Source organism: Strigops habroptila, chromosome 4, assembly GCF_004027225.2.
Source record: "Strigops habroptila isolate Jane chromosome 4, bStrHab1.2.pri, whole genome shotgun sequence".
In the NCBI taxonomy this organism is placed as follows: Eukaryota; Metazoa; Chordata; class Aves; order Psittaciformes; family Psittacidae; genus Strigops; species Strigops habroptila.
Genome location: NC_046358.1, coordinates 70,748,677 through 71,034,155, shown reverse-complemented (window position 1 = coordinate 71,034,155; position 285,479 = coordinate 70,748,677). Strand labels below are relative to the sequence as shown.

Below are 285,479 nucleotides of genomic sequence, written 5' to 3'. Positions count from 1 at the left end.
TGAAATAATTGACTTCCCTTTAAAAACTGTAAAATGCATCTCTTTATATATACTAAATAAATGCTTTTTATTAAATGCATTTTAATAAAAATATAGAATTAATATACAAAACATGCAAACCGAATGTACTTAGATTGAGATTAATTTTACTTTTGCACAGGCCTGTGTAAACCAATAGATCTTCAAAATGGCTGGGTTAATAAATAACGGTATTTAATGAGATATTTGGAAACAAAATCAACTTCAGACAACAAGTTACAGTTCAAACCTTGTGCAAACAGGTGCAATTGAAGTGACGTGGATGGATTTGATTCTTGACATTTCTTAGGAGGCTGAAAAAGACTGAGAGAAAGCTTTTTGAAGGGCTATATACAAAGGAGAGTCACCAGCGTGTTTCTCCCCAGAATTTTAAGACATCAGTTTTACCTCCTGGAGAAATTTTCTGCTTGAAATGTTAAAACTTTGCCATTGTTACATTTGCCAATATTGTGTCACATTTGCAGCATGAAATTTGCTAACTTAGCCTGTGTTAGCTTGGACTGTTTTGCACATACACAATTAGAAGTGATTAAATAGGTTTTCAGTTAAACTGTCTTCCCCTGACAAGCTGAAGTAAAATTTATTTCAATAAACCAAGCCGTTAGGAAGCCATCTGTTTGAGAACGATCTAGGACTTTAATATTTGTGTCTACATTACCTGTTACGGAATTGTTGACGCTTGCATTTCTATTATGTGAAACTTACAAGCAGGGATATATAAATCTTGGGATTTATATACTAACTACAGTAAATTTTTGTGATTGCTGCTGTAAATTGTCAAAACAAGAGTTGGTCAGCCTTCTAACTCACACTTCCTTAAGAACTGTAATGTACGCAGTCTCCATCACTTTTCTAACCTGAATTATTGTTTTTCCATAAGTTAAGTGGAGAAATAATGTCACTCACACAGCAAACTGTTAAAAACTTTATGTTTTGTTACCTTTTGCTTAGCAGTTTCCGATTTGGTACTTTACTTTGGATGGTATATAAAGCAAATAAACAGGTGGAAATTGGGTCATAGGAATCTTTCTAGTGCCAAAAACCAACTTAGTGGAAATTGTTGAGCATGGCTGTACTTTCTAAGGAGCTTTACTTTTCTCATCTGATTTCGGCATAATGTTCCATAGTATTATGTATGTTTGAAACAATTACAAATTAATGCTGGATCCATTTGGCTCTAATCAGCTCCTGTTAACAGCAAACACATTTCGTACAGGTATATGTCCACTGGAAATAGGAAATCTTTTATTTGAAAAGTTACAGCTTTACTTTTACATTTTTATGATCTTTAAATTTCAGTATTCTTCATCTAGAAAAGAGCTGAAGCTGTAAAACTCCAGTCTACCGAAGGCCATTCATTAAATTAATGCTTACTTTGAATATTATTTAATAAAAATAGGGTTTTGAATAGGACTCAAAGTTGAATGCATAGATTTTATATATGGTCTATTTAATTATCTAGGTTTCTTCTTCCTTTTTAATTCCTTTATTCCCTTACTATCCGTCTTTCTCAAAAAAAAAAAAATTACCCTTTGGTAACCACTCATGGTTCCACAGAGATCAACAGAGACATTGTCATTACATTAGGTATTCTGAAAACCATCTTGAAAGCTGTCATTAGCTATAGCTAATTCAGAATAAAAGCTTAGGAATTCCCAGATGAGACTCCTGGCAGCTGTCTTTGTGCACTGGTCAGAGCCGATCAGTGTGGTTGTTCTCATCTCTCTGTGACCCAGATTCTACCTAAACATCATATAGTGACAAGGAACAGGGAAAGATGAATCCAGAATTCTTCCATGTTGCTGACCTTATGTCTTGGAGACACATTCTGTCCCTCCTGGGAAGAGTATGCATAATAAAGCTTGGGATGATTTTATTTCTTTATTTGCCTTTGATCCATAGATGTTCAGCATGAATTGTTTTGAAAAAAGTTTAGATGCACAGGGAACTTTGTCATGGTGATAACTTTAGGTTCCTACAGATGTCAGGAGATTAAAAGGATCATCAGAGTTTTGGACTTCAGCATCCAACTACACAAAATCTTTTTGTCCATTCAGGCTTTATTCTTTGCACAAGCTGCAAGACTGTGCTTAAAACCAACTCAGTATTTTCATGTATGTAACTGGTATTTCAGAAAATTTATTTCCTGCTGGTTTTGCAGAATAATAATTTAAAGTAATCAGATAATTATTGTATTCAGGGAGCCAAGTGCATGTTCATCTGCAGCATGAGTTGTAGTTACAGGTACATGGTGTACAGCAGCCCTTGTAGGTCAAATGGTGTGCACTGGCTGGGTCGAAGAGGGATTGATACCCTACTGTGGATGTCTTAATCTTTTTCAGATCTTTCTTTCTACACACAGAACACATTTGGGACAATCTACTGCATCTTGAACTGTGTCACTTCAAAGGTGACAAGGTCTTACTTGGGCTTATAACTAGTCTTCCCTGCCGGAACTTATCAGCAAATGAGTGATGCTAGCATATTATCAGCTATTTAGAATAACAAGAAAGTAAAGTAATACAGGTGCTAATATCTTCAAAGCAATAACTGTATTCATACAACTGATCAGTATTGGCTGAGCATTCTAATTGAAGGTTTCCTTAATGCTCCGTAGAAATTAGAAAGAGATCAGTGGGTTTGCGTGAAGGAGAAATTCGTATAAATTGAAAACAGACACTTGTCCTATCTGTAATGTACAGTTTTAAAGTAGTTTTTATAATTGAAAAAACTGAAACACAATAAGCTTTCATTTTGTCTAGCCCCAAATGATTGCTTTATTGTCTTTTGGACAGATTTGATCACTGACTCATGGTTTGCAGTTATCAAACCCAGAACTCTTTCTCAAGAAATAAGGTGTAACTGAAGGGGGTGGGGGGGAAATCAAATTATTTCAGGTAAGAAGGGTGGGTAATCTGGCATCCCCAGGATGTCTGAGTCCTAATGTATATTAAAATGCATAGACTAATTTAAATTATATCACTGATTCTGGGCCTCTTGGAATAGAAAAGCATCTGTTGGTTAAAAAAGCAGCATAGACACACTTCAGAAACAAAAGCAATGCATAATTGTTGCCTTCACTTTAAAACAAAACCAAACAAAATCAACCTCTGAAAAGACTGTGAGTCAACAACACTTCATTTGTAACACTGGAGAATGAGACAGTGGCATGTTTATGAAACACATCAACACATATGCTCTCTCATTATGGTTTTGGTATTTAATACTTTTCCTAATGGATTTTTTTTCCAAACAGAAAAGCTTCTTGTTTATTCCTTCGCTTTGTTTTCACAACTTGTGTCTCATTCTTTTATGCCTCCATTAGCTGAATTTCACCAGTTATTTCAGAGCTTGACAGCACTCATATCGATCCTTAAAAACCAAACAAATCTCTTCAGTTCTGACAGAAGTCAGTGTAATCTCTCCTAAGCCAAGATGCAAAATGAGTGGGTCATGAGTAGCTGGAAGAAATAATTGACCAGTCTAGATTGCTGCCCAGTTATTTCAGAATAAATGTGAGGTTCTGGAAACTAGGGTTAGCTGCATGAGCCTGCCACAGCAGTCCAGGAAGGATGGCTCAGTGAAGCCTTGTCCCAGTGTGCAGAAAGAGTAGAAGAGGTGGTGATCTGCCCAGTCATGGGCTCACAACTGCAGATCACAGCATTGGCTGCCTGAAAGCAGTCTGGTTTGTCAGAAGGAGTTATTGATGTGTGGACAGTGAGACTAAAGAAAGCTAAATATGCCCACGTTTGAGTTATCATAGAATCACAGAATGGTTTAGTTGGAAGAGATCTCAAAGCTCATCCAGTTCCAACCCCCTGCCACGGGCAGGGACACCTTCCACTAGAGCAGGTTGCTCCAAGCCCCATCCAACCTGGCCTTGAACACTGCCAGGGATGGGGCAGCCACAGCTTCTCTGGGCACCCTGTGCCAGTGCCTTGCCACCCTCATGGGGAAGAACTTTTTCCTAATGTCTAATCTAAATCTCCCCTCTTTCAGTTTAAACCCATTCCCCCTTGTGCTGTCACTACATGCCCTTGTAAACAGTCTCTCTCCAGATTTCTTGTAGGCCCCCATTACAGTTACTTTTGCCAGGCTGCTTAATAAAAGTCATTTCCCCCAATATGAAAACTGTTAACATGTAAGCCCGTATCAGCCTTCATCTACCTAACATTTTTATTTCTGATAATTAATTAGCATTTTGAAAGAATTACAAGTCTTGTGTCACGACATTAAGTTTAGGTAAGTGAGAGTTTACAAGTATGTCAACTGATTAGAAAGATACTTATCTAAGAAATCTAATTCCTGAAGATAAACATTAGGTTATATATAACTTTTTTAAACCAACTCGTTTGTTGCTGTAATTTGTGTATCTTGTTTTGGAACAAAGATTAATTTGATTCTTTTTCAGAAATATTTACTTAGAGCAAATGTGTGTTTTACAGCATTTCATTTAGTTGCAAGGCTACTTACCATAATTATATCTTGATAGGATTCCATTGCAAAGAAGGATGAACCCTTTAATCTTACCCTCTTTTTGTAATGCATTGTCTAAAATTTAATAAGGACACACTATTACTGCTAGAAGGTGGCATGCAGGACACATGGCAGTCCAATTCATTTAAATTGGTTTTATTACTCATGGTTTGTATTGTAACATAGAGCTGTTTCTTGAAGCGATTGAAAGAGAAGTTTTTCATCTTTCACAACTATGGTTTGTTATGATCACAAGATTAGAATTGATAGAAATTCTGCAAGGTTTAACGTAAGTATAAAAAGATGAGTGTGTGGTAGTGTTGACTCCCAGAATTATTTTCATCACTTGTGTAACTGGAGTAACAACTACTTTTTTTTTTTTTCCACTTTGGAGCTTATTTAGGTTTTTTTATTACCTTTTGTACTAACCGGTTTCTCATTAAATGTTCACAACATTCCACATGCCATTATGGAACAATTACTTTTTTTAGTATCAGCCCAATATACTAACTTTGTTTACACCTGTAATAGCTAAAATCAGCATTTACCTCTACTTAGATTCATGCAAAGTGGATGTTTTAGACAGCATGCCATCTCTTTGTGAAATGAAACTTCATGCAATTCATTGCTGTTTGATCCTAAGTAGTACTTGTTTACAGTTTTTAGTTATTTGGTTTTAATTTTTTCAAAACTAACTGAAAAAACCCCATCTTACAGAGTTTTTGGTTGATTTCAGGCATTTCTTTGTATGTAATTACTGCTGTCACGTTACACTATCTGACAAAGTACCAGAAGATTTAATGCATATCATTAAATTGCTGGTATTATTTTTACCATTGCAGTGTGAGATTTGGTTTTCTGCAGTTTGTGCCTGTAATAGGGAAGATTTAATATCCTTCAGAAAGTCTTACTAATGAAGATACTATGAAACAGAAATATTCCAAAGGAAAGGTTTGGTGGGTTTTTTGTTACAAACTTCAGTTCAGACTTAAGATATATCATCCTTTTGTTGATTACTGAATAGACTGGACGAAGAAGGTGATACCTGATGTTGCACAAGAATATTTTATTTCCAATACTTTCATGTCTGACTTTGACTCTCTGTTCTTGAAGACAGATTTTTGTGACAGTAACAGCAACTACTATTGCTGTATGTTTTGCTACACAAAAATGATAATTCAGTGAAAGATCTCAGATGTTGACTTTGCCACCCTGAAGGGCTTTTCTAAATGAGTATGGAGTTCCAAAAGATATCTGAACTTTAGATTTCATTCAGCTTTGTTTTTCCTCATTTTTCTCCCTTGAGATTGAAGTCTCTGATTCAAATGTATTCTCAAACGGATATTCATAAAAAGAAAAAGAATGAAATGCATCCTGTCCTATTTTGAGCACTAGTTGCAGGATTAGACTATTTGACTGTACTTAAATGGGTATGTTTATGGCTTTACGGAATTCTTTTTTGGTTTTGCTTTTAAGAAAGGGGTATGATGTTGGGATTTGATAGAGCATCTCCTGTCCTACACTGACATAAGTATGTTACTTTATACAGTTGGAATAGAAATCGGTTCTATATCTCTAAGCAAAAAAGTGAAATGCTGCAGAGGAAATGTTTCTGGGAAAGTATTGTACAAAACAAGATTTGCAAGCAGTTGTCTTTTTTCATATACAGTTTAAAGAATGGTTTGCTTTTAAAAATATGGACAGAAGAGTAATTTTGTTTAAGGACATGCAGATCTCATTCAGTCTGAATCTGATGACAGTCCTTGAAATGCTTTTCAATAGAAAAGACAAAGATTTCATAATCTCTGTATCAGAATTTGTGGTAATGCAAATTCATTATGTGTATTAATACTTCCTTCATTAGCTTTGATGTCTAGTTTTACCAAACATTGAATTTTCTATGAGCTACGTGACAAAGATTTTGCCATACTTGATTTTTTTTTTTCCTAAGAGATAAGCCCAAGAGAAGATGGAATGCTCTAGAATGAGTGACACCAAACTCTGTCAGATTCGGAGACATAACGGGTTTCTCTTTGTCAGGTTTTGTCGAAGAGTTAAGAGTGGGTTAAATCTGTACCGGGCATTGTAGCATGTGAGTCACAGTGAGACCTCTAATAACAAATGTTTTGACTGGGTGTCCCAGGTGGAGAAAATTGGCCACTTTGATCTGCCTAAAGAACACTTCTATAGTTCTCTCTTGACCTTATTTTTTATTAATGTTTTATTTTTTCCTGTGTGGAGAATAAAAACCCAACAAACCAACATTCACATAGCTTCTTTTATGGTCATGATTCACCACTATGGAAATCAAGCAAAGCTTGGAAGAATGCTGTGTGGTGGCTTGCCAGTGCTTTGAAGTGCATGGTAGTCAAAGTCATTTGGACATGGTTTAACTTGAATGTTGTGCTAATGTGTGATTTCCAGAGTTTCTGCTTGTGGTTCTCCACCCAGAAGATGACAATGCACCCTCATACTTTTGTCCTAAGAACACATTAGAAATACATTATAATGAAGAGGAGTTGAAAATATTAAAAATGCAAATGATTGTCCTGAAAAGTTGGAGTCCAATGGTTCTAATAAGTAAAGAAGTCAAGGACAGAATTAGTTACCTATAATTAAGAGCTGTGAATGTTGTCCTTATTTTTGATATATCTATAAATGGTTTGAAATTCCAGTTTAGCAGCTTGGATATAATTTTACAATATCGAAGAATATGTACTTTCATTAGGAACAAGTACTTATCTCAGGCAGGAAATCTTCCTCTAGTATTTGGCTAAGAATATAGGAAGAATATAAAAATAAATAGCAGCTCAAATGTAGTCCAAGTTATGTAATGAAGAGCACTCAGGTAGTGAAGAGCTATTTGTAAGTATAACTGCATGGAGTGTTTCATAACTATGTTAACTTTTATTGAGAGTGAAAATTGGACAACTGACCTGTCATTTTCAACTTTTGTGATAGTGAGAAGGAACACAGGCTTGTCACAGGCTTCATAATATCCCATCAGCTGAAAATGGACTGCTCTGTTTCCATTCTAGCCCTCTAAGCTCATATACCTTTAAGCTTTGTTTGATCAGAGTTGGAAGCAGGTTTCTCTCTGGTTCAGTTTCTAGCCAGGATGATTTGTCTTCTATTTCATGGTAAAAGTGAGACTTTACTGTCTCCACCGCCCCTAAGGATGAGTACTGATGGCTGTCCCCCTAGGTTCTCTGAGAGATTATACACATCTTTTCCTTTAGCCCCTGTTATCCTCACTTAGGGTTTACAGTTTGCCTCTTAGAAACATGTGATAATTGAAGTAGATACAGATGTAAAAATTCCCTAAAAATCAATGATTCTTTATATTAGTTGGCACAAAATATCATACAGAAGAGCAAACACTAAATATGCTGTGTATACTTCCTTTCCTCAGTGTTGAATGTTGTTTTGGGCATAGTCTGTGTGCTCCATGTCATCCATTTCTGTACAGAACTTTTCTAAGTTATGTTGCATGCATGTCAGTGTCAGAATTCTGAAGCCAGTTTCCTTCTCACTTGGCTGGCCCACAGTTAGAACAGCATGCCTTGCTGTTTCTTTCATGCACAAGTTTTCTGTCTCAGTGATTCATGGCATTTCCCAAATGCTTTAGCTTTTGAGGTTCCAGTCGTAACATTTGATCTTCCTTTCAGCTTTTTTTTTTTTTTTTGAAATTCCCTAGCTCCAAATGCTGGCTTGCAGGAAGAGTTTAGATGAATTGATTGCTGTCTGGCTCAGGCGCCCCATTGTCCCTTTATTTTCCCTCTTGACTGGGAGCTGCTAGGGTGGGATGTTTTTCACAGTCCTATGTCTGAGACACGTATGACTCAGCCCTGACAGCATATGGTTGACTTCACATCCTCTGAGGTATTTAATGATACAGCAATTTCCTAACCACAACCAGGATTCATATTTTGTTCAGGGATAGATTTCCCACATTGTAACATATGCTGCTTCAAATGTAGTTTCTTAACAGTTTTGAGTATTTTACGTACAAGCTGTACTGGTGACATTCTCCATTTCACACAATACTTACTCACCTGACTGCTGCTTATGTGCAGAGTATGTAAACAGGTGTTACAGTGGAATAAAATACAAAAAGTGAGAATTGACTTACCACATAACTTCTAAGTAAAAGGTTAGTTACAAAGCCAGATATAAATCTTAAAAAGAGATAGCCAGTAATTTTCTGCGCAGAAGAATTTCACATTGGTTATAAATCAGAAACATGAGAAAAAACTGATGCAACAAAATCCTATTCCATATCTTTCCAGGTTTGTTTTAGTGAATCTGATGTTTGCTCATAAGGTAAGCTTATGAGAAGTTTGTGAATGTCCTAAAATTTTCCATGACAAACCTATAATGTATATCTCAATATAGATATTATTTGTTGGACTGCAAACATTTAAATAATCAGCATTTTCATATCTCAGTTTTATGAGAATATACACGGGTCTCAGAAAGGAAGGTGCTTGTGGAAATTGTGCCTGACCAACCTGGCTGGCCTCTGTGGAAGGTAACGTAAGTGGTTTTTCCTCTTGTCAGCAGCACCTGTGAAGCTGCATCTAAGTACTGTGTCTGGTTTTGGGCTCCCCAGAGATACTGACAAACCGGAGAGAGACCAGCAGAGGACCACCTAGGTGACTTGGGGACTGGAACAAGGTGTGCAAGGAGGCACTGAGAGTGTTTTTTCTCTCCAGAAAAGGCTGGGGTGGGAGGAATCTAAATTTAACTAGGCATATTCCAGAGAAACCTGCTCTAACTTCAACATTAGTTGTGCTTTGAGCAGGAGATGAGAGATTGCCAGCAGTCACATTCAAACTTATTTTGTATAATTCTAAGGTATTCTTTTGGTACCTTTTTTTTGTGTGTGTGGGGGGGGGTTTGTTTTTTTTTTTGTTTTAAAGATCACATTGAGGACATCATAAGGTCTTGAGCAGCATCAAGCCTTTTATATTACAGCTTATTTCTTGATATATTAAGAATAATCCATTTCTATATGCTTTATTTACTAATTTTCATCACGCAAAATAAGAACCAAGTCTTATTTGATAGTACTTCATACTATCAAATACCGTCAAACCTCACAGCAGGCTAGAGGCTAAGAAGCAGAATTTTGGCTTTTGTCACCCCTGAAGCTGCAACCTTTTTTTTTTCCCTCCTGCTATAGTTTCAAAGAGGATAATAGCAGCATCTGTTACTTTTGACTTGCACACAGTAAAATTTCTGCAAAGGCATTGGAGCAACATCACTTCTGCTTGGTTTAGCGCTACCCTTTGTGTGCAGTTTGCATATCTGGCTGAGCCAGTCTAAGAGCTACTCCTGATGGGAACAGTTGTCCTGACCCTGGATCAGATTCCTTGCTCTCTGATGTATCATTTCAGGGAACTAATCTGGCAGAATCATAAAATCAGCTAGGTTAGAAAATACCTTAAAGATTATCAAGATGATTTCCTTTTCTGTAATGATAATCTTTTGCCTGTTTCATTTCCTGAACTTACTGAAAGCTATCAGAAGAGGTCTTGTTACAAGGATCTTGTCAGAAGATTCTGGTTCAAGGGGAGAGAATGAGAATGTGTGGCCAGAGACAAGGGAAACTCTTTATGTCAGCACCTAAATTGTATTGACTTTGCTCCATCATCCACGCTTTCACTGTCATGTTGGCCATTTTCACATTCAGTTGCTTTACTTATACTTTTACAGACTGATGTATATATGAACTTAACAGCTAAAACTCACGAAACACAAAAAAAAAAAACAACCAAAAAACAAAAAACAAAACAAAAAAAAAAACCCAAAAAAACCCCAAAAAAACCCCAAAAACCACACATTAATAATACATTTTCAGATATCAAATGACTGACTTTCAAAAGTGAAAAATGCCAATCTACAATAGAGCATATAGAAGAAAAAATTACTAAGAGGCAGTTTTAAGTGTTCTAATTTTACATCAGTGTACATTTCATTACAGCTGCTTGTAATCTCATAACATGAAATGTATTTCCTGCGTATGAAGAATATAATTGAAAATGAAAGAAATTTTAAGCTTCAGATTGTGCAGGATGAATGTTTTGGTACTTGGTCCAAGTGTCTGAATATTCTAAATAAGTATTCCTAGAAGTTATCTTGCTGTATCCAGATGTGATAGCCTGGGACTTAGTTTGGCTACTTCTCAGTACTCTAGCAACCCTTAAAAAAAAACAAATCCAAAACCAGAACCTTCTCCAAGCCTCCGCAAACCAACTTAGAAAACAAATCTTGACCCATTCTTTGTAGAATGACTTGCATTAATAATACATTAACTATTAAAAAGGAGAGATTGTAGAACAGAAATGTTTTGTTGCATCTTACCAGTGTAAACATGGTAAAATTGTTTTAAAATAATCTTTTATTTTTTTAAATTAAGCTAGAGGCCAGTGTTCTGTATTGTCCTCATTAAAAAACAAAGGTCTGGCAACTTTTTTTCTTTGAAATGCTGGAATGACCCAAAGGCTTGGAATTGAGATTTGATGTTGGCAGGAAAGTGGCCTGCCTGTTAAGCATGTGCTTTTTGTTATTTCTGTGACAAATCTACATATTTAACCAAATTTTAACCCTTTTGGGCATAACCCCTGGTGTGATCTCTGCATGCTAAATTGTAACAGCAAAATCTTTGATAATTCTATTCCCTAATTATTCCCATAACCTCCACATGGAGTATAGGCATGCCAGCTCCGCAGAGCTGTTGGGTACGCTCTGTCCCCTGCGAGGTCTTAGTGTGACTAGAATGCAGATGCCTTTCAGTGCAGACCTAGTGGCATAATGAATTCAGTCATCTTTAACTGTTGAAGGTGATTCAGTTGGACCTAACTGGCTCGTGAAGTCCATTCCACTTCCTGGGACTTCAGGATGGTGAAAAACTGGTAAAAGAACTATCATCACAGCTGTTTCTGAAGTGTTTGACCACAGCTGGGAAGCTCTGGTAGAGGAATTTCTTGGCAAGCTGGTGAAAGAGTTCCCCGCATCTGTCTGTGTGCTCTGCAGCTCAGCTGGCGGTGCCTGGCCTGGAACAGGGCTGCAGACCCAAAGGAATGTTGGCTTTGCGGTCACTGGAGTTCACAGCTCTCTATGTTAAAATTTAACAAATAGCAGCTTAATTTTACATGTTCAGCAGTGAACTGTAGTAGTTTCCCCCCAGTTTTTGTTTTGAGGACGTAGCATAAAAAGTTACAGACCTAAGCTGTAGATGTGGCTAGCTGGAAAAAAGTGCAGTGTGTAAAAGGTTGGCCTTACTTGATGTTACCAACAGTTAATGGTTATAAAGAATTTGCAGTTACTCAGCCCTTTCACCTGCTCCTAAGAGAGTTATGAGACATGACAGTTATATCTGATGATGATGATTTTAAGCAACATTGTCTGAGGGATTCTGCAAAACCCTGCAATTCTGCACTGAATTGCAAAAGATCTGCATTTTATTCATATTTGAAAGTTAGAGATTTTTCTGTATAGTATCAGCTTTACATGTGAACCACCTTACACAAATTACAATAAGGTAGCTGTATAAATGAATCATTTTCAAGTCTGTAGCATTAATTCTGCTCTCTTTAATTCCTGTCACTCCTTGTAGTAGTATGTTACTATGTTAGTACTAAGTGTAGGGATTTTGTAATTTAGGATTTTTGTAAGAATCCAGATGTTTGGGAAAGAAAAAATAGAAGTAATTCACTGGAATGTTGACCTTCCTCAGGCCTTAATCATCTTTAATAATTAGTATTTTTGGTGACTAATTCTTTATGAGTACTCTTTAAATTTTGGGTTCCTCACTGCACTATGACTAAGCAGTCTGGGTGCTTACATCTTCAACTGAGAGCAGAAAGAGTTCATCATTCAGGCAGAACAATGCAGTGAATTAAATCTCAAGCAGCAAAATTCCAGTCATCTCATAAGCACACATAAATGCACATAAAGTCACATGCATAACTTGCAAAGGGAAATCAGCAAGTCACCTCTCACCTTGTGATACCTGCAGTGTCTGTTAGATAAAATTAGTGACTGTCAGAAATACTGAGTAGACAATCTTAGTTTTACAGTTTCTGCCAGAAATTCGTATGTATATGAAGTGCCATAAAGGAGAGAAGGCCCCTAAAATCAATGGTCTTAACTCCAGATACTTTTTTATTTTATGCTATCACTTTATTGATGTAAACATAGTATTTAGAATTAAATAATCTACATCTAAACGATTATTTTATACTGATTGTATTTATCTCCTGAGCATATTGAAGCTTTCAAAAGGTTATGCCGTAGACAAATATCATTTGTAAGTCAACTATTATTTTTCTCACTGCTGATTTCTAATGAGACACTGGCAGAGGTAGCTCTGGGATTCTAGCATACTCCTCAATATTTTGCTTGTCCACTAAAATCTCCTTCAGTTGTGCCAAAAAGCTTTCTGAGTCCCATTAGTCTGTGGAAAATACTATTTTGCTAGTAACTCAATGTTGTGGGGAGCTGACTTTCAATAAGTTACTCCAGTGCCATAATCAAACTCCAGTGAGTTTGCTGCATCCTTTCCATCTTCCAGCTTTCAGAGCCTCTTGGATCCGCCTTATTTTTAAACCCACTAGAAGTATCATTAGTTATGGGATTCTACTCAGGATTTCCTTTTTCTTCAAACATTTCAGCCACGTACTTTAAACATGGTGGATATCTAACACTTGCATACATTTGTACATTGTTCAAATACGTATGTTGCTTTACTTAACTTTCTTCTGTTAGGCCTTTGAAAGAGCCCTGGATTCTAGTACATAAAAGATACAACACTTAGGAGTGATAGTGGGAATAGTTGAAAGCAAAAGCATTGCTTTACCACCTTGTCACTGCAGCAGGTATCTTACCAAAGTGGTATGAACAAACAGCCAGCAATAGCAGCAGTCACTGAACCTGTTGAAGTAATGAATTTACTTGTAGAAATACAGCTCTAAAGAAAAAATACACCTACATCTGCTACCTATTTTACTACTTGAACTTGTATATTTAGCATCATTCAGGATGTCATGAGGTTTTTGCAAAAGTTTAATTGAATTTTTACATCATCTAGAATTAATGTATGTCAAGTGCTTGATTATGCTTTTGCTTTTTTCTTGTATCTTTTTTCTTGTATCTTTTTTATCTCTATCTTGGGAGAGTTCTGTGAGTTTACTTCTTTCCAGTTCTCATAGTAGCTATAGCCAAACTTGTGTCTAAAATTTTTCCTTGCCTTAAGCCTGGATCTAAATACCACCTTTTTCTGTTCTGTTCTGTTTACCTCAATAAAAATATAACCATGTTGGTACATTTCTGGCTTGAAACAGAATCTGGCTTTGATGTTCTGCTCTATCTAAAGTTAGTACAACTTTGCTGTTGATTTCAATGAGTAAGATCCCAGGCTGGCTCATCTTCTGAAAACCAGTAAGTTGATTATGCTTGTCCAATGCTAGTTGCCTTTTCTTTGTTTCTTGGCATACACTCTAATTGCTGTCTAGCTTTCTCTGTTTCTTACATGAATGAGATCAACTGTTTCACTTTCCTCGTACAAAGACATTGTTTGAAAAGAAGCCTTCTCAGCTTTCCTTGGGTTTAGCTTGGATCCAGTTTGTCATTTGATATAAAATCCACTTGGTCCAGAACTCTGAAGATGGTCATCTTTGTCAATAGGGAAGTGGAAGCAAATTTAATTACACTTTTAATTTTAAACATTGAATTGTGATGGCCTTGCTTTATTTGTTTTCAGTTTCTAATATATGTCTTAGTATCCGAGCATTAATTTTTAAGGTTGTTCTTGCAAATAAACTGTGGAATAACGTGAATATTCATTTTACAGATCTATAATCTGACTTGTAGTTTCATGTTTAACAGTTTCATCGACAATCTGCCAGATGATGCCTTTGATTTTTCCAGATCCTTTCACTTTTGGGAATATATTAGTAGTATTTACCTGTTGACAATGGGTGGTCTTGAAGTTTGGATTGTGAAGGTCTTTAGTATACCATTCTTTTTGAGCAGATTGAGGATTTATTTACATCCCCTTCCCCAATATTTTTTTCCATTTACAAAATACTCAGTCTTCCTTTGCCTTTTGTTTCCTTCTCTGTTTCCTGGTGCCTTGAATTTCACTTTAGACTGCTGCACATGTCCACCCTCTTTTTTATTTTCTCCGCGAGTCCTTTATTAAGTATGAGTGACAATATGAAATAACTTGGGACAAACATTACTGTGAACCATCTGAGTTCTGTGGCAGTGGAAGTGCAATCAGAAGCTAACATCTTTACTGCAAAGAGAACATATGTGGACTGCTTTGTTACGTGTATTTGAAGTATTTACTTGTGAATCCTCCAAAGAATACAGATTCCACCACTGAACCATGTGCATATGCAGCAAAGAAAACCACTATAGTTAACATGCTATAGCAGAGCTCACTTTAGGCTGGTGCACCCTCATTAAGTAGCAGAAATAGGACTCATAGGGAACATTAGTCTCAGAAAGAGGCAGATGGAAACCATGGTAGAGAGATTAATTCACTGCATCATGATAGTGTTGGAAACATTATCTTCCCTTTTTCCTTGTAGATGAGGAAAAGTTGAGAATGTTACAGAGCTACTGATGACCTTAGGGTCTTATATCCTGCTCTTCTGGAAGCCATTCCAAGGGAGCCGATGAGCTGGTCTGTATGCTGTTGTCCTTCTGCCCCCTGTGATTCTCAAATAGCTGGATTTCACTACATTTATTTTTGAAAGTGTTGATTATTTTGTTTGTGTTTGTTGTCTGTGTTTGAAACCTATTAAAACAATAGGTATTATATTTAATAATCCTCACAGTATTCTTCAAAATCACAAAAATTGTTACAGGCTTTCATTCTTCACATTCTCTTGATGCCCACCTGTACCATGGGGTATAGTAAGGATAGCAATACCTTGCTTTCTTCTCTGCTATGAAATTTCCAAAGTTTTAGTTATGTGGGATAGGATTCTCATTATTGTTTCTCTCTTTTTTTCTCCATTTTAGCCTACATATAAAAGTGAGATGCTGCAAAGTGGCTAATATCCTGCTGAGGTATGTAAAGCAATTTTTAATTCCAATGAAAGATTGTAGTTGAGAATGCTTAACATTTTGAATGTCTTAGAGTTAAGTTAATCATCAGAGTCAATGATTCTGGAAATTACAGAAGATGAAGGAGAGGTATCAGTTCCAATTTCTTTGTAATTTTCTTATATAAATATTTTGGTTAAAACAGCTCTTCAGTAACAGTATATTTCCTGAAGATAGCAAGATAATTTATAAGTTGAAAATTTGAAATTACTAACACATAACATGTTACTTCAAAAGAAATTTACAGTTTGTCACTTGTATCAGTTGATTTGTATAGTCAATATATTCGAAAAACATAACTAAAGAGAAGGAGATGAAAGGCTGGAAGGGTAACATTCCATTTAGTGAGTTAATGATTCCATAGCCCCCCTACTCCACAACACAGGTATTCAAACAGATTGATATATATTCCAATAAGAAGTAGAGCAGAATTTTGAATATAAAGCAGAATTTTTCAATTTGCTGGTGAAAAAAAATACACAGACAACCCATGCATTGCTACCATAAAACATCGACTTAAAAATGAATAAAAATAGTGTAAAGCTTGATTTCCATTGCTCATGTTTTCCCTTGCAGAATGTGTTGGTTTATTTTTCACCAGCAGGAATGAAAGTGTGTTAATAAAAAAAAGATAAAAATAAACCAACCAACCAACAAACCCCCAAACCCACCAAACCCAAACAAAAAATTGCAGTTATTTCATGGAGCAACTTCTGATCCCTACAGACCGCAGTCTGATAAACTCTGATGGAGGTTAGATTTTAACAGCTGGCTCTTTCATTGAGAACTTAGAGAATGAGAGAAATGGCAGTTACAACATAACTGATCTTGGTAACCAGAGAGATTGACTTACCACATTCCCATAGTGCAAATATTTGTGCAGCTAGATTTTCTGGGTCCTTTCTTTGCCTAGTCAGAATCTTTGACAGCTTTCCTCTGTGCCTTTCTGATGTGGTTTTTTTCTGGGCTTTTCCTAGACAGGTATTGAAGAACATGAAAGACATGTAAAGACTTTCTTTCTCATGTATAATTACCAGTGCTCCTCATTGTCTTTACCTACTGTATTATAAATGCTTACACTATGAATAAAGCAACCGCAAACAACAGAGGCAAACAAAAGAGTTTCAGGAAGGAGAGGTCTCAATGAAGGGGTGTTATTTTGTACATGTGATTTGGGAATATGGGAAAAGATTTCGAAGTCTAGTTTAAAAGCTCTGAAGCTTAGTCAGGATTTTGTGGAGTGTTTAATTTGTTTCATTCAGATGTTTTTATTTTAAATGATTCAAATTTAAAAGCTAGTTAAGACACCTTGCAAAAGTAAAGAATTTCATCTGTAATCAAATGTATAGAAGAATCTATCTTTGATGCCAAAATGAATTAAAATTCATACTGGATATATTGTTGAGAAAACTTAAAGGGAAAAAAGAAACTTATAAAAGGTGGAAGCGAGGACAGGCGGCCTGGGAAGAATACAGGGATATTGTCTGGGAAGCTAGGGACCAGGTCAGGAAAGCTAAGGCCCAGTTAGAATTAAATCTGGCAAGGGATGTGAAAAATAACAGGAAGGGCTTCTATAGGTACGTAGCAAATAAAAGACAGACTAGGGACAATGTGGGCCCTCTCCAGAAGCTATTGGGAGAACTGGCTACCATGGATTTGGAGAAGGCTGAGGATCTTTATGACCTCTTTGCCTCAGTCTTCACTGGCAAATGCTCTGACCACACCACCCAAGTCTTGAAAGGCAGATGCAGGGACTGTGAGAATGAAGACCTTAGGCCCACTGTAGGATCAGGTTCAAGAATGTGCAAGTCCACGGGACCTGAAGAAATCCAGGTGAAATCCACTCACGGGCCCTGAAGATGCTGGTGAATGAAGTTGCTAAGCCACTGTCCATCATGTGAAAAATCGTGGCAGTGAGGTGAAGTTCCTGATGACTGGAAAAAGGGAAATACAACCCCCATTTTCAAGATGGGGAAAATGGAAGACCCAGGGAACTACAGACCAGTCAGCCTCACCTCTGTGCTTGGCAAAATCTTGGAGCAGATTCTCCTGGAAGGCATGCTAAGGCACATGAAAAACAACGAGGTGGTTGGTGACAGCCAACATGGCTTCACTAAGGGGAAATCCTGCCTGACCAATTTGGTGGCCTTCTGTGATGGGGTTACAGAACTGATGGACAGGGGCAGAGCAGTTGACGTCATCTACCTGGACTTGTGCAAAGTGTTTGACACTGTCCCACATGACATCCTTGTCTCTAAACTGGAGCGACATCAATTTGATGGATGGACCACCAGTGGACAAAAATTGTCTGGATGTCCGCACACAGAGAGTTGTGGTCAACGGCTCAATGTCCAATTGGAGACCAGTAGTGAGTGGTGTCCCTCAGGGGTCGGTGTTGGGACTGATCATGTTCAACATCTTTGTTGGCAACATGGACAGTGGGATTGAGTGTGCCCTCAGCAAGTTTGTTGACAACACTAAGTTAAGTGGTTCGGTTGATACACTGAAGGGAAGGGATGCCACCCAGAGGGACCTTGACAGATTTGAGAACTGGGCCAATGCCAACCTCATGAAGTTCAACCAAGCCAAGTGCAAGGTCCTACACCTGGATCGGGGCAATCCCAGGCAAAGCTACAGGTTGGGCAGAGAAGTGATTCAGAGCAGCCCTGCGCAGAAGGACTTGGGGGTGTTGGTTGATGAGAAACTGAACATGAGCTGGCTTCAGTGTGTGCTCGCAGCCCAGAAAGCCAACCGTGTCCTGGGCTGCATCAAAAGAAGCGTGACCAGCAGGTCGAAGGAGGTGATCCTGCCCCTCTACTCTGCTCTTGTGAGACCTCACTTGGAGTATTGTGTACAGATCTGGTGTCCTCAACATAAGAAGGACATGGAGCTGTTGGAGCGAGTCCAGAGGAGGGCCACGAGGATGATCAGGGGCTGGAGCACCTCCCGTATGAAGACAGGCTGAGAGAGTTGAAGCTGTTCAGCCTGGAGAAGAGAAGGCTGCATGGAGACCTCAGAGCAGCCTTCCAGTATCTGAAGGGGGCCTACAAGGATGCTGGGGAGGGACTCTTCATCAGGGACTGTAGTGATAGGACAAGGGGTAATGGGTTCAAACTTAAACAGGGGAAGTTTAGGTTAGATATAAGGAAGAAGTTCTTTACTGTGAGGGTGGTGAAGCACTGGAACAGGCTGCCCACGGAAGTTGTGAGTGCTCTTTCCCTGGCAGTGTTCAAGGCCAGGTTAGGCAGAATCTTGGTTGACATGGTTTAGTGCGAGGTGTCCCTGCCCATGGCAGGGGGGTTGGAACTAGATGATCTTAAGGTCCTTTCTAACCCTTACTATTCTATGATTCTATGATTTTAGCTGCATAGGGTTTTCAGAAGGTGAGAAATGTCAAAAAATTGGGTGAATATGCGTGGGTTTGAATTTATTTTTAAAATACGAATATAATTTCCAGATTAAAAATGAAACTTTTAACAGCTGTGGTATGTCAAGGGCTTGAGTGGCTAAAGGGAAAAGAAGCCAACAGCAACTGGATATTTGTAAGGATTTTAAGTGTTATATAAATAACACATGCCATCTTTAAAACAGTGTTAGAAAGTACATCAGAGATATTAGGGACAGATTTGTAGAGTCATTTGGGGTATTCTTTCCAGTCCAGTGCTTTTCCATAGTACTGTATTCTATAGCCATATGAGCTGTCCTAAGTCACCTACATATATGTTGTTTCCTCTTGAAAAGTAATTATCCCATATAAATGAGTGCTTGCTTTGGAAAGGGCACATCTCTTCAGTAGTTCAGAACTGCCACTAGCACAGATTCTGGGACACCTTGCTGAGATTTTTTCTGACCATATCCACCATAAAGAAGCAGAATGTGTACACAATAGCCATTTAAATTCCATACATTCTCAAGGGACAAAATACTACTATAAATTCTCACTAGTAGAGAAAAAGTGCTGTGATAGAAGCACAGTGCTTTTCGTCAAGCTTCTCAGGAAATACTTTGCAGTTATTTTAGCACTGAGAAGCCAACAGTCAGATTACACAAATTTGTTTTACCAAGCAGCTAGGCAGGAAAGGTAGCCAGTGTCATGAATTATCTCCTTATCAAATTCAGGTTTGCTAGCCCACATGGCTGTTCCAAACTCCAGATTGCTAAACTCCGTTTTAGCAATCCAGAATTCCTTTGTAGCAATCTGGAATTTGTCCCCTTCACTTGTGAAGCCAAATGAGAGAGAATTGTCTGTTGTGTTTGTATCTTTCCAGCTTCCACAGAAATCTTTGGTTTAGAGAAATCTTTAGAAATCTTTTAGAATTCCCTTTCTTTTGAATCCTTTCTTTTAGGAAATTTGAGGTGTGGGGGGATATCTTTCTTTAATTATTACTAGGATAATTGTATCAAATATAGTCATACTTTTATAATAACAATGCAATAGTATAATGGAGTAGAGAGATAGTGACAATAACAGATTGAAAAACTGTAAGACTACAATTGTATAAGATGCCTGCTAATTATTTCCAATCAGCTTGATATTATCAGAGATTCTCACTTCAGAAATTGTAGCAGGAGACAAGAGAATTGAGTTTTACAGAACACATGCATAAAAAAATAATAGCAGACTTGTTGAGGCAAACACATTGAAGTCATTCAGAAAAATAACTGCATGACATCATGTGAGAAAGATAGAACCAAAAAAGGGCAAGTTTTATAGGCCAAATAGCTTCTATTCATCCCCAAAGAATTCGTCCTACTTGCACAAGAATTGGGAGAGAGAAAGAAATAAAACCTTCATCCTTGGAAGCTCACAAAATACAAATATGTTGTCACAGATAGAAAAGGTCAAAAAAGTAAAAAATTAAAATCAAATAAAGCCATGGCTCTAATCAGGAATGCTTACTGAGAAATACTGACTCGCTGCTCAAAACATCAGAGCTGAAAGTTACTGCATGTAATCCAAAGAACTCCTGGAGCCATTGTGAATCACTATGCTCTTGTTATCTTACCTTTTCAGCAAACTCGTGTTTGCATATAAAAAGATGATTTTTTTGAAACCTTTTTCTATGTTGATCTCTCAGAGCAGCAAGAAGAGTTTTACACCTTTATGAATTCAGCAAGGTGATTCCCAGGCACTTGCTTGACACTAGCAGATTTCAGAAACATGAGCTCCTACACAAGCTGATCCATGCCCTGTAGCTTATCTAGTATGTTCAACATTCAGCATGGCTGTTCCCCAGCTCTGTTACTCTTCATCTTGTCTGGCAGGACAAGCTTTTCACTGTTTTAGGTCTGTGTATTTTTTCTCAGCCATCAGAATCTGCATTTTAAGTCTGCTGCACAAAATTGAAGATGCTGGTTGTATAGGCTCTTCAAAGATCACTTCTCAGCCCATCTTCATAGGAGAGTCATACTCTGTGCAGAACTGGATACCAGGAGCTCTGAATTCCTTGTTAAGAAGCACATTCTTCACGATTACATCTGCTGTCTCTTACTATGTCTACACAGTAAGTACTGTACAGTACTTCTGCACAGGATGGAGTGTTCTTATGGAATATAGAGAGGGATGATATTTCTCAAAGAAGTCTGGTTACCTTTGGGTAACTTCCATTTACTTTATCACAACTGGATCTGCTGAGCTGTAAGCATGTTTCCTATTTTGATGGCTTTGGTAGGGACGTGATAATCTGCAAACAGGCACCACACTTTGATTGCTCCACAAACCAGAATAAGCACCCTTAAATTTGACTGTATGGAAAAAAAAAAATCTACTTCATATTAAAATCAACATAATGATATTTTTTGATATTATAGATATGATATAGATGTTATAACACAATATACATAGCTTTATTAACATTTTTCCAATGACTTTTGTCTGGATGATTGATTGACAGTTTTTCACCTTATGCTTCTCCTGTAACCATAGTGCTTGGTATATTGTTTTAAAACTCCATTTATGCTTCTTTACCTGCCCTATTATTTTGTGGCTTTCTGTACTTCAAGGGCATCTGTCTCTGGACAGATACCTGCTACCTGCCTTTTCATTGTTTCTACATTGTCTTATGATGGCCAGTTGCCGTTACTGCACCTTCCCTCCATCTGTTAGCAATTTTCACATCATGTAGTTCAATCCATTTTCTTTATTAGAAATCTTATTTGTCCTTGATCATGTGCAACATGCATAGAAATGAGTATATTATCAAATTAACATATGAAAGTCCTTGAAATTGATATTTTCAGGAATGTGGAAATATCATGCACTAAGTCATAGCACTCTGCTTTTATCAAACAGAATGAAAGAGCTACTTTTGTCAAAAAGAAAATAGAACAGCAAAAAAACAGTGTCAAAGGCTTGAGAAAGCAGCAAGATAGTATCAATAGGGAACTAGCTGTGTTAGGAAAGATGAAAAGGAACTTGTTTAAATGGGTGCAGCTGGACAAGATTAGGATAGTTGGGTACCTTTTAGTGCACAGATATAAGTAATCACAGTTACTGTCTTGAATCAGTCTGGGCTACCTTCACAAGGTGGTGCATCTTAAAATAGCATTATTGTCACACACAGATGTCATTTCCAGCAATAACACCTAAGGCTTCAGAGGTATATTGGTGCTTAAAAGAAGAAATTAGTGGCTTCCTGGCATGAGGATTTTGAACAGCTTTATTGGTAAAATAATGACATGGAATATTTGAGACACTTTTTGGCTTTGTGATATAAAAACAAACTAAGAGGAGTTCTAAAATACTACAAGGAAGTGCCATTCTAGAGGGAATTTACTTACACTATGAAAATTGCTCTTTGAGACCATGCAGAGGTTTAAGGCAGCAGACCAAACCAGGCTAAAAATATGGCTGTAGTGATGAGCAGTGCCATTTGAATATTTTACAATACTAATATGAGAAGTAATGTGAGATTTCTAAACTTCTGTGCACAAGCTTAGCACTGTGGAAACATGGTGTTACTGTTGCCAATAATTTTGGTTCAGTTTGTTTACCTCATTATTTATATTGATATTTATATTGCCATTCACATTTTTTATTTATCATTTATGTAATTTACTTATTTTAATCAGCCATGGGAATAATCTACCAGGGAAATGTTGGACTTCTCAACACTGGACACTTAAGATTTGGCTGGACAGGGTGCTGGGACATCTAGTCTAGGTCATGCTTTGCCTAGAAAGGTTGGACCTTGAGGTCTCTTCCAACCTGGGATTCTATGATTCTATGATATGCCTGTATGCATGTGAAATCACGGTTGTACTGTGGTAAGTATATATCATAGATACTTCATATGTATACTCCTAATGAAAAATGTTTAATGTTAAGGAACATTTCTTGTGAAGAATAGGAGTCTATAACCTTTTCAACAATTTTGGTAAGACAAGATGCATTCTTCATGTGATTGTTGAGGGGAGGGAAAGCAAGATTACCCACACACATTCAGGTGAAAGCTACATTTAGGCGCAAACCTGAAGAGTAAATGTTAGTTTAAATTTTTTGCTACCATTATGCTTACAAAAAATTTCTGTAGTAGCAGTCTTGTCATGATAGTCTTCAACACTGCATGATATGCTACATAATACATATTACCCTTCTGTCTGTAAGTTTGTTTGGTATGCAGCTGTCTGCAGTTCTGCAGGATTGGATTTAGAGAATTACCAATTTAAAAAAAACAAACCAAAACATAAATTTTGGAGCTATGAACTGTGTGTTACTCAAACATCCATCCCTGATGGACCAGTTCTCTGGTAATTTCAGTGACCAGAGTCTGTTCCTCTCAGTCCCTGCTCAGCTCAGAGAAAGTTTGAATCTCTTCTTTGACAATGTGCTTACTCCACTTTTTTAAAAATTGGCTGTTTAGGCTCAGTTAGTTGCTCTAGCATTCCTCAGGAGTCGGTCCTCAGGAAACAGGCACTTCTTTCCATCCCTCAAGAAGCAGGCCCTTCCAGAAGGCAGCTTTTCTGTCTTTTGTCTCTTTCCTCAGGCTGCACAAAGTGTAGATTTAGATGAATATCTCTTTTTTTGCATATCTACAGAAAATTAATCCTACCTAAATCATGATAGAAATGGTCCTGGTTCTTTTGTCTTATTTTCATATGCTGATAGAAAGCATAGAGAAAATCTTCCAATTAATATTTTATGAAGGCAGAGTCCTCTTTAGAAAGGCCATGTGGAATATGCATATCTCGTAGCAACAAAAAACCCCAGACCTTTTCTTTTGCACTGTCCAGGAAGAATTCCATATACTTGTTTCTGTAATTCACTCTAAAAATGTAATCGAATGAGCCTGCAGATTTACTTAGTAACTTGTCATTGAAATCCATTGACCAAAGAAGTGTTTACTGCAATAGTCCAGAAATCTTTATAAACGTAATAGTTAATCCCTTATAATTCAAGTTGGAAAAAGATGTGTGCCAATGTTACTTTCTTATGATTGAAGCATATTCATCTTTCTAAACAGATGAAATGCATTTGTCATATTTAACAGGTGACATAGGAGAAGGACACAGTTTTCTGTCTGAATCTTTAGTAAGAATAAGGGAGTTGTAGGTGAGGCATAAAAAAACCCCAAGAGAGTCATGACAAGATATTTTATTTTCATGTCGAGCCAAAGAAACCCTCCATCACAAAGGTGGTCAAATTCTATATTAAGGGAGAGCTTTCAAAAACTTATGTTTTGGTTTATTTCAAGTGCCATCACTTTGGAGCCTGATTACCAAAATACGAAAATGATACATGGAGGATAAATAGAAGAACATTCAGTGTTTTATTTTTTGGCATTATTAGTACATTTTAGATGGCATGCACTAGTAAAACTCAGAGCAAAGTACTGGAATTTGGCTTAAATTATACGTTTTATTTCTTCCAACAGAGATAAAGTAAAACAAATCCTGTGTGAGCTGGTTTGAGTTCTGCATTTCACAATCAATGCAGTTAAGTAAGCAGTTGAACTAACCTATATGGTACGTGTCACATATTTTCTTATAAACTAATGCTTTCAAGTTTGAGTATATAACAAGCACTTCTTACTGTTATATTCCAAACAGAATGTATACTAATACATAAAATAAAAATCCATAGAGAAAAACCACTTTTAGTCTCAATAGTTTGTGGACTGAAGTTGAAAAGAAATGCAGAACTCTCTGTGATGAGCAATGAATTTTAACCCTTAAAGCTAATAACAGCATGGCTGGTATGCAACCTGGCTCATAGAATGATGTTTTCATGTCTTTAGCACTCTAAAGAAGCTTGATGGGGCCCTCAGTTTCAAAGACAACTTCAGCTGTTGCAAAGCTTATCTGAAATCCACATATTTTTGTATTATCAAAACATGCCTAAGAATCAAAAGCTCAAGGTTTTACTACTTTGTTGTTGTTGTTGTTTTAAAGCCATGTGTAGCTGTAAAGGTTTGCTTCTATCCATTGGAATAGAAAGAATAGTTTTCATAACCCACATGGCAGTACTATTGCAATGTATTTTAGACATGCACTGGCTGTGTATTCTTTTTTCTTAACTATTTTGAAGATTATTGATATGAACAGCAAACTTTTAATAATAATACCATTAATACTTGTTAATAAAATGGAAGATTTAAAAATGGTTAGTAATAGGATAATAAGAAATTGAATGTCATGGATGATGGTCAAAAAGAAAGGAGACAAAAGACACAAAACTGCTACAGAAAAGAATCTGATGGACCTGTAAAGGGTACTCATGCATGTTGAAAACAGTAGAAGAGAAGAAGAAAAAGGAAGAGACAAATCCATTTTAAAGCACTTGGTGAAATGAGAAGTGTTTTACCACTGTAAACTGCAAAGAACAGGTGAATTTTCCGGTAACTGAACTGCAAGTATTACTTTTATTCAGGAATCCAATTCACTTCTTTTTCACTAGGTATAAAAATAAAAAATTGTACAATAAACTAATACAAATAATTCCCTCTGTGACAATGTAGTGGCTCTTGTGAATCAGGGAGAGGCAAAGCAGGAGTTGTGTATTTTAATCAGGCTTTTGAAAGTGTTTAAATGGCATTCTCATAAACTGTCTAGGGAAATACAATTCAGGTCATACATTGACAACATTAAGGGCTGTATGTGAGACTGAGTCTCCCCATCCAGATTATGTGATTAAGAATCTGGTGCAAGTTGGAAGATGTCATATCTCAGACAAGATGCTTCCTACTGGCAACATGTTGCCTCTATGAAGCATAGTGGCTTCTGATAAATATCCCTGCCAATGTGCTGTGATTTCTATTGTCAGGGCAGGCACAAGAAAAGAGACAGACATATAAGATAAGGAGGCTGTAACAAGTAACAGCTCAAGGAGGCTGAGCTAGTTTTATTAGCTTTCCTGATGACAACTGCAGAGGCTACTGAAAACATAATATTTACAGAATATATTCTGCTTTGAACAGGTACAAGTATAACCCTGCACCTATCTTCTGGCCTTTCTTGCAGCAACTCAAAACTTACACATAGATTTTTGTTACTGTTGCTGTAGGTTTAATGGTGGTTGAAAAGTACTCGAAGATTATCATCAAATTGGTGGGGCTTTACAGAGGAGTCTAAAGTTTTATACTTTTTAATTTTTGGTGTCTTGGATCATAGAATCATAGAATAGTTAGGGTTGGAAAGGACCTTAAGATCATCTAGTTCCAACCCCCCTGCCATGGGCAGGGACACCTCGCACTAAACCACGTCACCCAAGACTCCATCCAACCTGGCCTTGAAAACTGCCAGGGATGGAGCATTCACTACTTCCTTGGGCAACCCACTCCAGTGCCTCACCACCCTCACACGAAAGAACTTCTTCCTTATAGCTAACCCAAACTTCCCCTGTTTAAGTTTGAACCCATTACCCCTTGTCCTATCACTACAGTCTCTGATGAAGAGTCCCTCCCCAGCATCCTTGTAGGCCCAAAATGATCTTATTGGTTATTAGAATATAATCATCAGTTTCACAAGATTAAGAGAAGCTCCCAGTATGCTGAAAGGCAGGATTAGAAATGAGAATAATCTTTACAAATTCAATAGTCTGAAAAATACAAGACACAATTTAGTATGGAAAACCACAAAATACAATGTTTAAGTATAAATAATTCATCCACAAGGGTTATACAGAAATTGATCCGAATGATATTAAACACTGGAAATAGACTGTATTATATATATAGACTATGTAATAGTCTATAGACTCCCACGGGAAAAATGGGAGTTTTGTCATGGCCTTTTAAGCAGCTTTACTAGTGTTTGTTTGCCTGTTCCCGTGAGCCTTTCAGAACTGTTAATATCTTTTGAATTAGGCACCTCCACACCAGTCATCTTACCAATTCTGTGGCTTGCTTTCTTTATGCCTGCAAATTAAGTCTCCTGTGAAGCATGTTTTTAAAAACTTACATGATTACGGAATGTGTTTTCCATCCCTTACTATGGAGTATTTGAGTACTTTGCTGAATTCAGGTCATAATGACACACACTGCCACTGTGCTGCTCAAACAAGCTTGAAGGGACCCTGTTTTCCACTCCTACCATTCATCCTGACTCTCATGCCGCCCTTTTTGCTGTGTGGTGCTGGCATAACTATCTGTGGGCTAGTATGGATCTGGATTGGGGAACTCATCCACCTGAAAAATAACACTGGAAAAACCTGCAGCCAAACAAAAGCTAAAGCCCATAAACAGAAGGCAGGAAAGTCTCTGTGGAGATGATGGGGAACACCTAAGGCACACTAGCATCAAAGAGATTTATAGACTCGTAATCTTAGGGATGTCCACAAAGGGCAGCTTCACAACACTTACTTATTGTGGCATTCATCCTGGGAGTTGTCCCATTAATATTTTGCGCTAACAAAGCTCAGAATGGGTTATAAAAGAGGGCTGATTGGGTAATGAGACATAACACTACGGATGATTTTTTGCTGCTTGGTCCATAGCAAGTGGAACTGCTCAGCAGTGAAAATGTAAAGAGTTGCATTTGAAGTCATTGCTGACAGCTTGAGATGTAATAGGTGATGAAGAGTAAATCAGCACCAACAGCTAACTGTTCATTCTCTGCTAAACAAACTGTCAAAAAAGCGAAGCTTGGCTTAGAAGCACAAGAATTAATTAGTTGATGTCAGGAGTAGAAGCAATGATTGTTTAAGTGCCGCCTGGGCATATCCACTGCAAATCACTGATATTGCTGATCTCATCAGCAATAGAGAGCAGGACAAATTCAAGCCAGGAAAGTAAGAGTGACCTGGCTCAGCTTCTGAGTTTGTTTTGGTGGTAGATTAGCAGCAGAATTCTCTCTCTGGTGAATGACTCTGATCTGTTACTTGACAACTAAACAAGCCAAAACAGAATTAAAACAAAGCAGCTCATGACCTCCAAATGAAGTGGAGTGTGGTGCCAGGTATGCTCAGCTATTAACTCCAGAGTCAATCTGTCAGCCCTAAGCCTGCACGTTCTGAGAGCTGCTATTGCTACACGTGGGTAAGAAGATCAAAGAAAAAGATACTGAGAACAACACAGATGAAGTCTGGACTCCCCAACTCCAAACACTTCTTTTATGTGAGAAGAACAAAAAAATCTTTATGAAAAGTTGAAAAATACTTCCATAACAGTAATGAGGAAATATTCTTCTGTTGACACAGCTTAATTCAGTGATTCACAGACCATCTCTTGTCCCACATAACTTTAGGTACTGGTATGTAAATTCTGAGCATAGTCATCTTAAGCTATTGTAGCATCATGAGAAAGTTGCTTTTGGGGTAAGTAACTTTTCAGGGTTCAACCTTCCTAAAGTCTGAGTTGCCTCTGGCTGTAGCTCTCTTTCTGGCTTGGAGTCACTTTGTGGCTGGAGCTGATACGATCTCAGTTATAGATGCTATTGACAGTTACAGAATACCTCTGGCACAGAAGGTTTCTTTCTCAGCTTAGCTCTGAACAAATGCAACAGCTCTATTTCCCCAGAGGTACAGCAATGAAGAGGAGTGAAGGGATCACAACTAAAATGCATAATGAGCTGAAAATTCTCAGCTCTGGCTGTTCTGTGCCATCAGATAAACCACTGGCCAGCACAAGAATGACAAACTGTGGTTAGGTCTCCAGCAGAGAGACCCTTAGTCTGTAAGATCAGTACTGGGTTTGACTGGAAGCATGGTGCTTAACAGAGTATGTTTTGTTTCATCGACCTGAAGAAAGGACTGTTCATAAGCAACAAACAGACTATATTTATACCAGCTATAATCTGTGTAGTTCCTCTTTTTTCTTCTTCGTTTTTTTTTTTTTTTTTTTCCTTCCCTGTTTGGCCATCAAACATACACACACTCTCCTCAACTAGCTTTCTCAGGACTTCATTGCTACTCATAGAATCGTAGAATCAACTAGGTTGGAAAAGACCTTCAAGATCACCAAGTCCCACCACTACCTCAGGTCTGCCAAGGCCACCACTAAACCATATCACTGAGGGCCTCATCTACACAGTTTTTGAACACTTCCAGGGACAGTGATTGCATCACTGCCCTGAGCAGCCTGTTCCAATCCTGACCACCTGTGAAGAAATTGTTCCTAATATCCAGTCTAAACCTCCCCTGGCCCAGCTTGAGGCAGTTTCCTCTTGTCCTATTGCTTGTTACCTGGGAGAAGAGGCTGACCCCCACCTCACTACAATCTCCTTTCAGGTAGTTGTAGAGATAAGGTCCCCCCTGAGCCTTCTCTTCTCCAGATTAAACAACCGATGGTCAGTCTTCACTCACTGTTAAGATAATTAACAATAATGCATATTATTTTGTTTGTGAGGCTATTTTCTAGAACACTATTTTCTTACATTGTGTATCCCTGGCTTAAAATGAATTTTGCACTGCACTCTAAACTCCATTATATTTTTAAAATAGTTAAATAATTTTGATTTTTCTGAGGAGCAAAGCTGGAAATAGTGGAGCTTGATAGTTGTTAACATTATACTCTGGAATCTGTTTATTTTTTACCCTGGCTGCTTTATAGAAATGGTCGAGGTGGTGACATACAAGGGAGAACTTTAGTAAATTACAGCAAAACAATTGGAGAATGAGTTTAGTTTTCAGGCAGGCATTTTTACTGCTATTTTCTGAACTTACCAAATAAAACATTTGGTTTCTTAATTATGGGTAATAAGGTAACTAATGACTGATGAAGAAGCTAATGACTAAACCAAAAAATGTTTAATATGTTATTAATTAGATACAGAAACAAATTAAATTTCTCCTCATACTACAAAGAATTGCACTAGAACTGCTATTGCTTAAAGTAGCTCTTAGTCCCATAAATATTGTATTTTTAAGAAGAAAGGTCACTAAAGTGGCTTGAAGTCTATAGCAAGATGGTCGAAGCAGCACAGCTCAAGTCAAGCATGGCAAGATGTTCAGTAATGTGAATGAGCTTTTAAAGGAAGTTGGTCTGCATTGGGTTGGCGAGCTCTGAATCTAAGGATGAGCTGCATGGAGTTCATAAAAGTAGTAAGACTTTACGGTGATGGTTTTACTTTCAGGTAGGAATTTTGTTTGGTAGGAATATTGTTAGGATGGATACAGAGAGAGTAAGGGAGCTCTTGAGTTAGGGAGAAACTTGGATGTTCTCCAGTGGGATTCCAGATTTTCTCTGCTAAATGTTGTGCCCAGTATTTATCTCACACTTTTATTAGGTGATCCAGACCTTTGTTGATCCAATAAGGACTGTAAGGACTAATGTCTGAGAGGGCCACTGTTCTGCCTAGCGCAGCCAGCCACATAACACAGAATGATTCAACTAAGGAAAGCCAACATTTAATTAACCCATCACATGTAAAAGCATGAGGAATGAAGGAAAGAAGTCTGAAGTAAAATAAACCTTCACAAGAAGATACCAGAGGACCATAATGGTGGTGAAGAGAACACAGTCACCCTTTACAAAATCTTGGTGAGACAAGATTGGGTTGAACAAGAGAAAATATGGGAGAAGGATACCAGTGTGATCTGTCTTACTGACATACTTATATAAAAATATATTGACTAGCATGGGTAATTGTAATAACTTAAGTATTGAAAGTTCTAGCAAGTAACTACTACAAAATGCTAGAATTAAGAACTCACTTTTTAAATGTTGATTAAAAAAACCCAAGAGGAGTCAGCAAGACATTAAAGAATAGCAATTATAGCTTTTTGCCCTGCACGTGAGTATTTTGAACAATGCAAATTATAGTTCTGTGCTTCCCACCAAAGGGTCTGTAGGCAACAAGATTCCTCTTTCCAAATGTTAATTTTTTTTCTTTAAAGAATGCATGTACATGATTAAACCAAGCTTGCCCTTCTACCTACTTTTCAGAGGAGAACCATCTTTCTATTGGTGTATTGTGGGAATGAAGCTCCCTCCCCCTTTACAGAAGATGGCACAATACAGAAGAAGTTATTTCAGAACATACTCAGTTTAATTACAGGATCAGTGAACACAGCAATGTTTTCTTGGCAACAGGTAGAAAAGCTGGCAGTTAATCAGTTTCTCTGGAGCAGTTTCTTGGCATTACATTGCTGCATTAGAAGCTTGGATTTCATTTCTTACTTTGTTTTTCTGTTCCCCTGCTTCATTTCCTCTTTATCATTTTTTTTTTCCTAGTGGTACATAAAAATAACATGCTGCATTCTTTGTTATGAAGAAAGAATTAAATCAGTTGCTTTTTGAACTTGTAAACAGTGGTAGGATGTGGTGGGAATTCTGTGTATACGTATGCATTATGTGATAAGGTAGCTAAATGAAGATCATGAACAGTTTAGGAGGACACAATTTAAAGGTATAAGTGTTGAATATTAAACTTATATAACTGTAATCACTGAACTTCTATACTGATATGTATTACATGCATAAGAAAAAAATCAGGTAGGTATAGAATGTAAAACTACTAGTACATCAGGCAACAGAAAACCTTCAGGGTAGAAAGACAGAGACCACCTGCCAACAGTACTTGTGACTTATGTTGGTGTCTGATTGCTGTTGCCTTGCAGATTTACTGCCTGCCCCATAAAGTTCATTTCTATTGATCACTGCATGTACTAAGTTGAATTTAATACTTGACAGCAATATGATATATTAAGAACATTATTTTTTCGGAGAAAATACATAGTTCTCCTTCTCTTGTCCCTTTGAGAGACGAAACAAACAACAGAAGTAACTGCTGACTGAAGAGACAGATGTTGTAAGCCCTGTGTATGTATCTACACTTGACAGAAGAGCATAATTTTCCAAATTTTACAGTTCAGATTGCTAGTTTTCTATACTTTAATATAATCATACATTGGATTCATGATGGAGCAAAGATGAGCCACGAAGAATGACATGCTTAGTAGTAACTGATAGAACTTTTTAGGAAATAATTTGTATACATGTTTAGTGTTCAAAATTGTCTCACTTTTTCATATATTCTTACCTTTATTTTCATGATTTTTGCTTTTAACGCTATTTGAAAATAGTTTGCTTTTAATGAATAAGAAGTTGTAATTTTTGCTCAGATACGTTGGGTTTTTTATGTTTGTACAGCATATGGAAGCCATAAACAGACATTCTTCTTAAGAGCATGCCATGCCAGCACTCTGGTCTTATAATTTTAGTTCATTTTTGTAACTCTGTGTTCTTTGCAAGCTCATTTCATCCAAAAGAAAAAAATAACATTGGAAATAGTTTCTTTTCTGTCATCTTTTCCACTTATGCCATTGTACAACAGTAATTGAATATGGCTTCCATTACTAATTCATATCATGTTCATTATCATGTCTGCTAACAGTTTCTCTAGTGTAGGAGTGGAAGGAGTAGCCCGATAAGGTAACTCTTGCAAAGTTTTTTGTCTTAGGATGTAATTTTGCCCCAATGCTGAAGTAAAATTACTATTTGGAGGTCTGCAAATCATAAAGTAGGGCAACACTTTATTAGGTTAAGATGTTACGCTGTGTTTTGTGAATGCAGACATTTCAAGTTTGGGGTATGTTTTGGTTTTGTTTTAATCTGAATTGTTAAACAGGCTTTCTGCACATGTGTACAATTCCGTAACAACAAAACAAAATGCTTTTAGAGGTAATGAGGAACAGGACAAAAAGAGTTAACAATCAAATAGTACAGCTTCTGGCAAACTTTAAACTTCTCCTCTAAATACTCATCACAGCAGTAGCCTAAAATTTTAGTTTACGTTTTGCATGGTGTTATGAAGTATTTATAAGACTTTGTAGTGTTTTTCACCAAGTCTGGAAATAATACATTAAAGTTGTTTTTTTCCAGAAGTGTGCCTTCTGTATGTCTAGCTCTCACTGAAGTGGCTTGAGCTTATCTCTAAGAAATACTGTTTGAGTAAGCCTGCTCCTGGGGTTTTATTAAGACAGGAACAACATAGATCTCTACACATCCATGCTAGATCTTCTGCACAGCTTTTGAATTCTGTACTCAGGCAGTTACTAGAAGTAGAGAACGTTTTACTTTTTCTGCAGATATACCTTCATTCTGGAGAAAGATTCTATTTCTGTGATAACCACATAGCAAATACTAAATTCAGTGCTCAGTATCCTGTGTCTTCTAGTAGTCCACTGTATCTGGCTGGCATTACTTAAAGTAATTTCCTGAACTTGGGTGCTAAATTGTTCAAGTCCTTGGAAGCAAAATTCAGGTTCAGCTACACATTTGCTCAAATATGTCACTAAATCATGCCTCAAAAAAGGGCTGTACTGAACCTTTAAGATATTTTTGTGTATTTTTAAAAATCTGTAAATATCTAAACACAACATCTAAATCTTATTTCAAAGGACTTTTACATTTCTGAGAAACATAAAGTAGAATGTTACTTCACTGGTTTTAGGGTTTTTTTGAGAACTCATTCTTTTGAGCACTCAAAGAAGTGTTTTCTATTTAGTACTACTTTAGCAGTATTTGTGAATTTGTCAGCTTTGGAAATAATACTGAAGATGTGTCTTGGATTTGCTCTTTTCATCTTGCTTCTTCTTTTCCTCTTGACTGCATTCTTAAACTACAGTTTATATAATGATAAATGTGAGAGTAATGCCTCGTGAGTTTGTCTCACGTCTGATGATAAATACGAGAGTAACCACTAGTGATTTTGACTAACTTCTGATTTCCCTTCAGGGATTTCTGCTTTTATTTTCAGGATTAATCCCTGCTATTGCAAAAATATTTGTTGTCTTCATAAAAGTTCCTGAGTGATTTTGATTATGACTTGGGTGTGTCCTGTTTTTCATATATATATAATGGACCCATATGTACACAGTGTTTGATTAACTGCCAGTTCAATACAAACCTCCTTAGTTTTTCAAATATACTTTTATCCTGCCATACTGTGCCACACTTAAAATATTGTTGGAGTACTCGATCTTTATTTAGATGTTCTAATCCTGGTAAAACATACAACAATATTTTTGGTAGCTAAACTGAATAGGTTCATATTTGTTCTACTTTTTCTAGATTTAGTATCTAAATTGTGTGCATGAATATAAAATCTTTCCTGAAATGCCCAGAATCTTCATGTTTCCAAATTTAACTTACTTAGTAGAGTCCAATCTTACTTGAGCAATTTTCTGAATCTAGAGTGAATATTCTTTTTCTAATTTCAAGTGTTAAGAAACAGTTTTTCTTCCTAAGGTCTTCTTTTTATTTATTTCTTAAAAGAACTCTTATTCACTCACATGGCATTGACTAGGACTTCTCAGTATAGTGTATGATTCTTTTGCAGGGTTATATTACTTCTTATGCGGAATAGAGGCTTACTATTAGTCTGTTATCTCAGTTTGCTGCTATTAAATGTGAGAAAAAAGCTTTTCCTGAACTGAAGTCGTGGGCATTTATAACTTATTTTTGAGCCATATAGTGTAGAAAGCAGGTGAATTTGTTTCCAATTTTTCACACAGATCTTTTTCAGTCTGATTTCTTTTTCATAATCTTTTTCATATTTTGTTTTCTTTTAACTGTGTTGTATTATTGCCACTTACAGTATCAACCCACATACAGAGGACAGAAAGGAAAAGTAAGAATAAACAACTTATAGTCTTAATTCTTAATCAGCTACTGCTTTTGATACTTTAAACATGGTGATAATTAATGTGGAAAGCTCTGGAAGCCTTAGTAAGCTAGCTTGATCATCTGAAGAATGCCAGTACTTATTAGGGAAAGTTCATGATTCATACTCAAGGATTAAGCCAAGAGAATCTTGTGACCTAAGCAGCCTGGCTCTCCAGTGGTAAAAATGGGATTTTCTTATCTTCAGAAAAATAATAATTGAGACAGAGAGCAGGGATGGAAGCTGACAGTATACATTTGATTTAAGAGCTGGCAGTGCTCAGTGTGCAGGGAAATTGCTGTTTTGGCAAATTGTTGGTATCATTTTAGAAATGTAAAACTAAACTACAGTATATGAAGTATTCTGTGGAGATGAATCAGAGAATGCCTGAGAAACAGTAAAGATGAGAGTTGTAACATGAAATGTTAGGTCTTTTATCATCAATATCTGAGCTATCCTGAAGGAATTTTTAGTCATTTGCCTGATATTCAGGCAAATGCTCTTCCCTGGCTACTAATCACTTAAACCCGAACACATGAACATGTGTCACATCCTGGTAGGTAGTCAGTGCTTGAGACTGGATGCAAGATTTGGAGTGATGACATGAAATCTAATCTTATTTCTATTAGTAAACATTGCCTTGACAGAGTCAGTCAGCTTCCATACTTCAGTTTCTCCATTGCCACGACTGGGGTAATAATTTAACTTTTCACTTACTTTAGAATCTTAAAAAATAGGCCTTTGAAATATGAAGACTGAAGGACACAGTGTGTAAGGGAGCATTGCGAACCAGCCCCCTGACTGAGAAAGTCACATAAACACATGCTTATCCTTTTGCAGAGCTCATTGACATAAACAACCTTGGTTATATTTAGGTATACATTTAGACGCCTTGCCACCTCTATCCTCTCTCTTCATCCTCCTTTTACTGCTTTATGTTATTGTAGTTCAGAAATTGGAAGGGAAAATTAAAATAAGATACAAAAGGCCTAACCATTGTGGCTTTTTCATTTGGATCTGCATTCACAAGCATGAGAAAAGGAAAACACTGCTGGTTTGGTGTAGCTCCTGTCTTTTCGTATTGCTTTCATTTCCTTTCAAGAATGGATGAGTATCAGCAGGCAAAAACATAATCATTGTATAAAACTGATGATCCTATGGTTTCTTTAAAAGCTATGCAGTCAAATTCCTTAGCATTCACAATGTAGAAATCTCTGGCATGCGTTGAGAGAAGTTTCAGTGGCAGCTTTTGTGGGAACTGCATAGGTAAGGTAACAGCACACTCCTTTCTGTGCGGTCTTTTGTACTGGCTTTTGTATTGTACAGATCAGTTGTAAGGGAATAATGCTGTAAGGGACATATGCAGGCGTGCTACTCATTTTAATAACATCAGTGGTTTGGTTTGAATTCTGTGGAGGAAATCATAGACTTGAAGCTTCTTGCAAGGAGCTGATTTGTAGGGAAAAATTTACCATCATTACACTTCTGTGCTCAGTTGCAACATCTCAAATTCCTGTTTTTTCAAACCTCCCTTTGCAATCTTCTTGAGTTGCAGTTGAAATAAAACAAATTATACTATGAAAAAGTGTAAACCATAGCGTACATAAAGCAAATTCCATCAGTGCTGCCAGAATCTTTGCGCAGATAACAGAGCAGTTTAAAATCTTCCTTAAAACATTTTTGTGCATTCAAATTTTACTTGCTTTTGTGACATTTGGAGAAGAAGTAGACAAATTGCATTAAGGAAGTCACTTTCTAAATAATACTTTAATACTTTAGTTTATAATAATAGTTTATAATAGCATATAATAATATATAATAATTAACATAATTAATATATAATAATGATATAATAATATAAAATATAATAATAGTTTATAATAGTTTAGTTGATAGTAATACTTTAGTTTAAGAAATTGCAGTCTAAATCGTTTAATATTTTTCTTAAATTTCAGTTGCATACCAGCCCTAGGCAAGAAGTAGAAGTAGACATTTCAAGACACATCCTGGACACTCCTTTTGTCCCCTAGTGAAAAAAGGGTGGGGAAATGCTCTATCAGGGCAGCAGTAATTTTCTGTAATATAAATCTGAAATTACAGGATTGGTGGTGTACATGGGAACACTGTATAGCAGCCCTTGCCCAGCACTGCTGGTTTTGTTTTTACAACTATTCCCACCTTTTTAATAGCAGTCTGGAATTTTCATTCCTTCTCATTATCATCACAAAAACTGAAAAGTGAGATTTAGGGTAGCAATAGATTCTTTCTGTGTTTACAATGAACACTTTTATATATACTGCATTGTTACTGTATTTTCAAAGGGAAGACTTTTAAAAGTAAAAAAGACATTTAGATACCACATTACAGGCAAATCATGATCATGAACCTGCCTACCTCCATTTGTAACTTGGACATAACCAAAGTTTTGTTAAAAGGTTTGCTAAATGTTATTTACTACATTGGATAAATGGCCAAAAGAAGTATATTATAAACACAAAAGCCTATTATTCTACAACCTCTTTCAAGTGCCAGGTCAAGACAACCTTCTGTTGAGGTAAAAATGAGGACCCAAAGATGTACACTTGTAGGTAAATATTACGAAACTCTCAACAATTTAAAGGGTAAGTTTAAAGTGATAGTTCGTGTTATTAAACTTGTTCTTCTTTCTATGTGGTGATTATTTCACACATAAATAGAAAATTGGTAGTCTTTTAGATTTTTTTTCTAATGTACGTATTTTTAAAGTGTTCTCGAACTGAACTTGTAGTTCTGTCTTCTTTGATTCTCATTCTGACTTAACATTTACAGCTTCCAACGTATAATTGTGCCTGAGTTGTTAGCTTTCAGTCCATCTTTTCGTATTTGTCATTCTGCTATTTTTTAGGAAAATGCATTTAAAGAGTTACACTAAAAAGACTCCTTTATTTGAAACTTCGCTTCTAATTACTTTTACTTCATTCTTGTAAATAACTTGCTGTTAAGCGTGGCACAGATGTAGTTTTCTCACATACTGAGATGAGAGCTGACATTTAAATGTGTTTGAGAACATGAAGAGCTTAACTAAGTGCAAGCAGGCACTGGGTAACTCCCTTGCCCAGCTTGTTGGTTCTGACTTGCAGAGCCAGTCGTGGGATTCATTTAAGTAGGGAAAAAAAAAGACTGCCAAAGTGGTACAAACCATGCAATGTTTGCAAGTTGTGTTCCATATAGTAACCTTAATTTATTTTATGCCATATCTCATAGAAGATTTGACATCACACTCCAGCATCTATCCAGTCACCTACCCCTTCAGAGAGTCTAGTCTTTCTATTATTTTTTGAGAAGCCTATGAGGTGCTAGCACAGTTAAATTGTAGTGAGAAAACCAGAAAGAAACTGCATCTCTGCCAGTTCCTCACACTCTCTTACTTACTGTTTTCTGGAGAAAATGGGTATTTTAGCTACTGATCAGAAATAGCTGTTAAAGGAAAAAAACAGCATGGAAATTTCACTTAGTGAACAGGAAGAATGTACAAATGTAATACATTGAAAAGCAGCAGTTGTAAGAAAACAAAAAACTTTTTTGTTTCAAATGCATATGTCAAACTGATGCAGATATTCTTATATTTGTAACCTGTATTTGTATTTCGGTCCATCTCTGATTGCTTCATGCTAGAAATAATGGCGTTGCACTAAACGTGAGCAATGTAGAGGGCTTCTTTTAGGAAAAATGCAATTTTCTTAGTACTATGAATTACACCTTCACTATTATTAACTAAAGATGCATCATATATTAGCATTTATTCCTATAATCAATATAAGTAAGAGAGGACATCTGCTCCAGAGAAAAGTGGGCTCTATAACATTTGTGAAGATGATGTAGTCTGTCAAAAATCTGTAGAGTTTGTACTGGAAAAATATTTGATACATGTTTTATTCTCATATCAAAGTTTTACCCAGTGTGAATATCTTAAACTCATCTACATAATTCTGACATTTGTATGGACATAAATTATCTCAGTTTTCAACATAGCTTTGAATAACAAACTAGAATATTTCACCCATAGGAAAAGGAAAAAGCAAAACAAGGATTATGAAATTTATATCTTTTAATTCCCATAAATATTGTAAAACATTAGCAAAAATATTTTTACTGCTGAGTAGAAAGAATCAAAAAAGCCTCAGTTCTACACTGATTGTACCCAGGCAGCCCAATACAATACCTGTGTGGAGTCCCATCAATTTAACAATGTTTACTGCAGATTACAGGTCTGCAGGATATTATTGCAGAATAATACATTTATGTACTATGAATAAGAACTACTTCTACAATGTTACATGAATTTAGGATTTATATTTTGGAGAGCAAGCCAAAGCCACCTTTATACTTACAGCAAGATTTTGAATCTGTGTAGTGAATACCACTCATGGATTGGGAAATCGATGAACATAGGTTTACAAATTAGGAATAATGACAAATAAGATTAAACTATTTTAAATATTAGATGTAAAGAACAGAGCTATAAAATTATTCACAGAATTCTATCACCTGAAACAGGAAAACAGTTTACTTGGCTTTATTTGAAGTCAATGTAATTTAAATTTTTGCTGTGGTGTGGATTGCCTGCATGCAGAATTTCTCACAGTAAAATACTGACTGAAAGACAAACTCTGGAAGATTGGCAAGAAAGAGCTCTATAAAAATGCAATAAAAGCCAAGTTTATAACTTTTTATATAGCCTCAAAAAGAAATTAGGTTTATCAATGGTGAAGTTTCTCAAGCAAGGACAACTGGTTTTCTTTCCAAAAAGAAAGTAAATTGAAGGCATAATATAATCTTTAGGAGTATTTACATACCCACAAATACATCAGTGTAATATGTCTCATTTACTTTTCTAGAATTCAGGTTCAATACACCAGATGTAATATCTGAAGATGTCAGGTTCAACAGACGTTACTGTGATATACCCATGTGTGTTTTCAGTTATCTACGTTCTGTCAGCACAAACCATATTTTCAATTTTTATTTTTTTTTTACTTCTGATTTTGCATGCCTCAGTGTTTGAAATGTATTTTGAACATCAACAAGTCTCTACTGATGTGAGATGCAACTGGAAACTGCCCCAGAAGCAGGTTCTTTTTACACTCCAGAGAAAAGAGAGTAAAGCCTACAGAGTGAGTGGGAAAGTTCACTGGAAGATGCTTTTGGTCAAATGTTTCTTTTACAAACACAATCTTTTCAAAATAGTTTGTAAGTAGAATATGAAATCCACTGGTACAAAACCCTAGAAGTTATATATTGGAATAGTTGTCTTAAGTCACTTTATTCCTTGCTCCTTTATGAGGAAAGCCACTGTCCATAACATAGAATTGTAAAGGATTTCTTCATAATAGGAATTGGACTGAACAACTCAGTTTTATAAATACTTCGAATATAGAGATTATTTAAAAAAACAATGCTGCTTTTTGCTGAATTTTTAACTTACAGGGTTTCTTTTGATGGCCTTTAGAAATTTCATGTAAGTAACTGAAACTCAGTCATCAACATTTTAGGAATGTGGTGTATGGACTCTGTAAATTCCACCAGTGCCCTTAAATTCCACAAAGAGAGTGGGGTGCCAGAGTGCTCTGCAGATATCTAGCAGCCACCCTGTGTCAGAGAATAACAATTTATTACATCCTTTCTAAACGTAAGTATATTGGGCATTTCTGTCAGCATAGAAGTAGCTTATCTGGAAAATCTCGTTATAATATGTCTCAATTAGGAGATACCTTTTTTCCCCAATTATAAATAATTTTTAAGATATTGATCTAATCCAAGTTTACATAGCTCTGACATAACAAATTTTTCAGCTTGAAGCAAACTTCATTGCTAACTAAATCAAACCTTCCCACAAACAGAATGGACAGCAGAAACACTAACAACACATCCATAACTATTTCACTAAAAGCTGACATAGATACAAAAATGATACTTAAAATCATGTGGTTATTTAAAAGACTATTATTTTCAGAGTATAAATATTTTTCTCAGTGAAATAAATGTCGTCTCTCCAGGAAATTGTTATAATGCCAATATTCTTTATAAAGTGAGAGAGATTTCTGCAGTATTTATATTCTCCTATGCATGATTAATGGTGTCAGTGCTGTCTTCTTTATTAACATGCTTTTCCTATGGTATTTATGACATTAGAGGACTAATAGTACTGGCTGCAGCCAAATCTAGTGTGGAGAGGCACTATGCAAGCTTCTCATGCTTATTTTAACCAGACCATTGCATTTTGGGACGGATTCTTAGCCTAACAACAGAGTTTGCTCAGATTTAATACATACAAAGCAGCTAAGCAGGTTAAAAGTCTAATGCCAAATGGAGTAAAAATCTCATTTGGCACTCATCTGCATTTTCTTCAGGCAATAGCCTCTGTAAATGTATGTGGTAGCTACCTGATCATATTTTGTCTGTTGTTGATGATGGTGGGGGTAGAAAAGCCCCTGCTTCACTAAGCATAGTACATTCCACACAGATCTTTGACACACAAGAAAGATTTCTCCACTAAATCCTTCAATGATTTCATACTGTAATTTGTCCATGCTGTTAAAGACTTGAGGAATTCTGGTAGAATTGTATATGTGCAAATATTTGTTTTGGTGAATAAGTGGTTATCACAATTTAATCAAGCCAGTGAAGGTTTTGCCAAATAACTTCAAACCAAGTATTAGAAGACCTTTTTAATGCCAAACAGTAGGAAAATGTAACCAAGTAGTTTTCTGTCACTAGCCATTAGTGATTCAATTAGGTCATTGTTAAAGGTGCTGGACTGAAAATGCACTTTTTACATTATTCACTATTGTCAAGCAGTCACTTTAAGGATATGCTATGGAGAAAAACCCATGCTTGGGTTAGGGGTAAAAGATTTGTATTTTTAATGGGCATGTATGAAGAGTTTAAATATTCAGTGAAAATTGATATTTGTATAATTGAAACATGGAATCAAGTATTTGTTGTTCACAGTGTAAAATAATGCCTACAAATGATACTCCTGAATGTAAGTTTTAAGGAGAAGGTATAGTTATCCTAGATGATTTCTGGATTATGCCAGCCATTTCATAATGTGCTCAAAGCAATTACCTGAAGTGTGTTTCTTCACAAGATCTCTTTATTCGGTCCAGCTACTGGAATGATGTAAAAATTTTCTGTTTATCAGGCAATGTGCTATTTTATAATGAAGGAAGTTCCTAATAGTGCATTAACAGTCTCATTTTTGCATCAGGTTCCAGCCCCAGCCAACAGTCAGCATGAAGGGTCATGAAGCTATATTGTGCTTCACCCTCGTGCAAAACACACTCTGCTTAGAGCAGCAGCTTCTGAGGCAGCAAAGGAACCTGTTCAAGATGCTGAATTAAATATATGACTTATGGTTAGTTTGTTGTACCCTCTCCTCCTGAACCAACAGGCGTATTCCAGAAGAAGGAGTACAAAGAAGTTGCCAGTAGTAATCTAGAAGGTCATCATCCTCATTTATTCAGTGTGTTAATCCAGCTCTCAGAGAAAGAACCTCCTCTGGGACAGGCACCAGCCATTTTTACCAAGCAGCACTGACAGTCTCCAATAATCACTGTGCAGTTGGTAAGAGAGGGAACCTTGTTTGTTCAGGACAGTTGTATGATTTGAGAGTTTTGTTTTATGAATATAGCAAAAATTTTTCATTTTGGTAAATCGGCATTAAAAGATTAGCATAGATATTTCCTTGATTTCCATACTAGTTTCTCACACTTTAGAGTTACCAATACTCCAGATTCCACATGAATCTTGGCCAAAATCTCTTGAGTTTCATGTTATTTCTTGTCATTAGTACTAACTTTTTGCTGTTTTGACATGAAAGTATACATCAGCTCAGGCATTCTGTATGTGTTACAGGGAATATTGTCTGGGTTTCTAGTTGATTTAAAAGCAAAACCTATTGAAATCAAGACTCTTTTCCATAGATTGAAATTTCTTTTTGAGTACTTCACACCAATCTATGTGACACTCATCATTTACATAAATGATTTTTAGGGTAAAATACAGAAATAGGGACTCGTAACAAAATGTTCTGTCACAAGAACATTATGCTGTGTTCCATTATAAATAAAATAGTCTCTTACAGATGTAGTTAGTTGGAGATATGCTAAACTTACGATTGTGCAGATCAGGTTCATATATCATAAGAGATCTGTGCCTAGGAGAGATGTCAGGTGACAGAGATACCTATTTCTGCATTCTTCGATTTTCAGTACGGCTTCTCTAAATAAGGGAATTCAATAGTTTCAATATAATCTTATCCTACAAGGGGTTTTACAACATAATGTTTAATGCACACTCTTTTAGTCTAAAAAGTTTTATCCGTATGACTATAATGACATAAAAATATTACTGCCAATAATTCTTTTGAAGTAGACAACTACTAAATAAAACTGTGTTTTGTCACTTAGACAAAGTATCATTTAGGTGATCCTGCCCCTCTACTCTGCTCTTGTGAGACCTCACTTGGAGTACTGCGTACAGTTCTGGTGTCCTCAACATAAAAAGGACATGGAGCTGTTGGAGCGAGTCCAGAGGAGGGCCACGAGGATGATAAGAGGGCTGGAGCACCTCCCGTATGAAGACAGGCTGAGAGAGTTGAAGCTGTTCAGCCTGGAGAAGAGAAGCTGCGTGGAGACCTCATAGCAGCCTTCCAGTATCTGAAGGGGGTCTATAAGGATGCTGGGGAGGGACTCTTCATCAGGGACTGTAGTGGTAGGACAAGGGGTAATGGGTTCAAACTTAAACAGGGGAAGTTTAGATTAGATATAAGGAAGAAGTTCTTTACTGTGAGGGTGGCGAGGCACTGGAATGGGTTGCCCAGGGAGGCTGTGAATGCTCCATCCCTGGCAGTGTTCAAGGCCAGGTTGGACAGAGCCTTGGACCACATGGTTTAGTGCAAGGTGTCCCTGCCCATGGCAGAGGCGTTGGAACTAGATGACCTTTAGGTCCTTTCCAACCCTTACTATTCTATGATTCTATGACTCTATGATTCTTTATCTTTGATCATATTAGTTCTTTGCTAGTCAAACATCTAGTTGCTTTATTTTTTATATTAGCCTTATCTAATAGGATTTAGAACATGTTTATAGGCTGAAATGATTTATGTGATAAATGCATAATATATTTTCTATATTCATGCTTATTTTTATTTTGTCATTTAGAGTATCTGTAGGTTGCATAAATAGATTTAGGCGGTTTATGAAGTAGTGCCATAAACAGGATAGGCAGCCACAATTAGACACTATTAGAATACTCCTTTTTTCACTGTTTCTTCTGATCTTCCAAATAAGAATAATAATGTGCTGGCTTTTCATTTCTTAATCCTCTAAGGAAGATAGTGACTAAGGAGAATTAATCCCTCCTTACTTTGGGCATCTAAAACTTAGGCACCATGATGAACAAGATCACCGAGAAGTACCCTATTAACAGGCAAGAGAAATGGCTACTGCCAGAGTTATTCATCCTTTCACATGGTAACATCTGAGATAGGTAGGACTCCAAGAAGAATTTGCTGAGTTTTGAAGCTCTACAGAACCAGACTGCCATCTTTGAGGGAGTTATGCTGTTAAAGTTACGCTACAGCCATGAAAAGGTGGATTTTATAGAGAAGGGTGTTTCCTTTGCATCTACTAAAGCAAACCTTATGTGTACATATGCGTATCTATGTATAGCTTTATATATTTACGTAGATAATAGTTAGCTCTTGTTCCTTAAATGATCATTTGTTGCAGTGAAGCAGAACCAGGTACAATACATTACCCTTGAAATGCTTGTCCATTATTTAAATCATCTTTTAATTTAGACCTTGGCTAAGAGCAGTCAAAATGGCTGTAATGTGAAAGTCAAGTAGAAATAGATATTACCAGCTATAGGAGACAGATAAGGCGCTTCCCATATTATCAAAAATTGCTTAATAAGGTCTTGTTACATTTGTAAAATTTGTTCCTTGAATAAGGAGTAAAGTAGTCATGCTCTGTAGGAATTCTTCCTAATTCTCTGCTTAGTTTATGCTTTTCTGTAAAGAACTTATCATTCAGCTCTATAGTACTTTTTTTTTTTCCATTGAAGAGGAATATTATTTCAATTCCTTCCATCTTTACATTCCATTTGCTGCTTTGCTAGGATTAACAAAGCGTTCCAAGTATTTTAACAGGAAAGTAATACATTCAGAAAAATTCTCATTAAAGTCTTTATCTTCAAGATACAAAAGACTGCACTTTTTAATGACTGAAAACTGCATACTGAAGCAGCACATAGTTACAGAATTATTCTGATAATACTTCTGTTGCATTGATTTGGGAAGATCTCTTTCTTTGCTACCACATTCTTGTGTCTTGGAGCTTTATAACTACAGTAATAAATACTGAATTCTAATTGCAGGACATAACATGTGGCTATCAATGCCTGACTAACTAACACATATCTCTTTTGTTATTTAAACAATCCCAGTGTGGAAAAGTTCAGTTTTAAGTCTAGAGGATCAAATTATATTTGGGTTTGTACAAAGAGAATATGGCTACAAGCACAACTAAATAGCACCTTTTCAACAAAGGTTTATTGCCTTGGAAGATTTATATCTCAATTTCAGGAAAATTTGGGAGGATTCTTAATTCATAGTATATATATATTTTTTTTTTATCAAGAAGGGAACTCTGTAATTACTGTTGGTACTGGAATACATTATGTAAAGAGCAAAGTAGGCGCATTGTCTATTTAAGCAGAGGTAAACACTCATTAAGATGAATTCCTGGTGCAATACTCTTGGTGCATGACCTCTGAGCCACTACTTCAGAACAGTTTCTCCACCTCTAGCACTTGGCAAGAGAAATCCGAATCAACAGAATTCCCTACAAAACATGCTGAAATTAGGTGTTTCAGACTCAGGGCGCTTTTCCAAGGTGGGTCCTTGCGGAGAAATACTGCTGGCATGTTGTTTGAAATGAAGGGCTCCATGAAGTGCCTTTGTCGATTACTTCTGTGGTAATGTGTGCATAGAAGAGAGAGGTGATTTCTCAAAGGTGGTATCTACAGTGATATGTCACACACATTCAGATCCTAATGTTGAGCTAGTCTCAATTCTGAAGCAAAGCGCTTATTAACTTAATTGTGCTGTCAGGCCTATGATCTTGCAGTTTCTAATACATTTCAAGCTATCACTGTATTGACAAAATACAATTGTGGCTGATTGCTTTGGGAGACGCACACACTCACTGCAAATTACATGAACTGTTAGAACAACATGAATATTCTTCATGCCTGAAGAACATTGGATATTCTCAGAGAACTTAGAAATGAAAAAATGCAGTTCTTAATTGTTGTTAGTCTCCACACACTTTAATTCTCCATGATTTTGTGGTGATTTATGAATATACACCATTGTTTGGTTCTATACACGTTTTCTTTCACTTGCCTCCCTGACAAGTTGCCAGAGCTTTACTTCTCAAAAATTCAGATCTCAAAAAGTCTTGTAAAGTACTGAGATGGCAGGTATGTGAAAAGTGGCAAGAATTTGAACTCAGAATTTGAAATAAATGCTCCATCCCTGGCAGTGTTCAAGGCCAGGTTGGATAGAGCCTTGGGTGACATGGTCTAGTGTGAGGCATCCCTGCCCATGGTAGGGGGTTGGAACTAGATGATCTAAGGTCCTTTCCAACCCAAACCATTCTGTGATTCTGTGAAATGTTTGTCCATTGTAGAGAAAATATTTTTAATGGTAATTTGTGCATGCACATGTATGGGTAATTAGGAAACTTGTGGACACTAAACACAGTTACTATAATGCCCCATACTACAAAATTTTACAAATTCTATTGTACATTGAGATGTGATATAACTTGGCATTATGCAAATCCCTGCTGCTATTTTGATATTGTTGTATGTCTTTTCTGTTAGTGTGAAAGAATCCAAAAAACAAAATGAAGAGCTGACTACAGAATTATGCGTTTAACTGCATATAGAATTAAATAACTTGTGAAAGCAAATTTTTACATGTATTCATACAGTTAGAGATAAAATAGTTCTGGTTTTTCTTCACTCATGTATTTAATTTAATAATTTAAAGGGATGCATACATAGTAACAGTTAAATAATTTCCATTTTGCCATCAGGTTTCTTGTGCAAGAGTGTTTTCCTGAAAACATGAGAGTCATTTCAGCCACTCAGTGATTCTTCTCCCCTTCCTCAAGTTTCTGTGGTCACCTTCACCAACGGAAATCACAAACTCATTATTACTACTTGAACTGGTAGGTATTATAATAATACTACATGCAATGACAAAATGAAAATGAGACATCAGCATGTTGCATTAAAATCATTACTTATATAACTGTTCAGAATTATATTGAATTTTAAAGGGAAGCAAATACAAGGCTGCTTTATATTTTTCTTATTAAGTCCTATTTCTGAATATTTTGCTATTTGTTCTGTGTTAATAGTGAATTTACATTCCTGTGTAAAAAGCTTGAATGTAACTGCACAGTTTACATTTGGTAAGGCCAGTGAACATGCCTATAATATGCCTTAAACATTTTAAAAGACTGAACTTTGTTTTAAAATAAACAATGATAACTATATACCATGTCAGCATTGGGAACAGGGTATGTAAGTTCCTAAGTAAGAAAAAGATTTTAGTAAGTATTCACTATTTATTTATTTATTTTCCCAGAAAAAGTCATCTTAGTTTTAAATAAATCCTGCATTCAAATATTACATATCTGGCTAAATCCAAATATTTCTTAGTTAAAAACAATCAAATACTTTCTAGCTACATTTCCAGTGCCTTGTATTTCAATGTGCAGATCTAATTCCCTGTGTTCTGGAAAAGGCTCTAACAGATTTAGCTATATCTGTATCAGATATTTCAGATTGCCTTGTTGATATATTTCTTTGGAAGAGAGATTTGTCTCTAAATTGTGACAATCTGAGCCAAAACTTCAGTTGATCTGAACTGGCATACTACTACTTGACTCAATGCTGATATGTACCAGGTGCCGTGGGAGTCTTGGTTTTTCTCTAGACTTAATAAACCAGGGTAGCAGAACAAGTTACAAGTTCCTCTTTAAGGTCTTATTCTATTACTCTAAAATTGAACAAGATGTGTGAAATCATTCAGGTCAAATTTTGTGTCTAAATGAATCTTCCTTCTTGAAAGATGATACTTGTTTTGGGAGACCTAACCCAATATGACCTGATGACAAAAAGTAAAATGGAAATCTCCTTTAGGGAGGACAATGAGTTGAAAGTGCTAGATCAGTGGTCTTTTATGATATATGAACTTTATTCTACCCTAAACATTAAATCTGTCAGACCCAGTATAAGACAAATCTTATCAAACAATATTCTATTCCTTTCATTTTAACTTAGATTTATTAGCTCCTTATGGCCATTTGTAATTTTGCACGAACTAAGGAAAAATACTTTTAGACCTCAGAAGAGAAATGCTATCTGCGGTGTGTCTGTGCTTGCCACATGTGATCTCTTTTATGTTATGAAATACCTGCAATAAACCTGTTGGTGCGAAGCTGAAAGACAATTTATTCTTTGAGCAGTGTGTTTCTCCTGTAGGCAGCCAGTAAGCTAAACAGGCACATTTCTTCTTTAATTCTGCTTTCTCACAGGTTATTATTAATGTTACAGGCCTACATGAGTTTCCTTGATCCAGAGCTAAAAAGGTCTGTTAGTATCCTGCTTTCTTCATGCCACAGTCAAGGTACAATAGTTTCATAACATGGGTTATCTGCTGATTACCACAAAACATACTATCTGCTGATCATTACAATATAGAGATCTGCTGCCATGAAATATTAGAGACTGGAGGAATCTTATTGCACTGCAAGAAGCTATTGACCTCACAGAAGCCTTCAACTGAAGTTTACACCTTACAGGCTGTCTTATTAGAGTGCTCACATTCTGAATTATTTTGAGCTTCTCTTAGCCCCAGTTGCTTAATAGTGGAACTATCTCTTGTATGTAGACATCATACAAAAGAGATGTCTATTTTCAGTGCGCTGTTTTATGAAGGCCATAACCCATACCTGAATTTACACGTACATGTTAACGTCTGGTTTAAGTTACTTAAGTTTTCATATTCTAGAGTTGAGAATCAGAAGAAACCAGGATAAGCAATTAGTGAAATTAATAAATAAATAATTGAAATTATTTTAAAAACTTATTTACTTATTTAAAATTATTTTAAAAACTTATTTACTTAATTAATTGAAAATATCTAGCATGCCAATAGCAATACTTCTGTGCTATTAACCTGAGAGTAGCTCAGCTTAAAAAATAATACTCCCTACTTGACTAATATTAATATGGTGAATAAATATGCTACCAGGAAAACTGTTTATGTTTTCAAGGAAGCCAAGCATCTGCACACAAACAACTTCTGTCTTGCAGCAGAATGTTACTCAATGTCTGAGAATACAGAGGAAAAAAGCCTTTGCCCTTTATCCTTCATGACAGGCAGGAGTGTGTTTCCTTTCACCGAATATCCATATATGTGTGACACTCTCCCTTGCAAGCATTCAGTTGCTGCAAGAGTAAAACTTTTTTATTCCTTTCAGTAAACATCCTGCACACACATCTTCTGTGTGTGTGCACCAAAGAAGAAAGGAAGTCCTGAAAGACTGTCTATGTATTCAGTTGTGAACTCCCAGTGGGAAAACAAGGCAAAGGACGCAATTCTCATACAAATGGGCAAAGGTACCTACATTCCACAGTGCCAAGCAACCATCAAATCCAGAAGAAATTCCTAGTCCTCATCCTTGCCCTACTTCAGGCATCTGGGAATCATTGAAATCTTGCAAATAACTGAAAATATTATAGCCCTCTGGTTACTGATCACCTCTTGCTAAAGTATACATTTCATCTACCCGTCCTAACTTTCCTGTCTCTTTTACCCCATATTGTGAGACAGGATATTAAAATAAGGTCTTCATATTTCTGTGACAGAGTGTAACAACATTTTCCAGGCAAAAAGTGTGTCACAATTTTCTGCACAGTGTTTTATTGTTATTTCTCTAGAGCCATAAAAATTGGCATACCACAGATATCAGTGGTGCTTAAAAGCCTGTCTTAGTGGGGAAAGGGACTAAAAAAATAGTATAGACACATTTGTAAGAAAAAAAAAAAAACTTTTCTAAAATAGTTATTCAATAAAATAAATGATACAAAAAAAGTCTTTAGAGTGTAGGATAAAAGTCTCTTCCTACAGCCTAGATAGAAGACCTTTTTCCTTATGTTTTTATCATCTATGATTAATACACCCACCTCCAATTTTTGCCAGTAAACCCTGATACTACATCACTATGCATTATCTCTGTTTCTCAGTGTTCGTATTATGCTGCATACCATTTCAAAAGGTAACTAAAAGTGACATCTGGGATACATACAGCAGGAGTTCTATTATTTACTTTGGCAGATCTTAGTTCAAATACAGATTTGGTGACAATATCACGAGTCAAACACAATCATTTTGTTCTAAAGCATATAGGCCTACTTCAGAAAAATAGTCAGGCAAGAATTTAAGGAGTGCTACATAGAGGTGTACAGCAAAACTCATCATATATCCTGCTTTGTACCATACCTAAATATACAGTATTTAATTTTCAATAATTACAAAAGGCAAAAACATGGAACAAGATCCCAGCATTCACAGTTAATGTGAAAAGATACAGAGCAGAAAATGCTTCTTTTAAATCTAACAGTCCAAATTCTGCCTATTGTGCCATCGCTTTAGCACTGTTGTTGAATGTAGACTCCTGTATTTGTACCAGCTGCAAATACAGAACCACAGCACAGTGGTATAACGTGTGCAGAAGAGGCAGATACATTGAGGAATTTACTACAAACAGCAAGAAAAGCTGTCCATAGCAGTGAAAGCTCCAGTTACTAAGAATAGAAAACCTTTTCCAGCAGAACAGTTTGGGCATTGACCAATTATTTTTCATTTTTCAGCAGCACATCAAAACTTTTCAACATATTTCTATCTTGTTCAAATGAATTAATAAACTCCTGATACAGATCTTGATACTGCTTATCAACTTGTCATGCATGGCAGTATTTGTTAACTTGCAACAAGAAAATTCTTCTCTTTTTGCTACACTCAAAGCAAGCAGCAAAACTGAAAGTTCCTGTAAGAAGCAGCTGGAAAGTGGCCTGCAGTCTAAAGAGGCTTTGGTTTGCTCTGTTTTATTTGTTCCCATGCCTTTTCTCAGCACAACATTTTCCATATTCCTAATGCTAAAGATATTGGTAATAATTATCTACAGGCTGAAGTACAAAAAATGTTCAAAATTATGTACAGCACCTTAAAATTATTATTTGTTCTTCCCAGTCTTTGAACGCTCTAGTGTTGAACACATAGAACAGAAACAAACTCCCTATCTTCCAAATATGTTTAAAACTCTATGTTAGTGCTGTAACACTGCCATATTCTGGTGTGTAAACATAAAATACTGAAGTGTTTTAGTGTTCTGTAGATAGAATGGGAAAATACATCTTTCTGTTCTCTGTGACATAAACAGAAGGTGAGAACATGACTTTGGAATATATATGTAATGTTAATAGCATCCAATATTATGGTTCATTAAAAATGTTAACTTGCTATTAGATTTATTGTCTACATACACTCTGCAGAATTTGGTGTTCCAAGTATACTGCTCTGCTCCTACTAATTCCTAGTGAAATCAGGTAAAACTGTGTAGCTAACCCGTTTGTTATGCAGCATCAGGGCTGTAAGCTGTTTTTCAATCCCATTACTAACAATGAGAAAGGGACTTGTAATGCAGCAGTCCACCATTTCTTGTCATTTTGTGGGTGATGGCTGAGAAAAAGTCAACACAGCCAGACATGTAAACCAGCAATAATAATAAAGGTCCAGTGTGATTTACTTGCTGACCAGTGCCAACCAGTGCATGCAGCACAAAGGACAGAGCCAGTATTACTTCCACCACATGCACCAGTGTGCTGTACGACCCCTGGCAAAGGCATGCTTCTGTCATACAATGCGCCACACTGGATGCATGTCTCTTGCAGGACATGATGCAGGGTCTGTCCTGCTGTACAAGAAAAATCAAGAGGCTTGAACTGACTAATTGGTATAACTTTTCTTCTCATCCACACCATGCTGGGATGGGTTTAGCAAGAAGTACATTATCAGCAAAGTGCAGCTGTGGCGCAGTTTTTATTTTCTTCCAAGAGTGTCTTTAAAAGGAGTTACCTCTGGGTTTGGGGCTGGTGTTTTTTTGTTGGTTTTTTTTTGACTTCTTGGAACTTTCTGTTTATTAGCCAGATAATCTGCAAAGGAGGAGATAGGAATGGAGCTGGTACAGAAAGATACCATATGTAAGGCCAGGCCAGAGCTGACTTGCCCTGGCCTAATACTCCAGGTTAAAATGCACTCTGAAATGAGGTGGTAGCGGTACTGCTCCCTCTGACAAGTGAGGTGTGTGCAGTACCTTACCTGGCATAGGTTCTAATGAAGGCATTCTGCACCTTCCTGTGACTGGCTGGGGGGCAAATCAGGGACCAGACCTTGAATCCAGAACCTCTTCAGTTTGCAACATTCATCTCCTAATGCTCAGACTGGAACCAAAACTCCAGAGTTTTCATTTCAGATATATTCTAAGGGGTTTATTTTCCTAAGGTTTTTAAATACACTCAGAGTTTTAAAAGAATATTACTGTGAAATTCTGGTACTAGTTAGGATAAATTTATAAGAAAAGATGATTTAATATGAATTATCGAGGTACCGAATCTAGATTATTTTAATATGAATCCAGATTATATCACAGAGTCTACGTGGTTCAAACTACAATCTAAAGATCTGGACACACTCAGTTCTCCTTACTCCCAGCTCCAGTCATGGGCTAATTTTGTTATGGATTAGTTCAGAACGCCAATGATGACTAGCAGAGATTCTCTGGCTTTTCATATTAATATCTTAGTGCTTCTTCTGGTACAAAATTAACCTGCTGCAGTCTAGTTAGATATTTATGCTGTTCTCACCGTTGAGATCTCCAAAAGCCTCAGACAGCAGTCACAGCAAGGCAGTAGATTTCTCTTTCAAATGAATATATAAAATATAATTTGTCATTGGAAAGTGAAAAAAAAGTGGCTTTTTCTAAAAAAAATACCCAAGAAACAAACAAGCAAAAAAACCAAACCCCACAAACAAAATCAAAACCAACCAACCAAACTGACAAACCAAAATCAAACAATAACCCAGAAGTCAACAAAAAATATCATTTTGGTTAAGAATTCCAGTCACTCAGTAGATTATTTATCAGGTAATATCACCTGTCAAGTCTAACTACTGGATAAGTTAATGATCTCCAAGTATTTCAGCTTTTCTTTTAACTTCTTAAGTGTAAAATAGGTCGTATTATCTTGATGAAAGCATGATTTTGAAATATGTGCTTTCTTTTAATGATCATTATTAACTTACAATGATTCCTGTATCACTACACTGTATACACACTGGCAATCTTCTTTCAGCTATAATTAAGATTATGTCAGCACTGTACTTCATAATTTATATTTGCACTTGTTTATAATCCAACCATAAAGATCCATTTCAGTCAGAATCTTGGCACTGGTGGTTTAAATTTGGGAATAAAAATGTTTATACACATTTAAAAGTTAAGAAAAATGAAAACAAAACTGCACATATTGACAAAGTCTGAAACAGTTCAGTATAATTGAGAAATGTAGTAGTAACCATTTATTAATGGAGTTTATTTTTGTATGCATTTCTGCTCCCATAACTAACCATTTAAGGAAAAGATACATTGCAGGCTCGTGATGAATACCGGTCTGCTTTCTTTACCCTTACTTCTGGCCACATTCTGGTCCTCCGTTCATAAAACTAGTCAGGTCTTTATTTTGTAGACTTATTTACAGCATCTGAGTAGTGATTTCTCTCTTGCTGTTGCCTCGCTACTCTGCTATAGCTCTCCCCTTTCCCACATCTTTCTCTAACACACTTGAAAACTAGATGGCTGATCTGAGCTTTTCTGAGCAGCTTTGTTGTGACACAGGTACAAAACTGCCTCCAGCATTCAAACCCCGACTCTGTTCTTCACGTAGTCACGTGCTCTCCAGGTAGCGGTCCAGGGACCTGTGCTAGTATAGAATCAGGCTGACTGGAGCAGAGTGGATACTATCTTAATTCAGTAAGAAACTCGGTCTAACATATTGGAAGTCAAATAACATAGTAAATAAATAAATTTTATTAAAATGGATGACACAAGTTCTGTATTCTGAATAACATCTTAAATTGTCAGTGTACATACAGTTGAGGTAATGTTCAAAACTTGAGATAGTACTGTGGTTATTTGATACATAAATGAGATTGGTTCATCTTATTCAGCCTATTAAATAATTGCATGTCTTTTCTGCTATTTTTATTTATTATAATGAGACTATTGGTAATCACAAAATCTTTATATATAACCAAACCTAAAATGCTGTTAATGCTCTTCCATTTTGTAAAAGAGCGAAAGTATTCTCGTATTACTCATTTCTTGGCACACAACAAACATTTAATATCTTTTCCACTGTGCAAATTCTATTTGAAGAATATTACCTAGTTGCTACTGTTCTAACTTCTAGAACACCACCATGAATTTGTTCGTTCATGTTAATGACTCTTGGTCCTATAATTAAAAGAAATCAAAATCCCTCAGAAGAGACCAACAGAAATCTTTGCTTTGCTCATATTTAAAAAAAAACCCCAAAACCGACAAATAACCCAGACAGCAAAATTATCTTTTACAAAATATTTAATATTGAAACCTACTCACAGGCTATTCACAAAGTGCTGTTTGCCTCAGCAGACAGTTTTACAGGTGACTTTTGCAGTCCTTCCTCTGGGGCTGTATCAGATCCAGAGAGTTTTGTGACATACTGTTTCAAACCAAAATAATTTAAATACTTAAACAATTTGAAGCATCCAAATTCAAGCATTTGAATTTGAAAGTTTATGTACACTTCTCAAACCATGTACTTGGCTCTCATTTTCTAGTGCTTATTATTTATTCAGTGAAAAAAATGTTTAAATAAATAGTGATAATTGTATGTCAGGTGATTCCTATTAGATATAAAAGGAATATAGTGTTACTGATTTTGGTTTCCTTCCTTGAATTTAATCTCAGGATTGCTAGGTCTAAGCAAATACTTTTCTTGACAGCAGTGTCGTATGAGAAATGTATTTTTATGTATTTACAGAACACATGTTCAGAGGGAATCTGATTTTTGCTTTGGCCTGTATGTGTGTAAGTGGGTACGTGTGTAAGAATCAGATGTTGAGATCTATGAGTTATAAATGCAAGAAATTTTATGAAAGATTGCTTACATTGGGGGGGGGAAGTCTGATATCATGGAAAGATTACATGTAAGATAAGGTTGTAACATAGGACAAATACAAAATCAGATCAGTTTCAATGCTCAAATCTATCGCAGTATTCTTTACATAGTATTGTGACTGGCATAGCCCCCAAAAGACTTTAAAGAAGTAATTAAAATTCCAGTCTGTTCATATTAGCAGTGTCTTCTATATAGAGGTGATGCAATTTATAGCTGTGGGTGTCCTCCCTTCACTGCTCCTTACTATTACAGAACTCCATTGCATATGTGTGGTTTCACACTTTTTATTTCTTTAACCATTTTCAACTAAAGGCAGAGCCTCTATCTAGGAGTGTTACTTGGAAATGCAAAGTTTGCTAAACATGCACACAGCTGGCAAAAAACTTTACTAATGACATTTATAATTCAACTCATCTAATACCTTGTAAGTTACTTCTAAAATTGTAAAGGCTGCATAAGCCTCATGGCAGTCTGTTACAACACCTTTCATTTATGTCAGAAGGTGATGGGAATCACCTTGCAATCAGTAGTCCAAATAGAAACACCAAAGTATTGATATGAAAATTTAGAATTAATGTCCTTCTAGGAAGTAATATTCTTGTTATTGTGGTATTTATCTGGGCATCAAAAGTTCTGGGTTCCAATCATAACAGCAAAGCTTGCTTTGTGACCTATAGGACATGACTTAACCTGTAGGATTTTCCTGCCTGAAAAATGAGAACCACTTCTTTAGCAGAATGAAGAAGAGCATTTCCTTGGGGATTACACTTTAACATAAAAGGGCTGGGGAGAATCTACAAAGCTTATTTCTTTCCTATGTCACCAAATATTTTGAAGGCTATTTAAAGGTATTGGACACTGTCGGAGGGATGATGTGACACAGCGTGTCTGTTATTTCTTTTAAGCTGGTCAGTAAAGTCCAGAGTACCTTTAACACAAACCAGTTATAGTTCTGTCCTACACCTGAAACAAATGTTACCAGCATGGCACATGTCCAGCTGATGATCCATTGCGCTGCAATACCCAGCCATAACCAAGCCATATTTACATTTGTATGTTCTGCCTTTTCCTTCAAGAACTATGGAAATCTGCAGATTTCAGGGGACCTTGAAACCTAGCAGGAATAAACTGTGCCCATCCTGGAGATGGCTCACGCTCACCTGGAGGGGTAGAGAGGAGCCATGCAGCATGACTGCATTCCCAATAGGCTATGCCATCCCTCCTTCCTCAAAAGCCCCAGCAAGAGGTATGCCCACACAAAGACCTTTGGAGTTGAATAAGCATAGAATAGCTGAGAACCCACAATGTCTTTTCCAGCTTTAATCACAAATTTATTTTAGGACTGCATGAAAATTTGATTTGAGTGTTTTTGTGTGTTTGATTTAAAGAAAAGTACTGGGCAGATCCATGCATGTGATAAATGGCCTGATGGACATTCTTAAAATCAGTTAATATTTTCAGTGAGGTCCTCTACAGCAGTCATTCAAATTAGCTTGCAAAATCTGTGCCATGTTTCAGAGACATACACACTAAATTCTTATGTTAAAAACAAGTTAATCATAGCAAAAGTGTGAAGCTCTCACTCTTAAGCCAGAATATATTCCCTTTCATAATACCACGCAGTTATCGGCATGTCCCTTGGATTTATGACTTATGACATTTGTTTACCAACAGGTGGTTGCATATCTTGCCATTTATATTTTAAGCAACAGTAAACACAACTATAAATAATATAAACAAAATAAAACTCAGTGGGTTTTTTAAAGTGTTTTTAGAGAAAAGGTGTACTTATAAGCTAGGTCTTCAAGTAGTTCACACCAGGCCCAGCAACACAGAAGAATACTGCAAGAGCAATAAGGATTTTTAGGGGCATTATGATGGTGTAATGGAAACACATCTGCCCCCAAAAGTCCCTCATTTTCCCTGCGGTAAAGAGCCATGCAGGAAGTGGTGAATGCTGTGGAACATCAAGAACGAAACTATAAAGAAAATTTTTTAAAGTTAGAACAATTTTCCAACAATACTTTAGGATTTCATAATTTCCTGTTAGTCCCCTGCATAGGAAAATTGTAGTTTTTCAAATAGCGTCTAACTTGTTTGCTTTGGATGTATAAAATGGTTCTGTCCATTCACCAAAGTGACTTTTGAAGCAGCTGTCTTAGAAATACTGTTAGTGCTGGAAAGCTAAAAACATTATGCATAAAGCACAGACGATCCAGGACAATTTTTGTTCTTTCACCTCCCAAATACCAAAAAATAAACCAGAATAATCATCATTAACAGTTGACCTGCATCTCTTATTTTTAAGGATTTGCTTCAGTGACAGACCAAATGTTAGTTTATAGAAGAAAATGATACACAATGAAATCATATAACGTCTTTCATTTTAAAGGCTTTCAAAATATTTTCCAGCCAACCATGTGGGCAGTTTTCCATACATACAGAAAGACTACTCAGAATGAAAATGCAGAGGAATCCCATTTAGTAAAGACTGAATACTCCATATTTATAAATCTCCTTAATAAAACATGTAGCACATTTGAACTTTTAGTTCTGCCTATTTAATTGACATGCTTAATGAAAAACTACTATTTTTAAATAATCCACACTAAATAGCACCTAACAGGCATATTCTTCGACAAATTCTTGTACCATAACCTGTAAAATATAATACTGTTAAAAAAAAATATTCTCAATTCCTTATACATTATTTAAGACAATGTTCTGTGTAATACATTTGCTCTTTGTTCATGTTATAATAGAAAAAATGAACCCGGTTCTTTCCTCAGGTTCCAGAAATTTCACTGTGATCTCACTTATGTTTTTTGTGGATGTAGGTCCAGTGATTTCAGTGGACATCCTGCTGACATACGCCAGCATCCAGGCACCTACCCACAGAGGTGTGTGCAGTTTTCGTGATTTGAAATGGGCGTTTTATTACAAATGAAAGCTTTTATACAAACAGCAGCAGCAAAGCGGAATTCTAGATTATGCTGACTTAAACAGTCGTTTTTAACAATAGCAGTGTGTAACAAATAGAAACAGCCCTTCAGTAAAATTACTGCATGCAGTGGTTTTTACTGAACCTTGTGGGCCAATCCTAAAACATCCTGAAATGATTTTTTTCTCACCCTTTCCTAATGCCATTTACACGTGCCTTGATGCAGATGACACAATGCATTTTGTCTTTGTTTTGATTCTTATCCTGACCTACAAAACAAAAGTTATTACTTTAAAAAATTTGGTGTCTAGCTAGTATTTTATATCAGTTCATACAGAGAGGCCATGATGCCGGTAAAGGGATTTGGACCGTGACTGAAGCTGAGATACTTAAAATAGCAACAATGCATCAATACTACATTACACTGGTGAATTGTAGCCTCTCCCATTAACAGCTAAATTAAAATATTGCAGCAGTATTAACTGAAAACATCAAAATAGTTTTGTTTAAAGTTAACAATGTATATCAAGGATGTGAACATTCAGTACATTAGGAAAACAGATAGGACTGATGCATCATTTTTAAGACTTCTTTTGAGCTCAGCTAGGAGCAGTATGCTCCAAGCAGGAAAAGGGGAAAAAAAACCAACTCTGGAGCCTCTCTGTAGAGATTTATGATTCCAGTGTACAAAATAAAACACAGATAACTGAAGAGCCTTATATCCAACAGGGAGTCAGAAATCGGCAGTAACCTTTTGAAACCACACTCTAACATGTAGTCATATTTGGCTAGCTCACAAAGCAAGTTACCTGAGTAACAGGTATGTTTTTATTTCTAGTCCTATTATTTTTATTTATTCTGAACATGTTGTAGAAATGTCCTGAAAAAAATCCACAAGCTGAATAATGCCGTTCACACACCACCTACAGAACCCTTGCCCCTGCGCTGAAACCTTGTAAACACAAATTATTCGGACCTTTTGACAACAGGCAAAAAAAGCCAATGCTTTGTTTCTTTTTTGTCATGTTTGTACCTTTACCAAATTCCCTGCACATTTGTGGTTTGACTGAGAAAAGCGTATGACACTGCAACAAGAGATTTGCGTATCTCTTAACTGGTATGTGCTGTGAACAGGGTGAGTGGTGCCTTAAATTCACTAATTTCACCAGAAGCTTCAGAGTCTAAAGCTGCACAGTCTGCAGTGGGTTGTGCAGTTCATGTCACACAACTTTTCTATCACGTTATCCACTGCAGGTGCAAGTTCCAAGTGACAGCAGTGGTTTTCCCAGGAGTATTTTAAAGCCATCAAAAAAAACCTTAATTATTTTTCCTTCATAACCTGCTATATATGATTTTTAAGGCAAATAAGAAAGGAGTTTTGTGTGATACATATGAAACATAGGTTCTGAACATACTATTGTATTTTGTTTGTGGCATGAGGTCCAGATTTTAGGGAGGCAAGCAGTGCTGATGTGTAACATTGTAACAGGGAGTGAAGAACAAGACACCTGTAAAAGCCATACCTTGGGTGTCTGTGGTCCTGCCCTGGAAAAACTGTGGATAGTTTCATAGGAAGGGATGGCTGATTTTGTAGCCTTTACTAAGGCAAAATTTTCAGTTGTTCCAGGTCATGAGTTTCCAAACTCGGGGTCATTACCTCCCTCTCTTTTTTCTATGTCTAGATCAGAGGGGAGTCACAAAACTCTTCTGTTGCAACATGAGGTCAGGAGATGTCAAAGGTTGAGGCCCTGCCTCAGAAAATGCAGGCCACAGACCAATCCCCACACCATGCCACTGGATTCTGGTGGAGACTCTGATCTTTCCACTGCTTTCAATAAAATTTCAAAAGTAAACAGATTAGGCCATTTGAGAATCCTGTGCTGATTCAGTGTCTGTAAATTGTTTTTTTTAAAGGTTTGCTTAAAAATACAGAAAGGTAACTCTAAAAAAATAGCTTTAAATTTATTTTAAATACAAGCATAGCTGGTAGGACTTTCAATTTTATAAATTATAAGTGCAATAAATAATTTGAGTTGATATTTCTAAATAGCATTTTTTCAATAATTCATGACTGTTTTTTATCTCAAGAAAAATTAATTTTGATTCCAAACATACCATCTACTTCTTATCTTCTGTACATTTCTTTTTTCATTTCTAATAGCAAGATAGACTGATCCCACGTATTTAATTATTAATGCTCTGGTTACATAGCACACTTCAGGAGTCTCAGCTCTGAGGCCATCATCCCATGCTGCACACAAACCTTGTGGGAAAAGCCGTGTGAGAGAAAGAGATCACGTTTTTATAACACAGGTGTTTAGGGGATCTATCACTGTTTTGTCTCATCATCATCAATTTGGGTAACTTATATAAAATGAACATACATTTAAAGTTTAATATCTGTGCATGATATCTGTAGTAGTAGAAAACTGTTTTAGTGCACACTAGAGACAAACAGGAGCTCTTTCTCTAAGCTTACTAATGGGGAAAAATGTGAATAATAACTCTGGATGAGGAAAGCCTACAGAAGTGTACCTGTGTTCTTTAACACTGCTCATTAATCATTTAAATAATTTATTAATTCCATAACTACATTAGTGGTGCTAGAAGGAATGCATGTGAATTTTATTTAGCTTCAACAGAGAATCAAATAGAACCTATTTGAAAAAATATCTAAAAATAGCTGGTAAAAAAAGTGAGCCACATAAAGCACACCTTGCTGAAAGCAGCTATACAAAATTACTTACATAGTTCAATTTAAGAGCTTTAAAGCAATAGTTGGTAAGAAGCAACTGCTGTATTTCAGCAGAGCAGAGCTGATCTTTGCTGCTGTTTGGGTATGGAAGTTTGTTTCTCTTTTACACTTTAAGCAAGATCCTCACATTGATCTGCTTTCTGATCTCTAATTCTCTGTTCTTATTTTCTCAGAGTACTAGTGAAGACACCGTAGGAGTTAAATCAATCCAAATCTGACGACTTGTAATACTGGACAGGTCTAGAATGTATTCACAATTTAAGTCTATAATTAAAAATTAAACCAATTTCTACAGTTAAATTTGTAACTTAATTGCTTGATGAAAATTTAACCTTCTCATAAATGCAGCTTTTGAACAGCATTATTTCATGCAAAATAGTAGCAAAAAGGCATATTAACAGCACAATTCTGACCTAAGCTCTTCCCCATCAAATTTCAGTCTTAAACAAGTGAGGAATTTGTTGCACTGAGGTTTGGATATGTCCTATTTCACATGTGTAGTAATTATATTGCTATAGAATGTAAAATACCAGAATTCCATAGAAAAATCTTGGTAATTCAGCATGATATCCATTTGCATGAATATACAGATCCTGCATGCAGTCACACGACAGATCACATAGCAGCAACTTTGTTGTAGGAGTGTATCACTGGCTAACTTCAGCTGAATTTCCAGGCCTTTTTCAAACACTCAGATTGATTCAGCCTTAGTAGGTCAGTGCTTAAAATGAATCTAACTGCAATGACACTGTGGCCACAGTGCAAATGTGGGGATGTTTATGTGTAACTTAAGCAGGTGATTAGCTGGAAGAAAATGTCAAAACTATGACAGACGCGTTTACACCAACAGAGAGGATGCTGCTGTGGGTATCTGGTGTGCCTATGCTGTGTACATGAGCCATTGTACAAATCATGTTGTGTGAGTGTAGTGTGTTACGCTCAGTCTTAAATATGTGTACAGTATATTCAAAACCACAAGAAACTTCAGCTTATCTACTAATAAATTTTCAACACTTACTAGAATCCCAGGAGGAAAGTACAACTACATAATTTTTAAGTAAAAATTATGCTTAAATTCTTTACGATATTGATACCAAAATGTAAATAGTAACATGAACTTAAACAGCTCTACCAAGCTCAGGCTTACAGAGCCTTACTCATAAAAATACACTCTAAAACTTGTATGTTTACATTGATTCCTAGAAATAGACTGTACATGTGTAGACACACAAGCACACACACATAAAAAACCAGCTAGTTGAAGAGATCCATTAAAACTAACACTTCGTGAGCAGAGAGCTGAGCAGGGGATTGACAATATAAAAGTTACTGGTGTTTATATGATGTTTTCAAGGTTTAAGCTGCCTCTCTTTTCTAGGGACTTACTTCCTTTTCTCCCAATTCACCTATACTGAATGACCACTCTTTGAAACATAACTTTTTCTTCAGCTTTTCAAGAGAAAATCACCACCAAAAGTTAGAAACCTTTTTTTTATGTCTAAGTTTCAGAATAGTTGTGTTTCCTATCCACTTTTCATTGCTGAAGACAATATTAAAGTTAGAATATTGTTATTATTCATTTAAATGTATAGTAGCCTTTTACTAAGTGCAGCAGTAGTTTACTAAGTAAGTTTAACATCCACTGTAAGAGCCATAATGTACTGGTTTCTTTTGCAGAACAAAGTGACCACCAAAAGCGGGACTTTGTGGGCCAGTTGGATAAAACATAAGCTCATCTCGCCCCCAAAACCCCGACTCTGGAACCACAACCTTCCAGGATTCAATTTGTAAGTAAAGTATCTTTGTAAGATATGCCAAATCAACTGAGAGAATCATTGCTTATAAAGTGGGTAACTGTCAGACTAATAACAGAGAATATTGTAGCCAAGTCACAACACACTCCTTCACTCTCTGGACAGCAGGAATTTCTAACAGATACTGTTTGGTTTTATTCACAGTTTATGATTTATTTATTAAGTAGGTAAGCAGTGCTTCTGCAAGTGTCTATAAAATGACACAGAACTCCTCCAGAGTAACAGTTATTTACTACACCCAGCACTCAAAGTATCTATTAAGATTTCTTCTCAAAGTGAGTAACAACTTGTTTATCCGTTCCAGTGTAATTTAAACTAAAGCTGACACGTTCTAGAGCTGTCTGTCAGTAGTCTGAATTTGTTATTTGTACAATAAACTAGAAAATATTTTCACTTCCCTTGAAACAGTGAGGTCCTTCCACTAACGGGTAGTTTCACGTATTCAGCTGTGTCTAAATCTTACTACTCTCACCATTATGTGTCTTAAGAACTTCTTTCAAAGATGAGAGAAGCAGAGATCTGTAGACAAAAGGAACATATTTTCTAAATCCTCAGTTGATAATTCCAAGAGAACTGTTAAGTCCAGGTTTAAAGGCATTACAGTTTACATTTGGATGACTGAAGTAGGTAAATGCTGCCCATTACTTTAAAATAAACAAATTATTTGCTTGAGAAGCCACTATTACTTTTATTCTGCTTTTGACAACCAAAATGCAGAGCTGAAGACTGCGGTCCCGGCTGAACTCTTGTGCGGTCAGCAAACACATCGCGGAAGGAACACGCAGAGGAGTTGGTGGAAATTTTGGCTAAGTAGAAACGTTAAAATAGAATACGTGGCCTGCAGAAGGGGGAATTAACCCACTGACCTGGGACGGTTTAGCAAGATCTTTCTCACTGTTCCTTCACACGAGCAATTGTCAGACGACGCGGCCCGACCCGCCTCACTCAGCCGAGCCACACGCGGCCGCGGAAGCCGCGCGGAGGCTCCGGGACAGGGCCAGCGGCCGGGCCCCGGGCGTGCGGACACACCTGCGACTGCCGAAGGAACCGGCCTCCCGCCCGCAGCGCGGCCTGCCCCCGCCGGCAGCGGGGCCGGCGCGGGGCCCGGGGCGCTCCTTCCGCGGCCGCGCAGGCTCGGTCGGCGAGGAGCCTCCCGCCCAGGTGCCCGCCCGGCGCGGAGCCGCCCGCTCCCCGCGGCGGCAGGCGCGGCCCCACCTGCGGGCCCGGCGGGGACGTGCGGGGCCACGCGATCCCCGCGACGGGCAGCGCGGTGGCGGGGCGTGGAGAGAGCGCGCAACTCACCGCTTGTCAGTGCCCGCGGCCGTGCCCCCGGCGAGGCGAGCGGGGCTCCCGAGGAGCGGAGCGGGTGCCGCTCGGCAGCAGGTTCCCGTGCTGGGCGGGAGGCAACCCCGCGGTCCTCGCTCTGAGCCGGCTCCTTCCGTTGGCAAAATCCTGACTCATTACATAAAAACATCGCCCTGCCAGGCGCCCAGAAACATTTCTTCATCACGGTCACGCCACAAGCTAAACAAGAGGCCACAGCGAGGGGAGGGGGAGAGGGGGAAGCGGAGGGGAAAAAAAAAATCCAAAAGGTGTTTCTTTTTCTTAAGATTCTCTTCCTTTAAAAAGGATGGGGGGGAGGGGGAAAAAGTGCAAGGGGAAAAAAAGCGCAGCCACCGGGAAGAAACTAGAGAAGATTCCCTCGTTGTTGCCACAAAGCCACCTCTCCCTTCCCACTCCCTCTCCATGCTCGTTGCTCCAGCAGTGTACAAAGACGTGCCGGCTGCGCCGGGAGTTGCCAGCCCGAGCCGGGAGCGCCCCAACTCCGCGGGGCCGGGGCCGGGCACCCGGCGCTCGGCCTCCCCCGGGAGCAACGCGGGGTCCCGGGCCGGCCCAAAAGGTTTTTTTTTTCCTAGAAACTACCTCCAAATATAGTAACAGGGAAGGGGCATTCCTAGAAATTCGGGAGACGTCAGAAAGGGAAGATTTGTGAAATTCAGCTTCACTTCCTGCAGAGGGCTCCGAGCACAGGGAAAAAAAAATAAAAAAATCCAGTGAGCAGTAAAGTGCTTTTCATGCTTCTCTGATCAGATAATGGTTAAAAAAAGAAGAATGGTAAAGCGCTTAACTCACGTTTCTCCGATATGATCTAGGAGTTTCATATGGGAAGAGAGCTAATCAGTAACCCCCTTTCCTCATTTTCTACCAGTGTTTACAGATGTCTATCTCCTGTATTTACTTTCCCCCGTGTCCCATCAGACCTATACACACAGCAAATAAAAGGAATAATACACATGTGAGTGAAACATGGGCTAAGCGATAATCCTCCCATCTATCACAGGAACACGAATTGGTGCTTGTGTGTGATTTTAAACAGGCTTTGCGGGTTGCAGCTTCCACGCTACGCCGACGTAAATAATTCACGTTGGTGCTGTAGCTGTGCGCAGCATCGTTACTCGCATGAATGGGAATTTGTAGGTTGGCTTTTGTTTAAGGGCCCAGATACTGAGAACTGCTGAGCACTGTCAGTCCCCAGTGACTTACCCGTATCTTCAGCTGTCAATTAATTTTGCTCAGCCACGCTCAGGATCGGAGCCTGACCGACAAATGTAAATCGGGACTTGCAGCAGACCCCACACTGTCATGTTATTCCTCAGGTGTCTCCTAAATCTCTGTGTTTGCTTTGTGCTTGTTTCTCACACCCAATCCTTCTTTAATCGTATCTTTAAAAACCCACTATTTGACACATTTCACAGGAAGCAGAAATTGATGTTTGCAAAGCAGTAATGGATGACAATGTTGTTATATGCTATTAATTATAGAAAGACATCAATTCATTTGTAATAAAGCATTATTTATCCAGGAATAGAAAAGGTTGCTATAAAAAACACAAGAACCACCTTTTGGGAAAAGAGAATAGATTTCAATGTGTGCAACTCTTGCGGGTTAATTGAATTTCCATAATGAAATTCCCCTCAGCCGCATGAAATCCTTGGGTTTATTCTTTGAATTTCATTATGACTTGCAGAGTCTTCTCTGCCTCCAAATTAAACGCAGTAAAACCACTGGAGTCCGGCTTCGCTTCAGTTTTTGATAAACACTCCCATTTAATCAAACCTTAGTTATAGACACCTTGTCTGTCTGTCTGCAGTTTTGAAGGGGAATTAGCAGAGTTCACCTACCAATCGCAAGTGTGTTTTGACCTCCTAAGGATGTTTTAACTGTTCAGTAAACAATTGCTTCCCAGCACAGACTGGGCTTCCAGAGAGTTGCACCCAGTGTTTCGTCACCAGCAATGCCTGGTCAGAAGTAGATTTATTGTAAGTAATCTCTTGGAATTCAAAACAGCTCTAGTTAATTGCAAAAAGGCCTTTTTAAGCTGGCTGGCTTACTTATGGCGCACGGCGCGACTCTGCCTTGTCACTCTCATTTCCTGAGTGAAAAAGTGAATGGCAGCTTCAAGTGCAGGTTCTTTTGATCATTAAAAGAAATGGATGTGCTGTCCTCTGTTGGTCATACTGGTTGTCACATGTAAAACCCAGTTAACTCAAAAAAGGCAGCAAGAGGCTCTGTTGTAATGACAGAAATGATGAAATGAAATTAAATTTGCTTCACCTTCTACTTTCACCAGTCAGTCTGCACAGTGTGAGGGATTTGTAAACCATTTCTACAAAATGATGCAATGATGGATACTAGGAGCTGGATTAGGGAGAGGACTCATTTTGCATGACTCCCTGCTGCAGGTTCTGCCCTGGGATTCAGCCCCATCAGACTCTGGCTGCTGTTTTAACCACTTGCTGTGAGGCACCTGCTGTGCTGTGCCCAGGGTGCTGGGTGACATGGGGTGCTCCGGGGCTGGGGGACAGAGAGGAAGTTTCAAGCTTAAACTTCCCATCACAGGGTCCAGTTTGGGGACAGGGCCATGTGTGCCAGTTGGGATGGTTTGTGCTCAATGTCATGGGGTGTGATGCCAGCCATGCAGCTTCTTGGGGCACTCTCACTATGGCAGCTCAGGCTCATAATCCAGGTTCCCACTTTATCGCTCACGGTGTCCTTCTGTGAGTTGTGATGTGCAGAAATGCTCTGCTCAGTGTCAGTAAGCAGCACTAGGGTGTCCACTTCGGGTCTTCATTTCAAGAAGAATATGCAGCAACTGGAGAGGATCTGGGGGATTGTAGCAGGAGTGACGAGAGGTGTCATTAAGGGTGTGGAAACAAGACCTAAAAGAAAAGAGCTTAAAATTTGGGTATTGTGTTGTCTAGAAAGTAGGAAGCTGAAGGCAAATATATTAACACTTTCAAAAAAGTTTAATGTCATATAAATGGATATATGTCATGGCAGTAAACCTGTGTGGTATGTTAATTATTTCTACATCTTAACTGCTGCTGGAGTTACCAATCTGTGGCCTGCACTAGTTTCTCTTAGGCTGTGATTTCATAAACAGTGTTCTAATTACAAAATTAATTTAAAGTAAATAACCATAAGACATCTTAAAATGTTACTTAGCAACATTATTATTATGCTAATAATTGAGCAATGTTATTTAGCAAAATGTTGAGTTCTGTCTGCAAACTATGGAAAACCAGGGTCTGCACCATCTGATCTGTGTGTGTGTGCCATGTAACAGGGACTCACAGGCCTCAAGCTGTTGTTGTGTGGGGGAGACGCAGCCGTAGCTCTGGTGCGTACCTGGCTCAGGCTTATAAATGTATTTCTACAAAACAAACAAGACTTTCTGAAAGCATCACTCACCACAGGCAACGTGGCTCCTCACCGGGTGTAACCCTGAGGTTGTAGTAACAGAAGGTACTTATCAGAAACACGGTTTGTCCTTGACTTGGGTTTTTGTGTTTAGTTTTGAAAGTTGTCTTATGAAAGCAGCTTCAGGGACGTAGCTGTTCCTCACTGTCCTTCATGTACATGAGTGAAAATATCTAGGACAACAAAAACCAGTTTTGTATGTGCTCTGTGGTGAAACTGTCACAGCTCAAAATAAATAATTTACATTTCTTTCCAGGGAGGTTGGGCAGTGTGGTCACGGGCTTCATACTAGAAATTTCAAGTTCAAAACTGAGCTGGAAGGTAAGCACTCCCATTTCCTCTCTGCTGATGCTTCATCAAATTTATGCCAAATTTACTAACGAGTGATTCTGGAGACTTGTGAATATTCACGATAAACTAAGCGCAAAAAATAGAGATTTGAATTACATGTATTTAATGCAGTCACATAATCTTCATAATGTTAAATCATTATATGTCTTCATTATATATCATTATAAATTGTTATATAATCTTCATTATAAGAAAAGAGCGCCTTATGTAGAATAAATGGTTACAGCCCTTCTTTAAATCAATTTACAACTTGAATGATGATTTTGACCTACCAACACAATGTATGTATATTATGTTAAAAAGTTTTACAAAATCTGGTGTAAGTGGTTAATGACAGTTATTTTTGTTCCTACTACAATTGTACAATTTTGATTCTAGACAACAGCGGTGCAGAATATGAGAAGAAAATTTGTCAGGAAGAAAACAAAACTGACTGGGGGCTAACAAAAGGTCAGTGAAATTCCAGATGGTAAGCAAATATCAAACATGAATCAATAGAGGTTTCCTTCCATTTGTAGTGCTGTTATTAACATATAGTGCTGCTCTTCTTGCCATCGTTAGCATGGTTTTAAGTGCTGTCAGCCCTTATCTGTGTGCAGGGCTGTGGTTGGTCCCGTTCGTGTGCTCGAGCCCAGCTGCGGTGTCCCGGTGTCCCGGTGTCCCGGTGTCCCAGTGTCCAGGGTCTGCGTGTCCTCAGTGGTGGGTGAGCACTGCATAGTACCAGTTGACGGAACCAACCTGCCCTTGCCATGGCTGTTTCCCATGTCACAGGGAGTTTTCCTGCTTAAAAAAATAGGAAATGTGAACACTAACCAGATTGCAAATAATCCTTCTAAGTGGTTAAGTGAGATGAAGAAACCTCACGTTTCCACCAGAAGACAAAACTGTATTCACAATGAAAAGCCCCAGGAACCTGGATGATCAACCTGTGGAGAAGATCTCTTCAAACAAGAGCGTGCAGAGGCTCCACATGTTCCTCACAAGGTCAAACCTGTGTCGTGGTGAGTGCCAGCATGTGCTTTGGGGCCACCATGTAGGGAATGAGCATGACAGGGCTTCCACTTGGCTTCGGTACACATCTTTTCCTTGCACGTATGAAACCATCTTCTGCTTCTTCAAGGTGAGCTCTAGGGTCTCTCGAGTACAGGCTTAACCCCCGAGGAAGCCGGTCTGAAGAAAAACATTGGTGGTGTCGCAGATGCGAATGGAGCCGTCGTCACGCGGTGCGGTGCGGCTGTGACCGGAGGGAGTGCAGGAGGCAGCGAGGCAGGGCAGGCGCGGCACCGCCCCCTGCCGCAGCGGTGCGGGTGCTGCAGCGAAGCGCCGTGCGGTCCACTCCGCCCGGCCGGGGGGCGGTGGCCGCTTCTGGGTGCTCGCCCACGGCCCTGACGGGCACCGTGGCGGTGCGGGGCTGAAGCGCTGGGATCCCACCGCAGCGGCCACGCCGCCTTTCCCTAAAAAGGTTAGAAAGGACCCGCCCGCGCGGGCCAACTAAGGCACGGACGGGGTTCGAACCCGTGATCTTCGGTTTACGAGACCGACGCCTTACCACTTGGCCACCGCGCCTGCGTTAACGGCTTCTCCGGACGCTCTTCTATCGCTGGCGCCACTCCCATCCGCCCTCGCCAATCGCGCGGCAGCAGGGGGCGGGCCGCCTCCGCTCCGCGCCACGCCCCCGCGGCCCGCCGCCTGCGCCTGCGCGTGCGCCGGCACCTGCCGGGCGTCGGGACCCGCGGCGGGGGGGCGCGCGGTTTTACCTCAGGCGGAGGGGTCGCGCGCGGTGCCCGCTGAGGGGCCGGGCCGGGGCAGTCCCGCTCCCCGGGGCTGCGGCGCGTTCTCCCGGCTGAGGGCAGGTCTGAGGGGCCGCCGCTGACCGGGGCGGGCAGCGGTGCAGCGGCGGGAGTTTTGTTACCAAACAGTGGCACTCCGGCCGTTAGATCATTAAGTGTGTTGGAATATGCGGTCCTCTTTCAGACCAGCAGGAACAGCTTAGGGTGCGCGGGGGGAAGCGGTGCTAAAACTTTCCTTCTTCAAGAAAAGAAACGGAAATGCAAAACGGTGGGAAAATTAAATGGCAAATATTAAATTAAACTTGATAAGTGCCCACTACTTGTCCGTATAAAGTTTCATGTTGTGAAATGCAGAGAAGATACTAAAATACATGTTTTTCTAGATTTGGTCTCATGCATATTTACAAGTGTGACCTGAAAACAAAGCTTTTAGTTTTCATCTACTGTTCATTGTGGAGATCCCTTTAAACTCTTTGTGAAGCTTTTGCTGGACACCCAAATTATATTCCACCTTCCTGTATGACAGGAATTTTGTTTACTGGCTTTTGGGGAGCTGATCCCAGCTATGGTCACTTGTCTTTTTTTGGTGGAATCAGCATGTGGACATGTTGACAGGTACCTTTGGAAAGGGTGAGATTAGCTACTAATCTGGTGGCGCGACAATGCAGGTGTGTTAGGAGAGTGATCTGTCCGTATCATTTTGGGATGTTCTTTGAATCGTCATCAGGAAAACTCACACCTGATGGCTTGGCTGAATGGACAAATGTTAGGTTTTTAACAGTTGCCATTTCCCAGCTTCACTGGGCTAACTCTGTGCCCGTCTGAACTCACATCTCCTACAATGAAAGGTTCCTGACTTAAATTACCTCAGTGGGTGGTCAGCCCATGTGAAGTGTGTTTGCTGCTACCGTGGGATAGTTGCCCCAAAGGCAACTTGTTCTGGTTGTCCAGCCCTTACAGGTGTTACTGATGCTCTGTCCTTCTGGAACAGTTGCTGGAGTTTATCTGCTAGTGTTGCTCATCTCTAGCTCCAGAGGACATACCCACATCTGGGCTCTGGAAAGCCACAATAGTGCTGCTGAGTTCTGCTCTTATCTTGATCACTGCAGTCAGTGCAGCACTTCACAATTGTGGTGATGTGTAGGAGTGGAAACTGCCTCCGTCAGCTCTCACATCCGTGGCTTTTATGAAGGGTGACCTCGGAGGGCCAGTTCTCTTAGATCACTGAAGAAGAGGGAGTTACTGTGACCCAGCAGGCAGCAGGAAGGAGTTAGATTTTAATAAAGTGGTTTTGACTGATGTTCTTCCACTTCTGGCCTGGTAGCTTATTACAAAATATGCTCTTTTATGTGCCATACTTGCCAGTTGTAACTTCTCATCACAGTTCCTGTGCAGCTCATGTCTGCATTTGTTTTATTCATGCTTTGGTATCTTCGTGAGCTGAGAAGTGATTTTGTGCTGGGAGGAAGCAGAGGAACTATTTGACTTATATGTGGTATTCATAGGAGTTGTATCACTTCAAATAGACTCTATTTTTAATAAATGTATTTGGTTGGCATCAGAATTGGATTAAAAATGGTTGTCTACTCTCTGAGCCCCGCTACGTTAATGTGTCTGGAATAAGGAGCTGTTTAATGGTGAGCTGGTTTATCAAAACAGTAGTTTTTATAACTAAAAATGTAAGTTTGATTTAAAGCGTGTAATTGCCTGTGGTGTCTTCTGATGCCTGGATACATTTGTTTGGGAATGTCTTCTATGCTGGTCATTACCCTTGTTTGAGCTCTGCGCGAAAGTCCTTTATGCTGAATCCTCCTTATGCACTGTTCTCTTCTGACAAAATCTTTAGAACACCACATGAATTTCCTAAAGGAAAGTCTTTAGAAGATTCCAGTGCTGAAAAGATAATGTCAGAGATTGTGCTGGAAGGAAAAAAATAATCACCAGTTTTTTTCCCTCCTTCCATAAGCCTCACTATGAGATGAAGGTGTTGCTTTAGGAGAGAGTTTTGATGTCTGTTTTAATATACAAAACTAAGCCTTGTTACAAATTTCCCTGACTCTTTTGAGGATATAGAAGGGCAACATTCACATTCATGCAGAATTTGTGTAACTGAGTTTATAAAGACTTACTATGGGGTAGCTGGAGTGCTCCTCAATTATCAGTTACTTGAGCTTAGGCTTTGTCCTAGCTTTATGAAAGAGTTGTCTTGGGGGGATTCGGGAATGAATCCTGGTAACTCTAGTGTTACCATAGAGTGGCCCTGCAGTCCTTTTTCTGCAGAGAAGACTGGAGACTCACCTTCAGGTAATTTTTTACATGAAGGGGAATATTTCTTACTCTATAAATTTACGGATAAACACTCAAAGGAAAACAAAACAAAAACAAACCAAGCCCCAGCTGTTACATCTCAGATGCTCCTCTAATTTGTAACTTCTCTTTTAGGAAGGTCTTGGTAGGGTTGTGGGGAAATCTGTGTGACGTCTCTGACTTAAGACAATACAAATATGCTAGTATGTCACTCTAGCAACATTTGTATAATACATGAGAAGTTAATAGGCAGGAGTATATAGCATTTAATATTGTTCAAATACGAATGTGGTGATGGCCATTTGTAGAACATGGTGTAATATAGTCAGGTTTTACTGAAAACCAGGGCTTAGCTTGTGGAAGAAGTTCATTCAGCATAATCTCAAGCTTCACCAATCCTTCTTGGCTTGGGGGTTACACCATAATACTAATATGAACACAGTTTGGGAGGGAGGGTTATGTGTTTATATACTTCTTGGTCTTTGTAAAACAATCAAAACCCCAGATTGCCAGCTGGCACCAAACCAAGTGCTTTAGCTCTGATATATCCTAACTATAAATTTTGTAATGCACAAATGTGTGGTCAAAAAGTGCTGCACTTGCTTTGCAGTATTTGTGTTTGGTGTGTGATAGGTGAAAGGAGATTGGTGGGATATATAGCCTACAAACTTTTAGAATGGTTATGTTCATAAATATGTATTTTATGCAATTTACTGGGCGTATTAATAGGTTTTATTTTTTCAGTTTTATGGGTATTTGCCTGCGTTCTGATGTCATCAGCATAGAACAGACTTTAATAAGGAAAGGGTGGATGATCTAATGTAGGGACTGCCTCCGCAAGAGGAAGTATCATAGTAAATATTGAAATGAAGCAGCTTCACCATGAAAATCAGCTTGTGCATATTGATCAGCTCATAGCTCATTCTGAAGAAATGCACAGTGATGTTCTAGAACACAAGCTGAGCAGAATACAAAATGCAGATGCAAAATGCCAAAATCTAGCACATTTTGAAAGCCTTAGAAGAGTTTGGGAAAGTCATGAATGAAAATGGGTGCAGTCTTTTCTACACCAGAAATAATTTTCTGATCCTTTCTTTGCCTTACTATAGTTCTGAAATATCCCTTATTTTCTCACAGAATAGCCTTATTCTTTGTACTTACTTGGGGTTTATTTACAAATTCTTTTTTATTGTTAGGGAATTACAGGTAGCCTCTAGAAAAATGTGGTACAAACACTATTTGCTTTACAGTACTAGTCTTCAATTTAACACAGTATAAAACAGAATCACAGTATTTTGTAGCTGATAAGAATGCCCATATCAACTTGGGGATTATTTCTGCTTGTGACAGTATAACTCAATGAGGAGCAGAAGTCTGTATTAGAAGGTGAAATACAGCCAGTAATCTGCACTGATACTTAATTAGTTTTGACGTCACTCTGAGAAGCCTTAGAAGTTCATTTGCATAAGTGAACAAAATGTTGCATTTGACTCACAAATGAGGTTAAACTACCTGGGGAATGTTCAGAAGCTTGCCTGATTTAGAAGGCTTTGCCTCTTCAAAGCTGTATCTATGTGGCCTGTTCCACCAGTCTCCTCCAGGACACTGACACGAGAGGTTCACAACATGATCGTGCACCTCTCTGGCATGCCCCATTCAGTCTGTATTTCAAATGTCGTCCCTGAGAAAATCTCACTTGGAGCGAGGAAGAAACTCTAGGTTTTTCCTTCTTCCTTTTCACCCCAGCACTGAGCCAGAACATTGTTAGACTCCCCTCCTCCCCTCCATCTCTCTTGTGGCTGCTTTTATACATTACTTCAGTGTTGCCGTTTGTTCCCCTCTCTACCAGAAAACACTGTAGACTAATCCAAGAGATTATCCTGAGAGAATTTTGCTAGAGATTTGACTCTGTTGTTAACAAAGTACGTACTAGAATCATGTTATATTTTACCAAGTCTTACCACAGCATCTCGAGTTTTGATCAATTTTTCTTTTCATGGGGATGGGTTTAAACTAGTGCTTGTTCAATGGTCTCTTTAGTACCCCTTTGCAGTCATACACCATCACTGCATGCACTATGTAACTTTAAGTCCTCTTCTGTGTTAAGACTTTAGAAGACTTCTTAGATAAGGTGTTTTTCCCCCTGTGAAAAAGAGCAGGGAATGTCCAAAATTGCTTAACATGTCTCTGGAGTTGCAGTGTCAGAGCTTCTTAGTTTTGTGCTTGTGTTTGGCGGTGAGCCCCAGCAGCTGCACATCATACAAAAGATACAGTGACAAACTACAAAATAAGGGCTGTATGGCTTATGAGCTATATAAAAAGGTAATAGATTGCAATTGTTTTAATTTTTATGAAGCCGCTTCATTTAAAATCTATTGAAGAGTATCACACCTGTATTTTACCTGTGTTATGTAAATTATTCTATTGCATTTTTTTACAGTGACAAAAGCACTGAAAAGTCTGGGTTCTTAGCCTACCTGCTCTTGAGAAAATAACAGAACAGAGGAAAGGAATTAATGTAATAGTATTGCTTAAAAAAAAATAAAGTCCGAACCTAAACTGTGAGAGTACAGGAAGTCTATTCCTACAAATTTTGGCTGATTTTGAAGATAAACCATCAATCTTTTGTGGTTCGTGTAAGTGCAGATTTCATGCTTATTTTTTTGTGAGAAATGAACTTAGAACATAGGCCAGATGTCATGATTTTTGTGATTAAAGTGATTTTGTGATTATTATTAAAGATATTTTTCATTTTAAGTAGTAAGCATGGACAAATGAACACAGTTTTCCTTTTTTATTTGAGACACTTAGCAAAAATGCTGAAATATCAAACATTTCCTCAGTAGCTACAATATTGCCACTATGTACAAAATATTTGATAAATGTAGTACACATATAAAAATACAGTATGCATTACATATATACAGTACAATGTGCAAAACATATGGCATTCAAACATAATGGAATTGATTTTAGGGGTGCAAACAGCAAATACAAAGGCATCACGGTTTCTTATAGAAAGGCAATACATAAACTGATGCCCTGATTGCCATAATTTGCATTTAGTAAAGTAGTGCTTAAATGAAGAGGGCCCTAGAGACAGGTGTCTATCTTCTTCTTTCCACAAAATGAGATGCTAAGACATAATTATGACTATGAAAATAAGAAGAGAAACACCTACTAGGGTTAGCATTATTTCTACTGCAAGCAGTACTGTGAAGAAAAATCCTATCTGGAAAAAAGCCTGTGCTAGTACTTAATACAAATTTCTCAAACAACAAAAACAAATCTGTACTGTTAAACATCAAAACCAGCTTTCAAAATATCTACATCCTTAATTTTAAAAAAAGTATGGATAATACTTCTGGGGATTTAATTTCCTATGCTTCAAAATACAAAGTGCCTCCTTTGGCAATATAAATGGCAATACTTTGGTTCCTATTTAAATTTTTATATTATTATAATTTATTTTAGGCTGTCTTTTGAATATCTGAGCTGTATTTTTTATAAAAATAGTGTGATTATATAGTTATTAACCATTCCCTGCTTTTTATTGAGAATTTTCTCTCATAGCTAGAATGGCTTTTTGGCTAGATTTCTAAAAATACGCATTTTAACTTAAAAGTCTTTAGTCAGTGTGGACACTACAGAATGATGTAGGTGTCTCTTTTTTGCACTTTTTATTTATTCCTAGCAAACTGGTATAAAAGGAATATTTGAGATTACTTCAGGTTTTATGGATGTTCTTTATTGGCTATGTGTATACTATATGCAACTCCATTCCACATATCTCGTGTTAAAAACCAGCTGTTGTATGGTCTAGAAGTCATCAAAAGGCGACTTAATAGACCAAGATATAAAGTTTCAACAGAACATTAACTAGAGATAAATGGAAGAAATTTTTTTCCAGTTTTAATAGGATTTGCTTTAAGTTTATGATACACTGAAGATGCCATCCAAATAACAATAGTTTACATCGGTGAGCTGTACTGAGTTTGATTCCATAATGCCCTTCCAGTTACATGTATTCTGTGATTGCATTTTCTCTGCCTTGAAAACAGTTCAGCAGCTTGTGCCTGGTTTCCAACTACGGTGCCTGTGCTTTTCAGGCATCTGAATGTTTGAGATATGTAACATCAAAGTTTAACATTGAAACTTCCATGTTGATCACCCGCTTCCTTGAACATAACTCCTTGTGGTGAATTTAGAAGTACCTTGGAAAGAAATTTCAGTAGTGACTATTTCTAAAAGCTGTGGCAAGCTGTCGCCTCAACTTTTTAAAGGTCTGATTCTGCAAGCCCACATTGCTGGATTAGACTCTAAATTTCTGTAGTGAACAACTGCCATAAATTCATTTTATTCTGAGAGAGAACTGCTATATTTATGACAATGATTTCTATTTGTAATGTTAAAAAAATTTTTGCCTGTAAACTTACTTGCCTTAACTAATGCTGAATGGCACAAAAAGTACATAACCAATACCACTGCTGTATTAAATGCAGGATGTCGCTCCTCCTGCCTTAACATTAGCCTTGCAAAACACGTCTCAGCTCTCTCAATGTCTAGAAGTGTAAACGCCAACTTTTGATTTTCACACTGATAAAATGGCATTCCTAATTACTTTGAAGGATCTACTAACAACACATTTGATGGGATATGTTCCATTTTAGGATACTGCAGCCATTACATGGCGAATTTAGTGCCAGTGCATTCCTTTGCAACTGTTCTCTTAATGAGAAGTATTCAGGTCTGCACAGTCGAACTGCACGGTCATGATTAAATTTCTAAAGATGTATTGTATTTGTGTGACAAAAATTGTCATGTAAAACATGCACACACAGAAGTCTTAAGCAAACCTATTTCTGCCATAACAGGCATTATAACTATGGCAAATACACATTTCAGAACAAAGTCTAAAGCAAACCATCATATATAAGGTTTAATACACAATTCTGAAATGTACAAAAAAGTAATCACACATTCCCTACACTAGAGTATTTGTACTTCAAAAACTAAAATGATCCCTTATTTTTTTTTAATTTTTATTTTTTATTTTTTGCAAATAGACTCTTAGAGTAGAAAGCTATGATGTACTGGTAACAACACATCTCAACTGTCTGGGTATATTTCTGCACACAGATTCCTATGGATTAGTTAACATTCTACACTGCCAATAAGGATAGTTTTGTAGCAAGATGACTGCCAGTTTTAAGCTCTATTTACACGCACATCAAAATGACAGTACAGTTGCTCTAGGTTTATCTGTCCTCTAAAAATTAATTTACTTGCCTCTTAATCAGAAGGCAGGGTCAAAAAGGGGTAACTCTAACCACATATGTGGTATGATGTCTGGTGTATTACACGTAATAAATTGACAGTACTGCAGAACACTAAATTTCATTCAAAGTTGTTCCTATCAGACCAAGAGTCTTTAATTCTTATTCTCTTAACAGCTGAGGGCACTTAGTATCTCAGAGTATTAGCTCCAAAGGTCATATGATGAAAAGGAATGCAAAAAGTTGAATGTATTTGTTCAGCGTTACTGGAGAGTCCTATACCGTCAAATTTTAAGGCAGACAGTCCATGTGTAATATTGTACTCAAGTACTGTAGGCACAGCAAGAAGCACTAAGGAAGGATGTCTTTCGGCTTCATCTTTTGTTGTGAAAATCTCCAGATTGTTTTTATGTACTTAGTTTCAGATTAAAGTAAATCCTGGCCTGTAAAACTATTGACGATACATAATGATTTAAAGTGCTGGTAGCTGGATATGACGCAAATATATGATGCCAGTTTAAACCCTAAACCAATGATATAATCCACTATTTTATCTGAAGCCAACGGAATTGTGTAATATTAGTAAAGCAGACTGCATTGTGCCTCTGGAGACATAAATTTGCAGTTAATTCCACCGCACTTTCTGACAAAAGTATTTTGTTTCATGTTACCATGACACCGTGGTGGTTTTCTTTTTTTTTAAAATGTGATAGACGTTGCTAAATAGTTAACAGCTACTTTCTGTTCTCATTATTTCTTTGACACATATCGTTACTCTAAGAAGTAACCAAAAGCTTCAGGGCATTTTTTTTCATTAGTTCCTACAAAGTTTGATTTTTGAAAGATAGTGGTGAGGACGGAATTCTGCAATGAGCTCATTTTCAGACTAGAAAACACTAACACGTTTCCACTGTTCACGAAATAGGGGAGTTTATCTTAATTTAGGAATTTGCTAGTAGGAAATAATTCCAATTTTATGTCTGATTATCCGCCTACATCATCTATGGCAACATTTGACAGCTATCACCTGAGAGACAAACATAGAACATCAAAGTATCTTACTTCCGTTTGCATTTTTTGGTGTTTTTTTTTTTATTTCCATCTGCTTTCATAATAGACTCTGAAAAAAATTACCAAGGGCTTAAAAAAAATAGTATTTCCATGTGCTGTGAGGTAAGAGCTTAATTTTTGCAATTATCTATTTCAGGTATGAAATATGCCTTATCATGAAACAGTACATCCTGATACTGCTATTTAGGATTCTCACTGAACAGCTTCTCTGTTTAGCTTCCCTGATGTTATGTAGTGGTAGACAAAGCTGTTCAATAGATAAAGTATTCAATAAGAAATGATGGCTGTCCTGTCAGTACTGTCTCTGCAACTCAGTCTGATCCTACAAACATCTTTTATTGAGGGCACTGGGACTATTCTTGCATAGATGCTTGCAGGATCATCATGCACAACAGCATGAAATGAACTTTTCTACTTCCTCAAACTGTTCTAATATGCCGAGATACTGGATTCAACGATCTAAAAAATATCCTCAAGCACACAGTAAATTAGGATATTTATTATTTCCATTACAGTAATCTCTTGTTTGAAGACCACTGTTCCCCTCTGTTCGCAAAAATAAGCTATACAAAGTTAGAAGAGTATACAAATAACTGTCTGATATACAGATTAAAACCTAGTTATTAAATCCAGAGCATTGCTATAGAAAATTCAGTGTTCTCAATATTACCTGGCGTAGCTACAGTGGATTTCTTGCAGTTACACTTAATATCCCTTTGGATGCAGTTAAATTCTTCCCTCATGATTAAAGAATAGGGGAAGAGTTTTAAAAACCACAAAACCAAAATATAAAAACAACTTGAACAAATTAAGAGACTAGATATATGAAATTTCACTGAACCAGCCAGTGCTTCTACTTGCCTTTGCCCTCACAATTCATTTTGAACCTGGCTCAGGCTATCCACAGGAACAATGAAGTGCAGTGATACCTCCCCCTCCCCCAAACATTTGCTCACTGTGTCAATACAGTTGGCTGAAATCTCTTTTTCTTCTCTAAGTTTAGCCATGTTGTGTTTTTGATTTAAGCATTACAAAGTCAAAGACATAACTTCTTTCTTAAATATTTGTGATGCATTTTACCTTGGGGTACTTTTAATCAGTAAGTACAATCATCTTTTCTTGAATTATGAAATACAGCTTTCAGAGGGCCCTCATTTTCATTACTGCTAGGAGCATAAAGTAATTCACTGTTGTAAACTTGAAAATCAATACGGAATTAGCTTCAAGCATTTATTCTTCCAAACATTACTGTCTTAATTTATCTTAACTGCAATCAGAATGGTGTAATAATGGACCTCTGCTGTAAAGAGACTTGCAGGTTGTGTTCTCATTGGCTATAGTTTAATCCCAGTGCAACTGCAGATCTTGTGGATCTAGAAAGTCAGTGGAAAACACGCTGGGGGCAGTAGAACTGAGAGGAGTGAGTCCCGACGAGGAGCTGGGCATTGTGATGTCTAGCCATTCCATATTGTCCAAATTTGTATCAGGAAGGTCAAGAGACAGGCAGGAATTATTACTGGTAAACTGTGGGTCAGACGTTTCCATGGGTGAATGAGAGTGATCTAAAATGCTGGAGTGATTAAGTAGATCATTCTGGAGGTCTTCAATTAAAGAAAATGACTCTCTGTCCTCATTACTGCTTGCCAGTTGAGGAATTTCATTACCTGATGGTAAAGTTCCATCCAAGAGGGCTTCAAGTTGGTTTTCCAAACTTATAGACAAGCTGGTGGTTGGTTCTAAGGACACAGGAGGAGGGGCCATTTGGATCTGTGGTGGTGGGCGGGATATCACTGTGTTCACTGGCATTGTGGTGATGTTGGCTGTTACTGGTCTCATTTTAGAAATGGGAGATGGTTCCTCCTTTATTGGAAGGGTAATCTCTGTAATAAAACCAAAACCACCCCACTATTGAATACAGAAAAGATAATGACATATCCTTAGGCTTACAACATCCACTGCCTTTTTGCACACTTTGGGATGCATCCACAGTGAACTTAATGTAGCAGGAGTCATTTTACTGTTCTGATATACTAATCCTACATACCTAAGACTACGTCAGGTACTCTCTGAACAACAAAGTATTTTAAAACAAGTTCCAGAGTTCTGCTTTCAGTAATACTTCAGCCAATCAGAATATTTATATTGATGAAAAAAGGAACAATTTTCTAGATGTTAGCTTTACCTCCTTCATGTTTATAGTTCTAATTGGAATAATTATGGAACCAACACATTTTCAATTTTCAGTTCCATCCCTGTTTAGTACTCTGTCCACCTTGATGATTAGAGTCAAAGAGATAAATCTAGGATCTAAACCTACTCTTTCTGTCAAGATGTTCCACGTAAGATAGTGGCATTAACAATAAAAGGAAATAAAATATAAGTTCCAATTAATTCTTACACATGAATGGAATCCAAAAGTAAGATTAGGTAGACCAGAACATTCAAATAAATCCTCTAACACAGGTGATGTTTCTGCCAGCAAAAGTACACCTGACAATGTATTTTGCACCAGTTTTCCAAGCAAAACACACATCCTTAAAACCTGTAAGACCATCTATTAAAAGGATTACTTAGTGAAAGCAAAGCATTACTAAATGGACCCTATCACACTCTTGAAGTGCATTAATAAACTAAATATTTTTCATTGTAGAACTCACTTATGTAAGTGCAAGAGCCCTGAATACTTGACTTTGTTTTTCATTAAGATGATTGGGAAACGGCTGCCTTTTTATTGCAACTTCACAAACCTTCAAATAGGTTTAGTAACATAACGCTTGAAGATTGAAGCAAGCATAGCAATGTTTCCTATGTCCCCTGTTCCAGTTCAAACTACCCATGCAGTATTTCAATAAAAGCACTGCCAGCACTTTTTCAATTTAGCTTGAGTTGTTCACTGCACAGGTCACTTATCTCAGTCTGTCACTGTCTATTCCGTTTTCTTCAGCTGACTTTGCAATTTGCTTTGAAAAAGAGAAAATACTTCAATGTTTAGAATATGGCTAAAATCTTCTAATAGCCCACAATCAGTCAGTCACTTCTGCCCTGGCATTCATGGCTGTCAAGATCCCTATATGACAGTAGTACAAAACATTAAGTTAATTGAATTGCTTGGCACCAGAACACTTCCCAGTATTGTAACGGCTTCTTGGTCTACAAAGCCTAATTATGCCTGAAAGCCACCTCCTTCTACTGCAAAGCTACCTTTGTATGTTACTCCAGTTATTTCATCTCCTTTCTGATAGCTCCCTTAAGTTAACTGACATAGAAAGTTTTTATTCGTCAGTGCCTTGATGTAGTTCATACATACATACTCTTTCTGGTAATGTATCTTTGACGTTTAAGAGCTGATAATATGTGGTTATATTTAATGAAATTTTACTATCAACATTGCTTTAACTCTTACCTTATTCTGCTTTTTATATAATTTCAATATATGTTATATGGAGTTGCTCAACTTTTTCAATTTTGATAAAATACATCTGTAGTAACCTAAGGCATTCGTTTCATCGTTTGAATGCTGGGTGGATTATTACAGAGGTCTGCCTGGGCTAATTTATAAGCAGAGAAGTTCCACAGCAGTTTGACTGTATGTGTTTTGGTAAATGTCTCCTTTAATAGATAATTAATGCAAACTTTCAGAAATACAAGTTTCATCCAGTTTGCAGAGCTTCTATCTCCTCTCCCTGGGAGAATTCTTTCCTTTCATTCCTTTGAGTACAGTACTGAATTTTTATTCTCAGGTTTTAAATCTCTGTATCAGACAGATATCACTTAGCTTACCTCCGCTCTTGATGAGAATATCGAAAAGATCATCCATCTGCTGACTGTGCGCACTGGAAATCTGTAGTGCATGAGAAAAGGGTTATTCTTTTTCATGTAGTGTTTATTCCTAAAGTGATTGAGCCTAACACTTCTCAATAGTACATAAGTACTAACCTATGATCAAGACTAAAATTCTTCATATGAAACTGTCAATCTAGAAAACAGAGAAACAGTTTGGAGAGACACTTGTGAATCCCTGTGGTTGTTTTCAGTACAAAGGAATAGGGAAAAAATCTGAAAAGCAAGACAGAGATTTCACAAAGGCAACCTAGACGAGAGGTGCAGAAAACTAGGGCTAAGAAGGACAATTACTAACCCTGTCTTGTACCAGGATAAGTATCTGGAATAACTACAGTGCTTTGGGGGGGTGCACCCTGACCTGCTTTCTCTCAGAGATAGCCTGCAAATAGCCATCATGCAAGATGCATTTTGTTAGGTATGGTTTTGTTGGTTGTTGCCTTGTTTGTGTTTGGTACTGTAGGTATGGTTTGGGTTTTTTTTCCCCTTTTTTATCTTTTTTCCAATCTGTAGATTCATGTTCTTTTCTTTTTTAATGGGGAGGGGAAGTTTTCGTCAACTGTTTATCTGTTTGTTTTAAACAGCCATCTCCTGAATATCTGAACCTTAAGCAAAAGTTAAAAAAATCCCCACAAACCCATTCTTTCAAAAACTGTCCAGGAAAAATAGAGACTTTTATGATGGTCTCAAAAACTAAAACAGTGTTTTAAAACACAGGTTATACTCTGGAGATGGAAAGTAATTTGTCATCCCGAGATCTAGCTCCTGAAGAGAGGCCAGTGGGGAGGCTAACTGGTAGTCACAGTCATAGAAGACCTGTGTGCCTGCACTGTGAGGATGCCTCTCACATGCCAAGAACATATGAAATGGCATTAGAAACTCATGCTTCTGTCTGAGTGTCTGCCACCATGAAACCAGCAACTAATACTAAGTCACTGCAAGGCCTTATCTTTTGGGATAGTTCTGAAACATGTGAGGTTAGGGATGCTCATTAGTTTTGTTTGCAACATTCCTCCAGCATGAAAGGGTATTGTGGTAAACTGACAAAGCAATCTGTAGAATTATTCATCAAGCTCACTAAATATAGATTCTTTTCAGGCAAGCACCTATGCTCATGTATATGATGTCTGCCTAAATGTGTATAAACACACATTCTCCTCAAGTTTACTCACTTTGGAAGATAAGAATTTACTTTCTCTCTTTTAAGTCTGAAGTTTGGGTATCATACATCCTTAAAACAAGCTGGGTGAAGGCTAGCTATTAACTAGCCATAGCAGCATTATCCCATTGCGTGTATCGCCAGCTGAATACTGTAAGAGTTACTTACATCTGTCTATTGCTTTAATAAAAGAGAATCATGAAACGGGGTTGTTTCTACTACGAGTCCTGTAGCTGAACACAGTTATGAAAATAGTAACAGGGTATGTTAGAAAATCTTGACACCAAAGAAAGTACTAAAATAAGCAATGGCTGTGATAAATCTAAAGAAAAAAAGATGTTTTTAATAGACTAAAAGGAAAAAATAACCACCTCACGGTGCGATGGCTGAATATTGCGGGTCTGTTTTATGGCCTCTTCATATCGAGGAGGATCTTTTGTCTTGGATACTGTGTTGTTGAAGAGAGTTTGTTGAACAATATAAGGCTGGGCTTGAGATGGAGAGCCAGGCTGCATGAAATAACAAAACAGTGACTAAACAATAGGCTTTAGTGAATTCAAGCTGTATCAAGTTCTACAGCTGATTGTATTGTCGTATCCATCTACTTATTAACAAATATCAATAGCATAGGTAATCTGAGGGATAAAATAATAGTTTTCCTCACACATACATACACATATACGTTATTAAAATCTACAAAGCTTTCTTCCTCTTTGAGTGAGCTGCAGTATGTACTGTAAGAACAATAATATAGACCTGAACTTTATGGAACATAGTGGGCTAACCTTACCTTATTAGGAGTTGCAGGTCCATTCTGCACAGAGGGGACCTGGTTACCACCAGTGTGAATGTTAGAGTTTGATGTCTCGTTAATAAAAGATTGTGAAGGTGTTGTAACTGGTGCAGTCTGATAGGAAAATACTGTATTTGATGTGGTAGGTGGAAAAACCTGTAAAGGATTAATACATCAGTCTTAGGTTGTGTTGGGTTTTTTAATTAATAACATTGGGTAAAAGACATTAATAAATTTTAAGACCTGCTTGTTTAAATTCCCTACTAAGGGAATGTTATTTGTACTGATTTTTCCCTCTGGTGGAATAATTTGTAGATCTAGAACAGTTACTGTTTGAAAGAAACTCTGTGCTGTGACATGGTTTCATTCATCACTGATAACTAAAAATATTTCCCTGCAATTTCAGGAAGCATGAGGAAAGTGCACTAATACAATTTTTCCCAAATACATTCAGCAGAGTATGGAACAGTTTATTACAGGCTACATGATTTCCCCACCTAGTGGACAGTCAATAAAACTAACTTATTTCTGACCTGATACAAAACTAGTATATGTATCCACACTTGTCCTTGCTTTAAGATACAATGGTTTGGTTTGTGCCATATAATTCTACTTTATTTTCTCTAAAAATATCTGAGTAGCGAGAGAGAGGCAAAAGATATAAGTCATGAACTTGGGTATCAACTATAAATTTGGTTACTGGTATATAAGCTTTTTATTTCTTCAACTGATAGTCCATACAGCCATTGCAAATGATCACCAGCAGTATCTTACTTCTCATATTTTTAAGCTAAAGGGAGAGAAAGAGGAGCTATGAATGTATGAGTGCGTAAGACTGTTCTTTTAAATCCAGTATCGCTCCCAGATACCTTTATGACAAAGGTGTGACAAATTTTAGATCAGGGATGGAGATAAAGCTATGATAAGCTTTGTGGAGTACCATCTAAATACCAAATTAAGTCTGCTCTGAAAGGGTTTGATCCAGTTTGTTAGCCCCCTGGATCATCTGTGTGAAAACGTGCACTTTCCAGCTGTCTGGCACTGGGGAGAATGGCTATGGAGATGTCTCATTACTGAATGAAGAACAAGGGCCATTAGGTAGCTACAATGTGAAGAGACACCTTAAGTGTGTAGGAGAAAATAAACGGAATAATCAGCTGGTTTACATAAAAATCAGCTGCCTGAGAAAGTCTAGACAGATTCAAGGGAAACTGGTTCTGGGAAAAGTCCATTTATGGAGGTGATGACTATTAGGAAGACCAACTTCACTAAAAAGTGTTAAATTATTAAGTAGCATTACTCACTCACAGTTCATTAGCTCAGTCTGCCTGCTGAAATAGCCAACCCGTATGAAATGCAAACAGCAGAGAGGTAGAGCTAATGCTCAATGAATGAAGACTGTCCTGATGTGTTGTATCACATCAGTATTTTACACTCTGATGAAAAAAGCAGTGAAATTATGCTGCTGGTCTCCTGTGTAAGAGATGGCAGTAGGTGTGTGAGAGAACCAGCTAGGACTGGCGGGCAGCTCAGCCCCGGGACAGCCACATGCAGACAGAACTCTGTTGGGAACTGTGCTGTCTCCATGACAACTGATCTGAATGGGGGAAAGACAGAGGGTTCAATCCTTGGTTATCATCTCCTGCAATCATTTCAAGGAACTTGTAGTCAGCAAAGGAAGCAACCTGCTAGTCTCTGGCACAAGTATATGCCCTAGGGTGACTAGAAAATTTCTATATGGGACCTGTCAAATTAATGAGGTAAGATTAGCCCCTCACCAAATGCCAGGGAACCTGGATGAGATCTGCTTTTTGGGTCTCTGTCAGTTTTGACTTCTGTAGGATAAGCTTAGTGTTGATGAAATGAAACAGATTGAACAAGCAGTCTGAAGAGTGGTGATGCTCATTCACTGTGTTCCCCTTTATTAGTCAGGCATCTAGAGAATGGCAGGGCATAATCAAATATCTTCTGAGATAAAATTTATCTGGAACAAGAGCCTTAGCAGAAGCAGATTAAAGATACTGCACAGGTAGAAGCCCCAAATCACATCAGAACATGGGTTTTATGATGCACTTTTGTAAACTGAAATATAAACTTTGAAGGCTGAGATATTTTGTGTTACATAAAAATTACTGTAAAAATTACCCTCTTCATTTTGAAATCTCAATTGTTTCTGAATTACTCTTTCCTTGAGACAGGCTGAAAAACCTTGCCTAGTGATAGTCCTAAGTGATAGGAGCCCTAGAGTTGTTAGCACTGGTAAGGAAGCAGTAAAGGTATCTCTGAGTCCTTAATAATAGAGGTCAGCCTGAAAGAGGCTCAGAGGAGGTGTTGGATTGATGTGTGTTATCATATGAACATGACTGGACAGGCACTCACAGCTGTGCATCCAGTGCTGATCTATATGTTTTTTACATATACTAGTTTTGGAATGGGACATTTCAGAACTGACTGAGGAAGAGAAAGATCTCTCTGAATCACTGCCTGCATTACTCAGGTAGAGATGTATCATAGGTATGGTAGGGTTCTGACTAACTGGAATTGCATCCTCAGTATCTGAGTCCATAGCTTTCTTTGCAAGTAAGGATGAAACCAACAAGGAAAGCAGGAAAACTAAAAGGAACTCATTTAGAAGGATAAATCTCTGAAGCCATAGGGAAAAGCTTTCTCTTAAGAACTGCCTACAGGAATCCTCCATTTTGAGGCAGCACCAACTAAGAGAAACTGACTAGAATACCTGGTATACCACTTCTGCCAAGCACGTGGAAGAACGTAGTAAGAGTGGTGCCAGAAGACTACCATTAAGAGAAAAAGTCTTTTAGCCTTCTGTATTTATTTTCAACTGAAAAATAAAGTCCTGCATGGACTAAAATGTTGGAAAGAGAAGTTGCAAGCCCATTGTATCACACAGAAAAACATGGTACGGAGATGTTAAGTGACTTGACCATTTAAATATGATGTAGATGACACTGCCTAGAATTAGATTACACAACTATTTATCTTAATGCTTGTTGTATCCACAAACCTTTCTGATTTGTTGGGTCTGACCAAGTGCATGCTGCGTGATGGTGTTTTGTTTTGGTTGTGGAGTATGCATCTGAGGTGCTGTCTGGCCCAGGCCAGAGGAAGAAATAGGAGCAGGTATTTGTGATGGGGTCTGTATTCCAGCTTGTGATTGAGCCTAAAGGATGAAGATAAAATATATGCATTATTCATAGCTCACAGTAAATTACATAATGTAAAAATCTATTGCACAGATTATGCAGAATGGCAATAGCATGTATTCTGGGAAGGATGAGTGTGAACTGTGTATAGGAAACAAAATTTTTACTCTGGTACTGGTGAGTTCCCAGCTAAAAGGTTTTAGTAAGTTTAACAAAGATAAAGACAAACTGGAGAGGATTAAGTGAAGAGCAAGGAAAATAGTAAGAGATAGAGAGAGCATAACCAGCAAGAAAGGATTATAAGAACTGGGTTTGAATAACCAGAAAGACAAAACTGATGATGCAAGAAAAAGGTTGTTTTTAAGATGATCATAGTTCAGCCTGGAGAAGAGGCTGCATGGAGACCTCAGAGCGGCCTTCCAGTATCTGAAGTGGGTCTACAAAGATGCTGGAGAGGGACTTCTCATCAGAGACTGTAGTGATAGGACAAACGGGTGATGGGTTCAAAGTTAAACAGGGGAGATTTAGGTTATATAGAAAGAAGAAGTTCTTCCCTGTGAGGGTGCCGAGGCGCTGGCACAGGTTGCCCAGAGAAGCTGTGGCTGCCCCATCCCTGGCAGTGTTCAAGGCCAGGCTGGACAGGGCTTGGAGCAACCTGGTCTGTGTCCCTGCCCATGGCATGGGGTTGGAACTAGATGATCTTAAGGTCCTTTCCAACCCAAACCATTCCATGATTCTATGATTCTATAGTCAAAGTAGTTTTTAATGGCCACTGAAAGGCAAGAAGCATGTCTAACCCCAAGAAAGAAAATTTTAGGTGCTAGTTACGAAAACTCCTGCAGTATCAGTGAAGTGAAATACCAGAAGCTGCTGCTTATGGTTGTTAGAGAATGCTAGCAGGATTTCAGAACAATTTAGACAAAGATCTGTCTGGCTTCATAGCTACCAGGAACCGCTCTTGCACTACGGACTGTGTGGCCTACCTCATCAGAATTTTACAGCCCTCATAAATGTTGCTAAGTGTTATGGCACACACAGCACCAAAGCCTCAGCCCACAACATGCCACAGCAGCCAAGTACGTGCTGGGGCTGAAAGAATACTTTGCTGGCACAATAACCATGTGGGTGGCAGGGGATTTCATCTAGTCCCAATAATACCACTGGGTATCTACCTTAACTGAAACAGGTTAAACTGTTTCAGTTTGGTCAGGTTACTCTTAAACCTCTTCATTTATATCTTATCTTGGTTTATGCTGTATTTATTCACTGTGATACTACCTATAATCAGTCTAGAAATAATATTTGTGTAACTGTGGTTTCTTTCTATAACTCCAGTAGAGCCCTACAACCTAGCATTCACATTTTTAACTAAGAGCCATCACCACACAAGAAGTTCAGACATCCATTTTGCAAACAGGTATACCTCAAATTAAAGTCCTGGGTTTATAGCTATTACAATTTGGAGTTAACAACGTGGTTAACTCCATATGCTGATACAAATCAACACCAACTGTGCATGGAGACAGTGCATGGAAAGACAGGTACTTTTCAGGAAAGTATCTGGGAACAAAAGTCGCAAAGAAAGCAAGTACTAGAAGAAGTTATAAAGAGACTGTCTCTTAAGTTTTTCTACTCTTTTCCCTAAAGCAGAAAAAGGCTAAGCCTGATTTTTAAGTTAATCTTACAAGCAGCACATTTACCTAATTATAATAAGTTATGCAAATAGTGCCATGCAATTTCCATGATGAAAAATAAAAACACCTTTACCTGCAACTTTATATTTCCAACTGGTAGCTGCACTGCAGTGGTAGAATTTGGTCCCTGGATAGACAGAGGAAGAAGCAGCTGTGCAGTTCCTTGGGTAGTTAATAAAGCTTGAGGTTGGGCAACAACTGCAGTTTGTGGCTGCCGCTGTGGATTAACATAAAATTGAGAAATGGCATTCTGAGGTTCAGCTTTGGCCACAGGTATCTCCTGCTTGATAACAACTGCCTTTTTGGCGACTGGATTCTGGCCACTAGTATATACTGATTGTCCTAAAGAATGACTAGCTACAGGTACAGATTGACTGGTACTAGAGCAATCAGTAAGGGCATTTTCATCTTTGACAGCAGTACTGAATTGCTTTTGTTCCAAAGCAGCTGAGTTACCAGAAGTCTGAGACTGTTGCTGTTGTCCCCGTTTTTCAACCTCAAGTTGCATTTTCAGTACTTCCACAAGTTTTTGCTCTTGTTCCAGTTTCCTTTTGAGCTCTTCAATCTGCTTTTCTTTTTCTTGAAGCTTTCGGTCCTTTTCTGCTACATCAAACTCCATGGTTGAGATGTTTCCACTACTGCGATTCTGATTGTCATCACTTGTATTTGCTCTTAGTGGTGAAGTACTTAAGAACTGGGATGGTGACATCATGGTCATCATTTCTGTGAAAGTATCTGCCATACTAGTGTCATCTGTGCTTAGACTAGATTGTTCTGAAGGAGAGGGAGATATAGGTAAAGGAGAGCTAATGTTTTCAGTATTGACTGCTTTGCAGCCAGGTCCAGTAGATGTTTTTTCTGGAGGAAAGCTGGATATCGTGTTAGCTGCTGGTTTATTTAGTGTTGCAACAGGAAATGCCACAGTCACTTCCCCAGTGCTACCTGTGGTCCCAGTAGAAGTGGTTGCTGTAACAGAGCTACTAGTAGCAACCCCATTGTTATTAAGATCTTGATAGGTTTTCAGACGCTCAATAAGATCTGTTTTTGTTCCAGACACTGGTAATCCCCTCAATTTCAACTCCATTTTAAGCTCAGCTACCTGAAATAACACACAATAGGAAAAAAAGTAAAACTTATTTATATACATTCTACCTTATTACATCTTAATAAGAATAATTATTTTCAGCATATTCACTAGTTATTACACCTCTGGGTTCTGGCAGTGTGCATGATCTGTGAGCACACTTCCATGACCTCCTACTTCATTTCACTGTTTAAGTTGCTAAAACCTTTGTAGTGCTCAGTTGTTGTATGATGAATAATAGCAAAGTTATGCAGATTTTTCATAAATATTCAAAAAGGGAAAGTGAATGTACAGGTCTAATTCTGGGCTAAAAGCTTATGAAGCAAACCTGTAGAGTGTGGCAGCAGTGCAGATCAGAGCACTGAACACCAGCACACTGAACCCCTTGTTACACCATCAAGACACATAGATCTGAGAAATTTTATCAGGTCAGTTGTCAGTTGGATGACTCAATAGACCCATGAAGCACAAAAGGCTTCTCTCTCTAATTACCAACTGAACAACTGAAGCTATGTGCCATCTGGGTTTCTTTTACAAACAGAAAAAGTGTAACCAAGCAAAATTAATCTAATTTCTGGAATAAAAATGCTGTCAGTTTTCCAGTAAGCTTCCAGACAAAGTGAAGTGCAAATGTGTTACGTGTAAATTAATTCTGTGATTCAGTCACAAAGAATGGCTTTCGCTAATGATATACATAGACCACATCTAACTGTAGGGTGTTTGGGCTATGTGTATGTTAGAACTACCTCTAAAAGAGTAAAAGGTAGTGACCTCAAATATTTCAGTACTTTGCCAGTCTAGAACTTTATAGGTCCTCATGATTTGGAAATGATGAAAAGTCACATTAATCCTTTAGCATCTCTGAGAACCACATCAATTGTGTATCAAATAACTGTCTGCCTAACAGTGATTATCAGCTGTTTCCCCAGTCTGGTCTCCTCTACCCTTGTTTGAGAGTGGTTTCCAATCCTTCTGGTTTTCAGCAATGCATTTCAGCATTAATCAGAGCTGATTTAGATGTTCAGTGTTAAAATCACCACTAGCAGGTCTGCAAGTACAGCTTATGTTATTGCTACTACATTAGCAGGAATACCAAAAAATTATGCAGAAATGGATAAATGAACAGCTTTGATCACTGAAAAGCAGCTGAAAAGCACAAATTCAGATATTTAATATCTTAAAAGAGTTAATAGTTAATAACTTAAAGTTTGAAAAGCTTATTTCAAATGCTATTTTGAATTGCAATTTATAGGTTTGTTTCATACTAAAAGATTGACTTTAACTGATGACAGTACATTCTTGTCTTGAAAATCTGATCTTCCGAAACCCTTTTTTTTATCCTGTCAAGTTTAAAAAAATACTCCCATCCTCAGAAACCCATCTCCTTGTAAAGAGAGACGTGAAGCAACTGCCCACTAGATGTCCCTACTCTTCTGCTCAGGTCTGGCACATTCCTGTGGTTGCTATTGAAAGGATCTGAATCTAAACCCCCACAAGCTTCTTCAGACTCACTTTCATTAGGTACCTCATCGTGTTAATTCCTGTTGATGTATTTCTGAAGAAAGAAAATCCTATACAATCCCTTCATATTGCAGTTTAAAGAGAGTTTACACAGTTATAACTTCAAGAAGCTTTTATGAAATTTAGTGTTAATTTTCAGATGATGTATTGAACTCTTGTAAAAAGCTCTGTTATGTTCTATTCTCTTCTACAGAGAAATTACTGTTCCAGTGTTTAATCTGCCTGGGCTAGAACTTCACATGAAGGGTACCTCATGGTTTACCCAAGGTATCAAATTATGTACCTATACAATGTCTGAAATTCTTCTTCCTCTTCTAATTCTATAGGAAAGAAATGTCATTTCTAGAGCATGTGCATGTGAGGAGGCTCACTCAAACAAATATTTAAATCCAGAAGAGTTGTGTATGAAAACTTTGACAACCTTATTGTAAATAATTAAGAGAAAAGTACAGTCTTCATTGGTAGATAATATCCAGGCTTACTCTTGACAGTAACAGTTTGCAAGTTATGACCTATGGTAATGCAAAGGAACAGACAAATCCCTTTTATTTTTACCTTCAAGTCATCCAAGCTTGAAGGCAGAGGTCCTGGTTTCCGGTTAGGAATATTAGTGTTCTGTCTTGGGGAGCTGGCAGCTGAGGTGGGTGTGCTGCTGTTCAAATTAGTCAGTGGCGTGTTCCCGTTGTTACTCTGCTTGTCATTCAGTGGCCTTCAAGCGATAAAAGAAAGGGGAAAGTAATGTCAATGCTAAATATATTATGTTTTCAGTCAAGAAGCTGTGATTCTGAATCTAGTGTCTCATCAAGTTAGTGGACAAATTGATTTTTTTTTTTTAAACAAACACGTTTAACATAAGACATTAAGTATTTTTAGTAAAACAGCACAGAGAAGAAACCATAACAGGAGTGTAGCATGTTGGTATTTTATTTTCTCTTCAGTGAAGCATACTAATTCAAGTTTCATAGTTTTTATTATTGTCACGGTATCCCTGGAGGACTCTATGGACTGCAGAATCAGTTCATACAAATCACTCATTAACTAGGGCAACTAGTTAGGGTTTTGTTTGACATCAGTAAGAAAACCCACAATATTGAACAATGTATCAAACCAACACACATGCCCCATGTTCATACATAATTAAGACCAATGTGAAGGCAGTTTAACCTGAAGACGATGCATTTTTATCAGCTGTATTCCTAAGAAGAATCTCAAATGAGGATCTCAAAATAATTGTAAAAAACTTAAAAATGCCATCATTGACACCAGCTACCATAAGTCAGCTCTTTTATTTCGTTCAACTGATTTATGTAGAAATGTTTCTGAAATGTCAGTAAATGGAACAGAAGAAGCGTGGGTAAGCAGGCAGAAACATCTCTAGTCCAAACGTTAGGATACACGGTAATTATAAATATAACCACAGATGGTATCTTTAACTTTTCTAGCCTTGCTTGCTGAGGAAAAATAACTCAGTGAAAACTCATTAAAAAAATCAAAAAACCAAAAAACCAACCCAGTTGAAAGTCATTTGAATTTAGGGTTGTGTGACTGTGGCATATTACACTATAAGCACTTCCAGGAAAAGATTGATCTTAGATGGTGAGAATGAAATCCTGCAGATAGTAGTCATCTTATTCTGCTACGGGGTGTTGGCAGTGCTTTAAAGATTCATTTTTCTGACTGCTTCTACCTCTAAATAAGAAAGTATATTTCTCACTGTTAAGAGTGCTAAAGATCAACACTGATAAGGAACTCATGTAAGCATCAATGATGAAGCTATGAGCAATATACACATTTTATCAAATTTACAGTGACTGTTTCTTCTTTTTTGTGGAACTGCAAAAATGTGGTCTGTGAAACTGATGTAAAAAGACAATAAAACGACAATAGTATGTGTCTTTGTAAAAGCCACTGTCAGTAAGCTGCTCTTCTGCTCTGCCTACGTCACATTTGGGTGAAAATGATGTCAAAAATTTCTGGCTTTTGCATAATTGAGTTTCAAATATGCATCTAGGTCAGAAAAAAATGTGTCTGACAGGTAAGAGGTTCTGTTTCAATGTCATACAAAAATAATTAGGAGTATCTTAACAAGAGAACCACCTCATCAACCTTGTTAAATGAGGCACGTAATACCCACAGTGATGCACATTGCCATTTCAGTTTTTTCAGGTTCCAAACGTCTCTTAACATTTGCAAAACATGCTTCCTTCTAAAGCACTAAGTCTGTAACTGATGTACATATCTTTAAAGGACACAAACAATGCTTCACATACTTCAGTGGTGCAGGTAGAATTGTCTGGTAGTTGTAGTGTTGTTGCTGTTGGCTCAGGATCTGCAGCTGCAAAAACAGTTGCTGCTGTTGTAGCAGACGAGCATAGTTGGAGTCCATCTGTGGCTCATTTTTCTCACCTTTCTGATCAGGTGGAATATATTGATGATACTTCAATTTTTTCACCCTTGGCTTAGGTTCTTTACATTTCTTGCTCCTATGCTTGTCATTTGGGTTCTTTGGGTGGCTTTGCTGTTTATGGATGGAAAAAGATTGAAATAACTGTTACAGCCATCTCCTTTACAAGCAGCTACGAAAGGTACAAACATAAAGCTTATAGGAGCACCCTTACTGCGAACAGTTGCTGAATATAATTATCCTGCAAACCTGCCTTGAAGCATCACTTACTACCCTTGAAAAGTAACATACTCCAGCTGGCTTATACTGTGCACAAGGAGGAGTCATTGAATCAGTTCGTGAATGTTTTTTAATAGACGGCACAAATGAAGCTAAGGGATTCTGCTAGTCACAACCTGCCATTGCAAAGAGGCATTCTTCTTAAACAGGGAAGTTCAAAGTCACTTAGCGCTTGGTACAAGGAAAAGCTAGAATCTTAAAGTCTGCCTGTAAACACCTTTCAGCTCATAGGTACTTACAAGTCTAGATTAAAAGCATGGACAGTCCTATAAATTACACCATCACTCTTGGGAAACTTCCAGCAGCATCCCTATTAGCAAGACCTGCACATGTGGTGGAGCTCCCTTCCTTTACAAGCTCTTTAAAATTATTTTGAGTGAAAAGTTAAAGGCCATTACCTAGTCACACAGAAGGTATCGAAGCAGAAATCCTGTGTTGATCCATGCATATTTATTACACAGCCTGTTTTGGGGGATATCTGAATTTATCATTAAGGTCCTGTGTTAAGTAAGCTGGTACAAGTCCAGTGATTTCACTGGATAGAGCCAAATTTATGCTAGAAAATAATTATTAGAGTTCATCCTTGTAAATTTAACTGAAAATTAACTTCATGTCGTTAGGCAGAAGTCCACGTACAGTCGTTACACAGCTGAAGAACTTTTGCAAAGCTGCTGAAATGAAATATTGTAGACGTTTTCTAACACAAATCCCACTCTAATTGGATTTGAAAAAGCTTTCCATGCTGCTGGCGAGGTCAGTGCAGAAGAGAGAACCAAGTATGTTCTTCTGGTACTCAAATACAAGGATAGAATAGCTTCTCTCACACAGTGCCTTCTGCTTACACAATAATAAACTAAGAAAACAGGTGCAGAAAAGGAGCAATGCTGTTCACCAGTTTGGTTACAGGTAGACTATGAATGTGGTTGCCTCTGTTTCTGTTAAATTATTCTCCACACAAAACTAGATTAGAAACAATTAATTTAACCCGTAGAAAGTAGAAACTCAACACTGCAAAAATCTATTGTCCTAACTTCTTGAAAACTCACATAGCAATGTAATGCATAATTCTGCAGAATTATACAGTACAACTGTACTGTCAAGACCTCTTGGAGTAACGAGCCAGTACCTACAACTGTTAATGATGGATCTTAGCATACGAAAGCTTTCACTCAACACCACAGTGTGTTCTCCTGACCACTAATAAACGTTGTTAGTTCTAGGCACTATAACATTATTCATATATTTTTTTCATTAGATATAGCATTGGAAAAGGACATAGGTTAAGAACATACTCCTCAGATGCCATTATAACAGGTACCTACCTTTACTAACGTTGGCCCGGGCTTTGCTGCAGATACAGTATTTGTGGTCAGGGTTGTTGTAGCAGTAGAACGTGTAACGTGCTGTTCGATTGTAGAGGGAGTTTTGAGAAATTCAGGAACTGGAGAGGTTAAAGGTGGATACTAGTATTAAAAAAATATAAGGAAAAAGAAAACCATTAAAAACATCCACCATCTGAGTCATTGCAAGAATGTGAAAAGGTTAACACAATTTACTGTCATGGCAAATTCACTAAATAGTTTTAGGAGGAATGGCAAAACAAGGACTCTTTTGTGTACATGTGTACACGTATTCTAAAAAGGTACATTTTGGTACACTTCAAATATAGCAAATAGGATAAACTGGTTTCTTTCCTTGACTGCTTAGTTTGCATTTTATCTACTGCATGTAAATGCATCTGAAGTCCGTTTTACAAATACTGTACAGTGCTTCCAGTTTCACCAAGGCAAAACAGTAATTGATTTTAATATCAATTTTAGTAGTATATCTTACTACATATTTTCCCAATAATGAAATTTTTCTTAATTATTATTGTTGGGTTTTCTGCAAGTAGAAAGAATGATAATCCAAAAGGATTTATAACAACATACAAAAAAAGCAGAATTCTTCTTCTTTTAACATACATGAAAACATTTTCTTTCTGTCTTTCATTCAAAATCATACAAAAAGAGCTGGAAGGCCCCTCAGAAGTACCTCACCCATTCAAGTCAAGAACGTTTTACTTAAACTGCTCCTAACATGTATTTGTCTCTGGCTGGTAGCCCAGAATCAGATTACCTAACTGATGCCAGTTCTTAGCTTTGTAATTGCAAAGTTCTTCTAGAACTGACAGCTGTCACTGAAGTACTTCTGCTCCTGACATAAGGATACAAAAGAAATCTTCTCTTCAAGGTAGTCATTCAGAATTACAGAAAAAGGTTACGTCAAATAAACTTCTTTTCTTGTTAGTGTCACCAAGTTTCACATATCAAGGCTTCTAGAGCCAAGGAATTACAGATTTTATGAATATAAATAATTTCTACATTTTTATATGCAACTAAGTACAGAAAAATAGTTCAAAAAAAATTTTTAAAATGTTGAGGAAAAGGAGAGCTAAGGATTAAAAATAATGAAAGGAAAATGGAGTGCATTGTTAGCAGAGATACCTCCATTTGTTTTTACGCTGCTTGAAGCACCATTAATATTTGCCCCTAGACACACTCCATCTGTACTGCAGTAGCCTCCTGAAGCTGCAGAGAACAGGGCTTCATCCCCTCAGGATGGGGGGCGTCCAGTATCTTCTGTCTGGGAAGTCAGAATCACGTGTACACAAGGAGAATCTTACCACCCAAATTAGTACTGTCAGAACAGCCTCTTTCATGAGGGTCAAACGTCAACATAGGGAAATGAGCTTCTTGTTTCAGAATGATCATGCAGCAGCACAGATGCATTTTGCAGCGACAGCTTCCTATTTTCAGGGAAAGCACAGTTCTGACTGCCAGGAGGTATGTTTCTCCTGGATTACATTACTGTGCAGGTACAATCCAATAGCCTGAACTTTACTGAGTTTGTTCCCTTGCTGCTAAAAATATCATGTGTGCAATTTCTTTTATAAACTTCTTAAAGTCCCTATAGGCTTAGGTCTTTTTTATTATTATTCTTTTCCCAGCCTACCAGAAAATTCCCAAAAGTTTTCCTGCATAATAACCAAACTTCACCGAGCTTAACTTTGTCCTATCAATTTTTTTCTGTGCTGAAATTATTTTCTGATTTAAAACCTATTTCCCTCTGTAGTGAATATCCCTCTGATGGGATACAGATGCTATACATAAACAGATCTCTGCCCTTGGTTTTGTAGCTACACAAATTAATTTTTATTCTTTTCTCATAAGAGATTTTTTTCATTCTCTGATAATCCTGTTTTGTTAGTTTTTATTAGTCTGTCTTGGGTATAAGTAACTGGAAATGTATAGGATATTTCATATGTGGTTTCACTGGATCCTTATAGTGGCATTAACACTCATACTCGAATCATCTCGTCTGGCACACTTGCAATGTCACAGAGGCAGTAACACCGTAGCTCAGTTACCTCACTGCTGACCACTGCACTCACACTGTATTCCTCCTCAGTTTTCTCTTGAGTCTCCTACAAGCCCAATCAACAAGTTCTTTCTGCATAATACCAAAACTCTGTGCTGACTATGCCTTCTAGCTTTTGCTGCATGACCCTGTCTTATGTCAAGGTTGTTAATGGTAACATGAAACCATAATGTCCCCAGATCAACTCCTGCAGAGTACTATTACCATCTTTCTTTCGACCCACAACTTCCCTGTGTGTCTTACCTCTGCTAAACTCAATCTTCTCAAGTTTTGCTAGTGTTTAGTATCTTGAAGTATTAAATCTAGACAGATGAGATCAGCTGCATTTCCATTGTTTAAAAAAGCAATTAGGTCACCTAATACAGTATTCTTTCTTATAAAAGCCCATCCTTTATATCCCTATCAATAAATATCCTTTTTCTTCAAAATACATTCTAAAACCTTGCATTCTAATTAAGTCAAATGGGTACTTCTCCCTAATTCATTCCTTCCTATGCTCTACTATTCCTCCATGAGATTGTAACACAAAGGACTTAAATCAATCTGCTAAAAACACATGGTATGCATTTTGCAACTTTATGTCCTGGTTCTTGTGTATTTCTGGGATGGCAGTTATCAAGCTGCCAGTCTCCAGGCACTGAACTCTCTGACTTCAGCTTACAATTAAATTATAGTAACTTTCCCTTCTATCTCTGTGTTTCTTTTACACATTTTGCTGCCTCTCCAAGCATCACGTGCCAACCAGCAGCTGTAGTGAGCTTGCCATAACCTATCTAAACTGTATAGTGGTTGTGATCCTTCTATAGTGCTTTCCAGAGGAAAAGCTCCTGATACTGCTCTAATAAATTGCAATATTTAGTGTGCCATGTGTAGTCACTGAAAACATTGCACACATGCCTGTCTTGGGGTTGTGTCAGTTTATGGTGGCAGGCTAAAGATATAAATGCCTCTATTTTTATATCGAACTTTCAAAGTGTTTGCTCTGGAAAGCATCCGATATCTACACAGTATCTGTTATTTGCTGGACTTGCATAAGAATTGGCAGGGTACTTTAGAGGGACTTACCCTTTAAGCAAGGGTTCTGGGTGCTGTATTCCAACATACTGCACTCCTATCAAGTTTAAAAGGCTTATTCCAGTTATAGCAGTAGCATTTAAAAAAACACTTAGTTTTGTCTTTGATTCAAAGTGTCATGTACAGTATTACCATAAAGCACAGGAGAATCCTAATGATCTCATGATTTTCACTGGGTCTTACATTTTCTTTTCTTGAAGTCCCATCTAAAAAGCATTTTAAACATTTGATCCTTCAGCTTACTGATTAAATTATCTTCTACAACTCATCATCCTGATCCTTCCTGAACCCAAACAAATAACTTGACTTCAAACATACTATTTAGCAACCCCTTTATAGGCTATGAAAACTCCATAATGACAGCACTACAAAACTCCTTCAAATGGAAAAGTTAGTAACTTTCAAAAAAACCCAAAACCAAACCAAACACCCAACACAAACAGAAAACTCACCCCTCCCCCCTTTATTCATATTGCTTGAAATCACGGTGTTAAACCTTCTCCTCTTGCCATACAGCGAATTACTTTTTCCTTACGTTAGTTGTTATCCTAAATGACAAAGGATTAATGGCTACATAAAGCTTTTTACAGACTTCCCCGTTTTACCCCGTTAGATGAAGCAATGAACTGTGTAAATAATTTACTTGATATATTTTTAAATTGAAATAAACGAAATTAACAGGTTTCAACTTCTTCACTTGATTACTTCATAAAGTAATGTAAAGACTGTTTCCTTTAAACTGATCTTCTATTTCCAGTCACAGATAATATGATTTCTGGACCTAACTGCAAACAAGCATCTAGCAGGTCAACAAGCTACAGTGAATATATTAAGAAAACAGTCATTATATTCTGTCTCATGAAGCAAAATACTTGAGCTGTTTTGACAGTAACTGTTTAATGTCTTCAAAATTGTGAACGCCACAATTTTATCTCTCTAGAGTGGTGTGGTTAAACTGCCTAATCCTTACCAGATGCAAATACATCAGGTTAAAGCAAGTTTTAGGTCATGAGTCAACAAGAGCTGAAGGTTCTCAAAGTTATGTTACATCCTCTCAAGCCTGGAAATGTGTGGAGGAGGAAGCCTTGAAAAGAACTCTGGCTGCACTCCACTGTTTTCAAAACATTCTTTGTATTTTATGTTGTAATAAAATGTAAAATTTGTCAGAGGAAATTAAAAGAATGAAGGAGCAGTTTCCCAGACACATCTCCTGTAGAGACATGCTGTGCTGTTGTTCTTTATTTCCAAAGGAACAAGGTAAGCAGCTGTTTTATTCTAAAGAAGAGCAGCTTCACATTTTGGATCTGGGCACAGAAGGGGCTGTAATGTTACGAAATCCATAAGCTAAGGATTGAAGTTCTAGCTGAAGCACTTTTCCAATCAAATTCAAGTGCTCTGTTATGTTTTTGCTGCAATCACATATCTATCTTATGCTTCCTACTTGAAAAGCTTTTGGCATGTATTGCTTTGAGTATTTTTATTTAACTCTCCATTAGGAACCTAATTCTTTACTTAGTAATCTAATTTCATGTGGTTTGTTTTCAATTTATTCAACACAAATTACATTCTCTCTACATGAAACCAAATTCACATCTTAATCTGTATGTTAGGGAACAATGAAATAAAGTGGATGTGCTGTACTTCGTGTCCAGCACTGGTTTTGAATATGAACTTCACAAGACTTTCTCTATCCACTATAGTAATAAGAAAACCAAGGAGAGTAATTGCAGATCCTAAACTACTCAGTTGTGAAGTATCCATGGTCATTAAGACAATAACATCTTTGGGGCACAAACAATATTTATCTCCTGTTTAACTGTTTATTTTTTACATTATGCAGTAAGAACTCCATAATCAGTTCTGTCTTATCTTTTGTTTGTGTTTTAATTTATATATTGCAGCACAGTTCCCTGTATAGAGCTCTGCTTTGCTACACATCCTCTGAGAGTTCAAATATAGAAATACATGCATTTTCCAAAAGAATGCTTAATAAAAAGGAAGGCATGAAAAAAAATTAAAAGATTAAAAAAAAAGGCAAATTTATGCATCTTTTTCTCTTTACTGTAGTGTAGAAAGTGATGAAGGAACACTCTTGGAAAGTCCTCCTGAGGAAAAAATCCATTACAGTTGATCAATATTAACCTGAAGAATATTACACATTTATGGTAGTACCATTTACATATTGGTCAAATTTTAATATACTCTCAAATTCTTTCCAAATAAAGTATTTTAAAGATATACAGGCTAGAACAACTTGGTTTTAGCATGTACAGACTTGCATAAAATGAAACAAGTTTTAAAGCTGTTGAATTTCCATTGAATTAACACTTTCTGCTTAAGAAATACTGTTCAAATTAATAGAAAACATTTCAGCTAATCAAACAGAAATGATAACACTACCGAAATTTCTGTTTGCTTATACACACATGGTGTATTGGTATCAAGTACAAAGGCTGAGAGCAATATTATTAAATTGATGCCATTTGTAGTCACTTCATATATATATAACTGTGATGAACACCCAAGTCTTTTCACTAAATGATTCATTAAATTTAAACATGGATAGTATGGTAAAATGCAGCAATCTGAAACATAAATTATTGTGATAGTAATACAGCTGCTTCCACTTACGTACAACAGGAAAATGGGCTTACTGGGAGAAACAGCAGTTCAAGATCAAGGGCTTTTTTCTAGCACACACAATAGCTCAGCAGACTTGTGTCAATTTGATTCAACGACCAATTCAGCATTGATATACGGCAAAAATTTTGTCACTCTTCATTTCAGCACATAAACACTCTTGAGAAAAGTCAAGTGTTTTCATTCAAATGCACTGTTCTTTAAATTGTCATGCATTTAAATGCTCTACCATAAAGACATTTTATCTGCTATGGCAGACTTAGTTATTTTCCTTTCTTTGTAAGTAACTAAAAAAAATACTAAAAACCTCATAGAAAAATCAGCGTAAAAGTTACTTTAATTTCTCAAATAGTAAATTCTGTAGGCAGTATTTTAAAACTGTAGGACAGAACATTTGAATTATGTGGGAAACCTATTTTTTTAATTGACTTCACTGGAGATGTAATGGAACTGACGTCAACTGTTGTTGTTTCAGCTAACTTTTATTCTAAACGAGTTCAAGACCTTGCCCAGAACGAAGAAAGACATTAAGTAATCAATAACAGCTGGAGTAAACCATAGATGTGACCTTTTAAACAACTTCTGGGAAAGCTGTAGATCTTTTATCAGCCATAATGAATTTCAGTGAATTTATGGCTTTACCACAGTCTATGGGAATTTCATCACTGCCAACAGCTAAGCCCGGGTTCTAGTCTGTACACTCCCAAACACAAAATAGAGTCCCAGGCACTCCTTTCCAACAGCAAATGAATTCATTCCATGTGAAACTATGCCCCGTTTCTACAGTCCCAGACCAAAGCTCATACTGTGAATATTTTGTTTCAACACTTAAAAACTGTACCTGTGTTGATGTAGCAGCATTTGGTGTTACTGGTGATGGTGAGTCACTTGGTTTTGGCTCACCAGGGGAAGCTGCTGAACCCTGGGATTCTTGGCTGGCTGGCTGATCTGGTGATAAAGCATCACTGCTGTCTTCATCAAAGGAATAATCATCCAAAGCTTGAGGATAATTCTCTTGTCCAACTGCTACAATGTTTACAAAGAAACAAGCAAAACAATTATTTTTTTGTTGTTGCACAAAGTAAATTTAGACATTGGTGACAGAATTAGCCAACTGCTGGAAAAATGATCAGTTTTCAGCACAGTCTAAACATATGGTACGTAAACATTTATTGTGTTTTTAATATAATGATAGGCATATTAAATCACATTCAAGGGATCGATAAAGCTAAGTGCATAGTGATTCAAAGGTACATTTAGCAGCCGTGGCATGCACACAGGCACCCAGGAGAGATCACGTAGTGGCCACAGCTGTTTGATTATTTTGTTGTAATTTTTATTAAGAAACAAGTCTTTCCAAAGACAGTATTATACTCCAACTATTAAAACTTAGTAATTAAAACTTAGTTTTGAATAAAAATAGGATAACTTTAATTAAATGATGTTTAGGACTGAGAAGCTGAAAGAATAAGTAGTAATAAACCTTGAGTATATTTTCTTCTAGTGAACATTACCCTCAAAAGTTAAATTATTACATTCCACAATGCCAGGCAGATAGCAGAGAAGCTGTGGGACTCATACTTGCCTATAATAGCTTCTTTAACGCTGGAGTCTACAGGAAGAATATTTTTTTCTACCAGTTCCATAGGGCCAGGCCTCTGAGCAATCTTCTCATTCAGGTCATCTGCCAAGCGAGCTCTCTTCAGTTTCATCTGAGTGGCTTGTAGCGAAGGCTCCGCAAAGGTCTCTAAAAAGATAGATTCATTTAAATGCTCTGCTCCATCTTTTCTCCAATTTCATGGCAAACAACATTGTCTTGTCTTTGCAGTAACCATTCCACTTTTATCAAAAGCAGGCAAGTAGTATTCTGAAAATTCTCAAATTAATAAGCAAAAACAAGATTCTGTGGGTAGATGTTTTTCAACCTCATGATCATGTTTTTCTATAAATATAACCTCTTTTCTAACAGCAGTAATACTTTTGGTAAACATTTATATAATGTCCAACAATAAAGCAGGGAATATAAAATAACAAACACTTATTATAATCTGAAGACAGCATTTCCTGCTCCAATGGTTTACCAGTGTAAGCTATGGTAAAGGTTTAATCCATTGATTTTTGTATTCTCTCTTGACAAGCATCTTAAAAAGTTTACCTTTTAAAATAGCTTTTAGCACAAATTTGAGTCTTCGTAATTGTATTTCAATGAAAATATGGAGATAGTCTGTCAATATGGATGTGATCTGTCGATATGGAGACTCTTATCTGGGTTAGTATCCAAATACATGTTTTGAAAAGCAATGGCTGTTAAATTGATTTGGATCATGGTTATTTGGTAACTTCTGTATTTGGTAAGAGTATGATGAAACACAGTAATACATCCCCATTCATAAAAAGACTGTTGTTTCATATGACCTGAGCAACATGGAAAATAACAAGGCAGGGTAAAAGTCAAGTTCATTAAAGGTTGGTTAGGGTGGTGGTGGAGAGGGAGTACAAGGATGTCACGTAATTTTTGAGTACCACCATGGATATATCTATTATTATACAGATTACCACAGACACTGTAGAGCATATAAACCTTTAGAAATAATTCATATCAAAGCCTAATCCAGTTAGGAAACTGTGTGCAGAATGGATGTTCCTTCCAATAGAGCTCAAAATGTACCTAGAGCTGGGTACATACCTTCCAGGATGTGCATTCTGACCAGCTCAGAGCGGTCTGGTCTGCTGCGAATCTTGTGCTTCAAGAAATTCTCAGTCTTTAAAGAAATAAGGAAATAGCATAGGAATTAACTACTACGTACGAGAAAAACCAAAATAGTTTGATAAACCTCTGATGTCCAATCAATGAATAATTGCAGTTGCATTTAGGTGGGTGGACACTGCTGCTAGAACGTGGACACTGCTGCTAGAACTGCTAGAACTGTAGAGGGGTTTGGTTTATTCTGGTTTTCTATCAGTCAAGCAGTGCTAATGAACTTCTGTCTTCCCCAGACAAGTTGGGAATGCTTTTCGATTTGACCTCCTACCACCACACAACATCACAATAGTATAGATTTGCTTCAGAAATACTGCACGAGCATACTTTACCCATGTATACTATCCTTAACTCAGTGAAGCCATGTATTACATCATGACTGTAAATTTATTCCCCCACCTTCATTTGTGAAGGCTTAACAAAGTTCCTCTCGAATTTGACGCCAATATTTTATTTTAATGGATTCTTCCAAGATAAAAGCACAGGTTATTACTGTAATGGTAATAATTTTTTCACGTACTCAGAGAATTCAGTATCACACACAACTATCCAATTCAGATATTAATAACAAGTTTGCACAAAATGGTTTACCCTGGCGCGCTCCAGGCTCTTTATCTGCTCATGGAATGCAGCTGGACTTTTCAAGGCTGTGAAGGGAGAGGAAGAGTTAAATTGACAGAAGTGATTTCCAAAAGAAATACCCTAATCAGTAGGTGTGCATGAGTGTTTAACACCATCTCAGAGTTGTGTTTGCATCTTACCAGGCTTACATTTGACTCATACTAGCTGTATTCACTTATATTTATCAGAGATGAGCAACACTGCTATACAGAGTACTTGGAATATTTGATTTTAACAGATATTACCATGTAACAGTTAACTATTTCACTGTGTATACTGGGACCTATTTACCAAAACTGTTCCACAGTAGAAATTTTAAGAGGTAATGTTCAGAATGCCAGAATACTGCTTCATTTGTTCCACTGTATTTACTATGTCTATACCTCATACTTGCTGTTACTAGAGAGAACTGGCCTATCTCTTAAGAACTATCTGTGCTGATTTAAATTGTAGAAGCCTCAAACGTTCAGACTGGAAAGCAGAATGATGGTTAGCTGCTGAACAGCCACAAGTAAAAACCACTATCTCAACCAGATTGTTGAAAGGAAGTGAAATGGCAGCAGCCAGAATCCATCTTATTTGCCACACTTTTGGCAGAGAGAAGATGCACTTTGCAAATATGCAAAACAAAATCTTTTACACTTTCTGACAATTTAGAAGTTTTTTCCCAGGTTTCACTCAAAAAGAAACCAATCATTCTGTTCCTGAAGATAATCAACACTACAGGCCTGGGAAGGTGAAGATGCTTTAGCAAAGCAATTCGAAGTCTGCTGTATACCTGCAAGAAGAGATTAGCTTTATAATACTGTGCTTTCAAGCGAGAATTACCCAGTGCACACTGGGCTATTTATAACAGCTTGACATAATGTTGATAAGTGTTCAATGGCTGGGGGTTTTGTTAGTTTTAAGGAAAATCACTTTTCACAGTTGACTCTTTTGACAACTTGGACCTATTACCTTGACCACTTAGGAATTCTTGATGTTTTCTGTGCACCCCTCATCCTGAGGCGAGGCTGATCTCCAAAACATGTCAGAAGACATTATACTAAACAATTAGCATAGTCATTGGGAGACCAAGTGGAAGAACATCAAAACATCTCTAAAGAAAGAGTTAACTGCAGTTGAATTCTAGGCCACTAAATAGGCCATATTCAGGAGGACTCTCTTATGATACCTAAAAATCAATTTAGGAATCACAAGTGCTACTGCTGAAATACCATCATCTCTAACAGACTGAAATCAATAAGGGAAAAATGGACTCTAAAGTTCAACTGCATAAAGCAATTACTTTCAAAATGCAAGTGCTGTGAATTCAGACATACAAATACAATAAACATCCAAATTTACAAACATTTTTTTGTCAAAGCAGTAGGATCAGCAATTAAATTCCAGTGTAAGAGAGAAAAATGGTTTACTGAAGAACCAATAACTTCTTGCATAGCTGTCAAGGAGGGTAGGTAGCCAGGCCAAAGAGTCAGAAGCTCAGCATGAGAGAGTTCTGAAATCATAAATACATCTCTAAATGTATTTATGAACTTGGAGATGTTGCTGCCTTCACGAGACATGTCACACTAAAGTCATCAGTAGCATCTTAACTCTTCCAAAGACAGCAACTAAAGGCATTCATTGAGTTTTTACCATTATATATATAATCTTTGTTTTGGACCAGTTTGGACATTTTGCCAGTTGTAGCACGTTGATCAGGAACTTCTGGCAACTGGAAAAAACACTTTAAAACAATTTCTAAAAAAAATAAAAAAAACCCCAAAACGCCAAAACCCCAAGATTCTTGGAAAGGGATTCATACTCAGGAAGGCTTAGGCATAGAAACTTCTGCATTAGGTCATATGATCCAGTGTTCAGCACCCAATGCCTGGCCTAATCCACTGCCTCTGTTACTGCCTTTGTTACTGATACTCACTCATTTATATAATCCCATTTATTTCAGTAAGATTCGTCAGAATTTAAAGAGAGAAGATAAAAGGAGAATCAGACTATGTCTGCAAATCCTTGCATTTCCATCACAATGGCTATTTTAACTGAAACATTAGGTGGGCATGATGAATCTACTGCATGCTCATTTAGATTACCAAAAGGATCTCAAGTCTTTTCAAATAGTAAAGTTATTTTTAATGATTCTCACAGAAATGCTGATCTTCATTATTTTATATATTCAGTCCATAATTAATATAGTACAGTAATACAAATGACTAGAAATAATGTCTTACGTGGCATGATGCCCTGGTCCACCAGCTGTTCTCGTGTCCGTCTTTGTTGTAGTCTCAGCTGAAGTACTGACAAAAGAAAACAATCATTCATTCATCTGTAAGCACACTATCCCTCTGAAAGTACAAAGAATTCAAAAGATACTGTATTGCAACTTCAGTAATATTTTTTTTTCTGTATGTATTCAGACCTGAAAGTAACCTCTAACCCAGCCACCATTAAGGAGCAACTGCTATTAACATAGTTAGGAGTGACTGCTTCCAACCCCTAGTTATATTGGAATTTGCTGCTTTTTGGTCACACCTGATAAAGGGACTGCATTTCATACATACATCCACTTCTTCTATCAGCTAGGCGTCATAAGAGGTATTAAGTATCCATCTGTATCTAGGAATTTTTTATTCCCCTTGTAACACTACTCAGAGAACAGATTCAAGAAAACATAGTGAGGTATAAAGATTTTATACTATAAACTGCAACACCTAATGATTATATAGCCTTCTTACATGTCTTCAACCAAGCTTACATGACTGCACTATGCTGGAACATATGTTCGCAGAAATTATGTTGGCAGAGGATTTTAAAAGGAAAGGTATGGGGTTTTTTTTAATATATATATAAAGGCTTATTGTACATTTAAATAAATCCTGCTGAAACATGAGAAACTGAAGAGAAAACAGATTTCACCTGGCTTTTTTTAAAACACCAGAACAACAGGAACAGACCTTATCCTCTCTCCAAACACCAGAAAATGCTGTTTCCCACTTAATCGAGATATAGATGAGGGGTTTTTTTGTAAATGTACCCAGAAAAAAACCCAACATAAAATAGGAACTTGTTTCTTCTGTTGTTCCCTTCCCATGTTTCTTTATCAATTTACCACAGTACTTCATTATTTCTTAGATACAGACAGACATTACCCTAATGTGAGATTTAATCTTTTGAACAAGAGATGGTCAAGAAAAAAAATACTAAAGATGTAATATTTACCTTCTTTAATTTTGCCTTAATATTATGGATGTATGATTATGTATGGCATGCTGTTCCCATTGTGTTTCACAAGGAAGCAAAACAAACTAATGCATTGTCCAAAACATCAAAATGAATGTAATTTCTAAAAAATTAGGCTAAGTTCATTGTTTTCAGAAGTTAAAAGGAACCAGCTTATTTCCTGTTCTACAGTACAGGAAGGATACTCCTCTGGCTAAAGCATTAAGACCAGGAATAGCAAGTCCTGAAAACAAGGACATTATTTTCTTGTATCACACAAACATTGAGAACTTAAATACAAACATTTCAGGGCTGTGGCACAGCAGGTCTGTTCAGACTTTACAATATTGTAAATTACAAAGGACAGAGATGGGAGAATACAAAAGTAACAACAGTAAAATGTAAATTAATGGAAAGTCATTCAAAATGTATTGAGTTTTCTGGAAACTTGAAAATACCTGCTTTGAGTAATGAATTGTATTTTCCAAGTAATATTAAATAACTACAAAAAGTTAAGGGAAGACTTATTTTATAATAGTTTCAATTATTTACTTTTGCTCTCCCTTAATTTCATGTGGCTCCAGGTAACCCATGACCTCTTCTAACAGTAGCTCTTACTAGTAAATGCAAACTTATGTTGCCTGAAGTCTTGAACCAACTCAAATGATGCTGTTACACTCCTTTCAGCAGCATTTCCTAGGTCAGGTTTGGTGTATGGTGTAGCATTAAGTTCAGAGCATGGGTAGAGAAAGTTCAAGTCTTTATGTAGAAAACCATATGGGTTTCTAAGTCTCATTGGTCTAATCCACTCCCAAAAACGCAGATAAGTGTATGCAAACACACATTTAGGCAACTGTGCATCCAAAAGTCCGCAAGCTTTATACAAATAAGTGTGAATTAAGAAAAATAATGTACTGGTCAGGACTTGGCTCATTCAAGAAATGCACATTTCAATGGAAATACACTTTAAGCATATGATACAATGTTATGCTGTTAAGCTTCTATCCCTGCAGCTGCACTAGCACAAAGCACTGAGAAATTCACTAATTGTATGATGTTTACAGGAAAGCAAACTCTTAGTATGTTTTTGTTTTGGGTTCTCTTGCTTACAACCGTAAAATCAAGACAGCTCAGAGTTAGTCTTAAAACTAAACAGGCAATCCCTTTAAACATCTTAAATAAGTTTTACACATCCAAATGATGTGAGAGCCAATTTCTAAACAGCATGACAAGACTACCGTATGTCACACTCAGTATTTTTGACTTTCTTCTGTTCTTCGTTCAAACTATGTTTTTTTTTTTTACACAACTGGGAAGCTATGGAAAGGGTTAAAAAGCATGTCCTGCTCTGGGCAGGAATCTCATCCATGCTATACAGCTGTCTTTGGTCCAAATTTACACCATACTTAAATTTGGCTTTCTTAGAACACTGAACACACTACGAATGTGTCTACCAAACCTTTTACCTAGTTACAAGTCAGTTTTAAACATATGCCTCTTTATTTCAGGCTCTTTCAAGGTCTTCCAAGAAAAATGACCTGCTCCAACATCAGTTATGTCCAGGGCAGAGCTGATACATGTCATCAGACACAGTAAGTAACTCAGAATTAGTATTTTTAAGTAATTTGTGGCTTCAATTATGATCAGATGTTTGGCTTAAGCTTTGAAACTGAGAGAATACACAGCGGACTATAGCAGAAGGATGAGAAGAACAGTAAGAACGTACCTGCACATAAGCCATATACAGCCACGTGTGAAGCTTTAGCATATTTTTAGCAAAAATATATCTAACAAATAATTATGGTCTCTCATAACACTACTTGCCTACCCACCATCTATTAATCTACACTGGGCATCACAAAGCAAGTAAGGGATGATTCTGAAGTTGTCCCATGTGTGTCTGGACAGGTCATAAAAACTGTGGGAGGACTGAAAAAACAAGAGCTATAGAAGACATAGAACGTGCAGTTATTCACTTATTAAACACATATCAGGAATTTCTATATTACATAGTAAAGAAAGAACAGCCTCTAGCATGACTAATAGGGGAGCACTGCAGTGGGAATACTAAAGAAGAGATGACTCATGGTTAGAAAGCTGGTATAAGATAATCATTGAAGATTGACTTGACCAGAGCAAGGAAGTTAAACAGAAACAAAGCTGGATGAAAACCAGATGTTTGCTTTTGTGAACAACCCCCAAATTATGAAGTTTAAAAAATTAATTTTGGGTGCCTGAATTTTTGTTTTTTGTTTAAATAAATATTAAGCAGTTGAACATATTATTAACGACGTTTCTTAACCGAAAGTAATTGTGAATAAAAATCCTAAATATATTATTTTTTGATGTTTAAAAGCTGAAAACAAAACCCCCAGACTTTTGCTTTTCCAAAGCAAACAGATGGGGAAAAAACCCTAATACTTATCTCTTAATAAAAGACATAAGGACCTAAAATACTTTTAGCCCCCACAGCAACAAAAAGTAAAAAGCAGAGACGTTTCTAAGGAAGAAATGGTAACACTTCGTAATTCTTTTGGCAAAGAACCGCTGCTGTATTTCAGTGAGAAACATCCTACAGATTGGAATGCAGGCTGGTTTAAATCTAATGTAATTAAACCTAATACACTTTCCTTATCATATACATAGAAATCCATATAGCCAGAAATTTCTGCAACAGTCAGTAATACACAAAGAGGTAAATCTAATAAGGATGAGATCAGAGGACACAACTTCCAAAAAAATCTAAAGACTTTATTATACTGTGCTATTTATTCTAGTGTTTTGTTGTTTTGGTTTTTTTTTGGAGTGGTGGGGTTTTTTGTTTGTTTGGTTGTTCCCTCCCACCTCCCCCCCTTGATTAAAAAGAACCATTTTCAGACAAACCAATGTGGAATCTGGGGAAAAGAGAATTCAAAAGACATGAGGGACTACAAAACAAAGTTCCCCATGGGGTGATACTTACTCAAACATTGTGTTTAACAGATTGTTCTTATCGGGGTAAACCCATTCAGCTTGTTTCCGAATAGTTTACCTCTCTCTTTTACATTTTTTAAATTAGGCATTAGGCAGTTACTTGCATAACATCTAAAATCACAGAAGATGATCTCCAAAATAAAGGCCCAGAATTGAAAAAGGTTTAGATATGTTAAACACAACTAATGTCAGTAATAATGTTCTTTTTAAAGTGTATGTGAAAAAGAAGAGCTATGTTAACACCACTGAGCAAATCTAGTTATTAAAAGCACAAACATTTTGCACTTAACATTATCTGGCAGGAATCCCCCTTCACATCACTGCAACTCTAAGAAATTGTCTTTGAACTGCTTCTGAATAAAAGCCATGCACAGAAAGGTCTGTCAAGCTCCTGTTTTGACTGAGGGGGAAGGGAGGGTATTCTTTTTTATTTTCAAGTCAGTGTATGATTTTAAGAGTAACACTAACGCCAGGTGAAGAGATTCCAAAATTTCCATATGTTCTCTTCAGTCAATAAAATGATCAATAAATCTTAGATAGCTTATTTAATAAGTACTGAAGAAACCAAAAAGCATAATCCCTCCTCAAAATAAGAACATCAGGTTAGCTGACTTTCATAAAGTCAGTAGGCATCTTCTGACTTTACTGGAGGTACAGAATTTTCAGCACCTGAAAAACTGAGTGCCAGAGCCTGCTGCTCCCACTCTTTCTTACAGTTTCTTCCAGTGTTAGAATCGCGTGGAATCAATGCTTCTGTATCAAGGGAATGGAGAGGATGGTACGCAAAAGAAGTTATCTGTTAACCAGTGCACTTTATTATTTTGAAATATATTTCTATATAGCAGTAGATTTTATTAAGTTAACGGCTTTGTTTCCAAACAGTGAGTACTGTTCAGGTTCACGTGCGCTATGCCCTAAAGGGGCATACAGATTAATAACCAAACCAAGCAGATCCTCAATAGCTTGCTGAAGCACTATGCTGGTTTGGGTGCATTAAAGCTGGCATGGGTAGGCACTTGAGGAAGTCCACATCACATTCTGTGTAAGACCCTCTGAAAGGTAAGAAACACAGAGCAGTCCAGTCAGGTCTCACTCAGTGTGAATGGTAGAATAAGTGAAAATAAAGTCTACTATTAAATCCTAACTTAGAACAAGCAGCTATTATTAAAGTTGAGCAAGTGATTTCTGTTACAAATCTGTAATTTGTATCCTATGGAAAAAGATGTCTCAAAGTAGTACCATATAATCACAGGCACTGGAATGTAAAGAGGCCAAAAATAAATTGATAGTTGTCCTGCAGGAACAATGCTATCTACACCGATTGACAAGCTTTCACCACTGCTTCTTGTCTTGAAAAAAACCCAGAACTCATACTGTGCACAGTTCCAGCAATAATAATTCCACATCTAACACAGTTAATTACATATCCTATTAATTTAAAATCAAATATGAATTTTATCTTTTTAGAGAAGGTGCTAGGAAACAGCAAATAGTGGTTGCCATTTAACAGTTACACAGCTGAAACACACTAACCCATGGGGAAGGGGTTCATCCAACAGCACACAGTTCTTTCCAATAACAGCAACAAGAAAAATAATGCATCAAGATATGTTTATGTTCTGTATATGATCTTTTCTTTATTTCTTCCACAGTTAAAATCCAGTGGATATTACCTATTTAAACCCTTAAAGCTGCAAGTAAAAATGGGAAAATGTAATGTCCAACATTCCTGCATCCTGCCTTGGAAATTTCCAAGAGCGGTCGGAACTCCAGCGCAGGCAGCAGGCGGGCTGCCATGGAAACAGATAGTGCTGGAAAAAGGGCGTTCCCTTTGAACTAAAGCTCTTGCACAGAAAGACTCCATTGCTTTCTGCCAGCTTCAAACAGCCTTCATGCAACCAACGTCTCTAACATGATGAGGCTGAAACACAGAGGAATAGATGTTACCACCAGATGTTGTAGTTGCAATGGAGCCCTGCTGCAGGAGATGAACTATTCTCTTGTACTTTCGATCTGAAGTAATTTAAAACTAGTTATTTGGCATTAGGACTATAATACAAGTATATGAACGGCAGGGTGGCAGTAAAGTAGGAGAGTATTTTATCAGATGGTAGGTGAACTATACAAGTGATCTAAGCATCAGTTTTGTATTAGAATTCTGCACCAACCTCACAGCACAGGGCAACAGTTACAGAACTGCAGAGATCAAGTCTTGAGTACTTAACTCTGTGCCTCTATCAGTTACCTTTGCACCCCCAAACACCATCTGCTCAGACTTAAAAAGTTTACATGTCATCTTCTAAACAGCAGAATTTACACTAATTTCCCTGAGACAGATGTTTTGCTTCCTCCTGAGTCGTGGCTGTTTCTCCCTCAATTCTATATGGGGTGTTGTACTCTATTTATAATTCATTACATGCTTTACTGAGATAAAAAGGTTAATCTCTTCAACTAATATTTGTTCTATGAATACAACTAAAAATTAATAAAAAATGTTTTGTATAATAACTAAAAGACAGAGCAGGTGACATGAAAGGTACATGTTTCAGGAAGGTTATGGAATATGGTGGCTAGTTTACACCTGGCATTCCTCATTCCACAGGTGTCAGAAGTCAGAAATTTGATAACAATGTTATTTTCATTTATATGGCATGACAAAGAGAGGGAAAAGCCATGAAAATATTTAGCCACCTGTAATTTGCTGGAAGTGATTCAAAGTAAATTGTACAGTGTTTAAAGATAAGATGCATTTAAAATTGTGGTACTTGCCTTCTATCGGCCTGAAGATGGTGAGACAGTGTTAAATATTAAAACAAAACCAATACATCATTAAAGAAATGAAACATCATCTAAACATGAATGAATGTTTTATACTGGGTTCAGTCTTCAAAACTTTAATGTATGCCAGGATATAATTTTAAGAAAGAAAATATATTATTTAAAAAAAAAAATCTCTTTTCTATACTTCTAATGTTCTTTTTTTCCATTATTGTATATGTGATTTTTCTGCTAAGACTATATCCAAAATAATTAAGACAAGTGAAACAGCCTCTGATGCATATTCATTTTAAGCAATTCTTCGGTCATACTTTCATTTCAGCTTAGAAATGTTCTGGATAAATGTAAAGCATGTGAGTGCTTTACATTTACAGGAGTGGAGACTCCTGAGGGCCATTTCAGATAATCTCTTCAGAATTCTGCAGGGAAACCCTGCAGAACCTCCAATATTTTCAATTCCATCACTGTGATTTAAAGCTTGTGTCTGTAAGCCAGTAATGATGTATACATAACTATTTCCAGAAGTATCATCATCACACTGAAAGTAGAAAATGAAAAGCGAGATGAGAATGAGCTAACTGTAAACTTCACATTTAAAACAAAAACATAAAAGCACAAAAATATCATCAGTTGAGAAGCTTTAATGACTAGGATATAAGACAATCTCTATTGTATCCTATCACTATGGAACATGTTGCTTAGAAACAAGCCAGAACATACAAGAGCCTCCAAACAAATTACCCGAATGTCTGCTGGGATGAATATATATATGCACATCTATATGTAAAAAGCAAGATCTATACTTTTCACAATTCTGTTTGAATCTTTAAAATGAGAAAAATCACTGCCATCTGGGGTGGCGAGTCTGAATAAACTAAAGCTTACATTCCAAGTATTCTGTAAAATTGCATACCTTAAGTTTATTAACAATAACTACATTTTCTAAATCTGCAAATGTTCCTCAGCTTAGTAAAGGCTTCTGATTTTTTTAAAAATAATGTGCATTTCCTCAAATACTGCCATCAGGCAAGCAGTGTTCTGTCCAGGCACTCAGGAACTTGCATTCAAATTCTGCATCTACTACAGTCTTGCTTTGTGACAATTTGGAGCACATTACACTGATGACAGATGATTGCCAGCCAAGCCCTCTCGAGAAGGTATTACCTCCATTTTCCATGCTTTTCCTAGGCACAGAAGAGCCAGCAACAAAAAGCATACCCAAGCAGATCCTCCAACTCATGAGATTACACGTTAATTCACAACACTGAGGAAGGTGGATTTACACCAAGTTGCCTGATGGCAAACTGGGACGTAAGCAATGGCATGTAGACAACAATATCAGATCTCTGCAGATGCTTGCTCAGTGGCTGAGTCAGATTGCTTACAGTGACCGCAAAGTTGCTGCATTAGAAGGACTTTACATTAAGAAGGCGGAGGTAACTACATGTTTTGTTGGATGCTTTGTGAGAGGAAAGAAACCTCCAGCATAGCAACAAAACAAACAGACAGTGGTTTCAGAGCATGTTTCACAACTTAATGTGATCTAAGACAGGATTACTGATGAAAAGACAATGGTCTCTTCCTCCCTCCAACCCCAGTGGCTTCAGTTGCATCAACGCTGGCAAAGACGCAGTGTGACAGGTCGGTCCTCTGATCTGGTTAAACACTAACACCACTGAAATAAACAGTCTTCAGCAATACCTGTTCACTTATCCTACTCACTTCAAGGTGGCACAATTACTGATGCCAGCACAAGAAAGAGGCAGGGTACGGCTGGATGGGACTACACCTACTTTTGACAGCAGCAGTCTTAATCCTCACCCTTTATAAAACCTTTCACAAATCTTGCAGTTGCCATAGCAAGTTTCCTTAGAACTCTTGGTTAGCCACTGTATCCTCTAATTGTATGCAGATTATATACAAAATCAAATTAATACACTGTGGCCTTGGTTTATCGAAATATTTAAGCATGTGCTTCTTATAATGGTATTACCAAACATTTATTAGTCATTTAAGTGCTACACTGAATAAGAAAATTTTGTGGAATAAGGGCTGTTTTACTTGTAAGACATACAATTATCCTACTGTCATTAAAGACGCTGTTTATAGTAAATATATAAAGTTAAGAATTTTAACACAGCCTCACAGGATCAGTGTACTGAATTTATAGTGCTTCCTTTATTAACTAAGATGACAGGAATAATACTCTTTTTTTTCCATTGTTTTTCTTATCATCTCTGTCTCAAGAAACATACCTGATAGACTGCCACTGATAAGGGGTCATAAAAACATCTCTAAACATCATGTAACAAAATTAAAAACTTAAAAAAACCCAAACCAAACCAAAAAAAAAGCCAACCAAAAAACCAAAAAACTAACCAACAAACACCAAACAAAAAACCTCCAAACAACAAACCCCAACCAAAACTGGCAAACCAGCAGTAGAATCTTTAAGTCTAACATGCCACCGCAGGAGAGCAGCAGAGGTCAGGAGTATCACCAATACTCAACATGCCAGCAATAGCGGGAAATCTGTTAAATAAACAATTCTCATCCAATATTGATTTGACTGCAAGGGAGGAAAGGAAGAAATCCTTCCTGACTAAATCTGGTAATCTGTTAACCAGACAGCGTGGAGACATTTCCAGCAACACCTGAGAAATCCCTGTGCTTCACTTATTCCACCCTGTATCCTGTTCCCAACACTTGCCAGTCTCCAGTTCCTCACGAAACAGTAAAATTAAAAAGCAACACAAATCCAGGAAAGGAATTAGATTTCAAGGTGGAAAGAAAATTTCCTTCCTGATTAGGGGTTTTTCCTTACAGTTTTCCTGCAGACAAGTGGCAACTCTGAAGCTCAGATGAATATATGAAAACTGTGGTGCAAACTGGGATCCAGTCTCCTTTTAAATCACACCTGAGATAGCACCAAAGATTTGTTTCACCAATGTAATACTGTGTCTTCAAGAGTTCTGTGGGGCCATACAGTCTTGCAGGAGCTCATCAATCTTTATATTAAAACAATTTAGGATACAAGGCAAGACTTCCTAAATTCACTTCACTCCTCAGCCAGAAACCACCTAACTTGGAGCCTAAATACATTCCTAATTGCTAATATACGCATTGTTGACAATACTCTTTCTTAGTAACTGTATGCACAGTAATGTCCTGATTCATTTAAGGCTTTTCACTAGAATTTTCTAAATGTTTTGGAGACTTCTTGACATTAGAAGTCAATGCTGCAGAAATTTCTGACAAAACTGTTTAATTAGCACTGTACAGTTAGCCTCAGAGCCCAAAAGTGGTTTTGTTCCTTGCTTATCAAAATTACCTTTTCGATGAAACAGATAAAAGAACTGATTTCATAGAACAGGTAACATGTAATAGTAATATATGAGCTGTTTACAAGAAGGTAGGGTAATTAAGAGGATTTCCTCCTGTGCTACAGGATGCTATAATGTGTATCTTCTAAGAGTATTCATCAGCCCAAGCAAAGGAAAACAGTCCTCCTTGTAATCTAACATTCCAATGTCCTTAATATTAATTTGCTGAAGACAGTGTCAGGATTTGCATTTCCATCAAAAAGTTTTCCTCATAAAAAAATACCAAGTAAAAAAGAACTGCACCTAACAATTCTCCTAAGGTACTCGTAGCTGATATAAGCACACTGCACTCTCTCAGGATATTTACGTTTATCAAACCTCTGCAAAACACATTATGAAGCAAAGGCTGTAGCACCTTCTGATTTATTTGACCTCTATGTGCCCCATCCATTGCCAAGAGAATTGCATTTTTAATTTTTGCAGTTTTAACCATTCACAGATGGTACTGTTCAGTATTTTTGTGTCCTAGCAAAAAAGGGTTGATGATTAAGGTGCAAAATCAGTCACTTCGTCGGTTTGAATTAAAGGAAAAAGAGAGGAGGGGTGAAAAAGAAGCGAGAGAATTCCACAAGCTAATTTTGAACATACTGTTCTGTAAAAGAAGTGGTTTAATGTTATTCATAGTGTTATTTAAATAGGATGAAATTAAACAACTGCAGTCAGATTTTTAAAAATCTACAAAATACCTGAGCTACATATTTTATCACATTGTAAACTGAAAAGGTGAAACTGTTTTAGTCTCTCTAGAGGCAAATCCTGCAGATATGCAGTGTTTTCAATAATTCATTCTATATACTACAAGAAAGAAGATGCTTTCTTTTTCTGAGCTTTAGAAAGAGAGAAGGCTGGAAGAGGAGATCCTGTAGTCATTCACACTCTCAAAAAGAGGTTCTTTATTTTAATTACTAGGTTGCTGAACTTAGGAGCGACACAAGGATAAGCAACATTTGCTGGGGAAAAGTGAAAATGGAGAACAGGTACTAGAACAGAGAAAAGGAGGCAAAGACAGTAATTGTGGGAAAAAATTATATCTTCTTTTATGCACTGAATAATTTAAATTCTAAAATATTCATTAATTTAGACTGGACGAGTGTCCCATAATTGCAGGTTTTTTGCTACTCTGACAGACCGTCATTACTGTAATGTACATTCTTGCATCCACTTTCTACATAACTGACATACTAAAAGAAGACTGACGATAATGATTACTGTGGTTACTTATTAGCCCACCTACACTACCCGCCATGCTAGGTTTTACATGTCTTTCTCCCTTTATTTCTTAGTAGCTTACATTAGGTTTTGTTTTTCCCTACAGCATTCTCCACAACAGTATGCTTACTCCTCTTTCCCTCTCAATTTCCTTGCCTTCTCTCTTTGCTCCTGAAGCCCCACAGAGCTTCAGAGGGAGCAGTAGCAGCAGGTTTAACTGGGCCTGTTTAGAGCTGCAAGGCAAACTCCATGAAAAAGCAGCCCCTGTTGGCCTTTTCTCTGCAATCACTGTCTTTCAGTCAGTACTTTCCTGCTGTAAAGGGAGAAGAACTGTTAATGCTCCCAGCCACAGCCACATACATCAACACTCAACTTACCATCTATCTTCCCAATCAAGGAGAAACCTTTAGTATCAGTACATTTTATAAAAATCAGTGGTTTCTCTAGCCCTGGTATAGAGCTAAGTAAAGAGGTTTTAAAAATGAACTGCCAGGTACTGAATTCAATAATGAAACGGGCTTTTTGCTATTTTAAACATTAAGATCCAAATTTAAACAAACAAACTCCACCAAAATCCAGCACTTAAATTCTGAGAAAGGCATGATCTCATGTACACGAGGGAAAACCAGCAGTCTTGCCACACCACCAAGGAAGAAATCTCTGAATCACCAGACCATCCAGAGAGATCTGCAGTAAAAGCCAAGGTAGAGTGCTGCAAAAGGAAAGAAGGAATTTTGCTACTACAAATACAGGTTGTTTCTGATTAAGAAGTTGGAGTTTGAGTCTTGAACTGCCCAAGAGCCCTGTACGTTAACATGCACCAGTCAACCGACCGGGCTGAGCAGGGCTGGCAGCTGACCTCGGGAGGCCTCTTCCTTCTCCGTACCACAAGCCAGCTGGAAGAATACCTCTAGCTAGGAGTAAGGCAACTCCCCTGCCTCAGCAGTATTAGCACCACAGTCCCAACAAGTACTACTGTAATCAATCTGGTGTAGTACCATTTGTCAGCTTTAAATAACGCTCCAAATATCCTCAGACTTGCTATTTTACAAACTACTGCTTGTGCATTGTATCAATTTAATGCACGGTCTGAACCCAGCCATTTAAGGAGACACAGTGTAATTTGAAAAGCGTACATCTGGAACGCAGAATCAAATCCAGTTTAAAGTATGAGGGGAGAAGGGGATTCTAGAGAAGGCCAGTAGCTGAGAAAAGCACTGTTGGAAATGAGGTAGTAACTTACGTCTAAAACTAAAGTTTTGTGGGGTTTTATTTTTAATAGTGTCATATTTAACGACATTAATTTAATTATATTTATTGCAGTAGCGACATTTTGAAGCACTTTGTGCAATATTTGCAGGACAATTTCAGAGCACTTCATGAAGTCAGCACTAGGTGCTACTCCAACAAGACACTACAGTTTCTACCAAGCTGATATCACCGTTGTTTTTACAGTCTCAGGTAAATTCTAAATTTAGCTTTGAGAAATTTTTTAAGACGAAGAACAACATCTCATTTAATGTACAAAGCCTCTTCCTGACATTGAATATTTCATCACGGATGCTGGTGAACTGCCTGTGCCTGGCACTTCTGCCCCCACCCAGCAAGTGACTGACCTTCCTTGAGACTCTTCTGGCTGTTCACCTCAAGGCATTCTTTCTCCTTCAGCGGCTTAACATCTCCCGCCGGTAAGATCTCGGAAAAGCCCTGTTGCTGCTTCTTGGAGCTATCGATCATGGTGACAATCCTTTAGAACGGCAACATCCAGCACAAAAATCCGCCCTGGTCTGTGAGCAGCAGCGCGCCGCTCCCGCTCCGTCCGCTCAGCACGGAGCCACCGCCGGCATCTCCCGGCCCCGCTGCGGTGCGGCGCTGCCTGCCACAACTCCCGATCCCGCCTCTTTTCCCAGGCAACCACTCCCCCTCTTCCTTCAGCTACGCTCGCTTCCTCTGCACAGTCGTGTTTCGATATGCAGCTTGATGGTCAATCATCTGACAAAGAATGAGGCAAGCAGTTAAAAATAAATCCAGCAGTTGCTGAAGGAGCAGCATTCGCTGATACCTAAGACCAGCTACCGCCGAGGACTCTCTCCATGTTTCCCCTTCCTTCTCCCTGCCCCCACTGCTCTGAACACTGCTGCAGGCAGGAGAAACACTTGATCTTTGCCTGACTGGCACATTCATTGCTCATTAAGTTTCACCAATAACCAAAGCTGCACATTGGCATTTTAGATATATGTTGGAGAACCTTTCCCCTGCCCCAGCCCCAGGTCTTGTTTCAGAGACATTTAACTAGCAGTGGCAAGTGGGAAAACCACTGGTTATTGCCATGTCTTTCCTTGCACTGTAAGAGAGATTCTCTTCCTTGTTGTAAATAATCTAAATAAATAAATAGATAAATAATTGTATTTTATTATTCTCCCTTTTGCATTAGTTACACATCTTATTATTCCCAAGAGTTTTCGTATTTCCTCCCACAGCTTCTGATCTGCCACTCTCTACTGCATATCCCATTTATCGTACATGAGTCATCAACCTCAACGTCAACCTGGAAGATTTTGGCATAATGGATCCCCTTTAATTAGCTGGCATTGGCCATGAGAGAACAGCAGACACTAGTTGGCAAATCACGTACTTAAATAAACTAAACTATACATAATTAAGTAGTCACTACCTGTCACACAAGTAGCTCTAGCAGGTGTATTTTCCCTTCGCTTTGGTCTTAAAACGGTATCATATGTATTTTCCACACCCCTACTTCATATTTAAATCCTTCACCTTGAAATTATAAAGGACATCTCCACTCAGAAAACCTGCTTCACTTTTATGGCATCAGATTTGAAAAGATCTATATACAATAACAAACACCTGATGTAGAATTTTTAAAAGTGGAAACTAGAAAAAAAAACATCTTGCCTCTTTAGCTCTTCTCACAAGACAATCCTTCAACACCAACTTAACGGTGCGCTCCAACTTAACAGTGCGCTTCTGGGCAAGCAGTTGATACCATGGGGTGTGGGGCTGTGTGACACAGCCAGAAGGGCTTGAAAGACTCTCCCCGTCTTCCCACTCCTGGGAGAGGGGAGACCTACATATACTTGGAACTGCATATTAAAGGAGCTGTGAGTTTACTAGGCCATACCAACTTCTTGACATCTAAGGAGCTGAAAATACAGGCATAAGAAAAACTCTTGCAGCATAAGTGATAGTAGTTCTATCCATTCCTATCTGTCTGTAGCGCTTTATATAAATTAAGAGTGCCTAGTGCTCAAGTGAATGCCAGATCACAGCAACAGCAGTTGGGTGCCAGCAGTTTAAGCCTTCATGAACGTTTCTCACCTATTCAGAAAGATGAGCTTTAGTAGCACGGAGCTCCTCTATCCACTCCTCCCCTTTTTCAAGGGTACCCATTCCACAGCAGAATTTACAGAAACAAAATTGCGTATGCTTCAGCCACTTGGAGCTAAGCCTAATATTTTGCTTCATGTTCACCTCCCAGTTCAATACAAGCTAACATACAGATTAATTCTTGAAATGCCTATAAGAAGTCTGATCAACAGTAATTTACAAGTAACTTTGTGAAAAAAGCAGGAATCACAGAATTTATGGAAAATAAGAATGATGAAATTCTTGTGCAGACTGGAAGAGATGGTCAAAATGATGCTGTTTATTTTCCATGTAACCAAATATTTTAGTTACCAACAAATGCTATATGATATTGAATTGTTGGGCTGGGGGCAGACATAATACCTGGAGAAGAAGAAAAGATACCTTGGAAGAAGAAAATGGCTTTTGTTCAGAGGGACGTGGACCTGCTTGAGCCAGTGCAGAGGAGGCCATGGAGATGCTGTGAGGGCTGGAGCAGCTCTGCTCTGGAGCCAGGCTGAGAGAGCTGGGCTGGTTCCGCCTGGAGAAGAGAAGGCTCCTTAAGGGGAGACCTTAGAGCAGCTCCCAGTGCCTGAAGGGGCTACAAGAAAGCTGGAGAGGAGCTTTGGACAAGGGCCTGTAGGGACAGGCCAAGGGGGAATGGCTTTAACCTGACAGTGATAAGGCTTCAAATTAAAAAATAACCTGTCTGTCAGAAAGGTCTACAATTCTGGGGCAGTTTCACAGGCACCTGGGGCATTCTCATCACTGCTGACTCCGTAGCTGTAGTTGCAGCACTGTAACACTGGAAAAATGCGTGGTTTTATGAGTAACTTACATTCCTAAGAACTGTACTAGAAGGAACAAACACTGTTACCTGGTTAGCATATCCAAGTACTAAATACATCAGCTAACTAACAAGACTCAGTTATTCAAAGGTGTCTTCCAATCATGAGCAGGTCCCATGTGGATCAAGGCAAAATGCTGCCTCATGATCCCCAGAGCCACCCCACCAGCCATTTAACAGCTCCCTGTTCCCTGCTAACTGAAATGAATTTGTAACTCTCCTAGAATGGTTCACGTCTGCTCCTACCTTTAGCTGCTAATGCACCATACCTACTTCTCAGATTTACTTAGGCACTTTCAAATCTGACAGCAATTCTTTAAGCTCTTGCAAAACAGCAGAAGCCCTGTCATCAGCCAGCAACACCAGGTTGATACTTTAAACATACTTCCTATGTTTGGATAGTATCTGTCTTGAAGGTCATTGTTTTGACAGATAAAAACCTGTAAAACTGCTCTGTACAGCAGTTACTGTCAATATTGGTTTTAAAGGATGCTAATTCCACACGTATCTTAAAAGAACCCACTTCAAGGCTGAGAACTTGAGACTTTCCCATTCAAATTACCCATTCTGTCCTATAACAAAATATCATTTAGAATGTTAGTGAAACAATAGCAATTTGTTTGTCCTTTGACTACTCTTTAAAGTCTTTATTTTAGCAGATACACTGTAAACAGAACACAACCCGTGAAATATAAAATATCTACCAAAAAAAGCTTGGGGTCTTTCAACTCCACTTACAGTGAGAAATGCTTTTGTGCTCAGTTTCTAAAAGGCAGCTGGAATTTGGCTTGTCATTTGAAATTGATGGCATTATTAAAAAACAGGCCAAAAAAGTTTTTCAAATTACTAAATTTTCATCTTGTCTTTCTGTTGCTCATTGGGTACTTAAATATAGAAGGTTTTGAAATAAAGGAAGGAGAACTACTCATTTCCAAAGGAAACACTGGATGTATAACCTCTCTGATTTGAACATATACCTGTTTCCAAAGAGCTGTTTTTAACAGTACAAATAGCTAAAGGGCACTGAGGATTGTAGAGAAACCTATAATGAGCTAGAAACAAAACTGTGCCTGAAAGACTAATTTCTATCAAACAACAAAACACAACTATCTCTTTCAGCTAAAAGAAAACTTTAAGCGGTGAATGTTGTATCTTTCAATTACAGGTTTAAACCCAATTACAAACAGCATCAGAGTATCAGTAACATGTTGCTTTTAATCTGAGGCAATCAATGTTTTATTTCCATCCTCATGCAACACAGACTTTCAACTTTCAACTTCAGCCTACAGAAAACACATTCTTTAAAAAGAGGAAGTGCTTAATAAATATTCCCCAAAATCTCAATGTACAGGAAGAAACAATGCAGCGACACTGCACCCTCCACAGTGCCTGGTTGTCTGCCCTCAGAATAGACCCGTTATCTGTTTAAGTATCAGGGATCTGGTGAGTGAGATCACTAACAGTGAGCAACTTCACAAGCTCTTTAAAAGTGAAGTAACTAAGCAACAATTGCTTTAACAGTACATTCCAGCTCTTCTCATCATATGGAGCTCATTTCTCTGCAATCCCACAAAAAACAGAACCACACCCCCAAGAAAAAAAAAAAAACCCCAAAAGAAAGAAAAAGAAAAATAATAGCCTTCAGTATTTACTTTATTTCACTACCTCAAGATTTTGAAGTGAGGGGGAAAAAGCTTAATTACCCAGACATTTATTTCATCTTGGCTTTACGCACACCATGATGAATTTCTTGGTCCTTGATACTGCGTTAGGATAATCCAGTTCTTCATCATGGTATAATTGTAGCAAAACAGTGCTCTAATTACACAAGCTAAAGAATTCATTTAAATAGTTCCTGTTATGGTTTATTCTATTACTTCTTTAAACAGTAAGAATGTCACCTCAAACTGTTAACTTAAGGGGTTTTGGTCTGGGGTTTTTTGTTTGTTCCCCTTCCTCATCTGCCCCCAGCTGCCACTTACAATAGATGGCTATTCTGCTTTCTCATTCTGGTTTTTCTATACCAGTACATAAATTCTCTGCTTTCAACACTTAAGACACTGAAACAACTCAGCAGTAAGTCTCACACAGACCATCTTACCTGTGCACATGTGTTTAACTGCACATATATCTATATAATTTTTTAAAGGACAGTATTTAGTCATCTACCATGCTACTTATGATTTGGAAAAGGTGCATATACCAAGGACTGCACAGTGATTACCAGCTCTGTTTGCACTACGTTACCTTCTTGTTGTGACTGTATCACAAGCTAGTGTTTCAACACCACCACATGCAGCTAGGGTTTCCTTCTAACAATTTAAAACAATTATATAGCGGAATTTAAAATTAACTCAACATTCTTTTCTAGGTATGCATTTTGTTATCCATAAGGAATTTCAGGGAAAAAGAAGTCACAATAAGACAGTTTGATCGAGAGATCTCTCTAAAGGAAAACATACATATCTCTTGCAATCACTCAAATGGCAAGCCCTTTAACAGGATCTTTTCATATATACCAGATGCCTTGAATTGAGTCAGTCACAGGTCATGTCTCCCATGCTAATCTCTTCACAATAAGCAGATAATTAAAAAAATAATAATCTATAAATCAAACTAAAATGATGGAATGTTTGTTTATAAGTTTACCAAATGGAATGACCCTGCTGGAATTCTTTCATGTAGCCTGTGAAAATGTCAGAATATATTCCATTTAAGAGGTCACAGTCCCTAGAGAGCTCTGAGTTTTGGCCTGTATGTTTTTTCACATGCTTTAATATTTGAAAATTGTTCCTTGTAGACACTGACTGATGCCCTGGGAATGCTCGGATTGTGGGAACTGGCAGTACCAATGACAAAGACGTACTTACTGGGAAATCAGTACCTACTCAGTTTGCTGTCTCATCTCATAACAGATAAGACAACATTCAGATATTTACAGGAAGACCAAAAGAATCCACACATTGAAAGACATTTGTTTTTAATACTGACACTGTTAAAAAAACCCCAACAAACAAAAAAACCCCAAAACAAACTCCCCAAATCCCACAGCACCCTCTCTCCACCACCACCCCCAAGAAAAGAGACAACTATATATTAATTACAACATGCTGCATCTTCTTACGAAGGATTATTTAGTAGAATATTTGCACTGAATGTTCCATGGACTATTAAAACCTTAAAGCAAAGACGGATCACAGAATCACTGTGGTTGGAAGCAGCCTCTTGAGATGCCCGTGCCCAGCCCCTGCTCAAGCAGGGTCAGCTGGAACAGGCACTAGGGCTGTGCCCACTCAGAGCTTTAGGATCCCCATGGATGGAGATTCCACAACCTCTCTGGGCGACCATTTTACACACACACATTATGTATACGTTATACTATATATGCACACACATTTCTATTGTAAACTTATATAAATTGTATACTGCTTCTGTATCTAGATAGGTCTTCTAGAATATACTTTCAGGTTTTTGGTTTTGTGGGGTTTTTTGGCGGAGGGGGGATGGGGATGGTGGTGGTGGTAATCAGAATATCTGAATGCTGTTTTCCAGATCTCATTGCTTTCAGCTTAGTGACTATGAAATTGCTGAATTTAAGTTGACATTTCCAATTATTTTCTGTGCCAATCTATTACTTAAATCAGAACTTAAGCTTTCCATTTGTTGTTCTGTAGTCTTCCCACTAGCCATCTTTTCTCCACTTCATCTTTCCTAACTCTCACAAGAAAATAACTTCTAAGCACAGTAATCTACCTATGTACCATTTGGAGAGGAAAAAATACACCTAATCACAGATCTTAAAAGACTGGGAAAAAAAGCCCTTTCATACACGGATACAAGGAGAATGTTCCAAATTTCACCTGATTCCCTAGTATCAAATTTGCAGCTCCAAATCTATTAACTGCACAGAGGATTAAGAATTTGTTCAGAAGCTATAAAGTTATGCCAAGAATGCATATTATCAGTGCTACATAATGAGAGAGTGAAAGATAAGAGATAACAAGCAAACTAATATGCCCATGACTGTTCTACATGCCAGAAAAATTCCCTTGGTTCATCAAATTTATTTCAGCAGCATCATTAGGTTGTGTGATGTACGTTTCATTCAGTTATTTTGAGAACTGCCCGTCTCCCAGCTGGCTCAACCAGTCCCTCACAAAGACTCAATATACACCATTTGGAACATGTGTTTTTGGTTTGGTTTGGTTTTTTGAGGTTGGGGGTTTTCTGGTTTGGGGGTGTGGGGGGGTGATGTTGCATCTTCCCCTTAATTCACTACAGCTCCCCACAAGCTCCAGTGGCCCCACAGGAAGCTGTCATTCTCAGCTGACCTTCAGTGCCTTAAGGTCTTTTGCTCCTGAGTGTTGTCGTTCTTATGCAGCCAGAGGCACTAATTTCTTCAGGCTAATTTTCTCATTGAAATTTTACCAGTCTTGCTTTTACTTTAAGATGTTCACTGTCTCAAGGCTTTTTTCCTGACAAAATATCCAAGACTTCTAGCTCTCAATTAGCTCAGTTGTGCTGTAGAATATTAGCTGCTAGCAGAAACTTGCAAGACCTAGCAGATAGCCATGGTAGGCACATCACAACCTTTTATACCCTTCTCCAGTACAAAATACACAATCTCAAACCGAACCAGAACACAATCCTGTATCTGCTCTGGTTCTGGTTTTAGAGAAGCAGACATTCATTAGCTGGAACAAAACTGGTTCTCCACACAATGTGCAAACAGGCACACTCACAACCTGAAATGATTTATAGCCAAGACAAAGAGCTGAAGCAGGCCTACAGAGTGCTAAAGGACAGTCCAGGGCCTGTATAGGAGCCAACCAGTTCTCTGTCCATTTTACAAGAATATAACCAGGCTCTCATTTGTGGATGGCAACTGCACAGGAGTCATTCACATGTCTCTTTTTTAGAAACTTGTAGCCACGAGGAGATTCTGGCACACTGGGATAGACAAGGAAGCCACTGCAAAGCCAAGAGAGGCTGCTTTAAGACACAGAAGCCAGGATCTTTTCATTTTAAACATCCCTGGAAACAAATATAATTGCCTGGCTCCTGACACCCAGACCTTCGCACCTGCCTCTACCAGCCAAAGTGACATGCTCACCAATTCTGGGAAAGTACTAATTCAGCATGCAAAAAGCTTTACTCATGCAGTGCTTCCTTTCTTTGATGGTATCTGCATGTGCAATCCCTTCCCACCCTTTGGACCTGAAACAGCAGGTTGGAAGCCTGCAAGCAGCATCATTCCCATCCGCCCTCCTGCAGTCAGCAGCAGGCAGCCTATCCTTCCATCCTTCCTCCCTTGCCACCTCCTGGCTCTCAGACAGAAGCTTGTGAAACTGGTATGGTGCGTGGGTAGCATATTGTTCTGACTAGTACTTCAGCTGTGCCATGCTGCCTGCTACTCTGTCATTCTTCCTCCGCTGCAGTCTAACTAAGCAACACCTAGTCATCAATCTTCTCCCTCCTGCTCCCAAAGAAGAGCCTCATCTGTGTCTCTTCTCCCCCAGCGACTGTCCTGCCTAAGGACACAGCATCTTCATTAAGAAAGCAAATAGAGTGTACATAACCTAGTGTCCTTCAGGCAGGGATGCAAACCCAGAGCCTCTCAAGGCCATGGCATTGTTTCCCAACCTCCATTTCTGTGAGGAGCCCAACTGCTCACATGATGAAGATGGGCTATACACCAGTGGCTGCCATCAGACTGCCAGAATCACAGGCCTGTCTTTGGTGTCCACTCAGTAGGTTGCAAGTGTGAAAAGCAAAACCCATGGAAAGGCAACTTTTGCTGCTTTTTGGCAAGTGGAACAAGAGCTGGTCTCCAGAGAACAGGCACAGTAATATGCTGCAATAAACAGGGCACGAGTTTACATGATCAATGCATTATATGTATTGCCTAATTATCCAGAAAGATGCAGACTAATGAGAAACTGAGATTAATTTCATTAGTAATCCAGTATTGCCCACAGCCATTAACCTGAAAACTGCTCAAAAGACAAAGGGGAATCCTAAAATTATGACAGTCCAGAATACCAACATACAACATCCTGGAAAGATGATTCTTTGTCATAACATGTAAATACATACACAGATTATCTTCTAGAAACATTTTGTTGTTCTAACTTCAAATAATTGAAATCTTTGCTTTAGAGATGGTTCAGTTGAAGTATTTCAGCCTGCAGTAAAACCTTTAATCTAGCAAATCAGCTTGAAAACTCCCATTACTTGCCCTGCTATTAAAATATGAAACACTAATTGGTTAGAATTTGTGTTTCACAGACTTTTTATGATGGAAGATGTCTGAAAATGACATTCGAGAAGAATATGTTGCTGCCCTTTCTCTCTCAATCTCCAAAGAAATTTGTCTTTATTCAGAGAGTAAACACCTGCATGTAATAAATGGCTGGAGAAGCTTAAAATGCTATTGACCTCCAAGCGTTTGTTATTGATCTTCTACTGGAAGTTCCAACCTCTTCAACAGAGTTGGCACAGCACAGAAGTGTTCCGTTGTCAACTCAAGGGACAACAGTCCCACTGGGGCTTAGTATAAACCATGAAGTTTTACACCACAAAGCACTGAACTATGCTCACTTGAACTCCTACGCTAGCTCTACAGTATGACTGCGATGTCTGGGGCCACACTGGGTGTGGAAAGGGGAATAAAATGTAAGAAAAGGACAAGGTAATAACATCTCAATTGACTGTTGGCTCACCAGGCACATGCTTGCAATGTCTCTGTACGTTTCTGTTCCCCTGCTGTGACTTCCTCCACAGTAAACAAAGCCAAAGCAAAGCATAAGGCTCCCACACTTCCAGTGTCATTGGAAAAGCTTGAAATGCAGTTTCTGTACTAACTTGTGCAAGCATCTTAACAACACTGTGCAGAACAATGCTAGAATAATTCAGCCTTCTACTGGACTACTGCCAGAAGACTCCTTCAAGTAAACGAGAGGTGTAAAGGATCACTACCAAAGCTCACAGTAAGCATAATGCTTCCTGCAGAAAAATATTCAACAAAAAAAACCCTTAATAAAAAAAACCAAACCCTGAAATGCTTAAGTGCCACTGTATTTCTGTATACTGAAATCTCTTCTGCTTACAGACTTTATAAAATAGTGACATGTTAAAATACTCCTGAAGAAATCCAGTCTTGGTAGAAAGTAAAACCAAAAAGTATAAAAGCTACTTTCAATACGAATACGTGGAGTTCAAATTTGACTTTTACAAATTTTCTTCATCATTTCTCCAAAAAAAAAAAAAAAAAAAAAAAAGAAAAATAAAAAGAAAAGAAATAAAAATTAACCAAATTAAACAAAATTACTATATCTGAAATTACAGGTCAGTAATAGTTTGGGTGCTCCAGACAACAACAGAGCCCAAACCTCTTTGTGTTGTTTTAAGGAAGCAATTTGAACACAAATATCCATTTCTTCCAGGAACAAAAGTAGCCAGCCAGTATAAAGTCAGACATTGTCAGATACTTTGCATAAGGACAGGAAAAGAAATCAGAGGGTCCTCTTTAGTTCAGTTAGGAATTATTTCAGTACTACTAAAGCAGCATTCTCTCAGTGGCAGGATGCTTAAACAACATTAGAAATATCTAGAAAACTGAAAAGGACAGGAAATTACACTAGTGTCTATCAAACACTTATCCTGTCAACCCGACTGTATTCCTCCCAAAATTCCTTCAGTTATATGATTTCTCAATCTGCTTTGCAGATTGTTGAGCCTCTTCCTTATCAAAAGCAATAGGGTTGTGCTAATAAGGACCATGAAATGATGCCTAATCTTTTGGTCAAGCCGAGCCAGGTGACTTGGTCTTGTCACAAAAGACACAGGTGAAGAGAGGCCACAGCCCCTTATGAGCCCTTCATATGATCTCCTCCTCAAAGATGACATTAAAATCTTTGTGGGAGGCCTGGTACTTGCTATGGACAGATGCTCAAAAGTATGCTAACTCATAAGGGGAATTATGGTAAATATTGAAGAGTAGCAGTTCTTAAGTCAACTGGCACAGAGGAGTGAGGGGCAGCTTCTCAAATTATCATTTCCCCACCACCACTTTCTTTAGGAAAATCTCCTCTGTTATTTCAACAAGTCAAAACCCTTAAGCATTAAAATCTCTTGCTGCTGCCTTTTCTTTGGAAGAAAATAAACAAGAAGCAGAATATATATAAAGACAGTACAAAAGCTCCCTATAAATTATTTCACTAATTCATGAAAGCACAAAAAACTTCCAAGTTATGTGAAGAATGCTTAAGAACTGTGCAATACACGAGAACTAAAAATGAAATACTAAAGAGCAAACATGAGTAAGTTTAGCACCTGAAGCTACACACCTTGTTTTACTGCTTGTTTGACAACTTACCTTTATTAGTAAAAGCAGAAAGGTAACAAAATGAAAGCTGGAGAAGGGCTTTTTACAAGGGCTCGTAGTGACAGGACAAGGGGAATGGCTTGAAATTGACAGAGGGGAGATTCAGATCAGACATTAGAAAGAAGTTCTTCCCTGTGAGGGTGCTGAGGTGCTGGCACAGGTTGCCCAGAGAAGCTGTGGCTGCCCCATCCCTGGCAGTGTTCAAGGCCAGGTTGGACACAGGGGCTTGGAGCAACCTGCTCTAGTGGAAGGTGTCCCTGCCTGTGGCAGGGGGTTGGAACTGGATGAGCTTTAAGGTCCCTTCCAACCCAAACCAATCTGGGATTCTATGAAAACAATGAAATTAAGCAAAGGGGTAAGTCTGTACTTAGCACAGTCACAGCAAGGGCTGTCAAGAGAAACCGACAAGCTTCTCCATGTAGAAGGGATTTTCCCTTTTTCATTTAGTGCATTCTTGTGGTAGTAGCCTTCAGAAATGAAAAATGTGACTTACTTAGATTCAACATAGATACCTATGTCATCCATTTCAGTTTTACAGACAGTTATAAAAAAATAAATCTCATTTTCTAGAGTTTCACAGAGGATGCAAAACCCCCCACGAGATTCTCTTTGATGGGATTTATGAGTTACACAGTGGCATTTTTATCTTCATTATGAAATAGCTTTAAAATAGTATTTCTGTTGCTTCCTGGATAAAAAGGTAAAGTGTTGTAAACCATCCTAAAACAAGCTTCTGTCGGAGACATACCTATTACCAGTTTAACATCAAACAGTAGCCAACAAAAAACAGTATTTCCCAAGTTACAATTTTTTTTCTGACTTATATAAAATAATTCTTAAAGAATATAGAACCAGAATATCAATAAATTAATAAAATTATTAATAAACTAGCTGCAGGTCCCTTAGTTTATGATACTTCAAATACATTATATCAGTTAACATAGTATTCTGCATTTCAAGCTCTTCAAGAAAAGAATAATGAAGCAATTGATATACATACAGCCTAGTAAAATATATCCCCATTTTTTGTACTTTGCAGCCAGGATAGTCAGTTAGTTTTCTTCCTATTTAATAATGCTTATACTATTACAACTAAATTAACAGTTAACTGTAGCTAAACCGATTTAAAGAAAATGCTTCAAAAATCAAATACTTAAATTACATCATTTCAGTGTTCCCACTATTTACTGCAAATACTGGAAAACAAATCTTCATTATTAAAGATACTCATGTGAGAAAAAAAAAAACAACCACCACAAAAAAAAGTCCTGCCTTCTCCCCTGTAAAAATGAGCCTGTGTTTGGATTCAGACCTAATTCCTCCTGATGCTTACTGTAACAGTGGAAATACTTTTTTCTTAAGTTGCCACGCCAACATCAACAACGAGGAAAGATGCTGGAAAGATTCCCAAAATGTAAATCTTCTTTTTCTTCTGTTGTTAAACCTTAAACTATGTGGTGAATTAAACTTTCTGGGATACAATGTGCAACTTCAATTCTGCATTGTTTTTGCAGAAAAAAACCCCGTTCCTGATAATTATCCCTTTTTGTCTGGTAATAATACAAGTCTCAAAAACATTTAATTGAATACTTCTATTTTACACTAGCTGTGGTTTTAAAACTATTTAAAAGCATCAAGAACTCCATTCAATATGCCTTAACAAAGTACTCCAGTTGTGCTTTCAAGCTTTCACTTACAAGTGAAGGTGATCGGGACAGCTTTCCTGACAAGCACTGTAGCACTTTAACTCTACAGAACATGGTTCAGGAAGAGCAAGTCAGGCGAATCAATTAACGTTACTTGAAGAAATCAAACATCATTATTCCCATAGGGAACATTTAAGCAATGTAGCAAAATGGAGAACAGTCCCTTGCGCACTCACCATTCTTCCGTTCATTGAGAGGAGGTAAGTACTGACTGGGCTGCAGTGAGAGTTCCTTGAACTCATGTGCAACTGCTTCACTGTGAGGGCTGGGAGCGAGCCGGGTCAGTGATCCAGAGTCGTCCTCAGCATCCGCCGTCCCCAAGTGATCCATTGTGGTAAATCCTCTGGAGACAGGGAGAGCAAGTGCTCTCTTAAGCACACTAGAGTGGATAAAACTAAGAAAGAGAGGAAAAAATAAAAGAGGCAGACATGTTACTATTTTCATTCAGGTTTTGGTCAGTTCCTTTTCATACAACACTCAAATTTAAAATGATCCACACAGGATCCATCAATTTTCCACAAATATTATACATTTGAAAAAATAGAGTTAATATTTACAAGCAATTTCACAGTCCTTTGGTTCTGAGAAGAAGGACAGTTCCTCTGCTCAACTTTGACAGAACAATCACACAGTGTTAATAATCAGTACGGATACCCTGTGCCCTTCCTTTTAGCAAGTGACATGGCCTGATTACCAGCAGAATATTCTATTTTTCCAGTAGCTTATATTGATTCAGCATTCTCTAATACATGAGAACATACAAAGAGCTTTTAGTATTTTGAAGCACTGCACAACTTTCATTCAGATCAAAAATCAACTTTGGTGTTAATGCAGGACTTGATACCAAAGAACTGTATCAGAACTACTTCAGTCTCTCCAAGAAGGAAGTCATCTTGCCATTCATTTTGATTTTTTTCAAATTAACTTTACTGTATACTAGCTCCTTATTGTAAAATACAGAATGGAAGTCCCAATTTATTATTTTCTTTCTACCATTAATGTGGTACTTAAACTACATTAGGGAGAGACAGAAGTATGAATTACTGGTAGAGGCTTTTTGTACCTCACAGAACCCTATCAAGTCATTAAAATTTCAATAAATCAATATGGACTTCAATGAAGTTCATCCCTGGATTCTTGGAAACTTGAACCATATGAAATATTAAGAATTCAAGAAGACCCATAAAAAATGAAAAAATGTCTTATTATGTTGAACTGTTTTTTTAATTTTAGTTATTCTTCTTGAGAAACACTACTGCTTGCCAATTCCCAACCTTCAATTTCAAACTTTGTGTATGCTGAAGATAAATACTGCACGTGTTGGTGTGTGTATTTAGAGGTTTTTACAATGCAACATGTGTTTCAATGACCAGATCCAAAAGATTTGAAGTTACTTGGTATTTTAAGAAGCAACAAATGACAAAAAAGTCATCATGACCACCAAAGAATGGCCTACACTCCAAAAGGGGTAAAGCATCGTGTTGCTGAAAGTGCCAATTTAAAAATAAAAACAAGTGCTGCTTGATATATACCTCAGTAGAACAATGATGAGGGTTAAGTGCATATTTTTCATTATTTTCCATAGTTACCAATTGGTGCTTTCACATTAAATGAAGACACATTAACTTACAGTTATGCAAGATTTTTTTCTTTGTTCTTAGCTTTTAGAAGCATAATTTACCCGACTCTGATTCCATTTCCTGACATTACACTCTCCTCAAACTCCTACTCACCCATACAAATTAAGTACATTATTAACGAAGTCTCTTCAGAGCAGAATTTCAGTGAAAATCTAGCTGCTTATCTGCTCATATTCCCAGCATTTTATCCACAATTTATTAGCTATGAGTTATGTCTTGGAATCACTTTTCAAAAAGATTAAACCACATTAGCTGTATTCACGCCATTTAATCCATATGAAATTAATAGAAACACCTTCTTGTACTAAAGGTTTAACATACTAGGTTTGACTAACTCCTTTCCCCATTACAGATAACTACATATCCTGCTATAAATTAAATCATCTCAACTTTCATCACTTCTAGAACAAACTGCTAAATTAGTTACATGTCCATTTTTAAACTTTCATTTCAGGAATGTATGTAAATGTGGTTTTACTGACCAGATGCAACTAAGAACACAGCGTGCAAGAATTATATACAGCATATTAAATTCTATTGATTGCAGCACTGCAGTGCAACTCAAACCAAGCTGGCTTCTCACAAAAAATGTGCTTAAGCTGTGGTTTGAACCTGACTGTATCAGGTCAGAATGACCTGGAGGTCATCTAGTCCATCCCCAATCCTGAGTAGGGATACCAGCTGCTCAGAAATTTGTCTTGTCAGGTTCTGAACATCTCTAAAGGTGGTGATTCCATCATCCCTGGGTAACCCCTCTGTGAATGCCTTGCCCACCCCCTGCAAACAGAATTTCTTCTCCTGCAATCTGTGGCTGTTGCCTCTTGCTGTTCTGCTCTAACACAGGAGATGCCACTGATTGTGACTCTCAGATCCCAGATTGTATTGCAGTTTCATACAATACATGTACTTATCATTATGGAACTCTAAAACCAAAGTTCTCCAATGCAGAACTCTAACCCTAATTAGAAAGTTTCAGTTCACAGAAGAGTCTCAGATATTGCGAATTCCTTGTCTTAAATCTTTTGGATCAACAGTTTGAATCACTAAACCCAAAGTTGTTTAAAAACCAGCAAGCCTAAACATCCACTATTTATCAGTTCACCATCCTTTACAGAATTTCACAGGAACATGCTTCTAGGAAGCAAAACCAAAACAGGTTGCAGCATGTACATTGAAATACCACAGCTGATGCCTCTGTTGTTTCCTCAAGCAATTGTCTACACTGACAAAGCAGGATGAGGTTACTACCCACTATTCCATGCAGAATACTCTTTGCCTTTTTTGCTGCGAGGCTGCTGCAAACCCCTTTACTCATAGGCTGTAGGCTGTTAAAAATCAAGGTATCTTCCCAAATGATCCTTTAACACTAGAACAACCTCTAGAACAACCTTGTTGCTATGTTGCTACATCATCTGTGAATGAAAGACAGTCTAGAATTCCCAGAGAGCCTGAATTCCTCAAATTCCTCAGTCACATCTCAAATTACATTGGCTCTAATTTCTTTTCATTTTTACTGATGAACTGCTACCATATCAGACTACAGAAATATTTTTGAGCTTAAACCAATGAATTGTCTTGACCCTCCCCCAAAAAAGAAAACAGACACCTCCACCCAACATCTGTAAGGGGTTTTTTGGGAGGGAGAAGAAAGTCTGTGACCTACATCATTAAGATGTGGCTCAGATACACTATGATTAAACTGACAGAGGGGAGACTGAGATGAGATCTTTGGCAGAAGCTCTTCCCTGTGAGGGTGCTGAGGCGCTGGCACAGGTTGCCCAGAGAAGCTGTGGCTGCCCCATCCCTGGCAGTGTTCAAGGCCAGGTTGGACACAGGGGCTTGGAGCAACCTGCTCTAGTGGAAGGTGTCCCTGCCCGTGGCAGGGGGTTGGAACTGGATGAGCTTTAAGGTCCCTTCCAACCCAAAACAATCTCTATTCTCTGACTTAGAATATCTAAACAATGCTGTAAAGATGACAAATTATAGGCTTGTAATACTAAACTGTAAACAATTTGCTGCTTCTCTCTTGTTCTATTAGAATCTAAAGAACTCGGCTGTTACTGCTCATCCATGAAATTAATAGTTTGTCTTAGGCAGTTTTCTTATTGATTGTCAGAGTAATTCTGAAATGTAAATAAAAATAATTTTGATAAATACCTTTTCAAACAGACAAGAGGAAAATAAAGACATCTCAACGTAAACATCTTTTTACACTGTTGTATGTATCAGATAATAACCCACTACTATTTTTTAGCACGCTCATTTTAACTGCTAGAGAAGATGCATATAATTGCTTTATCATCAGCTGAAAGTTACAATCAGCAGTATTTACTTCACATGAAACCAGACTTAATATATGCAGAATGTCTCCTGTCTATCTTCAGTTCTCAAAAGCCATGCTTCATTCTGACGTTTCTAACAGAACTGCTTGTTTGGACATCAGCAACTCAAACACACAAAAAGAGTAGAAGAGAACATTAGTTCACCCTGATTGAAATCTAACCCTGTACAACAAACACTTTACCCAGTCCTCAGGTGCAAGAGTGAGAAACATATCTGATTTAGAATTTAATGTACCATGATACTATCATATTTTAGATTAAAGATAACACATTTGCCTCCCCTTTCTCATTTATCTGAAACCTCCTCTATTTTGAAGAATTATTTCATATTTGCCATTTGCAGATAGTAATTGTTATCTAGGTAACCCCTGACTTTAAGCAGACTTATACACAAAAGTGTATTAATAACATAACTGAAACTCAACACTAAAAACATATACAGGAAAAATACAATTACAAAAGAATTGTAATATTAAATTCTCAGTCTTGAATTCTGCATAATCCAAGAAAGCCCCATTTTATACAAGAATAATCTGACAGCCAGAAATAAGTTATTACTTCAGGGGTTTCCACTCCCTTCCTTGAAACTAAGATATCTAAAGGTTTATTAAGTTGTATAACCATCATCCTATTTGGTATGAAAACCATTTCTACTTAGAAAGTGTTGGAAAGCTTATTTATAGCAACTAAAATAAAACTACTCCATTCTTCCAATAGTCCCAAAGGATGTCAGCTTTGGGGGTGGGTTGTTTTGTTTTGGGTTTTTTTTTGGGGGGGAGTGGGTGGGTGGGGGGTTTGTTTGGGGTTTTTTTGTTGTTTTTTTTTTTTAACACAGAATTCAGCAAAATGTTTAAGAGTAGCAAAGTGAAAATTAGCACAGAATTATTTTCCTACTTAACCTTTGGAATAGACTATCAAAATAGACTGTGCAGCAGCCCTGCAAGCAAGGCTTTGGTTCACATGTATCTGACAACTACACAGAAACAGTGTTCCAGTACTGGCAAAAGAGAACTCCTGTACAATGTATGAGTCTTATGTAAGTGTTCTCACAGATTGTAGGTGGTTGCTATCTTTCTGAACTGCTGAAGACAAACGCTTCTTTTATTTTTAAACATTTTATCTTCAAAAGACAAAGTCTATTTCCTTACAAAAATCTTAGAAGGGGGAAAATCCATACTCCCCTGCCAGTTGAGACACTGGAACTGGTATTTTATTTGGCACAAACTGAAATCTGGATGACATGTAAGTAGTAAATCAGCTTTTATTTTGGAAATCTGCTGGAAAACACAGTTCAAGAATCAGTGAATTCAAACTCCAGCCAAGTCAAATGGCTGACCTTAACACTGCTCACTCATTTACATCTGCAAGGAACTTAGCTCCCTATGCACAGCACAGTATCAAATTATTAAAAGTCACACCAGATTAGGTATTAGCAATACCAGACTCCAGGGCATAACGTACTAAGAATCATGGTGTGAACATCAGCAGTCAAATCACCTAGGTTTGAGTTTCTCCATTTATAAAGCCCACTACAATTTTAAATGATACAGCTGCAGTTTGTAATACACCAGAACCAGTAGTGGGAAGAATACTACAATTGCAAAATGTTGGGTTTGGTTTTCTTTTTTTTTTTTTTCCCTTCAGTGTGTCAGGAAACACTAAAAGAGACACTTAAAAAGCTGAAGCAGCGCACGCAGCAGGTTAGCGTGACAGTTGCCACTGAAGGTCATCTGCATTAAGCTCTTGGATCTCCTCGTCAATGTGTAGAAAGACTTTTGTACCTGAGGTAATGTGGCAAGTCAGAATATGAGACTAACCTGGCAATTCCTCTTTCCATCTCATAAAGGAAAGGCAAAAACTATGCTTTCCAAATGCAGCTTCCCTAACAAGAATATAGATATATGCCTGCAGCAAACTTCCTCTCTAATCTCCAAATTAGCTGAGTCTCAGTGGTCAGACCCTTGGAATGCTCAGTAACCTCCCTGTTTCCACAGAATCAAGCAGGACTGGGACATAAACATTCAAAATACGCAGGAACATTTAGCTCACTGAACAATACAGTAACCGTAAGCTAAGAGAGTCACTTCCCAGAGACAAGAAATGGGGATGAAATACCCGTTTCAAAGAGAGGAAAAGCTGCTGTGCTTCGAAAGGGTGACTCCTCTTGGCATGCTGCCTATCAGCAAGGGTGAGAAGAAAATTAACAAATAGTAGGGTTGGCTGCAGGAAATCCATCGGAAGTCAGTTCCTGGAGCAATACCAAATCTAGGTGTCTGCTACAAAGACAATAATGCTCCTCAGCCTAGTATGTAATGGTTCCTCTGTGACCTCTAAAATACAGTACTTTCTCTTTGGTGGACACTAGCACATATTGTACTTGCACAATTCCGTATCAGCTCTGCTTATGTCCTATTACACGTCTAAGATCTTACTAAATTCCTGCATGAAAAGGTATTGTAATTGTTCTGAACACCTTTCTCTGCATGTCCATACACAATTTCTACCCAAACTCTAAAGACTACTTATATTTCTTTACAATATTGAAGGATAAATAAGAGTAATAAAAACCAGCTTTGGAAATACTTACAAAGTATCTAAAAAGCCACTTAAATCTGTTCCTCCAAATCACTAACCTGTCTTTTACACCAAGTCTCACATTGGTGTTTTGAAAATAGTAGAGAGGTAAAAACCAAAAAATAACCTTTTGCATGTAGTACCACAATTTTAACAAGAAACTGTTACAGAAAAGTTCTTTCGGTTTTGTTTTTCTTTTAGTTTTCTCAGGAGGTTTCAAACCCACTTACTGAAATAGTATTTGGAACCAGTAAAGATGAATATGTGACGAAGTACAAAATGAACCAAAATGAACATAGAAATGGACAGTATTTCCTTAGTAAGCATACAGATTATCAGTCATTTAACTGGATATGTTAATCTAATTCATTTTTTACTTTCATAATTTCGCTGATTAGAGAAAATGTCTCAAATTAAGTTTACGTCTTTTGCAAGAACAATGCTTATTCTATTGAGACTTAGGCCCCTTGTTTCATGTATTCCACAGTGGATTAAAAGACCAAAAGACATTTTTAATGAAAAAAGTCTCGAAAATATTCAACCATTTCAGCATTGCACTTCACACAGTGTAGTGCTGTTCCTCTTCCCAAAGAGACATCACCACTGCTGACAACCTACTGTTGCTTGCAACTTCTGCAGTTAGTTTCTTACACAGCCTTTCTCATTATTAAGTATTTTGGATACAGTATATGAACTTTGAAATGAATACTGACATTAAATTATGATACTGAAAGAGAAATTGCAATCCTACAGTTAAAATACAGTGTTGATACATTAATTAGTGAAGATAAATTTTGTGGCAAAATACACAGCAAAGAGGATTTAAATCATACGGCTATTTTTACAAAGGTAATTAAACAAATGCAGAAAGAGATGAGAAATCTCAAGGCTGACTAACTGAGTAATCATCTTGTATCATGCATTGTCAAAAACTCACTGTCACTATTCATTTCTTTGAAAACCAGTGTGCAGAACTGAGGTCCTGTCATGCTTCTCACCACCCCTGTAACTGGAATGACAGGCTCCTTAAACGGGCATGGAGTCAAGACTGGCCTGAGAAATATTTTCAGATAAATTTCCTCTCTTATTTAATACATTGAGATTAAATTTTTGTACTGTCTACTCTAGCTAAATAAGTACCACTGAGCAAAGAGTAAAAGTCCTCCGTAAACTCATTCAATACTTTTGCATATTTTGATGATAATGCCACACTGAGATTCTCTTTCCTAATTCTTAGCAGGAAATCTTTAAATCTTGGACTGATCAAAGTCTGAAAAGAAATAAGCTACACTGGCAAATGCGCATCATAAACTGGGTAAAGTACAGAAAATTACTTCTATCTGGACAGAGGCAAGGGATGAGTCAACAGAATCCTACATGATACATTCCTTCCTGCACCATCTCCAGGCAAAAATAAAGAAAAAGGTGCTTCATTCGTAATGGGAGACATGGGCTAACTGCAAATTAATTATCAGGCACAGTGTGGAGCTGTTATGAACAGAGGCAGCCTCCCACAGGTCCTTTAGAGCTTGGAGAAGCCAAAGCTTGCCCTGTTGCTCTGCAGGGCCATACAGGTGATTTAACTATTCTTTTTTCCACATTCCTGCCCTCTCAAAACTAACCTATTCAAATAACATTTAGTGGAGTCTTCTGGACTTCACATAACCCTTCAGTGGAAAGAACAGAAATCATAGGAATGTTGTGAAGTTAGAGTTTAAATACTTTAAAGTCTCATAATAATGTTTTAAATAGATACAATCTTCTGTGTTCACACTTTGTGGGCTTTGAAATGGTAATTAAGAATAGAATTTATCCAAGATGTGAACTTCTTACAAATGTAAAGCAAGGCAAGGTTCAATACACATAATATTCAAGTCACTAAAATGAAACCAATCCCTTCAGATGAAAGTAATGTTTAAATTGGTTACTGATTATCTAACACGTTTCAAACCTACCATCTTTCTTTAAGAAGCTGTTCTGAAAATAGCTTTGCAGCATGCACCAGAATCAATAAACAAATGGTCTGATGGACCAAACAAAAAAGCAGAGTTTAGGATTAGCCACCTGAAAGATAATACACAGTCAACAACCGCCTTCTTGAAATAGGAGTATGAACTGCTCTGCTATTCTATCATGTGAAAGGGAGGTGTGGTCACCCAGGTAGCTGTGCAAGCTATTAAAACCAAGCATCAAAGCTAATATCTATTAATCCACATGGATAACCCAGAACATCCTTTAATACACCTTCTACTGATGCAATGCTTTATAAGTAGAAGCTACACTATGCTTAACTTAGAGTACTCTTTGTAGCAGAAAGTTTATAAAGACTTACAAAATAAGCAGCAAATAAATTTAGGCTCAACTTAGAAAACAAACACAAGGTCATACTCATAATACCTAAATATAGCAAGACAAAGAAACAAAGAAACAAAGCAAAACAAAGAAACAAAGCAAAACAAACTGTGCACATTATCAGTGTGCAAACAAACAATGCTTCTAGTTTCTCATCCTTACAGATCTCTACACATCTAAATTACATCTCCTTTTCCCAATAAAACATAAGTGACATATGATTGCAGAAGCAATTTATTTGAATTCCAGTTAAAAAAAAGTTCTTAATATCTGTTTTAATATGAAGCGCATAGCAGCAGTGTTCAAATAATTGCAAGATCAACTCAGATTTACCTGCCAAAAAGCAAGTTCAGTAATTCTAGTCTATGACAGAACTTTGTGGAAGGAATTAGTTAGATAACATGTGCTCTGTGATTTTCTGTGGCCAGCAAACATAAACAGTGTAGCCAGCAGAATCTATTTATGTAATTGAAGTTGACAACATATGAAAAAATCAAAACACAAGTGTTCATTTTGGTATTATAAAAGCACTCGATAGCTGAAGTCTGGAGTAAGGGTCAAATATTTACATGAGCACATCATACAATTGCTAAACATTTTAGTATCATGTCCTAGAAGTGGGCATTCAGTAAGAAAAAAAAAAAAAGGGAAATAAAAATCTGCAGAGCTTTTTGCAAGAAGTGTTCGACAGTTCACAAAATAATTAATTAGTTAATTTTAACAATAAATTGGATCTTCATCTTTAACAATTCCTTTACGTGTTCAGAGTACTTTGGTCACCAAAATGCTGATCTATCTTAAAAATGAATGCTGGTAGAGCAGCAAAGGCATTTCAGAAAAGGTTAAATCTCCATGATTTCATTTGTTTGCTTAGCTACTTTAAGATGTTCCCATTTATGACTAAGCTGCAGGTGCTATTCTGTTTATTTTAATGCCTGTAAACCAAGCCCTTGACTCGAACAAAGCAAGGAAAGCACTAGGATTCAACTTGGAGAGGAAGGAACTGCAGGACTGCTTCCCGTTGAACATGCTACTTTCTAGCTTCTTTCATAAGCATGACTGGCCATTACACAAGCATTTCTATAGTATTATATTTCTTGAAGATACATACTTTGCTGCCTCTTATTTCTATACACTGTTACAGAGATCAACAAAATGTTGTTATTATAATATTTAGTTTACCAAATACTGATATTTGACCTCTTAAAAAAATACAATCAACTTCTACAGGACAGAATTTATTATTCAGATTCAGCAATAAACTAAATACATGAATTCAAAATAATGTAGCATAATTAGGGATTACCAGCAGCTCCAACTGAGGGGCTCTCGCAAATATCATAACGCTTATGTCTGAACTGCAACCCAGTGTATACGTGCAGATGATGCTCAGTTCACCCACTACTCACAACCTTAGGACAACTTAGAAAAATCTCTGTCTCACAAACCTTTTGCTGCATATTGGCTTCCACCAACACAGCTGCTTTCAGATATTAACAATGCCACAATAACTTGAATTAGCTCCCATGGAAACCAGTCAACTTGTTGCTCTTAACTCCTGAAACTAAAACTTGTAAAATATAACCCGCTAGCGGACAGAAGAAAAGCTTAGAAGGTGTCAGATTAAGGTTTGAAGAAAGACAAAAATCATCTTACTGTACCTCTTAAGTGGCAGCTATTTGCCATGCATTCTTTATCTGATTTATGCTATGTGCTTAGAGTTCATCTAAAATACTCTTTTCTGTTCTCTTCTTATTTATGATCATGTTACCACCCTGTAAAAAGCATGGCAGAGCATTATGATACGTATTTAATTGTCCCAAATGACTGGGTTTACTTTGCAAGTTACTAGAAGTATTTAATCTTCTCCTCTATTTGATTTCCTTAACTAGAAAGAAAACAGAGGCCTAGTACCAAACAATTAACAAGTTCAAGGCCATCTATTCTTTTCAACAATTCAATTTACATTGGAGGATGTGACCCATTTTGAATAGCAACAGAAGGACCGTTAAGGGCTCATTAAAGGTGGTGGTGGAAGTTTTAAGATTTTTTTTTTTTTTTTTAAATAGTGCTGCTGTCCGGCTTAGATAAAACCATTGGGTGAGCTACAACCACAAGATTTAGTGCTCTCACAGATAACCAACAGTTAGCTACATACATTAAATACACATATTCATTGCACGCATGCACATCCTTCTCAACTGAACAGAGGCAGTGACACAAACTTTTGGCAGTCCCATAATACCACTTCATGCTATTGCCAACTCTTCTACTCAATACACGTAAATTTTCACCACCGTATTCGTTGTGATCCTGAAGTCAGAATGAGGTCAATATACTTCTCATTTCTGATAGCCAAAGCTGCTACTGGAACTGGGCAAGTATGTTTATTTCCTTCGTTTAAAATTACTCCTTTGTATTATGAACTTTTTAAAGCACTTAAAATGGGAAATGCACAGTTGTTTCCTCACTTGTATACCAGCTTTCATTTAGATTCATCGCTTCAGGAGGACAACCTCTTCCCTCCTCAGTCTTCAGCTGATACTTTCTCCAAGTTACACCTACTGATAAAGCCGGGTTAAAGAGCAGTTGCTACACCTTGCCTGGAAGCAAACAGAAACAGCGTCACATTGCATTTGGTTTACAGTTAACCACTGCTCAACTGCTCAAATCCCACATCGTATTAAGTGGCCTAATTTTTTACACAACAGTGACAAAAGGCCAGAATGTGAATGCAATTACATCAGTTGTAATAGATATACTCCTTGCAGTATCTTCCCAAGAATGAAAGTGAGGGGTTTTATAGTTACAACACAGATGCATACTAAAAGATGCTGAATTCCATGCATTTAAGGAATTTTTCAGGTAGAAAAAACCCCAAACCACAACCCTGCAGGCCCCAGCTTCCTAAACACTGGAAATTAAGCATGAGGACATACCACAAATGAAGTATAATGACTTTAACAGAAAAATAAATAAATTTTGTTGAAGACAAAATAATACTCTTTACTAAAAAAAAAGCCAAACTTTTACTTCTCAAATCAAGAACATTTCTTCCAATAAGGCCTATAATACTCTCTGTGCACAGAGTAAGACAACAGGAAGGAAGATCATTTACTGTTTCTTTATAAATACAGAACCAAGATTATAAGTGATCAAACTTAATCCCCAGATCAACACCCATATTCTAAAATAACAAGAAAAAATACGTTATTAGTATGATGCCTGAAAATGCTAACGTTCAAAACAGTTTAATGCTATAATCCACAGTCCATGCCCTCAGTGCTTTAAGAACCAATTTCTCACGATCTCCAAAGCTAAAAGGAACTCAAATTCCATTTTCCTTACTGAAATTAGCTAAAGACTAACAGAGCAGAAACTGTGGGTCAGGAGAGTTTATGTTGCCTAAGGCCACTTTCAAAGAAGTCTTATCTGTTCAACTATTGTGTGTTCCAATGTTTCATTCCCCACAAAGATGCTTGTTTAAAAATAAATAAATAAATGGATAGATGGTAACCATAAAATTGTTTACAGTACATTTCTGTACCAGTTGCAACACGTAACAGCTGTAACACATCTAAATTCTGTATTTCTCGGGATTTTCTCATACTACAACTTCAAGTGGAAAAAAAAAGCCATTAACCTTCCCCTTATAAAACAATCATCATCCTAATCTCCCTCAGTTATAAAGGAGAGGAAAAGTCCTATGTTCATGCAGAAATGGTGGTAACCACGAATAAGCTGATCAAGAAACAAACACAATGACCTTCAGAAATACTTAACATCTCAAGAACCACTCAACAAAAAGTTAAGCAACATAGAAAAAAGGCTTCCTCTATTCAAAGATAGAAATTTCACGTTTAGACTTAAAGATGAGAATGCCTGACTGCAACAGATTATTTCCTTCACTCAGTTTAGCCGAACTACTTCCAAAGATCATTTTTAAGGAAAACAGTATTTAGCAATTTAAGAGACAGTCCGTACCCACCTTCAATTTGAAGAATGGGCTATTTCTGAATTAACAAGGAGACACCATTGCTGAAGTCTGCTGTACTAATACAGAAAGCTCACGTGCAACGCTGCCTTATTACTACAGAACTTAAACAGCTCTTACTAAAGCTTATTCCTTAATTCAACATGGAACACATGCCCCCACTAGTGTATCTCCTTCCAATGATTACAAAAATTAAACTGTAGTTACTAACTGTAGTTACTAACTAGGTGCAGTGGTACAGTGACTAAATACAGGGCATTCCCATTAGACCCAGCAAACCGACTGCCAGATGTGCTGGCTGACCACATCACCAGCTCTTAGCTGATTTTCACCACCTCATTTCCAGTTAGGGTGATCCTGTCCACACTGCAGGGTCGGCTGATGGCATGGGTGCTCCTTATCCACAGGGAGCTCCACCAGCTGAATGAGTCTGAGCAGAGCTACCCTGGCTGACATGGCTAACCTGACCTCAAATGGTTGAGTAGAACAAAAAAAGCCAAAAAAATCCTTAAAATACAGGCCGAAATATTTTTTAATGTATTTTCCTAATATCATTCTGCACAATGCTAATGGAAAAGCTCTTACTGAACATTTCATAAACATGTCAAGGTTAGAGCAACAGTCTCTTTACAAGCTCACGAGCCTAAAAACACTTCAAGCCATAATTCCTCTCCCACATAATAATTTTATTTATGTACTAGGCATTTTTGGTCTTCAGCAGCATAACAGAAAATGTACCTGATATATAAGACACTGCCATCATTTAAGAGTCAAACATAATTTCTTGGGGTTAAATATGTTTCAAAACACTTAGGTTAGACACATTTACTAACACAAAATGTATTTAACTATGAATAAATCAGTAAAAAAAGGCTGAAAATTCGAAGCAATACTGCTCTTTCCTCAAAGATGCATTTTTTGAACAGCATAAAATAGATGTTTTAGGGGGAAAAAAACCCCAACCCCTACAGAAAACCCACAACAAAACAAAACAAAACACCACCACAAAAACGAACACCAACAAAATACTACAAAGTTTTATTAGCAATCCTGTTGGAAAACTATTGATAATGTGATGAAAACAAGCTATGCATTAAACATTATCTGGTCAGACAGAATTAGTACAGCCCAGGTTTCTGTTTTGCTCTTGGCTTATTTTCATTATTTCTTTTCTGACATTGTCTTATGATTTCACTACTTGCTTTCCTTCTCAATTCCTCTTCCTAAATTCTCCATTTTTTTATCCTCCATTTATCACTGAAACACTTCTCATCTCAGCTTCCACCTTACCTCTCAAAAATGCTCTGTATAGCATCCATCCTTAATGTATCGTATCTTCTCTTGACCACGTTCCTCAGCCAGCCAGCACAAGGCTTGGCTTATGCTTTCAAAAACCTACCTACAGATCAAAGAGATGCTATCGAATTCTATCATTTGGACTACCTTCTGGCCCCATTACTGGCCCCAAGTATTTGAGAAACAGTGGATTTATAACTCTACCTATGTGCAAGAGCCTTCTGTCAACTATCAATCTGGTTTAGTCTACAGAAAAGGAAAGTACCTTCTTGTGTTTTATACATCCTGTTTCAGATTTCTAGTTTGTCTCCATATTGCTCACCTTTGCTCCTGCCTGGAACTTTCTCAGGGCAGAGAAAGATGAACTATTGGCTCAAGTAGGTTGTTACTATCTGTATTTCAACCTTTCCCAGAGATTCCACCTTTCTGATTTCCCAGTGCTGCGTGACAGGTTTTTATAAATCAGGCACATTTTACAGGACCTGGTCAAAGAGCAGTCAAACCATAAAACTGGCAGAACAGACGAAGGGTGGAACACCTGGCAGAAGAAAGAGGGAGCCATTAACCACTCAAATTGGATCTACCATAGCCAGAACAGTTTGCCTCACCATGCTGATCTGATTCCAGAAGAAATCAGCAGTTCTTTTGATTCAGCGTTATTCATAGAAGCAAAGAAAGGTGGTTGAAACTGTCTACAGATGTAGAGTGAATTATTTAAAGCTTGATTCACATTGAAGATTTGTAATTCCTATAACCATAAAGATGGTTTACATTTTGCTGAAACTGATAGCATTTAAACCCCCTTTATCTTACACCAAGTGCAAGTATGTGAGTGCTGCTGTATTATTTGACATTGACATAAACATTCCTGTAAATTATAATAAGTAGTAACTTCTCTGGAATTAAGTGTTTACTGGAAACACAATAAGTGACTTCTACCCTCATAAACCAGGTATTAAAACTCTTCTGCTCCAAATCAAAGTACTCCCAAATCAAAGTACAATGTTGAATACATTGACTAGAAAATGGTGAGGTTTTCAGTCACTCCCGTAACTTCACACACAGTTGTATGATGATAATGTGATTATTCTCAATATTCACCTAAACCGTATAAGCCAAACTACAGAAATACTGGAAATTTTAAAAGAAATAACTGCAAGTCCCAAACAACCTGTTAACTGACCACCCTTTGCTTTTGGAGCAATTTCTCAGCATTCAGGGAGAGCAAGTAGTATTAGCACTTCCATGCTTGCAGTGTATTTAAGTTTTGGATTTCTTACCAGAAAAAAGGTCAAGGTTTGCAAAGACACATTAATCAGCACAAGTCCATCTACTCCTCTGAAGTACAGGCATTAAATTCTGCAATTTTACTTAACACCCTCCCCTTTATCATAAACCTAAAAATGAGAACTGACGTGGCAATGACCTCTTCATTGCCAATTCTGCATTCAATGTCATAGCCAATGCTGCTGCACAGTAACACTAAACCAATGAGAGTCTGAATTTATCTAAGTTCAGAATATTCCTCCTAAGGAAATGTACATCCATTTATTTCCTCCTGTTGGATGCAAAGCAAGCACAAGTATAACCATGAGAGGAAAATGTGTGAACAAGCATACTGCCATCCAAACACATTTTATTGACCTGAATTAATAGCAAATCTGACACATCACTATTAAATGGTGTGAATAGCTGATTCAAGAAGATTTTAAAAATTCTTTCCTAATTCAGATAGTTCACAAGGCTTTAACAAAACCCTTATAAATATACTAGCTATATTTATAGATATATAGTTAGATAGATATTATAAACATACTAGGTGTATTTATAAAGAGTATAGCTGTACAAAGAGTACAGCTTACACATTGAAAATCATTAGCAAAATGCTAAGGCATTTCTTTTGGTTACCTGTCTTGAGTTTTATTTTCCACTGAAAGATTTTTTTTTTTAGATGGTATTTTTGAAAGAGAAGATCCTAAGAAACTAATGTATGAAGTAACAGTAACAACGAAAAAACAAACACTCCAAAATATTTGAGAGATTTATTAGTCCATTCAAAACCTCCTTAAATAATACAAAAAGGGTATGCCTCAGACCAACTATAATGAACATAAAGATCCCACTAATTTCTGCATAGTCATCTCAGTATATTCAGCAAGCTCCATTTTCGAAGGATTCGCATTCCGAGGCCCTTGTCTGCCCAATTACCACCAAGGAGAGATTACAGAAGCACAAACATGCTCCTTTGCTTTCACACTTCCAAAGGCACTTATATCCAAGAACAAAACATGCTGAGGAAGATGACTCATTCACAACATACGAAATACTGGTAGCACATACTACTTACACAATGTTTTAAAACACAAAATGAGGTAATGGTGACATCACGTGTTCTCTCACATAACATTTAAGTATAAACACTTACTAAAACCATAATTCACAATTTACACTGAAAATCTGACAATGTAAAAGTGACATTCATACACAGATTTCTTTGCTTATGTTAAGTCACAACTATTACTTTCCTGAAGCTTTACTAACACGTGGTTCTAAATCCTGAAAAGCTTTAAGCATGTGTTCCACTTTCTGAAACCCATTTAGTCTCATAAATATATGCTTAAAGCTTCTCTGGATTACAACTTTACCAACCAATACATCTTCATTTTCAAAAACAGGGACAAAAATTAGGAATTCAGGCAGCAGTGTAATTACACAGAATGGCAGTAGCTCACATTCTACATTTCTTCTATTTTATTTTGCTTTTTGTATAGGAAATACTGAGAAACTTACCACTTCATGAGATATAAGAACCGTTTATGGGTATTAACTGGACTTTACTGGAACACACAAACTTGAACTCTATTAACGAGTTCCTCTGCTGAATTTTTATGAGCTACTTCTTTCACATTTCTAATAAAGAATGACTGGCAAACTAATTTTCATGTATCTCGTGTTTGTAGTCAAGTTTTCAGCAAACTGTTCCCCAGCCTTCCAGCAGACTTCTAACATTAAAAACAAAAAGTGGAAATAAAAATGCAATTGTCCATCCTTTTCAGAGATATAAATTGGGGCCTATTATTTCATAAATTCACAGTTGAAGAAGGGTAGAAAACCAGTGGGTTTGTCTTTATTTTTAGCGTTTTGTTCATTTGTATTTCACTAGTCAGTGTGAAGATCAAAAATGAGCTTAACCGTGACTTCTCTCTCACTTTGTTGCTTTTGGCCTCATGCCCAGGTTTAAGCCAGTTTTCAAACGTTTAATTAATGGCTTTAGCCAAGTACCCAAACATGAAACCTTAAAATACTGCCTACTGAGTCAACAATCACAGAGATTCAGTTTATTGCACAAGTGCAAACCCGTTACATTAACATCTGGATTTAATAACAGTAATCCGAACACTTTAATAAATTCTGTAATGTGCATTTGCTTTGGAGTTTCAGGATATGGAAGATTTTTGTGGCTGTGGCTTCAACAAAGCCTCAACAACCCTGAAGAGTAGTTTTACAGCAGCTGTCAATCTTTAACACAGAAAAAAGTTTGAAAAAGTTTTATTCCATAATTAATATAATGCAATTTAGGCTCTTGAACTTCAGGTGATAAAAATGCTGAAGAAACAATGGCAGCAATAATGGTTCCCTGCGCTCAAAACAGCACAGAATAATTTCATTTAAAGAAGCAAATATGAAACATTCATGGCTGTCAAGTGTGAACAGGCTTAATTTCAGTTGTTGATCTCTTTTTTTAGGCACGCTGCTAAAAAAGTAGCAGCTATATTCACAGTAAGAAACAAAGGTTGCAGATTTACTAAGCAGGGACATGAAGTGAACTGGTTTGCCAAGTCTAATCAAACTGGCTCTTCTTTACATAGCCTGAATGCAAACTTAAAGCACACTTTACCTTCAGCTTAAGGGAAGCTCCCCTATCTTTAAGTGTTTGCAGCTGCTAATTTTTTGCTTACCCCTACAGTTCTGGGCTTTGCTGGAATACATCAATGCTCCAGATAGAGCCCACCTTCAGGAAGTTTTGTACATCTTGCTGTTCTTCCATTCTCTGGAGCAGTTAGCCATGGAAGTTGTGTGCAGTGTCTGGCTTTTTCTGTAGAGGTGGAGCCAATGCTCTAGTTCGTCTTAGAGGGGCCTCAGTAGAAATTATCAAGGAGGCTTTAAGCTTGATGCTCTGTCTTGGTTATTCTGAAATAAAGCAACCCCTTCACCCCAACAAAGCCCTTTTTTCCCATACAAAAGATGCTGAGAGAGGGGGTAGGATCACAATTTTCACCATTAGGTACCAGCTGAACATGAGAGGCACACAGTTCCAGAACTGAGAACGTTTTAGTTGACATAACCCAAGTTTCTTATTTTACTAAGCTGCTTGAATCCCTTCCTAATACCTACGGAAACAGAATTCTATCAGCAGCCATTAAACATTCTTCATTACTCCCTTCAAGAAGGAAGTTTCCTCTCCTCATTATACCTGGATTTATTTAATCAAAACACATTGAGTCTGGTGCACTTTGGAAGTGCTGTGATGTGCTCTGGTGTTATGCTGGTCCTAGCCTGAACCAAAAATCAACAAAATGCTATATAGGCCAAAGTTTTACCTACCAATACAAAAAACTATTAACATTTAGAAAAAGTCTAACATAATTTGTGAAGGTTTGCAAGCATGATAGTCCTTTAAAAAAGAGAAAATATTAATCAATATAAGAATATTTAAGTCAAAATTCTAAGAGGTGATTAAAACCAACTAATATCAAATGGCAAAACAAAAACATCACAATAACTTACTCTTAGCTTATGTAACACAGGTATTACAGATACCCAAATTCCTGTTTGTTTGAGAACATATCTCCTGGAAAACCTTCCGTTTTAACAGGATTATAAACCCAGCACAATTTAAAGTGATAGACTGCTCACTAGAAGTAGCAGCTTTATAAAAAAGCCCTGTATTTAGAAAGTTTTAGTGTAAGATATAGCACTCACCTCGTATCTCTAGCCTCCTCCTGTAGTGTCTGTTTCAGCACATTTCTGGTCAATTGGAAAGTAAAGACAGGAAAAACAAAAATCACAAAAATGTCTCAAGAATTCTTTATTTTAAAAGTTGCATACTGTATTCCACCTATGAAATTTAAACCTTAAGAATACAAGTTGTTCTTTCTCATTTTTTTCAATATTGGGGATGTTAAACTATCTTACTAGGTCAAAAAACCTTAAACTAATTTCAATATGCTCTAAGCTCATTTTTTAGCACCTTTCATATTACTACTCAAATTCTAACACACTCATTATTTGTCTTTCCAGTTACCTCTGGCAAAAACAAGTGCTCCTTTTAATTCAGCTGCAATATGTAAGACCAGTCCTAGCTCCTTCAAGTCCATCTTGCACAGTTCATTAGAGCTGGAATGTCTTCACACTTGGAAGTTTAAGCACCAATTACATCTATGCACTACAACTTCATTTCATAACAGAAATATATTTTAGTTTTCTACAGGTTCCAAAGGAACCCTTCTAAAGAAAAAGGAAAATGTTCACAACCACATTTTGGCTTTTTGCTGTGACAACAACTCATGCTTGTTCTGTCATCAACAATTTGTTTGTATGTTTTAGAGCATGTGTGTACATATATGTATCTACAGACACATATGATTATGTCAATGCAAACCTTCTGCATGCCAAATTTAGAAAAGTTAAAAAATCAGTTATCTTTAAGGTTGGCATTTATTAAATGTTGTTTCATACAACATTAATCAGGTTTTCCAGTTTGGGCTTTGCACCCATCAGTGTTGGCGTAAGAGGTCCCAGACATCGCTCAGCTACACAATGTTGCTTTTGTTCCAAGATGAATCCTAACAGATAGGGGGGTTTCTTCTTCTAAAAGTTTGCATACCCAAAGGCTGAGACTGCTGTGATGGTTTCTATACATATCAGTGAAAGAGGTTAAAACCTAAACATGTAAAAAAAAAAAAACAAAACACACAAGAGGAATAAGTTCCAAGAGCAAAAAGGAAACCAAAAGGCCTAAAAAAACAAATGGCCTATAATAAAAGGTATTCCCTCTTCCTTCTAGTACTTATCTAAACACTATTCAGAAAAACACAACAAAACCCCCAAACCCATAACTAAGTATACTTCCTATCCAGTATCCTATTAATCCATAATTTCATCAATTATCTTGTTTGATTTCTGGGCTAACAAGCAAGGGTTCCAATTTACTGAACATTTTACACATATAAACCCTAAATTTGTCTGAATATATGTGTATTAAGCTCCATCTTTCAAGCTTTTTTATAATAGTAACTCATTAAACAGAAGCCCATGGATCAAAAAAGGTAAATATTAAGGTGATTTTCATGTTACTGTATAACTGCTCCTAAAAATACACCTGTATCAAGGTCAGTGTTCTACATGTCTCCAAATACAGCCAAACTGACAAAGTCACTCTGCACTTCCAATAACGTACTAAGTATTTTCAGCTTCCAGATGTTTTTATTTTCTTTATAACTGGTATGATTACCACACAGCACTCTGTCAAGCTTTGAATGCAAGTTATACTACAAAAATCATAATTTGCCCTAACTAATTACACAGGAAAGAAAACTTCAGGAAGGAACTAGATAAAATGTCAAACATTAAGAAAATAATCTTATGAAATGCCAGCTGCGCCTTTGTTGAAGGCTTTAAAACAGCAATTAATTCAAAACCTGGGCATTTTTCCATCGTGAAGGGAAAGATCTAGTGTGAGGAAGAAATGTAATCTCCTTCCTATAAACAAGAACTTTAGAACACACTGTACTCAGAATGCCATAAGCTGAGTTTTTTCTTAAAAGGTGACTGATGGTAGTGTAAACCTTTTGGACTTATTGACAGCCAAGTCATGAGATTTCATGGTACTGCCTGTATGATATGCATGAAAAGGCAGGTTTTTGATATTTACTTCAGGATTAAACTTTTTTTTTTTTTTTTAATCCTGTAGCTTCTATTTCAGCTACACTGCCTGCTGCAGCCACGAAGTCCCAGTATTACCTCTCTGGACTGCACTTTGACAGTATAACAGCAGTTTTCTGCACTGCATACTTAGAAACCAGTACAAACCCCATACAAACGGAATTAAGGCAAATGTATTTGCTGGCACAAAGGAAAGGCACTGTAGCACAGCTCTTTACCTTGCTCCCTCCATTCCAAAGAGGATCACTTTCACACAAGTGTCGATTTAAGTGCACCCGAGACACAGATCTGCGCATACAACTGCTGCAGATCCTCTTGTTACTTTCCATGCAAAGCTGACTGACCAAGCGCCATCTAAAATCTCTGTATTTCACATGTAACAAGCCAAACTTTTTAACAGCCTGGTCTAAGGACAGCTGCTCTTTTAACTAGTAAGGGAACCCACACTGTGTGATGCGGGTCACCGAGGCCAGCGATCTCGACTTCATTGCTTTGAACAGGGAAAAGCTTTCATTTCAGTGCATTTATTTTTAAGGCCAGGCCCTGCAGTTATACCTTTCTACCTGCAGGCCCCGTACCTCTCCCAGCATTTTGTGTGCCTTACTGAACTAGTAATAATAATAACAACAATAATAATAAAAAACTGTGGCCGCAGCGCAACAGACGGTAAGTCTGTCAGCGTGGTCTCGGCACAAGCCGGGTCGGGCAGATCTCCGAGCGCGATTCGAGAGGTGCCGGCACCACAGGGGCAGCCCCCGCGCAGCGGCCCGGCTAAGGGGACGCCGCCGCCCTCAGCCCTGTCCCCAGGACCCGGCCCTGCGGGGACCCTGCCCTGCCCCGCTCCGGCAGCGAGGGCTGGCGACGGGCCCGGGCGGCGAGGCGCGATCCCGCATGCCTCAGCCTCCTTAAGATGGCTGTGGCAGCGCGCACGGCGGCTACCCGCGGGCGGGGCCGGCCCGCAGCCCACCGCAGGCCGGGCGCGTGCCGGTGTCTCGCGGGGGCCGCTCGCCGCCCTCTGGCCCCTCCGCGGCGGCGGCACGGCGGCCACCCCGCCCGTCACGTGACGCGAGCTCCCCCCTCCGCCCCCGGACCCCGCGTGGAGGATCGCGGCCGACCAGCGGCGGCACCGTCCGCCCGCGCCCCACCGGTCCCGCCCGGTCTCTCCCGCTCTCTGTGTCTCACCGTCGCCCGCCGCCGCCGCGGACATGTCCTCTCGCGAGCTCTGCGGCCGGGACCGCCCTCAGGGGGGGTGGCGGGGTGCACGCCCCGGCGGTTGGCCCGCGGGCGGGGGCGGAGAGGCCGCCCGCGCGGGCGCTCTGCAGCGGGCTCACACGTGTGGGAGGCGGGGGCGGGGCGGCTGCATCCGGGTACTCGCGCTCTCGTAGCGAGGTGGCTGGGGGCTGGGGGTCGTTGCCCAGGGTTGAGGTAACGCGCGCCGTCCTCCCGCACCGCCAACCCTCGCTGTGTCCCTCTCGGCCGCCCCCTCTTAGGTACCTTCTCTCTGTGAGCGCACCTGGCTGGTGGCCGTGCCGGGCTAACCCTGCGGCTCGGCCCGGCCCGGCCCGGCCCGGCGCTAGGCGGGATTTCAGAGGTGAGGCCGGGGCGGCTGCCACGAAGCTTTCCTCCAGGTGCTGCCGCCGCACGAGTTGGAAATTCGAGGCAAAACTCGGGGTACGGTTCAAACCTCGGCCGTGTAAACACACCTAAGCAAGGTGGGACTCGTAACTCGTGTGTTTTCCCTTCAGGCTTAGCTATAAACGTTTGAGGTGACTGAACTTGATCAAACATCAAAACCACCAGGAGGAAACGCCCCCATGCCTTAGAAGAGGTTTTGGAAGCCTGGTGATGCACGTTTGAGAATGTGCAATAGAAAAAATATGCATGTATTCTGCAAGCAGAATATGATCACACACGCACACAGTAATTAGTTTGTTGCATGTGTTGTGCAACATGGAGCTCACAGGGCTGAATATTCTACTAGCAAATGGACTAATAACCGGGCTAGTCCTATGCTGTATGTATACTGCATCAGGCCCATTATTATTAACACATACATGCATTAAGAAAAGTCAGGTTTTAACTTCTTACAGTTTTAAGATGGTAAGCGACCTTTTGATATGATTCATTAGAGACTAATGACTGCAAAAGAATTACTTGTTCAAATTATTGAGATGAATTAGAAGGGTTATTACTTGTTTTGCTTTTTAAAACAGGGTGCATATCTCTTACATTCCTCTAAATTACAGTTAGCTTATCAGATTTTTTCCCATTTCAGAGACAAACTAAACCCAGCAATGACCCAGAAATTTAGCAATGAACTGTGTTAAGATATCATGAAAACCTGTAATTTATTCCAGATTTACTTCTGTCACCCTTCAAATGAAACAGTTCAGATGCGAGTCTGCTCTTAAAACCAGAAATGCGAACACCTACAAATAAGTACTTGACTTCATGTGTAGCTTCATGAGTAATCAAATTAGGATTACAAAACAGTTAAGGTGAAATTGAATAAAACCAATGTATATCTGAAATTTCAGATTTCCAAGAAAATGGAACAAAGCTATGTAATGGCTCAGAGGTTAAGATTTTGGTCCTGCCGTTATGTTACTTGGAGAAGGTCCTGAAACTTTTGAAGCTAAGGCAGAGAAATGATAACCATACAAATTCAATGGATCTTTATTGTGTCCAAGCATCATTGTAGCAGGCTGAGAGAAATGACACTGTAAGTTCAGGACAAATTATTACATCAGACCAAACAGCTATTGCTGTTAACAAAACCAGCAGGAAGAAATGCACATAGCAGAGAAGTAGGTGAGACTGATACAAGAGCTGGGCCGTAGAACAAGTATTGCAATACCTTTAGTTCAAGGCCTTTTTGCATGGACAGATGCTTTTGATGTGGTCAGAAATTTGTAGAGATTAATTAAAGATGTTTACAGACTGTTATTCAGCAATATTTGTGTTTAACACAAACCAGGGATTCAACTGATCATAGCTACATGTGTCTTTTTTACATTTATTCTCTAAGGACAAATCAAGCAGGCTTCATCAAGTCATCCCAATGTCCATGCCTACAACACATATATTCTCCTTCAAAATCACTAAATAGTTGATGCTGCCCTCTCCTATGAAGTTTTCCAATTTTTAAATGTTTTGGGAGTGAAAGGTTGTATAGAGAGTTCTAGGAAAACTAATAATTAAACAAGAAAAAAATCCTCACCTACAAATTCAATAGTGCACACAAAACTGACAGTAACTGGGGGAAAACAGGTTTATAATGTAAATTCTAGCAAAGAATTTTAGGTGTGAATGATACCGAAGAAGAGATGTCAGATAATTACGCCAAAGAAATTATGTTGACAAAGTTCAGTTTGCTTTTTCACCTTATTCTTTTCCTGTAAGTTAACCAACACATTTAAATCCAGGAACATAAAAAGATTAGCTGTGATTTCAGGTGATAGTAACATTTAAATCATATTTCTGTCTTGTTTATAAGAGTTGAAGTTACACAGTTATTGCAGAAATGCAGATTACCTCTTTACAGAGTGTAGAGAATATGGGGAAACAAGAACATTGTAGAAGAGGTATAAAGTCTCTTCAATGTCACAATGCAGTCTAGGTAATTCTAGTGATTTCAACTGCATGCTGCATGCATTGAGGCATTGCCAATTAATTGATAGAAAAGGGTATAGATGTGGTTCGTATTATGGAATACTTTGAGTATTCCGTGATAAGAAATACTTTTTTTCAAGGTTTCTAGTATTCTATAGTATCAGTGGCAAAGGTGTGTGAAAAGTTTGACATTAAACACAGTCGATGATACTCATTTCTTGAAGGTATTTGTGCTTTCTAAAACAACATGGTGATACCAGCCAGTGGAAAGGAAGACGTATTTAAAGCAGCAAGTAACTACTTGAAAACAGTTTCTCCCATAAAATCACTCTATGGAAGTTGCCGAGCTCCACATAATAGCTCTTGTCTTTTGAGCACCACCTTTCCTGTCTCGGGCATGAACATGTACAACACTTCCTCCTTAGTACTGAAAAGGTCAACTAGAGCACTCAGCATTTGCCTCCAAGAATAACAGTGAACTCTCTATTCCCTTTCTTGCAGTAGAAGTAAGCATAGCACAATGACACAACATCAATATTTTAATGTCCAAATTAATGCACAACTAAAAATACTTGTGATTTATAACAAGTATGTATTTCATCATGCAATTGTAAGCTGTGTATTTTAGGGAGGGATTGTTTATTTAATGAAATGATGCCAAATTTTATTTTAGAAGTTATTCAGAAACTACAAGTGCTTTCAGTTCTAGTACAGGTTTTATATAAAGAATTTGATGGTTCTACAGATTTAAACACTGGTTTCAGATTTGTTAATAAAGACAATTCATTATTTAAAACATAAAAATAAAATATTCTGTAATTAATTTTAAATTAGCACAAGAATTATCAAATTCACCCATACAGTTGTGTGTGATTTTACATGTCAAAGTCATACCAAATACAAGTGGAGTAGGAGTATAATCCTGGAGCAGCAGGAGTATAATCATCGGTGTACTTGTCTCAGATGTACCTGTAAAAATCTTGCATATGACACCTCAGTCATTTGATTTTTTTTTTTCCCCAGAAGCTTTGCATCAGTTCTTTTCTCAAACATAGTAGAAAAGGGAGGATTTATTCTGTGTCTTCTAGACCAACAAGTCTATATACGGGTTGATAAGGAGAAGACACTGTTATACAGAACTGTTAAGAATATCTTGCTGTCACTGCTGCCTGTATATATAGCTTCAGATGAACTTGGAATGTCAGTGCTGGTAATGCAATAATCAGTGCATCCAATTGACTATTTATCATATTATTGACTATTAACTTGCTACTGTTGTTTTTAGAAAGATTGTCTTACAGTGCCTGTATTCTGCAGGTCTTCTAGGCTATTTTTCTCTTTCTGATGTATAAATATTTAGTAACTGTATACAAGAATCACACTAGCTTTCTGGGTAGGAAATTCATAGGCACCACTCAATAAACTCACATTCTGTGTAAACTCTAGTTAAGAATTTAAAAGAAATGTTAGTGTACATTTTCAAGTAGTATTTCTTCATGACCCTCATCTTCAGGCATTGTGACATTCATTTGGAACATCGTTCTCAAGAAAGCACTTGAAGGCGGTATCTGCCAACACAAATAACTGAAGCACTTAGTTTAAAACAGCCAAATTTATGCTGTTTCAGAGATAAGCTTAGCGCCCGCTCAGATGAAGTGTATTGTACAGCTACACCTCTCTACAAACAGAAATGTGATGTAAAAGAATTATATTAAACATAAGAATTTTTATATAGTTTTTGTTATTTATAGGCATAAGAATGTCTTAAAGCATCGATAATAATTAATTTAAGCTTTAAAGCTTAATGCTGCTTTGTAACATGTTGGACATACGCCTTCATTGAAGCACCAAAAATGATATATTCGTATACATAAAATAAATTTCTGCACACGATTACAAATGAAGCATTTCAGAGAATTTCGGTAGATCTGTCTTTACCCTGGAGCACCAGTGAACCACTTTGGGTTTTTTCCTGTTCAGGTTGCAATTAGTACATAGGGTATGAGGTTTTTTGCTCAACATGAATGCTATTGAATTATTAACCTTTAAGAGGTTTAATTACACATTACTAGAACTCAAATGCTAAGAAAAGCATTTTATAATACTTATTCAGTGCTCCAGGTATTTTTGTCAGAATGTAGTTCCAGTTTTTCCAGCATATCTATGGAGTATCCACTGTCAACAAAGGAACAATTAACACTGAAGCTCAAGAGAAGTTCACATATAAGATATGACTGCAGAAATTGCTTGTTAGAAAATTTTGATCACGTCCAAACTAGAGGGAAAAGGAAGATATAGAGGAAACTTTCTAGTAACATTCTAGTCATATTATTTTCACATTTCAAAGAGATAAATCCCTATTTCTTTGAGTAGGTCCTTACGTAGGGGATATGTTAACTTTTGCAAATATCTATCATCTGTGCTCTTTCATCAGTTTAGGCAGGTTATAGCCTCAAAGGTCTGGATTACCTGCAGAAAAATAAATGCAATTATTAGCCTCAGCTCCCAAAGCCAAGTGTCAATTACATATTTGATGGGAGATATTTAATTTCTTGGTAGAAGTCATTGAGTGAATATCGCAATTTTGCCATGTACCTTGCAGGATTCCAGAACAGTAGTACAGGTAGTTTACAATTGAGCAAGCTATTTTGAAACTAGGATGAGTGCTATGGCTTCTGTTAGTGTCATCTTCGTAGTAATTATTATATTCCAATACATTCCTTAAAGGCCTGAGATCAAAATAAGATGGAGATGGACACAACATGCTATGCAATGTAAAAATTACTCCTTTCTCCAAAGAGCTTTCTCCAAAGGTCTTTTTGAGTTACTTCAAATAACTGAAGGGGGAAGTGGACAAGCTGACTTGTTGTTACAGTGTTACTTGGATCTGAATAAGCTTTTAACAGTCCTGTTACAAAGGCTCTTACAGAATGACAGCATAGTTAAAAAGGGGTGGTTCTCTCACAGACCAATAGCTCCTTAAGTTCAATAGGAAACAGAGGATGGGGATGTTTATGTGAAGTGTCCCAGGATGGCTGCTCTTAAAGGGAGGATGCTGGTCTAGATGGACTTTTAGCATAAACCACACTGCCAGTTCTTACTTCTGTATGCCAAGGAAATGGAAAAAGACAGCATTTATCAGCATCATACCTAAGAACAAAACAGAACAAAAATTACAAAACCCTCCCCCTGGATAACTGGTTAAAGGAGTAGGTTAAATAAGTGTCTAAGCCATTGCTAATTTGAAACAGCCGTGTTGCAGAAACAGTAGGCTGACCTTATCTCTGCCACAAGTTTTTTGTATTCTCTAGAGAAACTTGCAGTGATTTTAGCCCAGTGATTATACAGGAGGGACTTGATGTCCAGAAGCAGTGATCCTGCAAACAGCTTTAGTCTCCATTGCCAACTGTAGTCATGCTGACCTTATTGAATAGAGCTCACTGGAGGTCATCAGTGGCTTCTCATAAAAGAAAACAGTATTACACTTAGGGTTACATCTGACAAGATAATAAAAACTCATTAATATTGGCCATTGCTGTGTTAGGTTGTACCACTAACAAACAGCACTTATATTCATTGAAAATTCAGTCTTGCATTAAACCTTAAATAGTCTGACACAAGAAATAGGTATTTATTAATGACATTTAAATTCTGTGTTTTCGTTTATGTTTGATGGTTGAATGTTAATGATGCTAGAGTTTAAAACCTGGAACCTATGTTTTTACTTTCTCTAGATTAAAGAGCAAACAAAACCAGCCAGCAAACTATGTTTTTTGAATGGAGTTTTTTATTTGCTCTATATACGTTACATGTTATGTCCTAAAAAACCAGAAACCAGGAGTATGGTTTGAGAAAAATGGTTCAATACAATCTGCCAGCTGTACATGTAGTCTGGGTGTATGGTTTACTCAGATCTGCCCATTCTTTTCTTTAATCCTCCTGGTGGCTTCCCTTTTTTTTTTTGGTTATTTCTTCCTATGAGGTACCTGTATCCCCTGTATCAGCCCATTTTGCCTGCATTAGACTTTTTTGCCTGTTCTTCCTCTTGTGTATATGCAGCCCCACCTTTGAACATGTGTGTATTCCATCCCTGCTGCCTCCTCATGCCTCTGTTCTCCTCATCTGCCTGTTCCTTTAAGCAAGAGGAAGCGTGCCAGAGACTGCTGTTCTTTCATGTCTCAGCCATGGTCCTGCAGTTTTGCACAAATTTGAGGCTTGTGGGGATAAGATTGAGTTGGCAACAGGAGTCTGCCTACCCACAGGCTGCAGTTTTTGTTGCCTGCTTCCTGTCCTTTTACTCAGCAGTTGGTGAGGAAAAAAGAAGAGAACAAAGACAAACAAAACAAAAAAAAGACTGCTTCTCTTTCCTCCAGGTATACCAAAAAGGGGGACAAAGGCACTGTTGATTCTTGCTACTGCAAAAAATTTGGCTTGGGACATAGCCTTGTGTGGGTGTAAGGTGTAGGTCTGCAGCTATTCCCAGGCAGAAGGTGAATATAAATGTCCAGGTTGTTAAAGCTGTTTTGCTGATACATTACTTTATATGAAACACAAATCTTCTTCAAGGGGCAGTACTCCTTGCCAAACCAGTGATGACCCAAGCAGCAGCAGAACAATGCAGCTGCTCAGAGTTTGGGGGTATAGCAAGATAATGGGACCAGGTAGAGTTGTTGCTTCTCTGAGTGCTGAGGCATCTGGAAGGACACAAAAAGGCATAGACTAATGTGCGTGGATTTGGGCCAGTGGCTGTATGAGAAGCAGTTGTTAGCTCTCTAAAGGCTGCTGCAGTTAGCCAGTGAGACTTACGAAGCTTTCAGGATATCCCTTTGGGAAATGTGTTTCTAGAGAGCTGAAGATACATCCTGTGGTTTGGCAGAGGGCTCCAGAATCTCTAGTCTTTCTCTTGCCAGTGGGGAAAAAACCACCCAAAACACAAGAAAAGAAGCCCTAGTGATGGTGGCTATAGTCTGTCTTACTGCTATCCAGTAGAGAGACTAGCAAGAAAAGAGTAATTTAACACCTTGCTGCCAATTTAGCAGACCTAGAAATCTTCTGCCTTTTCCATAGAAATGTAGGAAAAAACTTGCTGTAACTACTGAATATGTCTTTTCTCTTCTTGGAAGGCATCTTCTGCTTCAGGCCACATACTCCACAGGACCACCAGTGTTATTCTACTTGACAATCTGTTCATGTCATGAATATCAAAAAAGACAGAGCTGGTGGTCAGTTCACACTTTAGAATCATTGCTCATTTTGTTTACCAGTGTAGTGTGTTAAACTGCAGACACATGGGAGCTAAGTGTGGGTTATTAGTAGGCCACAGTTGGTGAAAGATGCTGAAGTCTTTGTCAATTGCTTCTCTTGGTCTTCAAGAACAAGGATTTCTGAACTCCCTGGTAGTAAATCAAAGCCTTTGAAGAGAGGGTGCTTGCAGTGGGGATGTTTGATATTAGTTTTGGAACATTGGCAGCCAGCCCTTTACTTCTAATTAAATGAGAGAGAATTCCTCACACAGAGAGAGGTCGTTGATTTAATTTTAATTTTTGTCAGAATGCCCAGAGCGTTGAACGGGGTCTGATCATTGAACAACATCCTTAGTACAGATTGAAAGAATTAATACAATTAATTTACCACCACCATGGGAGAAGTTCTGGGATTTTGTTTGTGCAGATTGAAACTGATGAATATACAAACCCAAATGTATGGTACTCTTGCCTTTTCCATGATGCAAGTTCTATTTCTCATGTAAAGCTCAGGCCTGAGTGGCATATGAGCACTTGCTTTGGTACATGGGAGATGGAGGCTCTCCTCATTCCTTGTTGGAGACCGGAGAGTCTGTGAGCTGTTGTCCCAGGTAGTAACTGAGGCCTTTTCCCGAGGGATACAGATATCTCAGTGCTCATCTGGTTTTGTTCTAGAGCATTTTGAAATATAGTGAAAGCTTGGCAAAAGAACAATTTTAAATGTAAAAATAGCAAAATGTGCGGAGGCTGCTGTTCATTTTGTAAGTCAAAGCTTGTGACTAAAGAATGCTGCTTAGCAACAGATGGGGGAAATCTGAAGGTGATCACATCATTTTGCACTCGTTGAAAATTAATTATTCATGTTCATCCTACCTTTTAAGCATCACCCCTTTCATGTCCCTGTTTTTGGGACTGTGTGACTGGCTTAGTCGTGTAACCCAGTTTTATTATCATACTTACGCTGATGCAGCTGTGATTCAGCTGCACAGCCCTAGCTCAGTCTTCTTCAGTTCTCTGTACCACTATGCTCTACATAATGTGTACTGATCCATATGGAATAGGACAGACAAAAAGGTGTCCTAGGAAGGATGGCAGGACACTACAGACTGCAGTTTCTGTAAAGGGTTGTATTAAGTACACACTTCTGTCTCAACAGCACTATTCACCACCCACCCTTGCTGTAACTCCTCCTCTGCAACTTCTTCTCACCCCTAGTTCACCAACAGTTTGACTTCATATGTCTTTTTTTTATCCCTGCGGAGAGTAGAGGGTTGCTTTTGTTCCTCAGTTCGATTTAGGAAATTAATCAGATCCCAGATTGAAAAAATATTTTATAAATATTGTTAATTAAATATTCTCAGATTGTAGCATTTGGGAAGCTGTAAAGTTCCTATTTGATTCACTGCTATCGTTCAGCATGCACAGGGTGGAAGCATAAATACAGTATTATAAACTGGTGAGTAGTGTTAAGTTTATTTATCTGCCACCAGATGAAATCTTGCTTGAGACGTGGTCAGAAGCCTTTGATAGGGTGTTTGTACTCCTCACTGGGTGAATTTCAGCTTTTAATGTAGCATTTTAGTAAATAATGTAGTTATTTACATGCTGCAATGTAGCATGGGAGTTATTTAGAAAAGTTACATTTTGCTTTGTTTCTTCTTAGCCCTAAAGCAAAGCTCCTCAAGTAAGGGTATAGGTTTGCTCTGCCTGCGGAGCTAAGAAAACTTCAGGATGAATTATCCAAGATACTGATTAGGGATAGAACAGCAGATTGAAAGAAGTTTTTTTGGTAAAGACTGTTGCCATATATTGATCATGCTTATTACTTAATAAAAGTATGTTTAAAGACTTGAGTTTTCAAAGCCTAGAAGTTACTATCTCCCTTGTATGCCTCGGTGGCATATAAATCCATTTAAACAAACAGAAAGGGTAATCTCTTTAATAAAGATGGTAGAAGAGCATTTACCAATATGTAAATAGACACTAATGAAAGTAATGAATGTTATCTGAAAGAGTGCACTGTAAAACAGATTCATCTTGCTATCTGATTTGTAAGACAGACACACTTTACATTACATGCTCTAATTAGTTAAAACAAGGCATACAGAGATCCTCAAATTTTCCTTTTTTTTTTTTTTAATATATCATTTATTACGTTAAGTAGCATCATAAGCTCACATAGCAGAGGCAGTGAGCGTCTGCTTCACAGAGTTGCCAGAAAGTACAATTAGGAAGAAATGCAATCTGTACATGTATCATAGAATCCCAGACTGGTTTGGGTTGGAAGGGACCTTAAAGCTCATCCAGTTGCAACACCCTGCCAAGGGCAGGGACACCTTCTACTTGACAAGGTTACTCAGTATCTGCTACATGATTCCATTTTACGAGGTTCAGGATGAAAAGTAGAGTTATGGAAGTTGATGATGACTTTTTAATCAACATACATATGAATAGCCGTGCTGCAAAGGACCAGAGATCTGACTTGCCTGATGCTATTTCTCTGACACTGGACAAAGAAATGGATGCACAGGGAAGACAGATGATGTATTCTCAGGCTCCACCAATTTGTACCTGACACACTTTCTGAACTGCCTGTGGTATGGAGATAGAGACAAGTAGTGTACAGTGTTGTGAGCTATTCATGATCAAATATTGGTTCCAGTGAGGAAAAAAAGCCCAAGTTCTTCTTTTGGGAATTGTGGAGGCTTGTATTAAGAATTTTGGACCTCTTTGGCATAGCAGTAATTGGGAACAAAGGTGGATTTCTAGTTATAAAAACTGGGATAGTTTTGATAAGCAAGTAGTCTGATATATGAGTATGTTGCAGAGTGATATTACTTGATGCAACTAAGGTACAGTGAGTCCCAGCTACATATACTATGTTTGGAAACTATTTAGATATTTGAATGCTATTTTAATATAAATGAATTAATTTTTGGTATCTTTGGGAAATCCTTCAGTGTTAGCAAGAATTTTGTGCTCTCCCCATGTTAACAGGTAGCTTGAAAGGCAGAGCACAGTTTATAAACACAGTTTAGATGTTTAACATTTACAAGCAATGAAAAAGGCCTGGGAAATACTAATTCTTCTTAGGTCAATTACTCTTACAATGCACTCTCATAAAATGAAATAGAGTCTAAGCTGCTGATTTGTAAATAATTGAACATCTAATTTAGTGTTTATTTTATTTACTAATCTCTTTTACTGGCATTTGAATTTATTTTCTTGCCTTTTTTTTTTTTTTTTTTTTTTACAGTTGTATGAAGTGGTCTGCTGCATGCAGTATTTGCCTGCATTTGAAGAAAGACTTTTGACTCCTAAAAAGGTACACTATTAAGAACTGCCAAATAATTAAATGATAGCTAGCTAGTGCAGTAAGCATAGGTTTTTACATGTTTTCAAATGCAAAGAGATCCAGCCAAAGTGTTAATGTAAGAAGAGGGGATAGGACACAGGTCTCCTCTGATGAAAAGTCTCCCCTTTCTCCTTCTCTTTCCTGGGTTGCTTAACCATTTCTTTCCGCCAGTTCCTCCTCTTCCTTGGCTGAAGTTGATTAAAGAGTTCTCATTTGTATAACAATCTATTTTACACAGTACTTGTAAGAAGCCTAGATGCTCCGGTTGGCATCTACACACATTTGAAAAAAATGAAACGTCACATAGCTGCTAATTTGAGCTTCAAATTGATGTTAAGATGCAATTAGTTGAGAATGAGGCCTTATGTACCAAAATCCCCATGTCAGCTTTGAAAGTTAAGCTTATGATGAAATAAGACATTTCGAAATTGAAGTGATGGCTGCATTCTCTCTTCCTCTCTAGGCCAAACATGTGTTCATAATCCTTTCTAGTTAGTCATTATTTCTTAACACACACTAGCAAATTAAGTCCACACGAACCTTTTAGATAAATAGAAACAGATCGTAACTAATTTGGCCCTGATCCTGTTTCGGAATCTCCTGCTTTAAGCAGCATAACCTTAAAAATAAGGGTCAAGCTAATTATGGTTGCTTAGAAATCCAGATTTTCTAGGTCTGAGCTGGGGCCTGCGTGCCAGCCTGAACTGAGTGATCTGTACTGCTTGAAACCCACTCTTTGAACAAGGACTGGAATTGAAAATGTCTGGCAGCAAAGCAGTAACTTCTTGGTTCTTGACTCCATGCTGCCACTCAATCCCCAGATTTCCTCTCTACAGGGTAGTTAGAGACAACCCAGATGGTAAGATGAAGCTGGCTTCTAGAAAGGTTTCGTTGGTGAGTCAGCACCATCGGATAGGTGTCATGTTGGGTCCCAAAGCTGTAGTGGAGGTGGCAGAACATTTCTGCATGTGGCTGAGCCTGTCTTAGGGTGAATTGCTGCATCAGTCCTAGGAATCAAGAGAAACTTCAGTGTATGCTACTCAGAGTGTCACTAGACACTTAACTGAAATTAGGACTTTTACCTTAAACTGGTAATAACAGCACCTCAGAAGAGCAACAGCATATGGAGGGATGCAAAAGATAAAACTTTCAAGGTATAAATGGATCTACGAATCAGTGCCTAGTTTCAGTTTCACACTTCATCATAGACCTGCTTCGTCACCTTGGGCATATCCCTTTGGTTTTTCTGTCTCCCTGTTTGTGAGATAAAATAAATACATCACCAACTGCACGACAGAATTAGGCTCTTAATTTCATGATCTACCAGGCAGGCCCAGTACTTTTCTCATATGGTCTGTTTGGTATTTGACTAGCGGTTGTATTCTTTCTGCCACAACTGAAGTCAAGTTGCATGAGTTCTACTGTTGTCCATAGTCATTACAAAAGACAATTCCTGTATGAGTATAAGAAATCACCACCAAGCCTGTGAGCAAGCCTACCCCATTACCTGCAGTATTTTTACTTAGCTCTGAACTTTGCATGCTACTTTTTACCTTATCTATTTTATAGTGCACAGACCAAGATATAGAAGAGCCATGTGTACTTCTGATACATCAGAAGAAACAAAGCAAAATATAACAGGAGCAAAACAGGAGGGATTTTTTTATTATCAAGCCTTTATAACCTGTTACAGCTAAAGAGTTAAAAAATAGTTGAAAAATTAATTACTGTATCTCTTTAAGTCTTTTTAAAACCCTTTTTTCTGAGATAGAATTTGTAGTTCAGTTCCTAGTTTAAACTGTTGTTATTCAAGGTAAATAGGACACCTTGAAAAAACATCTGATGGTAGTATTCCCTGATTGATTGACTGAGAGTACTTAAAAGAGCTTTTTTTTTTTTTTTTCCCCTTTGTTTGCATGGAAGGAACCTCATCTCCAATCTGGTTAAAATCTGTGACCCAATTTGAGGATTCGAACTTTTAACAATTTTTACATTCAGTAAACAAACACTCCAAAACCTCACTTATGTGCAGAATGCTTCATATGTGAAATATTGTACTGATCCTGTAATTGCAGTTAGATAAGAGCTGTTCACCTTCAGACAATGAAACCATTAAAAAACCCAACCCAAAGCCATCAAACAGCACAACAAAGGCAAAGGGACAGCTGTGGCTTGCAGAGGCAATCCCAGCTGACTGTTCTGGGAATGATCTTCCGAGTTACCTCATTATTTATTCTTGGTGCAGTCCACAAATTAAACAAACAGTTTTATATATAGAAACAGGGATGGGCTTAACCTACTTTTTGAGGGTCATTTTCAGAGACATGGGCTCTGAAGATGTGCAGGCTCATATTACCCAACACAACAGATGCTCCGTGTCTCTGTGTGTGTATTTGCACGTGCAAATGCGTATGTGTAATGTTACATGCTATTGGCAGAGTGGATAATGACTGAAGGTAAGTCAGAGGTTCCTGGTGGATATCAGTGAAATTCCTCTATCTGGGTAATAATGCATGTGTTGTTCAAGCCACCAGAAATCTGTCAGGGGTCCCAAAGAAGCTGATGGGGCTGAGAAAGAAAAAGCTCATAGCATTTTAATATCAATGACTCTTCGTGGAAAAATTCAGGTGACATAGTATGTGATCACTTAGACCTTCTGTCAAGTAAGTGTTAAAGTGAAAATCTTAATTATGACTTCTGTCTGCTAGTGATGTGCTGTATAATGCTAATATTTAAGGAATAGTTATACAAACTATAATGCAGCAGATTTATTGCTGCAATTCAAGGCTCGGTTGAGACATCTTCACTGTCTTATAGTGTGATGTGCCTCAAGCCTGAGACCAAAATGAAACTGAAGGACAGTATGTTTTTTATATAAGCCCCTAGACAGTAAGTACTGGACAAGGCTCCAGTGCAGCCAGTCTTGCAAAGAACTCGGTGGTAGTTGCATTCAGTTGCCATCACAGATTGCAGCAAGATTTAAGCAGCATTCTTGAAGGCAAACACGTGGACAAGAATAAAGACAGACATCATTAGGATAAGAAATAAAAGCAGAAAATCCCAGAGGAGAAATAGAAGAAAGATAAAAGTTGAATGGAGAATTTGAGAACAATGCAAACACAGCATCATGAGAAAAACGTTACAAAAACTGTTAAGATGTTGCTTATGGCAGTGTTGAATGATGCTGTGCGTCTGTGTCACGCAGACCTCTGCTGCAGTTGCATGTTCCTGGTGCCCTTGGGCCCTGTAACATTCCATTCACCCAGGAGGATATTCAGAAGATGGATGATAATGTGCGTGTCCCACTGCGTGCACTAATGGGAACAGAGTAGCTCTACACAAATAACTCAAATTAGAACTACACTGCCTATTTTTAGGGGAGCTGAAATGCAGCAATGTCAAGCTCAGCATGATGTGCCAGTTTCACTGGGCAAACTCCTGAGCTTTCAATCCCTTGGAAGATCATTTTGTATGTGTTTGAAATGTGAACGTTAGCATGTTTCTGTGGGCAAGAAGTAATAGTCACTAAAAAGAGATAAACCAGAGCTACTTCACTGCATCTACAGATGGCAATTTTTTTCTCTTCTTGCTAATCCAATGATGTAATATTCCAGCTTTCTGAGTTTGGATTGATGGAATTTGTAGTCAGTGAACTATAATTATCAAAGAGAAGCTGCAGCAGTGGGGAATGGTGATTTAAAAATAAAACTTTTATGAATTTATAGTACAGGTGGGATAGATTCAGTAGTGATTTTGAAAAATCTACCCTCAAAAATTATAAATTTACTCTGTGGCATTCTTTAAAATCCTCCGGTAAGGCCCCTGCCTAAAATCCCTTCATTTGGAGTCCCAGCTGTGGCTGCTAGCTGAATAGTTTCTGAAACTGTGTTTAGTCTTCTTTGGACCTTGCTCATGGTAAACCATGAGCTTACCATCTCACAGAGAGAGTTCTCTGTGGTCTTACTTTGAGTCTCCATACAAAGACTATTGTGATCTGCTGAACAAAAGCATTTGAGAAAGGTGGCCTTTAACAATGGGAAGTCAGTTACAAAGCTTTTTTTTTTGCCATCTGACCACTGTTTTTTCATAAGCAGGAAGAAAGAATGAAAATGAGAATGGTCTAAGTGCCATTCTGAGAGCCGAGGAAGCAGCTGGGAGTTCAAAAACAAGATTGCATTGAGGAATAGTAATTCCAGTTTAGAAACAAGGTGACTTGTTTAATAACTACCGTCTATTGCTCTTGGATAGGAGCTGATAAAGAAGGAAGAAAGAAGTAAGGCTGAGTGACAGAGGGCCCTGCAAATGAAACCTTTGTTTCTGTTTACAGAGGGAAGGTCTCACAAACAGAACTATGGTAAAATGTAAGCTAAGAAAAGGGTATCTACTTAACCCTGATTTAATATTCCTAGCAAGGCTGCTTTATAGCAGTTGTGGATACAGATAATTTTACCATGCTCTAGAAGATCACACTAAAATTAGTACGTATGCAGGCCCATTTTGATCTATTGCAGCAATGTCTTCTGTTTAGACAACAAATCACCACAGCAGCGTAGTAGCCCTGGTTACCCTTACTAAGTTCAGTAAGACTAAAGAATTCATCTCTTAGCTAAGTATTGGCTAGCTACGCAACTGAGCATTTCTTCCCTGTTTTCAAGACTGTGTGGCTGAGAATATTCCTTCTTTTAATTTATTGCAGAGAAGCTTGTAAATACAGATCAACACTCAAGTAAAAAAATGGCCAGGCTATTCCTATTGAAAAGGCTGGGAGAGGAACGCTTCACTTTTTGTACTCGAAAGAAAAAATGGCACTGAAGCTTTAAGACGTTTGACTGTTTGCCTGTATAACCTTATCAAAACACTGGGCCAGTCATGTACATTCTCTGGCCTTTTACAATGGAGTAAGTTTTTTTCCCCCCAGAACCTACTGTCTGATTCCAAGAATAAAATACAAGGGAAGATAATAGCGCTGAAGTGTTTGTTTTCTCCAGGAGCTTCCAGTTCCCTCTCATTTAGTACTAGTTTTTCTGACCCTTCTTTTATATGTATATATATACACACACACACATATATGTTAGCTGCATCAATTTAGTGGGGAAAAAAAGCTAAATGTTTTTATTCAGTCATTATGATACTGGTTCCCCTAAAGAGCATTAGGAGAAGCTCAAGTTAAGAAATGAACAATTTCAGATGTCAGTGTTTCATCAACTGAAGCAAAAGAGAGGACAGTAGCTCTGAATTATCTCTCAGCTACACTCTGGGTCACATTTCACAGGGACTCTGTGTGATCCCATTTTTAGGGGCTGTCGGGAAGGTTTAAAGGTTCTCTTTCTGTTACCAAATACTTTGAGTCTTTGCCATCACTCTATACCACACGAATCAGGCAACCTTTCAAATTCATCCATGTTAGGACTTGAATCTTGATTTAAAAATAAGGCAAAAAGCAACTCTAGATTACAAGAGGTGTGCCCAATAATTACCCAGTAGTAGCCTCACCAAACTTGCTGTTATCACAGTTAAGTCATTTTTATTTGGTAAACATCAACAAAGACTCTGGGTGTTTCAGTCTTCCCCCTCATCTGGTAGATGAAGGATATTACTTCTCATGGTTTGAAGCTGAACTGAGAATAAACTGGAAATAGAAGTAAGAAATATTATTGACAAATACAGGTGTCAGTTACGTCTTATTCTTGACTAGCTTGCTAGCCAACTGTGGAACAGGGTGTTAGGAATATTATTTGAGAGGGTAAGTTTTGGGAAAAAAAATATATAGAGAAAAAAATGAAAGACTTTGCAGGAAAAAAGTGTATGCACTTGCAAATTAAGAAAAATTTGTGCATATATTGCCAGTGAGTGTATTTTCATTGCAAGAAGATTAAGGACTTCATATGAAAAATGTAAAAGGGTTTATGCCTCACTTGAGTTGATTCTGCAAATATCCAGAATTCTTGCTATGATGTCAAGAGTGAACACGTGAGAAGTTGCAGTTGCAAAGTATGACAAAATTCCAGAGCAATAATTTTTGAATGTTCTGAATGACCCTCCCTGCATTTCTTAAATCCACAATTGTAGAAAAAAGACCAATGGAGTATTAATTTAGGCTGTCTTTGAGTAAGAGCAAAGGAAAACTTCATCCTCAAATAGTCTTTCTAAAAGGATTGTAGACCTTGCTAGCATCCAGCTTACGGAGCCCGAAATAAAACTTGTCAACTGGAAAGCCCACACATGGCAAGTATGTTTCTTTATGCTGTTTGGCATTAAATCATGTATTCATTTAATAACTATTTTTTGGCAGATGTTTGCTTTTGGATTCTATTCTAGAGTGACAAAATTGGAATTCTGGATGACTAAGGAAAGCTTTAGAGACAAATGGGTTTGTTTTTAAAAACTATTTGTGTTTGTACCATCACTCAGCAAACACGAAAGCCTCACACAACAATCCTCACACTTAAAACTTCTGTACTTTTTAAAAGAGGCACTGTTTTTTTCACAGTATAGCTGTGTATTTTATCACCTGTGTGGATTTCTGAGCAACTGGTTTACATGTAAGTTTTGGAGGCATTAATTTGAAAGCAGTCAATACAGCTGGTACCAGAAAAGCCCCACTCTACATGTTCATGCAGAAAAAGTAATTGTGAAGGTGCAGTTTGTTTCGTTAGGGACTGCACATAGGCAACACTGCAAGCAAAATGACTCCTTTGCAAGTGTAGCTAGAAACTGCAAGTGGCACCATTAGCAGGACTAGTATCCAGGTAACAAACATAGGAACTACACCATATCTATCCTGTGCAAAATATATTTGCTAATATAAGGTGCATGTGTTCCTATGAGATTTGTGTATTATTGTTATTCTAGGAAGAAATCTAGTGCAATCAAGGCCTAGGACAAACTGTAGAAATAAGCAACTTCCCAATAGCATAGAAATCCCCTGGTTTCACATGGCCAGTGGCCTTGGAATGTATAGTCTTGTTTGGGTCTAAGAAGGAATCTGAAAAACTCCCAAAGTGAAGGCAGGTTGGGGTTTTTTTGTTTGTTTAATAAAAAAGTACAAAGTTAAAACATCAAGCAATGACAATATACAAAATGTCATTACTGCTGATGAAAGCAAGCTAAAGAACACCATAAAGGCAGAGAATGCATCCTTAGGATTTCTGTCATTCACCTAAACACTTCGTTGGTGTCTGCACACAGGTAAACTCTTTGGCTTGGTTATTTCAGGGTTAAGTGGTTTCAGGGGACAAGACCTCTTCCAGCTTTGTTCACAATTCATACCTGCTGCCCAAGAAGGACCGTACAGTAAAATGCCAAATCACAAATAAGCAATAATAACATACGTGTTACTTGCGGCCGTTTTAAAGAAAAAGCCAAATCCTGCATTGAAAAAAATGCAATCAAAAACCCTTACAAAAATTCCACGTATATAAACAAAAGGCAATTCAATCTAAACATTTAGCAAATATTCATAATTTAATTGCATCATGTGACTTTCATCTAGCATGTAACACAAAGCTACAATTTCTAAGCTCTTCATATCCCCTTCATTTTCGCCTTATACATATCAAAGCAAAAAAACTACTGACAAAGCTGAGAGGCAGTACATTTGGAAAAACCCCAAACAAGCCAACAAACCAAACCCACAGTTCATGTAATATCTTAACGATGCAAATGCATGAACAAGCCATGTTTTCAAACGCTGGTCAGCTCTGCTTTTCCAAAATCAGGCTCTATAGGGCTTGCATTCAGGACAGTTTTGTTCTTCCTCTGATTTTCTGTTCTCTTAGCACCACTTTACAGGCATTCTTAATCCTGAGCATTTCTGACCTTACTGCTTTGAATAAGCAAAAGTCTCATGGAAAGACTTCTTTTTATATTAAATGAAATAAATTAGAATATAAGGCAATAGAAACACTAAGATCTGTATTATAAACCACACACTAAAAATAAAAATGTTCTGATATCAACATGGCCAAATGAGGAACAAGATAAGTAACAGATTTTAATCTAGTTATGGATGTATTTAATACTGAAATTTGCACCTGCAGAAAAATGCTTACTTTGGAAATCTGCTCAGTCCTGGTCTGCAAGTTAACAAATTCATCAATTCACACTTAAAATGCACAGCAAACATTAAACCTGAAAGTGCACAGTACAGATTTTACTGAACCTGCGCAGAGAAGATCAGTATTTTCTCCTTTCACAATGGAGATTATGTTGATCTATTGCCAGCATTAGAATTATATAAATACATGTGCAAGTCATTGCAGGTAATGCTTATGTACAGAGCTAATGTAAATACATTAGCATGACATGACGCAGGACCAGCCCTTTGGCAGTGGCAGGTGGTTACATAGTTTTGTATAAAAGGTCAGGGCAGAATACATGTTTTTAACAATATACACATTCACAGTCTATCAGAACTTTTCCCTGCTACAAAGAAGGAGACAGGAGCTTTACTTTTTTAAGGTTTTGGGGTTTTTTTCTTTTTTTTTTTTTTTTTTTTTTAATTTACTGACAGATGGTCTATTTAAAACATTAAAATGCAAGTGCAATAAGACTCAGAAAGAAGATAATATTGGAAAAACAGTCAACCCTTTTGGAAAACCTTACTTAGAAAACTGTTGCATTTCATGAGAGGAAATAAGCTCTGATGTAAAGAAACAGTCCCAATGGTATACCTAGATTTATCACTTTCAAGTGATTGAGCTGAAAGCTATCAAAACTGATTAAAAAAATAAAGCATCTTGAAAGTGTAAGTAAGGCACACTGAGAAGCTCCATCATGTCATCACAGAATCTCCATCCAGCCCAGACCAAAGGAATGCACTTTGCAAAATCTAGCAAGACAGAGCCGCACTGACTTTGGAATGTCAAAAAAGCAAGCATAACTTCAAGTAAAGTAAGCAAATAATAGAATGTAGAACATACCATACAATTGTGGTTTACTGTGACAAGGGCCTACAATGACGTTCTAAAATTCACAATTGAGTCCAAGTATGTTCTCCTAAATGAACTCCTGACCAGAGACCTCATCAGCCTCATCACTGTAAATCAAAAATTGGCAATTTCCAGAGAGTAAGACATTAATAAAACCAGCAAAAGCAAAGTTATAGATCATGCAGCAGGTCACACGTGCTAATCAAAACACAGGACATTTTAGCTTTAACAAGATATCATAATTTACAAATGAAAACACCTTTATTAATTCATCTTAGTACTTAATTCTCATGGACCTGGTGAAGAATTTAATTTAGTTCATTCAGTGATATTACAGAATTGGTGGAAGTGCTGTAGAAAGAATAAATATCCTTCACATTTCTCTATTTAAAATTTGTTCTATTCCTCTTGAAACTTGCCTTCGGTAATAATTAATTCAAAATTAAAACTGATGGAACAGCATTAGCAAGAAACAGTTGGTTATCTTAGAGGGCATTTATTAAAATGGTTCATGTACTCTGCCAAAGTACTGTGCAAGAACAGCTTATCTATGCCCCATGTTGAACAATCCCATTAGTCACCTTTTGCTTTTTTCTTTAGATACTGCCTCTCCGTAGGTCAGGTGAATAAAGTCAAAGAGTTGTGTGGCATTGGCAGCATTACCCAAGATTTTGTGGAGTTCGTCCTTTGACAGTGTCACCAGCTCTGCAATGCTTTTAACGTGGTTCATTAAGGCACGGCAGTTTTTTGCATTAATACCTGGCATTTTTAACAGGAAGTCCTGAGGACCAGGGTTGTACTTGTCTGACTCAGGAAGAATTTCAGAATCTGCTGTGACAGCCATCGCTGTTTCTGCATCAGGCTGAGGATGGTTCTGTTTTAACTCTTCAAACAGCTCAGCAGTAACATGGGGAGAGGGACACCACAGGATACGTAACTTTGGGAAATGGAGTGTGAGAAGGGTTAGCTTAGAAGTAATATCATTACTGGAAATCTCCTGACATAGAGAGCCACGTGGAATCAAAGAGAAAGGTTTATTAGGATCAAATTCAATCAGGAGAACCGGTCGCTTGTAGTAACGGGACATGGAAACGCACTGTGCATACAGCCTGCCGTTATTCAAGGAGCCAATCAGGTCGCTGATACTTTTCCGCTCCACACAGGTATCAGGAGTTAAAATATAATCCCCAACTTCCAAAGTAACAGGCTCAATGTCAATACCACGACGATGAATCAGCGCTGGAAGCTCACTACGAAATTCCCGCATATCCACTATTATAGTTTGCTGAACACTCTTCTGTTCCTGGCCACCTAAAGAGCAGAAGAAATACAGTTAACCTGAGAGTTATGACCTCCAGCGCTGGTTGTATAATTTTCCTGTGTGCCGCCAATGCTTCTGTAATGGATGGCCTTATACCTCGAATTCAGTAGGATAATCAGACACTCTAGTTTATGGAGTATGCTCTGCAGTGTAATAGAACTATCACACTACCTGCTATAACCTCTGTATATGTGACAATGAAATATATAAAACTGTAGATGAAAATTGTTTAAATGCATCAGGAAAATCTTTTTAAAGTTGCCTGCAAACAAGGTAACGAAGCTGATCCTTCTTACTTCCAGCTGATTCCCACAGAAACATGGCATTTTATTGTAGAAATTATGCTTTAGCCTCTATAGATCTGTAGAAGCACACATGAAGAGACTGCAGCATCAAGGCCAAAAAGACATAACAGCAAAGATAAGAGAGCATATGGTAAAGGAGAGCAGGATAACGAAGTGACAGCAAAGATAAACAGGGGCAGAGCTGTAAAGCTGAAGACAGAGTATACATGTCAGAGGAAAAGAACAAAAATGTGGTTAGAACTGCAACAAAAAAAAAAAAGGTGCTTCATTGCAAAGAAAGTAATCAAACCTCACAATCTGCAGTCATTTACCCAGGCAGTATGTTTTGCCAAGATCAAAAGAAGTCCTCAACATTTACTAGCTGAAGGACGCTGCCTTTGGCTAGCTGTAGGCTTCAGTTTTAATGTTTTAATTTCTCTCCACCTCCCTACAAGCATTACTAGACAGCCTCATAACCAACAAGCTGCCTAGAAACAATCCAAATGGTATCGGTCTTAAAGGTAAAATATTTCATTAGTTTGTATTTTCTTTTCAAAGCAAAATGTAATTCATTGTCACTGCACAGTCAGAGGTAGATGCAGTGAGGGAGATGCTGTTTCTTTGCCATCAAGACTGCAGAGTCAATGTGCAGCATGTCTATGACCCAGACACTGTGGATGGGATGTAAATGCAATAGAGGTCTTTTTAAAGCTTAGAGCGGCAAGCCTCACGTCAGGAAGTGCTCACCTGCTTTGCGTGTGTCAGGAACAGCAGAAGCAGGATTAGCATCTCTTATTAGGTCAAAGTTTGTTTCATCTCTTCCTTCTCTTTCTTCAGGAATAACCATGCTGGCCTTCTCTCTAAGGAAACAGAAACAAACACCGAAAACTGCAATTATATGAGAAAAATAGATGAAAGGACTTTAATACCCTTCATCCGGATGTAAAATTAGACATAGTTTAATACTAATTGCAAACCCGATCAGAAATGCAGTTTACTAGGTTCTCCAGGTTGTTGGGCTAGATGCCATATTTTTATTTTCAATTTTCAGCATCTGATTTTTTATATTTAGAACTTCTCAGGGCATATGAAACAAAGGAACTGATGACTAGGAATGGCAGTAGAACCTGGTGAGCAGATGCTGTCAGGAACAATACTGTCATATACAGATTAAGAAAAGGCTAGGTTGGAACCTGGTCTAGTGGAAGGTGTCCCTGCCTGTGGCAGAGGGTTGGAATTGGACGAGTTTTAAGGTCCCTTCCAACCCAAACCAGTCTGGGATTCTGTGATTCTATGAAAAGTATTGTTTTGTTTCCCCAAACGACCTAAGCCATAAAAGCCTTAGAAATATCTTACAAGAAATGTTACCTGCAGACAAAAAACATTTACAGAAATTAAATTCATAGACAATTAGATAAAAATAGAAGTGGTGCTGTTTAGCTTCTGAAATTTAATAGTAAAAAAAAAATAAATTAATAAATGAAATATCAGGTGCTTTGAAAAGGAAGGTTTTGACTTTTCATTAATTCTCAATGGGGAAGCTCTCTTAACATCTGAAAAGCAACTGAATTAAAAGTTTATTTAAAGCCTTCACACAGTTAAGAATGTCACTCTATTTAAGGTGTAAGCATATAAGGGAATTACATGAAACATCAATAATGAAGGTAATAAAGTAATTTTGTTACCGAATGAGCTTTTCGAAGGCCTCCTTCTCTTTTCTCAGAGCTGTGAGGTAGCGCTGTTCTTCTGTTGAGCCCCCATATATGAGGAAATAAACTCTGTAGGTTTGGGGGAGAAAAAAAAAAGGATCACAAAACTTCCTATTAAGTTAGAAAAAACCCACAACCAGTATTTAAGATTAGTAGCACTAAGTGCCTGACAAGGTAGTATTTGCTTTAAAAAAGGCAAGTGAAAAAACACTATCTTTTTCTGTAAAGACATTCCAAAATCAGCCACAAAAATTCTTATACCCAGTGTTTGCTCTTTTTCCAGTGGCAGATACATTTACTGGAATTCTGGGATTCAACCAGAGCAGACTCAGATTGCAGTCAGCCATTCAGTCAGCTAGTAGAATGAGGAGTTGCTTTCTTACTGCTTTTAAAACCTTCCCAGTAGAATACATGTAACAAAGTGAAAAATCTGCAATCATCTGGGTTAAGAAAAACACCATCTAAGATTTTAAAATTCTCTATTTGTACAAGGCAATCATAGGTTCTAGAAAAACCAAGCTGTTGTTTATCTCGCAGAGATGGAACACACCAACAAATGATGTTTTATTTCACAAACAGGGATTTATATGGAACATATAAGAATTAATAATTATCTTAAGGAATTGCCTGTAGCTTTTCAGCTCAGTCATTTTTTCCAATATATTTTCATTCAAGTACACTTTGACAGACTGATAGGATTTTACTCCTGTTACGTTTGTGATGCGGTACATTTCCTAAGCCCTACTTGCATGACTGCATCTGATTTTCCTGCTCTGAAGTGTGGGAACGTGATGCTGGAGGTAGATACAGCACATGCTGATCAGGCAATTAAAAATCAGTTGTACAAATAACCCAGTAATTATCCTCATGCAATATGCTTGGGAGTTCTGCTCTTTCTATCTGCACTAGAGAGCCCTATCTAGTACCTGGATATCAGGTACAGGCACACTAAACCCTGCCAAACTGATCTCCATTTTCAATTATGGTGCATATACACAAATCTGACTGGAAAGTTACAACTGCTCTGTTAAATTGATGCAAATAATTTTCACGAGATGATTAAAGTATAAAGCATTTTCATTCAAAAGGTAATAATTGCATATGTCAGTAAGTTGTGTTTCAACTGTGGAAAGAAAAGTGTGTTTATTCTAAGACTTAAGAAATTGCTGTAAGTTATTTTCAGCAAGACAGAGGTGTAACTGCAGTTCACTGTATTCAAGAAATGCTGTATTAGGCAGCCATGGAAATGAAAGATAACATAAAAACTCCTCGTATATGAAAGTTTTCTATATTTTTAATTAGTCTGTAATATTTATTCATTAAGTGAGTTTTGCAAATTACAGGTGTATCAAATATATCTACACACAGTGTGGACATTTTTCTGTCAGCTAACTCCAGAACCGAGTATAACTGCAAATACTTCTCATGTTTTTTAGTGTGTTTTCCTTTCCTTGCTTTTCTGTTACAGTTTCTGAATTACTGTGGTCTTCAGCATGATCAGATATCAGGAAATGTGAAAATTAATTAAATCTAAAATGAAGCTTATTGTGTAAAAATCATTCCTACACAGATGGTTTAAAATGAGAATACAGCACATCAAAATGGATCTACTGCCATTAAGATCATCTAAGCAGAAGTCTTGTAGAAGATGGAATGAACTGGTTTTTTCAAGTATGTTTCTACTGTTAAGGGACTAACTACCTGCTGGGAAGTAAAAATTATCCTTTAGTTACCTCAGACATTATGCCATTGTTTAATAAGAAGGCTGAACAGGAACTAAAAGGTAGCTGAGGGAAATAAGTAGATGAACGGTCTGCTCTGACTGTTCAAAGTGCACTTTTTATTTTTAAGACTAAAATCCCCCTGACCAGGTCAACTTGCCTCAAAGGCTTTCCAGGCCTGCTGGCCTTGTAGATTTCCAGCTGCCGAACAAAAGTCAGCTCTGCATCATATAACACAACGTATCTTGGTTCTACTTCATGCAGGACCCGAGTGAGTGCGTAGGGATCACCGCAGCCCTGCAGTGGATGAATGATTGTGAGCGGGTTCTTGAAAATGCCGTAGTAACAATCTGAGGGTAAGTTCACATTGAAATCTTCAGGAATGGTCTCTTCAATACCACTTTCTTGGTTACTGCTTAATTCTTTGTTATCTTCCACCTCTACCTCCTCTCTCTTTTCCTCCTCAGTTTTCCCTATCATTTGGATTATAGTCCGGTCTTGCTGCTTCTTGGGTTTGCTTTGTTTTGACGAAGCTGCGAGTTTGGCTTTTTTGGCTTGAGGCCCTCTGTCTGGTCTGGCATTTCCTTTGGACTTGACAGCTTTTCTGTCTTTAATCCACACTTCTTCAGCTTTCTCATCCTTTCCGAAGGTTTTGTTATACAGTCTTGTTAACAAAGCTTCTGCTCCAGCAATAATATACTCCCTGAGCTGTGCACAAGCTCGGTCATCACTGGCACAAATAAGCACTTGCCCTGCAGTCAAGAAACAATACTACATTTACAATCTGTTACGCTGTACTGCTTATCCAGCTACAAGACACCTCTTGAGCAAATGGTTTTTAATGATCCTAGAAGCATGCCTGCCAAATGCCTTTACATTTGGTTGTCACAGTGTCTCTGGACTTTGAGGAAGTCTAAATTGCATGATGCTTTTTACCAAACAAGGTTAGAGAAGATTAATGTGAGTTCAGCATTCTTTATTCTTATACCGTCTAAATTAGTGAGGTTTTCCTTCTGAGCACCTGAAACAAGGCAGACACAGCATGTCCTGAAACCTGCTTGGACAACTTTTTGTTTTAAATGCAGAATAAGAGAGAACTTAATGTAGACCATTCTGATTTTGTCAGCTGTGTTAAAAAGTCTAAAAAAATACATGTTACACAGAGTACTATTGACATCTGTGGGCTTTGAATAACAATTTTCCACAAGCTGACTCAGATAAACTCCTACAACACTAGGTGAGAGAGCCAGTTCTTATCCAGAGTCAGAACACCGTGGGTGGGAGAAAAGAGCACTTTTTTACCCTTACTATTTCCTAAAATAAAACTTGGTGAAATTTAAGGGGATGAAAAGCCTTAAAATAGGAAAGGCAGCAAAGCAGTTAGATGCATCCTTGCCTTCTACTCTCTACCCTATTTAAGTGCATCTCCCAGAGAAGCAAATTTTCAGGTGCATGAGAAGAATGTCTGAGAAGAATTAGATGTGTGAATGGAAAGGAAGTAAGACTGAACCCCTACTTTTTTTGAACCTGAACTTGAGAAATGAGCAAATGGTATCTTGATAATTGTAAGTTTCCACATTATTAGTTTCACTGGTTTTGAGACTAAAGTACCAGTACAACACTGTAATGTAAGTCAAAATAGTTTTTCGTAATAATACTTTTCTTTTCCTAAACAGTATTGCATAGTAACCAACAGCATTTCTCTTTCAGAGCCAGAACTAGACAGATAGGAGTTTATGTACAACTATTTAGTTTTACATAGTTTATGTACATAAACTCCTTAAGTCCACAAATCTGACTGTACTGTGCAAACCTACATAATTTAGTTAAACACATATAAACATCGTTTAGTATTGTCTCACCTGGACCACCAAAGTCTTCACTGTTCTTATTCTCATTTTCAATCTCTTTCAGCACTTCTCTCAAAGCTTCCCATTTTGGGTTACTTTCTAGAACCAATTCCCTTTTCAGTTCTGAAACAAAGAAAGATTGAACATAGCAGCTCTTACAGCCAAAATATCCTTCAGAACTTTAAATTAGCGGTTAGATGTCAATAGCATGATGGTTGTTGGCAAATACGATATTCAACAGCCTACATATGCAACTTGTTATGCTAATGGGTTGGAGAGCACTCTTACAGAAACATTTAAAAATGGGGATAAGTGCTTTAGTGAAGCAAAATTTAAAGTATTAACTCATTCTTCAATTCTGAAACTCCTGAATATATGTATTTCTTTTTATAAAAGCAATGGCAGCCTCCTACTCATTCACATAAAATAAATCAAGCTAAACACCAATGTAATGCAAGAACAATTCCATAAAATCTCTCCCAATGATCAGCTGAGCAAGCTTAGAACCCCTTAATTCTTCATGGTTCTGCTTCATGTGGTTTATTATATGCTTTTGAATTAAGATTATGTCTCAATTTATCCCAGCTAACAGACTGAGATCCTGAGCTGTGAAAGATCATGTAGGGAACCACAGCACCAGTAATAATATGCAAAGCATTTGAGATCGTGTGACACTCTCCAACTTAAAATTAGGAATGATGAGTACCATTTTCCTTCTTCACACCACTTTTTTCAGAGCCTTTGCTTTTCTGATGCAGTTTCTCATCTGCAATGCGATAAACTCTAGCTCGAGCATTTACAAACATTGAAGTGCTGGAGTCAAGAAACAGCCAACCTAAACAGGAAAAGAAAGGAGTAGTAGCTTGACATTTGCAATGTGTACATGTTTCAGCCCTAGCCATTAAAAGCCCCAATCTCTCATCAGTAATACCTGTGCTACCTGCTTGCTGTGTAATTACTAGCTTAATAACAGACAGAAATGTGATGCAAATCTCACACTTTCAAGTAACAGCAGTTAAGTGGGAAGATGAAAGAATTATCTGTCAATAAAAACCTACGTCCTTATGGCTGGTTATGTAAAACCTAATTAGATACCCTCATATGTTTGGGATGTTCATTAAAAATATCAACATTCCAATGTTTCATGCATTAACTTGTATGCTTATTCATTGTTTACCTGAATTCTCACCAAAAGCTTTTTCACTTGCTTTCAGTGACTCCAGAAGATTAAGGAAAGTGACACAATCATAGTGAGTTAGATACAGTAGCAAAGTACGTAGTATCTTCAAATCCTGGACCAAAGATTTTGTCTTAGCTCCAAGTTGGTGCCAGAGAGGATCTAAATAGTGACGTATTGTCTAGAAATATAAATTGGAAAGTTCAGGATGGCAAATATTTAATATCCTAACCAAGGTAAGAATGCATTTCTTTTTCTCCTTTACAGGGGACACCACTGGTTTCCCAAAGTTATTAAACATACCAAATTGAAGATGTGATGGTGAAGTACTTGTTTTGATAAGCAATCATTTTTTGCAAAGTTAACATAATATAGATGCCTTTATGTAAGACATTTCATCAATTACCAAACGTATATAATTTAATATTTTCCTTTCCATATCATAATAAAATACTGGTAAAATAACAAAACCCCCCAAACTTATTTTATTGGTACTAGTCTTTACTGGTACTAGATACTAAAGTATCTAATATCCTTTACTTAAGTAAAAAACAATATAATGTCATTTAATTGTAAAAGTAAGATGAGGACTACACAGATACACAACTTACATTGTGTAAGAAAAAAACCTCCAGGTATTTGAAGTACAGGAGGCCTTAGGTCAAGATTAAATCACAGGTAACACATAACCATATTTCTGTGTAACTGTGATGGGTGAAGTTTATGGTTTTACCCTACAGAAAGCATGTGTGCCAAACATCGCAGATCTTCCAAAGATAGCAATGCACACACATTTAATGACATAGAATATGTGCATATTAAGTATTACATACAGTGCTTCTCCTACTAGAGAAAATAAAAAATACAACCAGGAAATTCAAGAGGGAAAAGGGTGTGTGTGTGTCTGTAAATAACTGCATACTTATCTCTAAGATATTTTGAGCTGAAATTGCAGCCATCTTAATAATGACAACAACAATAATAAAAAAACCCCAACCAACCATGAATCAGGATTTTCTTACTGTAGGGACTTTGGAAATGAAGGAAGAACAATAGTATCAATACACCAAAAACCCTACTGGCAACAGTAACATGATCATTACAGAGTAACACAGTTTCTCTCCTTGTACCAATAATAAACATGTCACGGGAGAATACTTAGTTGCTGCTGGTTATTTATTTTATTAATAGTATTTCTGTTTGCATGGGAAGACAGTTTGAAGATCTGCATCCCTGTAGGTAGACAGAGCAAAACAACCAAAATAGTTACCTTGTCAAAAGGTTTACCAATAGCATTTTCTAAAGACAAATCTTCTACTTCAAGAACTGGATTGTAACGTTTGAGTTCTCGCAGACATGCGTTCAGAATGTCAAGGATTGAAGTCTGGATAGCAAGCATAGCAGGGGTCATTGACACATGTATTTCCACCACTTCAGGTTTATGCTTCTCTAAAAATGAGTTCACTGCTATATGAAATCTAAGAGGAAAACAGCTAATTAATATTTACATGGATGGTTTGTTTGACCTACAATTATTCAAACTTTGTATAAACTACAATTACAATTGTTTTAAACATAAACAAGTAAGCTAATTGCAAAATAAATCAGTTTCTACTGATGCGAAGACTCAAACAGCATCAGAAAACCATCTACTCCACAATTATCTCTATAGTCATTCCAGTCATGTGAGCCTATAGCGCTGGGGAATGACCCATGGAAAATTACTGCACTAGATTCTAAATCATTATTACACGGAACAAAGTAAAGCCAAAAAACCTCATAAGGGAGAAACTGGAATGAGTTCATAAAGCTTTTGGAATCACATGGATCCACAAGCAGAGTCTGTGACATTCGTAGCTACTGATCAGAAGCAGCAGGTCCTTGTTAGAACACTGCCTTTACAGCCAACCTGTCTGTACAGGTACTTCAGTGCTAACTGATCCTTACGAACAGAATGAAGCTCAGAGAACACTGTATCTGTGGACCTCTGAAACTCATTGGACGCTTCCCTTACTGCATCCTGCACCTCCCAGGTCTTTTCATGGTTCAGAAGCCAAGGAAGAAAATTTAGAGAGCTTCTATTTAACATTTCCTATTCTAGTTACCTCCATTTCCGCTTCTTTGTGATAATGAAAAAACCACTGTTAAGGAGTTTACAGTGCAGAGTAACAGTACAGACTGAAACACATTCTAGCCTGGACTAAAGGAACAAACGGGCAGACCTCCTGCCCAAGGCAGGAGCATTGAACAGGTCCTGAAGCTGAAGGTCCATTTGTGGCTCTGCTCCTGAAAGACTTCGTGCATGTCACAAACTTGGCAATTTGGTTTCTATGAGTCATCAATAAACACTCTTCATATACAACATACATGTAAAAGAAGATTAAAAAAATCTGGCATATAGAAAAATCACAGTTGGAAACAAATATTCGGGAATGGCAGAGCTGACAGACTGTATTCCTGGTACTTCATGGCTTAAATAACCTGTTTAATAAGTGAAGTTTTTCTTAAGCTATTAAGAATGTCTCTCTGCTGCGATTTCTACTGGACAAAAGAACAGCTATACCATAAAGTTCAGCCCCTTATAGATTTAATTTGGGCCTATCTTTGAAAATACTTACAGAGATTTAAGATATAAATTAAATTACTTACAAATAAAATACTTACAGATCTTTAAGACCACTTCTTCTGTCAAAGACTGAAAGAAATTTGTTTGGGAACACAAGAGGAGCACAGCAGTGTGATTGCATACACCTCATTTTCTTAGGAACCCATTGTAACATCATGCATCTTCTTTTAAAGTTTAACCCTCCAATGAAGAAGAGGTGCCTTACCTTGGCCACAGATAAAGTTTCTTGACAAAAAGATTTCTCATCACTCTTTCCACGTGGCAAAAGCCGGTGTTAAATGCAACTGCATTATCTGTAAAAGCTTTAATGAAGCCATTTTTGTTCTTCTGGCGATAAAGACGCAAGATAAAGGCTTCCTGACAGGACTCAATGATTCTGTGTGCTTTGTATACCAAAATGCCTGGCAAAAGAAAAGGCTCTGAAGTTACAAAAAGTAAAGAAAGGTCCAATTTTTTATAGATTTCCCATTAAGACTCTCTTACTCCTTTTTTTCCCCCCCCCTTAAATAAAGTACAATAGGAATTTAAAACTTCTACAGTGATTGAACAAACTTTCAAGGGTTCAAACCAACCGATTCCTCACTTTCAGTACCATGGCATCCCCAATAGCAAAACTGAGTTAATGATGCATCTTCAGGAATAAAACAAAACCAAAACAAAGCTTGTGCTTGAGTGGCAGGACTTACTAGTTTAGGAAATTCTTTACTCCTAAGGCAAAACTTGAACTTAAGCCTTTTAAAAGTAGTAAAAGTGAATGCAAGACATAACACACTATTACAATAAAGCAACTTTGCTATGTTCAAGATTGTGGTATTTGCATCCTTTTATTAGACAAGTTCTGGAATTACAGACTTGCTAAGTATGTTTTACTGGTAGCAGTTCAAGTGTTATAGCATCAAAGAACTTGTGAATAAAATTAGTTTGCTTTCCCCTCCTTCTGCTGTTCATATTCACACTTGAGGACAGAAAATACCATCCACTGGAAGAGTACACCACTGGTTTTCTTCGTGGCTATGGGTGCATTAGAAAAACCATTTTTCACGCACATTTTAGTACAGACAAGTGAAACAATAGTTTAGATACATTAAGTGTTTGAGGTGAATACTTCTGGGATTACAACTCAGCCAAGACCTGTTAAAAACAAGGCTTATTTTTTCTCATGCTCAGTTGCGTCAAATAGCACATTTTTTCACTCTCCCTCTCGTGAGGTGAAGCCTATGTGGTACTTTTTTCTGTTCACAGCTTCCAGTGGAATAATAAATGCCTTTCTAAAATGGAAGCAAAGGACATCAAACATCACAGGTTTACCTTGGGCCTACTTAAGCTGACAAACTTACAGTGCATTTAATTGCTATAACAAGTTTCTTCAACTCAGCACTGAGCCATTGATTTTAATATGTCTTTGCTTTGTAAATGAAAAAGCATCAATAAGAGACTTCCATATAACTGCTAGCCACTCGTGATCAAGTCATGGAATAGCCTACTAAAAGGTATTTTTCTATCTAGATATTCCTACATCTCTTCTACGAAGCAAATTTTTCAGGACACAATGAAGATCATACTCATTTCTGAACATCTTCCAGTTTGTCAAGATATGACTCTGAAAGGACATTACAGGAGATGCAGTATTTGTATCAGGCCAGTAAGACCATGTGTTTACCAGAATACCTTCCTTTTAGTCAATATATCTCTGCTTAGGAAGTTAGTTCATACTGCTGTGTAAGCCACTGCTTACTACACCAACTTGCATCAGTTTTAGTATGCTATTAAGTACATAATTTCCGTTTGGCCAAAACCACCAGGAATAATTCTTCTTTACTGCAGTGATAATTTATCTTCATTTAACTGAATTTATGTGTTTGCTAGATGTTCTCACATGTGATTTTACACTGATTTTATAAACAACATTTATAACACCTAGAAACACTTTTGATGTGTTAACTCCTCAAAAAACACTATTACAGGGTTTTGTAGGTTTTGTTGTACACTATCACACACAGATAATACATGTTTCCAACAGGACCGTGTGTTTCCCGAGTTTGAAATGAAGCAGCAAGTCGATCAAAGCTGCTGTCACACTGACCTCCAGTGGCAACGCAGAAACTATTCAGAACTCTGTGCTGTTATTGCACAGGACTATTTAAAATCTTTTGTGTATTTCTTCTTTTCATATTGACAAAGTCTAAAGGTATGGGTTTTTAACTCCCCTTCTCAACCCTTCTTTGGTAGGGAAGAAAGGTAGAGAGGAAGGAGTCAAGGGGAGGAGGGGAAATTGTAGGTTGCCCAGAAAATGTGTTCACTTTTTTAAGTTAGAAATATCAGAATTGACAAACCCGGTGTCCTTTGGCTCCAGCATAAAAATGTTCAAAATATTTTATAGATCAGAGCTTGTCATACACTGACTAAAAGGAAAGGGGTACAGCTTCTGAGGCAGACACTTATATTCTTCTAAGCACTCAATATGAAGTTATGTTTAGCCATTAAGATGTTAACATTTAAATAACAATAAAATATTCTTATATTCCTGTCTCTTAGGTATCTACTTGACTAGCTCTCCAGGCTGTAACGGTTTCTGGCTTAGAAAAGAACAAAAAACAACAGAGGCTGGGGGAGAAAGAGAACAGAACATGAGAGGCAAAAGATAACTGTAACATCTTTCATGTGTAACTTCTATATTACTAAAAAAGTCACAAGCTATTCCCAAAATCTTTACAATGACAACAGCATTACTTCATAATACTGCTATTTGGATAGTGTTCAAGGTGTGCCAAGACAAAGATTAGTAACATATTGCTATTTTTTGATGGGAAAAATAATCAGGAGTGATTTGTTAATGCAAAAAATAGGTAGTGTGCATGGTTGATAAAATGTGACCTCTAAAAATCAGTTTTAATCATGGGCCAGTGTCCTATAGACCATAGGACACTATTTCACCAAGTGCAATCAATTACTCTTTTTGAAAGCCAGTCTGAATTTTATGTTTCTTATGTCAATGGCATCATTTAACTGATTTGTTTTCCAGCCACTTAATGACATTGGAAAGCCATCCAAATGCATGACCCAGTATGTAAAAATAGCGTGGATATTTTCAAATTGCATGATTTAATAAGGCAAACAAGTTTGGAGCAAAGAAAACCATTTAAAAAAGTAATGAAAGGACTACATATTTGCTCTTTTTCCCTCAGTCTTTGTAGAGAAAATAGAATAATTCTTCAATCTCAATACTGGCTAGTAGAATTCTTCATATGTAATTAAGCTCTATGTATTTTCAAGCAGAACAGTCTTACCTTTGTTTCATTAAACTCTTACCAGTAATAAGGTTTGCAGGAATTCTGTCAGTAAGGAAATCTACCACAAGGATTCGACTTGTAGCAAATATGACTCCTCCTTGAGTGTAAAATTCATACCGAGTATTATTTGTAACTTCATTGGTAACACGCCGAGGAAGATGAACAACTCCATCTGACCTCAGCTGATCGATAAAATACTCCTACACAAACACAATAAAAACACATCATTGTGGTAACTGATGAAGTGGAGGCAAAAAAATTTTACTTACACATACTCTGTTAATTTTAAGGAGCTGTCCAAACCAAATTAGAAGCATCATAGTATGATATACTACCTGAGGAAGTCAGAATTATAATTATTTTTTTCCTCTTTGGTATACTTTGTTCAGTTTCAAATCATCCAGGTGATTTAAAAGTTACATATTCTCAGTAGTAGCTAGACAATACTTAGACAAATGTGAGCAGCTGACACTCAAAGGAGCTTACATTTTCATATATTTTAATAGCACTTTTCCAGAGAACAGGCAATTTTGACACTGACTTAAGAACAGAGAGTTGGGTATAGATCATTCTTTAGTCCACTCATCAGCTACCAAAGACAACTAGAGCAGGTAGGTCAGATACATCAAGCTCAATCTTATAAACTACAGCTGTGATATTTATTCACCTATGGTCACTACAAGAAGTCCTCCGAACATCCCCTCCCGGGGAAATCCCCCGCTGCAAGGGAAGAATCAGAGGCACGTTTTGTACAGGCAGAGACAGATCTGTCAACAAGTGTCTTCCCCTTTCTGCTCACTGGCCACTACAGATTTCTGCTACGTACAAGTGATGTCCATAAGCTTATTTTAGCTCGCTAATGTTACTAGGACTTCATCATGCTGCAGGAGTGGGAACTGGACCTTGATTCGAGCTGGAACGCGCCCGCTGCCGCCCCCGAGCCCTCACCCTGGCCCCCCCGCGGCCTGAGGCGCCCCTCTTCTCGGCGGGAGCGGGCAGCACCCTCATCCTCCTCCTTCTCTTCCGAGCCGAGCCGAGCCGCTGGCGGGGCCCGGCCGCGCCCGCCGCCATGGAGCGACGCCGGCCCTGAGGGGAAGGGGCGGGGCAAGCGCGGCACCGCTGTCGGGATCCCCGCTCACCTCCTCGGCGGGGCCGGTGTTGAGCACCAGCACGAGGCTGGCAGGCTCGCAGTAGAGGCGTAGGAAGCGCAGCAGCAGGCGGTCGATGCCGAGCCCGCGGGCGCAGATCACCAGCCCGTCCTGGTGGAACAGGTCCAGGAAAACCTGGCTCTCGTGCTCCAGCAGCGCCGCCATGACCGCCCGTGCAGCGGCGCACGCGCGCCAGCCGCCGCGCCCTCCCACCGCCGAGGCGGGCACCGCCCCCTGCCGGATTGAGGCGATGCGGTCCTCCAGTGCCGTGCACGTGGTTTTCCCTTCTGGGGCGCGAGGTACCCCAGACGGAGCGGCAGCAGCAGACGAGGATCCCGAGAGCTGACGCCCTCTGTTCTCGTCGTGTGGGGGTGTGCGCGTGTGCCGAGGGTGAATGTAGGATAGGAGGTATCTTCCTTTTTTGTTATAAGTTATTTGTGGTTTGTTACTAATTACTTGCGTTTCTTAACAAAACCAAACTTGACTGAACTTCAGCTTGCATTCCTCACACGGGGCACCAGTACCTCAGTGTTTTCCTGTACCTCAGTTTTTAGCGTCCTTACCTCAGTCAGTGCAGAAAAGTCTCTGTTTCCACAGGGTGAGAGACTCTTCACACCTGCTTTCAGAAGCAGCTGAAAACGAAGGGCAGTCCTCGGAGTTGCCGTTCACTCGGCTTGGTGAAGGGCAGGTGGACTTGTTTCCAGCCTCTCTTAAAGTAAGCACTTTTTCTGGGCTGCTGCAGGGAAAATGGACGCCATCTCAGCGAGGTCACAACTACCCCCTGAGGGAGTGAGGGGGAACACTGAAGGTTACCGGGCAGAGGTACAGCATACAGCCAGCTCCATTGTAATGTGAAGGTGTGGGAGATAATCCAAATCTCTTTTATTTACACTGGATATTAATACTCATTGTTTTCCCCAATATCATCTTTTGGTAAAATGCCATTATCAGGGTATCGAGTCAGCCATCTAATACATCCAAGTAAATACTTCCAGTTTTGCATTGTCACATGTTGGCAGTTGCAGTGGGGTTTCTTTTGTTTTGTGGTTTTTTTCTTCTAAGTAAGGGAAAATAAAGTGTACAGCTCTAGCATTTTCTTTTACCTTGTATTTATGTAAGTTGACACAAGGAAGATGTGTTTTGCAACACGTTAGTTGTAAATTTGCCACAGGGTCAGGATTATGCTATAGAATCTTTTAGGAATTTTTAAAATTACTTTATAACAGATATTTTTACACTTTAAAATGCAACACAGGGACTCAGGGCAAATTAGAAAATAAGTATTTAAAAAATGGCAAAAAATAAAATATGGGGTCTGTTTTGATTTTTCTCAAACGTGTCATATATCTGAAATTCTATGCTGAAAGCTGAATTATTTTTTAATTTGCAGATTGGACCATATTGCCAACTGTTGTACCTAGCACCATACTTCGGTTCTCATTTTTAGGTGGCTGCTACTAAGCTCTTTGACATTGCATCTAAAACTTATTTTAGACCATAAAAATGTCAGAAAATCAGTATTTGTGCTTGGACAACATTTCCTTTTTGTGGCCAACAGGTCATTTGACTGACCAAAGCAAAGTCAGGGCTGTCATTTGGTACCTCAGAAAACCAGAACTTATGCCTAAATCTTGCAATTATTTTTGCATAATTTTTCTTTGGAAACCATTAGAGTAATATTAAAAAGTATTCAGAAAAAAACACAAGAAAGAACTTGTATAGGACCAAGATAAATAATATTTGTCTAAGATATGATGTAATTTTTAAATTGCAAGTAATAGGCCAGGAGAATTATATTCAGAGAATAGATTGTAATACATTTCTGTATTCAACAATGAAGGCATGCTTTTAATTTTAAACATATTGAAACTTGTATTATGTACATGGATGTGATAAACATTTTGAGTAACTTTAGGAGTTTAATTCCATAGAAAATTATAAACAAATTATAGGCTACTTTCAAGCTGATAGATTGTATGAGATGGTCAGTAAGCCCATTATTGGTCTTCCAAGAAAGACATTTACTTGCCTGTTTTAAAAAAGGCATTAGCAGACCTATTTATTTAACACTGGGTGAAAGGCAGGTTAATTGTATGGTAGTGCAATAGAACATATCATTGGAGGTGGGATTACTATTTGGATCACTCATTATTGGGATCGTCAATATTAATCTTTCTAAGATATGCTTTTAACAACTAATCTTTTATTTTAACTTTGACAAGTTAGTGATCTTTACCAGGGAAGAGCACAAGAAACCACAATGCAGCCACTAATCTGCCCGTTTGTGTAATGACAACAGGCTTTTCTGAAACTAGTAACAGCTCTTGTGTGTCATATTAATAGACTTTTGTTACTGATAATGTAAAGAGCTGAGGGCTCCCTGGGAGAAGAAAACCAGTATTTAGACAATTTATATAAAACTTATTTTGTATTTTTTCTAAACCATTTTATTTTGCCTTCTACGCTTTGTGTTTAAGTAAAACTCAGTATTTTCAGTTGTGAAAGTGTGATGAGATTTCCTACTCTGTAGATTTTTTATTGTGTCTTTGGCCTGGTTTGTTGTTTGGATTTTAGCCTGATCAACTCCATTATCTACAGAGAGAAATCTCTGACTGCTTTTAGGGGATGTTTCAAACCTCAGTTGTTAGCCAGCAAATTTGTTTGAAATGTCCTAAAAAATCTCACATTTTACAATTTCCCATAGACCCAATTTTATAATAAATAAATAAAATCTGTTTACCTCAAATACATTTTGATTCATTATCTCTGATTAGATTTATCAACATATTAGTTCCTAAACTTGTTACCTGATGAATCTTGACATTAACACCCATAGTCATGTTACTAGAGTTACCTTGCATCATTATATCATAGACTACATATTTGTTCTTTTCCACACCTATAATAAAAAGATGTTTAATTTGTTTAATAAAAAAGGTGTTTATTTGCTTAATAAAACCAAAGACCTGTTGGAGGGTATAGTTAAAAGATAAGATTGCTGAAGTGAAATAGTCTGATTTAATGCATGGTTTTGTTATCCAGGTACCTGAGGAAATATTTTTATCTTTTAAAATAAGAACAACCTTCCTTTCTAAGAAAAAGAGCAAAAATAAAAATGTTGTTTACCTGTAGGTATGAAGTTACATTGGAAATTGAAAAAACATCTTCCATAATTTGGAAATGTATAATAAGCCATCTTTTAGCCACATCTTATCATGTTCTGGAATATTTAATTCTGAGGTGAACACTTTCTGTAATTGGCAATTGGCTGAAAAGAGATTTTTCTCCAGCAGTCTATATCCAGAACATTCTTTACAGGTTAAAAAATATTTCCCCTATAAAGGAAAACCTAATTATTCTTTTTCAAGGAAGCTATTGTAAAAATTAAACATGACATGCTTTTGGTGGGTTAGAAATGAACTCTGCTAAAAGAACTGATTTGGGCTATGGTTTGATGGATAGGGAACATTAGTAAGGGAAGTTCTTGTCCTACAATGGCTCTGCACAGACCCTGAGACCCTGGAATTACTATTTCACCTTTGTTTTCCCCCTAAATTTAATTGCCATAAAAGGAACAGCAAGTGTGTTCAATGTTCTTTGTCTCAAGTAAACTCAGAGTTAAACTTAAGCAGCTGTTAATGATTTGCACAATATTTTTCCTCCACATTTACAATTCATACTTAAAGTATCCTGAACAACCTTAATTTTGATTCCCCCACCCCAGCTTGTGCATCTTATATACATAATATATGTGGTGACCATGTAGAGTATCCCACTTTAAGACTTTTAGGTGTAAAAGTAATAAAATACAATGAGATTTCTTTGTTGTAGCAATATATAAAAATGACAGATAGACGAAGTGTTTTAATATGCTGCTTATGTTCAAGTCTAGCATACATTTCTCAGAGATATTTAGCTGTTCATTTAATAGAAGTAATTTTACAAATTAACTGTTTTGTTATTAACAAAAGGTGAAGCGCTTGATGTATTTCAACATGGATGTATATTGACAGTATTACATATGTGTGAACATTTGCACTATTATGACCAGTGTAGATTTGCTGTGTAGTAGTGGCAATGCAAATCCGGTTTTGCACTTTCAGAAGAAGATTTTGAGTTTCCTGACCCTAGGTGAAAAAATGGTGATAAAAAACTTCATATTCCAAGTATTACTAGAAGTGGGGTGGTTTTTTTTGTGAAAGAAATTATCTTGCAATGTTATTACTTAGAACTGAACTGTATTTCAACTGCAAATATGTAACATTGGTTGTTGGAACAAGTAGTTCAATGTCTATTTTTCCTTCTGATTCCAATAGAATAGTTACAAAATTTAGGAATTAGAACTGGAGCTTTGTGAAAATATAGTTACTTCCATTCACAACCCAAATATTCTATTGAACAGAGCTTGGACAAGACCTCATAGAGGAAACATTTAAGATAAGATTGACACAGCATTCTGAAGAGCATGCTTTTTAAGTACCAGGAAAACAGACACCTATGGAGCTAATTGGCACCTCAGGCTGTTATTCTCATCAGTCCCTGTTGAGAAAGGAGTTGCGTGCTTTTCTTTCCAAAGCTTATTTGGAATGACAGCTTTAGTCATTGCTTTAAAGCTGTATTTCAAACTCAGCCTTTGCTGTGTACGTGAATAAGATAACTTTGTGTAGAGCATGTAGTAACAATATTGCTGTAGTGGTATCCTGTGGGTAAAAAAAAAAAAAAGGGCACAAAATTGTGACTGTCTTTAAATTTCACTGGTAACATATTGTTATCTTACAAGTTAGTCTGAAGTGTTGGTTTTACACAGACATTTTTCCTAAGGCATATTATCAAATTTACTGTTTCTCTAAATGCAAGAGTCATTCAGCAATGAAAGGTATTAACCTGACAATTAAAAACCTTCCCATATTAATTTGAAGATTGTAAAAGTGGTATTAATATTGTTTTACTTGATAGAAATACCTAATTAGAGTGCTTTTAGCCTATTAGTGAAACAAGATGTTGCTGCTAATGTAGCAATACATTTGTAATAATTTACTTAATACTTTTATAACTGAAGGCAACTGCAGTTTCTTCACTGAAGGAATATTCTGATTTTCTACACAGGGCAGATTTATACCTCTAAAATTCCTCCTTGACTTTTAAAGAGAATGTAAAGTTAGCATGAAACAAACTCTCCTGATCTCTGGAGTTTTCCTTTCCTCTAAGTGTTTGGTTATAGAATAGATATAGCAAAGACAGCAAATGCAGCATTTTTACACTGTTGTATAATGTTCTGTTTATGTACTTCCTGAATCAGTAGATACATTCAGGGATTTTGAGGGTTAAAAACTCAGTTAACTAAATCCACAATTACTAGAAGTTAGTGCTATCAAGACAGGGATAGCAACCAAGCAGAGGAAATTGGGACTCAGTTTCAGGCTTGATCTTCTGAAATATGCACCATCAATTCATGCCTTGCCCTGTGATGTCAACTGTCCTATAATGCACTGGATGACTGTTCAAGGAAGCCTTGCCAATGACATCATATTTGAGATAACTGTTTTCTGGGAAGAGAGATTTACATTTCCACACAAAGGAAAAGGCTCATCCCTGCTTCTACTATGCTAAGTAAAAGAGGACTCGTATGTAAATGAAATGTCCATCTGCCTAGCTGGTGTATTCCAGTGAGGTAAAGAGGATGGTTAACTGCTTGTGGGAAACAGAAGTGTCTGACTGAAAACATGACATATAGAAGCTCTATATGACAATGTTGCTATTTTCCTAGGTGTTTTCACTTTGGGCATATCAAAGTGAGAAATAATGCTACTGTCTATCAGTGTTATATTATTCCAGAGGATTGCAATACTTTCTCTTCTATTTCCCCCCCCCCCCCCCAGTAATTGGTGGCTTTTACATCCTAGTTTGAAGGTATCATATTTCCCAGAAACATATCAAGAAAAATAACCTTCTTTTTAGTAAATAATACCTTGAACATCTTTGGAGCATTTATAAGCTTGAATGAATTTCCTAGGATTTATCGTGGAGTACCAAAATCAGAATTTGAATCTACATCTTTACTTGCGTTTCAAATCAATGCGTCTTTTCTACTGCTCACTTGCAGTAACTGTATCTGAAAAATTAGATATGTACCAAATTGTCACACCTCTCAGTTTTCTGCCTTAGTAAGATAGTATTATGAATGTGTGATCTGTTCCATTTTTAATGATGTTTTAAACTCAATTTAAAGTAGAGAGAAAACTATTGGCTTACATTCTTCAGAGCCTGTAGGAATCCTCTAATTATGAAGCAGCAATAATCATTTCATAGTTAAGACTGAAGCTGGCTTCTGATTTTAGACCTGAATAATAAATCGTCTTTACCGAGCCCCAAGAGTTCTTTGAATCACTTTCGAACTTCGCATGCTGAGTTTCATCCTGGAGTGTATGTTTGTAGGGAGTTCGTAGGTTAGTCAGATAAAATGTTTTACAATATAACACTCAAAAATCTCATCTGACTGTTGAACATTTTCTTAGATCCTTGAAATTGTGAGGCCTATACATGTCCCAATCATTTAATTCTTTTATTGCTAAGAAAACAAGTACATTGTTTTATTGATATAATCTTTCTATGTTAATGAGGAATTGTACAAATTAAAAAATCTCAGACTTTGAAAGAGACTTAAACCTCTTTCCAGCTGGGAAAGCAAGCAGAATTCTAAACACGCAAGTCCACATAATTAAAGATGGTACAGATATTAATAAGGTATGGACTAAATGATTTTTCATAAAAATGCAGTTTAAACCTGCAGCTTAAGTATAACGTAAGACAGAACTAAAGCTACACAGGATTTTGCTAAAGTGCTCTGTAGAGGGCTGGGGCAGGTCCCCAAGAAGGAAACCCCCCAAATTTTCAGATCCAGATGTATGGACAATATATCAGATAAAGTAGGAAACTAACCCTGACACTGGTGCAAGATCAAGTGAATAACTACCTTTGTTAATTTGATGGAAGTACACGTTGTTTATTTTTTGGGTGCTGAAGTGTAAAAGCTCTAGTGGTGATTTCTTGAATCTTGGGTTTGAATACAAACATGCTCTATGCAGAAAGATACGTGCTTCTAGAAATCTCATGGTACATTGACTCATTCTTTCAGAGTCTCCATTGCTGCCTTTCCCTTTTCAACTCCCAGTTTCTGGGATATTCTCCTCTGTCTTCTCAGAACTTTGTGCTGTAATTCCGGTCTGCCTTTCCTGTACCTTTCCTATGATGGCTACAGTCTGATTTTGGTTTTGGTTTTTTTTTTCCCTTATGTAAGAGGCTTTCTTAAATGTATTCATTTGTTTGGACAAAAGTTATTATTATGAATCACAGTGAGCAGTCTGTGCCAGAGTCAAAACTTTTGTGTTTTTTATTCTGTTAGTTCAAAAAGAATAAACACTACATGTTTCTTTCCTTTTAAACATTTTGACCAGTACCATTTTTTATACATTAGTTTGCTAACTTTAACGATGATATCCCAGTGAAGGATTTCAGAGAAGCAAAATCAGGATCCTTGCTATATTGATGTTACATTTTTTTAATGTTTTGTAAACAAACATTTATTGTTTATTCCCCTGAAATGATTCTAAGAATGAATCATTCATTTGGTTTGTACACAAGTGTTTAATTTTGTGTGTAATTTGCTGTGCAGTTTGGTCACTTTTTATCCTGAAAGCCCAGGGTGTGGTTGGGGGTATGATAAATCTGGCTTTAGAGCTGCTGATGGCCATAAACAATTGCTGTGATCAATGGCACAGTTATCTGTAAGGTTCACATCTTGCCAGTTCACATCCGTGAAAAAAATATTGCTGGATTAATCCTAAAGCAAATGACATTATGTGGGAATAGTTCTTGTTTGCCTGCTCATTATCAGAATAATACTCGCATAAAGTTTGCATACTGTGCTTTACTTGACAAAAGGTGGTTATTTGCTCACATCTGACTGGACTTCTTACTGTATGTGGAAAAGAAGTGTTTGCTAGAGTTTGTCTTCCATGGGAAGTTGGTTTCTATGGCTTAGAAGGCTCTAGCTAAAAAAAAGGTAGGAAAGGCAGGTTCATGTGATGGTAAACTCAAATCCTTATTACACAAATACTGATTCACCAGACAGGTGTGCAGAATTTTCAATGAAAGTAGCTTTTTAAAAAAGCACAAGTTGTTGCTTAAAACAACAACATTAATGACATTACTGTAAACCTTTGCTAAATCAAACCATTTATGGACTTCTGCTTTATGAGAGTGTAATGGGATGGGATGTACCTGAAAAAAGAAAAGCGTTTGAAATGCAGTGTACTTCCCAAATAATATTTGGGATGGTATTCTTTCTGGAAATGGTGTACCTAGAAAGAATAAAGACAAGCACATTGGAAGTAACAATTTTTTGACATAATCTGGAGTAGTAGAGGTATGCATATTGCATTTACTAACTTTATTCAGGGAACAAATTTGGAAAGTGGTATAATGGAACTCAGAAATAGGTATTGAGGTTGATTAGGAGCTGTTGTGAGATCACCTCTTGTTATCATTGGAAGGCTACTGCGAGGAAACAGGATGGAATGCTGAAAATATTCTGAACTACCGATTAACACGTTCTTGTGGTACAAATACAATAAAATAAACTGAGAATATTGCATGTAAAAGAAGTGAAAGCAAGGCATATAATATTCTAAAAGAGTGTTGTTGTTTGTTTTGGTTTTGATCTTTTTACTCTAAAACAGTAGGTTCTTATTTTACCTACCTTTATTTACATTAAAGTTAATTGCCATCATTGATTATCTCTGACTCTTTGACCCTGTTGTCAGTCTTCTTGGAACTTGAAAATGAATGGCATTGCTTGAATAGAGTTACATGTTTTCCAGCTTCCCAAAATTTCTAGTAGTAAAGGGTGGTTAATATTAAATTACTTGAAGAATAGACTAAAGCAACAGCGTCCTATTTTTGTAAGAACTGTAGCGGTTCTGCCAGCCCTCAGTGCTACTTAAGCAGCTATTTGGGAAGCCCAGACAGAAAATAAGACCAAAGGGCTTATCTGCATAAATATGCTTCAAAAAGAACCTGGAAGATGTGAGAATGTTGAAGGCTTTTCTTGCACAGTGGTTTAATTTTGTCTTGAATTTTGAACTTTGCAGTCTTAGGCAGTATTATACTTTCTTTTGCTGTCATTGTATCGTGATTTGCCTCTAATGCTTTGAGACAAAGACTGAATTACTAGAGATGGTTTCCATAGCAATTACAACTATCTGAATATGCATGGAATGGCTTTCTCGTTGTTTCTATTTTTCCAAGTATCATTATTTACCAGATGAGTGGTGCAAGATATAACTTTATTAAGGATCTGCAAGGGGGATTTGTTGAGATTTTTTTGGGGGAAGAGATTGGTTATCTTAATCATGGATTTACTGTGTTTTCCTAAACCAGAATGAATGATTTGCCAATTTAAAAAAATACCAATATTATCTCTACGCATTGGTAGTTTAATGGAACATGTATGTGTGCCACAGCCATTGCAGTGCACAGAGCATTGCCTTCACAGTTTAAGCTGTGAGTGGTTGAGATGTGTGGACATGCTTAATTTTGCTGGCTGTTCTTCAGAGGGGAGTCAAATGGAGTGAGTAGTGTCAGAGCTTGTCAGGTGACATCTGTAAAATCCTTTATTTTGTGCTTGTGCACTGACTAACAAAAGAGGATCAAGTGCTATTTGGGATCTTCAGACTCCACTGTGATATAAAAAGCGAGTACTGATAAGCAGATTTGGTCCAGTTCTGTGCTGATTTTTGCCCTTGAATGGTCTATTGACAGGATTTCCAAGTTATGACAAAATTCTCCGTTCTATATGTCTACTGTATATGTATCACTTTCTAAATTCTACTGTAGTGATATAGCAAGTTGATTGTTCTGCACAATAACTTTTTACAAAGAAAAGTACATGTAATTTGTAAGCTAAATTAATTGAGCACTGAGAGGTGCCCAGTCATTCACTGGGAAGTAATGAAAGCAAAACCAGAAGAGCATGTATCATATGTGGAAACTATTATTTATCAGAAATAAATGTCTGTCTTGACTCTTCTCACTCTTTGTCACATTTAATTCACTCGATTAGTTGTTGTATTACTTGCAATTTCCTGGAAGATGATCTACTGTGGAATCTCTCTCAGTTCCCCATGTTCTTATATTTTGTTCTCTCTTCCCTTGCCAAGCCTCTATTGACACTTGATTTGTAGCTTCTCCTCACAAAAGTAGGGCTATAACTTTCTTCTAGAGAGTTCCATTGTGTATCTGATGATTTGCAGTTTGTTTTGTGTCAAGTTGTTTTGTACGCATAAAGCCAAAAAATAGCAAACTACGCAGATTTGTTATGAGGTAAAATGTCTGACTCTCTATAGTTTCACAGATGGAATGGTGCTAGTTTCACAGTGTATGTGCTACTAAAATTAAAAGGAACAGCATGAAAAACATTTTATCTGTAAGCTAAGATTCTCATTGAAATGTCTGTATTTGGTATACAAAAATGGTGCCTGCATGCTTAAGGTGTTTGTTAGGAAATGAACTCAGGCTGTACTTTTTCAAACTTTACTGTGACAGATATACTAAATTTTCTTTAGATTTTTTAATAGTTTTCCTTTTATGGGAAATTTAAGAAACCAGTATCACCTTAGATCTCCATAGAATTCCTGCTGAAGTTTGTCAGCACTTTTGAATGTAACCACTCACTTTGCACAAACATTTTAGACAAGAATTTAGAGTTGAATTTTAGATTCTGCCATGAGATGTGCATATGCTACTCCTGTGGATACTAAAGAATCAAAGCTAATTGCAATATTTTACGGCTGAGCTGTGTGGTGCATATAATCAAAATATATAGACTGACAAGAAAATCTGCAGTCAAGCATATTAATTTTAATGAATGATACACTTTCAGCACCATTAATAGCTCATTATGGGTAAGTATTATTTTTTTGGCTATGCCTTCTTTGACATTCTCTTAATGTCCCAAATCTTCCCTCCTATCTTATTTTCTACTGTTTTCACTAGTTACCTCCCCCCTGGATGTTTTTCACAGAACTTCTCAATCCCCTCCATCCTGTGAAAAACCCTGTTTGTCTTCTGAAAACAAATGGAGGGGGCTACTCTCACAACATGATACATATGGGGTGAGAGACAAAGGGCAATACATATCTAGGGTTGCATGGCTGAGAAAGGTGAGAAGTGATAGATTCACTGGTGGATAGGCTGACATCCCATACAGCAGCATAAATTAAAAATATTTTCAGTGAAGTCTGAACTAATTTTCTTTATGGGTTTCACTGAACCCCTATCTTAATGCTTTTTTTTAGGCTGAAGTAGGTTACAATGTGCCCCTTCTGTGCTACCAGCACGTGTATTTAATGCTGGTTCGTTCCTTCCTAGAGAGCCCTGGTACCATCACTTAAGAATGGAGAGCTGCAGATGGAAAAAAAATCTCTGCTGCGTCCCTTTACATTCTTTTCTTCAAGCAGTGTTGCTGCTCAAATCTCATTCTTTCTTTACAGTCCTATCCCATTTACTCTTTCCATTTGTAATGCCTTCTTTTTGCTGTTGCAAACCTCTTGCCTTGCTTCTTTCAACTTCCTAGCCTCCTTTTCATCTTGAGGACAGTGGATGTAAGAAGTTCATATGGGTTTTAAAAAAGTAATGGTGTTATAAAAAACCCAAAGCTATGAAATACCAGGACCTAAGCTCTGGAAAGAAGAGCTTCTATTGAGGAAGTCTCACTTTGTGCTGCCTGTGCTTTTACTCTTCCCTAGGTACCCACAAAAGGTTACTGTCAGGTAAGACCTTGCTCTGATCTGGGTTGGCTGCTCTTATGTTTCTGACTGCCAGGGTTGCACACCTCCGTGAACACATGTGTATTGACTAGAAAGCTTTTTGCATACCATGTCTGTGTATAAACCTGGCAATCCTTCCTCTATCAGTGCAGAACTTCAAAAAGAAAAGAGAAGTTATATTTGAGCCTAAGCCTCATCTACCACTGTACGGAAGATTTCTGCTCTGTCAGCTTTCAGGCTGACACATACAATAAAGGACTGTTTCCCCTAAGAGAGACATATAAAACATTCCTATTTTTCCTTTGGCTTGTCCAAAACTCTGTTGTGCTGCCATGTTGAGTCAGTTCTGATTACTGCACCCCATCACTTCCCATGCATTTGAGGCAATTCTTTTTCATATGTTTTTTGATGCTGATGGGAATACTCTATTAGCTTCACTAGTTCCAAACATAACTGTGTTCTAACAATTTGACCTTAGTTGATACAGAATAGAAAAGGAAATGAGACTTCCTTCATTTGGTTATTTTCCTTTTAATGGATCCTGACAAAAAATTATTATCCATCAAGAAATTCTGGACCACTTTTTTGGAAAACATGTCTTGATTTAACTTTTAGCCTTTGAAGCATTATTACATGACCCCATTTGCAAATGTTCATAATCCTGTAAAATAGATATAGAATGAGGTTCTTAAAAACCCCTTTAGAATCCAAAGAATCATAGTCCTACTCATGCATAATAAACCAGAGCCTTTATATTAAAACTGGCTACCTGGAAAGTCTTGTAGGCATTTCACTTTTTAATTCTCTCTGCCCTAAGTCTGATGTTTGATTCTTCCTGCAGCCAAATCTCCCATTTAGATTACCAGGGAATTCAGGATTATACTTTCAATGCCTTATTCAAAATACAGATGTGTTGGCAAAGAGATAGATAAATGGATGACTGGGAAACACAGCAGATTCAGTTATCTTTGTACTGAACTTTGTCTTGTTTTTAACTAGAATGACCTGCCTCATAATTAACATTTAGTCATGTATTTTTCAATCTAAAGTAGCAAATGCTGAATTAATTCTGATATTTGAGTTTTAATGGTATGCACTGAAGTGATAAAATACATAAGGTTAAGGATGATTAAATGCACCAAACTACTGCTGGCAGCCAGTGCGTAATTATATATCTTCTGAGCACCATGCACAACACAGAGTATCACTGTAAAGTACTACTTTTAGCAGTTGTAATATTCAGCAACTCTTTTGTTGTTAGGTTTGTCTCATAATAATGCTTTAATATCTTCTTACTATTTATGCTAGTTAACATAATTTTTAATCCCCTACTTTTGGGGAATGAAATAATTGTAGCCCTATCAAACAAATTCCATTATCTTTCTAGCATGGCACTTTCTTGAAAAGCCTAGGAGTACTTCCAGCTATAAAATGCAGAATGGGGTTTGTTTTATGATGGCAGAGTATGTTTTTCATGTCTATAGATTAATATTTCAACCTGGCTAATCTTGGTAGTAACTGAAGATTACAAAGTTGTACAAAGTGTCTTTACATACAGGTGCGAAGTAGACCGATAATATTGGCCCAATTTCTCTTGAATAGGTGTCCACATCACAGAAAAACCTGCCATGACTGGCACCAGTTGGCAGCCTTGTTGGCAGATTCTGAAATATGGTCCAAAGACTGATCGGATAAAAAGGATAAACTATTGCCTCCACTTAGATTCAGAGACAGCTGTTTCTTGTAAGGACTGACAGCTGTTGGTGGGGTGGGATATAAACCTTTTCCTTTGGTTCTTTTTTTCATCCTTTTGGTAGATTTTGGGTTTTAGTGTTTCAGAGTAATACTAACACTTCTCAGGGAAACAAAAATCACTTAAAGACTTAATAAAAAGATATCAAGTCAATACTGTTCCTGAAATTTCATACAATAAAAAAAGTTAGCAGAAGAGATGAGATATTTTTCTTGTCAGTCATATCTAGAGAGTTTACTATTTTGACTTCTGCCAGAAGAGAGGAATGCCATAATGTTTCTCAGTATGGAAGGTGAATTCAGGGGGATGAAGTGGTGATGAATTGTTGGCATGGAATATGCTTTGTGGGGAAACAATCAAGATGCCATTCTCCGTTTCCCTCCCCCTTAAGTGTTAATATGTTAGCTAAAAATACAGATTTTGGATGATTATTAGGAGCTTTTTTTCTACTTCATTTTTTTGCCTACATGTGTTAATTCAGACAGCCTCTGAGTGTTCTAGTCCAAAACAGTACTTTAATGAGCAGCTCGGCTTGGTAACCGTGATGACATTTGTCATGCAGATCTGGTATACCTGAAGATCAGCAGAAGCTCCTGTGCACAATTCCTTACTTTTTCTCTTGGGACTTCTGGCTCTTACCCTGAAAATTAATTTAGACCTAATTGAAAAAAAAAAAAAAGATGAAAATACTTAGGATCATTTATCCTTTTAATTAAATTAGAAGACTTGAGGGAATGTTTGTGGTCATTTGTGACCACTCAGGCATTTCAATTGTAAATTAATGGGAAATATGTTCCCAGGGTCACCTGCAAGTAGTCCCCCGAGTCGTGTTACTTGCTGGTTTCTCACAAAACTCAAGTGAATGTAGGCTGGGATAACCTGATAGGAAGTATTACATTAGACTGCAACGTATGTAAAATACCACCTTCTCCAAACACAAAATATTGTTCCAAACATCAAAACATGTTGCATAAGCTTTACAATGAGTTACTTGCTAAAGACCAAGGAAATTTCTTTCTTGATGGATTTTAGTTTGTAAACTTCTGTTGATAGACATGTTTTAGTACACTTTCCCTAAGTAAAATGTATAGCCAAAAATATAAAAATGAAAGTTTTCTTGATGGCATGGCATAAAACTTTATGTATATTCAACTATATAGTTGAACGATTTATGATTTTTCATTTCCAATTTGATTAATCTCTATTTAGTAATTTTTATTAGTATTAAATTTGTAGTTAATCTTTGGGACTTATCTTTGAAATATTAAATACAGAGGTTCATAACATTTGGACCTTTTGTTAAAATTCCTTTTCTGTTGTTCAGTGAGAACACGATGGTGGTGATCTGGTCACTGTATGTACTGGTTGGGGAATGAGAAGAAGGTGCAAAACCTGGTGAATAATTGCAAATCCACATAACATCAGTTATGTGGCTGATGGAGGAAATATTGAATATGTGGTGACAGACTAAATATTTGAGTGTTTTTGGAAGGTTTCTTTTCTCTTAGTTCTCATAAAATTCTTGGTTAATGACCAAAAGCAGATAGATTAGTATTATAGCACATGAGGATGAATAATTGCCATCATAAAAAGTGGCTGTTATTGTTCAAAATTCTTCAAATTCTTCAGGGGTTTTGTCACTCTAAAAGTTTTAGTTTGCATTCCTGACATCATCTTACATTTGGAATTTTTATTGTAAATGATGCCATAATTATCTAATAAATTGCTGAGAGAAGTACAAACAATAATTATAAATGTGTTTGCTGAGGACTTCAAAGTTCTCTCTTCCTGCAACAGTAATCTTACCACAGAAGGCTAAGGAAGAAGGAAGGTTCAGACTGCACTTCTCAGCACAACAGCAATAGGATCTGCATCTGGGGAGCGTGTATGGTGATGTGTTTGTTTCTGGTGTTCAGTCCCTTCCAAAGCTCTCTGTGGGACAATGAGACTGCAATAAAGGAATAAGGATTAATCCCACAGTTGTCTCCACAATCCAGGCAGACATTTTTCATAATGTTGTGGAAAGTTACTCGGTTGATCTGACGTAAAAGTTGTGATAACTTGATTTAATGGCATTAGATTGTGGCAGCATTGCAGAATAGGGTTCTGTGTTGATTTACATGACTGAGACAAAGCTCTGCTGCCCTGAAGTTTTGTGCCACCTAAACTGTATTGCAAATGCTTCCTAGCGCCCCTAGGCTGAAAATCAGCTGTTCTTAATACTGATCTACGGCATGTTCATTGGGACAGTTCTGTGTGTTCAACCTTTTACGGGACGAAGAAAGGGGACAGATAGAAAATTCAGGAGCTGATTTGGCATCACTTGGTGGTGCAAACTGTTGACGTATGGACCAGTTTGGGAGATTGTTACAGGAAATTAAAATGAGACAGAAGAATATAAATAAAACTCTAGGCAGATTGTTCCTGCTGTTGGTGGAGCTGTGTAAATTACACATTAAAGAAAATATCTGCAGTAGGGAAAGCCTTCTAGGTAAAAACATCTAAAGCTGAATCATTAACAAAGGCTGAAGTTGAACTCGAACACACGAGGAATCATAGCTTCCACAAGATGGAGCTGTGTGATTTCTGCTTTTGGAAGCAAGTCGGTCTATTAGTAAAAGATTTTTTGATTACTGTACAAGGACAGGAGAATCACAGTGATCTATCATTGCTTTCTTACTCAGATGCTAATGAACTGCTGCAATTTAACTCTAGATGGTCGTGTGGTTGCTAAAAATAATGAATATAACGTGAAGGCCTCTGAATCTAGAAGAATAGCTATGTGTTTTTAAAAAAGAAAATAAATCCATTACCTTTCTCTGTGAAGATCACAGTGATTTGCCTAGTGTCTGGTGTCCTATCAGCTTTCCTTTATTTACTTTGATGAGGACTGCAATGCAGATTTTTTTGGAATGATTTCTTATCATTTATGCTCTGTAACATGTGGATGAGTGAGGGATACGATTGCTTAAATGATAATTCAGACAAGTGTTTTCAGCAACATTGATGGACCTCCAGTTCTGGAGTGTTTATTAGGTCTGAGGAGATGCAAGTAAAGTAATTAATCAACAGAATGAAATACTGTCTTTGAAAGCAATGGCTGGAGAAGATCAAGGATTCGTAATAGAAAAATAACAGAGCATGAGGTCCTGGTGTGATGCCTTTGCATAAAATGGTAATGTAATCCTTTTCCTGAAGAAGCAGGGAAAGTGAACAGGAGTAAAGGGGATAGACTGACTTGGTTTTCCTCCTTTTGTGGCATTGGTGAGACTGGCTGAGTAGACCAGAAGGAAACACAGCACATTTAAAACATTCAGTGCCAGGGGCTGCTGGCATCTGCAGGATGGCACAGAAGTGAAGAGCAGGCAACACTGGGATTCTCTCAGTTAATTGTGGGTCAGAGGTCATCCAGACAAAGACCTGGAAGCATAAAAGAATTCTTCCACCACAAACCAAGAATCTTAAAAGATTCAAGTTATTAAGGTGTTACTAACCTGAGCTATGACCCTAACAACCCAAGGGCCCACTGTGTGGTTACCAACAGAGCTCATGCGGGTGTGATTCCATGTGGCCTCCTAGATGAAGTGGTGATTGTCTAGAAAGGTGCAAGAGCACTCTGGGGTGCTGGCCTCCTTGAATTAATACCGGTGAATAGAAATAGCAACTTGTTTAAATCCCAGTGAGCCTGACATTTTCTGATCTTATCCTGTTTTTCATTGCTTTGGGTGATGGTGGGTTAATGATTACACGTGCTTTGCAAACTTTTAACAAATTACAATATGATTACAATGTATGTGCTGAAGCTTGGTTTCAAATGACATTATGTACAATCAAACTACAGGTCCCTTCTTCATTCACTTTTCATTGCTGAAACCCAGCTTCTCCACCAATTCCAAACTACACCACCAAGCACTCCTCTATTCCCTAGCTTGTGGCTGGGTGAGAAACAGAAGACCTGTGATTTCTTCTAAATTGCACTCAAGAGGATTGTGTGGCTGATATATACACAATGATCGTTGACTTGCTGGTATGTCAAGCATAACAGATAATTGCTGAGCTTACACAGCAATATTTTCCTCACTGGGAAGACTCATGTCAGTCTTTATCTACTACTCAACTGTCAGTTCTCATGGAAACTTGTTGGAACTTCATATGTTTGAGACCAGGTCCTTTTGTCAAATTTGATCAAAATTAGCCAATTCTTTCCAAAGTTATGAGGGAGGGGGTGAGAAATGACAGGCTGGCAGTGCATCTGTGTAATTTATTTCCTTGCAAAACTAGTGTGGAAAGCAAAGTTTTGTAATTTTCAAAATAGGTAATCAGACTTCAGTAACTGGCCTTTAAATGAAACTCAGATGACTAAGTTGATGTGCACAACTTACAGTACTGTAAGTCACATCATTTTGGGTTTGTGTGCATATGGATATGTATAAGCTGATATATAAACCGCATTCACTCCTGGAGAACCTGAGGATAAAACTGGATTGTCTAGCAGCTTTCAGTTTGTTTGTGTAACACAAGCCAGTCTTAGAAAAAACCTACCCCAATTCCAGCAGTGCTGATTGTCCACCTACTGTTTTATCCTGTGGCAAACATCTTACCAAAAGAGGAAAGCTGAAGGAAATAGCTGGTAGCAAATGACAACTATGTTTTCACATAATCATAGAATCATAGAATGGTTTGGGTTGGAAGGGACCTTAAATTTATCTAGTTCCAATCCCTGCCACGGGCAGGGACACCTTCCACTAGACCAGGTTGCTCCAAGCCCTGACCACCTTGGCTTTGAACACTGCCAGGGATGGGGCAGCCACAGCTTCTCTGGGCAACCTGTGCCAGCGCCTCAGCACCCTCACAGGGAGGAACTTCTCCCTAAGATCTCATCTCAATCTCCCGTCTGTGAGGTTAAAGCCATTCCCCCTTGTCCTATCACTGCATATCTTAAACTCTCATTGTTTTTTGTTGTAGTGAACTGACCTGCCTAATTTTTAAAAGAGTACTGAAGAAAAAGATTGCATTTATGAACATTACATGGACAAGGCAGATCATACAGTTACTGAGTTTGCAATCTGTGGAGCAAAACCCTGATACAGAATTAGATACTAGAAAACTTACTGGAGTTGTCTCTTCTGTAATTATACATTTCTGAAAGCAGATAAAGTGAATGACCTATTTTTCAAAGAAATTAAAATATTGTAGGCACAGTGTAAGTAATAATAAAACATATGTCCCAAATCCATGTATTTTAAATTTATATTAAATAAAATTAACCATATAGATACTTTGATATAACTAGTTTACTTTTTTACATGTTTGTTTTGAGACTTTTGAGGTATAAGAGTCTTTAGTTTGTAAAAGCAACCTTACATTTGAAGAAGTCTTTAAGAAATGATCCTGAAAATTCCTGGTAGAAACCTGATTTGGGCTAGGTGCAGTAGTCCATGTAGGTACTGATTTTAACTTTAACAGTGCCTGCTTAGAAAGATATGATTATGTATATTCAGTCATTAAATCATATATATCAAAGGATGAAAACTCTTTAATATGATTCTTGCCCTCCTTTCAAGGGTAGAAAACATAGGAACCTGCTTGGTTCAGACATACTTAAAAGATTTTCAGAAATGAATCGTGTGAGTTGAATTGCATTCCATGAGGGAAAGCATGAAAGGAAAAAGGTAGGCACTACTAGTGAAGCTTTGCTTTTGTGTCATCAATAAACAAGATGTTAAGTGAAACACAAAAGCAGTAAAGTGTGTGAAATTCATAATTTGGAAAGGAGGGATGTAATAACAGGGAGAGCTTCTGAAGTAACTTAAGAACCAACTGAAGGTGCTTTCTTTGCAGGTAACTATAGTGCAACCTACACACTTCAATCAAGCCAACAGTAGGCTTTAATAAGTGATAATAAAGTGTGAAAGGTTGTTTTCTGAGAAGGATGGAAAGATGCATTTACTTATTGCTTGTAATTATGTATCCAGTAAACAGACACCAAAATAAACACACTATGTTGCCTTGCACTCTGGCACCCAAATACAGTAATATCCATAGGCTCAGCTGAAGCTAAATTTGCTTTTTTAATACGGTGAACTGAAAGTTCATGGGTAGAAAATGTCAAATGTGATAATCTGGCTAAGAAAAATATACATGTAGATGATTTGCAGGTATCTGGCAGTGTTCAGGCTATGAATTAAGTAGCTGCTTATTCACTTGTAAATTATATAGGAAGTTGATTTCATTTTGGGACTCAGAAGTAGAATTCCCACACTGTTGGGGTCTGACTGTGCTTATGTGAGGCTATATTTCAGTCTCCCTGGCCTATTTCAGCTCGTTCACACATCGATTGTTCCTGAAATTCTATAGAAGCAAACAGAGGCAAAGAACTCTTATTCTGAATGTAGGTAATCTGTAATAAACCCTGATGAAATATACTCCTAATCTGAATGTAGGTATCTGTAATAAGCCCTGATGAAGTGTACTCCTAATCAATTTAAGACAAGCCTGATATGTTGTGGAGCAACTTTTTTTGTGCAGCCAGGCTCTACCTGCAATAAAAATGTAATTGAGTAATGTGCTCTCTGTAGGCTACCCAGGGATGTTGGCGGTTATGGTGTAATCCACTATTTGTATGAAGACAAAGATGTTTCCAACTCTACTACTCCAAAAGCAGCATTACTTTAGGATAAACGCTGTGACACTAGGAGTCAGTGATTTTGCAAGTCACTTATTCCAGAACTTTTAGGGAGCTTTTGCCTGAAGTATGCATCTGGTTACTTTATTCAGTATATTTTTTTTATTTAGAGAAGCAATGTACTTAGTTTACAACATCCTGCCCAGTGGGCATGAGGTTGGATAACTATTGTTAATACTAGTTGTAATGAGAATTTCTGGATTGGGTTAAATGCTAGAGGGAGAAGGAAGAATGAAATGGCACAATTTTAATTTTTACATGTATGCTAGAGGCCCTAATCTTTCTGTTGTCCTTCAGCGGGAGGAGTTTTGTCTCAGGACCAATTTTTCACTTACAGTGACCCCACAGGAATGGTGGGATTTGCAGGCCAGGGGATGAGAGCACTTCTTAGGATTTCTCCTTTCTGTTTTTTCTTGTATGTTTACTACTGTGAACTCAGAGTTCCTTTTCTGCTGGCCGAAGCTTAGAACATAGCTCTGTCCCTCAACATGTTCCTCTGTTTTTTAGACTTTACTCTTCTTTCACACTTTATAGGAACTTTTTAGAAGGCATATAATGTATGAAATCCACCTGCTTCCCCAAAGCACAGATATAAAATATATATTACAGTACAGCAGGTACTTGATCAATTTTGTAGTTGAGCCCTTTATGCGCCCCCAAATGATGTATAAATTCAATGAGGCTGTAATGAAATGTGTCAGCTTGGAATGGAATGTTGCGGCTGAGTACCAGGGCTGTCTCTGGGAGTCAGTGTGGTGTTGGGTTAATATTGCAGGCTTATGAATGTTTTAGCTTGAGTAAATGCAAAACCGCTTCAAACTATATATCTGGTTGGCTGGAAAAATCTGCTGCAGGGTTAGTTAGCTTTCTACCAGGATTCGTATTTGTGTCATCTATAGTACTCTCTTATACAGTGAATGTAGCTACACTCTCCTTTCTTTGAAATTGAATGCCTGTTGTTTAAAGTGCTAGAACTTGGGTATTTTGAAAAGTATAACTAACTGTCATCAAAAGAATACATGATGTTTTTGAGGGGTGATTCCTGCTCAGCAGTACGTGTTTGAGCCTGTTGACTCAACATAAATTAATTGAATTATCTTCTCTCCTTCCTTTCTGTATTTTATCTTTCTCTCTGTAAAAAGGCACCATGGAGCAGGTGCCTATCAGTCTGTGTCTGTAGGTACGTAAGCATGCCACTAATGTGGGATTTTTTCCTGGATCTGAATGTATACAGACATTTGAGAGTATTTAATACCTTTGTCATAAAATCTGCAAGAAGCGCACATAGTAAGTGGCTGATGAATGATGCTTTTGGAGATCACAAGTAACTAAGGCTGTACAAAATAAAAGAGTTGCTCTGGGTAACAGTATAGGAATAGGTTTACTGGTCAATATTAGTGGAATTTGTCATGCTGTTCAAACTGACCTCAATAACTTGTGTAGTCAGGTGCTGTGTGTGGACTCACATGTCAGTGTTTGCCTGTGGCTGGCAGACATCTTGGTTACTCCAGCTATACACCACTTTCTCTCTACCTCCATAACACTTGGGTAAATCAGCTTAAAAGAGGACAAAAAATCCCAACACTGAGAAAGCAATAGAAAAAGCAAAAGGCAAGAGTAAGCTGGAAGAAGGCGTTTGACATACCAAGTAGGAGATGAAATAGGAGTAGAGGAATATTACAAGCGAGTTTACAGCATTCACTGATACTTCAATGGATAAACAGGAATGTTCTTTGGTAGAACATAACATTTTTGTGAAGAAGACAATGAGCTCTTTCCATTCCTCTGGCAATGGGACTAGAAATCTGTCAGGAAGGGTTTAGGTAGGTATCTGTTAGGTATGGCAAGACTGGGTGACAGACTCTTTGTAAAGTTAATTATAGCTAAAGAGGAAAGAACAACATATAAAAATTAGGATTGAGAGTTCTTCTAATAAGTGGAAATGAGGTAAAAGAATAATAATATGAATCTCTATGTCTTTACTACATGAAAAGATTTTCTTGTTCTGAGTGCTGCATATGGTTTTTCTTATACTTTTCCTGAAATCAGTGTGATAAGTTCATGTGGACAGATTGTTTTGAAGATTGAGTGGCTCATGTGCGTGAAGGAAGCATAAGTCTGTATAATAATAAAGAAAACCAGGGAAACTATTTCAAGACTGGTTTAAAAAGAGGTGCTTTTGCAGCTGAGTGTATTTTTGTATGTTTTCAACTGATGTAAGGAGGAAGGTGCCATCCATATTTATGCTTCATTAAATAAGCATAAGGAGACCTGAAAAATAAAAAGGAAAACTGCAACTTTCTTCCTTGTCAGCATGAAGGAACTTGTCAGAGAGAGATGCACTATTTAAATTGTGCCAGCCAAAAACGGGGATCAGGAACAAAGCACATGAATAGAGTCTGTTTCCCAGGTTCTCAAAGAAAGAAATCTCAATTGTTCAAAGTTAACAAGCACCAAATGCTTTTCTATGGGGTTCTAAATTCTGACATGAAGAATTAAAATCACCAGCTACTAGACTGGTTTGATATTTTCAGTATTTCAGAAAATGGAATAATTAACTGTTTCTGCATTTCCAGAGTTGGAAAGTTGGGGTTTTTTTATGCTGGCTCTACAAGTTCTGTTTTTGTCTGCTTTACAAGTACTGTAAATAAAGGTGTTTGCAGCTACACCTAAGCATGGGCAGTGTACCTTCTTACATCATATCTCAGATAATATTATTTTTTTTTTTTCTCCTGATTCTGTTACACACATTTTGCTATGATTTTATAATCAATTCTTTAAATATGATGGAACCTCGTAACAGAAATCCTTCAGTTGTAAGGTTTTATGGGATAAAAATACATTATATATTTGTGCTACAAAGACCAATTTTGTCTTATGTATAGAGAAACTGCAATGGTGGTCACTATTGATGTTAACGTATTTTTCATGGTAAGAATTTAGGGGTGGGGAAGGAGAAAATCAGAGGCATTCATGAATGCTAAAGGTAAATCTTGTTTGTGATATGTTCTAACTTCTGCATTGTTATATCCTTCTTTTACAGTGCTGGAGTGCTGCAAGGTAGCGCAGTTTGAATGGAGTTCTGTAAAACTGGCTTCTGCAGCAGCAATGGTATGTGTGCTTGGTAAATAGTAATAGATTCTTCATATGTAGATAACAGGAAAGAGCAACAATCAGATTTTTTTGGTTATTTGTGTGTTTTAACTACTGATGGTTCAATCATCAAAGAATAATGTGGAAAATGCTTTAAACAGCAACTGATGATACAAACCCTTGAGCTCTTTCAAACATAGGTTCTGTATTCGATCCTGTTACTACACTAGGTCACCTAAATTTGCTTCAGTGTTTTTTGTCTTGAAGTGTTCAATTGGCAGATTAAGTTTTGGTTTAGTGTCTTATGTTTCAGCTGAGTGAATGTTATCTACTTTCATATCCAGGTACCTTTTGTATTTGAAAGTCTGTCTACTCAATACCTTGAGAGGTTTTAGGTTCCTCTCTTCACAGGAGTGCATAATTGGTTGTTTCTAAACTTATCCATTCCTTACTATGATTTAGAACTTGGGTCTCTGCAGATTATCAGAACAGAAGCTGAAGGAACAAGTAAACTAATAAACAGGATTTTCAACCTTTCTGCATTAGAATACCTTTTTGTATGAAACGCTTTAGTGGAGAAGCCACATTAAAAAGGTGTTTAGAACAAAAGAAAATATACTGAAATATACATGAATGTGTTTGTACTTTGGGATTAACTGTAACATGCTTTTATTTGAAAATTTCTTTGTCTTCATTATTCTGATAATGCTAGCATGTAGATCATTTGGAAATTCATAAAATGGTTATATTTGTAACAGGTTTTGAGGGGAAAAAAACCCCAAAACAACCACAACAAAAAGACCCCCAAACCACCCTCCACCAAGAGAAGTCTTGTGTTGCTGCAATGTGCTAATGTTGTTTGGCTTATTAAATACCAGGGAAAGGCAGGAGAATACATCAGGAAAAGTGTCCGCTGCGATTTAATCAAATAAGCTGTTGTCAGATACTCCATTTTTTATGATGGTTTTAGGCTGGGTCTTAACTGAATAAAACCACTATCATTCTTCAAATCCATTTATGTAAGACGGCTCAAATCATTCCTTCTCATGTGTGTCTCAAAGTTACTTACCTATAGAGTTGCATCATTAACTATTTAGGGAAGTTTACTGCAAGCACATATGTAAAATTGCTCTGTAAGTAAATGATAGAAAGCACTACTTAAAAATCACCATACAGAGTGTTTACCTTTCTCTTTATCATCTGTTTGGGCCTATTCTTTCTGTTACATTTGCTAAGAGAAGTCCCTCTCATAGACTGTCACCATCTAGGTGCTGTCCTGCTATTGGCAAAAAATAAACCAAGATTTAACATCACCTGCTGTTTTCTTTGCTGGTTATATTTCTTCTTAGTGTATGTATTCTAAGGCATGTATATGTAAGCACTTATTTATCAGCTATTCCACTATTTAATTCACTTGAGAAATTTTACCTGTTGCAAACTAGTCCATTGCCCAGATGTTTTATAGCATCTTCTAGAATCTTCTGTATTTACCCTTGACAACTTATTTTAGGATAAGCTAACTTTTTGTTTGATTTTCTGTAACCTGTGTATTAACTGACTTGTTTAAAGAATGCTTTCAACGTATTTTGAACTTCAGAATAGAAATGCATTAATAGCACCAGTATAATGACATTCATAATGGAATAGAACAAATAATGCAGTTGTTGGAGATACAGTTCTTGGGTGGACATTCATCAGACTGATGTAGATGAGCTTGTTTTCAGTGAGTCTGGTCTGCGCTTCTCAGATCTCCCTGCTTTTTCCTTCCTTACTGTTCCTTCAAAGCACCGCTTCCTTTTCTCTTATGATGTTCTGTTAAGCCTCTTTGTCAGTTTTGCTCCTTTTTCGCTGTTTAGTGTCTGTGCTCTTCTCCCTCTGCAGGGAAGTTGGACAAACTTGAAATTCATTCAGTTGTAGCCAACTAACTGCTGCAACATGATCTTGATTAAAGCAATCTGAGGCAGATAATGGGAGCACTTGTTTTATTTGATGTCAAGTTCTATCACCTTATAGATGCCTATTAAAGGTACAATTATCCGCATAACCCATCAGTCCTAACTCAGCTGCTCCGTCACCCATTGTTAGTTTTACTGTTTTGCAGCACGTTTATTACATACTGGTATGCTTCAGCACCTTCGTGATGTTAACCAGAAGTTGTAAAATATATGTAACGAATATAGGCTTGAAATAGAAAGTTGTTTTGTGATGAATTTGACTGCCCTTATACACTAATTGAACTTCCTTAATATGTTATGAACTTCCTTGATTGTGCTCTGCAGAGTGGGTAAGACATTGATTTCACAGACACTCATGTCAACTTAATTTCAAAATTTCTTTCAAACAAACTTTTTGTGGTGTTCATATTATCCTTAGAAAAAGATACCGACTTTCTGTAAAAATGAAGAAATCCTCCAGGGAGCCGCTTTCTTTGCGCATTTTCCTTTGCAGAACTGATGATCATATGAAAAACAAAATCTAGAGTTGATATAAAGCCTGAATTGTAGGTAGCCAAAACCCTGTTTATTAAGTGTTGTATATTTACATCTAAATTGCTCAGATTACGTTATCTTTTCAGTCGTGATAATATCTCTTCTCATTGAAAAATAAACACATTTTCATAAAAAAAGAAAGGAAATAAGTAGTTATTGCAAATATGCCTTACCAATGCCATGTGTGATTAAATGTCATACAATATTCTAACAGCATATGTTAGGAAATTAGAATTCAGTAAACTGGGTAAGTAATGGGAAAACCTTACATCAGCAGGCTAGAGCAATTCCTTAAAATTATGTTTCCCTGCTAAAACCATTTGAAAGGACAAAATCCTTGTACTGTCTACTGTGATAAAGGAGAATACTTTGTGCCATGGTAAAGAAGGGTTATTTAAAAAATAAGTAGTGGAGTGTATGCTACCTTTTTCTTCTCTCATTAGCAGGACCAGTTCCAGGAATATAGATTGACAGCATTTTAAACAGAACTTAAGATATTTTGGAATTCCTGTGAAAGTGACCTCTTTCCTCTCTTCCTTTGCAAATGCCCCATATCTTACTGTATACTGAGCTATTCCAGGAAACTACAGCAGTGAAAAACATGCATGTGGTACACCATACTGGGAGAAAAGTTCACTTGCCAGCTTGTAGTAGGAGGGATGCATATTCAAAAAGGCAGGCTGCAGCTAGATCCTGCTCTTTACAACTTTCTTTAACTTTGCCTTTTATTGTAGTACCCTTTCATGAATAGATTTTGACAGAAAGCTCAATTCTCTCATTTGGTGTGATCTAAGATTGCAGGTATTTTTACCTTTCTACTACTGTACTGTGAATGCCCTGGCAGTATCCAGCTCTTGCCCTGGACAGTTAGGGGCACTTCAAGTCTGTTCCCCCTTACCATGCAAGCTGATATGCCTCTCTCACAGAACCAGGGTGTTTTCTTTCCTTCATGTGATGCAAAATATGTGCCTGTTTGTTATGTAACTCTATAGTCACTCATACGTACAGTGCATAATGTGTCAGAATGGGCCTATTTAAGCATCCCCTATCTGGAAAACAAGTTCGTGGGTCGAGGAACCTCAGAAATGTTGATGGCAAGCACCAGAAGTTTATGAAAGACTCTGGGAATTGTTCCAATTGTTTCTTCCCAGGCAGGAGGATGGCAAATCTTTCATGCAGTAATAATATGTGGCAACATATTACATGCTGCCATCTATACCATTATTTGGAGGGTTCTTTCTCAAATTGTAAAGTATTGCCTTTTATTAATGCAAAAATCACTATTCCTTTTATGCGATGATTTAGCATTGAGACAATTTCTTAGATATACAGTAATCTGCAAATGTTGCAATTTCCTTTATATATTTGAATGGTGTTTGTGGCATTCCTTTCTCGACAGATCTCTGGACTGCTTCTGATGAGAGAAGAACCAGATGCTGACAAAACTATTCCTTGTACCATTTCAACTTCATGATCTCAGTTCTGTCCAGAGAAGTTTCTTTTGGTTGTTGCTTTGACAGCTAATTAGAAGATAATATAGAAAGCTCATATAAGTCTTATTTTTATATAAAGCATATTTTATCTCTTCAGTAGGCATCCTTTCTATATCAGACTATAATTTCCATCTTTTCACACAGTAAAACTCACATATCAAAAAGAGACTATCCTACAGAAAACTTGGAACTTTTTGAATTGCGGAGCATGTAAATGCCATGAGATACAAGATTATTCTGTGTTGCATATTGTGTTTGTGCACACATTAAGAAAGAATTATGTTACCAAATCTTACAACAGAGTATGTTATTGCATACTCTCTGACTGCTTTTTGATGGCAGCTACAGATTTTTGCCTTTGCGTCAACAGTTGATACCTGTTTTAATGCTACAGTTAATGTCAAACTAGAAAATATGGACTCTAGCCAGTTTGGAAGGTCCATTGGCACTGCGGAAACATGTGATTACTACAACTGTAGTAGGCAGAACAGATGATGAGCATGAAAGGAAAGAGATCAGTGATTTATCTGAGGTCTTGCCTAGACCTAGAAACCGAATCCAAGCATTCTGCTTCCCAGTGCAGTGTCTGTTTTGATGGACTGTTGCATAACTGCAAAACTGTGTTCAAATAGTCTTCTGAAAAACTGCTCAGGGTAAGAATTGCTCTGCAGAAGTTTCTGATGCTTTTAAAATCAGGCTAAACTTTTGGTTAATGTTCAACAACTTGACTTTGTATTTGGGAAAAGTTTACGTCTTTGAATATTTTTCTGCTTGCCTGGGAGATGTTGAGATACATTATGAGTTGTACTCTAGGCAATTGCTTATATACTAATTTTATAATTATTATATAAATAATAAATAAAATTTTATACTTTTAATGACCCTAAACCCATGCCCCTCCATTGCCACAATATGTGTATGACAGACTGTATTTGTGAATCTTCATGTTTGCTCAGTTATCAATTTCAGGACACATTTTTATCTGATGTCCAAAACTTTTGATCTCCATGAATCTAGGCTGAAATTAACAGGAGCTGCAGATAGACAGTGCCTCAAAAGATCATATTTTTTGTTTGATAGATGTATGGCAGTAAGACCAGGAAAATAAGCAGATGGTCAGACAAATCACGATCTTGACTGACAGCAACACAGGACCCAGTTCAATCTTTAGGGCTTATTATTTAAATGTTTAATATCATCTTGAACCTTTGCCCAGAAACATAGAGGGTTTTCCATTTTCTTGTAGCTCAGAAATAAGCACTTTTCCGAAGTATTCAAGAGTAAGGCAAGGGTTTGAAATAACAGAAGAGGTAACAGGCAAGAGAAATGAACTACATAAATTACCAATTTAGAAATACAGCAAAGGCCAAAAAAGCCAGGTTTCCTGTTAAATGCCCTTGAAAGCCATGTTCCCTGCTAGTTATTCTCCCTTGCCTTTACTGGAATCCCCTGGTGTAGTTAATCGCTTCATCTGGTAGGCAGCTAGCAGTCTTTTCTTTGCTATTTCCTGACTCTGCTCTGGTTGGCTGTAGTTCACTGCAGCCTCTATACTTCAGTGAGTTCAGAATAAGACAGAGGACAATTGAAGTCTTTGCTCAAGAAAACATGACTCCTGGATTTTCTCCTGCATTTTCTTTACCTTCCTTTAAAACGACCCAAACTGAGCCTGTTTTGTCTGTAATTTCTCTTATTTACTATGAAAGATCTACATTTAGTCAGAATTCCATCTTCCTAATGGCACTTTACTACCGGAAAAATGAATGCTGTTTAGTTTCCTATGCTTGAATGGTTCTGTGTTGTACTTCTCTCTGTTCTACAATGTAGCTGTTGTTTAAAGAAAGGTTCCAAAACAAAGTGTGTATCAATTAGGCCTGCTCTGACCTGATCATTTGTCCCACTCTAATCAATGTGGAATGCTTTCGCGGCTTTTCAGATCTGCTTGGAGTGTTCCTACCCTTTGCAGCTCCTCCCTGATTTTCAGCAGTAAGTGCGATTAACCAAAAGATTTGCAGGAGGCAGTGGTGTCACTTGGAGAATGCTCTGGGGCTCTGTCTGAATGAAAGCCTTGCCTCTTTTGCTGTAGGCAATTCACAGTGTCTTAGTATGGGTAACCTGCTTCTGATCCTGATATGCCTTCTGATGAACCAGGCTTTTAATTTGTGTCCTCAACTACATACTGCCAAGGGCACTAGTAAGTATTTGCATAATGTGAGAGGATGGTACAATAAATAGTGACGATTAGACTATGTAGACTTTTTGAATGTTTGAAACATTTAAATGTTTCTATTCAATTTTGATGTCTTCTGTGACTCAAAATTCCAAATGTTTACAGAAAAGAATCACTGAGGATTAGGATTGTTTTAGTTTCTATCTTAACCACAGTTCTCATTTCTAAATTGTCTAAAAGCCCTTGTTTCCCCACAAAAAAACCTTCTCTCAAACCTGTGGCTTTTCAAGGTTTGCCGTTATAAAAAAGTATATAATTACCATGCAGTAGCAGAGGAGAATTTATTTGTCTTAATTTATGTAGCTGGTTATCTCTTGGAGTGTGCAAAGAATCCATTTAAGTTGGGAAGCAACTGTGAGCGTAGCTGTGCTATTAAGGACAAGGGAGAAGAGGTAGAGAACTGTAATGACAGTGAGATGGGAGCATAATTGGAGAGAGGCTCGACACAGTAGCGCTTCACAAGCGCAAGTGGAGCACTGTGAGTGGGCACACAGGCCAGGGCTGAGCAGCCATGGCAGAATTTCATATGCTTGTTACAGAGCAATGCTTCCCCCTTCATTTCCTTGAGCCTGAGGGGTTTTTATGACAAAATTTGAATTGCACTTTTATATCTTTTGGCCTCATGCTGAAGTCCTTTTCTCTAATCACATTCAAACAAGTTCTCCTTCGAATTATTAATGTCTTTTGTGCATTTGAAATAGTGCTGTCAGGAGCAAAAAATAAAAAAAAAATAAATCCATGAAAATCTTTCCAGGTGTCTTTTATGTGGATTGCCTTTAGCCTGTGAAGAATACACATTGTAAGTTAGTCAGCTTCTTTTTTTTAGTACCCTATTCTGAAGCTACTCTTATTCTAAAATCTTTCTGTCCTTTCAGTTGGTGGGAGCTGTCTCTTTCTACCTCTTTCCTCAGTAATGTTTTTGGTAGATTTCAAATCCTCATCCTTGAATTCTGGCACAACTCATGAGGTTTAGGTTTTGCAGTCCTGATGAGAGGCTTATTTAAGATATTTGTTCCTGGTGGCCACTGGGAGGGATTTTCCCACTGGCAAAGCAAGCGTACCTTCAGCCAGCTGACAATACATTGGGAGGGCACAGCGGCTCCTGCTTATGGTCTCATAATGGGACTATCAGTAATGAGGTGCATCCTGACAATAAAAAAGTATATTTTTGACATACGGAAAACAGTGAAGTTGCCAACCACAGTAAGAAAACAAGAGACTTCCTGTGGTCCTGACACTTTGAGGACAGGCTCATAGCAAATGTAGATGGCAATTTGGTACAGATGGATACACATCATAGGAAAGGTAGTTCTTATTGCAGAGGAATTGTTCATAATTTCTGAGTTAAACATATAGCAAAACAGCCCAAAGGATGGTATAGAAAGTTGATAGAGGCTGCTTTATGGCTGAAAGAAAAAAAAAAAATAATTTTTTTTTTTGCCAATAAAAACAATAACCCAAAATTTAACATACGTAAAGAAATAAAATAAGCTAGAGAGGGATGACAGGCTGGAGAAGGTCACATTCACTTTTACACATGGGAAGGGAAAGGCACATGCTTTCTGCTTCTACATGCATTTGCAGCACTTGAATAACTGTGTGGTAACCACCTAATTGAGGGTGGTGGAGACTTTTTACTGCTCAGTAACAAACCCAGCACAAACCCAAACCATTGCATACTTGATGTCTCCACTCATCTCACTGTTTCATTGGGAGATTTCATGTATCACTGAACAGCATGCACATCCATCGTTGCTTGCATAAGGTGGTTATTGTCAAATTTATGAGTGTCAACAGTCAGGATCAATTTTATTTTGGTTCTACACTTTTTCAGTTATTTTTTTATTATGCTTTTTAATCGGGTGGGGGAAAGGAATAGAAAATGGATTACTTGCAGTAAGTTAAATCACAACCTGCATTAAACCTGCATTTATGCATATAGAAAAGGGCGTTACAGAAAATGAGATTATTCAAACAACGTATACTGCCTTTTTTCCTCCCTTCCCTCACCCTCTAAGTCTAGCAGAAGACACTACTTTTTTTTTTTTTTTATAATTGCTTCCTCTGTTTATTCACCAGTTTTATTTTCTCTTTACCTCTGATGTAATTCAGAATTGATCCCACTTCTCTTTTCAGCTGCACATCTGGTGACTACAGGACTTAATTATAGCGTTTTTAATGATCAGCTCTGTCATTTCTTCTCACAAGATATAGAAAAAAACCAGGACATAGACACCAAAGAGTCTTTTTGTTATTTCCTTTTCCATCATTCAGTAGCAGTGAAGCAGAACATTGCAGAAGTGAAATATTAAACCAGAGGGCAGGTTAAGAAACTGCCTTCTTTTCTTTATTTTGAGATCACTGCCGAAGTCTTCTTTCAGGATGACTTTAATCTTCTGCCACTTGGTCTCAAGAGTTCTTTTTCTGTGAATGTTCAAAAATGAAAAGAATTCACATCCCGTGCCCTACAATGTGAGATTACAATGTGAGATTCTTTTTAGGTTTTTTTATTTCCTATTCTCTAAATATTTCCTTTGTAAAGTAAGTTTTAGACACATTGATCATCTGAAGATTTGTGAGTGTTGTATGAATTTTTCTCTAATTTGCTGGAAGGTTCTGTCTACTCTCATGACATGTAGATGTTTGTTGAGCTACAGCTGAAACAGTCTCGGAAATGCACTTATGGTACAGACAATGGGATTTGTAGCTCTGCAGCTGCTCTTCTGTGGCAATGCTGATAGTATCCACAGCATCAATTGAGAAGTGACAGTGGAACATCTTAGACTGCTGTGATATGTTAGCCTCTGATTATATGTGCATTTGGAAGGACTTGAACTTTATTTTGAAGATGGGGGATATTATAAATTATGTAATGTACCTGCCAAACTCTTTTCACATAAGAAGGTCATCAAGTTTATCCATTCTTCAAAAAAAGCGTAGCAAAGTTGTATTTCTTCTTGTCTCTATTGAGAGATATAGAATTATTTTACAGCAGGATTTTTGGTATGGAAAACCAAACATCACTTGTGGAGACTATAAAGTGCCTGAATATCAGCAAAATATAAAAACTCAGTATTGGTGTACTGAAGTCTTTATGAATATCGGCGCCCTTTAAGATATTTGTAGTTGGTAGCTAAGAAATGCTGATTTTTATTTTTTTTTTTCAGGATGGCTTTACTAGAAGGGTCTAATTGATGTTTTGTGAAAGTTTCCTTTTCTCAAAATAATAGAAGAACCTAGTCTTGGAGAAAGCATCATGAACATGTTTATCTTCCTTATGCTGCTTTCTTATCCTGCTTCTTTCAGTGCTCCCTTTTCTAAATGTGATTTTTCCCATAATTTAGAATGTCTCTTTCTTGTTCCTGCAATATTTGTATCCATCTCATTCTGCATCAACTTGAATGACTTTGTCTCTGGTCTCTCTGTTCCGCTCCCTTTTTATTTTTGTAATTCCAGTCATTCTCCTTCATTTATCTCTGTTCAAGTTAACTGGAGGAAAAAAACCCTTTTTATCTTTACAATTTGGTAATCCAAAATTTCTTTCACCGTTTAAGGTTGTCCTTTCTCAGTTTCATTCTTTGCCTGACAGTTTTGTGGTTATTGATGACATTGCTGCTGTTTCCATTTTGTACTGTTGACCTGAATCTTGAATTCATTTCACTTGATCTTTCTTTGGTTTTATGTCCTCTAAGTGTTATTTGTTCAACCCTGTTCCTATGTGTATGATGCCCCAAAATCAAAGCAGGTTACACAAGTTACTGAGACACAAACACAACAGTACAGTTTGAAGTGGTGTTTTTTCCTTTGGGGCAGTGTTTCTTCTTTTGCTGTTTTTGTTCCTTGGTGGTTCTAATATCTCTTCAGTTGATTATGAAGAATGCTACTGAGTGATCATTGTCCCCATAATTGAGTAGGTGTAAAAATGCTATTTGCACCTATCAGTCTGAGCTTGCACCAAGACTAAAGCCTACATTTAATAGGTGTGATTTTCTCTTTGACTTTCAACAGAAATAAAGGAGTGCCAGTATTCTTTTCATGACATTTATAGGTTTTATGTTACCTTTAAAAATATTTCTATATTGTACTTTGCACTCTATCTTGGCTTCGGATTGGTAACTGGCCACATAAAGGTGTTGTGGATGGCTTTATTAAAAATATTTTTCTATATATAAAAGCATCATCTTTTGATTGCTGAAATGATGTTTTCTGCTCTCATGAGGACAATGTCCAATATACTGGTGAACCTTCAATAAATGCTTAAATGTGAATAGGCTTAATTGCTATAAAGCAATTTACTAGAGAATATATGCATCACCTTACTTTTCCATCATCCATGAGAGTTTATCCGTCATCCTAAAGTATTTAATAGAACATATATTTGCTGAAAAATAGAGTATTTGGATGTATTTTAGGTAGCTGTATGTATTCAGGTTGCTAAAATAGGAATTTCTGATAATTTAGCATATCGGAAAGAATATGGCAATAACTGAAGATTAAGTAGCTTTAAGTAGTTAATGTCAGCATAAGCTGATTTGTTTGGAATATATTCTTGTAATTTTTAACGTCTATTTTACAAAACTCTATTAAAACACCCATTAACCACCAGACACGTATTAAATTCATGTGTGTAGACCACCCCCATGTATAGGGGGTCTTGGTAGCATGAATAAAATTATATTGATTAATCAGTTTTAGATGAAGAGTACCAATTTGGAATCTCATGCTGCTGGTACACTTTTTGATTCTGACACCTGTGGTGCAGCTGCAGAACAGAAATATTAGAGTTTCAATAGTCACATTATTTAAGGAGATAATTTGGTTTATTATACTTAAAATATTTAATAATGTAAGGCTTTTTTTTTCCCTGATTCTCTCAAAAATACTACCTTGCAAGTGCATTAAAAATGAGATATTGAAATACTTAGTTTTTAGTAACTTTAAAATGTTTCCTTAAAGCAGAGAGTTGTCTCAACTGATTAGCCTCAAATAAGTAAGACCTTTCTTCCTAATAGCAATGAGTGAGTTGGAACAGCTGATACATACTGATTTAGCCTTTCATATCTTTTGTGGGTTGCTGGCCCTTTTTCTTCACTATCTAATTTGGCTTGCTTTTAAGCTTAGAAATCAAGCTGGACATATATTATGGTTGAAAGGTAGATTGCCACCATTTTCTTCCACTTGTTACAGTTCTGCAGTGCCCTCTCTACATTGCTCTGGATGATTGCTGCGAGCTTAGAACTGGATGTGTAATAGTGCTTGACTGTACATACAAAACAGGGTAGATAATAGCCCATAAGGGTGCAGACTAAGCCAGGAGGTGCAGGTTTTACAGGGCTCTTGGAAGATGATGGCGCAGATGCACTCAGTTTGCACTGAGTCACTGTGTTGGCCTTGCCAGATACAGCTTTCCTCTGCTTGCAGCCACTTCCATGGCTCTGCATGGTGCATTCTTCTGAGTAAACGAAGGGCTGGTTTGCACAGATGCAAATAGCAACCTAGGCTGACTTTGTGCAGTGCTGCTAATATCATCATGAAACACTCAAATGACCTCTTCAGAGACAGTTTCTAACTCAATTTTGTCAGTGCTTGGGTTGAGTGATGCTGAGCAGCTGTGTTGAGTGACACAGTGAGCAGCTAGGCAGTGTCTGGCTTTTTGTTCCCATCACTGTGTGACCTCATGCCTTGCACGCCATTTGGAGATTGGATCTGGTGGAAAATTTTTTTTGAGCATATCCCTTGGACTATTATATGATGCATAGGACTAATAGATCCGACATACAGCTGTACAGAGGCATGGCTTTCATAACTTTTTCTTTCCTCAAGATACCTTTGCTTATATTTCCCAATACTTAAAAAGGAATTCCCCAGTCACTCAAATTTGGTTAAGTAGATGTTTTCAGTTACCCCATCCATGAGGACAGAACCATTTCAAAATAGCTTTGCAGTAAGCCATGATTTCCTTTGCTGGCCAGCAATCAGGATGAGGTGAGACTTGCATTTTGTTGCTGGCTTCATTGGCTACTGTTGATAGCAAAAGGGTGTAAACTTGGGGATTCTGGACTTTAGTAAAGACTCCTGGCATGGACCCACTATGAGACTAACACTTCCCCTTGGTCCTCATAGCAGGTCTTCCCCACTTTCTTTAACTCTGTAGGTGTTCTTCCTTTTGCTGAACCCCGAAAACTCTTCCCAAGACCATAAGCAACCCTGGCATAAGCGAGAGCAAAGCAATTAAACTCGTTGCGATAGTAAACATTGGTAAAGAGTCCTACCAAGTTTTGCTGTCTGCAAGTCTCATCAGATTCTGGCTCTCTCCAAATGCCATTACAACTAAATAGGGTTTTGCAGCGTGCCCTGGAGGTCCACACACACTGGCTGTTTTGGACAAAGAGTAGGTAGTAAAAAATTGAGTTTTCTTCTTTTTTCAGATTAAGTTTTTTCTTCCTTTTCTTTTTCTCCCCCCCCCCACTTTTTTTTTTTTTTTTTTGTTAATGTATTTGTTATCTCAGATGCAGAACATTTTGTTTCTTCTCCAGTGACTCACTGTTCAGTGAATATGGTAGTGGACTACAAAATACCCAAAAGACAAAAACATTTAAACTACTAACTGCATCTTGATGTGTATACTTGGTGACTTGTTCAGGGTTGTTTACTAAAAACCAGACCAAACAACTTTAGCTTTTCAGTCTGTCTTATTTTAGCAAAATATTAGATGGCAAGAGAACAACAGTTATCTTTTTTCCCCTGTGAAGTAAACAGTGTTAATTGTTATTGATTTCAGTAGCCACCCATGTGTCCTAGAGCTCTTATTTAGAACACCAGTAACTGGTATTTTCTCCTATATGTACCTATCAGACACCTAGAAAAAACCCCACAGTATTTAACATTAAAATTCAATTTCACAGAAATGTGGTGTGTCTTTTTTCAAAAATCCTGTGATTTTGTTGTTGAAGGAAATGCTATGTGCTCATCAGACCTCAGTTGTTTATCTGTCTATACTCATAATCTTCAGAATCATGGTCACAATTGCTATTAGGCAGATACAGAAGAGATTTACTTACATACAAAATGAGATTTTTTTTCTCAGTTATTGCAAAATTTCATAAGAACATCAAGTAGAAGATTAAGAATTAAAAATTTATCGAATTACAAATAAAAAAAATTCCATATTTATTTTCCTGGCATTTGTTTTCCTGCATGTAGTGGTGTTTCCAAGGTGATGAAAATCAAGAGAGCTACTGATACAGTATAACTTCTGGACTAATACAAGAAAATCTTTAAAGACTAAATACAGTAATTTAAAGCATGATAATGGCACAAGTTTTTGTGATATGGTATGTGTGTTGGACTTCAAGTTACACTGTTATTTGTTATATTGTGAAGGTGAGGTAAATGAATACTTAAAAATATTTGATATGCATTCAGAAATAGTGGATTGGGGAAGAAATATTTAAGACTGATGTGTAAAGACTTGTTTTCTGCTCAGACATGGAACTATTTGGTATGTAATTCTAGCCAGCATGGTCTCAGAAAGTTTAATCTATAATATTGGGCTTTTACAGGGTGTTTCATAGTCTGTAGACTGCACTGAAGTCTTTGTTTGGTAAATGCTGGGAAGCATAGATCTGTATTATAATGAATTTGGAACAGCAGTTTTCTGCTGCCTGCCCTTGGAAGGAACACCCTGACAATAATACAGATGCACTTCTAAAATAATGTAGGTGGCTGCTTACAAGTCTGCAAGCAGCCCTTCACTCCTGCAACTGTTTTCAGAGAACAGAGTCAGTGACAGATGCCCTAGAAATAACTAAGCAGAGAGAGAGTGTGTTGCTATGGAAGCTATTCCACTGCTTGATGCACACAGTATCATCCAATTTAGAAGAGCTTTGGAGCCAATCAAGTGGCTTTTTTATTTTTCTCCTTTCTTTTTTCTTCCCCTCACCCCCCAAAAAATAAATAATTGCCTTTTGGGGGCAAATCCTGCAAATCAGCCCCCACCCTGAGCGAGTTGAGTACTCCAGGAACCAAAAAAGAAGCAACATGATCTTTGGTACAGCTACTCAGCTACTTTGCAGCCACTCTGCAACTTTCCAAGGCTGTGCTAGTGTTCGTTGTGCATGTAGATTCTGAGTGGGAAATTGCAGTTTGGTGGCAGTTGTTTCTAGTCCCGGTATAGAGTTAGAGAGAAGTCTTGCGCTACTGAGGATAACTTGTGTGTGGGTTTCCCAGGTACAAATGTGAATGGTTTGTTTCTCCCACACACTGTTGCATCTCTTTAGACTGTAAGTGCTGCTACGCAAACTTTCTTTTAATGTCTCTGTATGGTATGATGGGACTCCATTCTTAAAGCTACTGGAATACTGAGTCAGAGCCATTGCCCTTCCTTAGCCTCCTCTCCCCTATCCCAAAGCTGGTGCCAGATGGGAAAGAAGGATTTTCCCTTTTCTAAAAGATGGGCATTTGCATATTCTAATCTTACTTTTGATGCAGTAAAACTGCCAGGTTCCGGTGTACTAGGCGTGGAGAACAGAAATAATTGATTGCTGCATTGGTGCTAAGGGAGAAAACCCAACATCATTGGGCTGTTAAACATTTATATTTGGGTTGCTTGGGTTTTTTTTAAGGATTGTGTAATACTTACTACTATGTTCTCCTCTCCATTTTTTTTTCCTTTGTTTTGGTTCAGAGGTGAATGATAAATTCCTATGACAGGGTTTACATTTTCATGATGCTGAGTACCTGCTATTTGCATGAGCAGGGAATGTTTGGAACTTCCCAGCAGAGGCTAGTACCAGTTTCTAATGAAACTTTAAAATAACTGAAGCAATTCTGTTTTAAGTATTTGGAAGGATATTTACAGTATCTAAATAATTACTTGTGCCATATAGGAGATATTGTTGTGATGTATGTTGAGCAGACCTTATAATTAGTTCCCTGGGTAACTGAATGAAGATGTGACTCCATTCTGCACTTTCAAATAAAATGTGGCCTTGCTAATTAATCAAGTTGAAGAATACCAGGTACAGTCACATAAATCTCATCCATTAATGCTAGGACAAAGGTTGACAACTTTTGCTAAGAATACAAATGCAGGAGAGAACAGCAATGATTAATCATTCCCCTATTTGAAAGTGATTTTTATTTAAACCCATCCTCCTTATTCTCTGTAACTGCAAGCTTGCTAATAGCTTAAAACTTCTTACTGCATGCTGTTAAGTAGTTTGGCGGATCAGAAGTGTTACTTTAAATGAGCACTTAATAACTGTGAGTTAGTGACTTTGTAACTTAGTTAGCAAAGTACTAATACTTCCATTGTCAAGTGATGTGCGAGACCATGGCATGTGAAATATGAAAGACGTATTTTCTCAGAGCTGGAATCCAAAGGTAGAATACAACATAGTGTTCCCTCTCTATCGTTACTCCTGACAAATTCAGCTGCAATGGGAGAACATCTGTATCTCACTTCTTGAAAATGTGTGAAATATCTTCTCAACATCCTCTCGCTCACACTTAAACTATCTGGATGAATTATCTGTTTTGCAGCATAAGCAGAGGGGAAGGGAATAAATGTAACTACAATTTCAGTTCTTCACTGAGCCACAGCAGATTTAGTATCCTTTAGCAGTGATAACATCACACATTGGATGCTACAGTTGTAACTCAGTAATAAGCATCCACTATAGTTCAAGAATGGTGTTTCGATTTCTAACTGAAGCACTGGTGGCAGAAGAAACATACTTGTGCCATCTGTATTCCTCACACCTTTACTGTGGCAGACTAATGTTTCAAGATACCAAATGGATGTCCTGTGTCAGCAAAAGGTTTTGCTGCATCCCTAGCTAACAAATACAAACTAAGGACAAAAAATATTTTCATGTTATACTTCTAAAGCTATAGCAGTAAGAGAAAAATGGGTGCTATACAAGCTATATGTGTATGGTCGTGTGTGTATTTAATGCATATACATTCTCCATTATGAGTGTATCTCATAGGTGCACCATGTCAGATCAGAAAGAACTGTCAAATTCTGATAGCATCTTAAATTGCGCAGCTCAGATCAGTTTCTCATGATCTCCAGAGCATCCATGCACGTGGCTTCATGGCTCTGCATCATACCAGTCACTGATGTTCTTAGTTCTATAAAAGTATATAAAAATCTGAAGCTTATTAAGAACTACGTATATAGATGTAGTAATAGTCAGCACTTTGGTGGCTGCCAACTTAATGTGGATTCCATAATACATCTGCTTTCAATTAGTAGATGTCAGGCCCAAAGTGCAACTCTTTCCTCTCCTAAGGCTTTGGCTGCCTGTACTTAAAGCCAGCTTTGATGTAGCACAGCCGTGTGACCTTGGATCAGGCTGCTGCGAGAAGAGCACTGGGAAGCCATGTTGCAGACTTCCTTGGTTTTCCTGGAGCTTTGTTGCCTGTGCTGGGCCATTTACCTTGCTTATCCTGATCTTGACCCACTGATTAGACTGCCTGGCTTGAACTCCAGACCTGCTGCATCAGTATGGACCTGTGTGGTCCACACATTGAAGTGTGCCTGACCCTGGCTACTGTTTCTGGCCAGCTCTGCTGTCCTTGCTCAGGTACTGTGGGGTTGTGCCTCTTGTCAGCCTGTGCCTCTTGTCAGCCTGTGCCTACCTTGTCACATGCAGCTCCTGGCTGGCACCTCAGTCCTGCTGCTCCCTGACACTAAAGACCTTCTTGAACAGTTTGTGGTTGTGGCAGTTTTGTGGTGTGAACTAACAAATATTTATTTCTTAGTATTTTTGAGACACTGAAGATGGTTTAGAGATGTGCTGTTTTACATTTTCCAGGAATGAGTTTTATAGTATTTGTTTCATCTTCCAAAGATTTTGGAATACATTTGTGTGTATAATCCTCACTGGCAACCTCTGATAAGCACTGCAAGGCCCCTTTTTCCCCTTTCCCAGTCTTTGTTATATAAAATCGGGTTGCTTTTGAAGACATAGAGAAACTGTATCTATTATGGTGAGATTTGAAAACGAAATGGCAGCTATTCAGAGAAGCTTGGAGAGGTAGAGGATATAAGGAAATAACTGTGGAGTTAGTCACTGGGAATGTGTGCAGTGTGGACCTGTATATGCAAACTATCTTTACAATATATGTATAGAGATAGGTCATGTCAGTCTCCCACTCCTTTAAATTAAGTTTTGAATTTAATTAGTTTTCCCTCCTGTTTGATACTGAATTAAAACAAGCATTCTGTTATGTATGGAGACATAGTCATAGACAAGGCTGCAAGGTCTCTCAAGATCATGAAGACATGCAACAAAAGAACCATATATCTTCCTTCAAATACGTGTGGGCCTTCCTCCTTTCAGGAAGGCCTGAGAGATAGCTAAACAGTTGCAAGAGAAAACACATAAAGGAGCCTCTCAGGGTGGTAAATTAGCCCAAACAGAACATGTAGTTAATTGGCGAGACATACACAAATATTCCATGTCCTTAAATAACAGATTTCCATAAAAGGATAAACTGAGTGGGGGTATTTCTCCCCAAACAACAACCATGACCCCCAAAGACCACTCCTTAAGGCCATGGCCTTATCTACCCAAATTACCATCTGCAATGGGTAATGGGAATTGGGTGGGCACTTTGTGGAATTCTGATGAATATGTCTATAATAAAGGCATATAAGCTGTGAACTGTCTCTTCCTGGGGTGTGTGACAGAGCAGTCCCCCACACACACGGTACCATAATGAAGCCATGTCTGTTTCTAACCTGTCCTTCTGGTTGGAGAGGTTATTTTCCGGGTTTCAGGGATATGTTTGAATAGAAGCTCTCAGGATACACAAATTCTTCCTGTATTTCTAAATAGTACAATACGATGAGTTCTTAATGCTGGTGGCTCTGAATAGTAGAGCCAGCAGCTCTGCTGGTGGCTGGTAGTAGCTCTACTACCACCAGTTATCATCTGTAGGTAGACGACTAAGGACTTGGATTCCAACATCCACCAGAATTCTCTGGATGTTGATGGCCCAGTGCTGTGACAATTGGAAAATTCATCTATATTCATTGTGAACAACTTTCTTCTGATTATGGTATTCTTTGTTGCAAGGGAATATACTGTAGAAGCAATGCTTGTTTAATATGGGATTGAATCACTATAGTTACAAAAGATTAAAAGAGAATCTCAAATTAGAATCATTGGACGTTTCATTCTCTCCAGTCAAAAGTGTGTTTATTTTTCCTATGCAAACTTAATTTGGTAGCATGTGTCAGTTAAATGAAGAGAAAAACCTTCTGACAGCAAAGAGAGAATTTTGTGTTGTGTGCCAGTGCTTGACATGGATAGGAGATATTTATTTGATTTCTTTGTTTTAAGTTATGAATGCATTTTTATAAATGCACAAGGGTACCATAGAAAGAGCTGTTTCTGGGAAACTGAGCCAAGCTTGACTGAGCAGACTCACTGGCTTAAACTTAATTCAGTGCAAGGAGCAGATGCTGTACAACAGAAGGGAATGGAATAGGCAGGAGACTCAGCAGGCAGGTAAACAAGGCTGAGGAGAGACAGTGTGAGATGTTTTGTCTGAGCAGTCTTGAACACACATGTCCTACCTGTGAAGGTTGAATACCCTTTGAGGTGGAAAGGGTTTACGGATTCTGACATGTAATCCTGAAGCAAAAATTATGCATGTTTCTTTTGATAGCACTGTGTCTGCCTCATCCCAGTCTTTTTTCCACTTCCCAGAGAATCCTGATCTCCTATGCAGAATGGTGTGGCTCCAGTTATTTACTCAGGAGCACAGGCCCTGTCTGACCGTGTAAAATCATTTCCACATGAAGCACTACTCCGGTAGAGTCAGTTGTCCCTCTCTAACATTTCTTTTTTTGTCTCAAATATGTATTTACAGCAAAGAAATAGGGAGAGGAGAGAAATCTAGATCACCTAGATGTCTAGGTCATCTAGATCTAGACATTTAGTTGCTCTTTAAAAGGAGTGTCTTTATGAAAAGTGAACTCCTACATTTCAGATCTTTCGTTTGCTTTTATCTGCCTACTTACTGACTCAAAAAAAGGATTCATCCTCTTTTCTCTCCTCTCCTCATTTTTTATTTTTTTTTTTTTTTTTAGTTTTACTCCTCTTGGCACACACAAGTGATACAGCTGCAGAAGAGCTAACCAGAGTTTTCTGACTACTCCTGCCAGAATCTTTCCTCCTGAGTTTCAGTGCAGAACAGTGTACTAGCTTTCTATTGCACCTCTGAACTGCATGGGAAGTCCTAGACCTGCACTGGTGTCCATGAGGGGAAATATTAATAAAACTTATCATTTTACTGTGTTTCTTAAAGTGAACTTTCAGAAGTGCTTTGTTGAGACTCAGACATTTGCTGCTGTTGGGAGGGTGTATGACAGCAAAGCTAGCTTGGCTGTTTAATCCAACCTGAGTTGGCGGGGCTGGCAATATTAAAAACCAAAATACAGCCAAATTTGAGATCACCAATGCAGAGCGAGCTTGAATCTAAGATGTTTGAATCTACTTTCAGATAAAGTGTTGATGTGAGACTTGTATGGGATCTGATTCACTATTACTGTCAAACACCTGAGGACTAGCTAAATTATTTAAAAGGCAAGCTGCTTTCCTGACTACCTCTTGAAGTCCAGTGTGCAGTAAGTTCTGTGCAATGCAAAGACCAAAAGCTTCAGACAACTTGATATGTAAAGGATGGTGCATTGTCTAATCTTTGACAGAGGCTCTTCACCCTTATATTGAATTGTTTGCCTTATCTATTAGATGAAAAGGTTTCGTGATGAGGTAGCAGGCTTATCCCAGAATAAATGTTGTAGTGCTTGCTCTATATTTGGAATTCTTGGCTTCTAGCCTTCTAGTTGTGTAGAGTTTTACCAATGTGGCTGCAGCTGGGAGCTGACCACCAGGAGCCATCCCTGAGAATCCCTGGGATGCTTCAGTTAGTGTTAATGCCTCGCCATACTTCCCAGTCTACTTCAGACACTTGCTCTTGACTTTGTACTTTTCTGTTGTTGCCATCTAACAGTTTTTTAAAAGCTTATAGTTAGGGTGGATCTCTTTCTACCCAAAATTAGTACAATTGAGAAATAAATGCATACCAGAAGAGTGGTTTTTCTGTAAAATATACAGGCGTTGGGTAATTCATAGACTATTTGTCTTTCGTGTAACAGAGGGTATAATTGGGGCCTGTTTGTGGCAACTGGCTATCCAGGGAAAAGTCAGTATATATATTATATATATAATTTTAAATCTCCATAACAAGGAAAGGTGTCATGCATGGGATTTTTTTTTTCTAAATTGAAATAAAGCTACATCAACAAAGTATTGTTGCCTATGGTTTTTTTAAACCATGGACAATATGCACAGTACTGATAAGATTAGCAGTGGAAAGTTACGTATCCTGAACTAACAATTTTTTTCTACCCTTCCATTAAGACAAGCTGAATTTCTTTTTTCAAAGTATCTAAAGATAAATGCAGCCTTTCATGCCAGGTTTCAGCCCTGAAAAGCTTTTTATTAAGTAATAAATCCACTGGAAAAGAGGTTTACAAGGAAAGTGCTGACACAACCTTAACCATCATGGCACAATTAGTTTAGCTGCAGGTTTGTTGTAATCCCAAAACAATAACAGAAAATTGTCATGTCAAACAAATTCCAGCTGTCCTTTGTATCATGCAGTCCCTGGATTATAACTCTTTACATATGATTATGTCTTCTTCAATGAAGCTTTCTAATATCAAAATTGCATCCAGCTTTTTAAGTACTTCAGTACAGATACTCTGAGTAGTGAGAGAGTTAGCCAAAGACAAAGCACAGAATAAATACATCTTAACGGAGATACTGGCATTCATGTGTGTACTACTCTCAGTGGTGTGTAGTTTTTTTGTTTTCTCTTTCAGGGTTGAGAAAACAGTTGACCAGACCAAGTCCTTTTATATCCTCATTACAGTAACATGACAGATTAAGTGGGCAACAGTAACTCTTCTGTCTTCTTGACCAGCACTAAGAACAGATAGAAAAATTGCATTTAATACTGATGTAATTGTTTAAGCTATTCATCTCCACCATGACCAAATGCCAAAAGGGATACTAAAATCTTCTTGCTGGAAAACTGGGACGGAGAGATGACTGAAAATCCACTAAATGTGTATGTAATTCCTTTACTTCATCATTCTCAGATATTACCATTTAATATATCTTGATACACTGAGACTCATATTTCTGAAGGACTTGCAGAGGGAATATTTTTGTGACAGAGCAACATGCTGAGATTGAACTTAACTGGAAGGGATATATTTTTTACTCTGGTTTTGTAGAGGCAGCATAAAAATCTGTGATAAGAAAAAGGTAGAAAATAGTATATTATTGTAGAAAGCGGAATCCTGTTTTGAGAAAAGAAGCGGAAATTGCCTCTCTGTGCAAAATTTCCTGGCTTACCTTTCCCATGGATGCAAGACCCAGGAAGTTTTTTCTCTTCCTGAGAGAGAAGGAATAAAGAAACAAATTGATACTTTGAATGCTTACATAAATGTCTATGAGGAGCTCAGGTGTTACTCAAAAGCTATAAACAAACTAAATAAATGAGTGTTGGGAAGTTTGTGTTTTCCTTGACATCCCCCAAGTTCTGTTGGGTGTCTGCTTCTTCACTACCTTAAGTGTAAAAACTTAAGCAAACTGATATGTGTAAGTATTAATTTTCACACTGATGAAGTCAATCGAATCACATTTTTGCATATGTATTCAATTATTATTTTTTTCCTAGGGCTTTGAGGCTTTCCTTGTTATCTAAGGTGCAATCTAGCAGTTCACTGATAGATGCTGTTATCCTTTAGAAAGGAATAGGATGTAACTTGGTTCTGACCAAGGTGTGTGATCACATTTCTCTCACATAAAAATGTTTCTTTACACAGAACACATAGAGCTGAGTTTCTCTTCTGATATCTTTTAAAAATTTAGGTGCTTTAAGATCTCTAAGAGTTTATTCTCTATATAAGCTTGGCATATGGGATTGACTGTCCTGTCACCTGGTTGCAGTTCCTGATGATATACAGTTTTATTGCATTCAATTCTTCATAGGATGTGCCCTATTTTTCCACACTAATGTATTGTTTCATTCTTGCTCTGTTCCATTTTTAATTTCAATTTAAGTTGGAAAAGAACTCAGTAAGGATTCAGTCATTGAACAAGTTTATTATCACAAAGGAACTGAGAGTCCCTTTGGTTCCTTTATTGCGTGCTTACAGTCTTAATGTTCTGAGACTGAACTCTGCCTCCTTCCTGTGAGAGAAGAGATGAATGGTTACAGCAGTACAAGATGAGGCTGCAGTGTTACAGCTGTTGTGTGAAAAGCATTTTATATGTTCAAGAAATGAGGATGGATACTTTGCAGAATGTGCGTGTGTGCGGAGAGCACTAGTTAAAACTTCCCTCAGTGAGCTTTAGTTTGAGCATTTGGCAGAAACAAAAGAGCAGTTTCCACAACCCAATGTGTGCTTGTTGAGAATGAACTATGTTTGTACAGAGGCGAGAATCCAAGCTCAGATAATGACTTTTCCTTGATGATTATGCATTTTTCTTGTGAGGTTCCTTCACTTGTGTCATTTCCTTCACTTGTGTCATTACTTGTGCCCCATTCTGACAGCCCTTATGAATGGAAGAACTGTGCCTTGAACTGGAAAATTCTGAAAAAAAGCTAGAACCTGAGCTGCTGTACGGGAATATGCTGGAATATATGTCTTACAAACCTTGAGAATGACATTACCCCCTTCCTCAGCATGTCATTCAATTTTTGGTGGTGCCAGGCAGTAGGATGAGAGACAACAGGTATAAACTAAACCACAGGAAGTTCCACCTGAACATGAGGAAGAACTTCCTTACTGTGAGGATGATTGAGCATTGGACTAGATTTCCCAGAGAGGTTGTGGATTCTTCTTCCCTGGAGATACTCAAAAGCTGTCTAGACACAGTCCTGAGTATTGTGTTCTGAGAGACCCTGCTGGGGCAGGGAGGTTGGACTAGATTACCCCCAGTGGTCCCTTCCAGCCTCAACCATTCTGTGAGTCTGTGATTTTATTTAGATTGGTTTAAGAGTATGATGAATTCTGATTGTATCCTCTTTATATTTATGTAAATGACTATTTGTGTGAAATGAGGCAGGGAATCATCTTGCTGTTTTTTCTCCCCTGAATTGGTCAGTTCCTACATGATTTTTGCAAAGGTATGTGAAGGATACCAGTGACACAGCTACATAATAAAGCCCTAGTTTTAACAGCTGTCATGAATAAACATAATATGAGCTCTCAGGACTAACATGAGGAATAGATGAGTTTATGGAAATAAATGGTTTGCTGACACCATTATGTGATAATTTTCCTCAGCCTTGAAATTAATGGGAAGATGAATTAGCTGTCCCCAAGAGTTTCTTCAGTAGGATGCTGAGAGACAGTTGAAGGTGGTAAATCAAGCAGCAGCGCCTGGTGAAAACAGCATCTTTAATCTTTCTGTTGCAAATGAAGAAGCTTTACTCTACAACTGGAAAAGAAACAATAGCTTATCCAGTGCAAAATGTAGGGGTCAATACTGATATGTATTGCAGACCATAGAAGGTTTGTGCAGTCACCGTAGGGCTACTAGTAATTGCTGAAGAGCTAGTAGCTGGAATTGCCTTACTGTATTTGAATTGTCTTCTGTCTTCTTGCTGTGTGAACTGTACTGGCTATACTACATTTTCTTACTCCTGAGCCAGCGTAGTAATCACAAAAAGTAACATTACCTCCTGCGCAAAGAGGTAATGCAGTATGTCACCCTACCAGGTCTGCTGTAAAACAATTTCTCCTGAACTAATCCCGAAGTAATCAGTAGCCTGCAGAGCAGCAGCACATAAATTGTTTAAAAGCATCATTTATTTGTTCTGGCCGCTTCTCTTTACCTGGGGGACACAATTCACCAGTCCTTTTTCAGTAGCCTCTGTCAGGCTGGGTCTTCCACCATCACTTATTCATATTGCTGGGAAATTGTTTACATGCAGGCTGAGTGTACTTGACTCTGAGAGCCTGGAACCTAAGCCAAACCTGCTCCAGCAGGTAGCCCTTCTGCAACACAGAAAGGAACTTTATTACACAGCTGAATGGTGAATGGTTGTTGAGGCTTTGGATGTGAGTCATTTGAGATCATTTGTTCTGTTTTGCCGAGTAAAGCAGCAGGGTTGAGCTCAAGGTTTAGGGATGATAGTTTGGAGGGAAAAAGAAAAAGATTAAGGGCAGGCAATTCTCTTTAACTTCAGTGGTAGTTATGTGCTAAATTCCCTGGTGGGGCTTGAGAATCTTGGTACTTCGCTACAATCTTTAACAAAAACCCCAAACCAAAAACCCACTCATACCAGGACCAGAGATATAAGAGCTCTTCAAATTCAGAACTGTTGTTACTTCTCAGTTCTTCAGTTCTGTCTGGAATTCTGGAATACTACGGGAAAGCCTCTAACTCCTTTGTTTCTTTCTTTCCTTTTTTTTTTTTTTTTTTTTAAGTTATGCACAGACAATAGAATTGATCATGCTGTCAAGGAATCACAAAAACATCTCCCACGCCTGTATATGTCTATAAGAAACACCAAAGCAGCCATGCTGGCTTTAGGTAAACTCCGCAGAAAGGCCAGAAGCTGAAAGAGCCTGAGAAAATGCTTGTGTAAAGAAATATACAGTAGAATGGGGGAAATGTATAAAAATTTCACCACAGGAATAGTGACTGAAGCAGAGGGGGGAAGAAAATCCCCAACAAGTCTTGTAGAAAGCTGTCTGTCAGGAGGTGCTGTAGCTTCCATAGGGAGCTTGACTAGCCCTTCTTGGTTTTCTTCTAATGCAGTCTAGGATACGTGGCACTGCTGAAGTGTCCAGTGAGATACATCAGGCACTTGAAAAGGCATTCAATTGTTATATAGAATCATGGAATCACAGACTGGTTTGAGTTGGAAAAGACCTTAAGATCATCTAGTTCCAACCCCCTGTCATGGGCAGGGATGCCTCACACCAAACCATGTCGCCCAAGCCCCATTCGGCTTGGCCTTTGAACACTGCCAGGGATGGAGCATCTACCACTTGTGTGGGCAACCTGTGCCAGGGCCTCACCACCCTCACAGTAAAGAACTTCTTCCTTGTATCTAACCTGAACTTCTCCTGTTTTAATTCAATTCCTTTATCCCTTGTCCTGTTGCTACAGTCCCTGATGAAGAGTCCCTCTCCTAAAGCTTTAAGTCCTATGTTATTTAGAGTGGCAATAAAGTTCCAAATTCTATACCAGATTCAATTTTTGATAGTAAGTGTGTATGTAAGAATCTACAGCCATCAGCTATGCTGTGAGTGTGGGGAGCAGGCTGGTGGCAGTGCACCCTCTGAGGACAACAGTCCACCATTGTAAGTACGCATGCACAACAACAATTCCCATCTGCTTCTGGACTGCTCATACAGCTGTATTGCTCAAATGACTGTTCACTTTTTTTGACTAGTTAGTAGTAAAAGCTATTCCATGTGTGAGTTAGTAACATTTTCTCCTAGTCGTGGAATATCACCTTCTTTAGAATTTCTCCAATACTTAGAGATCTTGATAGCATCTGCAGAGCAGTTCTGGTATGCTTGTACTGGCCAGAAATCTGTTCTAAGTGCACAGCAACTCTGCTCTGACACCTAATGGAGATGTAAGAGTGGGAAACAACACCTTGTTTGAGCAGCTTTGAACTGTGCTTATGATGGGAGCATTCGCTCCAGGGGATGAGATTAAGCAGAGTTTGTAGTAAACCCCTTGAACATCATAAAATGTTGGTAGGCACATGAACCTCTTTACTAGCTGCTTTGATCTGTTCAATAAAACTATTGGCTAAAGTGTCCATAACCACAGTGAACTCTCAAAGTAGCGGAAGCACTTTGATGAACTAAATTGCGTGCAGACGACAAATGGTTATTATTTCATTACTGAGATCTGAGACAATGTGCCAGAGCAAAACAGTAGCATTCTCAGATTTTTTTTTTAAAGTCACTATTTGTTTCTTTTTCTTGTTCCTTTTACCTTTCTCATTTGTACCTTTATGTGGTGGTTGTTTGATGGGTTTTTTTTCCAATATTTTAGTTTTTTAGAAACACAAACTACTTTGTGACGTTGGGGGGTAGAGTATTAGATGTAGGTGGACTAAAGTCAAGACCTAGCAGGCATTTTCTTTCTTCTTTGGTGTCTGGGTGGCTGTTCTGGCATATGGGTACTTGGCAATATATGGTACAGGATGTAGACAATGAATTGCTTGGAGAATTGGGAGTAGGGCAAATAGAGCAAGTTCCCCATGGTGATACCGGTTTTAAACAACCAATGGTTTCACAGGAGAGCATGCACATCTATGTTGATCCTGGAGCAGCTTATCTTGCTGTAATTTGACTAGGAGATTGTCCTGGGTTCAGCTATAGCAGTCATTTTTCTCCTGCTTAGTAGCTGGTGCAGTGCTGTGTTTTTTAACTTTCAGCCTGGGAACAACGCTGATAACACCGATGTTTTTAGTTGTTGCTAAGTAATGTTTATTCCAACCAAGGACTTTCTCAGTCTCATGCTTTGCCAGGGAGGAGGGGAAGCCGGGAGGAAGCAGAGACAGGACACCTGACCCAAACTAGCCAAAGGGGTATTCCATACCACAGCACGTCATGCCCAGTATATAAACCAGGGGGAGTTACCCGGAAGGCCCAGGTCACTGCTCGGGTCGGGCTGGGTATCGGTCGGCGGGTGGTGAGCAATTGTATCCTCTCCCCTTGTTATTTCACTAATCGTTATTATCATTGGTGGTAGCAGTAGTGGTTTTGTGTTATACCTTAGTTGCGGGACTGCTCTTATCTCAACCCGTGGGAGTTACATTCTTCCCATTCTCCTCCCCATCCCTCCGGGAGCGGGGGGAGGAAGAAAGGGGGGGGGGGGGGGAGTGAGCGAGCGGCTGTGTGGTTCTGAGTTACCGGCTGGGCTCAAACCACGACAGAGATTTTAGGCTTAAGGATTTCCCATATGTTTGACTTTATATTAGTGTGGGAAATCACCCTTGTCCTGCTAGACTATTGTTTCCCTCTGGATTTCATTATTTTGAGCAATTTCATAGAGGAGTTTGTTACATTTTATGCACTTAGTGTACATCTCAGTAAAGAAAGTAGCTATGTTGAAAAAATTAATAAAATTTTATTATGGCTGGAAAAGACGCAACCTTGAAAAACTAATGGAATTTTTCAGGGTCTGAAGGAACAGGGGTACAGGAAGTGCATACAAATGTTTTCAAGCCTTCTGGTAGATGGGAGGGTGGGAGGACATTTGCTGTAGTGTTTCTTTGCTGGATCATTTGTTTTAAGCTTCTCTGTATCCTCTGTTTCTGTTCTGACATTTCATTAATATTCGTCTGTATTCAGTAGGATTGAGCTGTAATACCTGGTGGCTGCTCCTGTTTGAGTAATCCCATCTCTCATTAGCAATAAAGAGATGAACCTTCAAGCCCAGTCATGTATCCCAAATTCTTTCATAAGAAAGAATTCCCCAAATATGTTTTGAGTTTAATTAGTGCCTTTCAAGCAAGTTTTTTGCTTGCATATTGCATCAAATCAGCTGTACATGAATGAATATGCCAATTTGGGATTAGAATAGGGTTTTGTCTTAATCTTCTATAATCAAAATGATGCAAAGGGTTTTGGTTTTTTAATATATATTTATATATGCATGCTTCCAAATGCTCACTCTCCGAACACTCAGAAACACGTTGCTGTTTTGAACTATGACTTTGTGGTCATTTGGGGTCAGATTCTCATGTCATACGGAATAAGGCAATTATGTCAGCACCACTGAATCTGTAATAGTTTATAACAGCCAAAGATTGTTTAGGAGTTCTCAGGTTTTGTGTTAATAGTGATGCCAATAAAAATTGAGCTTACTTCTAATATGCTTGTAATAAAACTCCCATGTTTGTTCTCTGATTGTGGGGCTATGCAAATCTTTAAGAAACAAACAAAGCAGCCACAGAGCTCTGCTGACTGACACTGGTTTATGTGGATTCACATTCATGTTTTTCTTGGCCAGCAATCCTCTGTTCTTAAAGTAAAATTCCCTTGCTAGTTTTGCTTCTTGGGGCATGGGACGGAATATGCTGTCCAAGCAGAGAAGGAAGTTCCAGATGGTCAAATCCTTTTGATATTTCTTTTAGAAAATGAAACACTTGTATCATCTGAGAAAAATGTGGGATACTTCAGGTTTATTCAGAAAGAAATTTATCCGTGAACTTTTCTGCGTCTGTCACAGAAATGCCAGGTTTAGAAACCAGCAGCATTTTGTACTCGTTTGCATCCCATGCCTCGTTTTCCTCGCAGATGTGTAAGTTCCCAAGTGGACAGTGTCCTTACAGATGAGTAGTGTTAGAGTGTGAAGGTGTCCATCTAGAAACCTTTCTTTCTGGTAAATTAATAAAGCTGGTAAATCAGTCTTTTTTTCTTCATGTGAAGCTGTCTATGTGCTGATGTAGGCTCAGCCACCCAGCCACACTAGCTCATTTGGAATGCTATGAAGGAGCATGCGTGTATGTAATGTGTGAAATAACTTAGATGAAAATGCATTTTTAGGTGGCGGACACAGAACTTATTCTCTGAAAGTGCCACTCCTTCATCAGTATGCTGTATGAGATGCAAGGTGAGCTTGTTTTGAGAATGGGTCTTTATTTCACTGATTCTTTTACTTTTATATTCAGCCATGCTACCTTACTGTTGGGCAGTGGAAAAAACCTGTGTCTACAGAGAAAAGCTTTTAAGTAATTGAACTAAGTCTGTGGAATCAGGTATGCCACATGTGCATCCCAACCTTATGTCTTGTATATTTAAGACTGGCCAGAAATGGGGGCATTTTTGAACTAACAACTCATTTTCCTTTTCAGTTCCCTTCCCCTGCACAAAATTGCAACTTTGCCTGATGATCTGCTTGCAGAAAATGAGAGCAAATAACTACAAAATATTTAAAAACAATTTTTTTTTTTTAACTTTTCCTTCCCTCCCCCCCATCTTTGTGTGATATTATGTAGAGTGCCAGAAGTTCTGGTCTCTTGGCTCAGGCTTCCTGGAGAGAAAAAGCCCAAATATTGTAGCGGTGTAGTGTGCCTGGTGCCCTGAGAATCACTGCTGTATTTCCTCCTGTTCTTGGTGCATTTGCTTATATATCTATGTTGTATGCATGCACTTGTGTTTTCTGGCTGGAGTTTATTCTTATTTATGTGGAGAAAAAAAAAAGTCTGCTTCACTATTGTTTTCTTTAAACATCTGCTTTTCCCAGTTGCCAAATAACCTGTAGACAAAATCAGAAGAGCTGACTTTCAGTGTGAAGGAGCACACTGAGCTGGTGACCTGACAGTCTGTGCAAGCTTGTGCTGGTTTGGTATTTGATATTTGTAGAAGATAAATAATGCAAGTTGAAAACATGTCACAAGCGGTGGACATTTTGTAAAGATGTTCTGCATCTGAAAGCAGAGGCTGCAAACCTGTTCTGGGTTCTCTGTCTAGAGAAAGAGCAGTTGGCTGCTGCTGCTCTGGGTTTTGATCTGGTTCAGATCCCAATGCCCTTTTTTTCCACAGTAGGTCAAACATCAGTCAGGAATTTGACTCCAAACTTCCCTTCAGACATTCCAATTATACTGTCCTGTTCTTGCACCCTTGTTTTCTCCAAAATCCACATTTCTCAAACATAATGAGAGTAAAAATCCTACCGTCCTACGTCACTCCCTGGGAATGAGGGTCTGCTTTTCAGATGGGAACTATCTGGCACCAGTTACATCCTGACTTCCAGAGTCTTTAGCTGCTGAATGTGCAGCTGAGTCTGTAGAGGACTGCAAATATAAATGAAGAAAACACCGACATCTTATTTGCTGTATTTCTTGCCTATACTGATCCATCTGCTTTTAAAAGCATTTAAGTGGCATTGGTTATGCACAAATGAATTAAAACCTACTAAGGAAAGTTACAATTGAGCACCTTCTGTGAACATCCCTATTTCTCCTTTCATATTCCTCAGAGCTTGTGTACTATAAAATTGGAGAACAATGAAATAAAAAATAATCCCAAACTGCCATGCAGTTAGTTTGACCGGTGTTCTGAAAGTTTATGCTATTTTCTGAAAGCACGAATGCTTAATAGTGCAGTATTTAACTGTGTATATATGATATATGTATACAATTTGGATATATTTGATTTGATTTTTTTAATAGAGACACTCTCTAATTTCTTCCTAAGTATTTATAAGGTAGACAAGAATAATCCAAAAGAAAATTTATTGTAGTCGCTGCCCTTGAATTTTTACAAATATGCATCTCCATTACAATATTGGTTACAGCATCTTTAGGACACTGAATATTTGCTGTATGGGTTGTTGTTTTTTGTGGGTTTTTTCCGAACTAGGTTCTGCATTTATATTACACATGAGGAATTACAGAATCATTTAGGTTGGAAAAGATCTTTAAGATCATCAAGTCCAACCTTTAACTTAGCACTGGCAAATTGTCTTACCTGAACAGGTTTTTGGTAGTGTCTTTGCTTGCACAGGGGCTTTGAAGGAAATTGCCAAACTCTGAGGTTGCCGTTGGGCAAAAATGAGATGGATTTTTGAAGATAATACCAGAACTTTGTGAAGAATGCGATCAGATATCTGTTTGTGAAATGCTGCCGTTTCCTCCTGAACAGTTGGCAATGACTACTTGTTTTACTGCTGAAAGACTGTTGGGAAAATGAGAAGGGAGAGATACAGCATTAGTGCCTATCCTGGCTGCATCGTTACGCAAAACTGCCCACTCTGAATTCCCTTTCTTTGTTGCTTCACCTCTTTATATTCCAAAATATTGCTGTAATAGTTTACACAATATAAACCCCCCTCACTAGAGTGCATCAAGAAACCATTGTGCTGAACAGATCTGAGAGGGTGTGAAAGTGCACTTTAGATCCTTTAAAAACATCTTGAAGTGATAATTTACAGAGAGAGTTTAATCTGTGCTTAAGGTAAGGTCCTTATGTATGTGTAGATGCTCACTAGAGGCTTGTTATGGGCCTGCACTATTGCAGAAATACTCAAAACTATTAGTAGCTGTTCTTCAAACTAATTAGAATCCAAATTCTGCATGGCTTTATGATATGCAACTTGAGCAAGTCACTCACATGTGAATACTCTTTTCATATGTGAAGTGTCTTTTTCAAAGTATTTCTTCAAAGTGTTATAATTCATCTTTAGGGCAAACATACAAAGATGGTTGTGTGTTCTGTATTACAGTAACATTAAATGGAAGTCTTGTGGGAAGTGGGGAAAACACATTTTAAACACTTGTTTTAGTCAGCACAAATGTAAGAATATTAAAGGGCAAATAACTTACTTGAGACGAGCAGTCTGTGGGTACAGTCAGCTCTAGGAAAATGTCCTCAAGTCTGTTCAGGGAAGATGTCTTTCAGGGACGTCTTTTAAAGACTTTATCGACATATTGGGACTAAAATAATACTGTTAACTGCATTATTTTGCAGTTTGGAAACTTTTGTTTGGAAACTTTCATAGTCATCTTTTATTTAATTTTCTTCAAGTTGCTAGTGAATTTAAAACTAATATGGTGCAAGGAGCCAGTTAATGTTTGCTGAAGGAGCCAGTTAATGTTTGCTGTAAGCTTTTATAAAACTTAAGCAGGCCATGTTCGCAAGAGCAGAAATAGCTAAATTGTACCAGCAGTCACTTACTTGCTGGGATTTCTCTTTTAGAGTTGTCAGCTAACCATGTCTTAGCACATGCAAATGGATAGGAAGGTCCTGCTCCTTGCAAGCGTGTGGGGAAGTCCACATAAAAACAAAAAGTTAAAAGAAAACCCTACAGCAAACATAGATTTTTTTTCTGCAGTAATGCGACTATTAAGGCCAATATCTTGATCAAAGCTCCAGTACTCTTTGTCTACTTCCATTGTATGCAGAAAGAAGGAAATGGAAAATGGCTTTTTTTCTGGTTTTGATCCCAGAGTAAAATTGTGTTATGTTGTGTGGCTGTGCTTCATTAAACAGCTGCTCTGGTGTACCCTGGAGATAGTTTTTATGTCTGTACTATGTGAAATGATCCCTGGTTAGTAACAATCTTTATATGAAATTTAACAAAGGTTAGTAACTGTTACCTCTAGTTTACAGTTAGAGAAGCTAAGATACAGAATATTTTGCCCAATTGCAGCACTATGTGGGTGTAGTTTTTCTTTATATTTTTCCTTCCCTACTTCCTGCATATGGAAGATACTGAATTTGATTACTGATAAAACAGGAGCTGGAAGAGCTCATCTCTTATTTCTATTTACATATGCCAGATCTGCAGTTTGGAGGTCATGGGAAGATAGCGGCCATCAATGTTGAAAAAGATTTATTTAATGCCTGCAGTGTTGTGCCATTTGTTGCTGCTTTGCAGATCTATCATTCCTATTTTGTAGTGTCTACCTGAAGTTTTATAGAACATTATGTGGAGACTCCTTTTGCTAGCCATGTTTTAAAGAAGAACCTGTGACAACTGCCCCATATTCATGTACCCTGTTTATAAAAAAATCTAGACGATGATGTTTTTATAGTTTATGTAATTTAGTAATGATATAAGTAAGGGCCAAAGTCAAGAGAGTTGTGAGGTTAATTAGAAAGTAAAAGCAGAGACTTGGCTCTGCTTGTATGTGCTCCTTATGTGGCATATGAAGTGGGTGCAGATTTACCAGTCATTTTTCACTCTTGAAGAAAAGCTAGTTATTAAAGTTACCCTGCCCAAGTTCCTAAGTGCTTTTAGCAACACCTCTGTCCCATGGACTGAAATTACAGGTTGGTGAAGAAAAAAATCCTGTAGTTTATAATCACTTATTTTAAAATAGCTGAATGCATTTTTTTTTGTGGCGACTCTAAGATCTTTAATGTTTTAAGAATTTATTCATGTTTTGCTTGACGTGTGGCTTCCTTTCCCCAGAAATGGAGCACTGATGTGCTGAAGATAATATGCTAAAATTGCACTATTTTCCCTTTTTTAAAAACAATTCTACACCCACTGTGTGCGTTTTTTGTACTTGTCCCAAATAACAATAGGATGTTTTGACTGTAGGAAAAAACACACAGTGATTCTTCTTCAGCAGTGCAGGTTAGGGTCATCCAGAGTTCTCTTCTGCATTTTCAGGAGTCACAGAACTGAGTTTGGAAAGAACTTGAGGTTTTAAAATAACTTTGGGTTTGGATAAGGTGTCTCAAAACCAAGTCAAGGACTGCTGCTGATTTCATTATTATTTCCTATTTATTATGCTATTTAACAAACCCTTACTTCTCATCTATGGATTTTAACAGGTAGATAGCTATTTAAAACAAAGCTCACATTTTAATTGCACAAAAGAATGCAAAGAAACAGGTGGGAAGGCAGGTGTTCTCCTGCTATAAATTTTTCTGGGGCTCAGTGATTCACTTGTGCTTCTCTCCATGTCAGGAACGGATGCTATATATAATTCCAGGTTGAGCGAGGGCCACCTGCCTCTCTGAGCTGTGTGTCTCATGTAATGTGTCTTACAAATACATCCTCCTCTTGCAGCAAAATTTCTATTCACTTGCTGTACTGTTTATTATTTAAACCAAAAAAATGCTCAGAGTTTAGGGTATATGTAGGTTTAGAAATGAATCCATTATAAGTGCCACTTGTAAAAGACAATGACGTAAACTCAGATCAGAATGTGACCCTATCCCTGTGCTGTATAGTTCATCTCAGACTGTCATTCTATTTATTAGGGAAAGTGTAAGACAATATGATGATATACATGTTACAGTTATTACTTATAATTAATTTATATGCTACTTGAAAGTGTATTTTCTATGTTAAAAAGAATACAGTTTGAATGGGGATGCTATGAAAGGGGATCTGCAAAGAGTCACCTTTAAGGAGCCGCTTTTTTGTAAGAACTGACTGAAAGATTTGGGACAATGGCATAATGAATTCTCATTTGCCTGGTGTATAGATAAACAAGCTGCTGGTGCAGATAGGTTACTTTATAAATGCAGTTCACTTAATGCAGGTTTTTTTATAGGCTGCACTAATGTTTGGTTTCACTTTGCTGTTTCTCTTCTTATGTTAGGCTCTAACAATGAGCAGGCTACAACGTCTAATGTACTATGAATCAGAGATCTTTTTAGTTCCTCCTTTCTCTGTCTCTGCATTTGACTGTAGGTCCAGGAACACATGCTGAAGTGCATGTATTATGTGCCTTCTGCTGCTTGCTGTGGAGAAGGGAAACAAAGGAGGGCTGGAAATTTCTGTCTGTCTAGTGTGATGTATTCCTGCAGAACTATTCTTTGGTATTGCTACCAGCTAGAGATAAACATACTCTTTCTCCACAGGCCTGAGCAAAGAGAAAGCTGTTTGGTAGTTTGTTTTTTTGTGGAAGGCTGGGAAATGAGTTGCTCTAACTAGGACAATGTATGAGGCAGCATTGTGGCATTCAGAGGTCACGTCTGGCCTTGTTGCGGTTCTGGAAAGCAGTCCTTCGCAGCCTATCTGCTAAGGTTTTCACTTGCTCCTCTTAAAAAAATTATTAGATCTGAACAATATATATACTGATGATAAAAGGTATTCTACCAACGTCATTAGTCTTATCTTTTGGATGAACAGATTTATGTTTTTGTTCGTTTTTAATCTCTCTTTAGTTTTTTTTCTAGAGCGGAAATGTAATGTTGTTGTAATACACAGGCTTGAGAGACCTGGTTCTAGATTCAGCTTGTCACAGGTTGTTCTTACGTGACATGTTTATGGATCCAACTGTTATTCTGAATGTTACAAGACTATATGTGAACAAAAGACTTCATTGTTTTTAAGTTACAAAGAGCATACAAAGGCAAGGATGAGCTGAAGAGGAAACAGATCAAATGAAACATGCTGGTTTTATTTTTGCATGTTAGGAACTGCTTCAGTATTTCTCCAACTTTTTCTATATTTATGACATTTAATTGCCATTTGTGCATCTGGTGACTTGCTTTTCCTGTGGTTATTAGCCACACTTGCATCCATTAGTCTGTGTCATCCGGGGTAGTTCTGATTTCTGTCGCATGACAACCGTGAATGTGGTCTCACATAATTCAATTACTTACTGGGTTACGCTGCTTTTTTAAACACCCTTAGGATAGGACGTTATTTGAAATTTGGGTTTTGTTTGAGTAAGGCTTAAACTTGCTATAGATCAGCTGCTTATTGATTTATTACTCCTAAAGGAAAGCAGGGCTGCACATGCATCGCATTGCTTTGGGATCACTTCGCTGCTGGACAAGATTCAAGGATAGATAAGTAAGATTTTCCTGAATATTTGATAGCCTTACTGGAAATCATTTAACAAAACAATAAAATCATGCAATAAACCGATTCTGGGTTATAATTTACAATTAGTTTCTTCTTTTATTGCTTTATTGTAACTCTTTCATGGCCTTATTTTCTTGGTCTGCTGGAAGACTGGTTACTTATTTCCACTGCTTAATTCCCCATGTCCTCCCCCTTTCCAGTCATACCTCGGCTGCTGTGTACAGTGCTGCTGTGCTCATACATCTCTGTTTCTATAGAGTTAGGTCACATGCTTTATATATTGCACAGGCTTGCTTGGAAACAGGAGAGGTAAGGTGAGACCAATCTTTTCTTGTCAGCTGAAGAACACTGCCTTTGTGATGAGCAGCAAAAGGAGTGTTAAACTGACTTATGATTCAGAAAACATGCCTTCTTGTCAGAAGAGAATCCTCAAACCGTTTAGGTTGGAAAAGACCTTTAAGATCATAAAGTCCAACCATTAACCCAGCACTGCCAAGTCCATCATTAAGCCATGTCTTCAGGTGCCGCATCTCCAGTCTTTTAAATACCTCCAGGGGTGGTGACTCTTCCACTTCCCTGAGCAGCCTTTTCCAAGGCTTGACAACCCTTTCAGTGAAGAAATTTTTCCTAATGTCCAACCTAAACCTCCCCTGGCACAGCTTGAGGCCATCTCCTTTTGTCCTATTTTCACTTGTTACCTCAGAGGAGAGTGAGACAGCCGTCTCGCCTCTCCAGTTGTGTCAGTCATTGCACCATGTTTCCGTGATAGCAGCTATGTCACTGTTTCCTGCTGTACAATGGCTTCAAGGTCCTCCTGTTGCGTGCGTTGGTGTAGATCACTTCAGTTGGGTTATTGATACCACCACCTTTCTGTGAGAAGAAGCCCTAATTCCTACATGACCATTCCCAGGCACTTCTGTGGTTTCTAACAAATCAATAACCCTTGCATCTCTGTTGTTGCATGAATCTCCATCCCCTACCTCCACTGAGGCAGCAGACCCATGCACCCTGCTAGGCCACCATCCCCCAAACACTGGCGTGCTGCCCCCAGGCTTGGCTTTAGCAAGCCTGGTTTTACTCCTTTCGCCCTTCGAGTCTACCTTAAAGCTCTTTCAATGAGCTCTGCTAACTTCTGTGCAAAGATCCTTTGAGACAGGGGTACCTCATCTGTCACTAGCAGGCCTGGTGTCGTGCAAACTGGCCCATGATCAAACCTCCAAATTCTGCAAGTTACACCAAGCTTCAAGCCAGGTATTGATCTTCCTCATCATTCCCTGCAACTGGAAGGCTAGAGGAGAAGATGATACCGCTTTATTTCTAAAGGTGTTCTGAGGCCTAAATCACTGATATTTGCAAAGTGGTTTTGATCCTCCTTTGAAAGAATTATGCTGTTCTCCTTAGTGAGAGCGAAGTTTGAGAGAATGCTTAGAATTGTGGCAGTTGCCCTCCTACTGAGGACGCAGCCAAGCCTGGCGCAGAGCACTACTACTTGCATTGTTAAAACACTCTTCATTGTTACACTTAGTGAATCACAATTCTGCTTTATGCTTCTTTCTGCAGGAGCACTGGCGTAATTTGAAGCAACAGCTACTTTAATGGGATGTAATGAGCAATTAATGAGCAAAATAATATCTGTGGTGTTCGTGTTAACAGCATGTCATTGCTCCTTTGTTCCTGTTCTCGTAATCTTCTTTAGCATCTGACCTATAATCGTTTTTCTTTTCAGGCTTACCTACAGCGCTATTACCTTAGGCAAGGTCTTATCGTCCCTTTTGGCACAGAGAAAATTGATAGCATGAAAATTATTACATGAAAAGAAAATAATGTGTTTTTCTTCACATAACTAATTTTGCTCACTCTCTACCTGTGTTGGTAGCAATGACATCCTTAACTACTTGCAGTCTCCTTCTCCTCAGAGTAGTGTTGTTTATGAATTAAATATTTCCTTGCAAGCTGCAGCATGTCCTGAATTCTGCAGTAGGATGTGCAAATGTCTTGAACTTTTTTGAACCTGTTGAACCATAGTTCTGAACCTCTTTAATGTCCTGTTGGCTTTTAGCATATTCTATAGGAGCCCATGTTCCAATGCAGCTTTGAGAATCCCCTTCCTAGAGAGCTCTGCCAGGATGTAATCAGAAGAAGGAGGCAGCCTGGGTCCAGCTCTACTCCTTGTCTGCATGGCAGCTGCTTCTTCATGCTGGGTTTTGGGCAAAGTAAAAGGCATTTGCCTGTTTTTACATGGGATAGTGGTCAGAACAGTCTTTTGCATCACCAGAAAATTCTAAAGAGAAAAAATAGAAGCTGGGAAGAAATGTTTCAAATGTAACTTTGTTTCAGTAATTCAAGATTCTCAGAGCTATTTATTCTTGTTCTGCAAGTGGTGTTTGTCCTGAGAACTCAGGGAAAGCAGCTGGCTTTGCTTTAGCCTCAAGGTGTATTAAGGATGGTATTCAAGAGCAGTTACTGCACTGGAAATGGGGAAGTAATAAAACACAACTTATCCTAGAATAAGTTTTTGGGTTTTTTTTTAATTTTTATTTCTACACCACCAAGAGTTTGTTTTTAACAGGGAGGAAACTATATTCAGCCATGAACTTTAATACTCCTGAGGGTTCTAGTTTACTTTAGTAAAAGATGTAAAAGTTAGTTCATTATGATTAGATACTCTCTATTTCTGTGCCCCAGGACAATAATGTGGTATCTTTTTCATAGGCTTTCTGGGAAGGAAAAAATACAGTGAAATGTAAATGCAGTTTTTCCATAGTGATGATGGATGTCAATGTGCTCAAATATTAATGCTGAGTATTCCACCAGGACACTATTATACCGCTAAAATTGTAATTTATCCATAGCACCTAGGAAAAAAACTTTGAAAATAAACTCAGGCAGATGAACTCTTCTTTTCCTCAAGATGTAGCATAGGTGTGATGAAAAGCAGGGCTGAAGTTCTTGCAACATAATATGGATGCCCCTTTTCAGGTGCATCATCATGGGATTGCTTAAGTATGAAGGTAAGGAGGTGGCAGAAGTTTTGGACAGATGAATGAGAGGTGGAGGTTGAGTCACAAACCTGGAACCAGCTGCATTGTGGCAGCTACTTGTAAAAGATCAGGCCACAGTTTTTGAAAGCCTGGGAAGCTTGCAGGCTGTGCATGGAAAGGCAGGGACATGCAAGTAGGAGGAAAACTGTCTGTCCTTTATCCAGAGGAAAGTTTGCTGCCATTTAGGTAGGTTTATGTTTTTCTTGTTCTCGTTGTAACCGTGTGGCTTTGCTTGTAGTTTAATTGAGTTTGTCTCAGGAGAGTTGGAAATTTCTGAGCCTGAGAAACAACTATTCTTTGGGAATGGACTTTGGCCAAACCTGTGTTTGCTTTTCTGGCATGGTGGGAGAACACTGAAAGGATTGGTGGGGAGGGAGCAGCAGGCTGTGCAGATTTACCTAAACTGATTTTGAACTGGAGGATCTGGTCTGTATTGAGTACTGCTGTGGCAGAACATGGGGGCAATTGGAACTAATAATAAATCTGAGTCCCAGTACCCACATATTCTAAGGCTTTAAAGCACATGCTCACGTCTTTTTTTAGCTCACCAAAGTTTAGTTTTATTGTTTGTTTCATGCTTTTTGTGCTTAGCATATGCTTTTGTCAATCCTCCCCAAGAATTCCAGAAAACTATGCTGTTCTACTTTGCTCTTTTGGTTTTGCTATTATGGAAGGTGAAGCAGTGAAAGAAGCCTCTGTGGAGACAGGGTTTATATTATCCACAATAGGCAGGCTTCTTGCCCTGTGTTAAGAGATTTCAGGAAAAGATCTGTGGCAGTTCAAGCCATTCTGCCTCTGATTTGCCTGCTCCGATTCTTCATTTTGGAGTTCCCTGGAAAACTCTGGTGTTCTTCCTTGCAGAAGCAGGCATATCTTATTGTGAACCAATCTGTTATCAGTAACATTCTTCTTTCTGTCCTGATAAAATTTTCCCACTCTGATCTATAGAGCTGAATTGCTGATTTGATAAACTGTGATGAAAAGGTAATTTGTCTATCTGAAGCAAAGGTTAACTGTCTGCCAGATTTCACTGTTCAAAACAACTGAGAACAAACTAGAGAAAAATGAGTTAGAAGCAAATCGAAACCTGGTAAAAACATTTTTTCCTCCCATTAATCATAAGGCTTAAGTGGTTTTTCTAAGTGTGAGTTGCTTCCTTCTCAGGTGAGGTGAAATCTGAATGCATAGATTCAAATCAAGAGTGATCTCTTAGTGACTATGCTAAAAAGAAGAGTGCAGAGTTGATGTTTCCTCCTGAAGCACATGCGGATTGGGAGCTCATTCATTTTGCCTTGAGTGATGCATTGCACATGGGAGTTGAAAGGGCTGCTGAAGTGAAATCCTCCCGGCTTTCAGCGGGCTGCTCTGCCTGCCTCACTCAGGGCAGGTCATGCAGGTGCCCTAGCTCAGTCTCCTGAAGCAGTAAAGCAACAGCAGGATGTCCTGTGCTCCTAGTCATTGCCCTGGTGCCAAGTGACTTGCCCAGGTCCCACAGGCAAGCCAAACAGTCCTCAAGATGCAGTCTATTGACTTACTTTCAGGTACTGTAGCATGTCTTGGATGTATTTCTTGAAACTAGTAACACTTAGGAGTCATTCAGAACTTGATGCATCACCTGTTTTTATGCAGAGAAAATAGTCTTAAAATTTAGTTAGGGAAACAGTTTTTAGAGATTGTTTATTTTTCTGATAAACACAGGAAAATAACCATTTATAATAAAGATTCCCTTGCAAATGGAATAAGCGGAGGTGTGCTGACAGGAAAGAAGTTATAGCATTGCAGAAGTTTGTATATTGAGTATTAAATTGGATTCCTACTGCAATAGGTATTATTTTTTAACTTCTGTAGTAGGTTCAATAATCTATAGTAGTCATCATATAGTTGTCATTTTACAGTAATATCCTGCATGTCTTAGGCATTAGCGTGTGTTTCATTTAGAGACAGATAATTTCTAAAATAATTTGAAAGGTTTTGGTTATAAGCAGGAATAAGCACTGACATTTTAAAAACCTGTTTCGGCCCAGATCATATGCACACGAGGTAAAGGTCATACTGGCCAACATAGACAACTTTTGCTTCATTAGAAACTTTAAGCTGAAATAACAGCTACTAGAATTTGTGGAGTGATTGATTAGTTTCTCAGTGACAAACATGAAAGAAAATCTATGCCACAAGCAGTTTTGCCAAGTAGCTTGGAGAGGCTGCCTTTGATAGATAGAGCCTTCAGGGAAGAACCTAAAAGGAATCAATTGTTGTCCTGACTATAACTTCACATGAGTTCATCATTAAGCAACTCTACTCATCATTAATTCTCAGCAGTCCATCTGCCTTTATGTTCATATGTTACCTACTCTAATCACCTACAGAAATTTGAACTGGGTATTTAACATCCAAAATGCTTGTCCCAATAGCTAAATAGCTATAGGCTTTTGTTCCGGAAGCATGCAAAGACTTGTATTTGTCAGCTGGAAACAAGCAGATTTTAGGCTAGGAAGGGAAAAGAACTGTTAACAATTATGTGAAGACTTTTCTTGTGTTGCTTGCAAGTCACCATTCTTGCCTTATGTCAAACCTGCTCTCAGGTTAGCATCGCATCTTTTGCAGCTGATTGAAGGTGGACAAGGCTGGGTTTTGTCTGGTCAAACCATCAGAACAGCAACATCTGCTGCGTTTTCCTGTTGTCCATCCTTTTGTAAACAACCTTAGAAATGACTTTTGCTTTTCTGACCCTTCGGGTCCAGAAACACTTTGGAATTCAGCATAAGGGACAATACCTGGTCATGTAGGTTGGCAAAATCCAAGGCAAATAAAGAACGAAAGCAAGTTGCTGTTAAAGATTAAGCAAATCTCTAATTGTCTTAATTATATACAAAATGAGGTCCATAGATATCCATCTCTCTGTGAACTGAAGTGGGTTGTGATTTGGGATTTTAATTTTTTTCTTTTTTTCTTTTTTTCTTTTTTTTTTTTTGCGAGAGACATAGGGTGAATTGCACAGCAGTATTTCAGTTTTTCTTTTCCAGACAATTCTTTTGGCTTTGGGCTCTCAGCTGCCTTGGCCTTTTTGGTTTACCAAAGAGGAAAATTTTGCATTTGCCAAGGATAACTATGGGATTAGGGTCCCCAGGCAACAGAAATCCTCTATTTTGAGCTTGGCTTTGAAATTTGACCTAATTTTACACCTATCATGATAGATTAATTTGATTTTTTTATTTACTTGAAATTGCTGACAGGAACTGGGGAGGGGGAGTAGATTAATTTGATTTTTTTATTTACTTGAAATTGCTGACAGGAACTGGGGAGGGAGAGTGATGAGGAAAATTTTCAGTTTTTCAGTTTTTAAACAAAATGTTCTCTATCAGTTCAGAATGTGGGGGGGCAGACGTGAGCCACAGCATATACCAGTGGCAGAACACGTGTCTCTGCAGCACACCTTTGCTGTGGGAGGGGGGTGCTCACTCTGGTGTCCCAAACCTTATGAATTTGGCTTTCAAACTGTAGTGTGACTGTTCAGGGTACCCACCACAGTAACAAATCAAGGCCAACCATGAACAGCACAGCTCCTTTGGAAGAAAAGTATAATCCCTCAGTGCAAACTGATGCCAGACTTACCTGGTGTTGGTAACGTAGGGAGGATCATTTAATATATGTTTGTATGCCATCATGTCAGTTGGGAGGGAGGGCTTTGAGTAAATTTGTGATAATATCTTCCTGTGATTTTGAGACATAAAACTTTGAAAATTTTGTGTCACAGGTACACTTTTGCAAATTTTTGTTTCAATGACCCCAGCTATAGAAGGTTTCATAGAGAATGTTTGTCTTGTGCCTCATTGTTTGTACGTGATGCTAGAAATGCCACGAGAGGCAGAAGTTGGAGGGGATGTATTTGAGGAGGGGAATGCAAAGGAAAACTTGCAAGCTGCTCTTTCATGGTAAGCCATTTGACTGAAGTCTGGGAGAGATGATTAATAGTTACCACTGTTAGCAGTAAGCAGCATACACAGTGGAACATGAGCTGAGATCACCAGATGCTCCTGTTACACTTCGGTGTAAATCAGAAGTAGATCACTGAAGACAGTTTCAATTGTGCAATGAAAAGGAGATATTATCTTACCTGTACACATTATGATTGCTAACTCTGTAAAACATCTGTTCCATACTGACAGTTCACCAGAAAAGCCGCGTGTCCCATCTATTTGCCAAGGATTCTTCTTTCACTCCCTGAATTCATAAGGGTTATTAATGTACTTACACACAGAGTTCATCATCATGGTCTCCTTTTCCATTCATTTGTATTAAATGAAGCAGGAGATCTACAATAATCAAACTCTCCCTCTTTTTAGCCTCCTTTATGCTTTTAACAGGGGGATACCCCACCTCCCACCCCAAACCCAGAAAAAAAACCCCAAGCAAACAACATCTCCCACTGATGTTTTAATGAGTTAAGAGGAGTTAATTTTAAATTGTCTGTCATAGTATGCATATTCTGTATTGATATTAAAAAAGACACCACATAGGGAAGTTTTAAATTTATGTTCAGAAATCACTTCAGGAAGCAGTTAAACTGAAGTTAATGGGGGAGAAAAGTGGCAATGTGTCACCCTTTTATTAACTGGCCTCTCAAGTCTGAATACAACAGGGAGTAATTTTTTTTCTGGCTGTAGCCTGGCTGGGCTGGCAAGCTCCAGAAATCTGCTATGATGTTCTTAGTAGCTAGCCCTACTTCTGGATTCCCGTGGTTTTCTAGGAGTTTCCTCTCTTTTGCTTTTTATGGTTGTCACAGTTTTCTGCACCAGTGTTTGCAACTTGAGCGGAAGCTTTTGTGCTAGCAGTCACCACCCTCAAGTAAAGTCGTTGTAAGCATTTTCCCATCTCTGTGACAACACTGTTCAAAGCACAGATCCTAAAAGACCTCTTATGGCCATAAGGAGTCCTGTAAGCAGCCTGAGAGTAAAGGTGATCTTTCAATTAGAGTTACATTGTGTAACTTGTGTAAATTGAACACAAACTTTGGAGAGCCGTTGATGGTTGTAGCCACACGGTCCAGTGCGTTTGAGAAAAGTGTATCAAAACCAAGTCCACAGCTGGCCTTTGCAGGTCTCAGTTTCGTGGAAATAAAGAACTGAAAATGCCTTCTGGGCTCAGGTAAGGAGTAACCCACATTGCCACTCTTAGCTAAGCGCTCACTGAAGAAAAATCTGCCAGAGGTAGGATGGTTGTTCAGCAACTGAAAGGCCTTAGTAAAGAACTTAGACACTCTTTTGTGGGCCCCAAATGCACAGGGCTGCTCATGAGACTACTAAGGCTCATATTATATGCTGGAAATCCAGGCCAAGTTGAACAAAAATGTCCGGTGTTGGGAGCTGAAATACAAAGAATAATAAACCAGGCATATTGGTTCACCTAGACAGGAAGCCATAATGCAGTCTTTGTAGATTAATGCTTACCAAAAGGTTCCCAAATTCTCTGTACAGTTATGGGGGTAATTTACTGAGCATTGACAGTGGGAATAGCAGCTTTACAAGAGAACAACTGCTGTTTCATGATTTACGCTGTGGTGTTTACTAGTTCATCTGCTTTGCCTACATTAAAGTAGCATAAGGAAGACTGGGCTGGAGTCTAACCCTGGGTTACTTAAGCATTCTTATGTCAGAGATTCTGTGATTGTGAAGGCAATGGATTTTTTACCTACTTGTCATCTTATTTTTAACAGCTAAATAAGAGAAAAAACATGGTGGAAGTGGGTTTTCCATCGAGGGCAAGGGGAGGGTCGGGGGTGCTTGGTAGCGAGGGTGCTGAGAATGTCTGCCTTAAATACTCTAGTTTTTTGCAGATGGTATGCTTGTGTTTCCCTTGGTGACCACTTGGGAGTTCTTAGACCTTCCCAACACATTCCTGTGCCTCGGGCAAACCACCTTCAGTTCCCAGCAGCACATCCCAAAGAGCAAAGTTCACCTGTTCAGTGCCCCTTACTAGAATCTTTTTTCCCAGGACCCAGATCCCCTTCTCTTTTAGTTCTCCCTAGCGCAACACCTCATGTCAAACCTTTCATCTACTGCCTCAAGATTCTTAGTTTCTTCCAATCCAGGACCTCCATTTCTATGAACTCACCCTTTGCATTGCCAGTGTTCAGTCCTAATTCTCATTTTTCAATTCTGTGTTTTGATTTTATATTCTTGCTGGCTCCTGGCACCAGCCTCCCCCTGCACTCTGTATTGAAGTGTGGTCTAAGCTTCTGGGCTCTTTTTTGGTAGTTGTTTTGGTTTTTTTCTCTTGATTTGCTTGTTCAAAGACCAAAATCCTTGGTATTGGGAGTGGTTATTGGAAACCCACCTGGCCAGGGTGCTGAGAGCAGAAATGTAATGTATGCATGAGAGTGAAGGTGGAGTGAAGGAATGACATATATGGAGTGAAGGAATGACATATAGCCATATATCTTGGTCAAAATTTCTCTTTAAATAAATAACTGGAGAGAATATATTTTAGGTGCTGTTTGTGCAGAAATCTCTGTTCACACTTGATCTATCTAGGGAAGCTGCAGGTGGAATTGGTTATATTGTCCATCAAGTTTTGCAGAAAGCAGAAACAAGAGCAGCAGCTTTCAGCTCTAAGCTCATGGCTTCGTGCACATGGATGGGAAATTGAAGGTCTGTAATAATTTGGGAGTTGCAGTGATACCTACCTACCCATTCCTTTCATCTCCTTTAATTTATTTGAAAATTAAAGTTCTGCTTTTTAAATTTACTTTGCTCTCAGTCTGTGCACTTAGTTTTGTACTTTTAGCAACAAAGTCATCAAAATACTCTTTCTAGTGAAATATAGTTCTCCAAACAAGTGTAGAAAATACAATAAACATGCTTTAGGACATGTGAGACAGTACAGTAGCTGCTGTAATCAAGATTTGGAAGTAGTCCTTGGATGAAATGTTTTGTTTCTCAGCAGAGGCTGACAGAATCCAATACAGAAAGTTGTAATTTGCCTTTCAGTATAAAATGCCAGTTTCCTTCACCCTCCCATCAATATAGCACAAGATTATGTGTTTTTGTAAGCCTACCAAGCTGAAATCTCAAGGAATAGATTTACATGGGGCATTAACTGCAGTATGTAGCTAGGAAACTGTGCAATAAAAGAATGATAGGCTGAAATTCCTGCAAATTACTTCCTGGGTGGCTCCAGGGAGCTCTGTTGTAAAGGACAGCTTCATTTTAGCCAAGAATAGATGAGCCCATATGTATCTCTTGTAATTAATGAGGAGAAAACCCCTGAAGGTTCAACTGAAAGAAGGCAAAGTTGCAGAGAGCAGAGTGGGGAAAGCAGATTTTATGTGTAGAATGGCATGACTAATCAGCTGTTATTTTCCATATGAAATAGGACTGCTTAATCTTGCAGGGAAGTTGGGAAGTGGTACTTGGTCATTGATATAAGAGGAATGGGTTTGTAACTACTGAGTCCCAAAGTGTTTTGTTACTGATATTGAAATTGTGTTCATGTTTGAGAGTGAACTTAAGGAATTAGTCATGTTGTGAGGTGAATCCAGGCTACAGTGAGTGACACCAGCTGAGGGAAACCACCCGAACTGTGTGAATCCTGAAGACAGCTTAATAAGTTTCCCACCTCTCCTTGAGTTGTTTTCAGTCCTTCAGAACGACTGTGGATATATCTTGGTACCTCAGGGTACTTCCAATGGTAAAGTTCTGGTCTGTCTGCTACCTGTTGGAAATGACCACCAAGCTACAGCAGGCAAGAAAGGAGACACACAACATTTTTCACTCATAGTTCCCCTCGTAAAAGGATGGAAGCAATCATAAGACATGCACTAACAAATGTGCTTGAGTATATTCAGATTAATGTAGCTTTAATGTGTTAGTTTTTGTGACAGGGTATTTGTGAACACATATGTATGTTTAGATACAGTATCTTCTTTAGTTTCAGTAATCTTTGTTGTTGTGATGCAGTGACTACTACTCTTTCCCGAGAAGACATATAGATATGAAAGGAAACAACAGTGACTGTTCTTTCAGAAAACTTTGACTATATCCTGTACAAGTGTTACTGGAAAGTCCACTTACACCAATATAAATACTTGTATTTTCAAGAAGAGTGTGGATTTCTGTGACTTAGACTGATGGAGACTGGCAGCTTTGTTCCACACTTTAAACTTATAATGAATTGTTTAGATTCTAGGACTAGCAAGTGGTCAGTAGGTTATTTATCTATCAATCAATCAATCTGTAAATAATATTTTCCCCGAATGATGTGCCTGAATTGTATGTTATTACTGGAATGCATTGGATGTCACTGTGGCTGGACAGTTTGCACAAGTAGCTGCCAGACAGACTAGTGATATTGTCTGCTTTGTTTTGAAGCAATGCCATTAGTCTTGGGGTGAGAGGCCAGTCTAAAGTGCATTTAGCTAGGCTGAAATCCTCAAAAATAGAGTTAAGTGTGGTTTTGTGTAGGCTCTATTCAAATACAGTTTTGGCTTGATGTGTTATTGTTTCCTTTAAGTTTTAAAACCTATATCAAAAAAAATAAATTCAGGAAAGTATGACTTAAACATGTGTGTGCTACATATAAATGTCAGAAGTGCTATAATTATATATCATCAAGTGTAACTTAACATTTTAATAAGTGGTGTCTGGGGCTGAGCTTAAAAGGCATTTTGAAAATTTTGAAATGAATGCTCAAAATAAGAAAACATGCCGCTTAAACTTAATGAACCATTTCCATGAGGTAGGGGCTGGCCAGGAATGCCAGGGAAGTATTGAATGTAGAAGGGGCTCTATTATAGTCTGAAGTAGGAGGTGTTCTTTCACTTTTGATTTCAGGGTGACAAACCTCCATACTTCCCTTCTAGCTCATGTTGGGGCAGAAAAAAGCCAAACCTTTGCTCAAAGTCATGATGTTAGGCTGATTCAACACAAATTCTTCACAATATAATTAATTACATTACATTAAAGTTATCCCATCAGTCTGTCAAGTGTATAATCAACAGCAGTAAGTCTGCAGGTTTATCAATCACTTTACAAGACAAATCCTGATTGAATAAGAAAGGGACTTAATCTCTATATTACAACATAAATCATGTGTACTGCTCACTAAGAGATGGGATCAATTTAGTTTTCTACAGATGTGCTACTGACAGCTATTGTTTATAAAGCAACACAGACTTACTTGCATTAAATCAAGAACTTGGCTGGAAGTGTGAGTTGCGTGTCAGCTTGCCTGAACCGGAAGACCGAGAGAAGACACTCCATCTAACTCCATACGACGTGGCATGTCCTTTTTCTGGTATGTTTGTGTTTGAGGAGAGGCAGTGCAGCAGAGGCAAGGGGCAGGGGGAACCCTGGCTGCGATGGGAGCACTGGAGGTACAGAGATAGAATCATAGAATCACAGAATGGTTTAGGTTGGAAAGGACCTTAAGATATCTAGTTCCAACCCCCCTGCCATGGACAGGGACACCTACTAGACCATGTCACCCAAGGCTCTGTCCAACCTAGCCCTGAATGCTGCCAGGGACGGGGCATTTACCACTGCTTTGGGCAACCTGTGCCAGTGCCTCACCACCCTCACAGTAAAGAACTTCTTCGTTATATCTAACCTGAACTTCCCTGGTTAAGTTTAAACCTGTTACCCCTTGTCCTATCGCTACAGTCTCTGATGAAGAGTCCCTCTCCAGCATCCTTGTAGGCCCCCTTCAGATACTGGAAGGCTGCTATGAGGTCTCCATGTAGCTTCTCTTCTCCAGGTTGAACAGCCCCACTCTTCTTGGCCCGTCTTTGTATGGGACCTGCCCCATTTTCATCCTCGTGGCCCTAACGTTCTATCCTGTGTGCCTATGAGTATCATTAGAGTATCATAACTCATAGTATACCATATGCATGGCACGTATGCATGTGTGTATTTATGGGTTTACAGTGTATGATGAGTCTATGTTATGGATGTAGCTAATCTGCACTAAGGCTTTATTAAACCTTAGTAGAAGATTTCAGTCTAGAGAGGCACCCAGAATGATGAGAGCTTCTTACCTCTTACTTCCTTCTTGCTTTCTTCCAGGCCATCCTTTTTCTTAGTTGTATTAATTGCCCCCTTTGTTTCCAGTTTAGGGGCTGAATTTTGATTGTGTATCTAATACTGGTACTCAACATTGCAACTTAATGACTTTATTCATACAGGATTAAATTTAAAGAAGCTTTGAAGTGCCTCATATGCGTATGGTAAATACCATATCAGGTAAATTCCACTTACCTGATACGGTAAATCTTGTGTTTTTAAGAGCATATTTGCAAAAGATACTTAGAAAATGCATAACATTTGACTGAATCTACAAAACCAGGATTTAAAGACAAAGCTGAGAGCCACATTTTCTGCTCCAGTGCATGCTTCCAACAAAAAACATGGTCTTCCTGTGAATAGAAGTTGCACACGTTTAACAGAGGGAAGTATTCTCAATGCTGGCATCTGGCTTGTTTTTAAAGAGGGGGAGGCCCCAACTGATAAAATTTGTGCTGTACATCCTCAGCAGGGTGTGAGAGGCATATAACTTTCCTTAATGCAAAACCTCATTTCTTTTAAATATATTCCTTCTGCTTGTAGCTGTAATTTACTGAATATTTCTGAATACATTACTGTATTTTTTATTTAAGAATAGAAAAAAGTTTCCTGCTGTGTGTGCATTACTTTTGGCGGTTTAATTAATTGTCTAGGCTAAAGGTATGATGTAATTCTTAGTTCAGATGTCTCCTGCAGCTAAAGGCATGCATTTCTTGAAGGGATTAAGTAGCTATGAAGACTGGGAAATGAATGGCCTTTGGAAACCTCCCAAAAATTTCTTGTGTAAGGGTTTTTGTCATGGTGAAAGCTACAGTGGCTGGGGTTCCAGGCAGAAAAATTAATCTCAATTACAACACAGCAAAACAATTCCTGAACAGTTCTATTGATGTTTCTCTTTAAGAGCAAATTGCTTGTAAATATTTATCTTCTAAAATATTTGACTGCAAATTCATCATCATCTTGCTGTCTTGGTGCAAAGAGAAGGAAGTTCCCCCTGCAAGGACTGAGAGTGAAGTGTTCTGCGACAGTGAATGGTAGTCAGCTAATGAAATGACTTAATTTCTGGAATCTTTCAACCTGAGCAGAGGGCACTGCCAGGGCCACATGGTGTCATGAGATCCTTTTGAATGTGCTGCAGGCAGCAGGCTTGGGGCTGTTGGGTCAGAGCACCAGCACGGCAGGAGGGAAGCTGTTGCTGTGTGCCTAGTTTGTCTTTCCTTTCTCAAAGTCTGGAGCGTGTTCTGGTAAGCATAGCCATAGTCTCTTTGCCAAAAGAACCAGTCTTCTGGTTTTGCCTCTGCAAGGACTTTGGCATAAGGTCTTGAGCTGCTGAGATTCCTGCTGTCTCTTGGGAAGGAGCAGGAATCTGAAATGGTGAAATTGGTCAGAAGTTCAGAGAACTCATGAAGCATGGAGGCCAAGTACTGAGTAATATTTGATATTGGGTGCCTGTCTTCCTGATTTCTTGGTTCTCATGAGATGTGTCCACACTGAACAGGCTAGGAGGCAGCCCCTGGTGATTCTGGTAGGTGCTTCATGTCACTGTAGGGCAGTGTGATGTGCTGTGTACAGGGAATCAGATTCTTGACAAAAGTACACTTTGCAATGAATTAAATTGGATGTAAACTGATTTCAGTGACAACAAAGAGAAAGTTAAAAAGTTTCCACATCTGTGGAAAAGTGAAAAATTGCAAGGCAGTGTCAGTGTCCTGGAAGTTGGTAAACTCATGTTGATTGAAAAAAATAAAAACAAGCTGCTTTCTGTGGAATAGCTGCAGTGGACAGCTTCATTTTCTGGTTGGGATTTGTTCACTTTGCAGTTCACTGGGGACCTTAATGGAACTATTCTCTTGATGATAAAAATTGCCTATGTTGCTCTATAAACAGGGTTGGTATTGGACCTTGCTACAAGGTTTGGTATACATGTACAGTAGAAGGTTCCTTTAGCGGAAAGCTTATGATTGACTAAATGAGACTTAGTGATAATAATAAAGTACCATAATACTATTAATAACACTTTATACATGGAAAAAGAGTAATATGGAAATGAAAACTATATTTGGGGTTTTCACCTCAGAAACCATGTACAGTTAAATGAGTCATTTATTGTTGTGATGTGCTGTTGTATGAAGCGAGATGAGTTAAAAATGTATTCCTCAGTATCAGTGAAAAGAAAAATGAGAGCCTGGGGGAGAGCCTTCGGGACACTCTGATTTTTATTGTCCTGGTGGATTGCTTCTTGGTTTCCTGGAGCAGCTTTTGAACTGGATTGCTTTTGTGCTGTTCTGACTCAGTGGCTGGGGCACTGGGAATGAGATCATTCCTCTGCTTTCCTGAGTTTGGGTTAGAGATGGATACTGCAATGGAATGGGGCTCACTGGTAGCTGCTGGCTGTAGAGACCTTAGAATCCTCTGGGATGAACAGAGGTGCAGCAGCCAAATGGTGAAGTTGCCCTGCCTGACAGTGTTACCCGCTTCTGGCTTTCCTGGGCTTGATGGACAAAGGATAAACTTTAAAAGCTCTCCTCTATCTCCCTGCTCCCCTACTTCCCCTCCTTCCCCTTCCCTTTGAGGCAAGCAAGCAGATCAATTATTAAAGAACCAATCCTCTCATAGTCACTGAATACTTCCAAATACGTTTTGGACATTTTGAGCTAGAAAGTCATGCTGAGATGTATTTACAGGTAGTGCTTATTCTAAACCTTCAGTGCTGTTGTTGAGACAGCCTGTTTTGAATCTCCTTAGCACACATGCTGCACTCTGTAATGTCACTAGTGCTCTGCTCACTACCACTGTTTTCTCAGGAATTATCAAAGGTTATGTTTTTGCAGTCTCTGAATTGCTCAGTGGAATATTCAAATGTCTTTTGATTGCCAAACTGTGAAATTTGTTATAAATCCTGATGATGATTCATTGCACTGTTGCTCAGAGGTGACAGTGACTTTTAATGCTTATTGAGTGAAAATTGGGTGTGAGAAATTGCACTGGCAATGTTAGTTGTTACAGTCATTAGTACTGATCTGACTGTGAAAGTTGTCTTACTCAACATGCACTTCACATGCTCATGCAAGCCACCTCGGAAATGGAAGCTTTTATGAAGACTAACACACAACTTGAGTAGCATCCACACAAACATTTTAAAACATAATTAACGATTTTAGCTTTCTCTTTGCCCTAGATATGATAGAAGCAGACAAATTAGCTCATTGGAGTTCACCTTGGCTGCTTTTTTAAGATTTCCAGCAAAGATACCCATTATTGTGAAAGGGGTTGGGTATTTTGTTCAGATTCCTTTGTGATAGCTGTGGTCACTTCTATGTGGTCTGCTGTGCTTCGTGAACGCATTGTCCTTGCCTGCCATCTTCTAGACTTCTCCCATTGCAGGGATTCACTGAGCCATCACACTAGGTTGCAGTCTACTCCAGCTACTGTGAGTAGCCCAAGACCAAACGTATGCCTTGTCTTTTCTTCAGCTGCTGTGTTCCTTATAGTTGTGTGAGTTCGTGAGTAGAGCTTAGGGGAGACTGTTTTCAAGAGATGTAGAACTTGGTCTGGGACCATAAATTGTTAGCGATCTTCAGACGGCTTTCCTGGAACCGTTTCAATACAGTATAGTTTTTTTAGACGAAATCTTTTATATTGTCTTTGGAACTTCTTCCAAGGTGTTTGTGTGTGAATCATTCCTGTAGACAGTTGAAGTCTTAAAAACATACATTCGTGCTTTTCATCCTGTTTTGATGTTTGCCATTGTCATTGACTGTATATATCTAAGACATGAAACCTCAGACTTTTAAGACTCTGTCTTAAAAGAGCTGTCATTGTGATAAGAAATGGTACCAGTGTAAAGAGTCTCAGGATTTTAATTAAGTTACTCCATAGATGATTGTCATTTTTATTTGAAGAAAGAATGTCACGAACAGTATCGAATAAAACAGACATGAAAACCTAAGAACAAGTGGAACTTGATTTATACTTTTGCTTGAAAAGAAGTATCAAAAGGCACCATTGCACATTGCTTATGTAAGCTTCCACATTTTATTTTTATATATATTTGTCACTTCTAGATGTCACTGTTCAGGAAAATACCTGGTATCAGCCTCATGTTGAAACAGAAAAGCATTAAAGCAGCCTTGTGGTGTTGGCTCTGATGTGAATCAAAGGTACTCGTATCCATTTGGGGTAGATCCTCAAGTAAGGAAAAACTTGCATGGTCTTCAATTGGGTTCTTTTTGTACCTTGAGAAAGAAAACAAAGTAGCATGATTCTGGGAGTAACAGATAACTCTGGGGCTGTCAGGAGGAAGTCAGAATCTTCCTGATTTTCAGAAAGAATTGATCTTTAAAAATAGACCCCTCTATCCACGTTGAGATATAAAAAAAATCTGGGTGTAATTAAGTGTGTATGTCAAAACCAGTCAGATTTTTTTAGCACTTCTTTTTTAAGTCTCAACACAGTTATTTTTATTTCATCTGACGAATTAAATCTTTCATTGCTACTTCCTTTATGTTATTGAATCTGCGCTAATCTCTGTTTGAAGTACATGCAAGAATATTTTATCTATTCATTGTATTTTCTTTTCCTGGCAACAAAATTTTGCCATTTCCACAGCTGAACATTAGAAACATAAGTATCCATGAATTTTGCATTTCTTATTTTTCTGTAGAGTTGTTGCTTCAGAAAGTTGAAGAACTTGAACTGCATTATATTGTCAAATAGAAATGAAGAATATAGATGGTCCTTGAAAAGGAAGTTAGGAAGAATTCTGAAAAGGCAAATACATTTTTGTCACCAAGTTTAAAAAGATGTTCCAAAAATATGTCCTTTTCAATAGGACTATTAAAATATTCTAAGTAATTATATTCATATTAATCAGACTAATATATTCCATATAAAAGGGTATCTATTAAAAACTGAAGTAATAGCCATGCTAAATCTTTGAACAAATCACTGAAAAAGTTGACATTTTTTAAAATTTGCTTTTATTGTTCACATTTTGATGAATGCACATTTGTTCAGAAATACTAATTTTTAGAATTGATACTTTGATAGTTATTACTATTTGATCAAACATTTATTTATTTGTTTAACTGAGTCCAGTATTATTACACTTGCTGGAGTTAAAAACTTGTTCTGGAGATTGGATGTAGCTGGTGTACCTTCTCCTGCCGTCCTTTCTGCTGTGCTGGTGCTGTCAACAGACTCAAAGTTTTCACAGCCCATGTAATTTCTTAATTTTAAAGCAAGTAGATAAATATGCATGTGATAAAACTAGACTCTGGAATGCTTTCTCAGGTTCTATGAACTAAAAGGCTTTTCCAGGATTAGTAGCAAATCTTTTCCTAGTCAAAACCCAAGTTTGAGTTTCTTATCCTTACGATTCTAGGTGATAGCTGGGAAAAAATGAGGAGAAAGAGGAAAGACAGCCTCCTTAAAAGTGGAACATGGAGAGGCTTCATCAGAATCTTGTGAAATAGGCTCAAGTCCAGAATTCACGCTGGGAGAATGAAACATTTCAGTTATGCCAGAAGGAGGTTGTGACCACTCGTCTAGACTCTGAGTTAAAGCTTCTACTCAGTCTGTTGTAGAGAGGAAAATGTATTGTTTGGGGTTTTTTAGCAGAAAATTGGGGTAAAAGAGTGAGAGACAGGCTGAGTCTTGGACATCTGCTGCCAGAACGTGGTGACATACTGAGTATGAACTCCAGAATAACTTGTGCAGGAAGAAATGCAAGGAATATTGACAGAAACCTCTTTTCACAGGGCTTAACATGTAGCTGAGTTAGCAAGCATTTGGGGTGGATCAGTGGTAGTCGGTCGTTTCTGGCGGTTTAACTTGGCGTATAGTGAATTTTGTGTCTCTGCTTTTCGTGTAGACACAGAGTGGCTTTCAAACTGGCCAACACTGCACTTCTGGGGTGTGTAACTAATGTGATTTGCTTCCTCCTTTCTGTTGCAATATCTCCCAATTACCTAGATCAATACTCTTGACAGTATTGATGTGAAGTGCATCAGCCATCTTGGTAACTGTTACTGAGACTTTATGTCATAATTCAAGGTGAACATAGGAGGCAATACTGGAGGTTTTGTTATTAATAGCATTGGATCATCAGTAATGCTGTTAATGGAACTTGAAATCCATGGCAGAGTAAACCCCAAGTGTTTCAAAGGTTAGAGCCTTTGTAGTCTCCCGATACCAGCTTTCCCAAATGTGCCCATGCCAGACAAAGAAAAATCACCCAAATATGGCCTAGGCTTAAAAAAAAAATGAGGTTTTGGTTTTATGCTATGCTGGTGCCCCACAAATTATCTTTGTTCCCTAAAAAAACTTTGGACATTTCAAAGCAAATTAGAACTGTGTTACTTCAGTTAGACTCTGTTCTGCTTCTGACAGCCAGTTTGTTTAGATCCATGTAGCTTATTTTCTCTGAAGCTTCTTTTGGATAATTGTATCTAAAACATTCCGTATTAGTAGTGAAAGACTATGAAGCTCTAGGAGAATGGTAAAGAATTAAAATACATGTTTGTGGACTCCTTAGTGAATTGAAAAGGAATGTCTTAGTGGAACTGGCTACTCTGTTAATTTTTTTTCTGATTTATAGAGGAAAATATTGAGACCACAAGATGAAATTTCCATTTCTTAGGCTCACCTCTGCAAATCAGTTGCTGCAAGTGCTTCAGGTTGAGTACCCAAAGTTGTAAGCTGTTTTTAGAGATCTTTGTCAGCAGAGTTTTCTGAATCACTATTTATAAGCTGCACAAGTTTGTTATGAACTTTACAAAACTAATGCAAAAGCATAGGCTGTGATACAACATAAATCAGTGTGATCTCTGTAACTAAGTTGATTTTGTCCGCTCACTTGATCTTTCATAGATTCATTCAGTCACACTCCCAGCTATGACTTGTGTACAACGTGGCACTTCATCATCTCTCTAAGAGCTGCTATCAGACGAAAAGGAATTCTTCCTCCATACAATCTCAGCACGTTTAGCTCTGGGTCTGAAATGAGAATTAATTTCTGGGGAAACACATTTTTGGAGGCTTCTGTAAGCTTAAAGAAGGACATATATGCCACAAAGTTTGCACAAATCCAAAGTTAATGCAAACATTTCTGGAAGTGTGTTTAACGGTTTAGATGTACATGGTAATGAGTATTTCCCAAAGTGGCTTTTTCTTAGTAAAAATTTGGGAAACTGAAAGAAAATTGATGATTGTAGGAAGAAAAATATTTTTTTCCTGAACTTATTTAACATTAATCCAAACGTTAGCTCATTCATTCTTTTGCTTTGTCTGTGTTTCAGTCTGCATTTGGCCAAGTGTCCTGCCTATGAAATGACACACAGAATTTCCATAAATATATAATAAATTAGTTGTGATGTTTCATAACTAGTAAATTAAAAAAATCAGTAAGAACCTCAGTGAGGAAAAACAGACCTTGGGAAGGCAAAACCCCCCCAGATTAAATCCCAGGATATATTCATCCAAACAGGCAAAGTCTAATGTCAGACAGGACTTTTCAAGTGGATCTTGGAATCATTTCTCCTGGTTTGTCCAGGGCCCAGTTCTAACAAACGTGTTTGTTAATGATTTGGGAATGGAGATGAGATTTCGAGGGTGGATTTGGGAAACAGCTCTTCTAAAATGCAATTCAAATCAATCTTCGAGTACCTGGAGATGTGGCCCCCCATTAAAAAGGTAGAATTTCATAAAGACAGAGGCAGTGTGATGTATTAAGGAAGACAAACTGCTCAGCACAAGTACCCCGTGGGCTTCACGGCCCACCACAGAAGAGGCCCTTGACTGGAGTGGGTGGATTGCAGAGCGACTGTGGGCCACTGTGTCAGGACATTGAGGCTGCTTATTGCGCAAAGCCACGTCTCGCTTCAGATAGTGTTAGCAGGAGTTTTGTATGTAAGAAATGGCAGGCAATTAATCTGTGCTATTTGGAGCTAATGAGGCAGGAATATTGCTCAGATTTGGACATCACGCTGATGGTGTCTGACATGGTGATGTCAGGCTGACAAATTTCAAAGCAGAGCAAAATGGAATTCATGACCTATGAAGAAAGATGAAGTAGGTTTATTTAGTCAGAAGAGAGGAGAAGGCAGGACAAAGTGACTCTTGCCTTGCTTGTTGCTTCGTGCCTAGGTCAGGCAGGGAGAAGTAGGATGCAGGCTGCTGGGAACACAAGAGCCAGCTCAGGAGAGCACATCACGAAGCTGCTGGCTTAGACAGAAGTGCCAGGAGGATGATGTGTAACACGAGAGATGAATTTTACCCAGTTTTATGTCACTCTGCAGCCATCACAGTGTTAACCCCAAACTGTAAGGAATAAAGGTTACCTTGTGAGGAGCCAGCATGGAACTGCTGGGTCCATGCTGCAAATAATGAGCAGTGACAACTTCTCTCTCACTGACAGTAGTATGAGCCAGCAAGCACTTCTCCCGGGGCAGGCAGTAGTGTCCTACTTCAGTGCCTGTATGTGTGTTCTTACCCTGAATGGATATAAAGTCATCTGAGGTAGTTTAGCCTCAATGGATTAAAAATGTCTTTTAAAAAACAGACTGTTTTGAAAAATGATATTAAAAGATTTATTTCTTTTTTGAAACCAGATGTGGATTGTGTGTAGTATTTATGGAATCAAGGTCGTTATGGATTTAGGCAAATATATTCCACGGTATATTTTTAGGAAAGGGTCAGAGGAGGAAAGCACTGTAGCAGGCCAACAATGGAGGTTATAGAATTTCCCTTGTTGCTTGTTAAGAATAGGTTTGCTAAATATCTGTTATAGATTACATCAGTATTCTTCAGTCCTTAATGGAAAGTTTGTATTACATAGTTTTTTGCCATCTGTTCCAGCCCTCTCTTTCATGGATGCTATGCAGAACACACAAAACGCTACCTTCCTCCCCCTCCCCGCCCCCAAACTAAGGATCTTTTCATCTTTTTTGAGCCTCTTTTTTCAGATCACTAGACTTACTTTTTATTTTTGTCATCTTGTATGATTTGTTCTCTGATCACATCTATTTGTCTCAACAGAATAAATGCAGCAAATAGTTAAAAGAGAAAAGTACTGAGCAGTAGAGAGAGGTAAAAAGAAGATTGGAGACAGGAAGGAGAAATAATTGTCTAATTACAATATTGTGTGTGCAGAATCCAAAGGGAATGTTCTCTTGCTGTGATAGAGTGAAATGCTGCAGGAAGAAGTAGGTGTAATAAAGAGGAAAGCAGTGAATAAAACAGGATAACAGGGCAGGTAAGGGGAAATTGAGAAAGCTTGTGGGAGTTGCAGGAAGAATGCAAACAGCCAAGGGAACTGAGAGAGAACAGCTGACAAATGGAGACACAAGCTGAAAGGGGACTGGAGTGGAGCAGATGGTGGGTGGGGTGGGCAAAACAAGAAAGCAAAATAGCTGAAAAACTAGTTCAGAGTAGGTAGTAGGAATAGCAAACAGCAATATCCAGGGAGAGCTCAGTAAAAGGATGAGTTCTGGGAAATAGCTGAAAAGTGTTGAAGGAGGCTGAAAAGAACTCAAGGGATCAAGAGACGACAAAGAATTAATGTTTGAGAAGAGCAGACAGCATAATGTCAAAAGCAGAAGAGCTCTACAAAAGGCTTTTCAGACCTTTTAGCCAACTCTTATTTTAGAGCTGCTCTTGCCACCAGCCCTGTAGCTTCCTTTTCCAGGTGCTGGTTATTTATTCCAGTGTTAATACAGCTTCTGCAGCTTTATCTTAAAATCCTGGCTTGATCTCCTGTTTGAGATGTCACTCTTCACAAATTTAATAAGCATTATCGTCCATTCTAAACACAGAGGAGAAAGCTTGTTTACCCTTCATTTCCTGCAACATGAAATGCTGAAGTGTTAGCTGTGCTGTGCAGTTTTTCATCTTTCACTGTATTCACTTGGGACTTGCATCATGGAGATTTCATATTAAGCTGGTCTCTACTTCTCTAAATGGGTTAATAAGATTAATTAACATTTAATAACATTTTAATTCTACTTGAGTAGATTTTTACATTGCTTTCCTGCTGTGTAAATGATTTGGTTCAGTGTGTGAGGAGCATTTCCTTCACCATTTCTTTGCAGAAAGAACAATAGTGAACATATTAGTGAACACCAAAGTATGCTTTGGGGTGTCAGTGACTTTGGGAATCTCATTGCAGGAAGTGAATTACGGTTGGTTGTGATTCATGTGGGTTTATGTCATACGGTAACTGAAGAAGGAAATGCTAATTTTTTTAATTGCTCTTGGAAATAGAATTACAGAGTGGTTTGGGTTGAAAGGGACCTTAGAGCTCATCTAGTTCCACCCCCATGCCACAGGCACATTCCACTAGACCAGGTTGCTCCAAGCCCCGTCCAGCCTGACCCTGAACACTGCCAGAGATGGGGCAGCCACAAGTGGATAAATACAAATAAAAGTGGCTTGCATTTAGTTTGTGCTCTGTTTTGGCTTCAGTTAATTATTTGAGGGCTTGTGCTTTCATTCTGAGCTTGTCTGTTGTTACAGTAGTAGTTATTGCTGAAGAGAGGGGGAAAAACTCTTTCATATCACTGATGTTCTGCCCATTAAAAAAGCAGAAGTAAATGAGTAGTTTACTAGAGATTGACTAATTAGTTTCTCCTTTGTTTAATATCTACTGCACTAATCTTCTCACCATATTCTTGGCAGAGAGTATGAAAAAACAGTAAAAGAAGTGAAAAAAATCCTCTAAATGTAGCCAAAAAAAAAAAAAAAAAAGAGATTGTGGAATAGAGAAATGAAAACTATGATATGTAGAGATGTAAGTGGGTAAAATAGCACTGACACAGCCTTCCAGTTGCTATGAACTTGGGGGATGTTCAGGAACATCATTTGGGATTCTGTTCTGTAGGATGTTTCTGGGGTCTGCATGGCCCAAACTAAACATGGCACACGTGTGTGCTCCAGGCAGGTTTGTAATGCACAGCAGGTATTTTGCTGTTGCTGTCTGCGTGGTGGACTCCCCAATACTTCCCTTTTTAGATGAATATTTTTAGTTTTGTGTGGCCATACACCAAAACGAAAACCTTGCAAAGAAAAGGAAGGAAGAAAGGCTGCAGACAACCAGGTCTCACCTCAGCTTTCTTTCGAAGGTCTGTCGATTGTAATTTATTGACCTTGAACGAAACAAGTTCATTCTCAATATATGTGATAGAGCTGGAAATACTTATATTTTGAAATAACTGTTTTAGCCCTGGTTTATCAGGGGTCTTTCTCTGTACCTGCTGTTGTTCCTTTTCCTTTACACCTCATACCCTTGAACCTGTTGGCCAGTTTTAGGTGTTTTGTGATCCCAGGGAAGACATTTTTTTGATTAGTATTTATTTGATTTTGTGAGGTGGAAAATAGACCATATGAGTGCCTCTACTGAAAGTGATTGTGGAAAGTTGCTTGTTTGACAGGAGAGAATCTGTATAAAATGAGGCACTGGAAATCAGCCTGTGTTATGTCACTGCTCACAGGGTTAGTTCTAATACTTTCCATCGGCTGCTGTAGGAGGATCTGTTGAACTTCTGGGGCAGTTCATGGAAGTTCATGACTATTCAAATAATATTTGCATTCATTTAATTGACTTATTTTGCAGCCAACCCTGTGACTCTGAATTTCAGTGGTCAAACAGTTCATAGCATGTGTGCTTAGGCGCTCTTTGTTACTTGCCTACGCAATGGAAAGAAATAGGGGATACATGCTTGGATTCTTTAATATTAAATTTAATGGCTCTGGTTTAAGTTTTTTTAATAGAAATTAGATTAGGAAACAAGTTTGGGATATTCCTGTTTTTATAGTTAGAAGTACAAATCGTAAAAACCTCTTGATCTCCGAAGGAAGTCTTAATAAGACAAAATAAATGCTGAGACACACCTATTTGGATCCTCTCTCTAGGCATGGAAGCTGTATGAAAACATATCGGAGTGTTTTTCTTTCCTCAGACACTTTAACAGCAGAGTTAATTCAGCTCGGTCTGCCATAGCTTCTGTTCTGGTAGCAGCCCTATGTGCCAACTGGCCGATATTGCCATCTGTGGGGGGGTTTGTGAAGTTTTTAAAGCATTTATCATTTTGATCTGGAGTTATAAATGATCCAAATCTTTGTAGATGTTTAATATATGTGTAAGATGCCATGTGCATTATTCAGGAAGGTATTTTTCATAAAATTCTTGTAAAATATTTCATGTTGGAAATACTTGATTTAAGATTTTGCCAATGAAAGCGATTCCTGGTTGCAGATAGTAAAACACTTACATGACTGTTTTCAAAGATCTGTTTAGCTTTCAGGGTATTATCTATCTAAAGAGAATGAGAAATTAATTTTTTTGTTTAATTTATTTGAGCCATCTTGAAAATCAGAAACCAAAGCTTCTGGCAAACATTTGAGGCTTGAGTATCGAGTCGTGTGTAACTGCTGAAGATCTGATGCACACCTGGCATGGTTTGGACAGTGTTTGCAGCTCCTCACCAGAGCATGAAAATCATCAAGAGGGTGTGAAATAGAACTCGTCACTGCTGGGGACTCCTCTGGAATCATAGAATCATAGAATAGTAAGGATTGGAAAGGACCTGAAGATCATCTAGTTCCAACCCCCCTGCCATGCGCAGGGACACCTCGCACTATCATCCCTTTGTTTGAAATATTTTAAGAGGTATTTGTTCCAAGTAAGTTTCTCTAAAAAGTAATTATTATAAAGAGAGAGTCCCATATTTTTTGACACCAGTAGGCAAAATATTCATAAACCTGGGATAAATCAAAGCAAAGAGTGCAGGTACTTACCCAGACAGTGGCATATTTGTCCTGCATCACTGAGCTGAAGTGTGAGGCAGAGGTTATTTACCACTACAGAATCATATCGCACATGTCATTCTTTACATGGAATGCAAACAAGTGAACTTTACAGGGTTGGTGACCAAATGGAAAAATAATATGTACCTGTTTGCATCAATTGCATCAAACAAATCTAAATTTTCTATTTTGCTCATTAAAATGTTTATCATCCAACATGAACCATTGTTTTGACCCCCAAAAGCCTGGTTCTGGGAAAGGAAACATAACAACAGAGTTACAAGCTTCTTTTAAACAAAGCATTTGTCCTTAAAGCATTTGGGTAGGAGGTGTGATAGGCAGGTTCTCAGGGCTCTCCTGAGGGAGGTGTCTTGCCCTGCACCCAGCCAAGGGAGGAGCACTGTCATGCTGGCAGGTGAAGGTGCACAGGTAGGCAACCTCTGTGCTAAAGTCTTCTTACACGCAGATTGCCTGGGGTTCTAGGCACACCATTTAATAACTCTGCCTTGTTTCTTCTGTTAAAAAAACAAAACCCAAAAGACAGCTAACTTCCAAATGAAGTAAATAAATGTAGTAAATATATTGGGATGCTTTTCTGGCTATATTTATGCAATATAACATATTCCAGAGAAAATATTACTTGTGAGAGATGTTAAGGTTGCTAACTGAAGGTTCTAAAATTAAGGGCTGCCATACTGAAATGCCCTGAAAGCTGGACCAGGCATAACTGGGCTGGGGAATGTGGCTGCCTGTGAATCCTTGCTTTGAGTGGGAATATGTTAGCTGGTGCTGGTGAGGGAGCCTACATTCCCGTGCTTTTTGATAACCCCATGACTGGGCATTTAGTGTGTTTGACTTCAATCCAACAGCATGACTTTAATTAAAATATATTTTGTCCTCCATTCAGGAAGGGAGGAATGATTTAGTAATATATACATAGAGAAAAAATAAATAAATATATATATATATGTCAGTGCTGCTGTCACTTTGGGCAGATATTTGTCCTTGTGAAGGGCAGGTATAAGTCTGTGCTGATCCATGAGTAAAGTGATGTTCTTGCCAGCTAATTTGTGGATGAATGATTTGTTGTGAATGTTTCAGTTTATAATGGTAATTTGTGTTTGTGTTAAGAAAATACAAATATTGTTGAACTATTCCAAGTGATTTAAATAACATGAAGAAATGAAACCCCCTTAATGCAGATCCTTTGTTCACCTCTGCAAGTCCTCCTTGATTTGAATATACTGATAACAGCAGAATCCTGATTTCCATCATGGAATAGAGGCTTGGCCTGTGAGTACAGGGCAGGTTTCTCAGCTCTGATTTGGCTTGTGGATAACCTGAAGGTTAATTCAGGATTTTGTTTCTTTCAGGAAAATAAATTGTTCCAAATGTGCTATTGTATCATCATTTTAGTCACTTAGTCAAAACATGTGAATAAACTAGAGGAAAAAAGTTATAAATTTCTAGAAACACTTGCACAGAATGAATGACTAGAAGTACAGATATTTTTGAATCTAGGGAAGGTTTTATAAAATGACAGATACGAAAAAGTGTCACTTCTTTGTAGCAAAGTTACCCAACTCAGGAAAAAAAGTTCTAGACATAAAACTGTTTTCAATGGTATTCAATGGTAAAACAATCTTCTGGGTAGGAATCTACTCTGATCCATCTTGTATTTCCTGGTGCTTGCTCTCTGTATAGAGCTCTGCTTTCTACAATCCCATTTGCTTATATGATCACTATTCCACTGTTAGCATAGATAGGATGTTCCTAAACAATCCTGCAGGCAGAGTGGGCCATCTGCCATTGCTTCTCCTTCTGCACCTGCACAGCACAGATCTGTGCCATGCTGATCCTCATACTGAAGAGCTAATATGCCTTCCATCCCCCAGTGCTCCTACCCAAGCAAATGAAAATTTTCCTGCTGTTGGTTTATGGGTGGAAAAAAAATTAGGGTTTATGGTTAGGTAAGTACCTTGCTTTTCTGTTCTCAGCTCCTCAGTTTCCCATTGCATTCTGTGCCTTTGGGATTCTCATGTCATATTTACAAGTGTTATGCACAGTTGTGAGAGTGAAAATGCTAATGCAAAATAAAAGGCAGATATGTTGCCAAAAATACCGTGCATTTGGGGAGAAAAAACTGTGTGTTATTAGGTAATAGTATTCTTTACCGTAAATGCTAGACACGTTCTAAAGGCTGCTGCCTGAAGTATAGGGGTGCAGCACATGAAACTTCTGCAGGGGACAGGTGCTGAACATTTAGACTATTTGGTATTTGTTTTCCTGGTCAGAAATATATGCTGTGTGCTTTTACCCAGTGACCTGTGGCTGGTTTGGGCATAGCCACTCCTGTGGCATGGTGTAGGTACCAGCAGCGGCTGCCTGAGTGTGGCTGGAGAGCCGGGGCTCCATGCTTTGTACCCTGCAGGGTTCTAGCACAGGTCCCAACCTCTCTGCTCAGGGACCCAGGATGCAAAGGTGCAAGTGCAGCCAAGTAAATAACAATGAAATCCTTAAACCCTCCATTTCGGGTTCATACTGCTCGTCCCTGCCTAAACTGAAGACTGACATATGGAAAAACACAATTTAACATTATAATCCATGTTTGGAATCTTGAGTGAAAGTCATTTATTGCACTAATAGTTCTTAATTTGTCTAAGCAGTATTGTTGCAACACTTTGCATTTGGCAAAAAATACCCTCAAAAACTGGCATGATGGTGTAATTATTGATGCATACAAACTCATTATCTGTGCAGAGTTTTGATCCCATGACCCTGTAGATTAGCTGTTGCCAAAATGTTTGTTAAAATCAGCATTGATGCACTTCTGCTAGCATGCTTTCAAAGTCAGTGCTGAATTTCCCTTCACACATACATTCAGAAGCCACGATGCAGTGTGTACATGTAACAAACCCAGGAAAACATCTGCTCCTGTGCCCTCTGAGTAACTGTTTAGCTGAGACTGTCAAAAGAATCTAATGAAATTAGCACTGAGAATTTGTGTCGAAGGGATGGCGCGGTGCCGGATTTCTTTGACAGCTTTTTATTTGAGGAAAGTTTTGGGGTTTCTTGAATCCAGACCTTCCGCAGGATTGATTTTGTGACTATTCCATGTCTGGAACTTGGTGTGCAGTGCTGAGAGCAGCACTGCAATGTGAGAAAGAGAGAGGGTAGAACAAAACAAAAAGCAGATGTATCGGCCAGCAGTATCTATGGAATTCATCTGCTCTAAACTAAGGCAATCTGATATTCCAAGTGCAAATCAGATTTTGAGGGAGGCAATTTTAAGCTGAAAAAAGAAGTTTGTATTTCAGAATAAAAGCATCTATGTGGTAAAGGGAGAGATGTGAAAGATCATGTTTGATGAATTTCTAGCTATTGTTCTTTAAAACAAAGAGCTTCTCAAAGAAGTGTAGGCCACAAGTTCAAGGAAGAACATTTTTCTTTTCAATTCTGTTTGTTACAACTTAGATTTTCATCTTTCATTTCTGTCTAAAAAACCCCCATCTATTTACAGCACCACCTTTCTGGCTCTTTCAGGTGAGGAGTCTGGTGGCCTCAGGAGGACAGTGCTGTCTCCAGGCTGTGGTGCAGCTGTCTAGCTGCTTTCTTTCCCTCTCCTTTTTCTTGCAGTCTTAACACAATACGGCCACAGCTTGTACTGAAACTGGAGAGTCTCATGCTCTCTTTCATCAAGGGAGATGTTTGAATTTAAACAAGGCTGAGCTGTGAAACCATGTAGCTGTGTGTGCTACTATTTTATTTAACAACACTGCTTCTTCTAGTAGCAGACAAGTAAACTAGAAAGGCAGTGGTGTATCCCACAGCAAATGCCTCAAGTGAGCTGCTGGGCAGTACAGTCTGGAGAAGCCCCTCAGGTCTTGACTAGGCACCTCATCCCTGTTCTCCCCTTTCCACAGTGCTTTCCTTGGTGTTAGAGCTAGAGGATACATTTCCATGGCTTCCAGGAGTCACACTTTTTCTTGCTGGCAAAGGTTGAACAGCTTGAGCAAGAGTTGCCCAAGTTCACAGCAAAGCGCTCTGTGACTGTGGAGCTGCAGGGCCTGCAGCAAGGCTCACCCCAGCTGCAGCAGCCACTGCCATGTGAACCAGAACCTGGCCGGGCAGGAGCTGCCTGTGCAAAAGTGTTACACTGGGAGCACGAAAAGGTGCCTTTCTCTTTTCCTTCCTCTGCTAATCCTCCTACCACCAGTAAACTGTTCATTTAGCAGTATACAGTAGCTCTTCCTTTTTAGAGTGGTATATTACTAATAAGTACATAAAAGTATGTTGTTTAATCTAAAAACCAGGGAGTAACGTTTGACTTACTGTGCAATTACTGTGTGGTGGTTAATGAAATTTGCATATTTAACATCAAAAAATTATTTTTCCAGTAGCAAATGGAATAAATAATTTTTGGAATGCACTTTCAATGCAGTGACCTAGCTTTATCGCTGCAATAATGCCATTAACAACAAGATCTGAATTCTGGAAGTTGTTAAGATCTGTAAAATGTTATCACCTTCACCTGTGGGCTTCATTATTAGTTAAAAATATTTATTCTGTAAATGTTTTCTGCATGGTCCTGTGGCTGGTGTGTGGAGCATATGTCACAGGGTGTTGTATTCTTTATTGTTCCCAAGAGCAGTAGGACCAGTGAAGCTCCTGTTTGTGGTACACTGCAAATGTTGTCTGGTACTAAACTCATGCTGCATCATACTTTCCAAAATGCTCACATATAGCAAGGGATGAATTGACTGTGGTAAGTTTGTGAGTACAAGAAAGGGCTCATTGATGCAGCTGGCTCAACCGTTGCTTTTTCTGAAGCTAATGTCGATGGTTTACAAAGAAATCAGGACTGTTGAGTTGCCAGGGATATTCCACACTTTCCACCTGTCTGCATTTATCAGTGGGCACAGATCCTGATCCTGGTGGCTACTTCCTTGTGGATGTGTGTTTTGGTCAGAGGCAATCCTGCTTGCCTAATCTGAATGCCACTAACTTCCCACCCAAGGCCCATTGAGTGTTATGAGCCCATAGTACCCATTCTAACACTGACAATTAACTGTCTGAAACTTGACATACCCTTGAATTTTAAAACAGATTTTATACCCCTTGTAAACAACAGTTAGCAGGAAAAAAGGTAGAATTGTATGTGTCATTCTGTTTTCCACCATGCAAGATTTGCAGTTCAAGTGACTATATTTAAATGAACTTCCCTGCAGCTACTGTTACAGTAGCCTTCAAAGAGTGATGAAAGCTTTTAAATAATGTAGAATATTACATGACTTATTTTTCAGAAAACATGCACTGAATGTTTTAGAGTGAAATGTCTGTGTTTCAATTAGATGGATTTCAGACAGCTGCTGTGTTTACTGAATATTAGAGATGGAAGGGAAAATAAATGCAGGGAGAAGTCGAAGAAAATGAAGGATTCTTAAGGGTGCCTTATGCCTGAAGAGCAGTAACTTAAAGGCCAATCAGATTATTTCAGACATCATCTTAATAGTGAAGAAAATCTAATTCTTTTCCTCTAAAAAAAAAAAAAAATAAAAATTCTATGTGTATTTGCCTTAAGTTTTCCAGGAGAGGGATGCGCTGCTTCTCCTATTCCCTTCCCAACTTCTGCTGGAGCTGTGTGTTACTTACTGCCAGCATTTCTTGTCTACACTGTTTTATCCAGGAAACCTTTAGGTGCTAATGAAATGACATTATTACAGAGTTTAAGCAGCAGGTAGACATTTCTCCATTAGCTTATACATTTTTTTTAGCGCAGAATTCTTTCTCTCAATACATTTGTAATGCACTAACTACTGCTTGTGTGCATGCTTCTTGACGGAGTGCAAGGTGAGTAGCGAAAAGACTGACCCAACTTCATACTGCTTGCTGACCAGCCACATATCATCAAATCCCAGACTGGTTTTCGTTGAAGGCACCTTAAAGCTCATCCAGTTCCAACCCTCTGCCATGTGCAGGGACACCTTCCACTAGACCAGGTTGCGCTAAGCCCCATCCAACTTGGCCTTAAACACTGCCAGGGATGAGGCAACCACAATGTCTCTGGGCACCCTGTGCCAGCGCGTCAGCACCCTCACAGGGAAGAACTTCTGCCTAAGATCTCATCTCAATCTTCCCTCTGGCAGGTAAAAGCCATTCCACTTTGTCCTGTTGCTATGTGCCCTTGTAAAAATCCTCTCTCCAGATTTCTTTTAAGCCCTCTGTAGGCACTGGAAGGCTGATTTGAGGTTGGGGTACCTACCCACCTTTTTCTGGATGGGTTTTGCATTTTTAACTAAGCTTTAGGCTGTCAAAATTACATTGCTTACACTATAAAAGACTGCTTAAATTTGGCATAAAGTGTGTCTACACAGATCACAGCCATTGCTGCCTTGTAAAAGAGTGGTACAAGATGCAAACAAAAATGTCATTATGTGTATTTATGGGATAATTAGGAGAAATGGCATAAAGCTTTACATTTTACAACTTTTCAAATTGAAATTCCTTTGTAGGTTTTGTAAACTCACTGGTTTTACACTTTTATTTTTTTGCTGGTTTGTTACACATGATCTCTTTTGCTGATTAAAACAGATGGAGACCTATCAGTTCTGAGCTGTGCTATGTCTCCAAAATGTAGAATTTACTCCCCAAGAGCAATAGGGCTAAGGGGGCCCTGTTTCTGCCTTCCCGTCCGAAAAAAAAGGTTACAAGTATTCTAGTAAACACTAGATGGATCATTGTGGTGCATCCCAGAGCCACCTCATGAACAGCTTACGAAAAGGAGTCTGCTCCGGGCTTGCTGCTTTTCTGTCCCCTGGATCACTGGTACAGTGGGCCTTGGAGGACAATGTGCTTCTGTAGCTTTATACAGTGTGTGCTGGAGGAAGCAGGACTTTTAGAAGGTGAAACATTCTCTTAACAGAACTGGTCTGGGGTGAGGATTTCAGTGGATGGTCTTTTTTTTTTTTTGTCTTGAGGTTCTGAGGTTTAATATTTAGGGGCTTCTCTTCCTTGGCGCTGAGCACTTTCTGGCTTTGTTACAACTGCTGCAGCACATCTTATGTTGAGTCTTTCTCCTTCCTCTTTTTAAAAAAAGTACCTGCAGATGAATATTTTGATGTTTATCACCACTAATTGGCAGATGGGTTAAATAGGACATTGGGTCTCTTGTGGTACTTACCAGGGTAAATCGATAAAAACCTAACATTTTAACCTATAACAAAACAAGTTTAATCCACAAACATAAGGTGATTTATTTCCAGATGGTATCACAGTTAAGGAATATTAGAGAGACAATAATCCTTAATATAAGAATTATAACCTGCAATAACCAGCTGCAATAGCAGTAATATTGCTTGAGGTGCAGGAAAAGGAAAACTTCCTTCTCTGGAAAAAAAGCAGTGCTGTGGAAGATCTGAGGTCTCCAAGAGAAATGATGTCATCTGTGTTAGAAATAAATAACAGAAAAGCATTCTATAAACAGAAGGATTTATTTATCTATTTTATGTTGGCGTTTGCACCATCTGTGTGAGCTCTTGCTGGTTGCAACGGCGTTGTACCCTCTGATGGCTTCTGACCTTCAGTGTCCTCTGCTGCTTCCTCCTTTGAAGTGTGTTATTGGCTGCTCTTTGTTTTCCACGTTATGGTTGTTATTTGAGTTCAGAGCCTTGTTCAAAGTCTTGTTTGAAATGGAATTGGAAGATATGTCTGGCTATATTTGTATCTAATTACTTTCACAATCTCTGATGTAAAGCAACCTGGGTCAGTGCCAGTGGTGAGAGCAATAGCCATCTGATGTGTCAGCTCCTTCCTACTTGGAAAGATCAGATGGGTGGCACACACACACGGGAATGCCCTGGCTTGCAGTTGCACAGCCCAGGCTGAAATCAACTACTGAAATCAAATAGGTGCAAAGAGTGGATTATGCTGTCACCCATATAAACAGCTCTCCTGGCTTAGGACAAGTCTTGGCGGACAAGGCAGTGTAAGGAAGCCTCACAGCTGCCCCTACTGTACTTGAGCTGCAGACAGAACACTTGATCTTCAGGACTTAGCAATGTATATGCATATTTTCCAGCATAAATTTTTAATTCTTTTTAATAAAAAGCTGTTATTCAAAACCAGTGAGTAGCTAGCATTCTCTGGATTCAGGATGGGATGATATTTTCCTCTCACAAAAGTGAAATTAGAGTAAATATAAGTTATTCCATCACTATATATTATTTACAATGCCTTTATAAATGTGGTGTTTTGCTGAAGCAGAGTAAAAGAAATGAATCTTTAATATTTGTATTGCAGTGAGATTTAATGAGTAGAAATGTAGCTTCTTGCAATAGGAACCAATGTTACTAGAATTTCATTCCCCTTATTGGAGGGAAAGAAGTCTTCTGATGAATATGTAGAAAATATCAATTTATCATAACATACATATTACAGGAGCTGGAAACAACCTTCCCCTGTAATATTCTTGTAAAAATTGGGTTAGGGTTTGGAAATGTTCTTCTCAGTAGGGTATGTGCAAGCCTATTCTGCAATGGTTTGGTTGGTTCCTTATTCCTTAATATCAGTAGTTGTGAAGAAAACAAAATAGTAAGAATAAAATGGGTTTTCATACAGAGGATGGGTGAAATGAGGGTGATGGAGTGGTTTATGTTTGCTTTTGACTGATATTTAAACCCAAAGCCCTCGGTTGTGTATTATGTGAAATTGTTTTCCCCAAACATATTTCTGTATCTCTTGCAACCATACCGGTTAAGGTACAGCTGTGGTTTACCAGCCTGGTTCTCTGTCAGGGTGTCTGCACCTCTCAGGTTTGCTTTCGAGTATCCCTTCAGGTCCTTGGGATGCCCCATGGCACAGCTTCCCAGGCTGCAGTGATCCATCCCCGGCATGTCCCTGCCTGGCTGCGCCATAGGGAGTGTGCAGACCATGGCTAATGCTTTGAACTGCTGTTTGGACACATCTCGTGTCTAAATTTGGCTGTTTGACAGAAAAATATGTTCATGTATGTAGGATTTTAGAATTTAATGTTGGCATATATTGTCTTCTGTGGCCTCGGATAAAATCTCTTTCCCCCTTTTGCTTCAGTTCTGGCTTTCTAGGCTGAGGAGAGCAGTATCGCACTGCTTGGAGAAATGTTCTGCAAAAACATATACTAAAGGTATTAAAATGGATGGAAACAATAATAATGAGATCCTTTACATATTCCCTCTTGGGCTATAGGTTTTACGTTGCCATAAGACAAGGAGATAAGCCATTCTCCTTTGTCCAAGAAATAGCAAACAAGATTTAACCAAACTTGCCCAGGGAAAAGGCATTCATTTGTTGGCCCCTCCAGTACAGTTACCTTTGAAATAGGTCTAATTTTTTAAAGACAAGATTCCAGAAGCAGTATTATTTAATATGGTATTTATTTCATACATTCATTATATTCAGATCTTGAAAGTCTGTGTAAATAAAGTCAAGATTATCCATGCATGATTATGCATTTAGGTTTTCATGTACTATTCATGTTTCTATTAATGAAACAAATGATATGAAGGCATGGTGCACTGTTCTGAAGCTGCATGTTTCTGCTCAGTTTTCTTTCACAAAAAAAGCAAATATTGAAAGACATTTCTTCTGTTATAGGGTATTAGCTACGACTTCAGAAGTGTAATCTGTCATTTTCAACTGTTCTACTGGCATACAGAAGAAGTGGGGAAAATAGAGCCTTGGGAGTGAAAAATTGAGTCATACAAAATAGATTTGTGTTTAATCTCAATGAAATGTCTTTCTTTCAAAGCAGAAGCTTCAGCCAACAGAACTTGAATACAAGAAGTCTGTTTAATTTTGTGGTAACTATCGATTTGCATAGTTCAAGTATGATAAAGCTTTAAAGGGGAACAATTGCACTATATTTCATGTTGTTCCAAGTCTGAATTGTTTTACAGATAACGATGCCACCAGTACAAAAGGCTTTTAATTTATGAACGTAATTATTCCAGTCCTCTACTTTAACTGCTCTTCACGTGTGTGTCACAGATACATGAAGCTTTATGGTTATTGTCATGGTTTGAGCCCAGCCGGTAACTCGGAACCACGCAGCTGCTCACTCACTCCTCCCCTTCTTCCTCCCCCCGCTCCCGGAGGGATGGGGAGGAGAATCAAAAGAATGTAACTCCCACGGGTTGAGGTAAGAGCAGTCGCGCAACTAAGGTATAATACAAAACCACTACTGCTACCACCAATGATAATAATGATTAGTGAAATAACAAGGGGAGAGGATACAATTGCTCACCACCCACCGACCGACACCCAGCCCGACGTGAGCAGTGATCTGGGCCTTCCGAGTAACTCCCCCCGGTTTATATACTGGGCATGACGTGCCATGGTATGGAATACCCCTTTGGCTAGTTTGGGTCAGGTGTCTTGTCTCTGCTTCCTCCCGGCTTTCTCTCCTCCCTGGCAAAGCATGAGACTGAGAAAGTCCTTGGTCGGAGTAAACATTACTTATCAACAACTGAAAACATCGGTGTTATCAGCGTTGTTCCCAGGCTGAAAGTTAAAAAACACAGCACTGCACCAGCTACTAAGAAGGAGAAAAATGACTGCTATAGCTGAACCCAGAACAGTTATAAAGTGTATTTCTTTAGCAGTGCTATGGAGTCTGCAGTAGGGCAGCTGAAAGGTCGTGTTCCTATGATTGTAAGATGATTTTTTGGAGCTGGGTGATGAAGGACTGACACAAGGCAATCTGTCCTGGATTGAAAGGTGTGGAAATCAGCAGGGCAAAATTCACACTAACA

At 38.0% G+C, this 285,479-nt stretch overlaps 2 protein-coding genes, 4 long non-coding RNA genes and 1 other non-coding gene across 14 annotated transcripts; 2 read left to right on the top strand and 5 right to left on the bottom strand.

Annotated features, from left to right (window-relative positions):
- Nucleotides 1–10,135: 10,135 nt before the first annotated feature.
- LOC115606448 lies at nt 10,136–10,391 on the bottom strand. Its single transcript, XR_003990897.1, has 2 exons — nt 10,355–10,391; nt 10,136–10,264 (listed from the first exon to the last, which is right to left on the bottom strand). It is a non-coding gene; the product is annotated as an uncharacterized LOC115606448 (long non-coding RNA).
- Nucleotides 10,392–49,365: 38,974 nt separating this feature from the next.
- On the bottom strand, nt 49,366–64,483 carry LOC115606445. 4 transcript variants are annotated; one of them, XR_003990896.1, is made up of 4 exons: nt 63,899–64,244; nt 54,525–54,627; nt 54,308–54,377; nt 49,366–49,530 (listed from the first exon to the last, which is right to left on the bottom strand). It is a non-coding gene; the product is annotated as an uncharacterized LOC115606445 (long non-coding RNA). The 4 variants fall into 4 exon arrangements; XR_003990895.1 differs by lacking the exon at nt 49,366–49,530 and adding an exon at nt 52,914–53,314; XR_003990894.1 differs by lacking the exon at nt 49,366–49,530 and adding an exon at nt 64,274–64,483 and having other exon boundaries at nt 54,138–54,377; nt 63,899–64,120.
- Nucleotides 64,484–69,202: 4,719 nt separating this feature from the next.
- On the bottom strand, nt 69,203–69,274 carry TRNAT-CGU. The gene has a single exon. It is a non-coding gene; the product is annotated as a tRNA-Thr (tRNA).
- Nucleotides 69,275–74,584: 5,310 nt separating this feature from the next.
- Nucleotides 74,585–154,927, bottom strand: MRTFB (myocardin related transcription factor B). 5 transcript variants are annotated; one of them, XM_030481470.1, is made up of 17 exons: nt 154,796–154,911; nt 151,652–151,696; nt 132,647–132,864; nt 106,835–106,900; nt 104,577–104,632; nt 103,911–103,986; nt 102,810–102,971; nt 102,066–102,250; nt 95,413–95,553; nt 93,678–93,925; nt 91,963–92,116; nt 88,876–89,901; nt 86,970–87,125; nt 83,942–84,100; nt 83,523–83,660; nt 81,933–81,993; nt 74,585–80,032 (listed from the first exon to the last, which is right to left on the bottom strand). In XM_030481470.1, exons 3-17 carry the CDS (start codon nt 132,798–132,800, stop codon nt 79,494–79,496), a joined length of 3,321 nt encoding a protein of 1,106 aa, XP_030337330.1. In that variant the 5' UTR covers nt 132,801–132,864; nt 151,652–151,696; nt 154,796–154,911; the 3' UTR covers nt 74,585–79,493. The 5 variants fall into 5 exon arrangements, with proteins under 5 accessions (XP_030337330.1, XP_030337326.1, XP_030337329.1 ...); XM_030481466.1 differs by lacking the exon at nt 154,796–154,911 and adding an exon at nt 153,832–154,125; XM_030481469.1 differs by lacking the exon at nt 86,970–87,125 and having other exon boundaries at nt 154,796–154,927.
- Nucleotides 89,897–95,560, top strand: LOC115606111. Its single transcript, XR_003990816.1, has 2 exons — nt 89,897–91,653; nt 92,176–95,560. It is a non-coding gene; the product is annotated as an uncharacterized LOC115606111 (long non-coding RNA).
- Nucleotides 154,928–155,016: 89 nt separating the features above from the next.
- Nucleotides 155,017–183,805, top strand: LOC115606109. Its single transcript, XR_003990815.1, has 4 exons — nt 155,017–155,325; nt 165,725–165,793; nt 180,053–180,144; nt 183,083–183,805. It is a non-coding gene; the product is annotated as an uncharacterized LOC115606109 (long non-coding RNA).
- ERCC4 (ERCC excision repair 4, endonuclease catalytic subunit) lies at nt 174,993–190,083 on the bottom strand. The gene is made up of 11 exons (XM_030481465.1): nt 189,871–190,083; nt 188,751–188,931; nt 185,647–185,842; nt 184,086–184,293; nt 182,816–182,996; nt 182,345–182,473; nt 181,651–181,761; nt 179,949–180,540; nt 178,044–178,136; nt 177,106–177,218; nt 174,993–176,064 (listed from the first exon to the last, which is right to left on the bottom strand). Exons 1-11 carry the CDS (start codon nt 190,042–190,044, stop codon nt 175,331–175,333), a joined length of 2,712 nt encoding a protein of 903 aa, XP_030337325.1. The 5' UTR covers nt 190,045–190,083; the 3' UTR covers nt 174,993–175,330.
- Nucleotides 190,084–285,479: the final 95,396 nt, after the last annotated feature.

Coding starts and splice junctions, on each gene's coding strand:
- ERCC4 (XM_030481465.1), bottom strand. CDS start 190,044: ATGGCGGCGCTGCTGGAGCACGAGAGCCAGGTTTTCCTGGACCTGTTC. Junction 188,932..189,870: donor ACACCGGCCCCGCCGAGGAG/GTGAGCGGGGAT, acceptor GTGTTTGTGTAG/GAGTATTTTATCGATCAGCT. Junction 177,219..178,043: donor GCCTTCGAAAAGCTCATTCG/GTAACAAAATTA, acceptor CTGTTTCCTTAG/AGAGAAGGCCAGCATGGTTA.
- MRTFB (XM_030481466.1), bottom strand. Junction 106,901..132,646: donor TCTCAATGAACGGAAGAATG/GTGAGTGCGCAA, acceptor TTCTTTTGTCAG/TACTTCAGCTGAGACTACAA. Junction 89,902..91,962: donor CAAGCTTGGATGACTTGAAG/GTAAAAATAAAA, acceptor GTGTTATTTCAG/GTAGCTGAGCTTAAAATGGA.